At 39.7% G+C, this 288,358-nt stretch overlaps 1 protein-coding gene across 3 annotated transcripts; it reads left to right on the top strand.

The window, feature by feature from the left end:
* Window positions 1-355: 355 nt before the first annotated feature.
* Window positions 356-156,394, top strand: ADAMTS20 (ADAM metallopeptidase with thrombospondin type 1 motif 20). Of its 3 annotated transcripts, XM_067564179.1 has the most exons (39): window positions 356-989; window positions 2,070-2,404; window positions 26,066-26,231; window positions 34,171-34,433; window positions 48,293-48,376; window positions 49,840-49,964; window positions 52,510-52,550; window positions 52,876-52,981; window positions 54,284-54,430; window positions 55,513-55,654; window positions 57,835-57,939; window positions 67,565-67,710; window positions 69,510-69,691; window positions 69,789-69,925; window positions 73,691-73,808; window positions 76,853-76,948; window positions 80,511-80,677; window positions 80,784-80,913; window positions 84,002-84,128; window positions 84,991-85,201; window positions 86,746-86,910; window positions 87,667-87,831; window positions 90,604-90,726; window positions 92,837-92,944; window positions 94,159-94,323; window positions 94,557-94,856; window positions 95,222-95,383; window positions 98,167-98,343; window positions 134,894-135,061; window positions 136,557-136,730; window positions 140,147-140,317; window positions 141,407-141,607; window positions 141,733-141,862; window positions 142,031-142,125; window positions 142,212-142,306; window positions 142,854-142,987; window positions 144,620-144,711; window positions 153,451-153,555; window positions 154,621-156,394. In XM_067564179.1, the coding sequence occupies exons 1-39, from the start codon at window positions 899-901 to the stop codon at window positions 154,708-154,710; spliced, it is 5,739 nt and encodes a 1,912-aa protein (XP_067420280.1). In that variant the 5' UTR covers window positions 356-898; the 3' UTR covers window positions 154,711-156,394. The 3 variants fall into 3 exon arrangements, with proteins under 3 accessions (XP_067420280.1, XP_067420281.1, XP_067420282.1); XM_067564180.1 differs by lacking the exon at window positions 98,167-98,343; XM_067564181.1 differs by lacking the exon at window positions 80,511-80,677 and having other exon boundaries at window positions 80,845-80,913.
* The last annotated feature ends 131,964 nt before the right edge of the window (window positions 156,395-288,358 follow it).

The raw sequence follows: 288,358 nt of genomic DNA on the forward strand, positions 1-288,358 counted from the left end.
ATGTTTATGACCACAGGCTACAAACTTCTTGAAATCCTTATCAGGATCTCCTCAAACAAAGTCCTTAATCAAAATGGCTCCATTTTACACATAATGTGCAATGGGTTGAAGAAGGCTGGAGGGGCATGTGGGCAGAATTAAGGTTTTAAAGTGGCCATCACAGTGTATTTCCATGCTTAATGAAGATCTCTTCCCCCCTCCCCCCTTTGAAGCATAAACGTTGAACTTCCAGGCTTTTCAAGCATTTGTGCTTTGCAGACCAGTACAATGGACTCTAAAGTATATTTCTTATTGACACATTTCCTACCTTACCTTCAGAGTCACAGAATGTTTTGGCTGGGGAGCGTGTGTTTGGCTGGCCAGGACATGAATACGCTTTGAGATTCACTCTGATCTGTAGGTTTATGTAGTTGGGAGTGATTATTAGTATTGCTAGTGTTTCCTTTACATTTTGTGGTGCCTGATTGTGTGTGTGTGAGACAGCTCAACTCATTGGCCAGGTCCCTGCCCCAAGGGGGCGGGCAGTCTCTTTGATCGGAGGTCCTGGGATGGCCACGGAGTGAGTGAAGCTGGCATGCTGCTCCTCGCTTCCCCACAGGCTACGGGAGGAGGGGGAGGAGGAGAAGAAGAAGACAAGAGCCGCCCTCGCCCACCCCGGCGCAGAGCGAGAGCTGAGAGTGAATGCCAGAGTTCGGGCCGGGGAAGCGTGGAAGCGGCTGCGGGGTGGGCAGCTTCATGAAGGAGTAGCGGGGAAGGGAGGAGACAGCGCAGGGGCGCGAGGAACATGAAAGAGCCGAGCAGTGCGGGGTCGGCCCAGCCGGGTGGCGGCTGCTGAAGCGGGCGCTGCTGCTGGAGCAGCGGTGGGGGGCTCCGCGGCGGGGCGCCCCCGGAGCAAGCCATGCGGGTTGCGAAGTGGCTAGCGGGGCTGCTGTGCCCGCTCTCCCTTCTCATCACCAAGTCCTGGCAGGTCCGATTTCACCCCACACAAGGTGAGCGGGCAGCAACAAAGGAGGCTGGGCTCGGCACCGGCAGCTGGAGATGACACCGCGCGCCGCTTTCGAGGAATTAGCGCGCGCGGGGCAGGGGATGGAGGCGCAGCCGGGCACACACGCGCGGAACCTCCTCGCTCGCGTGTGGCGTGCCCAGCCCACGCGGAGGGCAGCGCTGGCTCTGGGGCTGTGCCGCTGATGTCAGGAGCAGGGCGGCCAGGATTTCACCCTCGGTTTGGAAGTGGAGTGCATGTTTGGGGGAGGGGTCAGCATGTGCCAGGGTCCTGTTGCTTGTGTGCGTGTTTGTGCGCTGTGTGTAACTGGAATCAAGTGTGTGTGTGTGTGTGGGGGGGGGGGTTGTGTGTGCCTGAGTGTGTGAGGTGCAAAAGGGAGTGGGAGAGACTGTGTACTAGTGCCTTATGTGAGTGTGTACTCGTAAGTGGGGTGCATGGGTGGGGAGGCTGTGGCGCATACATGGGTGGTGTGGGTGCATAGGGACTGTGTGACAGGGAGCGCGAGGGGAGGGAGGGCAGGCTGTGTGTGGTACATACCCCCGGCCCCCACACATACTAGGTGACCACATGTCCCAATTTTATAGGGACAGTCCTAAAATTTGGGGCTTTGCCTTACATATGCACCTTCCCCTTCCCCCCCTCCGCCCACACACACCCTGTCCTGACTTTTCACACTTACTTTCTGGTCACCCTGGCTCTGTCTTGCACCACGGCTTCTACTGGGGGCATGTCAATGCAAAGGAAGCATGTAGGGCAGTCTTCAGCCTCTGCGGTGGCCTGCTAAACATGTTGGTGGCACATACATTATGTGTGGACATTTGGGGATGGGTAGGAGGAGGCGGGCACTGGTACTTACAGTATGTCTGAGTGTTTGGAGTGTGTATGCGCTGATGGTGGATGTCTCCTGGAGAGGAGACACTGAAGGAATTCCTTTGGAGACCCAAAGGCTCCTTCCTGACCCATGTCTCCTCTTCAAGGTAGATGACCCTATAGGCAAATGTTGGATAAAAGTATGGCTCATTTCCACACTGTTTGATAAGGATGGGCCTCTTTCTTTCTGTTGCAGACACCTTAGTGAAACGACTCTCTTCCTACGAGATAGTCACACCTACCCGAGTGAATGAATTTGGAGAAGTTTTCCCTCACACACACCACTTCAGGAGGAGGAAAAGGAGCTTGGAGCCTGCTGCTTTCAGGACCCATTACCAGCTCAGTGCTTATGGGCAGCTCTTCCAACTGAATTTGAGCATAGATTCAGGCTTCATTGCTGCTCATTATAAAGTGATGCATGTGGGGGCCCCACAGGAGCAGCCCTCCTCTGACTTGCGCCACTGTTTCTACCGGGGACATGTCAATGCACAGGAGGCACATTCTGCAGTCTTCAGCCTCTGTGGTGGCCTGGTAAGCATGTTGGTTATTGCTTCCCATTCTCCTTCATCCATGTCTTTCCCTGCCTGAGAGAGAAAGGCAGGGCTCCTTTGCAGCAGAGCTAAGTCTGAAATTCTCAAGCACTGTTTGAGGTGGCTGGTCATGCAAGGAGTAGGTGTTGGGTTTGACAGTCGTGCTGTCATGATGATTTAGTTTTGGCGGGATATACACATACCATTTTCATAAGATTTACTACAGGCATATAAAAGGATTGTTTGGTATGGCATTTTAACACAGAAAAAAACTGTGCTTCAGCAACACAATAAACCTTTGTTTTGATTAAGTGATGATGGTGAAGCTTTTGATAGTCTCCCACAGTATTCTTATCAGCAAGTTGAAGTATGGGTTGGATGAATGGACTATAAAATGGATAGAGAGCTGGCTAGATAATCAGGCTCAACGGGTAGTGATCAATGGCTCGATATCTAGTTGGCAGCTGGTAACAAGCGGAGTACCCCATGGGTCGGTGCTGGGGTCGGTTTTGTTCAGCATCTTCATTAATGATCTAAAGGCTGGGGTAGATTGCACCCTCAGCAAGTTTGCAGATGACACTAAGCTAGAGGGAGTGTTAGATACCCTGGAAGGTAGGGATAGGATACAGAGTGACCTAGACAAATTGGAGGATTGGGCAATAAGAAATCTGATGAGGTTTAACAAGGATAAGTGCCGAGTCCTGCACTTAGGAAGGAAGAATCCCATGCACAGCTACAGACTGGGGACCGACAGGCTAGGCAGCAATTCTACAGAAAAGGACCTGGGGTTACAGTGGATAAGAAGCTGGATATGAGTCAGCAATGTACCCTGGTTGCCAAGAAGGCTAACGGCATATTGGGCTGCATTAGTAGGAGCATTGCCAGCAGATCCCGGGAAGTGATTATTCCCCTCTATATGACATTGGTGAGGCCGCATTTAGAGTGTTGTGTCTGGTTTTGGGCCCTCCACTACAAAAAGGATGTGGACAAGTTGGAGAGAGTTCAGCGAAGGGGAACAAAAATTATTAGGGGGCTGGAGCACAAGACTTATGAGGAGAGGCTCAGGGAACTGGGCTTGTTTAGTCTGCAAAAGAGAAGAATGAGGGGGGATTTGATAGCAGCCTTTAACTACCTGAAAGGGGGTCCCAGGGAGGATGGAGCTAGGCTGTTCTCAATGGTAGTAGATGACAGAACAAGAAGCAATGGTCTCAAGTTGCCGTAGGGGAGGTCTAGGTTGAATATTAGGAAAAAAAATTCACTAGGAAGGCGGTGAAGCACTGGAATGGGTTACCTAGGGAGGTGGTGGAATCTCCATCTCTAGAGGTTTTTAAGCTGCAGCTTGACAAAGCCCTGGTTGGGATGATTTAGTTGAGATTAGTCCTGCTTTGAGGAGAGGGCTGGACTAAATGACCTCCTGAGGTCCCTTCCAACTCTAATCTTCTATGATTCTATGTAAGTCAGCATTAAACATTATATATTATGTACAGAAGGGTAAGAAGTAAGGAATAGTGAGGTGGGTTCCTGAGATAGCTCGGGAGAGACTGGTGCCTGTACTATTCCTTCCCCTGCTTCCACAAATGCTACATATGCTTCCACAAATGTAGGAAGAGAAGGGGGAGAAGAGAAGCTCCCAATGTTCCCTGTGCCACAATCATCCAAATCTTCAGCATTGACTCACGTTAGTCTGATCATGCTTCCATTGAAAACCTCCTATTGATTTCAGAGAAAACAAGATTAGGCCATTTATATACTGAGCTAGTGAGAGTCATCAAGCTAAGTACATTGGTTTTACTGTATTTGCTATTCTGACTGCCAACCTTGGCTACAAAATATGAGAACTGGACTTTCCTTTTTACTTAAAAAACATGAACAACCCAGCACTGTTTGAAGATGTACATGAGCTTCTCCTTTTGCCACTTTTATCAATTACTTGTGTTTTTTCAGGGTGATAATACTGCTTTATTTTAAAAACGAGGACAACATTATAAAGCAGTTATTTAAGTTATCCTGTATAACGTTGGTATTTTATAGATCAAACATTCTAAACTTATGAGAAAATTGTATCTCAAAACTAGGTAATATCAAGAAGTAGGTATTGACACATAGTATATTTTTGTCTTAGTTAAGTGTTTTTGTTTTTGTTTTATTTTTTTAACATATTGTAGATGTGGTAAAGGAGTAAGATATAGGGCTTGCCTACACTTAAAACACTGCAATGGTGTGCTACTCTTCAGGAAAAACACTACCTATGCTGATGGGAGGGATTCTCCTTTTGGCATAGGTACTCCACCTCCCCAATAGGTGATTTAACTGAGGTGCTCAGGGGTATGGATTTATTTACACCTCTGAGCGATGTACTTATACCAACCTAATTTCCAATTGTAGACTAGGCCATAGAGTGATAGCTATTATGTTCGTTAGACCTGCCATCCAAGCACAATGTTGTAAAATAATATTTCCCTTTAAAAATATGATTGTGTAATTGTTCCCATGTTAATTTAAGATTAGTTTGTGTACAGGCCTGGTCCTGTACAGCCATGCAGGGAAGTAAAAGGAGTAAGGCTTTTAGGTCTGGGCATTGGGGAAGAACAAGTGCTGCATACCTTATACATTTCCCTATGAGCACTTGAGCGAGGAGGATGTAGTTAGCTGGATGTGAGTGGGGGGATTATGCAGCAATTTACAAAAAGCTGTGTTAGCATAGCAGTGTTAAAAGGGGAGGATCCCCAAAGGAATTGTACTTCAGAGCGATGTATTTGCACAATTCCTTCTAAGTGCTCCTTTTGAGATGGTGCAACCGTGTGCTTCCCTATCCTCAGATCTGAGCCTGCAGACTCAGTCTAGCCCTTAGATGTTGGCTACTTGGACTGAAAAAATAAACAGTCCAGACCAGAGATTACATTAATGTGCATACCCAATCTTGCTTTTGAAGCATCCCTAATAAATACTGATTTACATAGTTAAAAAAAAAAAAAAATAACAACTCAGCCCCAAAACAAAACCCTACCAAAACAAAACCCTGTACTGCACACACAATTGTCCGTCTGTGGAGAGGATGGGAAAGAAAATGAGCCACATGTGTCAGATGTTCATCAGGTTGCTTAATGTTCTATGGAAAGGTGCTCAGATTAGGTTAGTATAATAAACTACAGCAAATAGATCTTAGAAGTTTTGAAACTTTCTCCTTTCACAGCTTTCATTGTCTAGGAACTCCCATTCCCTGTGAAGCAGCTTTTCACTACTTGAAGGGACATTACCAACCTGAAAGTCACAACTATCTGGAAAATGTGTACCTATTGTACCTAACGTAATATGTAGGCTTATTGGAACTGAAAGAAGAATATTTTTCCTCAATTCTTTAGTTTATTTGTGTTGGTTGTTGAATATACAATCTGTGTCATGTATAGTTTTATTCATTTAAATGGGACTAATCGTGGAGAAAGTAGTACTATGAGTAAGGATAATAGAATCTAGCCCTTAGTTATTTTGCAACCCTTTATTGTAATTATACTGGGGCAAATCCCCTTTCTTAGGGGGACTCATTTTCTCCCATGTTAAACCCAGTGACTTGAGCCTAGCATGTCTAAGTGAAGGGCAGGGGAGAATTTTCCTTGTTTTAATTCCCAAGAAATCAGAAGTGAGTGAAATTTCAGAGGCTGCTTTGATCCATGTGATAACAATTATGTTCTCCAGTTTCACATCTTTCAGGGGAACTGTTTTGGACCAATGCTGTAAAAGTTAAGGGGGAAAGACAGGACTTAAAAATGCTACAGGAAAATTAAAAATAATATTTTAAGAATTGCTCTGAAGATCTATACAATGTGCCTGACAGTGATCAGACGTTTATTTGGTAAACCTGGTACTCAGTACCCACTTAATCACTTATGCACCTTCCTCTACTTCCCTGACTTCATCCACAACCTTCACTACTGCCTTCCAAGTTCCTGTCCCCTTCCTATTTGCATCCTTGACTCCAGTCACCCTCTCAAGCTTCTGCTTCTCTCTCTGACCTCAGTGTAAGCCCCCTCCCAAAAGCATGTCTGGCTGCACAGTACCCAGGGAACATTGCTTAAAGGCTGTTGACAAATTGTATGCACTTTTGATGTGTTACATGGCAGAGCTTGCACTAAGTTTAGGAATGCAAATGGCAGGGGGCAGTTAAGAGGTTATTAGGGAGCCTGTAGTAATTGCAGGGAGGGAGTCTATAATTGGGAAAGTTGGAGATGCGGTCAAAGGCAGCAGGTTAAGTGGGCTCCCAGACTTCTGATCACTTGCAAGCAGACTGTTTACATCTTTTGAGTGATTTCTAAAATTACAAACTTTATTTCACTTTATTTTCATAAGTTCTTTTTCTTTGGTTTTGTTTTTACTTTTACTGCATTGGTCAATTTTAGCTTCCTACAAGAGTGGGAAACAAGGTCTCCTGTGGATGTCACTGGCTGCATGTGGACCAAAGTGGCCTCTCAAACATTTTCCAGACAGGAAAAACAAAAGCGGTAAAACATTGATTTAATTTTACAAATGGATTGAGAAATACAGGGAAATACTATTGAACAGAATATTTCAATATGGTAGGTGACACAGTTATTTAATAATGACTGGAGTCAGTCTTCAGTTCAAGGTAGTGCCTACCTGAAGAAAAAAAGTGTACAATTAAAAAAAATTAAACTATTTAATGCTGCAGAAACAGTAGGCTCAGCCCCTCAAGGAGTATTGTGCTGTTCCTGAGAGCCACAGGGAAGTGTTGATGGACTCTGGAGAGATCTAAACCCTGCTTTCCGCAGCTGGAAAGATGGGTTGGCCAACTTTTTGCAAATGCTATCCCCTTCTTCCATTGCTGCATAGGACTCCAGGTCCAGTGCATCTAGCGTGGTTCTGCTATGAGGGTGTGGGAAGGGAATGTGGAGCCTTTTGGCATGTGTAGTCCTCGTATGTGGTACAGGTCCCAGCTTGACAAGGGTTCCAATGGTCTCTGTCCAGCAGAGCTTCAGGGTGAAGGGAGGCCATTAGATCTTCAGTTAAATGAATCCACTGGCCATTGGCCCCTTGCAGCACAGAGAAGCAGGACTGGTAGGGTAGGACTGTCAGTTTCAGGAGTGTAATAGTTTTCAGAGTAATTTAATTGTCACCTCTGTGGCCTAAGTAGGGAATTTTTTTCAGCCCTTTGTAACACCCCTCTTCTCCACACTAAGCCTGGCTACTCTGGTTTCAGGAGAGTGGGGAGAATTTGGGCCTAAGTGTTGATTTCCAGAACTTCCTCTGTGCAAGAGGTTTTGTTTGTTTTGTTTTAATAGAGGTCAGTGGATCACCTTTGGGGGATTCTGAAAACAATTGTATCTGCCATTAAGTACGAGTGCAGTAGTTTCTTTTCAAGAAAAGTAAACAGTTCTGGAATTTGTTTTACTGATGTGTTGTTTTTAATTAGACTTGGTTAAAGAATTTGGTGGTGGCCAGAAATTGGTACTAATGTATGCCAGTGGTTAGACTCATCTGGAATTACATTATACAGATAACAGTCCACTGGCATTTGTTTTTTTCCAATTTAATGTAGTTAAAGTACAACAATCCTAATGGGTTAGAATAAATTGGGGTTTCAAAGAAAACTTTTACAGTGCTTGTCACTGGCTGCTAAATTATAATTTAGGTAACATTTAATTTTAACTGACAGGCTGTTGAAAATAGTTACTTCCTAACTCTGAAGAAGAAATCAGTTTGCAGAAACTCAGTTAAGCATATAACCTACATGTGCATCAGTATTAGATCAGATGGGGAAAAGAGAAAAAAGAAAACTGAAATGAAAATGCATCCAGAACAAAGGCATCTCATCCTGCTGTTTGAGAGAGTGTTAATTTTTATAGCTATTTCTTTTTTAATTCACAGACTAGCACAAGCTAGGAAAAAAAATTACTGTCCGCCATTGACAAACACAATCACTTTTTGGACAAATGAAATTTAATCGCTGCTGACATACACTTAAACATTCTGGGTTCATTAGGAATCCTCTATTCTAGTAGATGAGGCTGTCTGGAAACTCAAATCTCCATAATATGTCACTGAAGTACTTCAGTAATACTAGTATTGTCACCCCTTACCAACACAAATTGGCATAAAGAGACAAGAAGTTACTCACTGGGTAAAACTTGTGTTATGTTTATATTTAAGCAAAAAAGACAGGACAGGAATCTGTTCAAGCTCTCCAGACATTCAGTTCAATGAAAGAGAACTGGGAGTTGTATATTTTATTTTTTCACTTGAATTTTTCAGTTGATTTTTCTTCCTCTGCTTCTTTCTCCCTGATTCTCATGGTTTTTTTTTTTTTTTTGGTTTTTTTTTGCTCTCTTTTTCATTCTTCTGCTTGATTTCTTTTCACTGACACTGTACTTCTCATATACTTTTGGCCTGCTTCCTGTTAACTTTCCCTCACTATCCATTCTTGTAGACAAGGCTAATCTCTAACTAAATGAGTTATGTATATGTCACACTTGAATAGGCATTTGTAACTAAAAGATATATAATTGACAACACACATTGTCTCAAGGATCCTCAGTCTCAGTTTGCCTGTTATAGAATGAACAGCACAAATGTTTAGCTCTCAGTTTTACTTTACAATCTTTTGTTAGGCTTGTGTTTTCTTAAACTTAGTCAGCCATTCTACCTAGAGGGGACATTTTAAATGTGGAAAGAAGAATAAGAAGGAAATTATTAAGTGCTTCTTATGGCCATATTGTGTAAGCATGTCTAACAAGATCTCTCTGCCTCTCCTGTCAAAACTCTCAATCATTGTGTATGATGGCTTCTGAGTGATCAAACACATCTGCCTCAACTGCAACCAAGGAAGAGCAATCATCAACAGTTTAAGAGCCAAAAACTCATATGAACCTGGGACCCTAAAGTGAGACATACCCTTAGAGGTGTGACTCTCTCCTTTTTTTTTATTCCCAGAAACTTATCTTTGATAGTTTAAGCCTTTGGTGCCTAGAATGCAGCTGACTTATCTTGCTCTGTCGCTAACAAGAAAAAGACTTATTGTTAAAGCCACCTCAGTCCTGTTAGTCAAAGCTAAAATAGTGCCCACTCCTGGCCTATCTCTTCTTAAATAACATAGGTCACACTTCAAATTACTCAATTCAGAGAAGCTAGGCTTCTGTTATCCCAGTTCTTTAAGACACATCTCATGAGTCCCAAGTGCTTTACATAATATGGATTTATCTGAACCTGGTTTGTTTGAAGAGGACTGCTGACCAGATTAGGTATATTTTGATGGAAAAAATACCTCTCTTAAACCAAAATATCCCTAAACTCTTAGTACAATGAATTCCTAGTACAAAATGGTACTTGATAATAGGTGGTTTGCACCTGATTCTTGTTTCACCCTCATGGATATGAACTAACATTTTAGAAAGTAAAGTTGTGGACTCTTTACCCTAAAGTAGATCCCATAGTTGCAAATAGTTTTGAAAATTCTCTTTTCTGATTGAGGGAAATGTTACTTTTCAAACTTTCTAGGACCAGCATGGACATAGTCTCTGCAGCGATCCTATGGATTCTACTGTCACGTCTATTCTCCGGTTTCATGCAGCCACAATCTTGACTATGTATTGTTGAGCTTTCACCTCTGTATGTGACCCCTCTGAGAGTACACAGATGGATTTACACATATATCTTGTTGCGTCATGACACTTACATGTCATGTATTTATTTTTATTTGGATACCTATGCCAGGCTGTGAGTGCATTAACAAATCATTATATAAACAGTTCATAACACAAACAAGAGCAGAAGAGCAGCAAACCTCATCAGCCAGTCAGCAGAAAACACAGCCCCAATTCAGTTTTCCCCAAACTCCACACACCTCTGCTCTCCCTGGACACTTGTGCAAATTGATAGGCTTTTAAGCATGCCTCAAAGTTCAACAAAAACATTGTTCAAATAGATCCGAGTGTGTATCAGTGGTTCCTATAAAGTTCTTTTGGGTTTACGGCTCATTCCACATGATGCAGTACCACCTCCTGGTTTGGAAGAGACAGTACTTCCTTATCTGCAACACTGCTGTGTGTTTCCTCACATGCAGTTTCACTAGTCATTACAGAGTAGTTATGTGTGCTTTTAGCTTCTGTTCTGAGGAAGTAAACCTACTGAAAGGCTGCTAGGCAGAATTTGGTTAGTTAGAGCCTGACCAGTACTCTGGCAAATTACCATTTACAGGTTTTAAAAAAAAAATCATCCCTGCTTTTCCTCCTCCTCATGGGAATCCTGTTGCTGCTGTCAATGTGCCCTCTCCAGATCTCTAACTGCAACTCCCTACTGCCATGGAACCATTTCATTCTAACATTCTGTTCTGTCTGGTACTAAAGGTATATCAATAAAACACATGGGACTGAGTTCCTTTCTGTGCTGAGATCCATTTGGTGCAGGGTTGGCAACAGAGCTGGCTAGATCTCCCTAGCAATCATGCTCAGCTGCCTTGGCCTTAGTATAGGTCAGTGCAGCTTAGGGGCTGCTCTGAATCACAGCCCAGTCATGCCCCCTTTGTTGGAATGGAGGGAATGGTTGGTGTAGATGCCAGCTCTGCTGGCTTTACATCAGCTGAGGTTTCCTTCCACTGGGAAAATTCACTGATGGGTAGCTCCAGCCAGATTCCAGAACCTTTGCTCTGCTCAGGTGACCTAAAAGGGCTGAACTTTGGGGAAAGAACTGGCCTTTTCTATTTCAGTAGGAATAAAGAGGAAAAATAATCGCACGGGTGTATATCCTGTTATACTTTGACACACAAGTGCATCTGAACTAAGACTGGAAATTGATCTCCCTACTATGTTTATTTGTAAATGTTACTGAACAGCAAAAGAGCTAGTCCGGCCTACTACTTTGTTAACTTCTTGCTCTGGTTTGGGTTGGGCAGTTGCATCCCATACGGTACTTTGGAAAGTTTGGGGAAAGAAAGCTGATTATATGTGTGTACTCACCAAAGTGCTATCTGGGGGCTTTAACCATGCCTAGCACTCCTTAGGTCTTTAAGCTCTCCCTGCGTCCATGCTGGCCTATCCCAACTTCCTTGCAGAATCATTTGTGGAAGAGACCCCTGGTTTCCTCACTTTTCAGATTGCTCCAGTAGTTATTTTCTCTCCTGTTTCAGCCTTCCTTAAGAGTTTTGTTTATCTTGAATCTAACAGTGCTTGTTTCCAAACAAACAATTATCTATCACCATTCCAGATAGCTTAAATAGATCAAACTTCATTTGGCATGGAATTGAAAATAAAGAAAAAATAATAAAAGAAAAGTCCATGCAGAATATTAAAAATAACTAGATTAACACTATTGTGAAAGTTGGTAGTTGGGCTCTGCATTTAAATACAAATTATGAGTTAAGCCAGTGGTTTTCAACGTGTGGTCCACAGATCCCTGGGGGTCTGCAGACTATGTCTAAGACTTCCAAAGAGGTCAACATCTCTATTTGAAATTATTGAGGGGCCTGCAAATGTAAAAAGGTTGAAAATCACTGAGTTACGTTATATGAAAACCTTATGTACTAATAAAACCTTTCATCTTAGCTTCCAAGCTGACAGCTTCCTCAGAGGCCTATCCTGTCCTTTTCTCTGCAAATTTGCATGACATGATTCAGCAAAACGTCTGCAGGGTCAGTCTGTCTCAGTATAGTTGGTATATCTTTGAGCCCATCTGTGTTGCAAAAGCAACCAAATAACAAAACCTGATTACAGTACTCCTGTCTTCCAGCCTAGTTACAATGTGGTTGCTATTTAACTATAGATGGAACTTTAGCTTTAAAACTTCAGACATGTTAATGGTTATGTTAACTGTTCCAAGTCCCAAGCTTTAGCATGGTTATGCAACATGGTTATCATCTACATTACTAATTGCAATGGTGTTGTAAGTAGGGTTGTCTGACTCGGCTGTATTTGAAGTGTAAATAGCTCCTTTGTGTAACTAGCACCCCTTTGTTGATAGTCTTTGGCTTTATATCTGTATGGTAAGATCTGCATGTTAAAAATTAGCATGTCGAGCACCACTTCATCAATTAGCTTAAAACTTAATATACATTGAGTTAACTCAAACTTAGTTTAAACATTGTATTGCAAAGTGTTAATTTATTTGATTATATTGTTTATTCTTTGTCTCTTGATACACCAACTTATAAGGTCCTCGAAATTTGCTGTTCTGTTTATATATTGTTTACTCATTTCAAAAGGATTTTGTCCATTTCATGCATGTGCAACTCCCAGTGAACTCAGTGGGATTTAAGCTTGTGTAAATAAGGGGAGAATTTGACCCCATGGTATGTAATGGGGTTGGAGGCAATCATTGATAGAGTGTTGGTCAATTGCTCATATGAGTAGTTACACTAGGCTCAACGGAACTACTCACCTGAGTAAGGATTACTTCTACAAATAAAGGATTGCAAGATTGGCTACAGTGTTAAAGCCTATGATCAAATTCTCTATAAATGGACTGACAAGTATAAGACTCTTACAATCTAAATGATGTCATCATTTGCAACTAATCAAACTTAGACTTGAGTCTTAGTAAGAGATTTGAGCTGTGCTGGTGGCTTCAAATCCGAGACTTTGTTCCACTTCCAGTGACTCTCTTGTCAAGCTTTCTTAGGTTACTTCTACACTATGAGCTAGGTGTGTGATTCCTAGCTTATAGATACATACTTGCGCTAGTTTGATGAGAGCTAGCACTAATACAAATAGTGTAGCTGCGGTAGCATGGGCAGAGGCACAGTTTAGCCATGCCAAATACATACTAGCAGGGTTTGGGTGGATTGGTACTCTGCATGGCTAAACCGTGCTGCCACCGCCCATGCAACCACAACTACACTACAATTTATATTTGCCTTACACATAGCTCTCACCAAGCTAGTGTGAGTATGTGAGCTGTGAATCAAACGCCTGCATGTAGTGTAGACATAGCCTAACACATGTGTTTGAGAGATTAACTTCCACCCATTGACATGACACTATGTGCACCTTGCTTCTCTGTTGCCTAAAGCTCGGATTTTGACTTAATTGTCTTAACAGCACACTGAATTTCTTTCATTGAAGTTTGGATATTCTGGTATCTGCTTGGGTGTTAAACGGTAAATGCAGATTCTTGTTAAAGTAGAAGCAGTGTTTTTATTTTTGTCTTTGCTCTTTTGTGATTCTCATGCATGATATTGAGGTTTGTTTAACCGGACTCTGTGGAGGTTCTATTATGTGAATTATCTCATTGGTGAAATTCTTACCTTGGGATGCCTCTGGGCTCATAGAGGTGATCTTCTGTTCATATCCCTCCTGTTTCTTGAGTGATCCTTTTGACATGACATCTAGAGAAGTATTGGTGTTTGCTTCTTCATATGAAATAGGGGTCACAATTACTGTCTTTTCCAAATTACCTACAACTAACATAATTCTCATTTTTTTAAAGCAACGTCTTCCTTTCTCCTCCAACCACAAGCTCTGGCATGTTACAAAGTACAGGGTCTTAACTCATGATTGTCACATAATTTACTAAAATACATTTTTCAGTATGGTTGCTATATTGTTGAATATTAGCTATAATAATTTCCCAAGACTTTTATACTGCACCTTACTCTCCCAGCAAAGTTTAGAGGCAATGCCAGTCCATACTGTTGCTTTCGTCACAGATGGTTCCTTTTCCAGATTTAATGGGAAATACAACAGTCCAATTAAATGGAGAAAATATGTCAGAGGGAAAAATAACAGATAACATCCAGTATTCTTTTCATTTATTTTATCTTGGCCATTGAAGCACCTTTCAAATGTAGAAAAAGGAATTATTTTATGTACTCAAAAGTTGCATGAAACTCAGATGTACCACACATTTGGCTACACAAATATGAAATTTCTTGGTTTTGTGTAACTATAGAGAATTTTATTAGTTACATAATTAACATTTGGTAATAAATATATTGATTATCCTGATACCTGGTGTGCTTCCCCATTCACACTTAATGTAGCAGTCCATAGTCCCATGTTCTCTTGCAGTTAGAGTTCAGATTCCAACCTTTCAGATACTGTACATCATTTGTACTAGCTGTTGCAGTTTCTAAGATAATAGTGACTAAATAAGGTCAGAAATTAAATGGGGAACAGAGGCAATTTGTTGACAGGAATGATATGATGAAATGCTCTCATATTTAGAGCAAATATAACAAAGTAGAAATTTCTAGCTTCCCAGTGATATATTGCAAGTATTCTGGCCTTGATGGTTTGTGAGATATTATATCTTAAAAAGTTCCCTGAGCAGGGAACATTACAAATCTGTTCCAAATATTATTATAATTTAATATTTATATTATAGTAGAGCTTATAGGCCTCAACCAGGTTCAGGTCCCATTATAATGACAGTCCCTGTTCCAAAGTGTAAATGAAAAGAAATAACAGGTGAATTAGACAAACATGTAAGCAATGGGAAGATGACTGAAGGTGGGGTAGGTTAAAAAAACATTGACACTTTGAATAGTGTCCCTCTGGGTGTTCCACTGTAGGTGTGTGCGTGCCTCTGCAGTGATGATCAGAGAATTTCAATAGTAGTGCATCCTGACCCACGCAAGTGTGGCTCTCTGCCTGCCATGAGGCTAGCCAGCGGGTGGAGCCATTCCCTCCTCAGTTCCTTCTCAACTGTCCCTGGCTAGAGATGGAGCTGAGGGCTATCCATTCACAGATTAACTCCTAATAGTTTTGCAAATTTTAGCTTCCCTTAAAGAGCTTTTTCTTTTAGCACCCTGTTCATTTTTAGTTGGCCATGCCAAAAAAAAAAAAAAAGAGAGAAAAAGTAAAGAAAGAAAGAAAGGGTCTGCCTCCCACCACCAACCTTGGAGCAGGAGTATGGGGGAGGGCTGGACAAGTGTATGCCTGGCTCTTCAGGCTTCAAAAAGTGTCTTTGCTGCAAAGAATCCATCCTGGTGATGGATGGACATTTGCAATGTGTTCGTTGCTTGGAGGGAAAGCACAATCCACAAAAGTGTGAGTGATGCCATCAGCTAAAACCCAGGTCCAGGAAGGACAAAGAGTTAAGGCTTAAACTCCTGCTCATGTAATAGGCCCTTCAACTCCTGGAATCCTGGTGTTAGCTATCACCGCAACCTTCTATGCTGAAGGCAGGTGATCCTAAAGAGATGAGCCACTCAGACCTTTTCTCAGTGGTCTTGAGTGAGAGTCCCCAGAGTGAGCCCTGATCGAGCCAGAAACAATCTCTGGCCCCATCTGTATCTTTGGTACCGACAGCACTGAAGCCGTCTGGAGGTGGTACCCAGGGCATGCTTGGCACCAAGGTGACAGAGAAGTCAGTCTGCTCAAAGACCCAATAGGCATGGGCAAGGAAGTACCAGTTGTGCGGGGATGGGAGAAGCATAAAAGCTTTCCCCGGGGGAGATCTATGTTGATGCAGTCAGCGGCACTGGCACTGACCCCGGTACGTGTCACCATTTGATCACATGACTAGGTCCACGTCTCTAACGCTGTTAGTACAAATCTTTCGGCACTGACAACCACCTGCACTGGCACGTCTGCACTAGTAGATTTCAGGTGTGCAATGGACCTATCGGTGTCAGGTGCACTCGACTCACTCCTACTCAGTACCAGGGCTCCAGTACTGAGTTTGTCTAGACCATTGAACTCAATGGCATCTCCAGGCCGCTCATTGCCTTTCTTGTCATTAGAGTCGGACAGTGAGCAAGAGGACATTCCCACCATTTGTCTTACCAACCATCAGGTCACCAGGTGTACTGCCTGCCCAACTCTCAACCTCTATGGTTTGGGCACCTGTGGTTCCAGAATTCAGCCCCTAACCCACCATGGCGGTACTGGGACCCCTGGCAGGCCTAGAGGCAACAAGCCTCTCAGGCCCCTAGTGTGGTTTACCAGCAGACAAGGAGACATCCTTTTTCTGCCACTGCATCAAAAGTTCAGAATCTCCTGAGCAACTGGGGGAAGAAATTGAAGCTGAGGAGGAAATGGAAGACACTCCTCAACTCTATCTTTCATCATCCTCACCTGATGAGTGAGTGATGCCCTCTGCACCATCCATGGTGGACGATTTTAAATCATTCCAAAACTTAGCTCAGAGGGTGGCAGAAGCCTTGCAAATACAGCTGCACAAAGTGACTAAGCCTCACCACAAACTGGTGGACATCCTGCACTCTTCCACCTCTGTCAGAGTGGCCCTCCCAGTTAATGAGGTGCTTCTTGGCTCTGCCAGAGTTATATGGCAAACCCTTGCATCCATCCCGCCAACATGCAAGTGGGTGGACAAAAAGTATTTTGTACTAATGAAGAGCACCCAATTTTTTTTTTCCCACCGGCCACCAAATTCCATCAATGTGGATGTGGTTAATTCTAGGGGCTGCCAGTACCAGTATAAATCCATCTTGTATGATGAAGATGGGAAATGTTTGGACCTGTCTGGCAGGAAAGTGTACTTTTCAGTCACCCTTCAGTGCTGGGTAGCAAATTACCAGGCTTTGTTAATCTAATTCTGGGAGTCGTATTTTATGAAGCTAAGCTTTTTTATTGATCAGCTCCTGGATTCTAACAAAGACCAATTTATGACCACAATCAATGAGAACCAGCTGGTGGTGAAGGCGTCTTTACAATCCACTTGGATGGGGCAAACATGGTGGTGTGTTCAATCTCCATGTTCATGTTAATCAGAAGGACTTCGTGTTTTAGTTGTCCAGCTTCCGTAAAGAGGTCCAAACCACTGTAGAGGACCTTCTTTTTGAGGAAATGAAGCTGTCTGCTGAAAAAATGGATGCATCCCTTCACACATTGAAGGATTCTCATGTGACTCTTCGATCCTTAAGGATCTATACACCGGCCTAGAAAAGAAAATACAGCCCTTAGCCACAGTTCAAGCCCTGGTCATCGTAATATGCATATCAGTACTCATCACAGAGACCATACGAACCAGAAAGAAAGAGATCAAAGTTCCTTAAGTGGAAAAAATCAGGACCACAATCAACTTTTTCTTAGTCTTCAACATCGAAGCAGCAGTTTTGACAGATTGGTTGAGGTGCTGGTAGAACATTTCCCTTGCTACCTTATGCTGAAAAACTCCACTCCTCCTTTCGGAGACAGCTTTACCCCATTCTGCAGCACCTGGGAATGGATAATCTCCAACAAGTGGGTGTTGGAAATCATCCAGAATGGATATTCCATCCACTTCTCTTCCCTTTTCCCTCCCAAACGCTCTTCCCTGTCCCTCTTCAGGGACCCTTCTCATGAGAGTTTACTATGTCCAGAGGTAAACCATCTCCTCATCACAGGAGCTATAGAACCTGTCTCTATATCTCAGAAGCAAAGGTTTCTAATCTTGATACTTACTGACACCAAAGAATAAGGGAGGTTGGAAACCCATATTGGTCCTTAGAGCACTCAACAGATACGTCTAAGCGCATAAATTAATGATGGTCACCCTATCAACAGTCATTCCAGCACTAGAAGAAGGGGATTGATTCTTAGCCCTCGACCTTCAAGATACATACTTCCACATTTCCATCATACTGAGTCACAGGTATTACCTCAGATTCACGCTGGGCCAGGATCACTACTAATAAAGGGTAGTCCCTTTTGGCCTCTCATTGGCCCCCAGGGTATTCTCCAAGGTCCTTTTGATAGTGGTGACTCTTATGCTGTGAAGGCATCATGATTTATCCTTACCTGGATGATTGCCTTCTCAGAGCGCAGTCCTTCGCAGAGGCCCAACGAGTCACCCAGGCCACCCAAGACCTGTTTCTGAATCTGGGACTGCAGATCAATGAACAAAAATCAACCTTAAGATCAATACAGAGGCTAGAATTCATAGGAGCTGACCTCAACTCTGCTCAGGCAAAAGTGCTCATACCACATCACAGATTTCTCAGTCTCTCCTCATTGATAGAGACAGTACAATCCAGCCCACAAATTTCAGCCAGACATTGCCTCCAGCTTCTAGGGCACATGGTGGCGGGCACATCCTTTATTTCTCATGCCAGATTATGCATGAAATATCTCCAAGCATAGTTCAGTTTGGTTTACAGGCCAAACAGAGACAATATAAACAAACTTCTATCCATGCCCACCAAGATCAAATGATCCTTGGACTGGTGGAAGGATCTGGCAAACATCTGTCTGGGAATCCCATTTGCTCAGTCTTCTCCATCTCTACTTCTGACCACCGATGCATCCTTCCATCTGATGGGGCGTGTAGCTCAATAGTGGTATGACACAGGCAAATGGTCCCCATCAGAGGCAGGCCTTTACATCAACCTGCTCGAGCTCAGAGCAGTCAGAAATGAATGTGCTCACTTCCTCCTGCTAATCAAGGACACACATACAAAGGTCATCACGGACAACATGGCCTGCATGTATTACATAAACTGACAGGGAGGTGCCAGGTCTCATTTCCTGTCTGTAGAGGCACTAAAGTTATAGAAAAGTGCATCTGCCACAACATCTAGATATAGTGGCTTATCATCTGGGAATCCACAATACGATGGCTGATAGTCTCAGCCTCAAATTCCCGCATGACTAAGAATGGGAGATAGAGTCAGCGACTGTATACAAAATATTCCAACAATGGGGGATACCAGTAATAGACTTGTTTGCTACTTACCAGAACAAGAAATGTACACAATACTGCTCCAGAGTGGGGATCGGACAACACTCCATGGGAGATGTTTTCCTCTTTCCTTGGGACAAGGGCCTTCTTCATGACTTTCCCCCATTCCCTCTATTACTGAAGTCTTATTGAAGATAAAAAGGGAAAAAGCAAACATCATTTTGATCCCCCCCACACCTGTCTCAGACAGACATGGTACTTTATCTGTCACAACTGGCATTATGTCCTCTGATGACTCTACGGTCGCCTCTTGCCTCCTGTCACAGAATGAGGGATGCACTCTCCATCCCAATCTGCGGATCTTGAGACTCAAACGTAGCTTCTTCATGGTTACAGTTCATAGAGGCATCTTGCTCTGAGGAGGTGCAGAAAGTGCTATTAAACAGTAGAAAGGTACAATGAGTAGTATTCTATCTCCATAAATGGAAGAGGTTCCAGGTCTGGTGCCAACACAAGGGCATCACACCTAATACAGCCACCCTGCTAGTGGTCCTACACTACCTGTTAACGTTAAATAAATTGGGCCTCTCTATTAGTTTGTTGAGGGTTCATCTAGCAGTAGTCACAACCTTCCACCAACAAGTAGAAGGCTACCCGATCTTTTCCCACTCAACTATGAAGAGATAGCAATCTATTCCCACAATCCAGGGACTCCCATTCCCCAATGGGACCTTAATTTAGTACTAAAAGGACTGACTAGACCACCATTCGAACCCATGGCCACTTGCTCATTAACTCATCTTTCCATGAAGACCGTGTTCCTCATCGCCATCACTTTGGCCAGAAGGTTAAGGAGATAGCAGCTTTAATGGCACATCCCCCTTTTACTCTGTTCTTCCTTGACAATGTCATACTCTGACTGCATCTGAAGTTCACCCCTAAGGTGACTTCTGCATTTCACATGAATCAACTTATTCACCTTCCAACATTTCATCCCAAACTTCTTGGAGACAACAGGGAACCCATCCTCCATGCGTTTGACATGAGAAGAGCCTTGGCCTTTTATTTGGACAGGACAAAGGCCTTAGAAAATCTATAAGGGTCTTCCTCTCCGTTTTGGATAAATTGAAAGAAAGGTGCAATGATCTTGACTCAGAGGCTTTCCAAGTGGGTCTCTGACCGCATTGAACTCTAGTACCAATTGTGTGGGGTAACACCCATATCTTCAGTACACATGCATTCCATGAGATCAGTCTCCTCATCAGTTGCCTTCTTCGAGGGTACCCCTATACCTGAGATCTGCAGAGCAGCAACCTAGGCTTCTGAGCACACCTTTGCAGAACACTATGCCATTCTGGGGGATTCGGCTACAGACGCCCAATTTGGTCCCATAGTACTGTCATCCATATCAGTCTCAACTCCAAAGTCCCAGCCTCCAGTGGCAGGTATTGCTCAGGAGTCACCTGCAGTGGAGCACCCATGGGGACACTACTCGAAGAAGAAGATGAAATTACTCACCTTGTGCAGTAACAATGGTTCTTCAAGATGTGTGTCCCTATAGGTGCTTCACAACCCACCCTCCTCACCTCTACTTTGGAGTTCCACTGGTGGACTCTGCGGTAGAGAAAGGAACCGAGGAGGGTTCACCCACGCATGCTGGCTAACCTCATGCCTGGTGAGGAACTGCACGTGCATGGGACAGGATGGACTGTTATTGAAATTCTCCGATCAGGAGCGTGGGAACACACACACCTACAGTGGAGCACCCAGAAGGACACACACCTCGAAGAACCATCATTACTGCACAAGGTGAGTAATTTCTTCTTTTATCATAGACTAATTGTGGATATGATTCTTAACTTATCAGTAGCAGTAATCACTACTTGCCAACTATCTATCCTTTTACCAGTTGGTAGTTTTCTGTATATATTACAGCAGAGGAGAGTTTTAAGGAGAGATTGAAAGAAGGATAAAATTGTGACTATGGATTTTGGTTGAATTTTTTCCCTATATAAGATATGTGGTATTGGAGAAAGCAAGAAGGTGTTTGTGGGTAAAGCAGACAAGAATGGAGTTCAGGGTGTCAAGGTTGTAGGCATCAAGGTTGATCTTGAAGATGTGTGGGAAGAAGCAGCAAGATTTAGTTGTGATCTGGATATGTGGATCAAAAAAGGGCCAAATCAAAGACGAAGATGAAATGAGATTATGGATCTGAGCAATATGGAGGATTGTGGTGTTGTCCACCTTGATAATAGAGACAATAGAAGTGAGGGCTTTGGTGGAGAGATGAGACGCTCAGTTTTTCCCTATGTTAAATTTTAGTTGAGAGCTGGTTATCATAAGGAAATGTCAGAAAGACAAGCTGAGATTTTCTTATGAATAGAGGAAGACAGATCTGGAGCAGAGAGGAAAGTTTGTGAGTCTACATCATGAAGCTGATAGTGAAAGTTATGTTCGCAGAGAGGATCACTGAGAGACATGATGGAATGTTTGAAATCTAGGCAAGTTAAATTATTTAAATCACTTGACTTTTTTAAAACAAAATAATTGATTTAAATTAGGTTGAGGCTGATTTGAAAATCTGTGCTATTTCAAATATAAACTGAAATATATAATGACCTAAATTATAAATGCTGCTGTTGGTTGGTTTGTTTGTTTTAAATTCAACTGGGGTAGGGTATCTTATTTGAAATTTACAAAACTGGTGGACAAAATCCTTAATATTGAAAATAAGGGCCCTGATGATACAAAAAATTTGCGTTAGTTGAACTGTCTCACTGACTTCAGTGGAACTACTTAAACCTAAAGTTAAGCATATACATAAGTGTTTGCAGCATCAGGAGCTAAACTGTATTTTTATTATTAAAATCTGCCACTTCAAAACAAAATAACTTCAATGTTAACAATGAAATATTATCTTGACTTTAAATACATTAACAAATTCTGAACATTATTGTGAACTTTTCTATACACAAGGCAAAATTTTTTAAAATAGGAGCATAATGAGACTCCTGAGCAGAACTCGTATATCGGCCCCTGAGAATGGAATTTTCAAAATCATTTAAGTGACTTAGGAACACATCTCTCACTGATTTCAAAAAGCAAACTCTGATGGAGGGATATAGCCTGGTCCAAGCCTTTCAGCTTTCTTGACTTTTGGTAGTTCAATATATTGGAAGATGTTGGTTACAAATATAGCACGAGCTTATCAACTGAATTCTGTGTTTGAGTTTGTGTTCTCACATTCAGGTATTAAGGAGACACTGGGCTTCTCTTTTTCAGTATAGACAAGCATTTTAAGTATAAAACTTCTTAGAAGAAAATATTTCTGTGTGAAATTTTAAATTCTATCAATTGGAAAACTAATTAAAGAAACAAGCACAAAATATCCACTTTGGTAATTTAACGCTATAAAACGGGAAGAAAGAAAATTAGTACAACATGTAAATTAAAAAATCTGATTTAAATTTCAGAAGTTGAATTTTATAATGATTTTTGTCTACCCTGTCCAGAGATAAGGTATAGAGTGTGAAGAGGAGGGGAGCCACAGAATGAATAAATGTATAGATAAAGGCTGTATACACTGCATGAAGTCAAACTTACCCCATTCTTGGGGTTGACTTTATTGGTAACTCAAATAACAAAAAACATAAGTCTTATCCAAAGCATTCTCCCTTAGTCTTAGTGACAGGACCTCCCTTTTTCTGCCCCTAGGATCCTTGGACCAGAAGGTTATGCCCATTAAGGGCTGTCTCTGACAAGCTGTGCCTGGAATCACAAATTGTGAGGGGCTTCCTGTAGGGAAGCAGAGAGTTCTTACCACTCCCTCAAAAACCACGAAAACCTAAAAAAAAAGTAGTGAGTGTTGGAAAGCTGAGCTGAGCTTATGCTGTGCCACGTAGACCTGAACGCTGCTTGTGCTCCCAAACCTTGCCAAGAATTTAGATCTACTTGACACACAGAAAATCCTACCTTTGCAGAGCGAGACATACAACAGGCATGAAAGGAAATAATGGTGGGGAAATGGATGTATCAGTAATGAGGGGTGTTGTATCTTTTGCTCTTTGCAGAACATGCATAATATGAAGTAGCCACACAGGCAGAGTGGACTCAAGTAATGGTGTTTACTTAGACTGAAATTAAAAAGCTGCAGCTGGATCAGGCTAGCTGACTCAGGCTCACAGGAATCAGGCTAAGGGGATGTTTAATTGCAGTATAAGCATTCGGGCTTGATCTGGAGCCCAGGCTTTAGGACCCTTTCAGGTGGGAGGGCTCTAGAGCTCAGGCTGCAGCCCAGGCCTGAACATCTACATCGCAATTAAACATCCCTGCATCCTGAGCCCCATAAGTCTGAGTTAGCTGTCACGGGCCAGCTGAAGGTATCTAATTGTAGTGTAGACATACCTATACACTAAATCTGGCAGATTACTATATTTAGTACACGGACCACCACTAAAGAGCTCACCTTCTATTAAAAAGGATACTACCCAATTCCTGTTCACCTGTTCATCCCAACTGGTAGGTGCAATTTTCAGGAGGGTCACAAACGACAGTCAGGGGAATTGCAAGGTGTTTAAAATTTGTTATAATCTAGAACAATGAAAATCTTATTCCCTGCATACCTTATACCCTGCATACCGTTACCCTTCAAAACGAAGTATTCCCTGTCAATTTCTCAAAACATACACAAAAATAAATTTTTGTTATTGTTATCACTGATACTTTTTTGCTCTTCTGTAATAAATGTAAGGGGGTGAGATCATGAAAACGTTTGATGGTGAATAAGGTGATGCTGAAAAGGTTGAGAAATATTGCTCTGCAGTACCAGGAGTAGTGGTGGTAGGATCTGGAGGGGGGAAGTCATTGTCCTTTCCTTCCTGGCTATCAGTTATTTTAACTGCTGCCACCTACAGGGAGTTTACCAGTGCCCCACTCTTCTACTGCTTCATACTGCCCCTATATCGGAGCTTCCTTCTGTGGTCCCCACCTTTCAGCTGCCTTCCTGAAGCGCTAATTGGAGCTTTCTTGTGGGCCTGCTTTCCAGGCCATTCTAGCCTATCTCTGACAAGAGATTTCTCAGGGGCCTCATTCATGGCTGTTGCTGCTGCTGACTGGGAACTCTTAGCTGTTACATGCTGCACTCTCTTGATGGTTTCCTTTGGATGCTGCCCTCGCTTGATGGTTCCTCTCCTGCCTGCTTTCTCTACCCTCAAAGGTCCCTGAATGCTGCTACTTCACGCTGTCTAGTACTTCCCTTTCTTGTTATTGAACCTTTCTTCCCTCTCAGCCAGCCAATCCCTTGTTCCTGTCTTCTGTCAACACCTAGCCAGCCTGGCCTGTGACTCCATTGTAAGACTGTTATAGTGATATAGGGGTTCATGCTTGTTACTGCATTACAGAAATCTAATTATAGAAGATACAATCAGTTTGGGGTTTTGGGCCTGCTTCTTGAGTCTGCCCTGAGGCTGGCACTCATGGTTGTGAGCCCTTCCATACAGCATGAAATTTGGTGTAGTCTTGGCAGGATTCACATGTCACAGGTCAATTGGATTTATAGATCATAACCCAACATGGATTTTAGAGTTCCACTGAATCTCTCCAACAGACCATTTGTCTCTGGGTGATATGGGACAGCTTTAAGTTGTTTCAACCCACACAACTTCCATAACTCACTGGAAAGCTGAGACATGAAATTTGACTTTCGGTCAGATAAAATCTCTTCAGGGAAACTCACTCCACTAGAATTAGTGAAAAGGGTTTTTGCCACAGAATCAGCCTCTGTTAGTTAAAGCAACTGCTTTGGGATATCTAGTGGCAAAATCCACTACCACCAGGATATATTTCTTCCCCATTTGGTAGAACATGGCACAGGGCCCACAATGTCCACTGCATCCCTATAAAATGCCACAGGCAAGGGGTGTAGGAGTTCTGAAGCCTTGCTGGTATTTTCCTCTTTTGGCATAATTCACAAGACTTGATATAATTTTTCACATCATTCTGTGTCCCCGGCCAGTAGAAATTTTTCTTTAACCTCTCATATGTTCTCTCTGTCCCCATGTGACCAGCAAAAGGACAATCTTGCTAGCAACATGAATTTCCCACGATGCTGGGCAGAGATAACCAACTGCTTGTAGGGTTTTCCAGGTTCTCAGTCCCAGAGGACCACTTACCTCAGGTCATTTGTGTTCAAACCAAAAAAAACACCTGTAGCCAATCCTGTAATAAACTAACTAAAGATTTACTAACTTGGAAAAAGAAATGAGAGTTATTTACAAGGTTAAAACAGAAAACACACACAAACAAATGAGTTACAATCTCAGATTTAAAAAAGGTAATATAAACCTCTATGATAAGCAGCTCTGTATGTCCTTTAGGGCTGACCCATGCCAAGCAACATAGGATCTCTTGCTTATGTTTAGGAATCTTTACCCCTCAGAGTTCAGACAACATAAATAGATCCAGTATCTCCTTGGTTTCTCTTGGTTCTTTCATACAACAAAATGACAGAGAGAACCATTTTAAGAAATAGGAAATGTGTAAAAATTGTCAAGGGGAATGTGGCCAGATATAGTTCCTGAACCTAATTTTAAATAATTTTTAAATAGACTAGATTTCAAGATGTGTCTCTTTAATGTACCATAAAATTGAATTTTTAAGAGAAAATGATTATAGTATCTGCAAAAAACGAAGGGCAATAGCTCAATACAGAAATGTGACATGATGATCAAACCCTGTAGTTGATTTTCCTGATCTCCAAAGCTGAGCTGATCTAGGAGCAGAAAATTCCAAACTTAACCCCCAATCTCGAAGTCAGTGGGACTCTAAGTGGACTCAGGGATTTGTATGTGTGGAAGTAGTTGCAAGATTGGGGCCATAGAGGGTGTGGGTGGAGGTATAGATTTGAGTATAACACGCACACACAAAAGCAAGCTCCCCCCCCCCCCTCCCCCTGGCCCAAAACATCAATGACAGCATAGTATAATTTCATTTGTAGTTAATTTTGAGCACTTCATACACATTTTACTGCACATATTAAATCACTGGTGTAAAATTCAATTTTCAGAGGAATGTAAATTGACTGCCTCTGTCTTGTTTTCAGATGGGCACCTTTAAAGCACCTGATGGTGAATATTTTTTAGAACCTTTGATGAAAGCAGATGGAGATGAACATGAAGATGATCATAATAAACAACATCTTATATACAGACATGAAGATGTTAAAAATGATATTTATCAGAAATCCCATAAACCTTGTGAAGTTTCAGGTATAGTTATACTTTAAATTCTGATATGTCTGTCTGTTCATTATGGTTTTTAGCATTTTAACAAATTGTTTAATGTTGTTTTTTCTTTAATAGTATTAATGACTATCTCTGTCATTGAGACCTTAGACTATATTTTATTTATCCATTCCACATAGACTTAACAAACATCAGTGGAAAAACAAATGTCCCATTTTAAGTATAAGCATAAATTTTCTTGCAAATGTATTCCACAATCCCTCAAACATTTATGCACATGCTTTATTTTTCACAATGACTGTTCCATGGATTAATTTTTTGCAGGATCAGGGATCTGCAACTTCTGTTTAGATTCACAAAATACATGAAATGTACTGCAAATAAATCTAAAAAGTAATACATTAAATCTTCCTGTCCTATAATATACTGTGTTATCTAATATTTATTATTAGTCTAGGTACTTTGTTACAAATGCTGTTCTCCTGTTATAAAATATTTTAAAAATGTATATACATATTACATATCCATTGTATATTAAAATCGAGACACAGGAAAAGAGGTACTTGAGGAGCATAGATTTAAGAAATGTCACAGGATGCTGGCAGTAGTTTTCAAATCCTCACAGTAGAGATGCACTTGAATATGATAGGGAAAAAAAGCACTACTAATAGCATAAGGACAAATAATGCATGTAGCATAGTGTTTCCAAAACAGTTACGTTTTGTAGCATAGTGTGGATTTTTCAACAGTTGTGTGCATAGGTATGCATGCATCTTAATGGTTTATTGAAGACAGCTGATGTAACGGGGGGAAAAGACACCTGCAGCTATCATCGAAGTATAGAATCTAGACCATGGAGTGAGATTAGAAAGAATTTATTTGAGATTGTACGTGTCCATAAACTATAGTTCCAAAGAGTGAGATATTATTTTACTATTATAAGAGTGCCATTTTAGAAGTTTTCCTCATTGTATCAAAGGCAGTGTTTTAAACCTATTGACATAATACATTTCTTGTACTTTTAATGTGAGCACAAAGGCTTTGTTTATATGGCTTCAAAGAAAACACAGATGCATGCAGCTTCATAATAGAATATTGAGAAAGTAGTTTCTTTGTTTTTACCTGGCATTGAAGGGTATCCTGTTTAGTGAATTATTTAGCTTTGATGAGACTGACACCAACGTGTACTCATTTTGAATGTACATGCATTTCGTGAATGGTTATGCAAAATTGAAAATCCACAACTACCACCTTTTCTCAGGAAGATAGTGGTCAAAAGAAAATCAAACCTTACCATTTCCTCTTAAGGAATATATGATTAAATATTTGAAAATATCAATCCCCAGAAAATGTTCATTTATGTGGTTTTAGTAATTTGTGCTTGTGATTTTAATCCTGGAAAATGCTTATCGCATACTAGTAGCTGAAAGCCCATGGAATCACACTGTTTTAATTAGTAAGATCAGCTGTGTGTATTAAAAAAAAAAAAAAAAGCCTGAAATGGCTTAAAACTTAAAAATTGGATGATGATAGATCACAAATACCATGCATATGCTGATTGTGGTGTTGTGTGGGTGGTTGTGTTGATTTCTGTCTGGGAGGGATTGCACTGGGAGACTTGTGCTGATGGTGAATGAAGGGTATGTCCTATGGTGAGTAGCTATGTGTATTTGAGGTTATTGTGTGTAGTGGTTGTGTTGTTGTATGGATGATGTTGTTGATTTATATCTAGAAAGGTTGTGCTGGGAGGGATGTGGATTTGTGCAGATGGCAGTTGGGTGCATTGGTGTGGCAATTGAGCCAAGTAAACCACCATCTGTGCAGTTTCCCTCATACAGTCAATTAAATTGTTGTAAGCAGACTAGCTGTGGAGTAAGGATGGTGATTGGTTGAGTTACCTCTAATCTCACTGTGGTCCAGGACTCTTGGCATGGCATAGATACATGCCTTACTGTAACTGACTTTATGAATTACACTGGTGAGGTGTACAAAATGGCTGAAAATTAAAAAATTGTCTGGTAACAGACTTCAAAACTGAGCAGTGATTCAACCAGGTGATAGGCTGAACAAAAAGCCCTTTCAATCATGCTTGTAGCTGCTTCCATCACTTCACACTGACTCAAGAGACATTTTACGCTTCAGAGTGACAGAGAGAAATTCCTAGAATCTTATTAGGTAGATTTTAAACTTGGAAGCTGTAAGTATAAGGTAAAACTCTGTTTGTTCATAGATTTTTTTAAGGACAGAAATGGACCATTATGATCATATAGTCTAATCTGAATTACACATGCCATAGAAATTATATTTCTGTAGATTTGTTTAAGGTTTCTCCAAAAATATGGTGAATATTCATTGATTAGTAATGTCTGTCAGGTAGTTTATACTTTATTTTAAAATCATGGAAATATAAATTCTCAAATTATTCCTTGTATTAAAAAAGCAAGAGTTTCAGTCAAAATCCTGTAAATATTACACTGCCGGTTACAATGTTTTAGTGCTTATCTGAAATTGTCTTTTTTTATATTTCTGTTCAATGTATGCTCTTGCAGTATGTTTGTATAAGACCCTATTCTTGGTTAATTTTTAGGTACTACTATAATAAACATAATTAATATTAATTGCTCTTTTAAAATAACTACACATTATCCTCTCTCCAAATCATGGTCACTGCTATTTCATTGGTCTGTCAGATTTTGCAGTTTCTCTAGTCAAATACCCTTCTAACCAAACAGTTGCTCTTTGGATAGGAATTTCTAGACTACTTTTAACATGAAAACATTTTTCTATTTATATTTGTACTGCTATATGCCATTTTTATGATGCTTCAACACTCTGTAAGACTGGTAGACTTGAAAGTGCAGAAACATACAGGAGGTAGTTATCTATAATTCTGTTAATAAAACTGCATAACAATAAAGAACTGTTCCAATATTATCAAAAAATCCATCTACAATCATGTCAAATAAATCATTCAGTTTGGTGAGATTTGTACAACATCTCATTAAAGAAAACATAGAAAACTCATTTCACTCTCAGCCCTTTCCCATCAGATCCACAAAATTAAAGATTTTAGGAAACTAGCTTTGTAAAGGTAGTCAGAGCGCTGGAACCAACACCTATTGAGTTCCGAGAAGTGGATGGGCGCAAGCACTCTAATCACTTAAACACCAATTAAATCTCCCTATGGTGGACCTGATGGGGGCCTAATTAGTGGATTAGAATGGGCTGGGGGAGGACTAACGAGCAAATTGGCCCATTAACACAGGAGATATAAGAAGGCACAGGAAGTCAGTGTAGAGGAGAGAGAGGCAGGCTAGTAGGGTCAGATCTCTGGGTAGAGAGCTCTGCCTGCTCGTCAGAGAAATGAGGAAAAACTGAAACTGTGAATTTATGGTGTATGGATCAGTAAAGTGGTGGGAAGAGCAAATGTTTAATGGCTGAAGGTCTCTGAGTCTAGATAGACAGAGCAGAAGAGAGGAGCAGGATGCTGCCCTGCCATAGTAATTATTTCATCCTAAATTAGAGATTCTATAGGGCCTTGCCTGCACACATATTTGCACCAGTATAACTAAAAGTGAGTTTTGAAATATATATCCACTCTTTTTCTTGCATTGTAATGCAGTAGCATTGTATGATCTAGCACTACTGAACGATTCCTTGAAATGCAAAGAAAACAAGAACCCCCCCCCCCCCCAACAATGAAAACTTTAAATCATAAAGTGCAATATTGTGAATGAATATGGATTAGCTTGAGTGTAAATGAGATCAGAATCTGGTCCCCTTTGTTTTCATTCAGTTTTTTTCATGCATATTTATAAATGAGCATCTGTGAACAAGTGTCCCATACCGTAACTGTGTTTCCAATTTAAAATAGTTTTCCAAAGCATTCATGCTCCAAAATTTAAATTTGCCTTGGATTTTCAAAGATAAAAACATAGGCATGCTAAGTCTCTCAAGGTATGTCTACACTGCAACAAAACTCCCATGGCAAGGAGTCTCAGAGCTTAGGTCAACTAATTTGGGCTCATGGTGCTTGCTCTACAGGGCTAAAAATAGCAATGTAGACATTCCTGCTGGTCTGGCGCCCAGGCTCTCAAGCCTGATGAGGCGGTAGTCTCAGAGCCCAGGTTCCAGCCCACACAGAAATGTTCAAACTGCTATTTTTAGCCTGTCAGTTGACTGGGGCTCTGAGACTTGCTGCTGCTTTTTGCAGTGTAGATGTACCATCACAGATCAGATCCTTCCACATACTAAATTGATGATTGTAAGCTTTCTGAAATCTGTCAGAATCTAATTTGAATAGCTCTTCGTTGATATTGTTCATCTTATCCCAATCCCCATCTTCTTGTAAACAATTCCTGGTTCTGAAGGCAGGGCAACATATGGCAACTCATGGTGGAGATAGTGTCCTCCTGAACATTATTGGACATTATTCAGTGACTGATATGCCAGTCAATTACATACTATTTGTGGAATATTCCTCTGCCAGCTTGCTTTCCCTGGAGTGTAATGCTCTCTAGAATGATACCCTTGTTATCACAGTCAAGTGAATTATGATCCTAAGAACCAGTTAAGCCCCTTATGCGTAGACATTTGGCTATGAATGGGAAATTGTATCGTAGTTTTTCTCTTAGCTATGAGCATAAATTAGAGTTCAGTGCTTTTAAAAATATTATGAGTAATGTTATGCATTTGGAGCCATATTCTGCCATTCTTATTTTCACTGGGTGCTTTCTTTCTTACTCCGTACATATTTGCACTGATATCAATAGTACTCCTCATGGAATAGGGTACTACTCAGTGTGAGGAAGGGTAGCAGAATTTGGCCCTTTATGATTGAATCTTCACAGAATAATTAGCATTTCAGTTTCTTAAGTATCAGATTACAAATCAGCTCTACTGAAAACCTTTGCTGTATTTGCTGCACTTGTTCAGACAGAGTGGTGCTGAAAAATAAAAATCAGATTCATTTACTAGTGAAAAGTGGCAGAACTATTTACAAGTACATGGACAGCTTTTGTATTCTGTAGAAGATGCATTCAGAAAATTGCTGTTGGGTGCCTCTCCTCATTTACATTGATTTTACATCAATGGAGCTAAGTCACTGTTAGCCTCTGACAGGCAAATCAGACTTTGGATATTTATTTTGGTTGGCTTACTTTAGATACCCAGAGTGAGCGTCACAAGGGGGACCTAGAAGCCTTACTGCCACTTTAGCACCTAAGTCCAACATTTAGGTCCTATTGGCATTCACAAAGCCCTGTTAGCTGCCTCATAATTATGCAGGTGCCTGAAGTCCCTTGGTACTTAAATTTCAGTTGCTGAGTATACGCAAAGCCACCTCAATCCTGACGGTGCACAGCAGCTCAGCACCTCACTCACTGCTAAACCTGAGTAGGATTAACAATGTATGTGTTCCCCACCTATCTTGCATTTGGGGCCTGATCTGGTAGATGCGCTCAAAGTGCATCTAAACCAACACAAGACACCTGGGAGAAGGAGAGGAGGCAGAATAGCAGCAGCTCCTCCCTTGTAACTTTTAGCCCAGCAATTAGGGCACTCACCCAGGATGTGGGAGACCAGGTTCAATTCCTTCCTCTGCCTAATGTGAGATGGGATTTGAATTTGGGTCTCCCAAGAGATTACCCTAACCACAAGGCTATGGGATATTCTGTGGCAGGGTTTCCTGTCTTCCGTTGGAACAGTTCCACTGTGTATAAATAATTAAAGATGCATTGGGTTAGAGCAAGTGCAAGAATGACTCCAGCTCAGACTTAGATGCTGAACTCCCTTTGAAGGCAAGGCTTATGTCACACCCCTCTTCTTGGCATTTCCTACTGGCTATCTTAGGCTGCTCCTTGGTCAGTGTGCTGGCTTTTGTGAATCCCATTCTCTGGGGTCAAACTCTCCCCATGTATTGTATAGGGAATCTGAGTGTCTAACTTAAGGGATGTCTGCACTTCAAACTGGGTGTGTAATTCCCAGTTTGAGGAGATATATCTTCCCTAGTGCTGATCGAGCTTGTTTGCTAAAAATAGTGTGTAGCTATTGTAGCACAAGTGATGGAAGGTGCTAGCTGTCCTGATCATGTACTCATCTGAGACTCTAGGGACATACTCGGGGTGGCTAGCCCTTCCCATAGCTTGCGCTGCTAAGACTACACTTTATTTTTAGCATGCTAGCTCTGAGATGGAGATGTCTCCTCAAGCTGGAACTGGGGGGAATTTGGATATACAAAGAATTCAGGCCTTAATTAATTAAATAAAAAAAACTATGTTTAGATGACAATAAGGATGTAAAAGTGTAAAAAAACAAAAACAAAAACAAAAACAAACAAAAAACCCAACCCCCTACCCCCCCCAAACCCAACACAACAAACCCTGTAATGACCTGCGTTAAGTCCTCAGTGTCAGCCTTATTTATATACTTCCTCGCTTTTGCTGATTTGTGTCTCAACTTTAATATTTAAATGTATTTTTTTGTATTTAATGTCCCTGTTTTATTTTAAAGAAAAACAATCCCAACCCCTTCATGGAAGATTATAAAACACACATTGTTTACCTGAAGAGACCAGAACTGGTACCTTTCCAGTCTTTCAGGTAAACACAAACTTAAGCAATATTATTGCTAATGTATTGTACAGATTTATTTTATTTATCTAAAGTTGTGTTATTTATTTGATTGTTCAGAACAGTTTCTTCTGAGTTTGAATATTTGGTAAACATTGATTGTAAATGTTTTAAATGTGTATATTATTTGCTTAATAGATCATAAATGCCCTTTTTGTCATGAAAATACACTGCTCATTTTGACACTTAATAAATCTTAGGATATATATGTGAAAAGCAGCACCTGTACGTGCATAAGACTTTTCTATGCTTAACATACCAGTTATTGTAATGGTAACTTTTTGTTTTGTGCTATAGTACCAAAATCATTCAGATCATAGTGTGGGTTAAAAACCATTGGGGGTGGTGTGTGGCGCCAAAGGCACAGCGGGAGGACTTCTGACTGTGGCTATGTATGTGCTGGAGTGGTCATGCAGTTTCATCGCTGTTTGGAAGTATATAGCCCATGAGCTTTTCTCCCATTGCTAGCTTAGCTTAGTTGGCTGAGGGGGTCAGAAAGGGAAGGGCAATGGCCCGAACTTCAGTTGGTCTTTCCTACCTCCTTTGAGATTAGTGGAGTTAGCTTGGAGCATGCTTGTGCTCAAGGAGCATAATTGAAGGAAGTCCCTTGATTATGTATTCCTTTGTCCTCTGTGTGTCAAGTTCTTGCTTCTGTGACTCTTTCACCTACGTTTTTGGTCTTGCTGTAATTAATCTGTGGCCTTGCAGAACCCCTTTGAACATGTGCAGCCAAAGTCTGGGTAGAGACAGCAATTGGGTAGCCGTTCTGAGATTTTTCTTTTATGTGTTGTTTGTCCATGTTTGTAAGCCTTAATCGTGAGTGTAGGTATTACAATGAGTTGTTGTCTTGTCTACAGTGCATTGTATCAGACTTCCCCCTTAAACTGAGGTTCACACAGGTGAACATCGTGCTGCTCTTGTCCTTCCTGCTTGTCAGTTTGAATTTTTAAATGATTTTTTGATGTGCATTCTCTTGGCCCTGTTTGGGGCAGGGGCTATGTTTTTGCTCTGTGTTTGTACAGTACCTAGCACAGTGGGGTCCTGGTCTACGTTGAATAGGACACCTACGCACTACGGTAATACAAATATAATTTCTTACAATGACAGCAAATATGGGACAACTGTATGATAGCGTACTGTAAACATCCAATTTGATATTCCTGTTTCAGGCTTCTTTATCTCATGTTCTTCTATGCTTACATTGATTCATTTTGGAAACAGATTGTAGATATTACAGCTTTCTCACTGTGTTTGTTTATTTTGTGCAATCTTTCTCCTTGCTCTCTTTAAGTTTAGAAACTGCATGCTATAATAACCATTATTTTACTTTACAGAAAAAGAGATGAAGAAAAGCACTTTACCATTTCCAAACTACGGCAGTTTAAATGAAGATATAAATATTTTACAAAAGGCTGTAGTTTTAGAGTATGCTTTTAAAAACCTATCAACAGAGGATGATAGAAGCAATCCACATTCCCGGAAAAAACGTTTTCTTTCCTATCCAAGATATGTAGAAGTGATGGTTACAGCTGATACCAAAATGGTTCGCCACCATGGACGGAACTTGCAGCACTATATATTAACACTTATGTCAATAGTAAGTAAACCTAAGTGATATTGCCAATAGTAAGTGAATTTATTACTGTTCTGGTATTTTCCACTAAAATCCCTTTAAATCTACTGGAGCATCTGTGTCCAGTCAGATGGAACTTTGTACTGAAACAAGGAACTTCTGTAAATATAGAAGATTGGTGCCAGAACCTTAGCTGGTGGTTCTGTTGACTTCAATGCAGTAAGATTTAACTTACCATAAGAGAATGTAAAATCTAGCCCTTGATTTGATAAAACATATAAAAAGAATTAGTCCTAGGTAGTAATTCACTGTAATATTAAAGTAAAGTGAATAAATTTAGACGACAGTGCAATTTTTGTAAACCTATTAAGAACATATAGCTGTTATAAAATAACCTGGGCATTTTGTTTCATATTAGTGTTATAAGCATTTTCAAAATAATAATCACATTCTCAGCTGGCTTCAGCTAATAGAGCTACTTCGATTGTAAGCTGTTCGTGTCAAGGACTGTGTTTTATGTTCTGTGTTTGTACTGCACCAAGCACAATGGGGTCCTGGTCCATGTTGACTAGGGCTCCTAGGCACTACAGTAATATAAAATAATAATAATAGTATTAATACATAGTTAACAGCAGCTGAGGATCTGGAGGAAAGAGCTGTACACAAGCACTAGGGCAGCTTAGGGGAAATGCCTCTGACTATGCTTGTCATCACAAAAGGACTGAGGAGGAGGTGGAGATTTGGTTCTGCTCCTCGTTTCTTGCACACTGACCTTCTGAGCTGGTCATCTGCAGACAGAAGCACATGCTGCTATTTCCGAAGGAATGGTGCAGTGGTTGCACACCCCAGAATTCTGAGAGGAATTGAATTCCTCCTACAGCCTACTCAAGTATATCCCTTAATGAAAGAATTGGGCTCATAGCATACTCAAGCCATTTGCACCGAGGGAAACCAACTGGTGCTGAGCTTTCAGGTTGGACAAAAAGATCTGTGAGGGATGTCAATAATCTAAAGGTAACTTTGTATCTGGTACAGGCCAGAAATTACAGCTGACCTTGGACAGGCATAGGTTGAGATCAGAGATATGTATCAGAATTATAACAGAATGTAAGCTAAGACTTAAATAAAAATAGGCAAATGTTCAAAATTAAGTACTGTACACCAGATCCTCAGCTGGTGTAAATTGGCAAAACCTCATTGACTTTTACAGGGAATGACAAAAAACAAAAGGAAGAATATGATAATCTTGATATAAACTGTACAATTAAGACAGGTTAGATCTTACAAGTGGGAGAGTAGCACTGACCTAAAAGATTACATGGAATCTAATGAGCTAAAACTTCCTGAGTGGAGAGGACCATGCACAAATTCATGGTACAAATTCTAAATCATAATACCAATATATTTTACATTCTGTTTTCTGAGGTAGTGTATATCAAGAGTTACTTATGCTGGTATAAAACTCCTTCAAATGTGAGGAGAATTGGGCCCAGAATACCAGAATAAATGGACTATTGATGTGATCTGTTGTGGCATTTTCTATGCCATCTCTTCCCATGTATTTTTCAAATACTGGGCCTGCTTCTCCATTGTCTTGTATCTTTGTAGTCATTTATATCAATGCACAGTGTGTACAAAACATTCTTACTCTGATGTGATGTTTAACATCCACTAGTAGAAATTACTACAGTAGTTTCAAAGAAGTGGAGAATCATGCCCAGTAATTTTTCTGGAATGACCACGACTAGTCTGAGTGCAGTTATTCTTTATTTTGTCTTATGGACGCAGGGAACAGAAGGAAATTGGCAGTCAGAATAGGAACTTTCTGTTGCTGAGAACAGTTGTATTTAGCAAGTAACCAATTCAGTAACCTTTGTTTATGTGAGAGATCCTTATTTGTCAATAGTTGAAGTAAGTGGACTAGATGCAGATTGCTGTTACATGCCAGTGAATGCAGAATCACTCTGTTGAGTTTTTGTCTTCATGGATTTTATCTAGAGTATCACAGGTAAATTGATAGGAAGGGACATGTTTCAAATGTAGGCAAAAATATGATGTCATGATACTAATGCATTTTAAAAGAAAAAATAGTGCTTTTTTCTTCTTTGCATATATTGACAATTAAATTGACAACAGTTTTGTTGGCCTGATGCATTATATTAGTACTGATGAAAATTAATAAATCATTTGTGATAGTAGTCTTATTTGCTAATTTAACTTCAAGTCCTGATTCTTCTTATTCCTTTTCCTTTGTTTTACTTTCCATCCTTGATCAGTATTAATATTTTAAAGATTTTTAATCTAAATATACTCAATATATAAATATACTATGCTGTAATTCAGTACTTTCATAAATTTCTCTAATCAAATTCTGTGGGCCAGATGTTCACCTGGTGTAAAATTAATATTGCTCTATTGAAGCCAGTGGAGCTATACAGCTGAGAACTGTCTGTTTGCATGCTGCCTTATGTCGTGTTATGGAGAAGAATTTTATATTAAACAAACGTCAGCTGAAGTTCCCGGTAGTATTTCAGTTCAAGAAATCAAGCCTTAATTAAAATTGAGAAAATAATCAGTTCAGTGAAAGCAATACTTGTGGTGTTGTATCATTTTAGTTAAACGTTTTGTGATATTTTATCTAATATGTCATGAGGCAAAATCCTGGCCGCACTGAAAACTACAGGAGGTTTTCCATGGACCTCAGTGGGGCCAAGATTTCACACATGGGGTGCAATAAAATGTTCTGTGTAATAATTATTTCCTGATAATATTGATTTCCCTATATCTGTTTAAGTTATTTAACTTCTAAAATGGAATAATTATAGTCATTCAAATGAGTTCTGTAAAAACAAAAATTGTCCTAGAATCATTTTATACATTTTCATAGGAAAAATGTTTTCTTTCTTGAAGTCCATTTTGTACGCTATATCATTTATAATATATCAGTTTTTGTTCTTGCTTTTGCATCAGAAGAAGTAATGAAATTCAAATGGCAGATTCAAATTCTGCACTCATTAAAATCTTAGCAACCTTGTTTGGCCTCCTGATCTTTTATGACCGCCAGAGATGCATGAGCGTGAAAGAACACTGCTTGACTTGCTGATTCCCAGGCTGGCAATTTAAAAAATAAATCAGCTTTTCACTTATAAAGCAAATTTGATTTGGAATTCGTTGAGAGACAATAGAATATCAAGAGATGTCATTTTAACAGAAACAATCTGATACCTTACAATGTCATTTTCTAAAAGAGTTGCTTTTTTTGACAGAACTGCAATGCAAAGTGAAATGTAGTATGCAAATTCTTTTAAAAATAATTGAAAGCTATTTCTTGCATAATTTCCACATATTTACTGAGTGTTGACATGGATGTGGCTACTGTAGTCCCCATTGCTCTTTTCAGAGTGGAATAAAAAGCTTACACTCCATTTGTTCCTGTGTCATGTCATAGGACTAAGGCCTACATTAGTATTGTGGTTCTACAGGCAATAACATATAGTAGAACAAAACAACTTTTATGTGAGTTTTTGTATCTTTGTTTAATGTGGTGTTCAGTAAGAAGCATAACTCTCCTAGCCACTCTTAGTCCATATGTACATCTTCTACTTGTGAGGGTAGTTGTGTGAAACAAATGAATTTATTTCTTAAAATATATTATTTTGTAATAAGCACAATTTCATATAAATTTAAAATAGCTTTCCAAATTAGGATTCTGAAATACATATCTTCACAGTGCAGATTTCCTTCTCAGAGAATGCATTTACTAAAACCTTATACCAACTCTCCTCTAATGCTATAGGAAATCCTTCACAGTTAGAACTCCTCCACTGTCCAAGCATGCTCAGCTAGATCTGGTACCTTTCAGTCAAATGGACCAAATGTATGTATAAAAATGACAAAGAGCAATTCCATTCACCAATAAACAAAACTGATTGAATCAATGATAAAAATTAGGAACTGGCAAATTGACAAAAAGAGTGCTACCATTCTCTTCTATGTATCCTATATTAGATCTTGTTAGTATGAATTCTGGCCACAGAAACTTCCAATTTTTTGAACTTCAAGCATTGCAAGCCTTGCGTCATTACCCAAGAAGATAATAGATTTACTATTAAATCTTATCCATTCTGCCATTGTATTGCTAGCTTCTGTTTTTCAATTTAATTGTTGTTTGTGTTTGGCCTGACAACTTATACTGTTACAGCAAATTGTCAGTTTGGATGTATTTGAAATGAACCAAATAGTATATCTCCTGCACTGAGGTTTATTATAGAAGTTCTGAATACTTTAAGAATAGTAAATTTTGTTATACACAAGCTGAATTTGTAAAGGATCCTGAAAGAATTCGGTATCCAACTCCCACGGAATTTCATAGAACTTGGTGCCTAACCACCCACATGCTCCTTTGAAAATCCAAGCCAAAGTTTTTTAAAAGTAAGCAAGCTTGTATAGGAGAATATTTTACAGATTATAAATAGAGACATGGAACATGCTTACTTCTCCAAGGTTTTAAATATCTTGCCACTCCTAGGGCCTTTTAAATATCTTGCCACTCTAAAGGCTCAACTCAAATTACATGAGTAGTCCCATTGAACTGGGAGTACAATGCAACTAGTCTTTTATTTTTTTTAAATTAAGCAGGTCTTTGCAGGATCAGTGTTTGCAACATATGCTGGAAATATTTATATTTTGTTTCTGATTGGAATATATAAATATTCTAAAAGGCAATGAATATTGGTAATTTGTAAAAAGTTGAGTACTGGAAGCACTTTATCACAGTTATACACTGAAACCATTGAAACCTACCTTTTTTTCCCCTCTCTCTCACACACAGACATACACACGTGCAGACACCCATTAGGTGAAGGAGTCTGTTTCTCCCAGAATAGGTACAGTATAGGCAATGGCAATGCAAACTTCCCCATGCTGGTGTCAATGAGCCTTAAGCCTAATTTAGAGGAAGAAAGGATACTTCAGTTTGTATGCCAACCTTGTCCTTTTTCCAGAGACTGACAACTAGGGAGCTTATTGTAGTGTCATATTTTGTGAGTCAGGCATCTGATCACTAGGAACTGGACCAAAACTATCCACAGATGTCACGTGTCACAAAACTGATTTTTGATGGTAATGATTTTCATTTACTTTTAATGTGGGTCCTTATTTAAACCTGTGCTCTGGAGGTTAAACATTTTATGTCCTATTCTCACACAGGGCCCAAGCATAATTTTTTAAGGCCCAATACAAACTTGTAACATGGGGCCCCCTCCCACATACATATCACAATCCCTCATCCTATACATACAATCTTATGAGCCATGAAAATTTTTTTCCTCATGGTAATGGGGATTGGAGCTTGGGCCAGCCTCCCCCCCCCCCCCCCCCCCCCCGGGCCTCCGGGCCCCGGTAAAGTGTACCCTACCCCCTCCCCCCCCCTCATGCGAGGGCCCTGATTCCCAAAATATGTTCTTGTACACAAAGCAGTATTATTAATCTTAAATGGTCTTTTATCTAGTTTTGGAGCTGAACCGTTTTTCTCAAAATGCCTCTCACAAAAACAAAGAATAGTTCATGCTCTTATCAAAGCTCCATTGGTTTTTTGTTTAGTTCATTCTAAAATGAAGATTAACAAAAATAAATTGTACATAACAGAACAAAAGACAATGTAGTTTTGTTTTATGTAAACCTTTTATATTCAAGTTATTCTACCTCAAAGTATATTACAAAATCAACGAGTTAAATGTTGATGATGGATTTTGAAAAGCCAATATTCATTCGGCAATATAGTAACTAATACACAGTATTGTGATTAAGAACTTGTTTTATTGAGGCAGAGAATGTTAGCTGCGATGTCAGGGATATATTCAGTTCATTTAGAAAATGGCTATGGGACCTTAAACTTTCATCTGGATAAACTCATGTCATAAATTGTACATAATGGGTCTGATTCTTCACTGTCTTGCACTTTGTGTAGTGCTTTACACTTGTGCAAACTGAATGTTAAATGGCCATCATTCTCATTTGGTAATATTTTAGGCCCATACCGCTTTACACAAATATAGATTATTGCACAGAATACAAGGCAGTGGAGAAACAGATCTAATGGCTACAATATTTTTAATAACATCCTGACTTGGTTCACTCTTTTTTATTTAAAAGGCTAAATTTCAGCACTGATCTTGCAACATATTCTGTGTGGGAAGATCCCTGTGCACATGCAGACCCTCACTGAAACGCATGCAAAATTATTTTCAGAATGGTGATCTAAAATACACTATGGCAAAAATTGAGGGACATTCTATACACTTTCTCTTCAGTTCATCAAACTTTGCCCAGTATTTTACATATATTTGACATTTCAAATGCTTTGCTATATACTTGCACTTAGAAAAAATTGGTAGTGTTTTATTTATTTTAAATAGGGGCATACATTCAAAGAGTTAGAAAAACATTACTATTCTCAATTAACTTTTAAAGTTAATTACAATTAAACTGAAACATGCTTTCTTTTGAGTGACTTTATGTAAATTGGGTAAGAATATGCAATGTAAAAAGGTATTCTGTTTTTTTAATTCAAAATAGTGTGGATAAATGTATTGCTCATAACTGATTCTCATATCCAACTATGTACATATTGCAACTCTAATAATTCACAGTTACAAGTCAGCATACTATAAAGTACACTGTAATAAATTTTTTTGGTGTTTACTTCACATAGCCTGAAATCCAGCGGGCCAGTACCAGTCTATATGCCCCACTTAAACTTGTTGTTAAGTGCCAAACCTTGATGCCTCTTCCATAGGTACAAGAAACAGTTCAAAGAGCAGTTATAGAATTTAGAAAGGCTCTTACAGGGGTTATATGCATACTCTGTATGGTGCCGAGCTCAGCTTTTGATGGCACTCTAAGCACAGAGGGGATGAACAGGAGCAGAGAATATTGAAGCCCATGGCAACTTTAGCTGCTGTGGGAGAGATCATTTTGGGTGAGAATTCCTTTTCTTGGCCTCTCATGGAGTTACTCAGCTCCCAAATCAGCCATTTGGATTGTACAGTGCCTTGAAGATTTTGGCCTAAGGGCCTGGCTTAAGTGGGACATAAGGGCATGTGCAAACGCTCTTCACAGAGTATACAGATATTTCACTTAAAATAAATATTTGATTGTATACCAATAATATCAAGAACTAGAAAAAATTATTCCCAGAGTTAATTCTTATGGAATTCTCCCAGCTGAATCTGTCCGATAGAGCCCTTTACTTGGACATATGGATCTGCTATTTGTTCTTCTTTGAGTGATTGTCCTCATGGATTCCACTGTTTGTATGCACACACTCCATTCAAGCTAGATCAAATTGTTTTGGCTAGCAGTGTCTTTTGGGGCTGTTCCTGCACCCTACATGTCCTCATGCTCCGCACCAGAGTGTATAAAAACCAGAGTGGACTCAACTGTCTCTCAGTTACTTCTTACCACCTGTGGTAGCAAGATGGAACCCCTGGATCCACTTGTTTCTCTGTGTACTGTAGTAGCAGTAATGATAGTTATTAATATTGTTAATTAGTTAGTCGTTAGTAGTGTTAGTTTCTTTTCCTACTGGCACAAACCCCCAACATCCTTTTTTATATCATGTATTTAGTTTATAGGTCATATCTTCCTCAGTTGAGTGCTTCTGGTCATTCCAGGACCTTATCAATTGCATGCAGAAATTCTGGATATACTACTAAAAGTGGCACAAGAGAAATCTTACAAGTTTGTGGATATCTTACACCATTCCATGCTTGGCAAGCTCACTATGCTGCTAAATGAGGAGTCATTGGAGCCAGCAAAAGACCAGTAGCACATGGCAGTGTTATTACCCGCCATGTCCAAGTGAGTTGACAGGAGGTACCAAAGCCCTTCTGAATATTTATTTCCATCCAATACCAGGATTGCTGGTAGTAACTGCTGTTCAAGAGACATCAAAACAGGAGGGGCCTCTAAACCCACAGAGAAAGACTTGAAGAAACTTATTTGGACACAGAGTTTACTTAATTGCCAGCCTCCAGAAGCATATGGCTCGCTACCAAGCCCTCCTTTCTAAATATGACTATGTGAATTGGGGAAAACTGTTTTTCAGTTTGTGGATGAACTACCACAAGAACATCAAGAAGATTTAAAAGACATTTTGCCCATGGTACAGCTGATAGTTTTCACTTCCCTTCAGGTGTTGCTGGACACATCCAACATAATGGCACATACTGTGGTGATGAGATTTTTTTTGGCTTCAGCCCCTGGGGATTCCCAGAAAAGTCCATACCACAAATGAGGACCTTCCCTTTGTGGATAGTGAACTTTTTAATTCTAAAATGGATGAGGCCTTCCATTCGTTGAAGGACTCCAGGGAAACTTTCCATTCTTTTGGTCAGTCCTAAGAAGGAAGCAAGTAAGATCACAGACGTACTTCAGTCAGCGTCCTTCTACACAGTACTTTCGTTAGCCTTAGATCTACCATAACAGAGAGGTTCCACTGACAGTGACCCTCCACCTCTTTCTTGCTGCTACAGTCTGCATCCTCTACTAGGAAGCTAGTGTCAAGAGCCTTGACAACCTCTCAGGTTTCACTTTCTTCCCCCTGCCTTTGTCAACCAACTCCTTATTTTTTGGAAGCTTGGACTCTCATGAACTTGGGCCTCTGGGTCATGGAAATGGTTGACAAAGGCTGTATCTAATTCCAGTGTTTTCATATCCTCCTTCCCTGTCTCTTTTTCAGGGACCCTTCTCACAAGATACTGTTAAAAGAAGAAGTGACTCTCTTCTACAACTTGGAGCATTGAAGGAGGTGGCCCTAGAGTTCAGGGACAGGAGTTTTTATTCTCACTATCTTCTCATCCAAAGAAGAAAGGGGGTGGCATCCTATTCTGGACCTTCAGCATCTCAATAAATTCATTGTTTCAAGTTCAGAATGGTGACTCTGGCCTCCATACTTCCTTTGTTAGATCTTCAGGATTGGTTGGTGGCTCTTGATCTTCAAGATGCCTATTTTCACATATCCATTCATCAGGCCTTCAGTACAGGATCCTACCCTTTGGTCTTTCCACAGCACTGAGGGCATTCACCAAGTACTTGGCAGTAATCACAGCTCATTTAAGGCATTCAGTTCTGTCCATACCCTTGATGACTAGTTCATATGAAGATCACCCAAACAGGTGACCAAATAACATTAAAGTTACTCGCCACTCTGAGCCTCAAAATCAATAGAAAAAAAATCCGCACTTTATGCCTGAAAACATAGAGTTCATAGGAGCGGAGTTAGATTCCAGGTGAGTGAGAGCCTACCTTCCTTAAGATAGATTCCAAACTATAGTGAACCTCTTCAACCAACTTCAAACTCAAGCAAGGACAACAGTGAGAATATGCCTCAGACTTGTGAACATACAACCTCATGTCCCTATATGACCATATGTCCATCCATCAATGATGCAGTGATACAGTTTGCCAGACTTCACTTATGCACCAGACAAGTGTGGTTGAAATCAATGTATCTGTACATCAGACATCACATGGACGTGATGGACACAGTCCTCTCCTCATTAAACTGGTGTAAAGACCTTCTTCATGTATGCAACTGAGCACCCTTCTCTGCACGTCTACCTACCAAGATTCTGGTAATAGACTCATTGATAGGTGACCTCATCTAGATCACCTTCACATTCAGGGCATATGGTCCCCTAAGGAAAACCACCTGGACATAAACTTCCTGGAACTCAGAATTATCTGCCTCATATGCAAAGCACATCTGCCTTAAATCCAGGGATCCCTAATCCAGGTGCTGACAGGCGGAAACATAACTATGCATTATGTCAACAGACACTGAGGAACCAGGTAATCTCCACTGTGTCAGGAAGCCGTTTGGCTCCAGACTTTGTGCATTCATCAGTGGATCATGCCACTGGCCTTGCATCTTCCATGTGTGCAGGATTCACTAGCATTCACCACAACATAGTTCAGACAACCACAAATGGTTGCTGAAGAACCCAGTGCTGAAAAGCATCTTTTGCAAATGGAGATAGCCATCAATGGAATTATTTCTCACAGAGCAGAACAAGAAATTGCCAAGTGCTCTGCTCTATGTTGGGCTAATGTTTGGGCTCTCTGCAGTTGTCTTTCTCATCCCCTTGATAGTGGGACTGAGGTATGATGATACGGAGGATCCTGAGGAAACTGAGGCAAGAGGCTGAGATGATGATCATGGTAGCACTGGTTTGGGCTCCAGGCAGTTCTGATCTTCAGATCTGGTAAACATCTCAGTGCAGCTTCTGATCACTTTGCCTCCTCTACCTGACATGGTCTCTCAGAACAATGGTCAGATCCTATATCCAGACCCAGCATTATTTCATCTGATAGTCTGGGTGCTGGCTGGATAACGTTAACGTCCACCAAAAGAAGCTGTTCAGATGAAGTTCAGAACATTCTGTTCCAAAGCAGGAAACCCTCAACTAAACTGATTTATAAAGCTAAGTGAGAGAGGTTTCTATTTTGGCATCTCAGCATCAGCTGTCTCCCTTCACAACAACGGTTTAATTGATATTGGACTATTTACTAGTCCTGCAACAATCTGAGCTTTTTGTTAGTTCCGTAAGGGTCCAACTAGCAGCAACAGCTGCACATCACCCTCTTATTCAGGACCACATTGTATTTTCTCACCCTACAATGACTCAATTTCTTCAGGGCCTCAGTCATGTTTTTTTCTGCAGTTCAGCAGCTTCCTCCCTTTTGGGACTTCTATGGGTATGAATAGGATTGGTAGGTCTCCCCTTTGAACGCTTAGGTAGTAAAGGGAAGATGTTTCTATCAATGAAGATGGCCTTTTTTAGTAGCCATCACATCAGCTCGAAGGTGGGGAGAGAGTCTTTAAACCATGATTTGAGGACTTTAATAACTCAGTCATAGGTTAGAGGTTTATTACAGGAGTGGGTGGGTGAGGTTCTGTGGCCTGCATTGTGCAGGAGGTCGGACTAGATGATCATATTGGTCCCTTCTGACCTTAGAGTCTATGAGGTATATATTTATTTATCTCCAAGTTTTATTCTCCAGGCCTCACCCAGTCCTGGGGGAAGCTAAACTTCATACACTTGATGTGGTAAGGCCATTGTCATACTACTTACCAAGACAAAATTATTTAGAAACACACCTAGATTATTTGGCCCAGATGCTCAAAGGTATTTAGATTATTAACTTCCATTGATTTCATTGGCAGTTAGGAGCCTAAATACCTTTGAGGATCTTTGGTCTTTGTGGCCTTTGCTGATAGGGCTAAGGATCAGACAGTAGCCTCACAGAAATCTATCAAAATGGGTGCCCAACTATATAAGACTATGTTTCAAGCTGCCCACGTTAGATCCACTTGGACACATTAGATCTCATTCCACTAGAGGTCAGGGAACCTCTCTGTATTTGAAGAATTCTTCTGTTTCCGAGATTTGTAAGGCAGCTACATGAAGCTTGGTCCACACATTTGCGAGACTCTAATCTTTTGGTCAAAGCTTTTAAATAGGATGCCCATTTTGGTAGGGCTGTCCTGTAATCATTATTTAAGTAGGACTCTTAATACCCATCTCCAAACAATCAGATAACTGCTTGTTAGTCACCAAGAGTGGACAATCACTTTAGAAAAGAATGGTTACTTAAGTACCTTAGAATACATGTTATTCTTTAAGATGTGTTGGCCACATGGATGTCACAACCCACCCTCCTTTCCTACTAATATATAGTCTTTCCCACTTCTGGGGTTGGGTATTGGTGAAGGAACTGAGAAATGTTGGGCCTGCTGTCCCCTTTATACTGGGGAGGATGTGAGGATATCTAGGGCATAGATGCAGCTCTGATGGACACTTCTGGCCAAAAGAATGCAATATAATCCCCATGGGATGTACACACACCAAGAGTAGCATCCATGTAGACAACACCTCTTGAAGAAGCATGGTGTAGGGACAGGAGTGTCGACAGTCATGCCTAGTGGTCAGAGTCAGGGTCAGAAGCCAGCAAACAAAACTGGAGTCAGAGCTGGAGACAAGGTCAGGATCATGCCAAGGGTCAGGTCTGGAGACAGATAGCCATGCCCAGTGTCAAGTCAGTCAGGAACCAGGAAACAGTGCCAGGAGAGAAGCTGAAGTCAGAATCAGGTGACAATTTCAAGGATCAAATTGGAATCGGGGGACAATGACAGGGTCAAACCAGAGTCAGGGCATTAGGTTCTGTACACCAGCCAATCAGGAGTTCATTCAGTTGCTCAGACAACTTCCTGTGCCTCCTTCTGGCTAAAGTAATGTGTCCAGGCCAATTGGTGGAGCTGGACATCTGTTCCAATCAGGAGCTTCATGGGTGGAGCCTCTGGTGGGCCAGAGTTTGGCTAGCCCCTGTCCCTGATGGTTCTGTAGAGCTGTATAGTGGTAGTTGTGGTCTGGGCACCGCTTGGAGACCCATAGGGCTGCATTTGAGGCCTGCAATCCCTCAAACACGGCTACTTTTCAACATGAAGTGTAAGAAGCTTTCGTTGTGGCTTCACCTTGGCCCATGGGTTTAGACCGTGAGTGCTACGGTCTAGCTACCAAATTTATGTGCAAAAATATCTGTTTGCTTATTCAAATGTAGCTTTTGCATGTGTAAAAAATACCTTCTGCAAAATATTTGATGCATTTTTGAGACAGGTTGAAATTAGTCTCCTAGAGTTTGATTCTGCTCCCAGTAAAGTCAATGGCAAAGCCTCCATTAACTTCAGTGGTGTCTCTCAGGCCATAGTATGCTATGCCCTGGTCTTACAAAAGGGATCCATAGAGGTGGACTTTTATTTTGGGGTTTGGGAAAGATTTCCCCAAATTTTTCCCAAACTCCTTCCTCTGGCCTTCAAACAACTCCCAAACTCATCATCAGAAGCAAGCTCCCCACAGACCAACTCAAAGCTGCAGATACTGCCAGAATGCAGATGCAAAACTTGCGGACGTATCTCCAGTGCTCTGTTCAGTACTCCCACAACAAACCTTTCAAGATTGATGGGTCTTTCACATGCTTGTCACAAAATGTGGTGAACCTCATTCAGTGCATCAAATGCCCCAACAACAACTATGTGGGTGAAATGAGACAATCACTACGCTCTTGAATGAACTCTCACAGAAAAATGATAGAAGACAAAAACACCCTATCACCTGTGAGCGAACACTTTTCACAAAGCCATCTCTCCATATCTGATCTTGCAATACTTGTCCTCAAGGGAAACCTGCACAACTCCTTTAAAAGGCAAACCTGGGAATTTAGATTCATAACTCTGCAAGGCACCAAAAGCTATGAACTTAACAGAGACACTGGTTTTCTGGTTCATTACAACAATTTGTAACACACCACATTGCCTGCTGCCCTGAATTGCCCACTTCAGACTCTCTATGTATAATAATCTAATGCCCAATTTTCCATTTCATTTCAAGTGACCGCTTCCAACATGTTACCCCTTCTGCTTAACAATCTGTTCCTATTTATATTTAGCTCAGACACTCTTCTTCCTTCCCCAGACCTGAAGAAGAGCTCTGTGTATCTTGAAAGCTTGTACCTTCCACCAACAGAAGTTGGTCCAGTACCTACCTGGTCTCTGTCATATCTGTGATTTCCTTTGACCTTAGTCTTATTCAGTGTTAATTATTGAGTTATAGTAAATAAGTATATTCAGTTATAGTAAACAAACTACAGATTGTAACAGTTGTAAAGGAGTATAATCTGTCCATCTTTTGGTTAGTAACATGGTATTTGAGTGCTTATAACAGAATATAAAATTTTAACTAAATAATTGAGTATGAAAGTACTAAGAGATCTCAAATTTGCCATATGGTTTTAGCAGTCTAATCCTATGATCTTTTTCTCTCTAGGTTGCAGCAATCTACAAAGACTCAAGTATTGGAAATCTCATAAATATAATGATTGTAAAACTAATTGTAATTCACAATGAACAGGTAAGAAACATATAATTATTAATAGGACACTTTCCATTAGATTAGGTACAAAATAGTTAAGTTTGCAGACTAATTTTTTAAAATACAGTAGTTTCAACAAAAACAGGTTGATGTTTTTTAAATGTTAAGGTCAGTTACTGTGACCATCACTTTGTTGATATAAATAAAAAAACAAACCTCCATAAATGAACGAACAAACAAAACCCAAAAAATCAAACAAACCAGAGAAAGAATGTAGGTGTCAGGTTTAATTATAGCCCCAAGTGGGTTTAGTTTCACACTCACCGGGCTTGTCTACACTTACCTCCGAGATTTGGTGGCAGTCGACCGGAGTTACGCAAGCTACGCAAAAAACTTGCGTAAAACTCCTGTTGACTTCTCTGCTTCTCTTCTGCGCGCTGTCTTCAATGCACTGTGCTGACAGGAACTGCTTTCCCGTTGACGCAGCACTACACCACTTGTGAAGGTGGTCTTAATACGTTGATTTCTGGATCGACTGAGCGGGTCTTCACTTGACCGCTCAGTTGATCCAGAGAAATTGATCTGATGGTGGCGAATTTGCCGCCGTCAGTGAAGACATAGCCACAGAAAGGTTTACTGCAGCACATTTAGTTGTTTTTTTTTAAACTGTGGAATGCCTCCCATCCTTTCTTTTAGGTATTCCCATTGATTTAAATGGGCTTTAAGTCAGACACTCATACCGGCTTATAGGGCAGCTACCTCAGGATAAGTCTACTGACCACGGCTTCATTAATACCATGTAGATGGAATGAGGGAGTTCAATAAGGGGTTGTGACAGGTAGCAGTATGGCAGCCTTAGCTGCTGACATCTTTTGGTTTTGCGGTGTGCACGGGAGATAGTATCCCCTTCCCTCATACAATCTGCTGAAAATGCCCCCAAATGAATCTTATGGACTGTTCTTCCTCCCTTAATTGTCTTCTGTGGTCTGTCAGTAGGACAGGGTAATCTGGCCTCAATTACAGCAGCATTGCGGCAGTTTATGAGAAGCAACAAATGATATTTACCATAAGACCTATCTAGGTTCATTGTCCAAAGTGAAATGCAAAGAATAAACATCACAAATTAGATGTTATAAATTGTATCAGTCCAAGATAGTGTACATAACGCAGAACTGAATTTTTAAAAATATATGCTTTTTATTTTGATTTATTTTGTCAAGTGTTTTTCTAACAGTCTTTGTAATATTCAGTATAAGACACATGGTTACACATATTGGTTTAAAAGACTGGTTACGTTACTGTCTGTGTTATTACTGGTCAAATTATGGCTCTGATCTTGGAAGTTGATCTGTATGGGTGGACTCCTGCATAGAGCCCCATTGACTCCCCACCTGCTGTTCAGCCACACAGATCAGCTTGCAGAATTGGATCCCACATGACTGAATTATTGCAAGTGAATGAATATTACAGTCTTTGTTGTGTCTTGACAATTTCCTGTACAGGAAGGACCAGCCATCAGTTTTAATGCAGCTACCACTCTTCGTAATTTTTGTTTATGGCAACAAACACAGAACGTTCTGGATGATGCTCACCCTTCTCATCATGACACTGCTGTTCTTATCACGAGGTACCACCTCTGAAATAGTCACATTTATTGAACTAGGTCAGATGAGTAACAGTTTCTTGTTTCTGATATTATTTTTAACTTGCACTGAAATATTTCAAAGTTAATTAAAGTAAATGAAGAAATCAAGAGTGAAATAAAATTAAACGTTTTGTACTTCGAGGCTGCATCTACATTTGAGCTGAAGGTGTAGTTTCCAGCTCAGGTAGATGTGTTCATGCTAACTTTGACTGAGCTAGCATGCTAAAAATAAAAGTGTATGTGTGGAGGTGCAGGCGGTAGGGTTGTCTAGTTGCTTGAGTACGGTCTTGCCAGGGACCCTCGGTGCTTATGTGGATGGGTAGCCCATCCTGCTGCCTGCATCTCTGCGTCTATGCTTCTGTTTTTAGTGTACCTGCTCAATCAAAGCTAGTGTGCATACATCTATCTGAGCTGGAAACTACATCTTCAACCCAAGTGTAGGTGTGTCCTGGGACCACAGAGAAACAATGCATGAAAAATGACAGTGACAGTGTTGTGTTGGTAGCTGGCCAGCTGATCCAGTTCCCATTAAAGTCAGCAGGAGCAGGATCACCTTTGAAATTGTGATGTGGTGAAATGACAGTTCTACCCATTAAACCAATGCAGTTCAGTCAGTGCTAGGGTGCTGTACTAAAGCAATAACATTAATGGAATCCATTGCACTGACTTAATGATGGTTTACTTTTGAACAGTAGTGTACAAAATTAATAAATACTGTTTAGGGGGAAGCATTAGATTTAATTATATATTCCCTGTCTCCACTTCTCTTGGTCTTTCTAATGCTCAAGCGTAAAAGATATATGCTCCCTAATTGTTCTTTCTCTTTCAGTTGTTCTGATGTTTAAACCTTGTTTTATATCCACTGGAAAAAAAATACTAAAAAACTGCATTTAGATCTTGTTTTCAATTTTATTTTCTTATTTCTGCAGTGTTGTTGGTTCCTCTGCTTAGGGCAGTTTCAAATTTCCAAGACAGTGCTGCACAATTTTCAGCAGAATATCTATGCTTGCTCTGCATTGTGAACCCTACTGGGAAATAGCATAATTTGAGATCCACAGAAGGAATTTAGGCATTGTGACACTGAGTGTCATGACACCTAACTTCTAGGCCTTAAAAAACTAAAGGAACAATGCTGTGATTCATAGAACTGGAGTTAGCCCCTAGACTCCTGTAAAACAAATGGGGACAGATAGGCACCTTAGAATGTGATCCACAAAGCCAGCATGTTAAGTGGCGAACAACCTAAGCCAGCCAGTGGGAGATGCCAACAAGAGGGATGTGTGTTAAGCCCCACCCTGTCCTTCTTAGAGCATTCAGTGTCTAAGTCAGGGCTGCAGGAAGGTGCCTATCCATAATCCTCAAAACGGGGAATGATAGGTGCTCCTCTGCCTAAATTGCCTATGAGGCTGAGTCTAGTAGGTATACTCAGAGGCTCCCTAACTCCACACAAAACATCTGGGAGGAAATGTGGGTGACCTCTCAGAACTTCTAGCCCATTGGATAGAGCATTCACCCAGAATGTGGGAGACCAGCAGTACATTTCCCCCCTCTGCCTGTTGAGGAGAAGAGATTTGAACAGGAGTCTCTTACTTCTCAGGGGAGTGGCCTAATCATTAGGCCATAGAATATTCTGATGTGGATTTCCCTCAATCTGTCCTATTGAAGTTGTTCCACTTGAATTAAATAACTGAATCATTAAATGTTATTTGGGGCAAAGACAGAGTGAGAATGACTTTCTAGCCCATTGGTTAGGGCACTCACCGGAGATGTAGAAAACGGTATTCAAATCCCTTCCCATCAGGCTGGGTGGAAGGGAGGACTTGAACTGGTGGTCTCCCACATCTTAGATGAGTTCATTAACCACTGGGTTAAAGGCAGGTCCTCATTCTGTCCTCCCCTCTACCCCAGTTGTTTTCTGTGCAGTTAGGTGGCCTTTGAGCATGTCTGCTGGATTGGGCCCCACATGCAGATTTAGGCAAGGGACCACCTATCTTTCCCCAGGTCATGGATCGCTCTGGCACTTAGGCAGGAGGTAGGTGCCCAGAGACCTAGAGTGAGACTGCAGTGCGCAAGCTCAGAGGCAGGAATGTAGGCACCTAGGGAACTTTTACTACACAACTTAAGCACTGAGCAAGTTTAGACGCCTACGGGGCTAGGCAGCAGCCAAGTGGCAGGAGTTTCGTGGATTGCAGCGACACCTAAAAACAGAACCTTTGTAAATCTGGGACATAGTGGTTGGGCTTCTTGTTCAGTGCAAGTTTGAGAGATGGTGAGAGTGTGGGTTAAGCGTGTTGAGTTTAAATTAGCTTGTTCAGAATATAAAACTGTTGTATACATTTAAATATTAAAAATTATGCATCAAATCCACATCTGGTTTAAATCAGTGCAGCTCCATTGAAGTCCATACAGCTCCTTTAGTTTATGCCAGCTGAGGATCTGGGCCTATGTGTTTTTTGTGGTTTGGAATAAAATTTTGGATTCTCTTTTGGATATTACAATATTTTCAAATAAAATCTTTTTCTTCAAGGGAAGATATCTGCAGAGCTAGAGAGAAGTGTGATACTCTAGGTAAGCTATTTTGTTAAATCAGTATAATATTTTTAAGAGAATTGCATTACAGATATGAGGAAATTATATTGTAAATGTAAAATTTACAATGGGCATCTTAGAAAGTCAACTTTTATGGTATTGCATCCTTGGTAGTGTAACCTTGCCATGGTATATTTTCTGGGAATGATTTTCTGGATCAAGGTAAGTGCTTAATTTGTATGCCTCTGGCTATATTCCTTGGGCACCACTTTGAACATGTACTCCTTAATATCCTTTTATAGAGTCAGTATGTCTATATGAATATTTTACTGTTAGGCTTTTATATAAAAATTTATTTTTCTAGGTTTAGCGGAACTAGGTACAATGTGCGACCCATTGCGCAGTTGTTCTATAAGTGAAGAAAATGGATTAAGTGCTGCATTTACTATAGCACATGAACTTGGGCATGTGTAAGTATATGTTTTCCAATGGAATAAATGTTTTGATTTTTTTCTTTATATATGTCCCATTTCCCCAGGGTGTTCCCTCTTGGTCTGAGAGGAAGTAATCTGCTACAGCCCTTTACAAGACACAGTGTTCTCTCTGCCCCCTCGCATCTCCCAGTTGGCTCTGCTGGCCAACAGTTATGGATAATAGATTCAGAATTTAAGGTAGAAGGGACCATTAGATCATCTAATCTGACCTCCTTTATATTACCAGCCACTAAATTTCACCCAGTTACCCCTGTACTGAGCTCAGTAAGTTTGTGTTTGACTGAAGAATGTCTTCCAGAATAAAACTGTGACTCTGTCACTCTCCTTCCACTTGTTCACAGTGGGTATGGGGAGTATAGGCTGCAAAAGCCCATGTTCTTCCCTTCTGCCCACAGCTATGATCGGAATAGGTCTAATGCTGCCCTTCAGGGAGCTTGGGGAGGGTACCTCCTGCACCCAACCACCCACCTCCCAGGGTAGCCTTATTACACTATCCACAATCTAGCCCTTAATAAATACCCCAGTTTACGTAAATACAGGTTATTAATAACTTGGAAATATTCTTAAGTGTGTTCACCATTTTAGAACACCATAGGAAAACACAGCCAAATAGAAATACCTTATTCAAAATATGAAAGGAAAGAACAACACATGGTAAGTGGTACGCCTATCATTGAAGTAAATAGCATGTCATGCTCTGGGTCTGAGAGTCATGCCACAAATTAGGTGATCGTATATATTATAACTAGTAAAGAAAAAGCTTAGAAGCTGAAATTGGATTGAACAATCAGAATAACTCTCATTGCAGATAAAAATGAATTATGGAAAAAGAATGCGTAGTGGAATCCCACCCATCAACAGATTTGCACACACTTTTATGTTAAAACAAATAGAGCAATACAAGGTGTAAGTTTTGCTGTGTCTTTAATAAGACTGGGTTTTACTATAAATACAATTGGAGCCTTATTTGAGTATTCAAAGGTAGAATTTGATCATAATATGAAAATATACACCTTTTTTATAGATATTCATTTTCCCTAACAATTGGAAGAATTAATTCCATGGTCTGTAATATATTTTAGGATCATTTTGGATGAAAGATGTTACAGAATCTAAGGCATTTCTAGGGCATCTACCACCATGTTAGCAGACAGCCACAATTAGAAATAAATCCCATTATACACGAAAGGCATTTTAAAATTTAGGACTTGAACATTGACTGATATAATAAAGTAAACTTAAATTTTTGCTGAATTTGTTTTGGTGTTTGTCTTTTAGATTTAATGTACCCCATGATGATAGTTTTAAGTGTAAAGAAGCTGGAATAAAACATCAGTATCATGTAATGGCCCCAACTTTAAATTACCACACAAGTCCATGGACCTGGTCAAAATGCAGTCAAAAATATATCACTGAGTTTCTTGAGTAAGTATCAATATAATATAGTGTGGCGTTTTCAGTTTAGTCTCTTGAAACTATTTAAAAAGCGTTACTTAAATATAACTTGTATGCTATTTTAAAAGTATTCTGTTCATTTTTATTTGTCATGTGCTGTATTGCTATGGAGTTGCCTTTCAATTTCTGAACAGTTTAATATTTTAATATTAATTCTTAGAAAGGTAGTCCTCAATCCATCTGATGCAGGCGCTTAACTTTACTTCCTGTGAGTAGTGCCATGACTTCAATTGAACTACTCACAGTGTGTTAAGTTATAGACATGCTTCAGTCTTTTCAGGATCAGAGATCTGGCGACACCATCAAGCACATCAATATATTTAACATGGTGTATCTGGCTCACAATGGACACCCTCCTCTTTTTATGAAAAGCTTCTTTTCAAAATGAGAAATGCTGGTTATAATTAGATTTTTCCTAAATCATGACCCTTTGATCTTTTCCTTTGCTATAACAATTTTTTCATTTCTCATTTTCTCAAAAATGCACAAAAGAGAGTGTTGTTGATGAATTAATTGTAAGATAATCTTATGCAGAATCAAATAGGGGCATTTTTCATCCATGTCTGTAATTTTCATTTTAATATGCAGACTTGTACATCAGCATCTAACATATCAGTTATTGTAAACAAATAGTTTACATGCAAATAGTTGCATGAAACAGTTGAAAATAAATAGAAACCTCTATAATTTTATTTTATAAGATAAAAACTGCATACTGTTGTGCTGCATAATTATAATGGTGATTGTCCTAAAATCTTAACAGCTGTCTATCTCTTATGGTTTAGTTTGGAAGTTTTATGTTTGTTGTTGCACTGATATGGTGTTGTAGAGGGTCAGTTCTGAAGCTAAGTATATGTGCAAACCCACAGCTGACTTCGTTGGGAGTTATGCATATGTAAATACTATAAGATCTGATCCCAAAATCAATTAATTAGTGTTTTACATTTTGTAATGTAATCACAAAGTGAGCTTATCTCCAAATTGTATATGTTGTAAAAATTTTTAAAAAAACCAAACAGTTTATTTACATTTTGTTGTGAATTTTATAACAGTACTGGTTATGGGGAATGCCTTCTTGACAAACCAAATGGAAGGATATATGATCTTTCATCACAGCTGCCTGGATCAATATATGATGTCAACAAACAGTGTGAACTTATGTTTGGTCCTGGGTCACAAGTATGCCCCTATCTGGTAAGCCACACAACACAGAAACCCATCTTTAACATTTATTTAACAATTTTTGAAAAATATTGTTTATAATCTCTTCAAAATTGAAATGAAATCCCACAGATCCTTTATCTTTGGACACGTGTTTTTTCCTTGAGCATGTGGAAGACTTAAAAAATCAATAATGTAGAGGACAAGAAACAGCAGTGGAAAGCTTGACAGTTCAAAGTGCTAGGAGATTTTTATGTGGCAGTATAAGTGGAATAAGGTGGTTTGGATATGCGCATTTGTGCATGCAGTGGTTGTTGCAGGAAACCTGAATTTATACAGATGAATTCTAACTTCAGCATTTTTCTCTTACTGTCTTACAAATGTATTCAATAATTATTCATTTTTACATTTGATCCATAAAATAATCTAGCCTCTAGACAATTCTTAATTTAATTTTAAAAGTGTTCTTAATTGTGAGTTTGGTTTAAAAAAGTAGGCATAATTTTTTAATTAAATAAATAATTCATATATATGCTGAAATGAATGAGAAGGGGATCCTATGCTTTATTTTATAAAGTTTTTGGGATGTATTTCTCATGCTTGGTAGAGTTTCGGTGCTTAGAATAGCTTCCACGATAAGCATAACGTAGAGGTCAGCAGTTTCTTAATAGCGGAACAATGAACTGGAAACAAAACTATATGCAGCTTGATACAATAAAAAATGGAATTTTGGTTGTTGGATGTCTGTGCAAACTTTAAAATGTCATTATGGCTTCATTCAGTGCTAATAATTAAAGAGCGAACTCTGTCAGAAAGGCTCTGCTTTTGAGTTCCCCCTGCAGAAGAAGACTTCATTAGCATTGACACTGATTAGATATGGTAATTAACACAGGACCAGATTTGGGCAGACTTCAGTAGAATTGTTATTGGAGTAAGTTGCTATTAAGTGTGAGGCAGGGAATCAGAATCTGGCCCATAGTGAGTGTGGAATAATTTAATATGTCAAGATTTGTGTACCTAAAGGTAGTAATGTCCAACACCGATTGTCCCATGATTTTGATACATTCTTTTAGGTTGCTGAATCCAGTTGGAGAATTTAACTTTTATACTATGCAGTAATAATTAGGAAGGCAGACTTTCTATTATTACATATCTTTAGATGAGCGATTGGTTTGTATTTGAATTGTCAGTTTTACTGGCAGAATTAGGGTATTCGGTTTGCTTTCTATTGCCCTACCCCAAATCCTACTGAAATCAATGGAAGTCTTTCCGTGGACAGCATTGGGCTTTGGATCAGGTTCTATGTTCCACATACCAAAACAGAACTGTGAGGTGGAAAATATAGGAACTTTGAAACTCTCTTTTCCAGCATAGTATTGTATAAGATACTAATTTAAAAAAATGCTATAACATTTATTTAACTCTAATCTATAAAATTAAATACCTTATAACCAATGTTTTAGGCTTTCTCATTCACAAATGTGTAGTGTCAATAATTTGGTGAAAACCATTCAATATTTCTTTAACACTAAATGCCAAATATGCAATAACTCCATTAAAATCAATGATGATTTGCACCAGATGTTGAATTAAATTGAGGAGCAACAAATGTGGTTTAAAACCATCTTTGCCTGTTCATTCCCTTGGGGACAACTAAATCTAGTTTGTTGACAACTAAGGATTGAGCCTGCAATTTTGACAGAACTGCTACAGTACTGTATATTGCATCTGTGAAATCATACTGGGAAAAGTTTTCAAAAGGGCCTATGTGGTTTTCACTAGGACTTAGGCTCATTAAGGCACTTTTCAAATTTGTCCCATTGTCAATAAATTGGTACCATTTTGTGGAAATAATAGTTAATGGCTTTACTTGGTGATTATATTCAGACCTTATGATATGTAGTAAATAACCAGAACCTCTAATTTTGTATACACTACCAAGTTATAATGTGAAGTTAATGTGTTTTTTTGCTAATCCAGTCAATTCAAGCAAAATATTCCATATTACTTTGTCTTTCCTTATGCAGAATCTCTTCTCTTGTTTTATAAGGAGTATCATTGGTGACAAATATTTTTAATGATTGCTTTTAGAATTCTCCTTGCTAATATTACCAGATGCACGTGGTAAAAGAAATGTAATAAATATGTAGGCCACTGATCAACAAAATGTTTACAGGTATAGCAAAGGAAAGGAAATTTTGTTTTCTTTTCAGAAACAATGCAAACGCTTATGGTGCACGAGTGCTGAAGGAGTTCACAAGGGCTGTCGTACTCAGCATATGCCATTGGCTGATGGGACGGAATGTGGTCTTGGAATGGTAAGATTTAACCTTTCCTATTTCTCAATACTTACGCATAGTAAAATCATGGAAGTAGTTGACAAAAAAGACTAATGTCCACTGTGACTTTGTCCTGCAACTTTTGGAACCTGATTGTATGGGCTGCACCCACTTGATCTTACTGCAAAGTTAACCCATATAATGTTGTAACATAAATTTGGCAACCCATGTAATGTTGTAACATAAATTTTATCAGATTGCAATAACAGGCCTGTACATCCCAAGGTTTAGGGCTAGCACATTGGTAACAATAGAGTGTTGGCCTTATGGGGAAGCTGCCATCTCTCTATTCACTACTGGGGTCCCAAAATTTAGGGACCTTCGTGACCAGTTATTTCCTAGGCCATTAGCTCTCTACTGCTCCAAAGATGAATTTCCTAATGTATAGGCTCCTCTAGGCTGATGTGGTGGTGTTGTGACCCTGATGTGAAGTGTTCTGCCAAACTAATTCCTGGTCCTGCATCAGGAACTGCTGAGTGTTGACCTATGTATCTGTGCAGTCTCATTCATAGCAATCTGCTTGATATTAATATGTGCTAGCAGTTCCTAGTGGGGCCCTAGTTTTTTATCTTTGATGTGCTTTCATAGATTCATAGAGTTTAAGGCCAGACGGGACCATCAGATCATCTAGTCTGTATATCACAAGCCATTACATTTCATTTGTTCACCTAGAGTTCAATAACTTTGTATCTTTACAGATTTTCTCTGTTCTTTGTTGTGTTTTTGATACTACATACCTAATAGTGAATTTGATAATCTAATTTTTGTTGGATAACCAATTAGTAAGGAAGGCTGCATCTCCAAAAAATCAAGATTTTCTTTTATCTTGCAAAATTAGAAAAGAAGTTACTGCCAGTGGGACTAAGGTCTGATTGAGCCTTATTCATGTATTCAGTATTTAACCTATCTTTCTGAATTAGTCATTAAACATTAGGAGAGTTCATCACATTTATATTAAAGCTCATGTGTAATCATTATTTTTAAGTTACTCCAGTGAATATGTACTGACATCAGAGCACTTTTGCTATGTAACTTTACAAAACCCCTTTGTTATTACTGTAGTGAAACTAAACAATTTTCTCTAGTAATTGAGAAGATAATCACAGTATTTAGAGCATTACCTCTGAAAAAAGCAAAAACATGTACAATGATTAATCTGATAAAATGTCATATGTCGCTATTTAAAGGCCTGCTTCTGTGCCCACCAAGCTAGTGAGAAATTTTCTGTGGACTTCAATGGGGATAGAAGATGGCCACTAGTTATTAGCCCTAAACAGTAAGACATGCTTAGAGTAATTGAGATGCCATTGTATCTGAGCCATAACATTGGATAAATCTGTATTTTGTTTTTTCTGATATGAGTTATGTTGTAACGTTTCTGCCTCTGTAGATAAAAATATAAGTGTCATAACTGGTTGTTGCAATCATCCTGTTTTGGTTTCCTGAAAATTCCAACAAGGTTTAAAGCTAATAATACAAAAGATACTAAAGTGAGTGTATAATCTGCTTTTACTGAAGTCCTGAATTGCTGAAAGCAACCTTTTCTCTCCATGTCAATCATTTAGATTGCAAGGTCTTTGAAGCAGAAGCTTTTTTCATTTTTATGTTTGCTATTTACAGAGCTGAGGACATTAATGTTGCTCAAATAATAATATTAATAAGTAAATTCAGTCGTTACTGGAGGCATTTCCTATAATAGTAGTAGGTGAAATGCATCATGGTTTGATTCAACATCTCAACAGAGAATAAAGAAAACCTTTATCTCAGGCTTTGAACTTCTCCTTGTCTTTAATCACTTCATAAAATCTAAACACTGGTTCACATTCACTCTAAACTTCCTGCATAGTCCACAATTCCCTCTAGTTCATCAGTGCACTTTCTTCACCCAACAGCTGTAAGCATATACAGAAAAGAATTATTTTAGCAGGAACAAAATATATTTGTTGGATTTTCTGCCAGAATCTCTGAAAATCTCTCCCCCCACAACCTCTTTCTCCTTCTACATTCTGAATGCTCATGTCTGGCAATGGCCCAGTTGTAGCAGCTCTACTGTCTCCGAGACTCACTTGTCAGTATATTGATATTCACATTGTGTACCATCCCTTCCAGGTGGTTTTTGTGTTTGCCTTCTGGGCTTCATAAAGATCAATGGGAGGAGGAGGCTTCTGCCAGTTCTAATCCCGCCCGCACACAGGCCCACAATGAAGCAGAGAAGGTTACATGTTTTAGAATCGCTGGCCTGCTTATGCTCCGGAGAGACCTTACTACAGAAAAACAATAAATAAAACACGGCTTACCAGTGAGAATATTTGCTAGTTTGCAGGAATGTTTGCTATGGTGAATATATGAAATTGACAGTTCAGAGGAACAAACATTGCATTACTTGAAAACACTTCTAGCGGCTGGTTTGAGAAAAATAGTTAAATCCAAACATATGCATTTCTCAGGATTGCTTTTATAAGTTACTGAGAAAAAAATATCATGTAGTACAATAATGGAAAATATTATATGGCTGGTGCTTCATCCCCCCTCCATCAGTAATCAAAGTAAGTTACCATGATAACATTATGTGAATTTAGAGCCAGGGCACATGCTCACTCTGAAGTAGCTTGCTCACTGGTAAAGCTGAGCAAATAACTGATTTTTTTGGATCACTGGCAGTTCTTAAAAAATTGGGGAAAAATCATTTCAGACAGAACCAAATCCAAAAATTGCACACACGAAAAAATTGATCTGAAACAGATTCTTGTGGGCAGTGGTCTCCCTTACAACTTTTTAGCTCCATGGGATGTGAGACCCATGTTCAGTTCTCCCTTCTATATGATGTGGTAAGGGGATTTCAACTTGGGTCTCCCACATTGCAGGAGAGTGCCTTAGCCAAAGGGCTATGGAATGTTCTGGGACAGGTTTTTCTCAAGGTCTCCTGTTGGAGCTGTTTTGCTGTGTCATTAGAGCAGGCACTTGAACTTGTGTCTCCCCATCCTAGGTGAATACGCTCACCAGCAGGCATTAGTCATTTACTTTTTCTCTGTCCCACTGACTATTCATTGTCATTATGAATGACTGAGAGTTGCCACTGTGAATGTAATTTCACTATAATTGCCATATTACTCTGAGGATGTTTCAAGGGATATAGATGTTGTTTAAATAATTCCTTAGTGTGTTTAACTGGATAGGCATAATGGAACTGTTTCAAGATCCATCCTGCAGTTCTTCTGTGTATTGACAAGTCCTTCGAAGTTGCACTGGTTTAGCTTAAATCTAAAACTGAATTAGTTAAACTGGTGAAAGACCCGATGTGAACACTCATAAATCAGGTTTAAACTGATATAAATAATTTAGCTTGCACCGACACAAACTAACCCAACATAAGTCAAGATTATACTGTCCAAAGAGTGTTCACATGCAAAATTGTATTGGTTTAAACTTCCACCTTTATTTAACCTGGAGTGAGTTTTTGTGTGGACCAAGCCCTAAAACAGGTTGCACTTTGACCCAGCTTCAAAGCAATGCCAAATTAACTTTACAGGAATTTAAATGTAGGTGCCTGCATTTACTTTTATTTATTTAAATTTTGTACAGTAAAAAAATTATCAAATAATATCTATCAAAAAGTAACATTGTTATGCAGACATTAAAGTTGTGAAAAGTCTAGGCAAGGTTTAATTTCATTTTACATATGGTCAGTAATTTTCTATTGAAAAGTTTTTTCGGTGTAAAATGTGCTTTCCTCAAAATCAAAACTTTCTGTGGGAAATTTCAGTTTCGCTAATTTTTATTTCAATTTTCTATTGGGAAAATCTAAACAAAATATTTTATTATTGTCTTGAATCAAAACATTTTGGCTTGGTTTGTTAAAACAAATCAATATTCAGTAGAACCTCAGAGTTACAAACTGACCAGTCAACCACACACCTCATTTGGAACCAGAAGTACACAATCAGGCAGCAGCAGAGACAGACCAAAGAAAAAAAAAAAAAAAAAAAAAGCAAATACACTACAATTCTGTGTTAAAAGTAAAGTACTAAAAGAAAAGGGAAAGCAGCATTTTTTTCTGCCTACTAAAGTTTCAAAGCTGTATTAAGTCAATGTTCAGTTGTAAACTTTTGAAAGAACAACCATAACGTTTTCTTTAGAGTTACAGATATTTCAGAGTTATGAACAACCTTCATTCCCGACGAGTTTGTAACTCAAAAATTCTACTGTAGTCTGAGATGTAGTCTGATCATGGAGACTGCCCAGGGATGAGAATGGAGGCCTGAGGTACCCAAATCACACCTTCAGTGAAGTATTGTGGCAGCTCAGGTGTGTGCATTTTAATGTCCAACCAAGCCTAAGCAAAACATTTTTAGTCAGAAATGTCAACATGTTGTGCTTAGATAAATAATGTCAAAATAAAAATTTCAACCCAAAATATTTTGTAATTCTTCATTCTGCAATAATTTAGATATTTCTACTTTTTGTTCCAGTCTGGGATGAAAATAAATTTTGAAATACTGGAATTTCCTGTGGGACATAAATTCCATTTTTGAAGAGGTCTACTCAATTTTTAATTAGTTTGGATATTCCTAAGTATTGTAATGCTTTGGGGAAAATGAGTGATATAGCATGCCAAGAGGCAAAATGTGGTGATTTCAGTCTGCCTGTTTCTGGGCTTATTATTTTTGGTTTTTTGAGCCCCAGTCCTACATATTGGTGCACATATGTGGAGTGCTACGCTTACAGAAAGCACTAATGGAGTTAGCACCATGGAATTTTATAGATAATCCCCCCTTCCCCTTTCTCCCCCCCCCCCCCCCCCAAAAAAAAAAAAGTATTGTATATATGTTTTAGAAAATTGTATTTGCTATTGATTAAAGTTACTGCAACATTACAATATTGTTATTTGGTTGGTGCCTTGTGTTCTTCCAGAACTTTGACTTCAGCTATACACAAACCTCTGAAAACTCAGGAATGAAGAGTTAGGATATATGCCAGCTCTGCAATGGAACCATAATTCTGCCTTCTGGAGCTGGGAATAGCCACTGGAATGATTCAGTAAAGGTGGTGCCATAATATGTAGACATGAGGAAGGACTAAGAGAATGTACTGTTTATGTTGTGTTTTGTTCCACAGATTTGAATTCCAACATTCACTCCAACTGTCTTTGCTGTGTTAGGTTTAGCTGCACTGAATGCTAGAGGGATTAGTGGGAACAGATTGGCATAGTTGTTACTGTGATATAATGTGAAGCGGATGTATACTGCAAAGGATCAAATATACCTCATTTCTGTAGGCTGTGCCAGTAGCAGTGCACAGTAATCTTTTTATGGCAGTTTGGTGGTATACAAGACAGTGGACTCTGGGGCTTAGTGTCTCAGAAGAAATTCTCAGAATAAGGGTCAAGGGAAGGTAATAGGTAGCAAGTCTGTGGTGGTTTGTATGGAGTAGGCTCATTGTTTAAGTGTAGACCAGTTACAGGTAGCTCCTGTTTCCTATTCCTGACCTGAACCTTAGTTTTGCCTTAGCAAAGAGAAGATGTGAGACACTGTCATACAGTGCTTGTGTGCTCTGTAGCATCTGTAAGGATAAATGCTAGTGTGTGTATGTTAGCCATGTGTTGCATCCTGACTCAGAGAGCAGAGTTAAGATTACATTGGTGGCATGGCGTTCTCTTAGTTCTTCATTTCCTAGTCTTCAGAGATTTGAGTGTAGCTGAACTTAATGTTTTTGAAGAGCAAGAGGCACCACCAATCCCTATGTCACAAATCCAGTTGAGTGCCCCTGTTGGCCACTCACCAAACTGTTGTGAGGAGATCCAACTTCTGACTCGTGGGTGTTTTAACCCTATGGAGCCTTAAGGAAGTCCTGGTAGTGCAGCTGTCTTGGGGCCTCTAGGCACATTCTCAAGGGGGTGCAGACCCTGTGTCCTAGCATCCCCATCCTGAGAGCAGTGACCATGTGACCCACTGCCAAGCCCCTAGTACAAGTACTGATCACTCAGGTTCCCCCCCATTGCTTAAACACATCCTATCTCAGAACTCCAGCTTTGTGGGTGTTCTGGGTCCACAACTTAATTCTTCAAGGGCATGTGATAGGTGTAACACAGAACACACAGTTTGCTCAGGATTCTAACATTGTTCTTTAGTGAATCACATGAAAGATACACAGACCTATATAAATATAATAAACCTCCATGCAGTTTCCTGCCTCAGTTTACCCAACATTCAGAGCATTCTTTGGGCTGGGGTCAAAGTCATTTGGGACATCCAGGATTCCTCTGATGTAGCGCATAGCTTGTGTTCTGAAACATGGATCCTTCTCTCCCCAGTAGCCTTCTCTTTGACCTTGGCTAGTCCAGCCACTTTCTCACTCCTATTCAAAAGCTTCCTGTTTCACTCTGTCCCTCTCCACCCAGACACACCAAGCTACTCTGGTTTTCAAAAGACTAGCATCAACACCTTGACTTCTTTGTCCCGTGTTTGGGAATTTTCCATTCTCCAATTGCTAGCTCCCTGCAGAGAGGTTGTGAAACCGGTTCTCCTGGGCTTGGGCTTAATCCATTGTTTAGTCAAAATACAGTCATGAAGGTTAACATCTCTCCATTGTCTCTGGTCTGGTGTGTATGTGCTCCAGGATTATAAACTACCGCACACTTCTCGTGGTATATATGTAATAATGTAAATCAACGCACATGATTTTTTTTGAAAGATAAGGGAAAAATTTTAAATGATTCAAGAAAGCCCAAAGAAACATCTGGAATGAGTCTGGTGCATCAATTTTCTACTGTGACTTCATCTTGTTGCTTCTGTAGGAATGCAGCAGAACAATAGCTGATACAACTTCATTGAAGAAATGATTAAAATCCCAGATGTGAACAAGTGCTTACATATTATAGGGAGAAATAATCCTGATGTAGACATAAGATTTTTATGTTCAACTCCATAGTTTCCAGAAATTTCCCTTGAAGTTATTGCAGCCTTGTTTTTTTTATTTTTGAATTTGGCTAAGGCTATGCTGTCAGATATTCATAACAGTTGTACAGTAAAAATCTCATACCTAAATAAAGTACTAATTTTTTGTGAAATAGGAGCTAGAATTTTTAGTCCACTGTATTCATATTTGATTTCCTGTCATCCTATTGGTAAATTATGGACATTGAGTTTTGTTTCTTCATATTCACATTTGAGATTCATATTCACATTTGGGTTAAAAAAGGTGATATGGGCCCAAAGGACATCAGATATAAAATGAATATTTATATCCCTTAAAAGGTACCACAGCAAGAAAGTGATATGCACAGCACAGATATCTGTGGAAATAAATATGTTGTAATGTCCTGCCACACCTAGAAACAGAAGTCACTAACGAATGAGTTCTGATGAAGATGACAACCTTTTTAGAAGGGCCATGCATTGAAAAGTGTCGGGAGTATGAGTAGCTGGGATAGAACAGCCTATGGCACTCCAGTATCTTTTGTTGTTTCATTTGTTACAGATTACGTCAATACCAAGGTGACCTGTGAGGATGATGCAGAGGGAAGGAATATTAAGAGCCAGTTTTTTCAATAGTTATCATAATGTCCTTCTGGGCCATCAACATAGTCCAACAGTTCAATAGTAGTATCCCTTAGGGTACTGAAAACTTATTAGGTCCATCATTTTGTGAGATTGGACTAAGTAGGTCCTTACATCCTTTTAAGTTAATGTTAAGCTAAGTTTTAACCCTAATATGAAGGAGGTGATGGCCTGATGGTACAATTGCTGCACTCTCTGTATCCAGTTCTAAACTAAGATAAAATTCAGCATGCGATCTTCTGTTTGTGGGCCAAAACGTAGTAGTAGTAGTAGACCTCCCATGCTCTGGATGCCAGAGGATTCTATGCTCAAAAAATAACATCAGTGTGGACATTGAGGTCATCCAGGGCAAAAAATTCAGTCAATTCCAACCAGATAAGAGATCAGTCAGCATTCAGTTGATTAGGGAATTAGTTCTTATTTCTAAAGCAAAATGATTATTATACCCCTATACAGTATATGATGTATTGAGTATTGGCTGACTAATAAAAAGGGTAATTTTCAAGACCCTTTTTGTGCTGTATAAATGGATAATAAACCCATACCATAAATCTGTGCTGGATATGATGTATTCAGCTTTATTGAGAAAGGCTAGGCCCATTGTTTCTATCCATTCTGCAATAGTTATTTTAATTGCTAGAACCCAGAGCCAGGCTGGAACCTGACCACTCTGACTTGGGAATTTATATATAGTATTTACATTAGTTGTATTCTCTGTTGTCCATAGAGCAGTAAGTGGGAGTCGTAGTATAGGCATAATGCTATCCCCATATGTAGAGAACAAATGTGGGTTGGGATTTTAAAGGAATTAGTCCCCCAGTTCCCATAGTTAGTCAATAGGAGTAGGGCATCTAGCTCCCTCAGGTACTTTTATTAAAAAAAAGTCATCCATGCACTAAATCCTGATGTTCTATTCAGTTTTTAATGATTGCTTTTTCAGGAAAATTCCTGGTGAGTTCAGTAAGGCTACTCACATGCAGGATTGGGATGTTAGATTGTACACTCTTAAAAGTAGTAGTACTGTCTCTCACGTATCTGGAAAGTTCCATGCTCATTCATTCATGGTATTGTATTACAATAATTAATTAGTTTTGGTTATAGGATAATGAGTCTAATAACTGCAGTGGCCTTAGAGAACAAAATTACTGTATATTCTGTTATCTTAACCCCCAGCAGGTAATATGAGAATTGCACTTTATGCTATGGCCAAATTGGGCCAGTTCCCTTTGCAGTATTTTGCCAGTCACTCTCATCTGTAAGTCTTCAGGCACATGCACAAATCAGATCTAGAGTGACATCAAAATGATATTAGAGACTTTGAATACCTTTCCCAGACCTGAGGAAGAGCTATGTGTAACTTGAAAGCTTCTCTTTCTCTAATATCCTGGGACCGACACAGCTACAAGAACATAAATCAAAATGAAATTAACTTGTTCTGATTGTTACTTAATATTTCCTTTAGCTTCGTTCACTTTCATAGCATACTTAAAACACTTTGAATTTCTTGGCTGCTTGGTAACATGGTAGAATTTTTTGATTTGCTTTTCATCATGAATTTTCAAGACAAATAGGAGGGAATTTATAAGCTGAAAACTGCTGAGGATCTAAATTTAAAGTTTGCGTGTAAAAATATCCACAAGCATTTGGAGTCAGAATTTCAAAAGCTCTTGGGTCCCGTTTTGGCACCTAAATGAAGTGGCCACATTTTCAAAAGTGCTCAGCAATTTCTGTTGTTCTCAATGAGCTGTTGGTTGCAGAACTCTTGAAATTTTGACACTTCATTTACATTCCTAAAATGAAAGCTAAACCATTTGGAAAATCTGACTTTACCTGTTGGTACAGAATCCTTAATTTTATGTGTTTTTAAATGAGATTTTCTCTTCCTTCTCTGATACAGTAACCTTGCAATAATAAACTTGTTGGTTGATTTGCATTAATCTTGTTTCACATTAATTTTTTTTATCATTTTTCTATTATTTCCATTTTTGTTTTCAGATTCTAAGCACACATAGCTAACTTTAAAATTTTATTGTTTGTAAACTGAACAGCACTGCTACCATGGGATTTGTGTAAGCAAAGAAATGGAAACACATCCTGTAGATGGAGAATGGGGACGTTGGGGACCTCATAGTTCGTGTTCAAGAACCTGTGGAGGTGGAATCAAAAGCACAACCAGACTGTGTAATCGGCCTGAGTATGTTGTTTGTTTGTTTGTTTGTTTATGTCAGTATGTACTGAAATTGTTGTATCCCAGCAATGTAGTTCAAGGCACTAGCAAAATAAATAACCATTTCAATAATTTCTAAAGCTAGAGGTCATTCTACAATCTCTGATATTCAGAAGATTTCTGAGTTAATTTTACAATTTCTCTCAGATATTTAAAATTGCTTGTAGAGAGAACCTTTTCTTCTAACTTTTATTTAGAATTTAGAGTAAACATTGAAATGGTTTCATTGAAGTAGGAATTACAAAATAACATATTTTCCTCTAACCTTTTAATTAATCACTTACCTGCCTTTCATCTATGACAGGGGTCAGCAACCTATGGCACATGTGCCAAAAGTGGCACGCAAGATGATTTTGAGTGTCACGCGTCGGGGACGGGGAGAGGGGAGGAGCGGGGAAAGGGGTGGAGCTGGGAAGAGAAAGTGGCTGCCGCGCAGCACTGCTTGGGGCTGGGAGCAGCTCCTGGCCATGGCCAGTGGTGTACCAAGGAGGGGGAACAATGCCCCCGGGTGCCGGCCAGTGGGGGGGCTCTGGCCAGGCCCTCGGAGAAGGAGCCACCCCCCACTGACATTCCTGACAGCCGCGTTGACCCCGCCCCTCAGCCTCCCGTCCTCTCGGCCCCTGCTCCGCCCCCATCAGAGGGGCATGGTTGGCACGGCCGCCAGGAATGTCAATGGGCAGCAGCTCCTCAGAGGATGGCCTGACCGGCGCCCTTCCCCCCCCCCCCATCCAGTGCCCTACTGGGCCCCCCCCCATTCCGGCACCCGAGGCATGGCCCCCTTGGTACGCCACTGATGCTGCACCTGCCACCCCTGCAGCGGGGGGGGGGAGGCAGGAGAGGGAGAGCAGGAAACGGTCCTGCAAACATTCCCCACAGCTGCCACTGCTGGGGCATGGAGGCTGAAATACAAATAGTGGCACCTGGGCCCTGGACACCTGTACGCCACTGGCCAAGGCACTGGGCCCATGGCACGTGGGAGAGGGGCAGGGGGAAAACTTGGCACACCTCTTCCTAAAGGTTGCCAACCCGTGATCTATGACTTTCAAGGTTGCCAGCAAGAATATCCACTGGCGGTAGGGGGCAAGCTAGCTAGGCCTTTAGACACTGAAGAGTACATAATTTTATATTAATAAAACATTTTCTCTCTATTTGACAATATTTTCCTTTCTTTTTGTTCTCCTTTCTGTCCTGCAAATGTGACTTGCCTCTGCCAGTAGTAATGAAGCTAATGCTAGAACTTTGGAGAATAATGCTTTAGTGCTTGAGTCAGCCTCCCTTACTGCAAGTGACTTCAGTAGAATGATAGTCAGAGCAAGGACTCTCTCTCACTATGTGGTTGTGCAGCACCTAGCAGAATGGGGCTGTGATCCTGATTTGGGCCCCTGAGCGCTACTATAGTGTAAAAGTCATTAATAATTCTTGCAGAGTGCAAAGTACTGCTCTGAATATGGATAGTAAAATGGAGCTCTTACAAATCAGTAGATGTTCATGTCCGTTATTCAGCTTACTATAGACTTGAAAGGCCTGATTCTAAAATGGCAGCATTATACACCCACTTTGCATTCACTATGCATAGATATAACTGACTGCAGAAAGCAGTGGAGAATCAGGTCTGAATATCAATGTGTAAGAGGGAAAAACAATGCTGAATGGATATGATAAAAGACTGTTTGAAGTTTTGCTGTTAGGATCAACTGCTTATTTTAGAAACAAATGATGGAAGTAATGTTGTATCTATGTGCTTTAATTTTAATCTTTTTGATTAGGCCGAGAAATGGAGGAAAATACTGTGTGGGTCGCAGGATGAAATTTCGATCATGTAATACTGATTCATGTCCAAAGGGCAAACAAGATTTTCGAGAGCAACAGTGCTCTGATTTTGATGGTAAACATTTCAACATCAATGGTCTTACATCTGCTGTACGCTGGCTTCCAAAATATAGTGGCAGTAAGTGAATACAGACTTCCTTTGCTAATTAAATAAAAATGTTCATTTACTTAAAGCTTTACAACAGACAAAAAACCACGCTCGATTTTCTCTACAGTTTCTATGAAAGATCGCTGTAAACTTTTTTGCCGAGTGTCTGGAACAACTTCCTACTACCAGCTGAAAGATAGAGTTGCCGATGGTACTCCCTGTGGAACTGAAACCAATGACATATGCGTTCAAGGCTTATGCAGGGTATTTAAACTTAACTTGGATATTATAACACTTATATAAATATATGATGTACTAATATGCTAATATATATTAATCACACACACACACATATATACACACTTTATACAGTACAATATAGTATATACTACATACAGTTCTTCTAGCATTTGCAGTGCTTGCCGAGCCACCTGACAGCAGCTTCATCAGCAGAATGAAGAGCACTATGGCCATCATGAAGTCTGGTTAGTTGACATTCCTCGATAACATCTGCTATTGACTGACAGAGACCACATTGACAAAGTGGGTGGTGTGCAGACACCACATGTAGAGGTTGGCTGTGCACATTGCTTGGCTAGTTCAGAACCTGGGCAGCAGAGTTCAAGGATGATGTTGCAGCTCAAGTCCAGGCAGTCAAACAGTCAGATCAGTGACAAGGAAACAATTTCAAATATCTTTAGCCGACCACTTATTGTGCCATTGAGTTGCCGCTGATAGATTCTAATATGGCAGTTGAGACCATGAGGGATACCCTGAGGTAAATCGTACTCTGGGGTGACTCAAGATGTCCGCGTACAGTGATAGACCTGGATTGGCACATAGCTTTTCCACCAGTCTGGCTGTAGACACTCTGTGACGAATGTGTGGCGGAGCTAAGTTGCTCAGAACTGGTAGCTATGGAATAGGAGTGGGGCGTAGGGTGCCTTTGATGATGCGCATGGTCAAGTTCAATTGATGTGGACCAATTTAGTGTGAGGTGAATGACACCACCCAGAGGCACAGTATTCCGCTGAGGAATAGCACAGCACCAGAGCAGATGTATAAAATGTCTGTGCACCTGTGCCCCATGTTGAACCGGCTAATTTGCTGATTTGATTATTCCTGGTCTTGACTTTGGCAGCAGTCTACTTTAGATGGCCATGGTAAGTCAATAGCAGTCCAGTGTGACACCAAGATAGACTAGTGTTGCCTCATATTTCAGTCATTTTCATTGAGGAAGATGTCTAACTCACATTTAGTGCTTGCATTGTGGAAATGGAAGACACTTGGTCACACTTGGTTGGAGCTGCCAACTGCTACAGTAGTCTGCCATCTTGGCCAGGTTGCCATCAAACAACAACCTTGTTCCTGTCCATGACCCAAAACAACGGTACATTTCACTCAGCCGCATGATTACTTACCTGACCTCTGCTGGGTGACATCACTAGATGGTCATCCCCAACCAGCGTCATATGTGGTCCTTGACAACTTTCCACACAGTCAACACAAACCATCACTTATCCATGTTGGCCTCCAGCTGTGCATTGTTAGAAGCTTAAACAAAAGAAGAGGGAATTTCAGGAAACCTAATTGGGAGAAATTCAGTGAAACCCTGGAACGAAGTATTGTTACCACCCCATCATGTTTCATGCCAGTCAGTGAAGCTTACAACTGTTTCCATGTAGCCCATCTTCAAAGCAATATGAGAGTCCATTCAGTGAGCCTATCACTGTGTGTATATTCCTTGTTTAGATGCCATATGTTCAAAATTATTGATGTGGTATGAATTGTCTGGCGATCCAGACATTGCTGACCACCTAATAGAGTCCTTAGCTGCTGTGAGACAAGCAAGATAGGAGGAAACCACAGGAATATGAAATTCACCTATTCTAGCCAAAAATCCTGGAACTTCTTGTATTGACTTGGTGCAGCAAGTGCTGCCCCATCCTCCTGTGGCTCCAAAGTTGCTAGCCACTTGCTTCAGATTGCAAAGGTTCCCCTGAATAAGCTCATAAAACGGCAAATTCATGAAGAATGGTAGCAGTTCAGATGACATAATCTTCTTTGTTAGTGCATAGCATCATTCACAAGCACTGAACTAGACACGTACTGTACTGTGCAACATCAAACCCAGAATAGCAGCAGAATATGACAGTATTTCACCAGAATTCCTGAAACACCTTGGAACCAACACTTGTCGATGATTATCCAAATTCATGATGCGGGTTGTCAATGATGGTAATCTGCCAAGGATTTGGAGAATGTCGAAAGTAATTGCCCCTCTAAAACCCAGAAAGGGCTAACACAATGCAGCAAGCTACCAACCAATCTCTCTGCTATCTGTTGGATTCAAAGTCCTGGAGTGGCTTATCCTCTAGCATATATCAGAGGTGGTGGCAATTCTCAGTGTCGATGGAGCTGGCTTCTGGAGGGGTCGAAGCCCTACATATATATATAGAAACAGAACTTGAAGACAGGAGCTGTTTTCTGGCTCTGACAGTGGCTTATGATACATGATTGCATACTAGTCTTCTGGTAAAACTGTCCCGAACTCTCCCAGCATGGGTGGTGGACATGGCTGAACTTCTACTTCCTGACAGGCTTTTTTGAGTACACGTGGGAGATGGAAAAAGTGAATGGAGAAGACAATCCAACAGCTTACGCCAAGGATCTGTGGTTACACCTGCTTTGTTCAATCTGTACACCAACGACCTGCCACTGACTCAGTCACGCAAGTTCATCTATGCAGATGACGTCTGCTACAGTATCCAATCGCACTCTTTCATTACATATATTACACACACATTATATTATAAAGTATATGCTATAATGTACTACATGTATATAGTGTATACACACATACACAGTGTGTATATATAATATGCATCCAAGCAAATCCTATTGGAAACCACTAAAGCAAAGTCGTTTGAACTGATTTTAACAAAGTTCTGATCCCAGGTCAGCTTATTGACCTAGAGGTAGATCTTATAAAGTGAAGACCCAGATTTGAATCCTAAGAGTCTAATTCCTCTCTCATTTAAACAGGTGTAAATTAGGGGTAACTCTTTTGAAGGCGGTGGAGATATACTGATGTAAAAATTGGAGTAAGTGGGAAGTGAATCAGGCCCTGGATGTGTGTCTTCATTCCTAGTCAAATAACAGAGAAAAATGCTATTATCTCTATGGAGAGGAGGTTTTACATCATATTTCTTAAAGTCAGGAGGCAATTGAGCTCTGAAAGGGATCACTTCAGCTTTCTTAGGTTGATAAAAATTGTGCTAATGCCACAGGCCTTTTTATAGAAAGATGGAAGCTAAAACAACCCAAAACTTTGGACCAGATTTTGCTTTCCATCCCCATGCAGCCTTACTGATTGCAATGCAGTTGCATAATGTGACAGTGAAGATAAAATTTATTAGGATGTACCACAGGGAGGAATGCCAGAGAGCAGCTGTACTTACATGGAGGAGGGAAAGGGAATGGTCTAAGTAAAGAATTAAAAATTAAAATAGTGATCTTGGGTTTATTTTTCTTGGTATCTTAACTAAAGGTCATATAAATAGGCAGTAAATCATAACATTGTTTATTTACAATGGTAGAGTTTAAAAGAATTGATGTTCACGTGCACATAATACTAAAGGAATTGAGACATTTTAACATTACAGAGGTTTTTGAACAAATTGTCTTTAAAATTTATAGAGAACATTCAGTACTGTGGATAGAAAAGCTTTATAGAAGTTTAATTCATCAAGAAATGCAGAAATATTAAATAGATTTGCCTTGTACTTTCTTAGAATAACAGAACTATTATACTTTGTCCTTATGTCACAGCACCTAAGATCATATAAAAGACTTTTCATTAATTGCCAAAAAAGATGGAGAATATTCCATTGATGTGTGTGTGTGTGTATATATAGTGAATAAAATCTTTTGGGGGAGAATCTTAAAATGTTCAGTTTTTGCTGTTTTCTACTGAGCTGAATGACATATTACTATATATGCAACACAGATTTATTGTATTTCTTGTAGCAAGCTGGCTGTGATCATGTGTTGAATTCCAAGGCAAGGAGAGATAAGTGTGGAATCTGTGGAGGTGATAATTCTTCATGTAAGACTCTTGCAGGTACTTTCAACAGTGCTCATTATGGTATGTTTTTCTCTTATTTTACATTTAAGTTTTGTATAAAGTATGATTTAAGTGTATGCTCTTTAGGACCTCTGTCAACAGAAAATATCCATGACTTTGAGTCACACAAGCTCTTTCAAGGATTCAGAGACCAGCACTGTGGTTTGCTGACCTATTCAGGAAAAAGTCAGTTGCTGTGTAAGGTCTAAGCAAAAAAAAGGAAAAAAATGATGTGGAGAGGAGTTGCAGAGCTACCTCTGGGAAAGAGTGCTTCCTGTACTTTGTGATCAATCTATGCTGAAATTGCACAGCCCGTGGGACTCCAGCATCGTCTGTTGGCCCCAGGAGGAGAGAGGGAATCCCAGGTCTGAGCTACTGGCTGATTTTTCTTTCTGTTTTTTAAAATGACAAATATAGACCCATAAATTGTGATGCCCTCTCTTATCCCAGATTACCATAAAATGAATGTCCTTCTTTTGATCAACGGCAATTAGTAGAAAGCCTCTCACATAGAGAACCTATTATCTCAGTTTCTTCATTAACACTATCTGTAGTTCTTATGCCAGTGTGTAGGAGTGTTTGAGAGACCAGTGTATATATAAATAGAAACTCTTGTCAAGCATAGCATACAGAATCATAGTTTTGTAGTAAGAGCATAGGACAGAGGGTTAGGAGACCAGGGACATCAGTTGCCCAGTGGCCTCTTTAGGCTGCTCCACTAGTTTAAAGGGGCAGCAAACTGGGTGGAGATGGCCCCTGGCAAAAGAGGAGATATGTGGCCAATGCAGAGCTTCCAGAAAGGTTCGGTGCTTGCACCTTCCCCTTCCCCTTGTCCCACATGCCCTTTCCCATGGAGAATGGGAATGTCCAAAATGCTGCTGGAAATTGGCTGTTCTTGCCTGGCAGATGATCTGTTCTCATTCCAGAGGACGGGGGCAAAAAACACTAGAAGGCATAAAGGTGGCACACAGCCACTGTCTAGCTCCTCCCTCTCTTCCATACATACATACACACATAATCCACTCTTGTTTCTGTGCTGGTGGGTGATGGAAGGCACAGTAAGTGCCTATTATTATTAAATCAGAAACAATATGAATTTGTGAATGTACATTTAAAAGTGTAATTGTGAAAGAATATAAGATTTTGGTAAAACTGTAAAGGAACTATGAGGGTTTTTTTTAATCATCATTGATCATTTACTGTAGGGTTAGCACATTAATTGAATTAAGAATGTGTCTGATACCAATCAGTTCGTATTATGATAAAAATGGCATTAATGCCACTGTCATCAAGGCTGCATGCGTAGATCTATTACCACCTTACACATTCTTGGGTCAGTTTGCTCTTTATTCAAAGCAAACATGCTGAAGCATGGAACCTTTTATTTAAAGTAAGTATACTTGCCCTACCTATTTAAATGTTAATAAAATAGTCATCAGTAATTCATTGCAACTAAAGGCTAATGTTCTTGCATCCTGGCTTGGGGAGACAGATACTTATAATTACTTACATTTGGTATTTTTTAACTATCTTTCTATCAAGGTTATTATACTGCACATATAACTGAAGTATCTGAGTACTTGATAGAGAATTGTGCCTTCCCTCACAAAAGCCAGTGATGTAATTTTCCTATTTCTTGTTCCATACCAGCATGCTCCATGGATATGTTTCTGTTATTTTAAAATTTCTTTCCTCTCATATTTTGTCTTCTCCTCCTACCTCTTTCTCTTTCCTCTCCCTTTTTAAAGCTTTTCTACCTTCTCTTCAGTGTGAGTGATAGGGGACTTTTTTGTGTGATTTTTCTTTATTACATATTGGAAAGATATATACTGTGTAATACACAGGTAATGGAATATTTACTGAAGATGTGCAAATTGTAACAGTTTGCAATTACGGTGCTGCCCCCAGCTGGTAGACATAAAAAATCTGTGCTAAAACTAAGCTGTGTGTGTTAGATACATGGATTATTATGTGATTAATAAAACACTACACGTTAATGGATAATGAAACTGAGGAAAAGAATGTTGTAGTTATGTTAGCTCATTACCCATGGATGAGGGCTAGTTAGTTGAAGCTTAGAGCTGATGATAATCCTGAGGTAATGTTGGTGGATAGGGGAAGTAATTGGAGGAGTTAACAAGAATTATATTAATTCTTCTGACCGATTGTGTCTACTATTTGTTAAACAGGTTCACAATATATGGTTCTTAGATTCTAAGGTGATCCTGGATGTTTGGGTAGCAGCAGTGAATAAGCATTTTAACTGTGCCTCTGAGAAGAGTATGACTGTTTCTCTAAAATAAGGACCTGGCTATCCATTATTTTGTTACCTCAAAACTATGATTCTACAAGCACTATTATTTGGGACTAGCTGGAGTCATTGTAGAATATGGTGGCTCATTTATGAAGCATTGCTTCTTGAAGGGAGCACATTAGACCCATACTTTAATGAGTAGCCCAGCTCATATGTAGAAGAGTGCAGATCTAACATGACTAATTTATCTAATGTATCTATATCTAACTTACCTACCTGCATGGCCTTCACATTGTAGTGTCTGAGCACCTAGCAATCATTAATGGATTTTCACCTCATAGCACCCCTTTAAAATAGGGAAGTATTATCCCTGTTTTGCAGATGTGGGAGTTGGGGCACAGTGTAAGTGACTTGTCCATGGTCACACAGGAAGTTTGAAGCCAGATTGTCCTGAGTCCCACTGCAGTGCCCTATTCAGTAGACATGTATATGGAAAAGATTTTATCACTTGAATCCACTAACATTATTGATTAGAGTACATGTAATCCAGTTTTCCTAAAACCAGATACATTTTAATTTTCTTTTGGTTAAATATGAAATCAGTAAGTATTATAGTAGCTCAGTTTGAGTAGACGTTATATAATTTAATTTCTGTGTTTTAAAAGAAGCAACCAAATTTTCCTTCCTGTCAATAAATTAGTGGATTTAACAGTGGCTATATGGGAATAAAACTGATTAAACAAATGTTCAGAAAGTGTGTGAATATTTTTGGAATTTATAAAGAACTAATTTATGTAAAATTATATTCCAGGTTATAATGTTGTAGTAAAAATTCCCATGGGAGCAACAGACATTGACATTCGTCAGCATAGCTATTCAGGAAAACCAGAAGATGACAACTACCTTGGTAAAGGTTTCCAGTAAACACCACAGCTGATAGATGGTTTGTGTGTACTTTCCCAAAGGTCTTCTCCAGACTTAAATATAAGAATTCTGATAAAGTCCTTAGAGCAATTGTGTAATTACAAATTATTATCATCTGGATTGCCTGGTTCCATCTGCAGAAGTTACACAAGTGTAATTTCATTTGAAAAAAACAGGAACTTTAATGGGTTTTGGAGATTCAGACATTTCCTGGTTTGAAAGGCCCATTGTGATTATCTAGTCTGATCTCTTAAATAATACAGACCATAGAACTTCCCCAGAATAATTCCTAGATCATATCTTTTAGGAAAACAGTTAGATTTGATTTAAAATTGTCAGTGAAGGGGAATCTACCACAACCATCAGTAAGTTGTTCCAGTGATTTAATTACTCTCTCTGTCCAAAATTTATACCATTTTTCCAGTCTGAATTGGTCTAACTTCAACTTCCATCCTTTGGATAGTGTTATACTTTTCTCCGCTAGAATGAAGAGATCTTTCTTAAATATTCATTCCTCATGTTGGCCAGAAGCTAGGAATGGGCAACGGGATGGATCGCTTGATGATTATCTGTTCTGTTCATACCCTCTGAAACACCTGTTATTAGCCACTGTCAGAAAACAGGATGTTTAGTTAGATGGACCATTGGTCTGACCTAGTACGGCCATTCTTATGTTCTTATGTAGGTACTTACAGACTGTGATCAAGTCACCCTTTAACATTTTCTTTAAGTTAAATAGTTTGAGCTCCTTGAGTCAATCACTGTAAAACATGTTTTTTAATCCTTTACTCATTCTCATGGCTCTTCTCTGTACCCTCTCCAATTTATCAACATCCTTCTTGTATGGTGGGCATCAGAGCTGAACACAGCTTTCCATCAGCAGTTACATCAGTGCCAAATACAGAGGTAAAGTAACCTCTCTACTCCTACTTGAGATTTTCCTGTTTATGCATCCCAAGATTGCATTAGCTATTTTGACCACAGATCCTCACTGGGAGCCCATGTTCCTCCACCATGACCCCCAAATCTTTTTCAGAGTCACTGCTTCCCAGGAGAGAGTCCCCCATCCTGTAAGTATAGCCTATATACCTTATTCGTAGTGTATTCATTCATAATTAGACATATTAAAATATATATTGTTACTTGCACCCTGTTTACCAAGCAATCCAATGTGTGCCATGTTCATTTTGTATTCTACTTTTTTAATTAAAACGTTGTGCAGTCCCAAGTCAAATGCCTTACAGAAGTCTGTATCAACACTGTTACCTTTATCAACCAAATTTGTAATCCCGTATCAGCTGCTCCATTATCACCCATCAAGCTGACATTCCTATAATTTAGCCTGGTCCTCTTGTTTACCCTTTTTGAAAATTGACACATTAGCTTTCTTCTAGTCTTTTTTAACTTTGCTCTAAGACTTATTGAGAATCAACATTAATGGCCCAGTGAATTCCTCAGCCAGTTCTTTTAAAAGTCTTCGATACAAGTTAACTGGACCTGCTGATTTAAAAATGTCTAACTTTAGTAGCTTTTGTTTAACATCCTCCAGAGATACCAGTGGAATGGAAAGAGTGTTCTCACCATATAAGAAGACTATATCATCTGTTTTTCCCACAAATACAGAACAGCAATATTTATTTAATACTTCTGCCTTATAGATAATTCTACTATTTCCATCTAGTAGTGGACAATACCCTTGTCAGGATGTTTTTTGTTCCTAATATATTTAAGGAACTTAGAGAACTTGTCCTTAACTTTATTGGCCACAGATTTCTCCTTGTGTCCCTTTGCTCCCTTATCAATTTCTGATTTATATTCATTACTATCAACTTCCCTTTTCTTCCATTGGTAATATTTTCTTTAAAAAATTCTGTAGCTGCCTGTACTTCCCTTCATCAGTTTTTTTAATCAGCACAGCCTTTTGCCTTAATTGTGGGACTGTGGCTTTTTGGATATCTAGTAAAGTGTTCTAAATTATTTCCAATTATCATTCAAGTGTTTCTGATTAAGTTTTTCCTCACAACTGATTTGGCTCCTAGTTGTTTGCAGCTTTATGAAATTGGCCCTATGAAAGCACCAAGTGTATATGTTACTGGTCTGGACTTTATTATGCTTGCATGTTATAAATATGATCAAGGCATGATCACTTGTATCTATGCTACCTTTAATTTTTAGTTCTGTGATCTTTATCTATTGGGGCAAGGTCTAATAAAGAATTCCTTGTGCAGGCTGCAATGCTTTCTGAGTTAGGAAAATTGTCATCCATGATGTTTAGAAATTCCAGGGATGTTTTTGTAATGGCAGCGTGAGACCTCCAATATGTCATTCAGATTGAAGTCCCCTGTGATCACAGTTTTTTCCCCTATAAACTATAGATAAGTGCATAAGGAGGCAGTCGTCCTGTTCCCTAATATAATTTGGTGGTCTGTTTCTTAATATGTGTAGATGTTTATCTGTGAGAAAGAGACAGAAAGAATGGATGGTGTGTTTACAAGGGTTTTTATCAATATGAATTTGTGATGGCCATGTTATTCATGAGCGAGCTAAGAAATAGAGCAGATATTGGGATTTTTAAATGCATATTTGTTGAAAACACACCATTTATTATGTTGAGATCTCTGTTATATCTGATCTATATAGTTTATTTTATATAATGTAAAGTAGAAGAATAAGATTTGTACAGAGTAGAATGGTTGAAAACGTTTATTTTCAATTGTGTTATAACATTTTGCAGTTAAATGTTTTATTAGTTTGAGAGACAAGGTGGTGAGGTAATATTTTTTATTGGACCAACTTCTTTTGGTGAAAGAGACAAGCTTTCAAACTTATACAGAGCTCTTCTTCAGAATTTTGAGCATGCACAGAGAACGAAGTAGCACAGATGCATACATTATTTATATATATATATATATATATATATATATATATATATATATATATATATATTCTATCCATGGATGAAAAAATATTAGAAGAAAAGAAGTTCACACTATTAAGCAGAAGTACATAAGAATAGATGCAGTATATAAAATGGATACAGATATGGTAGTGGTAACAAGCAAGTGAAAGTAACACCATAGTTTCCTATCTTAGACTATTAAAATGTATTGTGTAATGCCAAAATAGCACAATTCAGTCTTGCCAATGAAGGCCTAGGACTTTCCCAATATTAACCGTGTGAATGAATAGAACTGTAGCCCTGTAAAATACAAGACTGTAGAACAATTCAGTAATACAAACTATTCCTAGGTACACTGGCAGGGCCAAATCATTTTGTAAATATTTCTGGTATTACTACCCTGTAGTTATCAGGTCCCACAATACAGCAAATTTTAAAAATGTAGATGGAACCTATGGCAACTGAATAGAAGTATGTTACTAATAATATCAGATCTTACTGATGTTTTCAGAATGGTTTGTCATAAATAAAAAAATACCAATTATAATGAATAATGTATAAATGCAAACAAAATATCAAATTTATATTAATGTTTATTGTACCTTTTAATTGGGATAGATGTTTACTCCCAAATTTTTACTTTTAGCATTATCTGATACTCACGGGAATTTTATCCTGAATGGAAATTTTGTTGTAAGCATGTCTAAAAAAGAAATTGGTATACAAGGAGCCATTTTTGAGTACAATGGTTCAAACAACACTGTAGAGCGAATTAACAGCACCGATCAACTAGAAGAAGAGCTAATTTTACAGGTGAATTTTCAATGCTTTAATAAGTTTGTAAATGTAATAAGTATATAGTTTTATAGTCATGGGCCAACTCATTGGAAAAACAATTATTATTTGTATCTCTTTAAAGGTATTATGTGTAGGGAATTTATACAGCCCTGATGTGCGTTATTCATTCAATATCCCTATAGAAGAGAGAAGTGATCTGTTTACTTGGGACCTATCTGGCCCCTGGCAAGACTGCAGCAAAATGTGCCAAGGTATTGTGAATTCTTTTTTGAAATCAGAGTTCTGTTTGATGTTATTTCATATTCATATAAATACATTCAGAAATATTTAACATCATGTTACACCAGGCATCTTAACTTGTGCGTGCCCAAATATGGCACATAATATGGGGTAAAGACCTGAAAATGAAGTTCACCAATAAATGCAGAAAACTTTAAATGTTGAGGGATTTATTTCCTTGGTGTAAATAGAGTTCTGTCTTCTCTATTTTGGATTCTCAATTTCTAATGTAAATAATTTTCAACAGTAAAAGTGTGAAATTTGTGTGAAATTATAGGTAATGTAAATTTAGAGATTAAAATGAGTAATATAGAAATTAAGGTACACTTAAGATATGTGTCATCCAAAAAAGCGTGACAACATGGATTGGGTTCATCAAAGGATTAATTAATTCTATTTGGTTTAAAATTTTATAGGGAGAGAAAAGGTATTATTATTTGATTTTACTATTTATTTTTACATTTTAACAACAGATCTAGCAGTAATAATTGAATTTCTGTATGTATGGAAGCAGTTTGAACCAAAAAATGGTTACAATATATAATAATATAATGCCTCGATTTCATAAAAGATTAGCCACTTGCCTATAAGACTAGCCACTTGCCTATCTGATTGATACGGCTTCTGCTCTTGCTTGACATGAACTAAGCCAGAGGGCCAACAAAAGGAGCCATCTGTCAGTTTTTTAAACCTTAGCTGAATCAAAGAGTCAGAGAGAGCTCAGTAATTTTTTCAATTAAAGAAATCTATCTTAGTGGATTAAGCTTCATATCTAAGCTCATTATGAATAGCCAGGAGGCTCAGACAATAGACATTGCAGAGAATCAGAAAAAGTTGTGTCTCATCTGCATATGGATGGCATTTGAGTCCACGATGTCTCACTACTGCATGTAAAGGTTGTATAGAACTCAAGGGAGAATCGATCCTTTTGGGTATGTATATACCGCAAAAAAAACCCTTGGCAACAAGTCTCAGAGCCCAGCTCAGTTGACTCAGACTCATGCAGCTCAGGCTGCGAGGCTAAAAATGGCAGTGTAGCCGTTCTTGCTTAGGCTGGAGCCCTGGCTGTAACCTGAGCAGGAATGTCTACACTGCTATTTTTAACCCTACAGCCCAAGTCTGAGTCAGTTGAGCAGGCTGTGAGAGTCAGCGCTCTGGGTTTTTCTTTGCTGTGTAGATGTGGCACTCTACAGGCAGAGAGGCAATTTTTCATTGCTACCCTTTGGGTACATCCCTCCAGGAATACCATTCTCATGGTCTCCTGCTTCCTCTTTTAGGCGGGACAGCAGGTTCTCATGATTGATTGTACTGAATACTGTGGAGATCCAGGAGTATGAGATTGGATGTCTGCCTTCCATCTGTTGACATCAAGATATAATTCATCATTGCCATTAATGCTGTTTCTGTTTCATGTCCTGGCCTGAATCCAGATTATGCTAAGTCTAGCATATTTGCTGCAGCTAGATGAGTTTGAAAGCAGCTTTTGGCTAGCTTCTCTATGAGCTTGCTCAAGAGTGGAAAGTTTTATATGGGATGGTAGCTGATATATCCCAGGTGGATTTCTTCATTATCGTAGGACTGTTGCGTGTCTGAAGGAGGAAGGGACATTGGTCTTTTCAGTCAAGAGCAATACCAGTTGCTTGCCAGTCTTTTTCACCAACCAGGAAGGGTCTTAAACTCACAGGGTTTTGGTTAAGCCTCCTTCAGAATTTTCAGTATTTGTGGAGTGAATGAGCTGAATTTAAGGAGCAAAAGTGCTATTTACTGGCTGGCCGAAGGATATTTGATACATGAAACCTAAGAAACCTTCCTGAATGTGTATGATCTTTTCATGATGTGTTTGGTGCTGAGTTTTGCGGTCAGAGTCAATGGTGCTGTTTACCATCTTGAATTCCTCGTTCGGATGAGATTTGGCAGCTTCTGTGAAAGAAAATTTCTCTTGGCCTGTGATAAGAGCGTCAGCATAGGCTTGAAGAAAATCTTTTTTTCAGCCTGTTTCTGTCTTAGTTTTCAGCCACTGACATGCAAGTTTGCATCCTTGTTTCTTCATCTGGCATAGAGTGTCTGAGAATCAGGGAGTTCTGTGTGGGTGATGTAGAGGGAGAGGCCATTTGGGGGCCAGAGTGTTGATGGCTATAACCATGCTATGATGATCATAGCTCTCCAGAGCCTCAACTCCTTGGCCTGTAGGTGGAGTACTGTGGTCTTTTAACATGCTTTGGAATTTGGTAGGGTCGATGAGCCAGAATCATGGGTATTTCTAGTTGCCTGGAAGTGAGCAGAGCTGTGGCTTCTGACTTAATGAGGTGAAGCTGAGACAGCAGCTGGATTGTGTTGTCTTCTACAGCAACGTAAGAACTGATAGGGAACTTTTGGTTAAGCATTTTTGTCAGAAAATGCTGATTTTGTCAAAACCTAAACTTCTTATGGAAATGGGTGTGTTTCAATTAAACTGTCCTTGGGATGGCATCTCAGGTTCAGGCTGGAACTTCTGGTCAAAAGGAGAGAGTGAGCCACCCCAGGTGGGTAAGGTACACACCTGGGATGTGGGAAGCTCAGCTTCAGGTCTCTGTTGTGCCTGATTCAGAGCAGGGGCTTGAAGGTGGGTCTTCCATATCTCAGGTGCATGCCTTGACCACTGGAGTATTGGCTATTCTGGGCTAAGGGGCTCTTCTCTCTCAGGTTGTTCCCTTTTTCTGTGAAAAAAATCAGGTTCTGATGAGAAACAAAAATAAATTCTTAAACTTCAAAATTTCTCACAAAATGGTATTCTTGTTTGTTGGCCAACCCTTTGAACACCAACTTCAGGGTATGACCAGTTATGTGGGTTGGATCAGAGATGATCTATGAGACTGCTAGGTAGGCAAGTAGAGAGAGGAGTTTTTTGTTTCATGTATGTTTACTTTTCTATTCTATGTAATTATTTTGAGAAACACAAATGAGTATTTCATTACAGAAAATATGTAGCTAATTTTAAAAATAAATAACAAAAAGAGCAATAAATTATTAAAAGTTACTTTTTTCTCACCTCTTTATGCTTTTCCAAATGTTTTGTTCAAGGTCTTCGTAGAAGAAAAGTTACATGCATACGTAAGAATGATCACTTGGTAGTGTCTGACCAAAGATGCGAACATATACCTCCTCTACCAGCAGTCTCTGAACAATGCAATATAGAATGTGAATTAAGGTAAAAAGACGTTCTCATCAAAAGGCTTTATTAACACTTAACTATTTTGTAGCTATAGAGCTAAACGAAGTATTATACACAGGCTAGCTTCCTTCTTTTTAAAAATAAGAAAATCAGTTGATTGCATGGAGTTGCACTTTGGATTTACACATGTGAAACTAAGAGAATTCTTTTTTTATTTTGGTTCTGGGTTGAGGGGAGTGAATTTCACCTGCTCAGCATCCAAAATACTCTGACTTTACTGGGTGGAGTGAATTTCACCCAGAATTATACTCTCAATAGGATATGGTGACTAGATAGCAAGTGTGAAAAATTGGGACAGGGGGTCGGGGGTAATAGTCATCCATATAAAAAAAAGCCCTGAATATCAGGACTGTCCTTATAAAAATGGGACATCTGGTCACCGTACAATAGGAACTCATTTGGGGCCCAGTCTTCCATTGCTAATGCTGTCAGACTTCCATTGCTAGTACACCAGGACTTGGTGATGTTGTGACTTCAGTTGGAGTTTGGGCTCAGAAGCCCATACTTCTCCCTGTGCTTCAGAGCCTGAGCTCCAGGCTGAGCCACAATGTAAAGTGCTGTCTATACAACTATTTTTAGAGCACAAGCCCTGCTAGCCTATGTCCACCTGGGCTGGGAGGCTCACACTCGCTCACTCTAAAATTCTGTGTAGACTTACCCTCAGTTTACATATGTTTAAATTCCTTAGGCAGTTTTGAAAATTTCAATACTTGGTTTACTTTCAATGTATTTAACTTATTGTCTAAAATCCATTTTACGATAGTATCTGACTGCTTAAAGCATTTATATTGTATTTATTAAAATATATTTAGTTTTATATAACAGTTTATACTTATAGGTGGTATAATATTGGCAAAAGTGAGTGCACATCACGGTGTGGCCCAGGGTATCGGTCTTTAGACATCCACTGCATGAAGTACTCTGTTTCAAAAGGACTGAGTGTTCCAGTGGATGATAAATACTGCGCTGATCAACAGAAACCACCAATCAGAGAACCCTGTCATGGTGACTGTCTGTCAACAAGCTGGCACTACACGGAATGGTCAGAGGTACAAATTCAAACCTTTGTGATTATATGATTGCAGTTCTTATTAATGTTTATACTAAATTTTGATTTTTTTCCAGTAGTAATTTGCTCTGATTTTCTCTATTTAAGTAATGAAAGAAAAATTTATTTGGAAAATCTGAGTTATTTTAGGGGAGCTGGTAGCAACCCCTATATTTAGGTTTCCTAACACTTTCCATTATAAAAGTTCATTGAGACTTTTTTTTATAGAAGCTTTAACACCTCTATTGTTTGCAGCTCGCTTTTGGAATTCAGGAGACAGAAAGCCATTGGGATAAAGAAAAGGCTCTTCTTTATCCCAGTTACATTTCGATTCCAGTTTAGTTGAGTTATAAACTATTTAAAAATTGCTATTTTGTTTCTCTTGCTTTCATTCTTCAGGAAAATTTTGGCAGGATGCCAAATCACTGAATATGACCACGTCAACAAAACAGCAGCACACACTACACTGAGAACAACTGCGAGCTGCCCGAGCAGCTATAATAGTAGAGTTTTCCCAGTCCATACTCCCATGAACATGACACATGGCCCCAGCATCAGATCCTCCTCTATGCAGGCACCACAAACAGCAAGAGTTCCTCCAGCCAGCCTCCCTGAGAACTCCCTATATCTGCCCCAGGCCAGGCCCCCAAGAACTCCCTTAGTATGAGTGATACTTTCACATTATGAGTCAATGAAGTCTCATTTGTATTCACATTTTTTAGCTGGGGAAATGCTAACAGATCACTGGACTTGTATATCCTTGAATTTGGGCATTGGTTAGAAATCAAGACAAAAAAAGACCTGTCACATGACACCAGTGACTTATTTCCTCGTCTGGGATAACAGCTTTCTGTTCCTGCAAGCTATTAGTTCTGTAATACAAGTGGTAACAGTTTGTGACATAGCAATGCTGAATGTTCAGTGTTCAAACCCTGCTGATGATGTAGAGTGGCATGGGTGTTATACTCATATGTAGCACATTTTTTTTTACCTTTTCACTTTTTAAAACTAATTAGGAAATTAAATACAAAAGCCATGTTAAAAGAAAAGCATGTAGATGGCAAAGTCAAGCAGTTGCAAGTCAGGAAAAGACAGAATTAAGGTTGCCTGTGCAACTGTAATTCTGCCTCTTTGTGTATATGCCTTATGACAGTCTTTAATTGCATGATCACGTACTATTTTTTCCACAGAGTCCCTGCATCATTCAATACACTGGATAGATGTAAGAGGTTGCATGGGCAGTTATACATCCGACATTTCCAAGTGCTTGGAAGTGCTTGATTTTATAACCTAAATACCTTTCTATTAACATAGTGTTTTGTGTGTATTTTATAGATAAGTTAATAAAATTGCAGCCTTAACTTTAGTTTATGACCTATCTCATGGAGCTAGAAAGCAAAGTAACAAATTTCTCTCTGATATATTTATTTGAAGTCTATAGAGTTACACGAGGGATGAATTTGGCCAAAGATATCTATTTTTAATGTAATGGTCTTTGTTACAGTACATTTCTTGTGGTCTGTTTTACTTTTTTCTATATTCCAGTGTTCCAGGAGCTGTGAGAGAGGCATAAGAGCCAGAGAAGCTTTTTGTATGAACAACTTTGGACTTCGGCTAGCTGATAGAGAATGCCATGATCTTCCGAGGATTGTAACGCAAAGCTGTAATGAGTTTTTATGTCCAAACTGGGCTACTAGTGAGTGGAGTGAGGTAACACTAATCACGCAAAACTTCAGGCTCCTTTGATATTATTATACTACTTTAAAAATTATTTTAAATGTAAGCAGCACTTTTAAAATGTTTGCAGTTTTGGTTTTACAGTTATTTTCAAATGTGCATTAAATATAGCATATACTAATGCTAGAATTTTGGAAAGCTCTCCAGATAGCTTGCTTGATGTCTTGTGAAAAACTTACCAGTAATTCAGTTATTCCCTGAAATGTTATTGCAAGACTGTGAGAGTTCTTAAAGGGATTTTATTTAATGTCCTACCACCAATCTTTGTATATGGTAAAGTAATAAAAACTGTGCAATCAAGCAAAGCACATTGTTGTTTATATTTTTGTATATATTTGTATTTTTTGCTTTCTCTGAATTATGAATGGGCTAAGCATATTTCCTCTGGAAGTTATGGTGTATGTTTTTTCATAATTTATTATAAGTATACATTTTCTTTAAAACTGATACTTTAGTATGAGTGATACTTTAATATTATGAGTAAATGAACTTTAATTTGTAATTACATTTTTTATAGCTGGGGAAATGTTTATGGATCATTGGACTGTATATCCTTGAATTGGGCACTGGTTAGAAAGCAAGGGGGAGAAAAAGAATTGGTTTATTAAACTATAAAAATGTTTTTGTGATTAGCTGCACACTAGCTGAAGTTCACTGGAAAAGGTGAAGCTATTCATTTGTATTTCATACTTTTTATCATCTGACAAATTTAATGTTATAACTCTGTAGTGTCCTGTGACATGTGGAAAGGGAATGAGGCATCGACAAGTATGGTGTCAACTGAATCATGAAAAACTGAGAGAGAACTTCTGTAATCCAAACTCTAGACCAGAAGCACTAAGATCATGTGAACTTCATGAATGTGCATCTTGGCACGTAGGGCCATGGGGATCAGTGAGTACATAAGCATTTTTGCTTTTTTCATCTGTTCCATATTTTTGAATGATTAGGTAACAACAAAGTTTTAAAATATTTTCTGTTGGGGTATAATTGCTAAGGTTGCAAGATTCTGTCACAGCATGTTCTACATACATTGAGTCAAAAGTGTTGCTAACCCAAAGTTAATGAAAATAGATGCAATTCACAGGGCAGTCACACTGGGGGGTAAATGCCCAGCCAGTCATTTCTAGACAAATCTGTACTTCTAGGGGCAACTTTGATTTAAAATATAAGACTATATGTGCTAAGATAAGAATCTTCAGCTGTTTAATATAATATAGAATCTTTAGGAAAAAGCAACAGCTTATTTACTTTAATCAAAATAAATGTATTTACAATTCAGCAGTGTGTGCTTTATTTCTAAAGGCATGTGTCTACTATGCATCAGATACACTACAAAATTCCAAAATAGAATGTATTTATTTGAAAGGGGTATTTCTGCGAAAGTAGTTGAAAAATAGCTCATAAGAAGGGTGCTTAATTTGATGCAGCCCCATCTGAATAATCAAGCCAGCATCGTTTTCAGGTTGTTCACAATAAGTCTCTCCTATTCAGTGAGAACTTGTAGCAGGCCTGCTGATGGGGAGCAAGAGGGGCAATTGCCCAGGGCCCAGCGATTTAAAAGGGCCCAGGCTTATGGGAGGATAAATACGTATCCTCCTCCTCCACACACCCCCTTCCTCTGAGGTCCCCAGAGCTCATGCTCTCCGCCCCTACCCTGAGTCAAGTTTATTTATTATGTACCATGCAGGTTCCCGGGCAGGCTGAGGAGGTGGTATTGGCTATTCAGCTTCCTGGGTTCATGAGTCATCTCCCTGGGGAGTCCAAGGGACCCAGGAAAGCTGAGTAGCAGATGCTGCCTCCTCAGCCGCCGGGGAACCAGCTTGGCGCATAATAAATGAGTAAAAACATCCAGTGGAAGCCCACTCAGATGTCAGCCATCCCTTTCTAGGCGGGCCATTGACCGTTCTGCTCTGGGGCCCAGAATTGCTGTTGGTGGGCCTGACTTGTAGCTATGGAGCTGGACAGCATATGATCATATTTTTTTACCTGTGAGATGGAGACCTTGTGGAAAAGAGGGCTACGAGCACATTCTCAAACTATACTTTGCACTTTTATAGAACTTTTCAGCTATCTAATCTATCTAATCTCTCTCCTGCTGAGGCAGAGTTCCTCAAATGTAGTGTAGTGCCGGGCGTCTGAGGAGCAATTGCTAATGGTCTGTCACAGGGTGCTGGCTCCTCTTCATTTCCAGCTGCTAAACTTCATTAAAATGAGCTAAAAATCCATTAAATACTTTCATAATATTAATCTTCAGTGTAAGCAATTTCTATACTTGGCACTTCTGATACAACACCTACAGGAAATTTGCCAAATTAGAAATTCATGTACTAACAACAAAACAAAACTCTCCGTCCTCATCACTCTGCATTGGCATCTACTGATAAACTGTACTTTTTACTGCCAATTTCTGTTTTAACAACAATATTTCTTAACGTTAAAGCATATTTCTTAAAGTTGAGAATTTTTTCTGATAAGTTCTGAATGCATATATAATGAAATGATGAAGTGTTATTAATGTTAACTTTGAGCAAAAAAACAGCTTTTGTAGCATCTGCAGTGATTTGACTTTTCATTTCCCACGGTGTTTATCACAGTGGAAGCTTGTTTCACTGCACTGTTTATTCCCAAGAACAGAAAGTTGATTCTGCTTGGTGTACAATGCATCTTTAACAAAAATTTTGAAGCTATAAAAATCCAAATGTTTTGATTTGATCCTGAAATAATTTCTTGGGACAGTATATGAAAAACCACAAGATATGGCCAGTTTACCTAAGGTCAGCATAGTCAGCCCTGGAAGTTGCCTGTGGGGGTATGCTTTGGTGTCATAGATCCACTGTGGCTTTCACATGGCCAGGCCATCCCTTTGTCTGGCTATCCCTGCATGCTGTAGTGGCCTCTGAGACTGTTGACTGCCTTTGTAAAGTAGAGAGCGTGCTGAGGGCTATTCTGATTTCTATCTGGACCAGTCTGAAGCCTGGATGTCACCAGGATTAGAGAAGTACAAAGGGTGTTTTCTTCTAATAAAGCTGTTTTTCTTTTTTTTGTCCTAGAGAGAGAGGTTGGGGTTGAATGGGTCAGATTTGATAGAAAGAGAGCTCCCTAGTGGGATATCAAAGAGGCACTCGCGGTGACGTGAGCAGTGTTTTCAGGGGACCTGACTGTGGATAAAGGGGTTATCAGGGTATAAAATGACTGTATTTACATTAGACATAGTTCACAATTTTTTAAGGCTAATATGCAGACTAAATTGAGCAGGCCAATTGCTATACAATGAGAGTCTGATTTTCAGAGTTTTAGACATGCAATTTCCTGAAAGTAGATTAAATCATGCTAATGGTGCATAAAAAAGGCAAATTGTGCATAAATTTTTATTTGTAGATGTGTTTAATATGATTAATGATATGTAATTAAGCACATGCAGTGGTTATTCAGAATTATCGTTCAATATTAAAGTTATTGCACCTGTTAAATTATCATTAGAATAGTTTTAGAAAGAGAATAAACTTACATTTAAAAAAGGACTGTGCAAAAATTATTTCTAGATTATTATATTCCTATTCTTGTTACATGGACGTTGTTTAAAAATAGAAATTGTATCAACATGTTAAAATGATTACCAAGTTTAAAACTATTTGAAGCACCTAAAATTATTGTCTTTAACAGTGTGCTGTGACATGTGGACATGGATACCAGATGCGTGCAGTCAAATGTGTTACTGGCACTTACAGAGTTATTTTAGATGATGACAGAGAGTGCAATGCTGCTACCCGTCCTAGAGATAGTCAAGTAAGTCAAACAAATGCATTTCAAACAAACAGTTGTTGGGTTTTTTATTTTAAAAAACCCAACTATATAAATGACTGACATTTGGGGGGCTTGAGAGAAGTAGCTCCCAGTAGCCTAGAAGCTGGAAATATTATACTGAAACTGAATATTCATCCTGTGTAGTTCAACTCTGCATAGTGGAAGCTGACCAAGAGAAGAGGAGTTACAGGGCGGGAGTCTGACTGACATGCCTGGATAGCAAACTACTTCCAGAAGCTTGCACATGACTGAGACAGCCCAGATTTTTTCAGTCAATCAAAAGAACCTTTTATTAATACTAAAAAACTTCAATATATGGAGCAATGTATCTAGGTTGACCCATCCTCAGGCTGGAGGCAGACTCTGTTCCGGGATTCTGATCATATTTAGTTAATAGAGTGGGGTTATGATTACTTGAGAGTGGGATCTCTGAGGTTAATATATTTAGTTGTATAAAGTAGTATATCTTGACTCCCTCCCTTTTCCTTTTATTCCATTTTCCTATCCTTCCCTTTCATTTAATTTAATCCTTTCCTTTTCCCTAATAAAGTGTTTGTTTGTTACACTCAGTCTTTGATTCCTTTTAATAATATAATGCAAATGTCCAAGAGGCCATAGGGGTTGTGTATTCATATATACATCAGCCACTGGGTGGAGGAACCACATATGAAGTAGCTGTTCCTAAGGGCTGAGTCCAACCTTTAGCCCAAGGAGCACAAATAACATAGGGCCCATTGATCTTAATGTAGGTGAGAGTCATTTAAGAGGGAGCAGCAAGTGGATTCAACTGCTGTTGTGGATCAGGCCTTCTCCAGAAGAGGGCTACTTAAACAAGCTTTCCAAATATATAAGCATTTGAAGTGTGGAAAAGAAGCTGATCCTTCAAGTGATTGTCCCCATAGATTCAACTCTCGGTCACATGCACCATATATGCAGGAGATCAGATTCTTCTGAATAACAGCGTCTGCTGAGGCCATGCCTGTGCCCTGTAGCTGAGGGCATAAAGGGCAGGGCAGCCGCAACCCACGTTTGGTTCCTTCTTATCACCTGTGGCTGTGAGATAGATTGTGTCTGCGTTCCTTGGTCTCAGCATGTTAGCTGATACGGTTCTATAGGTAGGTTAGTTACTATTACTGCATTATTACCCTTAAATAAGTTTTCTTTATCCATAGGCTGAAAATAAACAAAACAAAAGCCTGCAGACTAAGCACTGTGAGAGATCGGTTTCCCCCTCCCCTCTCTACAAAAGTCATTAGAGCAGGAAGATTGGATCCTGGGTCTCCCACCTCCCTAATGAATGTCCTACCCACCAGCTGTGGAGTTATTCTTCACTCTCTCTCTGGTCCAATGACTATTCAATAATTTATCCATATTTGTAACAACTTCAACAGGAGAATTGAAATGAACTTGCATCAGCATATCCCATAGGCTAGTTATTAGGGCATTTACCTGAGAGGTAGCAGCTCCTTATTCAAATCTCTTCTCATCAGGCAGAGGGGAGACTTGAATTGGTGGTTTCCCACATCCTGAGTGATAAACCTAACCACTATGCTAAAAATTATAAAACCCTTAAAAACCCTAGCCATTAAGCTAAAAAATGTGAGTTCCTCCTTCTCAAGGCTATATTGTATGGAGTTAGGTGGCCTCTGAGCATGCCTACCAGATCAGGACCCACAGATGAGTTAGATGGAAGAGTGCCTATCTTTCCCTAGTTTGTGGATTCCACTGTGGCTTAGGCGCCTGGATTCCTACAGAAAAAAAGGCACCTTGGGAACTTTTACTACAAAATCTTAAGCAGCAGCTCAATGGCAGTTTTGTAAATACTAATAATTCCTAAATCTGGTACTTAGGCCCCTAAGTCCCCTTGTGAATCTAGCCTCAAGAGTGAAATCTGTGTGGACAACACATCTTGAAGAACCACAGTTACTATGGCGTAAATAACTGTTCTTTTAAACACCATTGAATAAGGCTATAGAAAAGCAGAGAACAATATTACTGAAAAATAGTGTTACCATAATACAATGGTGATTTGCTTTGCTTTTTGCAGTTCTGAAACATATTTTTAAGGTTTACATTATTCTTTTTTGCACAGGACTGTGAAATGCCGCCTTGCCCAGAAACCACAAAATTATGGACAACATTGCTTCCTGTCATCCATACAGGAAAGGTCACTCAATGGAGATATGGATCATGGACCCCAGTATGTAATATATTACAGTGGGCACAGTAGCTACTGATATAGTTGCATACAAGTTCTCATTTTGTCCAATTTTTCATTGCTTAGAACTTAAATTTTATCTTTTAGTCTGAAATTTTGTAGGCTGAGTTCTTTCAAAAGATGACCTTTTGGAGGTAGTTTGTAGAAAAAAGATTCACCAGTTTTTAGGCATAGGGAGAGTGAAAATATACACTTTTCCCAATATAAAAGGATTATTGATACCTTTGGTTTAAACAGCTCTACTACTGAACAGTTCTGGGGTTAAAGTTGTAATTTTGCATGTAAATAAACTTCATTGAAAAGAAGTGTCTTTGAGTACTCTGGTAAAAACTGGTTTTGATTTATCTGAAATGAGCATTTGAAAAGATGCATTGATCCTGTATATTGTTGGTAAGCTCATAAAGAGTATAACTGAGACATGCATGTGTGTCTAATTTAGCTCTTTAGTGCAAAGTATACTGAAATTGGGACTGGATTGACATAATGCCTACTGAAAAAGCCTTTGACTCAGCTCATGGACAGTTTTTGAGAGATGAACACATCAGGGAAGGCTTGCTAGATTTATGCTGGTGTCAAAAACAGAGTAATGACATTGTAAATCAGGCCCTAAATATACTTTATCATTATGTCAGTGAAATTAGTCTGAGGATATTACAATAGAGAAGTATGGGAAGAAGCTACCAATATGTATCTGAAGTTGTAAAAGAAATATTTTATTCATTATGTGATAATGCAGTCATATAATTTGAAGACTACATTTTAGCACATACACTCACATGAAGCAAAGTTAAGGTTCCACATCCAAATCCCATGGCCTTGTGTAATCTACACATATCAGGCCCATCTAGTAGTACTCTACTCCACGTTCCTTGATAGCACAGCTCTGCTAGAACCATACTCTCAGGGCTTCCCCTCTAGCAGTAGCTCCCAAGACTTCACCTTCAAGGGAGTTATTCAGCCTGGAGAGAGGCCAAGAAAGGTGATTCAGCCTGAGACAAATACACATCTTAGGTTACTTTAAGAGTTACTCAGGATTTATATCCGCATAATTGAGGTTGGATTCTGGCTTTTAGTGTTTAATTTATAGAAAACCTGTACTAAATATCTTAGTACTAAATATGCTTATGTTTGCACGTTAATTTTGGATTTTTTTAGTCTGATAAAGTGTGATCAACATATATTGTTTTGCTTCATAGTGTTCTGCATCTTGTGGAAAGGGTAACCGTGCTCGCTATGTGAGTTGTAGGGATGCTAATGGTGGGGTTGCAGATGAATCACTGTGTACACACTTACCCAGACCAGCTGAAATTTCAAACTGTTTTAGTCCATGTGGAGAGTGGCAAGCTGGAAATTGGTCACCTGTAAGTATTGTTTTTGTTGTTGTTGAATATTTATTTTATGTTAGTGCCCAAAGGCTGTGATTAGAATTGGGTCTTCATTGTGTTAAATGCTGTGTAGGTGTGTATGAAGAGACTGTCTGTGCCCTGAAAAAATAAATTATGCATTCATTAATTTAAAAAATAAATATGAATATCTTTAGTTATTGTTTTTGATGTTATGTTATATCACAAATGTTGGGTTAATTTTTGGTCAGTGCACAGTTACATGTGATAATGGAATAGCAACAAGACAAGTTGTCTGTGTCAACTACCATCAACAAATTGACGAGAATTACTGTGATCCCGAAAGCCGTCCTTCAAAAGAGCAAGAATGTAATATGCCACCATGCCTGCCAGATTATCGTCATATTCCTAAAATGTATGACCATCCAAGCCATTATCCAGAACTAGATTACCCTCCAATACACAAGGGCCATAACCCACAAGATAATGTAAATCAGTGGAGCCATCCTTCTGTAGGAGGAAACCAATGGAGAACAGGACCATGGGGAGCAGTAAGCAAACTACTAAAATGTATTTTCTATGTCTATCATTCTGCATTCATTAGAGTTTTCGCTTATCTTTTTAAACATTTCTGAAAATGACATTGTAGTACAGTACCTATTTGGTGAGCTAAAATACACATTTTTATTTTAAAAGCAATAATTTTAATAGTTCAATCAAAAACAATTTATTTTGCTTTTTTAAAATTTAAAATATTTAGAACTTTTATAAGGTTTGTTTTTTTGGTGGGTTTTTTTTGTTTTTATTTCAGTGCCAATTTCCAACTTTCTTATTTTCAAGTTATTTTAAGCAATATACCGTACATTGCAGTGCCTGCACAACTATCAAAGTGTATGTTTGCCTGTTGTTTTACTAGTGCTCTAGTACTTGTGCGGGTGGATTCCAACGTCGCGTTGTAGTGTGTCAAGATGAGGATGGAAGAAGTGCTAGTTACTGTGATGAAACAACACAGCCATCAGAGTCAAGGCGCTGTGATTCTGGACCCTGTCCACGATGGAACTATGGGAGTTGGGGAGAAGTAAGATTATTTCACAATTTAAAATAAAATATTTATTAACCTTTTTGAGCATTTAAAAAAAAATAGGTAAAATAATTATTGGGTATGAATGCAAGAGAAAATCTTTTTTACTGATCTAAAAAGGATTAAACTTTTTCAAACTCAAACAATTTTATCTACCACTTTCTTTATAATGAATAAGCAATTTATTTGTTCACTGATTATAAATTCAGCCTTTATGATGTAAATAGATTGCCTATAAAAGTGCATGCTAGTTGCTATTGATTACTGGCACCTGGTTTCTGTATCTATAAGGAGTAGACCAGTGACGACTCCCTAGCGGTTATGGCTGTGTCATGCTGCCTGACACATAGCAATTATTCATTAGTCTAATTAGGAGTTATTCAGTGCTCCACTCTAGCAGTGTCTTGAACCAGGAGAGATTTAACATTATTTTATTTTCCAAAAAGAGGATTTGCGTGGCATAAGGGTTTACTCCAAAAATTACCATAAGAAAAGTGAATACAAAAAGGTGAAATAAAAGATTCATAGATTGTAAAGCCAAAAAGGACCATTATGATCATCTAGTCTGACCTCCTGTATATCTTGGGCCATAGGACGTCCTTGAATTAATTCCTGTTTGAACTAGAGCATATTTTTAGAAAAAATATCCTATCTTGATTTTAAAATGTCCAATGATAGAGAATCCCTTGGTAAATTGTTCCAATGGTTAATTATCCTCACTGTTAAAAATGTGCACCTTTTTTTTTTTACCCTGAATTTGTCTAGTTTCAATTTCCAGGCATTGGATCTGGTTGTATCTTTTCTGATAAACTAAAGAGGCCTGTATTATCAAATTTCTGTTCCCCATGTAGGTACTTATAGACTGTGATCAAGTCAACCCTTAACCTTCTGTTTATTAAAATAAACAGATTGAAACTTTTTGATTCTCTCATTGTAAGACATATTTACCAATCCTTTAATCATTCATGAGGCTCTTCTCTAAACCCTCTGCAATTTGTCAGAATCCTTCTTGAACTGTGGACCCAGAACTGGACAAAGCATTCCACTAGCAGTTGCACCTGTACCAAATACAGAGTTAATATAGCCTCCCTACTCATACTTGATATTCCCTGTTTATACATCCAGTGATTGCATTAGCCCTTTTGACTACAGTTTCACACTGGGAGATCATGTTCAGCTAACTATCCACCTTGACCCCCAAGTCCTCTTCAGAGTCATTGTTTCCCAGGAGAGAGTTTCCCATTCTGTAAGAAAATGGCCCTACATTGTTTGTTCCTAGATGTAGGACTTTATATTTGGCCATATTAAAATACTTATCATTTGCTTGCACACAGCTGACCAAGTGATTCAGATCGGTCCGTAACTGACCTGTTGTCTTCATTATTTACCACTCCCCCAATCTTTATGCCATCTGCAAACTTTATCATTAATTTTCTTTTCTTCCATGTGACTCATAGAAATGTTAAATAGCATAGGGCTAGATCTCTGCAGGACCCCAATAGTAATACATCAGCTTGATGATCATTTCCCAGTTACAGTTGTATTTTGAGATCTGTCAGTTAGTCAGTTTAATATGTGCATTTTTAATATTTGCATTGTTCTAGTTTCTTAATCAAAGTATTATGTGGTACCAAATCAAATGCCTTACAGAAGTCTATAGTACATCAGGACTACTACCTTATCAGGCAGACTTGTAATCTCATAAAAAATGATATCAAGTTAGTTTGAAATTATCTATTTTCCCTAAATACATTTTGATTGGCAATAATTATATTACCCTACTTTCATTCTTTATTAATCAAGTTCCTTATCAGCCATACCATTATTTTGCCTTGGATGGATGTCAGAATGACAGACTTGTAGTTACTCAGGTTGTCTGGCTTACCAGTTTTATATATTAGGACAACATTAGTATTCTTTCAGTCCTTTGGAACTTTCTCAGTTTTCCAAGACTTATTGAAAATCAACATTAATGGTCCATAGAGTTCCTCAGACATCTCTTTTAAAACTCTTGCATGAAAGTTACCTTGACCTGCTCATTTAAAAATGTGTAGCTTTAATAGCTGCTCTTTAACATCCTTCTGAGTTACTGTTGGATTGGAAGGTAATAAAGCATCATCATATGATATGATTACATCATCAGACTTTTTTCCCAAATACAGAACAGAAATATTTTTGAACACTTCTGCTTTTTCTGTATTAGCATTGATAATTCTACCATTTCTGTCTAACAAAGGCTAAGTTTCATTATTAGAAAAAACTCCTTCTTATAGTCCTTATCTCTGCTGGCCATAAATTTCTCTTTGGCTAAATCTACACTGACAGCGGCAAAACAAAGAATTCTCTTGTTCAAACAGGAAACTCAATTTCATGCCCAGTTGCCATTTGCTTGTACCAATGATAAAAGTGTACATGCTACACTGACTCTGGATACTAACCCTGACAATTTACTAGTTTATCTTAATTTTTTCTCTCTCACTAGTATTCACCTCTGCCTGAAGGAGCAGATTCTTCTATCTTCTTGTCTTTTGTAGAAAATTTTTTAATTAAATATAAAAATGTAATTTTGTAAGCTCTTTGGGGCACAAACTGTATTTTCATCATGTCTGGGTGGAGTACCTAGTAAATGGGGCCAAGATTCTTGACTGAGGCATCTAGGCAGTTACACAATACAAATATTAAATAGTAGTAACAGTTTATTGGTTATACAAATATCGGTTTGGCATATGAAGACTGTCAATGAGACTGCTCAACTTTATCTTTTTTTTAAATTTTTTTAGTGTACTCATACATGTGGAGATGGAATAAAGACAAGATTAGTGATTTGTCAGCTTCCTAATGGCCAAATGTTGAATGATCAGAACTGTGAAATTCTAGACAAACCACCTAATATGGCACAATGTAATGTGCCTTCTTGCCCTGGCAGTGTTTCATGGCAACGGGAACCATGGAAATCGGTATGATAGTATTCACTATTTTCCCCTTCTTTTTCTCTGTCTCCCTCTCACACGTTCTCTCTGTTTCCTTTATAAATTATATATAATATTTTTGTTTGATCAGAGGTAGATAAAATTATGTGTGGAATATACTCATTGTAGCTTTATTAAGCATCTGCTCCTGCTCCCATGGAATTAAATGGCAAAACTTCCATTGGCTTGTATGGCAGCAGGATGTAAACCATTTTAAAGTTGATTGCTGTTCATCCTGGATTATAGTGGTGATTAACATTTTATTCTGTTTTTTGGGGGAGGAATCAATTTGGGATTTTAATTTTAAAATAAATACTGTAATTGGTATTATAGTATTAGCTATATATTTATAACTATATTTGTATATAGATATATAATGCATAACATTCGAATCAAAGATACATCCAAGTATCAAATACATCTCACACACATATTTTGTTTACCCTGTAATCAGTCAGTACTGTACTCTGCATTTTATGTACAATTGTGTATAAAGGTTTACATTTGTGGATCTAACAGTGACTAATTAAAGGTGTCTGTAAAATTGTATAAGTAATTATAATAGAGGTCCTCTCTATATGTCACTGTCTATTATATGTAAAAACAAATAATGATCTCTATTAAAATCTGTACAGTTCTCACTTGCAGATAATTTACATTACTGAAATAATCACTGTAGACCCTATACTAAGGGACCATGTAGTATTCCCTATGCTGTGAATGCCACAGTAACATTTATTAGGCAACATGTAAAATTGTAAAGAGATTAATGGTAACCACCAGAGGGTCTGGATCCAGCTCCACTGAAGTCAGTGGGAAAACTCCCATTCACTTCATTAGGAGCCACGACCAGGATCACAGTTCTATGAAGTGTTACTTTTACTAACAAGCTGATTTAATTTGGTGTTTTTGATCAAAGAATGTGGAAATGTTATATTAAGTGAACTTCAGATTTTAATTTTAAAATATTTTTAAATAATCTCATTCTATAACCTAAATTTGGTACAAATATAAATTGAAATAGATGTTTTAATTAATAATTTATAATAGTATCTCTCTTCCACTGTGCAATCAGAGTTTCAGTCTTACACTGCATGTCTGTTAAGCACATCTTGTTTAGCCATTTGCCAAATGTTAACTCGTGACTTGCAAACACTTATTAAATATATCCTTTTTTTTTTTTTTTTTTTTTTTTTTAAACGGTAAAATTACATGCTGAAAGCATAGGCAGGACTCTCAGCACATCCCTGACAACAAGCTCAACGTCTATTTCCTTTTCGGTCTCCTGAAATCACTTACTGCCAGTTTGTTCTCTGTGTGATGCTGCAGACTGCACTAAAGTATGTGAGTGTTCTCACAGTCATAAGTAACCTGGTGGAGCACAGAGCCAGTCAGTTGAGGGGGTAGGTTCTAGGTAAATGCCCTTTTAATTAAACCATATATGATGTAGTTTTGCAAAAATTCTCATGCTATTTTATATCCCAAGTGATATAAAGTGCATTTTAAATCTTTCAAAACTAAGCCACATGGTTTAAAAGTAGGGCCATCAAACGATAAACAAAATTAAATGTGGTTAATCGCAATTTTAATCGCATTGTGAAACAATAATAGAATACCATTTATTTAAATATTTCTGGATGTTTTCTACATTTTCATATATATTGATTTCAGTTAAACACAGAATACAAAGTGTACAGTGCTCACTTTATATTATTATTTTAATTACAAATATTTGCACTGTAAAAAAGATAGAAGTAAAATTTTTCAGTTCACCTCGTACGAGTACTGTAGTGCAATCTCCATCATGAAAATGAAACTTACAAATGTAGATTTTTTTTTTTGGTTACATAATTGCACTCAAAACCAAAACAATAAAATTTTAGAGCCTACAAGTGCACTCAGTCTGACTTCTTCTGCAGCCAATCGCTAAGACAAACAAGTTTGTTTACATTTACGGGAGAGAATGCTGCCCGCTTCTTATTTACAATGTCACCTGAAAGTGAGAACAGAAATTCACAGGTATTTACATGCCAGCTATAGTAAACATTCGTATGCCCCTCATGCTTCTGCCACCATTTCAAAGGATGTACTTCCATGCTGATGACGCTTGTTAAAAAAAGAACGCGTTAATTAAATTTGTGACTGAACTACTTGGGGGAGAATTGTATGTTGCCTGCTCTGTGGTTTTACCTGCATTCTGCCATATATTTCATGTTATGGCAATCTCCGATGATGACCCAGCACATGTTGTTTGATTTAAGAACACTTTCACTGTAGATTTGACAAAACGCAAAGAAGATACCAATATGAGATTCCTAAAGATAGCTACAACACTCTACCCAAGGTTTAAGAATCTGAAGTGCCTTCCAAAATCTAAGAGGGTTGAGATGTGGAACATGCTCTCAGAAGTCTTAAAAGAGCAACACTGTGATGCACAAACTTACAGAACCCAAACCACCAAAAAAAGATCAGCCTTCTATTGGTAGAATCTGACTCATGATGATGAAAATGAACGTGTGTCAGTCCACACTGTCTTGGATTGTTATCGAGCAGAACCCATCATCAGCATGGAGGCATATCCTCTGGAAGGGTGGTCAAGGCATGAAGGGACATATGAATGTTTAGCATATCTTGCATGTAAATACCTTGCAACGCTGGCTACAAAAGTGCCATGTGAACACCTGTTCTCACTTTCAGGTGACATTGTAAATAAGAAGTGGGCAGCATTATCTCCTGTAAACGTAAACAAACTTGTTTGTCTTAGTGATTGGCTGAACAAGAAGTAGGACTGAGTGGACTTGTAGGCTCTAAAGTTTTACATTGTTTTATTTTAAGTGCAGTTTTGTAAGAAAAAAATCTAAATTTGTTAGTTGCACTTTCATGATCAAGAGATTGCACTACAGTACTCGTACGAGGTGAACTGAAAAATATTACTTCTATCTTTTTTACAGTGCAAATATTTATAATAAAAAATAATATAAAGTAAGCACTCTACACTTTGTATTCTGTGTTGTAATTGAAATCATTATATTTTAAAATGTAGAAAAATATCCAAAAATTTATAATGTAAGTTGGTATTCTATTATTGTTTAACAGTGCGATTAAAACTGCGATTAATTGTGATTAATTTTTTTAATGGAGTTAATTTGTTTTGAGTTAATCACTTGAGTTAACTGTGATTAATTGACAGTTCTAGTTAAAATGGCACTTTTTACCACCCAGTAGGAACCTTTTCTTGACTCCATACTCTACTGGGGTTCTGAGGTGATGTTGAGCATATTGCTGATCGGGTGTCACTCTGAGAGGGTATTGGCCATCAAAACCTGAAGAGGAACCTCAGATGAAAGTATATTCAAATTTTAAATGTATTGACTATACTTAAACTCATTATTAGGGGGCATTCAGCCCATAATACTATAATGAACATTTGAAAAAGAATTTTTAAATCCCCTTTTAAGCAGGGCGTAGATGAATGTGCGTTGTCTGGAATTATTGTTCAGTAAGGGCTAGATTGTGTGCATTTGGCACAATCTTTAGCTGGGGTGGTGCAAAGTTGCAGAGCCCTGGACAAGCACCAGAGGCATTCTGTCTCAGAAGCAGAAAGCGTCCTCTGAACTCTCCAGTGCATTGTGGTGTGCACGATTGCAAACTGCTACACTTAGAATATTTCTTCACTCCCACCTCACCAGTTCTTCTGGATAGTGTGTGTGGAGGGGTAGGGCAAAGCCATGGCTCTGCCTTCCATGTGCCCCTTTGTGGTGCAGGGCTCCCTCAGAGTATCTGATAGCCATCCTGTAATCTCTGGAGGTCTTTGATTCTGCTTCATCTTCACCTTGCTCCTCCCATTTGCCTCCTGTAGTCCCCCAAAGGCTCTGTCGGAACTAGGCAGAATCTAGTTCTGCATTCTTAAACAAAAATATTATTGGATAACAAGTATGAGTCTGGGTAAGAGCACATTATACGTTTTATAAAAAAATTGTGAGTTATATATGTCTTAGTAAAGAGGAGAGGATAGAAGTTGGTGGAATGATGATAATCAATGGGACACAGTAATACCAGGGTACAAAATATATAGGAATGACAGAGTAGGTCATGCTGATGGGGAGTGGCACTATATGTGAAAGAACGCATAGGCTGTAGAGTTAAATATAGTAAAAATCTTAAATGAATCAAACTGTACCACAGAATCCTTATGGATAGAAATTCCATGCTTGAATAATGAGTATAGCAGTAGGAATATACTACCAAGCACCTGACCAAGATGGTGATTGTGAAATGCTGCAAAAATAGAAAACTCAATAATAATGGTGGATATCAACTATCCCCATATTGATTGGATTCATGTCAGCTTAGGATGTGATGCAGAGATGAGATTTCTAGACACCATTAATGACTGTTTCTTAGAGAGCTACTCCTGGAGGCCCCAAGGGGCGAGGCAATTCTTCGTTTAGTGTTAAGTGGTGCACAGGATCTGGTCAGAGGTGAATATAGCTGAACTGCTTAGTAATAGCAACCATAATGTAATTAAATTTAACATGTTCGTAGTGAAGAAAATACCAAAGGAACCCAACACAGTAGCATTTAACTTCAAAAAGGCGAACTACACAAAAATAAAGATGCTAGCTAAATGAAAATTAAAAAGAACAGTCACAAGAATGAAATGCCTGCAAGCTGCATGGAAACTTTTAAAAAACACTATCATAGAGGCTCAAACTAACTGTATACCCCAAATAAAAAAGAACAAATGACATCATGGCTAAACAACAGAGTAAAAGAGGCAATTAGAGACAAAAAGACATCCTTTAAAAATTGGAAGTCAAACCGAGAGAGGAAAACAGAAAAGAACATAAATTCTGGAAAGTCAAGTGTAAAAGTGTAATTAGGCAGGTCAAAAAAGCATTTGAAGAGCAACTAGCAAAAGACACAAGAACAAAATATTTTCAATACATCAGAAGCAGGAAGCCTGCCAAATTCTCATTGGAGCCACTGGATGATCGAGTTGCTGAAGGGAGCACTAAAGGAAGACAAGACTTGCAGAGAAGCTAAATTAATTCTTTCCATCGATCTTCACTGCAGAGGATGTGAGGGAGATTCCCATACCTGAGCCATTCTTTCTGAGTGACAGATTTGTGGAACTGTCCCAGATTGAGGTGTCAGTAGAAGAGGTTTTGGAACATATTGATAAATTTAACAGTAATAAGTCACAAGGACCAGATGATATTCACCCAAGAGTTCTGAAGGACCTCATGAAGTGCTTACTGTGTTTAGGACACAGTAAGGAGCAGTGTCCTATCTGTAAATCATTCACCGAAAGAACACAGGTGATTAGAGACTAACACTTGAAGCAGCACCTTCTCAAGCAGGCCAAAAAGTCTGCTTCAGCACTGAGGCCCATGTCTGATCGGCTGTTGTCTTCGGACTTGGTGATTGAGGCTGCTCTGCATTCCAGTGCTGGCATCTCCCCCAAGAGACAGAGAAACCATTCACCCTCCTCAGGAGCACTGAGGAAAAGTCCTATAAAACTAAATGGGACCATCATAGGGCTCATGGAGATTCTTCCTCCTCCTCTAAAAAGAGGATGGACTGGTTCCATACCACTTCTGGCATGCAGGATGGAGCATGTCTGTCAAACTACTTCCAGGTACAGCGCTGAGACCACTGAGCCCCCCGATCGTCTCCAGGCAGGTGGCATACCAGGAGGCAGCAGATTTACACTGCCTATCTATTCCAGACTTGTCCAGGACTTTTCCAGGGCAACAGCCTCCACCACCTCGTTGACACCCTTTGGTCGTTCCATAGAGACAGAGAGTCGTCAGCACAGCAGCCTGGTCCTTCTGTTCCACAGACTGTAGAATTGAGGCTGGTCTTGGGCCTGGCAGTGAGGATCTACTCAGCTCTGGTGCACTCTTTGGCACCAACATTCTCTTGGCAGAAGTTCTTACCTTCTACTTTGGTAACGCCTCTGACCTTGATACCAATGCTTTCCCTGGCAACGGGGGTAAGTGTCACATATTCAGTACTGGCTATGCCAATTCCTCATTCTTCGTCAGCGCCAGTACTGTTGGGCTGCAGATGAGTCTAGCCATCTGCTTGCTCAATCAGGACTGGCTCCACTGCTGTCACCAGAAACATGGGACGACTCGGTATCCAGGTCAGGGACCTCCTCCCAGTCTTTATCTCTTGATTGGCATCGGGGACAGTTCTCGGAGCTGTATCAGTACCGAGATTGGTTCTTTCCATGTAGTCAGGACAGGGGCTTCTGGCTTGGGACCTACTGGCCACCAGTGCCTTATCTGTATCCATAGAGGCCTCCCTGAAATCTCTGGGGTGCTCGTCAGTCCCAGAGATCACATTCTTCAGCCTGCTCTAGAGCGAGATCACAGGTCCCACTGGTGGCTAATGTCATTGATCCACCACAAACTCAGACAACTGTTGAGCCTTCTCCTTCAGGGCCTCCAGACTTGTCTCATCTGGATCCAGTGGTTCAGGAACAGAATCCATCCCTGGTGTACTTGGCTGCTGCTTTGTCATCTCCTAGTGATTCAGTGGTACCAGGTTCCTCTTCTCCCTCAGTGCTTGAGAATTTCAAGGTGTATCAGGACCTGAGCAGCATGTGGTTGCTTCCTTTGGCATCCAGGCAGAATTTTTACAGGAGAATATGCACAAGTTGATCTACATTTTCCAACCATCTGCTCCAGGGACAGTAGCCATCCCTATTAATGATGCTCTGCTGGAACCTGCAAAGGCTCTGTGGAGAGTTTGGGGAAGTGGTACAGAGGTGCCATTATAGCGGTCAGCAGCAGCAGTATCTCTCAGGGCACTTCATTTGGCAGTCCTTCTTTCCTGCAAAGCAGCAGGACTACCCCAGGAAGGGTCATTGTTCCTAGAGGCAAAGGCCTTCTGGTTCTGGTTTTAGCCAGTTGACTTGACCCCCAGCATCTACCAAGTGTCTATTTTGACTTCTGTGTCTGGGGCAGTGATCCAGTAGTGATTTCTATTTTCCCATCCCCTCTGTTCGGGACAGGCTGTCTCGCTTTTATAATGTTTGGTACTCGATTATCACAGACAGCTGAGTCCTCAGCACTGTCAGATTGGGTAATGTCATCCAGTTCCTTTCCATCCTTCCTCCCCACCCACCTTCCCCATACCTCTTCAGCGACCCCTCTCACGACACACTGCTCTTCAGTCAGGTTTAGTCTCTGCTAGTTTTGGGAGCTGTGAATGAGGTTCCTCTGTAGTGACAAGATCTGAGATTTTATTCCCGGTACTTTCTGGTTCCCAAATCCAAGACGGGTGAGACATACTCTCAACATCAGCAGCCTCAACAAATATATCAGATATAGTGAGGTTCCGAATGGTTGCCTAACTGCTATCCTCCCCATGTTGAATCATAATGACTGGTTTGCTGCCCTGGACCTTCAGTACACTTATTTCCACACAGCGAGTCTCCTGTTTGTCATGGCAAGCTGTCAGTATCGATACACCTTACTCCCTTTTGATCAATTTTCTGCTCCTCGGGTCTTTACCAAATGTATGGTTGTGTAGTGATGGTGTACCTCAGGAAGAAGGGACTTCATATCTTCCCATATCTGGATGGTTGATTACTGAGAGGCAAGTCCAGGAAAGAAGTCCTCTCTCATGTACATGTCACACTACACTTACTCAATTGCCTAGGTCTCATCCTAAACAACAGGAAGTCAGTGTTGGTCCTCACTCAAAAAATCAAGTTAATTGACTATTGGGGACCTAATAGATTCTACAAGTTCGAGAGCATTTTTGCCCTCTGATCCTTTTCAGGCAATTTGGTGCCTTTGTCTGGAGGCTCAGTCTCAACCCTTTGCCGAAGCTTGAGTGTGCCTGAGGCTGATGAGTGACATGGCCTTATGCACACAGAGGGTCCATTTTGACTTGTTCTTTTCATTTCTTCTGAAGCATATGGCACCAGCCACTGTCAGAAGACAGGATACTGGGCTAGAACCACCCTTGGTCTAACCCAGTGTGTCCATTCTTATGTTCTATAACCTTAACAGCAATATCGATTACATTATTGCATAGTATATCTGTGCACATTTTTATAGTTTTCTTTACAACAGGTGTGGAGGTTAATAATATGAGGTCATATTCTCAGTTGGTGTAAATTGACATAGTACCACGGATTTCATTGGAGCTACTCCAAGTAACAACATCTGACAATCTTTCCCATCCACTTCAGTAATTAAAAGTTAAATAGAAATTTGATGTTAAAAGAATACTGAAGTAGATTCTCTGTCCTGTTTCATTGCTTTGTCCATATCTGGTTGTGCACAGCAACCATTAATCTTATGCACGTGGCTCCAGAAGGATTCCCTTTGTGTAGCGTAATCTGTAATTACTATAGAGTTGTCATAGTGGGTCATACACAATCTTTTGCTCCCAGCCTGCATGAGGGAGAGGGGAGGATTGGGGGAAAGGAGGCACAGATACAAGCATCACTATGTACCATCACTCCCTGGCTATGCAATGGCCTTTGAGGGAAGACAGAGTCGGGCATAAATTAGAGCAGACCTGAAGATATTTTTAATTTACAGTGAGAGCTGGCCCAGGCCCTATTGAACTCAGGTTTGAGGAAGTGTAAAGGTTTCTTTGTCCCTGTTCAAGTCCGTCTCTGACTAATTCTCAGCTGGACCAGAAGCCCTGGCTTACTGATTCTGCGAAAGTCCTAGCTGGAGTAGATTCTCCTCTTGGTTCTAGCCTCAGGCATAAGGTGATTCAGAAGAAGACTAATTGAGCTAAAGAATTGAGAATACTCAGGACAGGCAATAATGTGACACAAGAGTTAGAAAGAATGCGTCAGTTTCCAACTGTCATGTCTTTTTCTTCCAGCATAGAGTGAGGACCTGTGTCAAATGACTGCCTTCTGCTGATAGTATGGGTATAAGCAAGTGTTGTATTGTTTTTAATGATGGACTTTGTCCTCATATGCACTCTGAAGGAGAAGGGTGCTATGCACTTAATTTGTTAATAATTTGTCTCTCTATAGATGCCTGTACCTCATCAAAAAGCACTAGCTTTGCTCCCTATGTTCTATGGCTGGAATACTCTTCAGACTGTAGTAAGCTTCTGGAATCTAAAGACTTGCTGAACACTTTTACCTTTCCTTTTGTGTTATGGTAGTTTCTGATACTAGACTGGGACATTATATGAATGATTCCTCAATGTGTTTCTAGAAAACTCAATAGGTTTGGGCTTTTGAGGACCTCTGTGTAATTGAGAATAGAAGAAGCCTTTGTACCATCAGTGGACTTTGCATCATGAAGTATGTAGAGTGAGCACTGAGCATTTTAATGTCAATTGTTAGCAGGCAAAGTATGCTTCAGTATTAATAAATGCTGGATTATATCATATAATATATTCTTTACTGAGCACTCTGTGATTTCCTTACTATTCCTGATAGTACATTTTCAGAAAATTGCTTTTCTGTTACCTGTATTGCCTGTTGAGTGTGTGTCTCATTAAAAACACCCATTTAGGCAAACTCAGCTCTGTCATTCCCAATTTTTTATATAAATTGGGTTATCCTTGGAAGGATTTATTAATTTTATTACCTTTCTATTTGGAATATAATATGTGTATTAGTTAATTAGGATACAAAATGAGGCTCTCCCTTGAGCTTTCTAGTCTCCTGTAGTTGGAAATCTATAAAAACTGCCCCTTTGAAGAAGGAAAAATTATTTACCTGTAATTCTTATTCTGCAAATGGGTGTGTTCCTAGAGATAACCACTTTTTTTTTTTTTTTTTAACTGTTATAGGGTTGATTTGTTAACTGTTAATATTTTTTCCTAAAAAGCCACTGACAGATTGTGACTGATGCATTCTTGCTAATCCTTGAGGCACAAAACTGTTCTTCTCCAGTGAGTTCTAAATTCTTAACCTTGCTAGTCAGCTGTATAGGCCTGAAGCTAGAACTCAGGTGATAACAGCTAAAACTTTTGGTGAACAAGACAAACAGATAAGTACATTTCTTTTAGTATTGAAATGCTTTTATATAGCTTTAATAAAAGTAAAGTAAATGGTATCTGGTAAATGCTTGATAAGTGCTATTAATTTAAAGGGCCTATTTTAGAGATTTGGGGTCAGATCCTTCATCTGTGCCTTCTACACCAGGGCATCTAAGGAATTCTCTAAATTGTGCCCCCTGTCTATGACTGCATAAGCAATTCAGCATCCAAGCATCACTGGGATGGAGGGAACACCTTGCCTATGTAACCTTTTCCTCAGTCACTTCCACTGCACCAGAAGGGGCAGCCAAACTGGGGTGAGATGGCATAGGAGCATCTATAGCAGCTCTGTGCCACTCCAGGATTGACCCATAAAGATGGAATCTTCTACCATCAGGCTAAGCTGCCTTGAAAGCTGCATTGTTCTGTGACAGCTGCACTGCAGGGGAGAATTGGAGCTATGAACTGATAAAGCGTTGCTACAAATTTTCTGTAAGACTAATATTTAATAGTAAAAATTATTACTTAAAGTATATACTAGAAATAACAATTGGCACTTGAAACGAGCTATAATAAGATTATATTTCAAAACAAGAAGCTCTTGGCTTCTTCAGAATAACTGTCATTATTTATTGCATGTCATCGGCCTAAATGCTTGATAGATTGCTGGAAGTGGCTCCAAAGAAGGCTATAACCAGGTCTGTAAAATGTGGAGATGTCATAGTGTTATATATGTACCACTAGGTGGGTGCTGCTGGGTGTAGGATTGTGGGCTCACTATAGCGACACTGTTAGATCAGTTTCAACAGCATTTGTAATTGCTTGTAGATTACTGAAATTCGATTAAAATGCAGTTCTATCCTGAAAAATGACAGTGTAAATATGTGCACATTTTTACTTAACAGGTCTGCTTCACTTGTATTCTCTCTAGGCTATATCTGTTCGCTTTATTGATTTAGAGTTTTCTACACAAGGACACTCAGGAAAATTAATCCAGATTAACTAAAGGTGTGAATTTAAAATGGATTTGTTAAACTGTATTAAACTCTATGTGGGCACTTCCAAATTTAAAGAGGCCTTAATTCGGTTTATCTTAATAAACTGATTTAGGCCACTTTAATTGTGAATGAGAGTTACCATACTGGACGTTTAATTAATCTACTTTTAATTCATAGCTTTAGTTAATTTGGATTAATTTTCCCGAGTGTCTCCATGTAGACAAGCCCTAGTATAAGCTTTTATGACTATTTACTACTGTTAGTACTGCAGAATGAAAGAGTGAGCTGAATTCTTTATGGTTGTACATAAAATTACCTTAAGTTCCCATTGCAGAATCTTTAATATTGGTGATATCAAAACCAGAAACGTCAGTGATGTCATGATTATCAGGTCCCAGGTTGAACTTGCAAAGTGGTATTAGAAAACACATTTCTTTACTTATAAATTGAATGCACCTGGTATGGAAGTCTCTGAGAGACAAAGAACATAGTATCCCATGAGGGTCATTTTACAATCACTTTCCAAAGTATAAATGCCCTTTTTCCCCTCCTCCCAATGAATTGTACAGAAGTTTCCAAGTAAACTTTCTTTACTGAGAAATGATCATGGTCTCTCTTTTTAAAATCTTTATTTGCAGGACAAAAAGGAATCAGGGTGGGTTAATAGTAATAGTCAGGTGACTACACAAGGTCTATACATCTTTCAGGGACTCTGATTTCAGTTACTCTGTGGAGCTACAAATCAATCCAAAATAATACATTTGTCACATTCTTGATTTAATCTATTAAATCTCTGGCAGTGGCATCTGTACAAAAAACCCATAAGTTAAATTTGTAGGTACAGTCTTTTACACTAACTGGTGCATACTTGAGTACAGTATCTGTGTTACATACAGTGCCTTATAATACATGGTCTAAATTATCTTTGGTGTAACTGATTTATTTCAGTGGAGTTGCACCAGAAAAATATCTGCCCCATCTGTCTAAGATGTTTTCTTTTAAGTCTTCCCTGGTTTTATGTGTGAAAGGGTTGAGCCAACATCCAAAACTCCGTGGAAGAATTAAAAAAAACTTAAAGATAAAATGTATGGGGACCATATGCCACAATGTAAAATATCAAGAAGAAATTCCATAATATTTTATCAGTTTTCTAAGAGTAATTTCTTTTATTAATGATTTATATTTTATTCTTTCCTTTTTCCACTACGATGTGTTGGATTCTTGTCTCTAGAACATGCAGTAAGATATCTTGACTTGTTCTGGAAACATTTATTAAGCCATTCCAGATTGCCCTTATGCTCTTGAACAGGAGGTCAGATTCTGTGCAGCACCCTTGGAGGCACAGCACAGAATGTGGCTTTAACTTGTGGCAGCCTCCCTTCTGTTGCTTACATCTTGTGGTGCAAACCAAAATGGCCATAGTACCCACAGCTATAGTCCTACCCCCTATTGCCCACTGTTCCATGCTCATCACAGCCCTATGCTAGGGCCTGCAGGATGGTCAGTGTGGTACCTCCCAAGGAAGCCCAGTGCACTGCCTGAGCCAGGGAGAATTCTCCCCTGACCCCTGCTGGCTATTTACAACCCTTATACACTACCAGAGCAAGGTCCAAATCCCCTATGGTTCTTCAAACCACATCTGTCTCCCTCCCAATCAGGGTATTTCCAGACTGACCAGTATCCTGCCTTCACTGTGTTATTCCCAGCAAAAGACAGTCTGCCTAAGCCAATCTGCTTCACTTCTCTCCTCAGAGATGGTACATAGTTTAATTGCTACAGCTGTAAGTTATCACACAGTTCTTTCTGAGCAAACATATTTTATTCTGGGTAAAAGCATTACAAAGAAAACATACATGCTAATACGCTTACCATAGATCACCCCCTCCCTTCAACAAGGGCAGTGGCAGGAGTAGTCCTTCACCTCCCACCTAGGGATTTTCCTATGGTTTCAGGTTCATCGCACCCTTTGCTTCAAACAAGAACATAGTCTTAGGGGACCCTCCATGGACTGGATGTCCTGTCCATTTGCTAGCTCAGAAAGAAGGCCCTGAGTCAGTTTAAACTCCAACTATTTATTCAAAAGTCCTTTCTTTGTCCGTTGATGCTTGGAGAATCCAGTTATGAACTTTGAGCTGTCCTCATGTAAGAGATGATCAGCATACCTAAGGACCTCTCCTCAGGGTGAAGATTCAAAAGCTGAGTCTGTAGGTGTGGGGTTGCAATCATTTCTGTTCCAGAATTCCCTAGGAATTCTGCTTCACATATATTGTCTCAAAAGATCAATTGTGTCTGCTACCTTTTCAACAGAGTCTTTTAAAGTTCACAGTAATTTCCAGATATTGCATTAATCCTGTCTTCATACAATTCCACAATAGTACGTAAACATTTGCATTTTTAATACAATGGGCTATTAAAATACTTAAACTTAATTCAGTGAGGCTTAATTTAATTCAGGAAGGTTTGTCAAGGGTATTGCAGGAAATTGCCATCTGTCACAATATTTTTTTCAGCCAACATGAAATATTATTCAATAACTTTTTAGTTTTTTCATTGAGGATTCTTCTAGTCCAGTTGTGAAACTAAATGGTAATACATAGTTATTTGTTGAGCACTGACTGTGTGTTGGACACTGTACAGAGCATAGAGGGCACATGGTCCTTCTTTGAAGATTTTACTCTTTAAAAGACAAATGACAGGCTGGGGTCACCCAGTGCTCTAAGTGAAGTAACAATCTGTAGACATCACATAGTTGTTCCACAGTTTATCCTTTTAAAAAAAAAAATAGAACTTACTAGGAGGTGGATTGACTGGCCACCAGTAGAAATTCCACCCCCACCCTCCCCAGTGTATTCTGAGAGAGTTTAATTTCCTTCTCTGAAGCATCAGAGATAGCCACAGCTGGAGATGGGACATTGGATAGAGTGGGCCAAGACTCTGAAGTGTCACTGACCATTCTCTCTCTCAGCTGCTTGACTGGCTAGTTCTTGCTCACATACTTAGAGTCTAACTGATTGCTATATGTGAGGTTGGGAAGAATTTTCCGCCAGGTCAGATTGGTAGTGACCTTTGGGTTTTTTTGCCTTCTTCTGACGTGTGCATGTGGGTCATTTGCCAGGTTTATCTGAGTATATTTCATTTAATCGTTGCCCTGCCTTTTGTGAGCTTCAGGCACTGGTGCGTGTTAGTCCCGCCTATTCTCTCCTTGTGGCATGTAATAATTTAGTGTTCTGTGGGCTGTAATATTTTGGTCCCGTTTCAGTTGTTGGGTTTAGTGTGCAAGTGCTGGGTGGTGCTGATGGCCTGCAATATACAGGAGATCAGAAGCCCTTCTGGGCTTAAATTTAAACAGTATAGCACATAATCTCATGCTTAACATTGACTTCAGTGGGACTTAAGCACGTGCTAAAGTGCTGCCCTGAATATGGATGTTTTCCTGAATCAGAGCTTTAGCATGGAATACCAAAGCAAAAACTGAAAAATGTCATACATCATTGAGGTGGACACAGGTGTTTCTCTCTGCACTCTGTTTCAAGTAGCAACATCCATGTCTTCAAGCAGGTGTCACTACCTGCTAACTTTCCTGCTTGTGAAGGTGGGGAGCTGCTTCTGTAAACAAGCTCCTGTCAATTGTAACTTCAGACTGACCCGTCTATTAGAGCTGGTTGAAAACTTTCAGATGTTGGATTTTGAAATTTCAAAATTAAAAAAACAAAGGGCACTTTAAAAAAATTAATTTCCCTCCATTTTTCAACAAGATCTACTTTCTACATTAAACTAGTCAAAGAAAAAGGACATGTTTTTGCTAGGATTTTTAAATATAGTGTAATAGTTATGTTGCTTTTCTTATTTAACATTTTGGGCCTGATTCTGCAGCCTTTCTCCACATGTAGCTTGTGCTAAAGTTTGGGATATGATGTATCCACTTCTTATCAGATTTATCACATACCAAATGCCTGCCCTGAAGTGTAATCATCTGACAGTGACAAATTCAGGTATTGAGATACTTAGGATCTGGTTCTCATTTGCACTACCCTACGGAGCCCAATCCAGTTTGGTGTGCTCAAAAGACAGCCAGGAGCGTGGGTTAGCTGGCTGCTCCGCAAGCTGGCATGTAGAACAGCCAACAGCACAGTCATTCGGGCATTTTTTTGGGATGTTTGAGACCCAGGTTTGAATACTTGCTTTGCATGATTTGGAACAGGAATCTGAACCCATTATTATGTGTTGCTTTTCTATTGTTGGCCAAATATTGATACATGCAACTATTGTGTACTGGTAATACTAACACATGGGAGGATGAACGTCTCTCTCTAGTTAGTTTTATGTTTTAAAGATTTTAATGTCATCACTTACTCTCTTTCAGTCACATGTTTTAGAGCTCTGAGACACAAGTAGCTGATTTCTTTAGTGTTCCAGGTTTTCTCTTTAGTCATTAACTCCAGAATTACTCCACTGAAGAACTTTGCCTTTGCACTAGTGGAAGAAATTAATTTTTATTTTATTTTTATGAATGGAAATAATTTTTTAAAAAACTGAGGTTCCAATTCTGCTCCCAGTGAAGTCAATGCTACTTTCCCGTTGACTTTTCTAGAAGCAGGAGCAGGCCAATGGTGCATAAGTAAAAATATTTATTTGCTTTCGTTTTAATGCAAAGATCCTGTTCTGTATCATAAAAGTACCTGCATTCATTTTTGTAGTATATAGAGTATTTATGTCCTTAAAGTTAACCTTTTATATTAAAAGGAAATTCAGACTTGGAAATTATGGTTTTCAAAACCAGCTACATTCTTATGCCTCTGTCACTGCTGCTGCAATTGTCAAGCTTCAGAATACCTCATTACTGATACAATATGTTTAATAATGAAAACTTTGAGAGGAAAGGAATGCCTTTTCAGAGGTCAACTGATAATATATGCCACTATCCAGACAATGTCATAAAATGGACTTGGAATAGTAGACTATTAACTATACCACAGTTTTGTTTAAAATGGATCAAAACAGCTATTTCCAAAATTCCAGAAAGAAGATTGATATCTGCTGGTTTTATTAAATTTAGTGTAAATTCATCCATTTTGATACTATATTGTCTGTGTAGTTTAAAAAAATAAATAATTTATAATTTATGTCTGATAATTTATTATGTTAATGTGACTTAGTGTCTGTGTGAAATGCACTTGCATTATAACCCCTCTTTGTTTGACACACGTTTTGTGTCTATGTCTGTGTTTGTATTTAATGTGTGCTTTATTAATGCATCTTAATGTTTGAGCTTCTTTTTAAAAAATATTGGAATTAACCACTATTGTGAAAAATGTTTTATTACCATTGATAGATCTTTGTATTGTAATGAATTTTCTCCCGTTTTTCAGTAGCATTATTTTCACAGGGGAAAAATGTTAAGGAATTCCTTTTGTAAAATATTAAAGGTTGTTATATTATAGAACTTGTCTTGGCTTTTATACCTGAACCTAAAATTAATTACTCTAATTTCATTGTTGACATCAGAAAGCTTATGTAGGCACAACAGCAGCATTTCATGAGGTTGGGCAGGTTGGCATGAAAAATATACTGGTTGATACTTGATCTTTAGTGTTAAAGTTAAAAGATATTGGCTGCAGACCTCCTTGTACTGTAGCTGTAACTTTAGGGTCCGATCTTGCTCCCACTAGCGCCAGTGGCAAAAGTAATAGAAAACAATATTGATAATATTTTAATGCTATTTATTATGTTAATTGATGGTACACCATCAGCTACAACACTGTTAATTATTTTATCACATCATGTCAAAAAATGATACAGCAAAATAGAAGGATAGAGAGATGGGAAAGTTGCTGTAGCACTGGAAAGATGTCCTTATGAGGAGAATTTGAAAATATTAGGATTGTTTCATTTAGAGAGGAGGCAAGTAAGAAGGAATGTAATAGAAGTGAGTAAAATAATGTATGTCATAGAGAACGAAAAGCAGGTACTTTTGTTTACCATTCCTAATAATACTAAAACAATGGAATATTCATTGAAAATGAAAAGCAAAAAAAACCACCCCAAAAACTAATTTTAAAAATTACTTTGTTTTACAAAAGGCTAGAATTTTCAGTGATGCCTATGGGAATTAGGCATCCATCTCTGAATAGGAGTTAGGAGCTGAACACCTAAATCCCTATTGCACCTTTGAAAATCCAGCCACTGTCCATAATCCGCTTGTGTAACTCACTGCCACAACATACCATTGAGTCTAACAAGCTTAACAAGATTAAACAAGTATTAGATATCTCTGTTTATGTTAGCTATGTTTAAAATATATAAAAGATGTAAACACTCATGCTTCAAGTTAGAAGATGATCACTGACTTACAGGGGTTAGGAAATGGGCAGGTTATTCCATAATTATCTGTTATGGGGGTTCTTGCTTCTTTCTTTGAAGATTCTGGTAAAAACCATTGTCAGAGACAGGTTACTGTATTAGACAGACAACTAGTCTGATTGGTGTGTCTGTGCCTATGAAGCACCCTAAGTCCCAAACCTCCAAACACTTACCCGCATGCTTGCATTTAAGTGTATAAGTAGTCTCAATGCATAATCTTGTGCATAAGCATTTGTAAGATAGGGATCTCAATAATTATATGTAGACTGAAAAACACAGAAGAATGCAATAGGCTGGAAACAAAATGGAAGTTGACATAAAGAGGTGGATAAAAATATTGTATTTCTATGACTTAAAGTACACAAAAATATATTTTTTCTTATATTTAACCTTTAAAACCAAAAAATGTACCCTATTTTCCTATTTCTGTAATTCATATAAAATTTTTAAAAACACTATAAAAATGAAACTGTATTTTAGCAAGTTTTATGAATACTGAACTGTCTCTTTATCATCACTTGATTCTTATTCAGTTTGGTTTTGGGGATTTTTTTTGAGTTAGCACTTTGCAAAGGTAAGTGTCTTAAAACTGTGACTTAATATAATATAAACACAAAGGTGTCTAATTGTTTTTAAATGCTCTTTTTATTGTGATTCAGTAGGATTGCATAGAGGAAAGTTTGTAAATTACTTTAAAATCTTAATATAAAAGTTGCTATTTAAATGCAAAATATTATTGTAAAACCTGGTTATAATGAACTAAGATAAAATGGCACAGTTTATATATTAGTAAAGAAGGGCCTGGTCTGAAGATCTGGAAATGTTGTGAGACTTGGAATCCAGATTCAGATACAAATTTCAGAGCTGGATGCTATTTCTAAACCCATATTCTGGATCTGAAAACCCCTGAACTTTGGAAAGGTCAGGATCTAAATACCACAGTTGGAGCTCATCTCTAAATTATACAGAAGTTGAATAAAACTCGTATTTTGATGTGTTGTAATGCGTAAATAGCAGTTCTGACCATAGCAGATGTCTGATTCTTCAACTGATTGTCTACATGGAGTCCAGTCCTGGTGCATATGTTCCCCATGTGCACAAGATCAGGTTATTTTGGGCAGCAGTGCCTGTTGTAGCCATGTCTGCACCCTAGATGTCTTCACATCCCCATCTGAGGGCATAAAGGTCAGAGTTTGGCCCAGATCCTTAAGTATTTAACTGCCTAACTTTCACTGATTTCAACAGCTTTCAACCTAAATACCTAGGCCTTAGTTCTTTGCCCATTTACTTTATAAAAATAAAATGAAACAAACATGTGACTGATATGTAGTCACATTGATTAATGCACTGCTGGAAGGTGCCCATATACTACAATAGTGAATGCAGTATAAGAAGTTATATAGAATAGAATAGAATAGAAATGGTATTCAAACTCAGGGCCTGTGGTCCCCTCAGTAAAGTCATCAGATATTTATAAAAATGGGTGTCCAACTGCATAAGAACATAGAAATCATGGGACTATTGGACTAAAAGGGGTCATCTAGTCTAGCCTCTGCACTGAGAAAGGACCAGGTATACCTAGACCATCTCTGATAGGTGTTTCTCTAACCTGTTCTTAAAAACCTCCAATTTCACAACCTCTCTTGGAAACCTATTCCTGTGCTAGAAAGTTTCTTCCTTAATAGCTAACCTAAATCTCCCTTGCTGCAGATTAAGCCTATTACTCCTTGTCCTACCTCCAGTGGAAATGGAGAACTGGCCTTTTTATAACAGTCCTTAACTTTTTTGTAGGCTGCTTACAAGTCCCTCTTCAGATCTTTTCTCAGTACTAAATGTGCCCTGTTTTTTTTTAACCTTTCCTCATAGGTCAGGTTTTCTAAACTTTTAATCAATATTATTTCTGTCCTTGGGACTCTCTCTCCGAGTTGATTACATATTACTTAAAATGTGATGCCCAGAACTTAACACAGTACTGCAGCTGAGACTTCATTAATGCCAAGACAATTACCTCCTGTGTGTCTCATCCAAAATTCCTGTTAATACATCCCAGAATGATATTAGCCTTTTTAACAACTGCATCATATTGTTGACTCATCTTCAATTTGTAACAACCAGATCCTTTTCAGCAGTACTATTGCCTATCCCATTTTGTAGTTGTGAATTTTATTTTTTTCTTCCTATGTGTAGTACTTTGCAATTGTTTGTATTGAATTTCATCTTGTTGATTTCAGACCAATTCTCTAATTTGTCAAGGTATTTTTGAATTCTAGTCCTGTCCTCCAAGTTGCTAGTAACCCCTCTCAGCTTGGTGTCATCCACAGATTTTATTGGCATACTCCCCACTCCATTATCCAAATCATTAATGAAAATATTGAATAATATTGGAGCCAGGACAGACTCCAGGACCTCACTAGATATGTCCCCCCAATTACAAACATGTTATGAGCTAATCAAGTTAGAGCCACCCTACGCATGTGAGATCTCATTCCATTAGAGCTTAGGCTTCCTGTTTGAAGAACGTCCCTATTTCTGAAATCTGTAGGGCAGCTGTACTGAGTTGGGTCCATAGATTTTCAAGACACTGATCCTTTGATAAAGACTTCCACATCGGATGCCCAATCTGATAGGGCTATCCTGAAGTCATTGCTTGGAGGGGGGTACTAAGAGTCCTGCTTAAACAATCACAAAACTGCTTTGTAGTTCCCAAGTGGACAATCACTTAAGAAGAAAGAATGATTACTTATCTTAGTTACTGTGGTTTTTTGAGATGTATTGTCCACATAGATTTCCCACCCACTTATCTTCCATGCTGCTACGTATTCCTACTTCTCTGGGATAATGTTTTGGTGAAAGGACTGAGGTATGGTTGGCCTGCTCTGCCCTTTATACACTTGGGGACACAAGGATGTCTAGGACGTAAGTGAGGCCCCAATGAACATTGCTGACGAAAAGAATCAGATCTAAACCACGTGGGGCTTATATGCACCAAGAGTGGAATCCAGGTAGATAACATGTCTCAAAGAACATGTTACTGTAGGATAAGTAACTGTTCGTTTGAGGTCCTGATGCTACACTACTGAAGTCCATGACTGACTCCCATTGACTACGGTGTGAGTAGGATCAGGCGCATAGTGTTCTGTGAAAAAAGCTAGTTCCCAAGTCGAGTGTTCCACATTATTCACATGATGAGCAAAATCACCTGCACTTTTCAAGACCATTAAAATACTCCGACCACATGTGTAGATAATTATCTCTATTGTGTCTCTGTGGAGATCTCAAACCTAACCAGAAAAGAAAAGTATAAAATAAGAACTGCCTGAGTGCCTGGGTATTTCTTATTTTGTCATATTATGCAGATTTTATACAAATATTTTTGAATAAACTCCTATTATTATCAAAGAACCCAAAGACCAACAAGGATTGGGTCCCTTTGTACTCAATGCAGTTACGGACCTTGCAGTCTAAGGACCTGATCTTGCAAACACTTCCACGTTCACTTAACTTTAAGCATATGAATAGGTATTGACTCCAGTGGGACTGCACAGTGCTTTAAAGTGAAGCAGGATGAAGGCCTATATTAAAAGTATAACAAACAACAAGAGAAAAAGGGTGTGACAAAATGTTTTTAATGTGGTGCAATTTCGTATTTGCTGTCTTTGAAATATTCAGCACTTTATAAATAAACAGTGCTATTGTTATTCTGCAGGCTTTTGTATTGTAGCTTTAAGTAATAAATATACAGCAGTTGAAGACTCTAACAATTCTATATAGTATGTACTATTTTGTGTTTCTAAACTTTCTCCAGACCTTGAATTCAAACCTAGTTTTTAACAGAATAAAAAATGTGAAAGGTTACTTTTGGGGAGGTGGGAATAGAGGGGTGTATAGATATGTGTTTGATATGGAATTTACTTTCTAGGTCATTGTATTTTGGCTACCATTATTGAAAATTACAATAATTTATAAATAATAAAATAATAATGCCCATGTAGATTGTAGCTGGTAAGAATGAGACATGATTCAATTATTTCCTTATGTTCATATTTAATTTTTGTACACACATAGGATCTCAGCTAAACTCTATTGGTCTGCCATTTTGTGAATGGATAGTCTATATTTATATATTTTTGTATTAGGTTATTTATATTTATATATTTTTGTATTAGGTTATTTAAATGGAGCCCATTTCTGTTAAGAAAAGCAAAGATCCATATTATTATTTTTAAAACTGAGGAAAGCACATAAATTAAATCTTTAAATTGCAGCTGGCTCATACAGTTAAAGGGGCTCTGTCAAGTTAAAATTATGGTCCAGATTGTATTGTAGAGATCCACATATGGAAAGCACTCTTTAAGTGCAGATTATCCCTTTTTCATGTGTGTTGGAGGTATATCATCTTTCTGGCACCATCTGCCCCTCTTTAAGAATATATATATTCCTTAATAGGGGCAGGAGGGGTTGGAGCAGAAGAGAATCTGCTCTCTCTGACATAATCCACTACTCTGTGTCCAGATTTCTGGGCAGGAGGTAATAATAGCTCTTTTCTGGGTTTACTATTGTTTTGCATGTATAACAGTGGTGGAGATTGTGAGCACAACAGGTAGATAGTGCGGGAATATTTATTTTTCCCTCTTTTGAAATGTATCCCTGAGTGTATTTGTTTGTTGGTTACAGCAATAGAACAAAATCATGTTGGTTTTTTTAACCCTATCCTCAAACTTCCAGGTCTGGCTCTTGCCCAGTTTCTTTTCTGGTTAACCTGCTTCATCTGTCATTTGTGTCTGATGGCTCCTTTCTCCTATAGTGAAATCTTGCATTATACATGTGTGGAGTTATGGAGAGGAAATGGGGGGGCTTGTTGATGATTAGTTTTGAAGTCGGGAAATTTGAGGTCTACTGTGATGTAGAGGTATCAAATGTAGTATATACCCACTATTACTGGAGATGGGTTCACAAGCAGGACTGAATGTAGAACTGTAATGCAGTGTTGTATATTTGACAGAAAGTTTATACGCCTAGAATGTAATTTTCAAATGTGCCAGCATAGACCTAACTCTCTCTCTATTGAAGTCTTACCTTTTTTTTTTTTTTGCCATTGATTTCAAAAGGATTAGAATACTGTATTCTATACTGTAATTAATTTCAATGGGAGTTTTGCCTAAATAAGGGTTGAAGGTAAAATGCAGCACAGAGTGGCATGCCAGATCCCCCATACTACTTATGACCAGCATTTGGGGGTTCACAAGAGGAAGAAGAGCCCACCAACAAAGTGATGGCAAAAGGGTGGAATACATATTGTTTGTCTAATTCTCAGATGGTAACCAGATGCCATGAATTCAAGTCAAGAGTGAGTCCACAGGAATAAGGCTGTGAGCCTGTCATGGAGGTCACGGAAGTCCAGGACTTCCACAGCTGCAGCAGCAAGTGTGGCTGACCGCAGGGCCACCCACGCAGATGGCCCCGGGGCTAGCTACTTAGGTGGCCTCGGGGCCAGCCACACCACCGCAGCTGGAGCAGCCCAATGGCCAGCTGCACCGGCCACTCCAGCAGTGGCCGATTCAGCTAGCCACAGGGACCACCTGAGCAGCGATCCGGGGCGCAGCTCCAGAAGCTGTTGGAGAGTGGGACCTTAAAGCAACAGGCATCCAAGAACAATCAGCCTTTGCCACTGCAGCAAGAACCAGGCTATTGGCCCCCAGGACTCCCCAGAGAAGCAGCACTCTGGAGCAGCTAAGATTTAGTCGGGGGTATTTTTAGTAAAAATCATGGACAGGTCAAGGGGAATAAACAAAAATTCATGGCCCATGACCTGTCCATGACTTTTACTATAAATATCCCTGACTAAATCTTAGCCTTAGGCAGGAATAATAGCTGTACAATTCAGTTTTTTACTGTAATAGAGATTAAATGGGATCTAAAAAAGGAATGTTAAATGAGGTACCAAATATGACAGACATTGCTGTTGAGAGAATATATGAGTCATTCACTCGTGAAATAGTAACTGCTAACTCTAAATATTAAAAACAAGAACAAAAATCTAACATAGTTCTAACATATCTTTGTGCTAATGCACAATTCTGTTTAGATAGCTCAAGCCTTGTTTAGGCATTTCAATTATAGAATCTTAGAGGCTATTACAATCTATCTTCTATACAACAAAGGGGCTTCTTGCCTAATTCTACCAGTCCTAGCTGGTTCCTCTGTGGATTACTCTTGTCTCCATTTGAGTGCCTCTTCCAGGATGGCAGAAACCTGAAAGAAAATAGTTTCTGGGGGGGACAGGTCTAATGTTCATATTTGGTTTGGGATTTTGAGTCCAGTATTTATATTTGTATACAACAAATAGAATATTGCCTCTATGGGCATTTATTTTTGTATTTTGTATTCTTTCCTATATCTGAGCATTTTCGTTATTTTCTCTTCTGAGAAGCTCTCTCTTCTTTTGCCCTTTCTTCTGTCTTTGCCTGTCTTGTGTTCATCTTGTATCCTCTTGTCATTTTCTTCTCTTACTGTCTGCCACACAATCTTCCATCTGGAACTGTCTAAATGAATGCCTCAGCATGCTTAAGAAATGGTGCTACCACAAACAACATGGAATACCACACAATTTTCTGCTAATGGCTGTCTCTTCTGTAGTTTTTGGGTTGATTTGTATTCAACTTGGGACAAATTCCAAAATTTGAGTTAAATTCAGTTTCATATTATGAAACTTTGATTAAATATTGTATACATCCCATCTTCCCTTATGGGAATTATAATAATGAGGACTTTGGGTTTTAGCTTGGACTTCTGTGAAAGCTTGTTTACTTATCCTTATTTACTCCTCTTTCCCTCTCAACAACACGATCTTACCCAACCTCATCAGTTTTCATTCTATAGCCACTCCTGACTAAGGCAGAACCATCACTCTTCAGCTGAAAGAACAGAGACAAAACTTCATCTAGAAAATGAAATCTAATCTTTTCACCAGAAGCTGCTGCTGGTAAGCATTAAAAATCCCTTCCTATACCTAGGTGTTAGGAGAATGGAAATGAGCATCCAAGTTTGTGTGGTCCATTCTTGACCCTCTCTCATGCTAGACAGTCTGTGCTCTGACTGGTCCGCAAGGATAACATCAGCCTTATTTTTAGGGATTTTTAATTTATGTAAGGCTGAAACTCAGCCTTTGGTTTCAGCATTGACACAGATATTTGTAATTTAAAAAACTCAATTAATTTACTTACGTTTATTAGAGAATAACAAACACAGAATATATTATTTTGTCAGTTTTAGATGGGCTATTTTCCCCTTGTTCTAAAAGACAAATCATGTAATTTTCAAAGATGGCATTTTTGCATGCTCTTAATCTATAGCAAGAACATGAGTATTTGGGGGCTTGATTCTCCCCTCACCAACTGTGGTGGTGTTCCATTGACTTCAATGGAGAGATTCTAAATTTACAACACTGCCAGGCGTTTGCTGTTTTGAAAAACACATGGTTCACCATAATTCTGTTGCTTTAAGAAAATGCATTATAACATGCTTCACTATAGCTTCATCTGGTATTTAGTTAGGGATCCATTGGTGTTATGGGCCTAGGCCTGCCCCTATTCAAGTCAATGGCAAAGCTCCCATTGACTTCAGTGGATCAGTCACCTTTGCACTTCCTTGTCCTGGGGCTATTCTGTGCCAGTCCAGTCCCTCAATGCAAGTTACATCAATTGGAGATTGACAGGATACAGATATATCTCAGTTACACCTCAAGTCCCCTGTCCTGGATCCCTGTGTTGGTGAGTGGTGTAAGAGCTGATATATTGGCTCAGTGTCACCCAATGATTGTCCTGGCTGAGGGAATCTGCCAAAGACCAGATAAACTGACTTCAGAAAAACTTTACGTTGATAATGTGATGCTAGAGAATCAGACCCAAAAAGATTGCACAGGTATGAGTGAAGGCATAATTTGACCAGAATCCATATCACAATTGACAGAGTGTAAGAAGGAATGAACCCACCTTGAATTTCACAGTCCATCCTGGGTTTGCAGGGCCAGCTGTTAGAAAGGATATTTTTACTTGTAAAATGGGCACATTAATATTGGAAATCAGTTGAAAATTAAGACCCAATAAACATGGTGCCCCAGAATGCCACTTTCATACCACACCCATTTTATCTCAGAGAACAAGGCAGAAATAGAATCTCTAATTCATTCAGGAAGTTTATAGATTTCTTCAGAGCTACAGACAGAATTTTGAAGGCCCATAAAAAGAGTTAGTTGAAGGTTCCTATCTCATACTCCAGTGCTCTGCACCCATATTGGAGATCTCAAAGGGATAAACAACCCTTCTCACACACCTCTTGATGGTTGCTCCTTTGTATTACACATACAATTATTTTTGCAGCCTTGTCATCTCAAGTTTTCCGGGAGGAAGAAGGGACAGATAAAGATGGCAGCAATAGTATCACTTTTTTATTGAAGCAAATGGCAGTTTGAATGAAGCAAATAAAGATAATTATTTTTTCATGCGCACATTAACTGCACCAGGAACATGCTGCATATTGTCACCACCATGCAATATGTTCAAAGTGTACTTCACCCCAGCTGCACTTCCATTTTCTCATCTGTAAAATGAGAGTGCTTTGAGAGCCACAAACAAAATCTCATACAAAAGCTAAGCGATATTCAGCACACTAAGGAAGAGGAGCAATGTAAATAAAAACTACTGGTTTTAGATCTCCTTTTACATAATGAAGATTAATCAACTCCGTATTTTAAATTTTCTGAGGAGAAAAGAATACAGTCTAGAACCTCAGGAGAAAACACTATATATAAAATGAATGACAGTCATTCATTTGCAAAATAGTTTGTCCAATTTTAAAAGAGGATACTGCTTAAAAAGCAATTATGAAAATATTTCCAAATACTGTATTATTAATTTCTAATATCAGATGCACTTTAATACAATGAATGTACCCTTAAAAAGATGTTGATGTGTTTGAATCTCTCAAAAGAAACTATGGTACTATGTAATGGAAAGACCTTAATTATACAATTTGCTGTAATTAAGTGTCAACTATTTTGGCTGTCAAAATGAAGCCCATTGTAAATATCACTTCAAAATTCAACTAGACAGAAAAAAACTAAATTCTGTAGACAAGCATTTTAACTCTCTCATTTCGTGATTAACATTCCAAATGAGTTCTCATTTTATTTCAACCAATTACAGAGGGAGGTACTTACCTTTCTCATGCACCTAGGTGAGACGTAACTGCTGCTCTGCTTAGGCAGTAATTTTCCCCACTAACTCCTCAATGTGTGATATGTTCATTTGAAAATACCTGCCGCTTTTTTGTGTAAGGAGAGCTATAGACACAGGAGGACCTTCTTTCCCATGGGAAATGTAGATATATCTACCATGCCAGCTTGCCCAGGAGATTTGATATGGAGCAGCTGTACAGGAGGAGAGAATTCACCTAAGGCCAGGGCAGTTTGAAATTTCAACTGGAGCTCCATAGTAGCATCTTCATCAGAGCCTGCCGGGTACAGGCAAGAAATCAGGTTATTGGCCAGCTTTTCTCTGCTGGGGTCTGGTAGTTCTGACCTTGTCTTCATCTTAAACTAGTTTATCTGGAAATTTCTTTGTTTTTGAAAATTACTAAAAATCTCACATATGAACACTTACACAAGAAACCCAACCCGAATGCTACCATACAGCATCAGAAATATAGGTCATCAACTTGAGGTATGTATGTATGTATTTTAAATTTCAGAGCTAGATTTACAGCCATTTGCTGGATGCTTTATGCCATTTTGGAGCAGCGTAAAAAGCCAGAGCAGACTGGCCAGTTAAGCTTGGTTTAAAGCTGCTTTGCATCACCAGAGCAGCATATAGCACATGGGGTCTCTACATCCCAGTTTTCCCTTTCTGTTCTCTACATTTCCCTGCACAGAGCCCCAGTTATCTCCCGCCTGCCTTCCACATTCCCTTATGCAAATTTACTTGTTTTCGTCTACCTTATACATCCCCATTCACGTGTGTGCACATGCAGTTTCTCATATATGCCCTCCTTGTTAAATAGATATAATGCAACAAGTAGGTTTGAAAATAAGTATTTGGATTAAGAGCCATTTTTTGCCATTATCCTTCATAATGGAAAGTTTCTCTTTCAGCAGAGGGATGGACAAAATCTCCAACAAAGAAACTCAGTGAATGGGAAGGATGGTGTAGTGGCTGGGGCTCTGGGCTAGGGCAGGAGAGAGCTGGGTTCAATCCCTTGCTTTAGCATGGACTTGCTGTGTGATCTTATGCAAGCCACTTACCCTCCCTGTGCCTCAGTTCCCCTTCTGGGAAATAGAGCTATTATTGCTTTCCTACCTCTCATGGATGTTGGTGGATTGGTACATGAAAGATCGTTAAGTGCTCTGAGACATACCGATGAAAAGTGCTATATAAGAAATAGGCGTTATTATTCACCTAGGCTTGTCCTCTTTCAAAATGGGCCACCATTACTCAATTTTTTTAAATGGGGCTAAGGCACATATGCTGTGGATGATTAAGATGGTTCTTAAAATAGCCATTTTCTCCCACCGTTTCAATAGGACTGAAGCCACAGGCTGACCTTAGCAAAGATGGCCACTGCCTTCCATTGTTTCCAGTGGGAATAAAGCCAAACTGGCCTAAGAAAAGGTGATTGCCGTATGCTTTCAGGCGGTAGAGCAGAACACTTCACGGAGCAAGAGAATGAAGGTAGCAGCCATCTTTACTAAGGCAGCCTGTGGCTTTAGTCCCATTAAGAACAGTAGGAGAGGGCACCATTTTGATAGAGGTCCATTCCTCATGAGTTTCTCTGAAAATTTCATAAGTTAGCTTCTGGTGAAAGAGTAATTTGCAAGTATGATGGATAAAAGGGAAACTGACTTTTAATCCTAAATATTTATTTTTAAAAATTACCCATTGCACCAGATTTACTCAATATTTACCTCTGCCAATTTTAGTGTAAATATGCAATAAAACTAAGCTGACATCATTGGGGACAAGAAAATGGCCTTACACAGGATTCTAAATTTATGAAAGGACCCATTTTAAAATATATTTTAATTCAGTCTATCGGATTTACTGATAAATGATCAAAAAATTCATTTTTTATTCAAAGAGTAAGGGCTGTAATTTTGAGGATACACTATTCTTCATACGTAACAAATAGATTGAATCCCTACTTTTAGTGCAAAGTTCAAATCAACCTTAATTATGGAGTCCTGACATGTGCCTCCATAATAATGGAACAAATATTAAGAAGAAAACAAAATCACTGAAGTTTGAAAACTGCAATCTGACATATTTGGAGAAAATAACTCAAAGCACATATACTCTATTGAGAGGGAAAGAGAAATCTGGGAAAAGGTAACAGAGAGACTTGGGGTGGGGTATGACAATTAACAACAAATTAAACATGAAATTGCAATGTAAAATGACAGCAAAAGAGACCAGGGCAATATTTGGGCAGTATTTGCATCCACATGCCTGTATGGGCCAGTTTTTGCCATCTTACTTGCACTGAGTTGTATCTTACTTTGTAGTCTCACTTGTTTCAGTGTGACTACTCATGGAGTAAGGTATTACTCAGTGTGATGGCAGAACCTAGCCCTAAATGATTGTGATGAGACTTACTGAATCTGAAATATTGGGTTCATTTGAGAGGACTAACTCACTAGAAAGATAAATACATAGGGTGAGTTCAGAAAAAAAGCCACAAAAATTGTCAAGGAGCAGCAGGGAGTGTTTTATGAGGACAGATTAAACAATTAGCTTGGCTAAAAGACCACAAAGGGGAGTATGTTATCTGAAGAGTAGAAACAACAAAGAGGACAGAAATGGAGATGCAAGATGGTATACATTGAAATAATGAATCAGATAACTGCAAGTGAATGTTTAGAGTGTATTCTAGGGAAGTAAAACTAAGATTGATTAGGATTTGAATAGTCTCCCAAGACAAGTGGTGGACACCACAATTCTTGAAACATTTACAACTAAACTGGACAGAACACTAGAAAATGTATTCAAGGGAATATTCTCTATTGACAAGAAGGCATGATATACTGGAGCAATACTTTTCTACTCCATGATTCCATAGGTCAAATTTTTCCTTGCCTTGCAACTCGTGTGTCATGACTGAAGTTCAAAGGGGCAGTTTTGGATATAGAACAGCAGAATTTCATCCTTTTCAGTTCTATGGCCAGTTTCATAGCTGGTTTTGGGGTGGTTGTAATTTTTCCTTCAATGTGTGTCTGTGATGCTGTCATTTAAATATTATTTATTTATATTGCAGAGAGCCTAGGAGCCCTAGTCAGAAATCAGAGCCCCATTGTGCTAGGCACTGTACACACACAATAAAAGATGGTTTCTGCACAAGAGACCTTACAGGCTCAGTATAAAAAGAAAGCTGGATATAACAATATGGGGGAGCACAAGGTAACAATGAGACAATGCTAGTTAACAAGATAAACACTGGGCACCACACACTAGCTGGCTAACCACTGTCAAGTATTTTGTAGGCATCACTGGAGAGTAGAATTTTAAGGAGGGGATGCAAAGGTTTTCACAATTGATGGAATTAATTGGAACTTTGTAGCCACAAAGCAAAACCTACTTTTCCAAAAATTGACTCAAAAGTCACCATGTAGTTACATAGATTAAAGTACAAAAATTATTTCTTAGTAATAAAACACTACAACATGCCATTTCTTTAAAGAAGAAATGGATTTTATTTTCAATATCAGTAAATAACTATATTTTATTATTGACAGAAAAAGAAAATGATTTAATCAACAGCCATCTGGGTTAATTTTCATGTAGGAATATATAATTTTACAGCAACGTAGTAATGTGCGTATAATTTATTTGCTGCTTTCTCTACAAAGGTTCACGAAAAATGTTATCCATTTTGTAATCAGTATTTTAGAAAATCATCTGGGCAATATGCAAATAGGAGTGAGCATTTAGAACAAATTAATGTTATTAAATTCAGTAGTCACCATATTTCTTATATAAAAAACAAAACACATTTAACACACGTGACATGATTGTTACGCTTCCTACTACTGAATCTTTTAGATACTTTCTTGTGTAGTAATCTGGTTGCATCAATTGAGAATGCGATATATAATTGAATGTCATCACCATACTGTTGGCAGCTGAGCCCATAGTATTTTACTATCTCTCCCAGTAGTCTCATGTAGATATTGACGATTATTATATGGATCCCTGCAAGAGCCCCTAGGTGAGGGCCTTCAGGGAGAAGAACTCACCCTTCTGTGAGTTTAGCTGGAGAGGAATGATTGGAGCCACTGTAGTGCTGGGCCATTTATTCCTGCTATGTCATGTAGTTGTCTTAGTAGTGTCTTGCAGTCCACTGTGTCAAAGGCTGCAGAGAGGTCCAGCAGTATGAGCATGGAGATCTTACCTGTGTCCAGGACACACGGGTGTCATCTTTTACAGCCACTAAAGCCGTCTTTGTGTTGTGCCCTGATCTGAATCCTGACTTTAAGGAGTCCAGGATTCTGGCTTATGGCCTGTGTGTTGAAGCTTGGTGGTTACTACTGTCTCACCCCAACATTACAACCCACAGTGAGAGAGACTGCACGTAACAATAAGGGGGCACCTTACACTCCATTACCCTGTTTTCTAACACCATAGTGATAGGAATTTGGGGGATACAACAATGAACTAACTCAACATGGGTGAAATGACTGTATATAATTAGGACCCTACCAAATTCACAGAACATTTTCGAAAATTTCACGGTCATGGCATTTTAAGAATCTTGAATTTCACAGTTTCAGATATTTAAATCTTAAATTTCACAGTGTTGTAACAAAGCATGAATACATATTTTAAAATGGCAAAATATAAACATGGAAAACCCTTAAGACTCAGCATTTCTCAAACTGGGGGTCCCAACCCAAAAGGGGGGTTGCAAGGCTATTATGAGGGATTTGTGGTATTGGCACCTTTACTTCTGTGCAGCCTTCAGAGCTGGACGGCCAGAGATCAAGGCTGCTGGCCAGGTGCCCAGCTCTGAAGGCAGCGCCACTGCCAGCAGTAGCACAGAAGTAAAGGTGGCAATACCATACCGTGCCACCCTTATTGCTGCTGGTGGTGGCCAGCTCTGAAGGCAGCGCAAAAGAAAGGGTTGCAATACCGCAACCCCTCTACAATAGTTGTGCAACCACCTTCTGGGTCAGGATCCCTAGTTTGAGAAAAGTTGTGCACTTTCATATGCTTTTAACCGATACTACAGGGCAAAAGTACACAAAAGACCAGATTTCACGGAGGAGATCAGATTTCGTGGTGCGTAATGCATTTTTCACATCCGTGAATTTGATAGAGCCCTGTATATAATATACATACCTGCTATAATTCAAGCTCTGCTGCCTCAGCTCTTCTGGTTTTTCTGGTCTTTTATGTCTGTCACCCTCTCGTTTAATGCTTGTGTATTACAGTAATTTGTGTTGTGAAGAACTCACTTTATTGTAATAGAGTTATTAACTTAAAAATCAGAAATGACACAGGCCCAGTTCTAGAGTCTGGTATGTCCCCTTTGCAATGCTACACCACTGCAGAGGGGAGGGAAACCTGGAGAATCAATCCAGCTGGGAATTCCTTCCGCATAGAGGGAATGCACATTTGGTGAGAGTTGGGGTAACAACTCTGCACTGCCACTTCTAACCCTCCAGCATGGTGGAGGCATGGCCAACTGAAAAGGACATGAAGAGGGCCTGCTCTAACTCAGGGGCTGAATTAGCTCCTGACTGGCCCCTGAACTGGGCACAGCTGGGCAAGGGAGCCATTTATAGCATCCATCCTGCAGCTAATCAAGAACCATTACAGTCCTTGCATAATTTTAGAGCAGCTTAAACTACTCCTACTTGACTATAGCCCTAAGAGCCATTGTGCCAACCAAAGATCATTATAATGCAATGCACTGTAGGGATGTCTTCTCCCTTCTATAACGTGCCTCTTACATCAGAACAAGAAATCCACCATTTTTCTGATCCCTATTACCTCACGTGAGCGGGTTCTGGATTGAGCCTTAGAATTTGAAAGCCTATGGTCCAATTTCTTGTAATTTGCATGACTTTGTAATCTTTGAATCGGATGGATCTGCACAGTCCCACAATCACACCTAAAAGGTTTTTTGTTTTACAGTGGGGGATATATTATTTTCTTTAGATTCTATTTTTCTACTCTTGGGCACAACCTTACAAATTGTATGCCATTCACTAGCTAATAAAAGCACAAGCAGGAGCTGTTTATATGCTTTTTCGGTTACTAAGCTTTTTTTCAAAGTGGAGTCTTGAAAAAAACCATTTGTGGCCTGCTTTAGAGTATGGACACATAATGTTCCCTTGAAAGAAGTTAAAAGAAATTTAGACTAAAATCCCAAGAAAAATCCAACTGCTTTGCTTTTTTTTGAAGTATCGATAAAAAAGGATACATCTAAAATCTTTCAGTAAAGATTATTTATTGCTGAACTGTGCAACTGCTCAGAATTATATTTAAACTGTTTGAAAAGAGCCTTAATTTGCTAGCAATTGATGATGCTCCTTCTGCATAAGAATTAACTTGTACACTTCAGAGAGTGCTAGCAGCTGTATCGGGCTGATCCTCATAAAATTTTATTACTGAAAAAAGACTTAACCGATGACTCCTAGTTACCAGGGTTACAGAATGACTTCGAATGATATTAATCAACTCCAGCTTTTCACTGTAGTTTTATAATATTTTTAAAAGGATCTGCCATATGGGAAATATTATCTTAGCCCATGTAGAGACAAATGCTAAAATTTCAGGATAAAACACTTGTGGGATATTTTTTCAACTTGTAGTTGTTTTAAGAAAAATGTTCATGGTTTCCTCTGAGAGATAAAGTTCCCATGGAAATCTCTGTACACACGTGATCCATGGTATATAGAAAATGTGTTCTTCATACAACTCCAAAAATCAATCCAAGTTTGCAAACAATAAATAAAAAAAAACCAACCTGTTTTTAAAATGTTATACTGAGTATCTATGGGCCAAATTGTGCCTGGCCCCTATGCAAGTGTGCAGAGTTGGAAGTGGGCAAGGGGCCTCCTTGGCATTGCACAACAAGCAGCGAGCCAGGTATCATTGCAGTCCTTGCATTCAAGGGAACAAAGAAACTGCTCCCTCCCCAGGGGTGCCACTTCCATAACAGCCTATAGAACAAAATTGGCAGCTCACAAAGAGATGGTGTGCTCCTCCCGTGCATCAGAGAATCTGGGCAGGAATGCAGACCTGTGCATAAATAGCACTACTGAGCCGTGTAACAACTATGCTAAATACCAAAGGGATCTCTGATCACTTGAAGTCAATGAATCTTTCTATTGATCACAATGGAATTTGGTTCAGGACCTAAAGGTCCAATTCTGCTGCTCTGACGCTTGTTGAGTAGTGCCTATGTTGTTTGAGGATTCTTTTTGATTTTGTTAATCCGTTTATTAGTTGTTAAATAATTTTGTGGAGATGGAAATTTGCAAATGGTATGACAACACCAAACAGTGCTACCTAAGAATTTAAAGTGCAGTAAATGTTCATCTTCAGTATTTTTTTTTAAATTACTGATATATCAAGAATTGTTCCTCCCTCCATAGCTGGTGTGAGCACTGAAAGAACAGAAGTACATTAAACAAGTGAATCAGAATTTAATATTTTTGGTAACCACTAAAATGTTGGTGAATTAAAACATTCTATTGGAACATAAACAATAAAGCCTACAAAGTGAAGCTACAAATTTGTGGCCTGATCCCTGTAATAGGAGTTTGGAGTCAGCAGGAATTCAAGCTCAGGTCCTTAATTTGAGACACACATGTAACAGAGAAAAGAATATGAAACCTATAGATCTTGTCTGTAGATTTTCCAGAAAGGTTATACTTAAAGTATGAGGTCTTGCTGTATTTTGAAGATTTTTTTTAAAACATAACCCTAAACTATTCTGATTACTTAGTTATTTCAGAAGGCACAAGCATGGAGTGAAAAATAACCTCTACATTAAAAATAAATAATTGTTATAACTATCACTTCTCAGTTAATTTAATATTTTCTTGGTATGAACTGGAAAGTCAAAGACAAATTTTCATGTCATTCACTGCCATTTAAAACCCATTCATTAGATCTTATTGATGTTTTTAATTTGGGATTATTTATCCAAATTTACATGACTATAAAATTAAAGTACATTTCCCACAATTAAATTAAATGTTCTTAGCTACAAATTTAAACAACTTTAAGAATCAATAAGAGCTAGTTTTCTTCTGTAAATATTTGTTATGTAATCTTTTAGTTTGTGGGTTTACATTTTCATTGAGTCATCTAATAAGTTTCAGTGGGCTTTAACCATTTTCACTAGAATGAGCAATTTTAGAGATAACAAACTTTTAAAGTAACTGTTTGGAACACCTATTGTCCTGTAGTCTTTGTCTTGAATTTTCCTTTTGAATTACCTCCTCATCAGTTCCCTCTCCACTGCTGTTGATGACCAAAAAGTTTGGTTCCGTTTATTTTCTGTCTCCTGTATAATTATATTCTAACTATGAAGTTTAATAGTAGAACTTTGATATATAAGAGAACCTAGGATCATCTCTTCATACAGTAGGCATAATTTATTCTGTAAATTCTATGAGTGATCCTTTTACATTCAACCCACTATTAATTTATGTTGCTTTTATGACAGATTAAGTCAATGTCAAAATCTTCAAAATATTTCTTTGCAAACAGGGCCAATGTACATTTAGCCAATTTGAAATAAAAGGAGGTATGCCAAGGTTGGATTTGGCCCACTAACTTTAAAGAAGGAGTTCAAGTTTTAAATTGTTAGTACTAAACATAAATATTCAGTATGTAGTTAAGCACATGCAAAATAATGTTTTTAGAAGGTCACTTCTATGAGGCTGTGGAGGGAAAAAAATTTGTGTGTATTTTATTACTATTAACATCAATTGGCCATTTAAAATTATTCACATTTTATTAAACAAATTATTGCAGGATATACCTTAGGATCAAATTATTTGTAACTATAATAAGAAAGGAGTCTTGATTTTTAATTGCAAGGGCAACAAAGAATTAAAGATTAAGCTTACCTTTGTGTCCTCTGCTATAGGAATTGCACTTTTGTAAGTAGAGACTCCTTAGACAACAAGGCCTTGTAATCCTGTCTCTTGAATGAACAAGTGCCCCCAAGAGCTAGAAATGCTGTGTCTAGTAGCTTTAGAGGATTAACTAATGATTGGCAGATGAAGGCCATCGAGAAAGGAGGGGCATCCAGCCATGTGAATGTGATATCTTCCTAGTACATCAGATGGGCTTGTGAGCTTGTGCTGCACTATAGTTACATTGTATTAAAAATCGGGGCCTAACTAGGATCTGCAGAAGTAAAGTGAGCTGCAATAGAGGTGGGGTGAAATCCTCACCCCATTGAAGTTAATGGGAAAACTCCCATAGATTTGAATGGGGCCAGGATTTCATCCTTGATTTGCATCGGGTCTGCAGATAGAGGGGAAAAGATCTGGAGCTTGAGTAGGCCAACAGGAGCACTGTCAAATGAAACAAAACAGCAATGTATCCTGACCTTTCTATTTGGTAAGAAGTACCTAACTGATGATGCTTGCCTGTGTAAAAATATAGTAATGTAGATTAAAAACAGTACAAACTCTGGGAAGCTCTAAGCTCTATGTGACACATTCTCATACAGATTCTGGAAAGGGTTTTTGTTTGTTTTGTTTGTTTTTCTTTGTGATCTATTCTGATCATTGTATAACCCATATTTTCTTATACACACAAAAATGAGCAACATATTCACTTACAAACAGAAGAAGAGGCCTGGATGAAGTGTTGTGAAATCAGCATATTTATGAGCTCTCATGTGTTGACAGCTGATCTCATGTATTTACAAATGACTGATTGAATGAACGAACAATTAACTGATTGTTGGCCAGAATCTGAACAATAAGATCTGTTCCTTAGGAAGCAACTTCTATAGTAACTTCAAAGTACACATATACAGTATTACACAATATAAAACTGTTATTATTTATTTGTATTATGGTATATGCTAGGTGGTTGTTGTTTTTTTTTTTTTCTGTTTTTCATGTTATTTTAAAACTATAATAAAGACAAAGGAATAAAGAAAATCTATTTCTTCTTTTCCAGTGCTCTGTTTCCTGTGGAAAGGGTATAAAATATCGTGATGTGCATTGTGTTAACAGCATCCAAGTTAAATTAGAGGAAGAAAACTGCAGACATTTAAAGAAGCCTCGAACCCACAAAGTTTGTAGAGCTGTCAGATGTCCTGCATGGAAGGCCAATAGGTGGAAGGAGGTATGTAAAATTTATTATAATTATATAGTACTCTTCCTTCTAAGCAAAGCATAAAAGGCCATATTAATACCATACTGCTTCAATTAAAGTGCTGGACAGAAGTTGTTCTTCATGTGCTGTACACTAATTATATGTACAGTTTAAACTGAAGTGGCTCGCTTTAAAGTCTTACTTTTATCTTTAAACTACATCACAGAAACGTCTGACAAATTTGCAAGTGAAAAGGAAAGTCTGTTGCCGATTAATGGTTTGGGGGGTCTCTCAAAGGGCAGCTTGTTCTTGCAGGGAAGCTAGCTGAATTTGTAGATTCAAGATCAAATAGTTAAGATAAACATTTACATTCTGTGATTTTTTTTTTCCACCAAAACTCCAAATCTTTTGAGGTTTACTTATCAGTGTGGAATAATGTGATGAATTATGACTTGATACATTGCAGTGTTCTGCTTTTAATTTAAGGGTAAACTTTTTGGAGGTGTCTTAGGCACTGAGGAGCCTGAATCCCACTGTCTCCTATATTGCGTATATGCTTTTGAAAACATTATCCTTCATCTATGGACAACAGAATGTACACTACACTAACATTGCATGCTATGGTACTATCATACCATAGTGCAGTCAGTGCAGTATGGTGTCCCCTAAAGTCAGAAGAAGAAAGTACTGCTCCCAGGTGAAAGGGGAAAAAAAACCCTGAGTTTAATTTGTTTTGACTTCCCAATATCAGCCCCTCAAGGTAAAGTCTATTTACCCTGAAGAGAAAATGACAGTTGTCTCTGCTCCCAAGTTTGTTCTAGAAAGAATATGGCTCCGTGAATTGGTCAGTCAGTCCCTAACAATTGCAATCAGTCAGCCTGGGACAACCTAGCTGGAGCTAGTTTACAGAATCACCAGGATGGCAGTTAGTAGTTCCAAGAAATGGAGGCAGTAAGGCTGCTGTATAAAAGACATCTAGTGTACAGCATTGGAAGCAGAAATTATGTGGGAGTTAGTAAATGTGCTCAAGCATTACACACGCTGAAATGTTCTGGTGTATTAGCATTAATATATATTTTGTTTTGCACGTTAGATTGGAATTGGCTGAGTCATCTTTGGCCTGCACAGGTGCTTAACTTTACATGTGTGACTAGCCACTGGTCCCATTGAGACTTCAGTTAAACATGTCATATATATGTCTTTGCAGGATCATAGTGCTTTTTCTGCAGTGTTTTTTAAACTCGCCTGTTGAAAGTGTGTTTTTTCCATTGTAATTTGACATTTTCATCCTAAATCTCTTGTTACAAAAATGTAGAAGATTGAAGTAAACACTTCAACTATATTAACAAACAGCAGAAAACATCAGAGTGTAATAAGTGCCTTGTTAAAAGGTAATATGCAAGCACCTTGGTTTTGAATTAAATGTGATAATGGATATTACACTATGTTTTGGAAGCTACCTTCTTTCTTTTTTTCTTTCCTTTCCTTTCCATATCTATATATCTATGTATTTTCTTTATTTTAGTGCTCTGTGACCTGTGGAGTGGGGATTCAGCAACGGGATGTTTACTGTCGGCTTAAAGGCAGTGGTCGAGTGAATGGAGCAATGTGCAATCGTGATGCCCTGCCCCCTAGTCAGAAGCCCTGTTGGCTGCCTGCTTGTGTGCCATACCAATGGCTGACAGATGACTGGCAAGATGTAAGTATGATCTTTCCACTAATGTGAAGTAACTGGCCTGCAAATGTGAACAGGTCTGCAAAATTCAAAAGCTGTGACAGGAAATTTCAAAGGCACTTTTTCTTTCTAATACAGAACTCGTTTATCTAGGGTTTTAGGCAGAAATGGTGCAGGAAGTATCAGGGTTCCTAATGGGGGGAGTTTAAAACTAGTTTTAATGTCATAGTTCTGTCTCTTCAATCTGATGTAAACTGTAAATGGTGTGTGAAATGTTGAACAGTGGAAGCCTCAAAAATAAGAAATTATAAAATAATCACCTTTTAAGAATAGAAAAAGATCTACAGGGAATGTCCTGTAAGATGAAATGTTCAGTAAAAACTCAGAGGATAAAATCCTTTTGGGAACATTTCTTTCCAAATGGGAAGTTATACAAAGTGAAGATTTGCCTTTAAAAATAAGAAATAAAATAAAACATGGCATACCAGGTTAAGAAAATCTAAAGGCACAGAACTGTATATACCTTTCCTTGATAGAAGAACTGTCTCTCTTTGAGTAAAACTCGCTAATTATGTATGGTTTTGACATTATAGTAACTGTACAACATAAATAAGTAAAAATGTGAAGTAAGTATTGCCAATAGTGTTTTAAAAAAAATAGCCACAAAGATGCTCAGGGAGCCTGGCTGTTAGGTAATGTTAATTTATAACCCGATCCTCAAAGATGACCCTTAGAATCAGGATCCTAGGGGAACAAAGTCCCAAATTTGGGTATCATGATTTTTAAACTTAAATGGTGCAATATTTACACTATAAAAGTATAGTCCTCTTGACCTGCTATTTATGTACATGCCATAAACCACAGATAATTCACAGATCACTTGCTGGTGGCTTGCAAAGAGCTTGGTATTGGTCACATGATTCTGGTATATTTTCATTTGCTAAACTATATTAAAAGAAACTTGAAGATATATAAATATGTTCCTACTGTCATTTTCTCATCTAAGCATCTGCTGCATTCGCCATTGGGATATTATATTGATAAATGCAAAGTAATGCACATTGGAAAACATAATTCCACTTATCGATATAAAATCATGGGGTCTAAATTAGCTGTTGCCACTCAAGAAATAGAACTTGGAGTCATTGTGGATAGTTCTCTGAAAACATCCACTCAGTGTGCAGCAGGAGTCAAAAAAGCTAACAGAATGTTGGGAATCATTAATAAAGGGATAGATAATAAGACAGAAAATATCATGTTGCCTCTTTATAAATCTGTGGTATGCACACATCTTGAATACTGCATGCAGATCTGGTCGCCTCTTCCAATTCTAATTTATCTTTTTTTGAGATGAGGTACAGAAAATTACAACAAAAATGAGTAGGGATATGGAAAAGCTTCCATATGAGGACGGATTAATAAGATTGGGACTTTCCAGCTTAGAAAAGAGACAACTAAGGAGGGACATGATAGAAGTCTATAAAATCATGACTGGGTGTGTAGAAAGTAAAAAAGGAAGAGTTATTTCCCCCTTCTCGTAACACAGGAACTAGGGGTCACCAAATGAAATGACTAGGCAACAGGTTTAAAACAAACAAAAGGAAGTATTTCTTCACAACGCACAGTCAACCTGTGGAACTCCTTGCCAGGGAATGTTGTGAAGGCCAAGACTATAACAGAGTTCAAAAACGAACTAGATAAGTTCATGGAGGATAGGTCCATCAATGGCTGTTAGCCAAAAAAGGCAGGAATTGCTGGGTGCCAGAGGCTGGGAATGGCCAATGGGATGGATCACTTGATGTTTACCTGCTCTCTTCATTTCCTCTGAAGCACCTGGCATTGGCCACTGTTGGAAGGCAGGATACTGGGCTAGAATGGACCACTGGTCTGACCCAGTATGGCCGTTCTTATTTCTTATGTTTTTATTGTATGATCAGGAATGGGAGTGCTCATATGAATGAGAATGGGAGGGGTGGTGTCCCTGAGACAATCTCTATTAAGCTGTGCACCACACTATAACAAGGTGTGAGAAATCCTGGTTTATAATATGTCACTGTAATCGTTGAAGTACTGTGACGCTAGCACCCACTGTTAGCGTAACATAGTGGAGGAGCCAAGCTGGTGTTACTAGCCATCACTGCTAGCCTCACAGGAATGTTTTGCACATGATGCACATGGACACCTCACCTGATGATGCTAATGCTGAATCCTGGCTTCATGGGGGAGCTGTACACATACATACTTTCCAGGTCCATCCAGGCGAAAGCTGTTTTTCTTTAAGAATCCTCTAAATCATTTATCTGAACTGGGAATTTAAATGTCTATTTTAATTACATTTTAAAATGAATCATCTAGCCTCATTTTCTCCCATGTTCTTTCTTTTACTTTTTCCCATCTTTATTCTTCAACTTCCCTATCTGGTGCTTTCAGTGTCCCTCTTCTGTCCTTTTGTGTCTCTGCTCCTCACTGGCTGCCCCTTCTTTTCATCCTCCCCCCATCCCAAGAAGCACAGTGCTGCCATCTCTTCTTCTCAACCCTCACCAAAGACAAATGAAGTGACACTAACTTGACAAAGACGTCCTGAGGAACCCACTACTGAGTATTGGGAGTGCAGTGGTACTGGCTCACTGGGGATGAATACAGCCTTACAGTATATTAGCGAAGACAAACATAAACATGATGTGCTAGCCAGTGGAGCAGAGATGCTCTAGACTGTTCAGAAATATTTAGGATAATGAGTTTTATAACAGAAAATGCAAATTTTCAAGAGTGAGTATGGATTTTCCCTTCTCTCCAAACACTTGTATTTTTTATCTTGAAATATAGAGCTCTCAACTGGAAACATAAATGCATTTTGCTTTGCTGTCTCTTCTTGGTAACTTATTCCATATGTTTGTTACACTTTCTGTGAAATTCCTTCGTTCACACTCTCCTTGCCCCTTCTTTCACAGTTATAGACAATATTAATGGTTATTTATTAATTAATTAATATTAATGGTTACTAATGTAGCGTTTGAATTCATTTTATCAAGACTCCTTTATAATTTCACATTTTCAAGATGTTCACTTGCTACTGACCAAGTTACCCAGCCTACATTAATTGAATGCTTATTGTTTCTTATCCTTTCACATAGAGGAGTCATTTTGACCCAGCCCTTTATTCTGCCCTGACATTTTCTTCATTTTAACCTCTGCCTCACCTCACATGTTACACAGTCATGTAATTATACACTCTTATTCTTTCAAATAAGTGCTGGTGTCCGAGCTTTGAGAACAAAGTGAAAGGTTTGGACACTGGTTTTTTTGTACTGAAATAGAGAACAGGTGTCACTAGATGTTTCTGTTTCAGGGTTTACTTGTGCATAGCAACCGCCTGATAGATTTGTTCTTAAATGACTATTTCAAATGGAAAAGTTGTAATTTGTTTTTGTCATACTCAGTGCTCAGCATCATGTAGGAAAAAGGAAACACGCCGGAAGGTCAAATGTGTGAATGAAAATAAGATCCAAGTAAATGAAAGTTCCTGTGATCCTGCCACAAAGCCTCCATCGATCAAAAAATGTAGTATTACTCCATGTAAATATATTGTGATTACAGGAGACGTGTCACAGGTAAATTAATTATGTTACTAATGAAATTTTCACTTAGACTTTGTATATCAGAGAATATTAATATAAATTGTACATTCTGTGTAAAAAAAAAATATATATTTTAGACTTTTTCCACATGGGACTTTCACACCAACCATGATTTCTTCTTGTGACCCCAATACCACAGTCCTTTGTAATCATGTTCCACAGTTCGTTGCAGCTCTGGGTGGGAGGAGTACTGATGGGCAGGTATCTTCTGATAACTATGGAGGTAAAGGGGCAATATTTAAGCTCGTCTCATCCTCTCTCTCCTCCCACTGCACTTGTGCTGCACTGTGAGCCTGGGGGGCAGGGCTGAGTGCTGTGAGCGGTGGAGGACACTGGGTCTAGACTGTCAGCTTCTCACCATCTTTACTTTACTCTTCTTTGGAGCAGAGTGCAGGGGCTAATGGAACAGGAGGAACTGTAATGGGGGAAGATAAAGGGAACTGCTTCCCTCCCATCAGTTTTCTCCACCTTGTTTGCAGCAGCCACCATATTTTAGAAATTTTGCCATGGTCCACTGGCCACACCTCATGAAAACCACCTGAAGACCCTCAGTTAGAGAACATCTGCTCCTCTTGGTCCTTCCCACCAAATTTCTTTTCGGTGTACTGAGGGACCTCTCCTAAGGCCTCATCCAAAGCCCCACAGAAGTCAGTGGCAGTCAGAAAGACTCCCACTGAGTTCAGTAGGCTTTGCATCAGGCTCCTGGTCCCTTGGGCCTTTCTCACCTGCACTGTGTGAAGGTAACTGCGGAGCCAGCATCCCAGTAAACTCCATGGGGCCTGCTCTGAGGAGAGACCTGCCTTGGGATGAGAGATGGCATGAGCTACCATCTCCAAAGGCTCCATAGGTCTTGTGGCCTGGTTATTATAGAGTTCCATTTCTGTCCTCTGCCAGATCATCACCAAGAACCGCTGAGACTGTATAGGTGGGAGTAAGGGCTACTAAGCCCCATATTCTCGCTGAAGAAAGAATCAGGTTTGACTCACTGACTCTATATTTTGATGCTGCAAATATTCCATAGCACAGAAAATAATGCTTTTTCGGTGGGGGTTATTATTTCAGTGTTCAGCCAGCTGTGGGCTTGATTACCGGCAAAGGATCACCTACTGTGTTGGAATCCACACCATTCGGAATAATCGTGCCTATGGGCTTCGCCCTGTAGCATACCGAGATTGCCCAGTAGTGCCTTCTCCACACAGTTATAAATGTAATATCCGGGGATGTTTACAAGCAGCTACTTGGAAAGTTGGGAAATGGAGCAAAGTGAGTATAAATGTGCAAGCTAAAGCTTTACAGCTGCCTCAAACACAAAAGTTTATCAAAATTAATTTCCTGACCATGTCAATGATTTATTTTCTTCTGAACTTCTGGTTGTTATCTGTGTGTAGTGCTCAGTTGCTTGTGGAGTGGGAATAAAGGAAAGAAGAGTAGAATGCGTGACAGAAAATGGTTTCTCCAGTAGCTTGTGCCTGTCACGTTTAAAACCAGCAGCCAGAGAGATCTGTCATACAAAAGAATGTAAGTAATTGAGAGCGATGCTTATGTACCAGACGAAAGGCTTTCTTGGGATATTTATGTAAAAACTGTAAAATAAATATTTTTGCAACACAATTATACACAAGTAACTGTTCAAATTCAATTCTCAGCTCATGAAATATTGATATGGTTCAATTGTTCATTTTTAAGGTGAGGCTTTCACCAGCTGCAAAGAAATCCAGATTAAAAAAAAGATTAGGAAGGATGGTGAATATTTACTTAACATTAAAGGAAGATTGATAAAGGTACTATTAACATTTCTATCACGTGGGGTGGGTTGTGAAATAAAACTTGTATTATATAATAATAAGGGTTGTATTTTCTTTTATAGATTTATTGTTCGGGGATGCAATTTGACAGTCCCAGAGAATATTTAACATTGGTTAAAGGTGAAGCAGACAACTTTTCTGAAGTATATGGATACAGGTATAAAGGACTTGTTTTTAAAGTCAACAGGATTCTTACTTTATGAAATGTATTCAGTACTTTAAAAACAACGAGAGTTCTGTGGCACTTTAAAGACTAACAAATGTAATATTTAATTTAATTTGTTAGTCTTGCCACAGAATTCTCGTTGTTTTTGCTGTATACAGACTAACACGGCTACCCCTCTGGAACTATTCAGTACTTTTGAAACTATAAAGCAGAGTTTTCCTTTATGGGAGCACATGCATAGAAATATATTTTGGGCCCCATTTTCAAAGGTGTAGACATACAAATTCACATCAGTAATGTACATATACTTCCATGCTGAATGTGTGTGTAGCTGCAGTAACTGAGCTAACAGATGAGCTTTTATTATTTCAGTGGAAATGGCACCAGGTTATACCAGTGCTGCAAGTGTACAAAGGTCCTACTATTCAATATTTGTTGTAAGATATTCTGTGTGTAGTGTAAAATGATTTGATTATTTTTCAGTATGATACTTCGTTAGAAAATATATCAAAATAGAAACCAAAATATGATGTTCTAGGTTACAAAATCCATACGAGTGTCCTTTCAATGGAAGCAGAAGGCAAGACTGTGTATGCAGAAACGACTACCTTGCAGCTGGACACACTATTTTTAGCAAAATAAGAATTGATATAATCTCTATGCAAATTAAAAGTAAGTGTTTATGTATTGTTATTATGGGGACCCTATGTAATATCACCCTTCTGTTGGAATTTAAAATCGTAGTGACTGCCACGAATGCAAATTTAGAACCCAATTGTGCCATTTCTATGCAAACAAAAACTTCAGTGGGAATTCCATGCATGAAACATAGAACTTCACAGGTTCAAATCTTAAGCTTTCATGAGTGTCTCCTAAATTTAATATACATGCATAATTCTTACCCACATCTGTATGTATGTGTTTCTCAAGAGCAGAACTAAGCCTTTTCCTACAGCAGATTACATGGATTTTGTTTTACAAATCCAGAGATATGTTCAAGGGGCCTGTTTAGGCCCAAGCTTTATGTTTGTGTAAACTGGTGATCATGAACAAAAGGGTGATGAGAAGGGAAGTAGGAGGTTGACTGATGGATTGAAAATTAGTACTTTTCATTAAAGCCATTAACTCTAACCCTAAAGCTGGGGGCAAGGAGGAAAGGGAATATGATGTGTGGTTTAGTGGTGATGGGTATTTTTTTAATATGAATGTGTCAGGTTCTAAGCATTCAAATGGGATCAGCACTTAAAAGAATGCCCACATTTACTGGAACTTTAGAATGTAAAAAAATCTGGGAAACTCAGAATTTACAGTACAAAAATCAAACAATTGTTTATCCTCCCATCACAGAACATTTTTCTAAAATTTTGAATAATCTCTATTTTTCAGCACAATTCATAAATTTTAAGATCAGATGGAACCATTAGGTCATTTAGTTTGATCTCCTGTATATCAGAGGCCAATTTCACCTGTTACCCCTGTGTTGAGCCCAATAACTTGTTTGACTAAAGCATATCTTCCAGAATGGCATATAGTGTTGATTTGAAGACATCAAGAGATGGAGAATCCACCACTTCCCTTGTTAGTTTGTTCCAGTGGTTAACACCCACACTATTAAAAATGTGTACCTTATTTGTCTGGCTTTAACGTCCAGCCATTGGTTCTTGTTATGCTCCGTTATGTAACTACTCCAATAGTTAGTCATTCTTGCCCCGAGGATACTTATACACTGTAATCAACAACAAAAATGTGAACCAAACTTAACATATGACATGAATGGAAAGAAAAACATTAGATGTTTAAAAAAAAAAAAAAATTCATGAGTTCTTACTTCTTTAATATGCAGCTCTGTAAATTAATGAACTCAAGGTATTCATGCAATCGATTAATTATTTGGCTCTTTTTTTCTTCATTTAGTGGTGAGTGGACAGGGGTCTACTTTGCCTCTAAATGTGTTGCACTTTGTAATCTAGCTGGAATATTTTCATTAATCAGTTATGTTCTCTCTACAATTTCTAGGCCTTTGGCACTTATATCTAAGAATTATTTGGGGGAAATTCTATGACCTGTTTTATACAGGAGGTCAGACTAGATGATCACAATGGACCCTTCTGGCCTAGAAATCTTTGAATCTGTGAAACAATATTGTCACTATTACATGGATTTAATTAAACATACCATTTAAAATTTACATGGAAGCAGTTTACTGAAATAATACTTTTGCTACTTTCTGCATATTGCTTATATACTAATAACTTTTTAAAGCAACAATTTCAGTGCTAAATAATTGTCATATCTGTTTACTAGCTACAGACCTTCTCTTTGCTCAGACTATAGTTGGGAGAGCTGTTCCTTTTGCTACAGCTGGAGATTGCTATAGTGCTGCCAGATGCCCACAGGTATTTATAATATTTTTTTTCATGAAATTAACAGTTAAGAAAAAAGTCCATTTTACTAGTTGGAAGATACAGTAGGCTCTAATCTATGTTCAATATTCTGTATAAAAAAGCAGTATACTAATAAGTAATTGCTTCTTGCTCCCTTCTTTTCTACTCCATCACCCCTTACATTTCCGCCCTGTAATTGTTTTCTCCACATCTGTCTCCCTTCCTGTCCCTCACGTTCTTGCTCCATGTATAAGTATACAATCTTCTATTGATTTCTTGTGCCCTGCCTCCTGCACTAATGTTCTGATATGAAGTACCCCTTACATTTTTTGCATGGCCATTGTCTTTCCAGTGTCCTTCCAATCCCTCTTTCCAACTCCCCTCTCTTGCTATGACCGCATCAAATTTCTCTTTTCCTCTCCATCTCTTTCCTTCCCCACTTCTTTAGATCCCTTTTGGGAAAGCAGCTGACTCCCCTTCTTTTTGTATTTTCTCTTGGTTTCTCTTCTCCCATGATTTATGTGGCATGAGACATTCATTCACACAAAGAGTGGAGGAGCTGAAAGGCAATACTTACAGATGAGTCAGCTGTTGGCCACTCCACAGCAAAAGAACACTTCCCAGCATGTGTTGTGGGTTGTCTTAATGATCTACCACCTGGGATTTCATGAAGCATATTGGAATACCTCTGTGGAGAAAGAGCAGAGGTCTGATAAATGCAGATACAAGAGGGCATCCCAAGCTGGCTTAAGACCAGCACCAGAATACAGTAACCAGAAAACTAAACAAAAAACAAACAGAAAGCCTCACAAGTGCTTCACAGCACCAGATGCTGAAAAAAAATTCTTAGGGCCAAATCCACTACTGACCAAAGTGGGCAGAGCTCTATTGAACTGCATCTCTTTACACCAATGGTGAAAATGACCTTTAATAACTGATGACAATCGATTCAGCTAAGTGGGGATATATTTCTGCACTAAAATGTTCACACCTACAAAAGATGCCTTGAAGGAGTGCTGCTGGTCTCTGTCCAGATCAATTGCATCACTTCCTTCACACTCAAAGTTTTTCAGATCTGTTCCCAACCCTGAATATTATACATGACAGGCAACTGCTGTGCTATCAGTGTAATTGCACATATGCAAAGTTCATTTATTTCTGCAAGATGACATCATTGTGGATGAAGTTACATTGTGAAATGCTATGGGCTATGATTATGGAACAAGCTGCATTCCATTTGCATTAATTTTCTCCAGATGCTTTATGTCATAAAATGAATACATTCCGTTTCCTTGATACTCAAAGACCCACTTCCCCTGTGCAACATATCAGTATGTGCTGGTACACCGGGGGTGTATGAGTCCTAAAAAAAGAGCAACTAGACATGAAAATATGCAGAAAATAAGTTATACCAAACAGTACAATATGAGACTGAATCCTGAAGTAAAAATAAACTCTTAATACAGTACCTACAGTTCTTTGTATGTGGTTTACTTTTGGTAAAGCTTGGGTATTATCAAAATTCAGGTATCTCATGAACACCTTAATATTTACACCTTAAAACTAGGCTTGGAAAGATTAGATTTCAGTAAAACATTCCCAATTATACATATAAGATGATGGGGTCTACATTTACAACTCAAGAAAGAGATCTAGGAGTAATTGTGGAAAGTTCTTCTTCGAGTGCTTGCTCATGTTGACTCCAAGTAGGTGTGCGCACGCCGCATGCACAGTTTGCCAGAATTTTTTCCCTCAGAAGTACCCATAGGGTTGTCACTGGAGCCTTCTGGAGCCACGCCCTCATGGCCCTGCTGACCCTCTGCCTTTTCAGTTTCTTCTTACCACCCGTGATGGTCACTGGAACTCTTCTCTCTTGCTTAGCAAGTGCTTCCCTCTCGAGTCATTGACTCAAGTACCTGTAAATAGTTTTTATAGTAGTTCTTTGTAGTTTTTGTAGTGTAATTAGGTGTTCCACCTTATAAAGTTGTTAATCTCCCCTCCCCTCCAGAGACAGGGTATGCCTGGCTTAAGCCATGTGGGTTCTGCCTGAAACCTATGCCGAGAGACCACCTGCACTTGGCCTGCCTTAGGTGCCTTGGGGAGTCTCACCAATGGGAGAAGTGTAAGATCTGCAGAGGTTTTAAGCCCAGGACCCAGAAGGAGTTCAGTCAAAGACTGAAGTTCCTCTTAATGGAGGCCACCCTTCATCCCAAACCGGGCTCCTCTGCATTGGTGCACAGGGCCCTGGCCTCTGTCAGGGAGCTGGACAGAAAGAACTTGACACCGAAAGACTCTTGGCACCGGCATGCATCCCAGCACCGAAGGGCCCGGTGTGCAGTGGTCATCGGCACTGCTCCCACTCCCCGGTGCTGCAAAAGAAGATGAAGATGAAGATGAGTAGGGGTTGCTCTCGATGCCCAAATCTTCATCGGCAGAGACCAGTAGAGTGTGACCTGCGCCGGGCCATTCAGGCTCTGAGCCGGCGTCATCGGTTCCATTGACTCCGGGACAGAGAATGCAGGGCAGGTCAAGGAGGGCAAAGCAGTGTTAAAGACCCTTCTGCAGGCCGCACTGGATAGTGCTGATGCGGCTGCTTGGACAATGTCTTCAGGGGTCATGATGAGACGAAGCTCCTGGCTTCAAGCATCTGGACTCCCACATGAGGTCCAGACCACTATCCAGGATGTCCTGTTTGAAGGGACGGCCCTTTTCTTGTCACAGATTGACAAGAAGCTGCACAGTCTGACGGACTTGCGAGCCATGCTCAAATTGTTGGGCCTCCATATCCCAGCTCCCCAAAGGAGACCATTTAGACTGCAACCCCTACCTTGTTTCTACTGGGGATCTTCTGGGCAGGACAGTAATCGGAGTGGTAGAAATAACAACAGACGGAGGTCCCAAAATCCCTCATCCAGTAGGGACTCTGGCTGAGCGAGGCAGTCCTCAGGGGGCAAGCAGAACTTTTGAAGATGCGCCTGAGGACGGTGTAGGTTTCACTTTCCCAGATCAATCCCATTTGTTTTTACACCACGTTGCCCAATTTCACACTACTTGATCCCAGATCACCTCAGACAAGTGGGTCCTCCACACTGTCAAACTGGGATACTCCTTCCAGTTCTCCTCACGCCCATCACCCCAGCCCCTTTCCCCCTTCCTGTCCCTCTTCAGGGACCCCTCTCATGAGAAACTCCTTCAACAGGAGGTCCAGGCACTTTTAGAAGTGCGAGCAGTAGAGGAGGTGCCTCAGGATTTTCAGGGAAAGAGTTTCTATTCCCGCTACTTCCTAATCCTGAAGGCAAAAGGGGGGGTTCTGCCCTATCTTTGACCTGCTAAATCTCAACAGACATATGAAGAAGTTAAAGTTTCGCATGGTCATCCTGGCCTCAATTATCCCATCTCTGGATCCGAGCAATTGGTATGCCACCCTCGATTTGAAGGATGCATATTTCCATGTGGCCATCCTCCCAGCCCACAGGAGGTTTCTCCGTTTTATCGTCAACCAAGTAGAAAAACTGTGAAAAAGTAAATAGATAAAAAGTGAAAAAATGCTTAAAAATAAATATTGATATCTGTCAAAATTATAAAAAAATTAAAATAGAAATTCTGCCAAGTCTACATGAAACCACCCATATACATATATTTACCATTTTGGATTTTGGCAGAAGAATAAACCAGTAATATGGGGAAGTCTTTCCTGAAGAATGAGTGGAGTTGATGGAGGTTTAGATTGCATAACATTAATCTCATATCCCTTGCCACTTTACAAAATTTAAAACAAGAGCATTCAATACAGGTTTGATTCAGTTCCCATTAAAGTTGATGGTAAAATTCTCATTGGCTACTAAGGGGAGCAAGTTGGTGAAAGAGAAAAAAGCTTTTGAGCGCCAAAGAGCCCTTCTTCAGAGCTTCAAAAGCTTGTCTCTTTCACTTAATGGAGGTTGGGCCAATAAAAGACATTACTTCATTCACCTTGTCTGTCTTTAAGATAGCAAGCCTCATTCTGGCAGGTCTCATAAATTTGTAATACACAATTTAAAGTAAAATCATCACATTTCAGTTAGGACTAATAAGCAAGCCAGTTCAATAAAAATATGAATTGAGCCCAAAACATTAATCAATCCAAAGAGTTTTTGAGACTTTCAGAAATTCAGATTATTTTAAAAGTATTTTTTAAATTTGTTGTTGTTCAGAGGAAAGATATGGAGAGTGAGTGATCTGTTGTTGTCACCTGCACTGGATGTGCTATGTTTGTCTTCCTCCCACAGGATAGAGCCGACTTCATCTGTACCAAGTGCAGGCTGATTTCCATATTGGAAGAGAAGGTTAAAGGACTAGAGGCCCAAATATCAACCCTGCGTTGCATTAAAGAAAACGAAGTCTTTCTCGATCGGGCACAGGCACAGTGTAAGGAAGATTCAGAGAAGGCCGGGCAGGCGAAACTGAAGAACAGGGAAGAAAATTGGCAGCATGTGACCTCCCGAAGAAAGAGAACCTATATGCCCACCATGCAGATAGAAGTAAGGAATCGTTTTCATCCTCTCTGCACAAGTACTACGGCGGAGAACGATTTGGAGGACCCATCGGTGGGAATGGATCAGAAGGAGACCCGTTTGATCAGAAGGCAAGGGATGCATTGTCCTAGGGACAGGGGTTCCACGACCACCATTCCCAAGAGGAAGAGAAGGGTGATGGTGGTCAGGGACTCCCTCCTAAGGGGGACAGAGTCATCCGTCTGTCGTCCGGACTGGGAAACTAGAGAAGTGTGCTGCTTGCCTGGAGCTAGGATTAGGGATGTCACGGAGAGACTGTCAAAACTTATCAAGTCCTCAGACCACTACCCCTTCCTACTTCTCCACGTGGGCACCAATGACATTGCCAAGAATGATCTTGAGCGGATCACTGCAGACTATGTGGCTCTGGGAAAAGAGATAAAGGAGTTTGAAGCGCAAGTAGTGTTCTCATCCATCCTCCCTGTTCAGGGAAAAGGCCCAGGTAGGGACCATTGCATTGCGGAAGTAAATGTGTGGTTACGCAGGTGGTGTCGAAGAGAGGGCTTTGGATTCTTCGATCATGGGATGTTGTTCCAGGAAGAAGGATTACTAGGAAGAGACGGGATTCACCTAACGAAGAGAGGGAAGAGTATCTTCGCAGACAGGCTGGCTAACCTAGTGAGGAGGGCTTTAAACTAGGTCCGACGGGGGATGGAGACCTAAGCCCGAAGGTAAGTGGGGAAGAGGGACACCACAAGGAAGCAGAAGGAGGAGGCCTCCCGATTCATACTGTGAAAGTAGGCCACTCGGCTACTTATCTCAAGTTCCTGTACACAAATGCAAGAAGCCTGGGAAACAAGCAGGAGGAACTGGAAGTCCTGGCACAGTCAAGAAACTACAACATTGAGACTTGGTGGAGTAACTCACACGACTGGAGCACTGTCATGGATGGGTATAAGCTGTTCGGGAAGGACAGGCAGGGGCGAAAGGGTGGAGGAGTTGCACTGTATGTAAGAGAGCACTATGATTGCTCTGAGCTCCAGTATGAAACTGGAGATAAGCCAGTTGAGTGTCTCTGGGTTAAGCTTAGAAGCAAGAACAATAAGGGTGATGTTATGGTGGGTGTCTGTTATAGACCACCAGACCAGGAGGATGAGGTAGATGAGGCTTTCTTTACTCAACTAGGGAAAGTTTCCAGTTCACAGGACCTGATTCTCATGGGGGACTTCAATCACCCTGACATCTGCTGGAAGAGCAATACAGCAGAGCACAAACAATCCAGGAAGTTTTTGGATAGTGTCGCAGACAATTTCCTGGTGCAAGTGCTGGAGCAACCAACTAGGGGCCATGCTTCTCTTGACCTGCTGCTCACAAACAGGGAAGATTTGGTAGGCGAAGTAGAAGTGGGTGGCAACCTAGGCAGCAGTGAACATGAGATGGTCGAGTTCAGGATCCTGACAAAAGGAAGAAAGGAGAACAGCAGGATACGGACCATGGACTTCAGAAAAGCAGACTTTGACTCCCTCAGGGAACTGATGGGCAGGATTCCCTGGGAGGCTAATATGAGGGGGAAAGGAACCCAAGAGAGCTGGCTGTATTTTAAAGAAACCTTATTGAGGGCAAACCATCCCGATGTGCAGAAAGAATAGCAAATATGGTAGGCGTCCAGCTTGGCTTAACAAAGAAGTCTTTGGTGAACTTAAACACAAAAAAGAAGCTTACAAAGAAGTGGAAGCTTGGTCAGATGACTAGGGAGGATTATAAAAATACTGCTCGAACATGCAGGAATGAAATCAGGAAGGCCAAAGCACAATTGGAGTTGCGGCTAGCAAGGGACGTGAAGGGGAACAAGAAGGGTTTGTATAGGTATGTTGCCAACAAGAGGAAGATTAGAGAAAGTGTGAGCCCCTTAGAGAATGAGGGAGGCAACCTAGTGACAGAGGATGTGGAGAAAACTGAGGTACTCAATGCCTTTTTTGCCTCTGTCTTCACAGACAAGATCAGCTCCCAGACTGCTTCACTGGGTGGCACAGAATGGGAAGGAGGCGAACATCCCCCAGTGCTGAAGGAACAGGTCCAAGACTATTTAGAAGGATTGGACATACACAAGTCCATGGGGCCGGATGCAATGCACCCGAGGGTGCTGAGGGAGTTGGCTGAGGTGATTTCAGAGCCATTGGCTATTATCTTTGAAAGCTCATGGCAACCAGGGGGAGGTCCCTGAGGACTGGAAAAAAGCAAATATAATGCCCATCTTCAAAAAAGGGAGGAAAGAGGATCCAGGGAACTACAGATCGGTCAGCCTCACTTCAATCCCTGGAAAAATCATGGAGCAGGTCCTTAAGGAGTCCATTTTAAGGCACTTGGAAGAGAGGAAGGTGATCAGGAACAGTCAACACGGATTCACCAAGGGAAAGTCATGCCTGACCAACCTGATTGCTTTCTGTGATGAGGTGACTGGCTCTGTGGATGTAGGGAAGGCGGTGGATGTGATATACCTTGACTTTAGCAAAGCTTTTGATACTGTCTCTCACAGTATTCTTATCAGCAAGTTAAAGAAGTATGGGTTGGATGAACGGACTATAAAATGGATAGAGAACTGGCTAGAGCATAGGGCTCAGCGAGTAGTGATCAATGGCTCCATGTCTAGCTGGCAACCGGTCACAAGTGGAGTGCCCCAGGAGTCGGTCCTGCAGCGGGTTTTGTTCAACATCTTCATTAATGATCTGGATGATGGAGTGGATTGCACCCTCAGCAAGTTTGCAGATGACACTAAGCTGGGGGGAGTGGTAGATACCCTGGAAGGTAGGGATAGGATACAGAAGGACCTAAACAAACTGGAGGATTGGGCCTAAAGAAATCTAATGAGGTTCAACAAAGAAAAGTGCAGAGTCCTCCACTTAGGGAGGAAGAATCCCATGCACAGCTATAGACTGGGGACCAACGAGCTAGGCAGCAGTTCTGTAGAAAAGGACCTGGGAGTAACAGTGGATGAAAAGCTGGATATGAGTCAGCAGTGTGCCCTGGTTATCAAGAAGGCTAATAGCATATTGGGCTGCATTAGGAGGGGCATTGCCAGCAGGTCGCGGGAAGTGATTATTCCCCTCTATTTGGCATTGGTAAGGCCGCATTTAGAGTATTGTGTCCAGTTTTTGGCCCCCCCACTACAAAAAGGATGTAGACAAGTTGGAGAGAATACAGCGGAGGACAACAAAAATGATTAGGGGGCTGGAGCACAGGACTTATGAGGAGAGGCTAAAGAAACTGGGCTTGTTTAGTCTGCAAAAGAGAAGGATGAGGGGGGATTTGATAGCAGCCTTTAACTACCTGAAAGGGGGTTCCAGGGAGGATGGAGCTAGGCTGTTCTCGGTGGTGGCAGATGACAGAACAAGGAACAACGGTCTCAAGTTTCAGTTGGGGAGGTCTAGGTTGGACATTAGAAAAAAGTTTTTCACTAGGAGGGTGGTGAAGCACTGGAATGGGTTACCTAGGGAGATGGTGGAATCTCCATCTTTAGAGGTTTTTAAGCTGAGGCTTGACAAAGCCCTGACTGGGATGATATAGCTGAGGTTAGTCCTGCTTTGAGCAGGGGGTTGGACTAGATGGCCACCTGAGGTCCCTTCCAACTCTATTATTCTATGATTCTATGATTCTGTCTCTCAAGATGTCTGGCTTTTGACCAGAATTGGTAATTGATTATTCTGGTAACTGATGTTATGTTATATGATATCATAATTATTGAACTAATGATCTAATAATTGATATTATTTATCATTATTTCCCACCCACATGAAACTAGAAAGACTGTTGTGTATCAGAATTCCAGCAATGTCTCCTGAAAATGAAAATTGCTTGTTTATGTTTCAAATAAATATCAGAACTTTTGGATATTGCTCTAATCTAAACTGAACTCCTGATCATTATGTTTTGTCTATAATTAATTCCTTTGCAAAAATCATCCGGGAAAATCACAAAATGTCTAAGTATTTGTTGTAACCTAGTTTTTATTATAATAAGAGAGAAAAATGTTAAAGTAATAATGTACTCTTAGATATAAGAGATGATGAGCAAACTAAATACAGTAAAAGACGTGTGTGTCAGCATAGAAATTTCTAGGCTTTTTGATTTTAGAAATGCAAAGTTCAGTATGCAGTTGCACGATTCAGCGCAATACTCGAAGTAGTATTTGCTAATGTGCTAATGTGAAGTGTCTGAAAGTTTGTATATAAGCTCTGTACTTTGATTTTTTTTTTCTTGATAGGGACAGTTCAGCATTAATTTGACAGGCACTGGATTGAAGCTTTCCAATACAGCTAGATGGATTGCTCAGGGCAATTATGCAACTGTTGATATACACAAATCCCAAGTAAGTAAGGTTGCATATTCTTTGTCCATTTTTCTTTATTTTGACTGAGAGACCTACACCTATACTTCAGAGCCGTAGGAAGTGATAGGAATGATTCAGTAGGTGGCACTCTTTGATCTCAGTCATTTCCAAATTAAAATGGGGAGAGCCATCTTTCAGATGAGATATAACACTTAGGCCTGACAACTTGTGATCACTGAAGATCTCATGTCATTTTTCATAAGATTTGATGTTTGAATCCTGTTCTCCTAATAACATACTAATCTAGGTGAGTACCTTCTTCCTATCTAGCATTCCCATAGAAGTTTTAAGATGATACAGTGGCAATATCCAAGTGATAAATCTTTTTTAAGATATCTACTGTGTAGAATTGTCCTGGATCTCTTATCACCAACATGATTCATACAGGAAACTGGAAGAGGATTAGTGAAACAGTTTTAAAAACACATTGGTTAAGTAGTTATAATTAACCACTAGTCTATACCATGTTTTTCATAAATTCATTAAATTTCAGATAGACTCATGGGTATATATTATTATTTATATTGCAGTACATTCTATCATTGCACAGTAAACCTTGTGATCTCTGAGGGTACACAATGTATATGAAGAATTGATGGACTCATCTACGCAGTGCGACAGTGCATGCCAGAGGGCTGTAAATTGTAGAACGCTGTAAAGGATTGCACTCTAACTGCCCTGTGTAGACCCTGCTGGCACACTCTAAAAGGTACCTATTGCACATAGACATAGTCCTGTCTGAAACAGTGCTCAGTTAATGCAGGCTAGAAACCTTTTAGAGGACATTAGCCCGGTCTACACAGGGTAGTTAGGGTGCAACACTTCTGTGTGTCTACAATATACAGCTCTCTGGTACGCACTGCTGTACTGTGTAGACAAACCCATTGAGGTTAATTTGATCTTGTCCTCCAGATACAGTAGTCTTCGGTGGGATGTGTCAAAGATTCTGATGAGTCAACATTTTATGGAACTGTTTTGTGTAACTATGGTTTTGGTAGTTTCTCTTGACTGAGTTCTCACTATTTTTGCCTCTCTAATTTCCAGGATGGTACTAAAATATATGGAAGATGTGGAGGGTTCTGTGGGAAATGTATTCCTAACACAAATATTGGTCTCCAACTTCAAATACAGTAAAAACTCTGAGGTGGTAAGAAATTCAAACGCAGGAAAATCTGTTCTTAAGGTGCAAATTGTAGGTGCTATTTTTTTTTCAGTCCTTCTTTTCTGTGATGTTAATTTACTACTATGATATCCTTCCCATTTTCTTCAGTGTTAATATCAGGGATGCATATAATAGTTTAATCATTTGTTGATGGGCTAACAGGTGCATAAGCCACAATCATAAATCCTCAGGTTTTAATAAATTTATATTCATTCAATGTACAGTATATACAAGCAAATAAAATAAACTGCACTGACGTTACTACTGCTGGTAACACCTTAAACTGGACCATAATTGTAATACTGTACCTGCAACTAATCAGTGCACATTCTAGTACATTGGACAGTAAAATGCATATACTGTGCTGATTTTGTTGATCAACTATATTAAAATGTAGAAAGGAAAGCAGGTTGTTGATGTATATGGAAACCAACTAATAATTTCAACTACTTTCAGCTTTATGAAACCTGTTGGGAATTATGTTTTGTCAACAATTTACATCAGAAGAGTGCATTACCAATATACTTTTTCCTGATACAGTTTCTATAGGGTTTTTTTGCATTTCTCTGTCATTAAAATTATTCTCTTTCTCAAGCTCTTTCTCTGTGGTGCTCAAACAGTAGTGTTAGTTTTGGAAAGTGTGATTCAACCTCTGTAGTCTCCATGAAAAATGTTAAATGTCAAGATGCAATTTTGTTGTGGGTACAAGAAAAGAAAATAAGGAAACACATCATATTTTGAAAATCTAGTTTTAAAACCCTACCTCTCACACAATTGTGTATACTATAAAAGCAGTATATTGCGTATGTTGTACAATTTAGTATATGATTATATAAATATATATATATTTACTTAACCTCTGTCCAGATACTCAAAACATCTTATTCATTGGAAGTCGCCAACAGTATATTAACAAAAGCACTATCTTGTCTCACTTCCACACCCAGAATTTCCACTGACTTCAGTGAAAGTTCTGGGTTCAACAAAGGAAGGCTGGATCGGACCAAAGTGTGCATGGTTCATATTTTTGAGAAGTGCAGTTTAATATTTCAGAGGACAATAAATTCAACTGTAATGGGCACTGTTTAAAGTGCTTTGTCCTAGAAAAACTAAATGTATAGGTGGAAATTTTTAAATTTCAGAAATGATCTAGCTGTTTGCTTTGTTGTTTAGAATTACTCTAAGTTCAGAAATGCAGAAATATGTACAGCATAAAGAACCTTTTTAGGGGGGAATTCTCAGGTATTCAAATAAGATTTTCTATGTGCATAATAACACACATTATGTACTAGATAATTATAGGCATTTTTCAACTCTGTAAACCAAATATCATCTAACTGTTTATATGCCAGTAAAAACTGGTAGGTCATGTGGCAGCTATATCTTCATTTTACCCACAAAGCGTTAGCTGAATTGGCAGTACATTTTAATGAAAGTCTATCTTGTATCACATGCATTTAAGGAGTTGCTTTTTAGATAACACATGTAGATGACTATTTTGTGATGTCTGTATCAGAAAAGTATTTTTGCACTATGTGCCTTATAATAGTTGTAAACATGAATAAGAAATACATAACACTATTTTCCTAGAAATGTTTACATTTATAATTAAAATGTTGTAATTTATAAAATATTTATATAATAAATATGCTTGTGTGATTGACACTTGAGTACTTCTGTATATTTTTTCGCAATGAAGTGTAGTAATGAAGCTGCTGTATATCTTCAGAATAGTTAAAACTCTTAGCATCATTTGAACAAAACACAACACCTAGTTTAATTCGGAAATAATTGCCACACAATCAGTTGTATTCACTGTACAGGCAAACATACAAATCAACATTGTGAAGTGAGATTAATTTTTCAAATATTTCCATAAAAAACTCCTTCGTTTCTAGAACTCTATTCATGTCTCATGGATTTAAGACATGATCCCACAAATCTTGTGTACTTAAGACTCACAGGTGGAGGTCTTTGGCTGATTAAGATTAGTCACAGGAGTCTAACTGGCTTTAGAGAGGAAGTGGCTGTTCGGATTATGGACCACTACCTTCAATAAAGAAACATTGAAAAGATGCAGATATCATCAGCTAATCGGACTAACTTTTTAAAGTATTTTAGTGAATGCCTCTTTTGGATAATCTTAGTAAGCGTTATCCTTTTTTAAACCATTTGGAATAATGACTGTTGATTGAAGTGGCCAATTATAATCATTCAAAAAGTATAAAGGATACAGCTACCGTATAAGATTCTCTGTTCCAAAATCACAAAATTAACAATGCTTCTTCTCATTCCAAAACCGTGTTTTATGCTAACGAAAATCCAGCTCCTGCCAGTTTATTGTCCTGCAGAGAAAGTTCAGGCTAGATTCACAAAGGGACTTAGGTGTTGCGTTGCTGAGTGTCACAGCGCCTAACTTTTAGGCATATAGAAAACCACTGGGATTCACAAAGCCTGAGTTAGGCACATAGGATCCTTATACAATAAAAGGAAGGAGACAGGTGCCTAGAGATGGGATTCATAACAGCCAGCACACTGAGCAGGGAACTGTCTAAATGAGCCCAGGGAGATGCCAAGGATTGGGTATGTCCTAAGCCCCGCTCTTCTGAGGGAGTTTGTGTCTAAATCCAGGCTGGAGGGACACATCGATTCTCAGCTGTAAATCCTCTCCTGGAGTCAGGTGCCCAAGGAATTTCTTGCAAGGAGCCAGGTGGGGGGAAGAGTGAGAATGACTTCATGGCCTAGTGGGTAGGACACTTAGCTCAGAGATGGGAGCACCAGTAGCCAATGACTATTTATTTATCCAAAGTAAAACATCTTCACCAGGAGACACTGAGGCACCTTCACATCAGAATATCCCATAGGTGAGTGGTTAGGGCACTTACCTGAGAACTGGCAGCTCCATGTGCAAATCTCTTCTCATCGGGCAGAGGGGGGACTTGAATGCGGGTCTCCCTCACCCTGGGCACATACCCTAACCGTGGGCTAAAAGTTACATGAGAGCTCCTCCTGCTGCCTGTTTTGTGTGGAGTTAGGCAGTCTCTGGGTGCACCCAGTGGATCAGGCCCCACATGTGAGTTAGTCAGAGAAGTGTCTGTCTTCCCCTGGTTTGTGAATCATTCTGGGGCTTAGACAGCCGGACACCTAGAGAGAGACTATAGTGCATGTGCTGGGAGGCAGAAACAGGCACCTAGAGAATGTTTACTGCAAAAATTTAGACTCTGAGCAAGTTTAGGCACCTTCAGGATAGAAGGCAGCTGAGTGGGGCTTCTATGAATCCCACATTTAGGCACCTGAAGTGGCAATTAGGTGCCAAAGTCCCTTTGTGAATCTAACCCTTAGTGCTTAACACCAGGGAATCATGCTAGTCTATTAATATCACCCACATATACGTGTTTCTCAGTAATAATGGCAGATTTTGCCTCTTGCCTTCATGCAGAGGAGACCTTATACACACAGACTTCAGTCTTCCAGTGCAGGCAGGGAGACAGTCAGCTCCCTCAGTGGCAGTGTATCCCTCTTCCCAGGACTCCAAGGAAGTTGTTCCTCAGTACAGGGATCCACAAGAAGAAAAGGCCTGGGACTGGGTAGGGTAGGAGCAGAAATTAGGCAGTGTCAGGCTGGGACTGGGTAATAGCTACTGAAAAGAGACTGACGATATAAGGCATATGAAGTAGAATGAGATTTCTAAAATGCTCCCGGTTTCAATAAGCTACAATAAAGTCATGTTTGTAATTTAGGAAAGGGATTTTTTCCCGAAGATGCATGATTTTTAATCTTGAAAGTGCCCCATTAGCTGATGCGAGCGTTGGCAGTGCTCCAGCGTTTTTTAATATGGGAATGTTGTCCATCATACCACACTACAATGGTCACTTTAAGTATTGATTTGCCTACAGTTCTCACACTGTGGTACAAGATTCTGCAGTTTTCCAGCGTACCTGATGATGGGAAACAAAATCAAAGTTGGTTAAATTTACTGAGCAGATTGAAATTTTAATCAAGCAGCATCACAACCTCAAGATATTTTCGAATTTATGGGGCAAATTCTCCACTGCACCCTGACCCCATTACACAACACCAAGCTTCCTCAGGCTGGATATAGCTGCGCCATTAAGCTTGCAGTTTGTAGTGTAAGGGGTATTCTGTGGTCAAGTAAGGGGGAAGAGCTGTTACTGGAACACACTGTTCTCAACTATAGCTGTTGCAGCAGAACATAAATTAGAGCAGTCCTAAAGTTGCTCTAATTTATGCAGGGGGACTGGCGCAGAAAGGAGTCTTAAATGCTCTTTTGCCCTTTATGCTCTAACCTTGTGTTCCACTTCCTGAAACAGGAATAGAATAACAGAAGATGCTCTCTCTGTCTCTGTAGGGAGGGGAGTTGTCTGGATTTGCAGTTGATGGCCCCCTGAATCTTTGAAAGGTGTTTGGGTGCAGCCAGCCATGTGATGCACTCCCACTCTTTCCCTTCCCCACATGCTGCGGGCAAGGCTTTGAGCCATGCCTGCTGGGCTGTTATTGGCCAGTTTATGTCCTGTCCTTGCCCTTTCAGAGATTAAAAAAAACTCCTTCTGGGTGCAGGGCAGTGTTCAGCTCTCTAAGTCTGTTCTTATATCTTTTACTAAGCAAAGTTCGTTTAGACTTTTAACATCAAGTTCACAACAAAATAGCAGAGTTCTAATGTGGTTACAATAGTGACATCGAATAAATAGCTTTTCATCATTAAAAACTTGTGGGCCAATTCAACTGCTGCTCATGCCAGCCGGGGCTAAATGTATTCCATTTCCTCTTTCCATTGAAAGTACTTTTATAATAAATTCTTCAGTGGAGCATGATTTTTATGCTTCTCTGTCTGCCTCAGAATTTCAGCACTAATGTTAGGGAGAATTTTCATCATTGTTCTGGCATTTCATGAATTCCCACTTTAAGCTTTTGATTTATTTGGGTGGAAAAAGTGTTTTCATCAATCATTCTGTGCAAACTCACTAGTTTTTAATCTAAAGGGTATTTAAAGGACATATGCAGGTTAATGAATAGCTCTGATGCATTTGGCTACTTGATATTGTTGACATATTTGCTGTTGTTTGAAGTTTCATGTACTGAAATGAAAACTATGGATCGATCCTATAGTATTATGTTTTCATTTCCTTTAGTTGACATCACACTAAATTTAAACCCCAACCTGAAGCCAGATCCCTGCTCGGTATGATGAACCTTTCAAAAGGCTGTGTGCAGAGCTCCATCTTGTGGCTGTTTGTGTAGTTTATTACGTGTAACTATGTCAACTGGAAAGCAAGTCAATTTTGGTTTACACTTAAGGTATGTCTACGCTGCAATTAAAAACCCGCAGCCAGCCAAATCAGACTGTGTGGCTGTTTAATTGTGGTGTAATTGTTCTGGCTTGGTCTGGAACCCGGACTCTAGGACCCTGAGAGGTGGGAGGGTCCCAGCACTCGGGCTATAGTCAAAACTTAAATGTCTGCACTGCAATTAAACAGTCCTGTAGCTTGAGCCCCACAAGCCCAAGTCAGTTGGCACAGGCCAGCTGGGGGTGTCTAACTGGAGTATAGTCAAATATTGGATAATCTAATACCTGTAATTTATTTTGTCATTTTATTTTATACATTTCTCTTTTGATGCTAAGGTTAAAATATACAAATTTGTCTATGCCCTAATAAAAATAAGGAATTATAAATTAGATAGTATTTTGATAATTTCCCTTCCCCCATAATCACCAAATAAAATGTGAAAATATGTATACACTTACATCTGTATATATTATATGAAAAGACTATATGATGTATAGTAAGCACACAGACGGTTTGTGAGGGACTATCCTCAAAATGCTCCTAAAAGGGGGCAGGGAGGGGGCAGCCCAGTAGAGTTGACTGGCCAAATAAAAGGGAAGAATGTAGCTCTTCTTAAAGCTGTGCTATATCCAGCACTCCCCCAACACAGCTAGGGAGCTCAGGGTGGCTTCGGGCCCTCAGATAGGGCTGTGGCTGAATGCCACAGTTGACCCCTAGTGAATAGATGTCATTTAAAATGCAAGAATAACACGCAACTACATGTACTTTGTTCATAATTTGGCAAGTCTCGCTCAGGTTTCATTATTTCTAATAACTCTCCTCCTGTTTCAGTAAATGAGCTGGCACATCTGCGTAAGGAGGATGATCTTTTTGTCAGAGGGCACCTCGTTAGTGTCTGCTGGTAAACCTTTTTTGGGGGGTTTGTTTTTGTTCTTTGTATTGCTTGTTAAAGGTCATATCCAACTCCCATTGATAACAATAGAAAAATCCCATTGACTTCAATGTGAGCTGGAGCTGGCCCTAAATGCACAGGTTCAATGAGCTTTAATGTGCTTTGAGAGTATCTAACACACACCCATTCTAAACAATTGTAAATAAAGAATATTAATACCAAACCTTCAGAGACATTCCCAACCTCTTTTCTACGGCCACAACAGAAAAAAAAACAAACCAAATAAAATGTTAGCTCTGATGTATTTTTATCCATGAGTGCATTCACACACACACACGCACACACGCACAGTGTACATGTAAACCTAGGAAGGACTGGAGGTTTGGGCTCCTTGTATTGGAAATATGGGCCCAGATTCTTTGCTTCATTAGGTTTCCAGTGCAAGTAAAATTAGGGGAAGGAAGATCTTGTGGCTAATGGACAGTATTAGGGTTTAGGACTAATGAGGGTCGTTCTCACCTCTACTACTGATTTGCTGTGTGACCTTGAGAAAGTCATCTCACTTCCCTGTTCCTTAGTTTACACATTGGGAAAATGGGGATACGACTGAACAATTGCCAGTGTGCTGAACCCTTCCCTCCCTTATGCAGCTACGCACTCACAGCCAGGCTCAAAACAAGAGTTTTGTTTGAGCTTTATAAAAAAAATGACACCACTGTAGACAGGTGTTGTCTGTGTCCCTCTCTGTGTGCTGTGCTGGCTCTGGCCAGGTAGCCAGTACAGCAAACTCTGATCAAACTGTCCGATGAATCCACTGACTCCGTTTCAGTAACGAAGGCACCAGGCTGTGTCTATGCCAACCAAATATGGTGCTAGCTCCCCATACTCTCTACAGTTACACTAGGACATGTATGACTGTGACAATGGGCATGACTCAGTGAATGGTGGGACTTTCCATAACCCAATTGGCCTGAAAAAGCCACATCCCTCTGAGACCCTCTTTTATACACTGATACAAACAATTTACATAGTGTTCCTCTGACATGGTGAGATACCACAATAATACAAGGGCCCTACCATCAATCAAACATTGGCCCTGCCCCCTGACACCTCAGGCCCCACCCTCCTGTCACCTTATGGCCTGCCCTTTGGGGTTTTACTTCTGGGTCAAGCTGGACACCTGAACAGAAGTGGGTTGTGTGACCCCTCTGAGAACTCCTTCCACCACCCTCCACCAACAGGAGCAGGTTTCATCACCACAGCACCATCCCTGAAAGCGGATTTGACCAAAAAGGGCATGTGGTGGGGTGGTGTGATCTGCCCAGAAATGGGTCATGTGATTCCCTCGGAAAACTTCTCCCACTGCCCTCTACCAATCGGAGAGAGTTTCACCTGCTTAGGCCATCCCAGAAGGGAAACATGTACCAATCGGAATAGGTGTAGTGCAGAGATCTAGGTTAGAACCCCCACCCGTTCTCTGGGGGCTTGACAGTTGGCCAGTTGGTAACATTGCCCCTGGAACTCTTAGCGCCGAACAGAAAAGCCCATCTCGTTTCAAGAATGTGTGTTTCAGAAATCGTGGAAATGCTGTGAGGAAAACATGGACCCCATGAAAACTTCAGAATTTGTTTTAGCTCCGAGGGCCTTGGCCCCCCACCCAGTGTAGAAAGCACTATATTAGCGACAGTTCTGAGGAGGAGGAGGAAGCGGCTGAGGTGACCCCTTTGGCCCAGCCATTGTTGGATACTGTGGAACCCAAAGCCCGATCAATCGTGAGGCAGCCTGATGGGCATGACAGCCTCTCACTGACACCAGTGGACAAGGCAAATGGAGAAGACGCTGCACGGATAAAATACCAATAAGAAGTAACGGTCGAGGATGTGGGTGTTTGATGGGGTTAGGAACTGACCAGGGTTGCGTAAATCTTTTAAAAAATACCGCCAAAAAACTGAGCAGCACGGGCTTACATCAATTTCTTTTCTGAAAATCTCTCGACAGCTCAACGATGCCTTTCAGGAGGCCCCAGAATCCCCGAACAACATTGTATCAGACAGTGAAGATGAACCAGGCCCGTCTTGTTTTTGCTCAACACAGATACAAAGCGATGAAGAGGAAGATACTGAGGATGATGCCTATATGGAGTTTAGGAGGAGGCTTGGCATGGACCAAATTGAGCCAGTGCCATATCATGAGCATAAAAAAGTCATGCAGTCTATTGTACATGGTACTGTTTATGCTGTCCTTAATCACTGCCTTAGGGAAAAGCTTTTAGAAGATTGTGAGAGCTGTGTCATAGACGCTCCTGGGCAATGACACCAGGACTTCAGAGGATATAAACTGCAAGCTTTGGGAACTGTGTGCTGAACTATATTTTGAAAAGTTACTAAATGCTGTTATTGCCATAAATTCTGTTATGCAATATCTCTGCTTAACTCAAGAACATTTAGCACAAGGTGACCAAAATGACCAAACCAGAGGATGCCTGTTTAGAACGTTATATGGACCGTCTGGTCCGCACAAAAAGTTACAGAACCTGACTATTTGTCAGAAATCCAAAAGGATTCAGTTAAAGAATGGCAAGGGGACATATTTGCAATATAAAGCTTGTTAGCTGTAAATAAAAGTATCTATTGAAAAGGGGCTTTGTGACTATCTGTGTTTCTGTTAGAAGGTTTTTGTGGGCCTTAGAGATGATAAATGTTTTGATGAAGCATCTTGGTTTGTTTTCAAGGGGGCTGCATGTCTTTTAAATAAACAATGCTTTTGTGAGAACCCAGCTATTGTGTCTTTGTGTATTTACAGCAAAAAGCTGAAATATGTGTAGTAGAATCCTCTGGGGAAAACAAACAAAAAAGTGTTTAAAATAAAGACAAAAAATCTGTATAAAACAGGGATGTTTGAGACATGTGTCTGAGTACAATAGCGCTGACTCACCCTGTTGAGCTGATGGTTTAATCACCCCACCCCATTGAACTACAAAAGTGACTATTGACTTAAAGAGTCTGTAAGTCTAGATGTGATCATCCACTTTTGTTTCCACCAGGGTTAGTTAGTGATCGGTAATTAGGTTCCATGGGTGTTCACCTCACAGTATGGGAGGTGAGTGAGTGGGGCTGCTGAGCTCTGATTAATAGTAAATGAAATAAAACCTCAGGAGTTTGTAGAACGCTATTGGACAGTTTAAATATAACCCTCAGAGTTTGTAGAACGCTATTGGACAGTTTAAATATAACCCTCAGAGTTTGTAGAACGTGATTGGACAGTTTAAAAATAAAACCTCAGGAGTTTGCTGAACGCTGTGGGTCAGTTTTTGTAGCAACTCAAAGTCATGAAAAGTTTAAAATAATACATTTACAAAAATAAACAAGGGCCTAACCCCCCAAAAACCTGAAATGTTTCAGGGGTTCACAAACCTCCACCATACTTTTATTTAAAAAAAAAAATAAAAAAAAAAAGAATTTTTTGTAAGAACAATCAATCATTTAAAAGCTATGGGAGTTTGTAAGGTGTTTACTATGGTTGTGGCACATCCATTTTATTTCAAAACTTTAAGCATGAAAGAAACATGTTTAAAATGAAAAGAAAAACAAACCATCCTAAGACATTCATTGATATCTGCAAGGTCCTGCAGTCAGGAGAGGGTACAGTAACATTAAGGATTGTTATGCATGGTGAGTTACTGTTTAATACTGTAAGAAGGCCCTACAGTGCTCTATTTTTTCATTCAAACAGGAAAACATATTTTAACTTAAAAAAAAAAAAAAAAAAAAAAGCCAAACACATCCCAGTTGTGCAGATCACAAAAGGACACATTTGGAGAGGCGTATCTGAATTCCTTAAGTCTCCATTAATTAAGAGTTGTAGTGACCAAATCAATCTGTTAACTAGATTTTGAATTTTGTTTTAAACAAAGAGTTAGAATGGTATAAAAAAACTCAGCTTCTTCTGTCCTCTCTCATAACAGAAACTATCTTGAACAGCTGCTGGACTGCAAGATGAGGGATTTTGCTTGTTCTTAACCCTGAAAAATATATATTTTATAATGTTTCTCTTTGTCCATGCTGTCCTTACTAATGATGATACATGTCTTTATATCAGTGTGATCCATTTGGCATGGAAACAGCAATTTCAAACTGTGTTTCACCAGGCCAAGGTAAAACCCTATTTTTAACTATAATCGGGTCTAATGCTGTTTAATATTTTTAAGAAAACCAAGTATTATTAAACAGGTTGTATAGGGGTTTGATGCATTTGGGGAATCATACGAACTAAAACTATGCTTGTTCTTTAATCCAAAGGCTCAGATACACAGGGGGAAACAGAGTAACCATGTGTCGGCATCTGTTTACCCTGTAGTGGAAGGTAAATATTTGCAATTGGCTTTTAAATGCGTGTGTGTTTTAAAAATGTTTTTTAAAAGTTGGTTTTAATGTTTGAATTGTTGTTGGTGAGGTAGGGGCTTGTGCTAGAGATAAGTATGGGTTTATTGAAAAGTATTTTGTTGCAAACTGTTGGGTTGGTGTGTTTAAAAACTATTGGGGTTTTTTATTCTGTGCAAAATGTGGGGTGTTTTAAAATGTTTTTAAAAAGTTGTTTTTGATATTTAAATTGTTGTTGGTGATTTTGGGGTCTGTGCAAGACATAGTTATGGTAAGGGATTTAAAAAGTATTTTATTGCACACTTTGTTTTTGAATGCCTGGTGGAAACGTGCTTGAATAAAAAATGTCTAGGAAACACTAGTGGTAGATATAAACCAAAAAACCTATGTTTGTTGTACAGCCTGAAATAGAGTTTTTTTTAAAAATGACTTTTTAAATAGGGAGGAAAGAAAAACCCAATGACTATTTTGTTTTTAAAAGCTTACAAGATCTTTTCATGCATTTTATAATAATGTTGTTTGCTCCACGGTACGGTCAAAACATGAGAGACCTTTAGACCAGAGGGTAAACAAGCTCAAAAGAAAAAGGAAAGAGACAGCTGAGAAGGAAAATTCACCAGCATCAATAACTGACAGAGGGATCAATTCCAGTAAATATATTTGGCTTATTTGTTTGATTGTTTATGCAGTTTGTATTTTAAGCAAATACATAGTTGTGTGGGTGAGAAAGATTGCAAAGTTAAGTTTTGTGGTTTTGGTGAATTTTGTAAAATGTTTTATTTGATGCTAAATTGAAACATCTCTGTTTTCCTAATCAGGCATGGACAGAGCTCCTGACGGTGCTGTAGTCGGAGCTCCAGAGACACCTCCAGCAGAACCACCAAAGAACCAGAAATCTGCTCCAAAACCTTTAACAACGCCAGTGCAAAACAGCAGAAGAGCCCAGATGAAGCATCAGGACAGTCCCACGCTCAGATATGTCAAACCCAAGGACAAAACAAAAGACTCTGGTGAGAAGCAACAAAACAAACACAACTCCAGTTCCTCAGTGGTTGACACCACACCAAGCCCTGAGAGAACTGTGAGTGAAAACACACACATTCACAAACCCAGAGCACACGCTTCAGGGGTTGTGAATAAAAAACCAAGGACTGAAAGCTCCTGTGATGCCTGGGTATCTAACCCATATGAAGTATCTGAAAAATTATTAGACAGGCATTGAACTTGTTTTTTTGATGCAGCATCTACATGCCTGTCTAAACACTCTTTGGGCCGACAATATAGCCTGCAGCTAGGACACCTCAGCAGCAAGCCCATACTGTCTGAGCATGTCGTGCTCAAGCAGAGCCAGCAACAGTACTTTCAAGAGTGGTTGTGACTGTACACCGCGTGGCAAAACTCGCAGTAATTTTTCGCACCAAACAACTTTTTCACATCCAAAACCCCGTAGTAATGCTCATTGTGCAGCAGGATGAAAAATGTCTTGGGATACACCGGGCCCCCCATTTAAAAAAAAACCACCCACCTTTCGTTGTATAAAGCACCACCTGTATGTTGATTCACAAATGCTGTTCAAATGCCACCATCACTGAGTATAATCTTTTTTCGATCTGACCACTCCAGTTTCTCATGCAACTTTCTCATCCCGTCTAACAATTCTGTGTCTGTAGGCTTACGATCAGACATGATGGCCAAGAGCCCGCCTGCAAAACACACATTGGTACCGGTGTAAATTAGGTCTACTAAACACTGTCTCTTTTTATGGATGATATGACTATTGAGGATAGACTTTAAAACTCTACGGCCACCCTCACCCATGTTTTTTACAACCGTCACAACGAGGCATAACATCCCATCGACATGTGCCTCTCTATTACCCTGTAATATTTTAGAGGCCTGATTTAAGAAATCTTCAGCAGACAGGTCATCCCTATTTCTTCTGACCGAAAACAAAGGATTAGTTAAATTACGACCCTTTAAATGTAACTGAACATAATCGTCAGGGGCTAGCCTACCGTTAATGTCATCGAGAACTAACTGTATCCCCCTGTGTACGGCTTCAATTATCTGCTCAGCTGAATTAATTTGATCAAGATTGACAAAACAAAATTCCTCACAATACACCAAACCCCTAAATCTAGGTAATTCCCGTTGGCAGCTTCTCACCTGCTCCATATACACATCAGGGTGGGGATCTGAATCTGCATTTTCGGGGTTATTTGTGGGTTCCTGTATGGGACCATCAGATGCATCTTCTATGTCAGATGCTATTTGAGAGTCAGACTCCAAGGGGCCACCGCGAGGGCCATCAGAAGAAGACAGGGACCCATCTAAAGAGAGACTTCTGGGGAATTTTCTAAATCAGAGTCTAGGTGAGAGTCAACACCACCCCACAGGTCAGATTCCATCTCCCCATTCTCAGACACACCAGTTTGAGAGCCTCCCCAAGGGTGCATCTCTCTTTCTTTTTTTCTCCTCATCACCTCTTTAGCGTTTTTAAAAATTTTTACAACAACCCTGGCCTGTAACTTTTTGGCAGCCACCCATTTATCCCCCAAGTGCCATCCCCCCTTTTGTTTACACCTCAGCTGTTGTGTACTCTTGAGGATGCCCCTTTTACCTGGACCCCTTTCCATGACTAGTCATGCCTGCTCAGAGCCACCCTCTGGAAAACTGAAGTATTTTTCAAAGTCACCTGCAAGAGCTTTTGCATTTTTGACATAGTTTCCAGTCATCCTTTCTTTTAGAACACCTGAGGATACAGCGCCCATCAGCTTTCTGAACGAAGCATCATATTTTTCCCAATTATTTTTTATTTATTATTTATACTGAAGACCTGTGTCAAGCTTATTGAGGTGGGGGAATAGTTTGTAATAATTTTCAGATACTTCATATGGATTAGATACCCCAGCATCACAGGAGTTTTCAGTCGAAAAAGGCTATGTAATATCCTGCCCATGCCAGACCCATACATCACAGGGGCCCCATGATAACCAGGAAGGGTGTATCCAGCCTGGGCTTTGTAATAGTTACTGTAGAGAATGGGGTTGCCATAATTTTTAGGGTCACTATCGCGTTTTGCTTTTTAGAAGCCTCGCTCTTTCCGGGAATGCAGGTGAAGCAAGATGAGACGTGTCTGTTCTGGTCTGTCTTTATTTCAATGGTGAGGGTGTCGATGTGGTGTTAACTGACAGGGATGTAATGCGATTTATCATAGGTGATGGTGACAAACTTGTTGTTCCTTCCTCAGATGGGGACGCAGTGTAACAGGGGAACAGAAAAGTCCCCCACAAACAGGTGTTCCACGATATCCGTGTACAGATACAAGGAATTGAAACCCCCTGTGATGTCTGCCAAGAAGGGGATTTTATGGATGCTATGCTTGGGGCCCAAACCCAGACTATTAGCTAGCTCCCTGCCAGTAGAAAACTTATAATCAACATGGTTGTAGTTCATGACCACCTCCAGGGTGACAAGCCATGGTGCTGTTCATATGATCTAGTAATTCGAGTTGGGATGAGTAATAACCTCATCGTAGGATGAAACTCCATTTCTTATCTCCAAAGTTGGTTTCAGAAGGGGTGTCTTTGTTGATATTGTTCCAGCTGTGTGGCTATTGTATTTCCACTAATCCCACCTCCCAGGCACCTGGGAGATCCAAGGGTTTAATAAGCTGTACAATAAAGTTTGAGCTGGTGTTTTGGGGAAAAACCCTAGAGCTGGCGTTGCTGGGCAAAGTGATGCAAAAGCTGCTGTTGCTCATTTCCCTTTCCCCCTCTCACCCCCCTTTGCAGGAGTAATTGTTTTCTTTTGCATCTAAATGTCGCAGAGTTGAGACACTTCCACCCAGCTGTTAAAACATCTCAGACCACCCCAACCATTTCACCAGTAGCTGCTTTTCTCTCCCTTTTCCTTTCTCTGCTAGAAATTTTTTAATCCTGTAAATCCTGTCCCATTTGGGGTTTACTTTTTGTAATTCTTCGGGGTAAAAAGTTCCAGCAACTGTCTCACCCTCGTAATCTTTTAATCGGTATACAGGTCTCTGGCCTTTGGTTAAGGTTTCATCCACTATGAATATCTCATCGGTAAATGTTTGTTCACAACCTTTTTCAAAAGCTCTTTTGGTTTTAGATAGTCTCACGTGGTCGCCTTTTCTAAAAGGGACAACAACCAGTTTTATTTTAAAACGGTCTCTTAAATCATTTTCCACACCATCAGAGAATTTGAGGGGTTAACATCAACGGGTCTGGTATGTATAGTTCTGTGAAAGCTCCGGTTGTAACTCTTTATAAACTCGGGTAATACGTCGATGTAGTGAAAGATGTTGCAGGATGTAAAATATCTCCACATCCTAGATTTTAAAGTTCTGTTAAATCACACCACAACCCCTGCTTTGACTTTGTTATTAGTAACAAAATGGTGAACTCAATGCCGCTTTAACAATCTGCTTAAAGGTTTGTTTAAAAATTATTTTCTCTGAACAGTTTGTAATTTTTGAGGCACACGACCTTTGCTGAAAATAGCTTTAAAGGCCTTGGATACTTCACTGCCCATCTTGTCTTTGAAGTCTAAGGCCCAGGCATATTTGGATAGAATGTTTATCGCTGTTAAGATGTACTTAAAACTGCTGTTGTGTTTGGAGAATCGTTGCATATCCACCAAATCTGCCTGCCATTGTGCATCCACATCTGAAACAATGGTCTTGTTTCTTTTTAAATGTATTTGAGCTGGTTTGTGCAACGCGTAAGCATCCTGGTCTGAAAGCCAAGCTGTTACCTGTCTTCTGTTCAAAGTTTTACTATGCTTTTTGGCTGCTTGAAAAAGAGAGTTCCCAAGCTCACAACTTCTCCAGGGGTGTAACATATTTTCTTTAAAAGAGCCGTCTGCATAGACATGACTGTTACTTGTAACATCTTTTACTAACACGAGTATGGAGGGGCACGTTCACATTGACAAATTTAAACAAGTTTTTATTAATCGCCTGGTTTAACGTGCCCTTTTACAACCGCCTGTGAAAATGGACACCATGACCCCTACCATTAGGGAGTCTGAGCTAGTTCAGTCTTCCATTTTATTCTTTTCCAGATTTTCCTCTCAAGATCTGTGTTTCAGACACGAGCAAAAACAGCTGATGCATGATAGATTTACTTTCACAGGGCTACCGATGTGTAGGTTCTCAAAGACCTGTAGAAAGGCATTGTTGAGCTGTCAAGAGATTTTCAGAAAAGAAATAGATGTAAGCTCCCGCCGCTTGGTTTGTACCTAATCCCATCATGCCCCCATGCTAGACCGCCACTTCTTATCATTTCTTTACCTACACTGTGTTTTCTCTGTTCGCCCTGTCTGCTGGCAACTCCTGAGCTGCAGCTGCCTTCCTCCATGGAGATGGACAACGTGAGGCTGTCACGGTCATCAGGCTGCTTCATGATCGCTCAGGTTTTGGGTTCTGGAGTATCCATTAACATCTGGGCCAAAGGGCCCCCTGAGATGCTCCCTCCTTCTCCTCAGAACTGTCGTTGATGTAGAGTTTTCTCCACAGGCAGTTAAAGGTTCTTGGAGCTAAAAAAAATTCCAAAGTTCTCACGGGGTGGTGAAGGAGTCCATGTTTTTCTCTCAGCGTTTCCATGATTTCTGAAACACGAGTTCTTGAAATGAGACGGGCTCTTCCGCTTGGTGCTGGGACTTCCACGGGTGGTGCTGCCTGCTGGTCAACCATCGAGCCCCAGAGATCAGGCGGGGGTTCCAGCATAGACCCTCATGCTATACCTATTCCGACTGGTACATATTTCCCTTCTGGGATGGCCTTAGCAGGTGAAGCCCTCTCTGATTGGTAGAGGGTAATGGGAGGAGTTCTCAGAGGGGTCACAAGACCCACTTCCCTTCAGGTGTTCATCTTGACCTGGAAGTAATACCTCAGGTGGCGGGCCATAAAGTGACAGGTGGGTGGGGCCTAAAGGGTTAAGGGACAGGGCCAACATTTTATTGATGGTAGGGCCCTTGTACTACCTACCACCCTGTGACCTGGTTAAAATACCAGTCTTTACCTTGTACCTGATGGTTTGATCAAAACATCTCTATTCATCACACTGTCAGCCTGACTTTATCTTTAGGAGGGGTTAGTGTGTCCTTGTTATCTTTGGGGAGGGTTCGTGTATCATTCCTGGTATTGGGATGTTCTGTTACCACCATTCTGAAATTTGCTTGTGTGAATTCTGTGCCTAGCACTTCTCAGGAATGGATGTATTTGCCAGTTACAGGCAGGTCCACAGCCTGACTCCTGCTAACTCTGCTTTATATCAGCAGAGTCTGACTACTATAGCTCAGGCCTCATACTTAAGCCTGTTATACTAGGCCTCATGTCTCAGGCTTTCACTTTCTACTACAATCACTTTCACTTGCATTCCAGCAAAGGCTACCAAAGCATTTTTTTTAAATTAACTCTCACAACATAGTAGTTTATTGATTCCCATTTTATAGATGAGGAAATTGAGCCATGAGAGGTTGCACCGCACACTCCACCCTCATATCAAAGGCTCCATTGCACTGCACACTCCACCCTCATATCAAAGGCAGCCTCACAGGGAATTGTCTTCTCATCCTCAATACTCAGTGGCCAGAATCTTCAGAATCCTGGGTGATCCGGGTCTCCGGTATGAAGCCCCATGGATGCAACTCCACATGCTAATTCCTCCACATTAGCCCTATTAGGACTCATGGGCTGCATATAGAGTGCATTTTTCCAAACCGCACATAGAACAGAGACAGAGACAAATACGATCTTTGTCTTCAGAAGTCTCTAGACCTCCAGACACCGAATAAGAACTGCTTGAGGAGCAGGAGGAAGAAACGGAGGAAGAAGCCACCAACCCACTTCTCCTCATCTTCCTCTGAGGTGGCCATCATGCTGCCACCTCCAATATCGGTGGACGATTTTAGGCAGTTCCAAGACTGTTCAGCAGGGTTGTGGATCCCTTTGGAGAAGGACAAAGAGCAAATTGACATCTTGTAAGCCTCTATGTTGGCTAAGATAGCACTCCTGATTAACGAAGCCTTGTTGGACCCCACCAAGGTGATCTCACAGACCCCAACCTCAGTGCCACCCACCTGCAAGCGAGCAAATAAGAAATACTAGGTTCCTTGCTAAAGACATGGAATTTATTTTCTCTCACTCTACTCCAACTCATTTGTGGTCAATGCAGTATAAGAAAAGGGGTGACAACACCTACCCTCGGACAACCTCCTATGACAGAGAATGGAAAAGGCTAGACCACTTTGGTCATAAAGCGTACTCTCCAGTTCCGCATTGCTAGCTATGAGGCACTCCGAGCCAAATATAATCATATAAATTATTCAAAATTCCAAGAATTCTGTCAACTCCTTCCAGACGACAAAAAGGAGCAGTTCCAGGCACCGGTGATGGAAAGACAACTTCTGGCCCATACGGCACTGCAAGTCTGTCTGGACTCTGCAGACATGGCTGTCTGCTCCATTGCAACATTGGTGGTGATGAGATGAGCATCGTGGTTTCATCTCTGGGTGGCTTCATCTCTGGGTTCCCCAGAGAGGTGCAGACCACTGTAGATGCTCTTCTCTTTGAAGAGCTAAGCCTTTTTGCCAAGCACATGGATGAGTCCCTCCATTTCTCTAAAGGACTCTAGAGTGACACTCCATTCACTTGGCATACATAAACCAGTGCTGAAGAGAAGACAGGGTAGATATCAGCCTACCCCAAGGTCTCGACCTACACATTTCACCCCTCACTGACAGTATGACGTGCAATGTAGGTGACAGTGGCTCCTCCCAAATGCAGGCAGACACTAGCACAATAGGCTACGCCTCACACATGCACCTCCAAACAACCATTTTGAAGATTTGGTCAAGGCCCAAGATTCCTCCCTCTCATCCAGTTGCAGCAACCATTTTCAATAGACCATCAGTTTGACCACTGCTTGGCCCCCTTCTACCAATTATGGTGACAAATCATCTCGGATAATTGGTCTTGGAAATCATCAACAAAGGGTATTCCATTCCATTCCTCTCTCTTTCACCATCCCCCCCGTCCCTCTTCAAGGACCCTTCTCCAACAAGAAATAAATCATCTTCTGTGACTGGGAGCCAGGGAACTGGTCCCATTCCAGCACAGAGAGAAAGGGTTTTATTTTCTGATCCAAAAGAAATCCTATGGGTGGAGACCTCTCCCAGACCTGAAGAACCTTAACAAGTTCATCAAACCACAATGCCTCAAGATGGTCACACTATCAACAATTATCCCAGCACTGGAACAGGGAGACTGGTTTTCACCCTTCGACCTCCAAAATATGTATTCCTTATCATCATACATCCTTCCCACAGGCGATTCCTCAGATTTGTCCCCAGGTTTGACCATTACCAATACAAGGTACTATCTTTGATCTTTCTACAGTGCCCAGAGTATTTTCAAAAGTCCTCGCGGTGAATGCGGCACACCTACGCAAATAAGGAATTGTAGTATTCCCGTACCTGAATGACTACCTCCTCATAGCTCCATCCAGAGCTGACACTTTCAAAGTCATAAGAAAAACAATGGACCTTTTCTTGAGCCTTGGGCTCCAGATAAACATACAAAAATTCATACTGATACCAGCACAGCATCTGGAATTTATTGTGGCCCAGCTGGATGCTACACAAGCCATAGCCTTTCTACCAAGTCACAAATTCTCAGCAATAGTCTCATCTCCACCATGAGAACCAGCCCACAGCTCTCTGCCAGGACTTGTCTACAACTGCTCGGTCATACAGCAGTGGCCACATTTGTGGTAAAACATGCCAGATTACACATGCGCTGCCTTCAGGAATTGCTGCGAATAGTGTATGTAGCTTACAGACACAGCCTAAACAAACTGCTATCAATACAAATCAAGATCAATGACTCATTAGATTAGTGGACACAACCCCAAAATGTCTGCATGGGGTCCCCTTCGTCCAACCAACATTGTCCTTGATATTCACAACTGACACCTCTCTACTCAGTTGGGAAACACATCTACAGACCCATACAGTACAGGGCAGTACAGGGCAAGTCCCCTTCAGAATCCATGTTGCACATCAACCTCCTAGATTTACATGCAGTCCGCAACACGTGCCAACACTATCTACCATTAATCAAAGGACCCTAAGAGTAATGACGGACAACATCGCCTGCATGTTCTATATCAACAGACAAGCAGGAGTAAGGTCCCAATCCCTATGCTTAGAAGCACTAAAATTGTGGAACTGGTGTATCCAACATGACATCAAGATCTCAGCCTCATACGTACCTGGACACTAAAACACCACAGCGGACTCACTGAGCAGGAGATTCTCACAGGACCATGACTGGGAATAAGACACAAGAGCCTTGCAGCACATATTCATCTGCTGGGGATTCCTGAGCATAGATCTCTTCACCAAACCCTTCACCAAGCAAAAATGCCAAATATCCACAGTTCTGCTCAGGAGTGCGTCTGGGAGACCCCTTCCTCATTACATGGGATGCACTCCTACTTTATGCCTTTCCACCCTTTCCACTATTCTTCAAAGTGCTTCATAAGATACAGGGAGAACAAGCCACAGTTATTCTCATAGCCCCAACATGGCCACGACAGATTTGGTATCCTTACCTCATGTGCATGGCGGTCTCTCCACCAATCACCCTTCAGTTGACTTCACATCTCCTCTTGCCGGATGCAGGCCAAATCCTCCATCCCAATATAGAATTCCTCTATCTGAAGGCATGGCTTCTTCATAACTCTGGGATTTGGAAATGAAGAGATAAAAGAGATGCTTTTAAATAGCAGATGTGATACAACTCATCTTCCTTAACTCAATAAATGGAAAAGATTCCAGACTTGGTGTGACACCAAAGATATCCCCACAATAAAAGCTCCTTTACCACTCATTCTAGACTACATTCTAGAACTTTTAAAAGAGCACGACAGTCTAGAAGTTCCATTCACAGACACCTAGCCTTCATCACTGTATTCCACGCCAAGATAGATCATTCCATATTTACCCATCCACTAACAAAAAGGGCCTGAAGGGTCTCCAAAACATGTACCTTCAAATACAAGACCCCACCCTATCTTGAGATCCCAGCCTAGTTTTGTGCTGTCTCACCAGTCTCCTGTTTGAGCCCTTGGCAATGTGTTCCTACATACACCTATCCATGAAAACAGTATTTCTCATCACCATCACATCTGTCTGAAATATAGGAGAAATAGGTGCTCACATGGCGTACCTGTTGTACACAGTCTTTCACAAGGACAAAGTCACAATATGACCACATCTGAAATGTTTATCCAAGGTGCCATCCTCTTTCCAACATATCCATCTTCCCTTCTTCTTCCAAAAGCCTCATGTCAACCAACATGAAGCCATGCTGCACACCTTGGATGTCAGACAAGCATTAGCCTTTTACCTTGACAGAACAAAATCTTTCGCGCATTTGCCATGCTTATTCCTGTCTATTGCTGAAAGATCAAAGGAAGCAGCCATATCCAAACAACATCTTCCCAAATGGATCTCGGAATGCATCCACCTTTGCTACCAATGACAAACTGCAAACCCCACCTGGAACTTGAACGCATTCCACACACTTGTTGTCTACCTCGATTGCCTTTTTAGACAATGTGCCAATTACTGACATTTGCAAAGCAGCCACCTGGGCATCCACAGACACCTTTAGCCAATACTATGCCATTACTCATATCATGGCATCAGATTCCCTACCATCACACACTGTCCTACCATCCTTGGTACGCATAACTCTGAACCCCAAGCCTTCCACCTAGGGGTACCGCTCTACGGTCACCTATAGTGGAGCATCCGTAGAGACACTATTCAAAGAAGAAGAGAAGGTTACTCACTCTGTGCAGTAACTGAGGTTTTTCGAGATGTGTGTCCCTATGGGTGCTCCACTACCCACCCTCCTCACCTCTGCTTCAGAGTTTTAAACATGGACTCTGCAGAAAAGAAGGAACTGAGGGTGGTTGCGCTGCACAGTGCTATATAGATGCCGCTCACGGTGCAAAATGGGGAGGAGTGCATGTGTGGCCCAGTGCGCACTGCTATTGAAGATCTCCGATCCCAGGCCCACAGGGCATTACCACACCTACAGTGGAGCACCCATAGTGGGACACATCTCAAAGAACCTCAGTTACGGCACAGGGTGAGTAACCTTCTCTTCTGATATCCTTACTCAGATTATGTAGTGTAGTACCTTACTCATTTGGCTCATATAAAAATACTACTCATTGTGAGTAATGGTGGCAGAATCCGGCCCTAAATGACTTGTTCGAGACCACGCAGTTGGAAACATGGGAAAAGAAGCAAGGTTTCCTGACTGCTTGTCTCATAACTTCACTTATAGGCCAGCTTTGCTCTTTTCTTGTATGTCTCAACATTTTCTTGAGCCTTTGTGATTCTCACGATGGACTTCACTGAATTAAAGAACCAGGAACTCATTTTTTCCATGTCTTAATTAGTTGGCTAGTCAGGCTCTCTTACTGGTGTGCTTTGGACACAAGCCAAACAGAACATTGAAAAAGTAGGATACTGCTGATGAAAAGAACTATTTCCTGGAAATATTAGCTTCAGTTCAAACAGACAAGCAACAGTGATAATGGCAGATGGGGGAAAAAAGCACCACTTTCTGCATTTCATTCAACAGAAGAAAGAGTTATCTGATGTGGGAGAAATATTTGACATTGGATCATCTCATATAAATAAGGTGTTTTTCTTTTGCACAATGAGGTTTATTTTACATGTCCATGACTTGAGAAGTTCTTACTGGTTTTGTTTATCCTGGCTGTGGAGAAAGGAGTCTGTGCTCTGTTTCTGATACATTTCTCCTTGTGTTCAGTTATGACAGATATGCCTTTGAATCTGTTGGATAAAAATATTGTAACACCAAAGCAAAGCTTTCTGGCCATATTTATGTCTGTATTCTGTCCTTAAACATGAACAGCTGTGCATACATCAGTCTGTTTCATATTTGATTCTGCACAGCAATCCAGAACCTTTTTCTTTGTAATACACACACATTTCCTTTGTTGTGGCTTTCTCTGTTTCCACAATATGATTTTCTAGCCCATATATATTTTTTCAAAGCTTATTTGTACAATTAAAAAAAATACCACAGGAAGAGTTCAAGCTGTAAGGGGGATACTCTGTATGATACTACAGAGTCGGTGAAATAAAATAAGTTATTTATTTCATGCAAACCATTGTTGTTTTATTCTGGAAAAAAATCCTGCATTTATGAATATTGAAAGGCTCTTTTTGAAAGGGTCTAATTTTACAGTCTGATTTACAAGCAAGGGACATTCAAAGGAAGCCTGTGAATTTTCCATATGCAAAAAGCTACAGTGATTCATGGTAGTAGCATCTATTGATGCCTGATGGGATGAAACCATATTTGCATTTGAGTCATCTCTTGCACAGTTCATTAATTATGATAATGACATTTAGGGCCATTTTGTCATCCTGAATCGTTTGATGTTCCTCTAAAACTAGAAATCATTAAAACCTAATTGTATGATACAGAAATTGGAACTTATGCCTATAAAATCCAAGGCAGAAAGTTTTCATTGTTTTGTTTTGTTTTGTTTTGTTTTTAAAATGCCTTGCAGAAAAGGTTCGCTGTAAGGTTTATTTACCACTTCATGAAAGAAAAGAAAAGCCCCAAATGTTCTTTTGAACACCTAGGAAGAACATCAAAAGCTGTTATTGGTATCACCTTTAATCAGTATTTGATAGCATTAGCAAGGGCCCCTTGTCCTTCTATTATCATCTTCCTTTTCTGTCTTAAATTTATTATTCTTTTTAAAAGAAAAATATGTATTAACTCCAACTGTTACCCAGGGTTCCTCAACCTAGTAAACTTTAGTCTCTGTGAGTCGGTAGAGGAAATAAACCAAAGGAAATGCAGTACCTCTGCCTGCTGTATGGCTGGCACAGACAAGTCAAAACCAAGTGCTCTTAACTTAAAGCTTTACTTTATTATCTCCAGCAATTCCCATCAGAATGCTTTTACTGGAAGTCTCCACTTATTAGTCTTAAGCACATAGTACCCCACACTGATAGTTACCCCCACAAGTCTGAGGCAGTCTTCGGATGATTCAGTCACAGATTTCCAGATGGTCGGTCTTTCTGTCTGTGCTTAGAGTTCTTTCAATGTGACCATGAAGTGATCTCCCTGACTCGGACTGCTACCTCCCTCTTATACCTCAAAAGTTACAGAGACATATCAATCAAAAGTATTACATAAATGATCAAATGGAAACAATTGACAAGCAAAGGCAAAGGTTACAAGGAAGGTCAAAACAGGAAATGGTTATGTGGTTTTGAGTACTTAGTCTGGCAGGAGTGAATATATTCCAACCGCCTGCTTTTCACCCTGCACACCAAAGAAAAGGGCACATGGAATTAGGTTCAAAAGGACAAAGCTTTGCCTTAGCTGAACCAGGTCACACAAAAGAAAATCTACTAAATGACTATTCCTAGAAATAAGCAAATAATTGATAGTTCATCTCAATAGTTGGCAGTGGCTTAGGCATCTGGTGGTCTGCTAAAATGCCCCCCTTCACAACTGCCCCTCAGTTTAATTCCTGCTTGTAACATGAGATAAAGAAGATAAATTAGAGCAATTTTCACAGTTTTCCCTTAAAGTAGTAATATGAGGTGTTTTATACTTATACTGCAGGTAACTCTGAGAGCAAGGTGGTACAAAAGATTGACTAAAAAAACCGAGACTGCTTTTCATTAACTTTCCTTGCTTCATGTCAGGACTAGAAATGCATAGACACTTCTTGTTTTAGGGTCAGTTCGTGTTTTTGGGATTGTTTTTGTGAAAAAATGCTCGGAGGGATTATTTAGAGAAGGATCTATGGAGAATGTAGTGAAGCAGGCATAAAATTAAAGAGGAAAAAGCTCTTTGGCGGCTCTATGAAACACATTCAGCAATGCATTTGTTGCTACATAGGAAATTCATAGGATATGTCCAAAGTGGAAAAGAAAACATAGCTGTCATTCTTAATATTAATATTAATATTTTTAATATTAACTCACACTCCTTTTTAAGCAGAGGCAAAAAGAGACTTTAACCTCTGTGAGAGAGAGACATTTCCAGCCTGCCCACCTAACCAGACACACATCAGTGAAACAGAAAATTAGCCTTATCATCAGTCCAGTGTTATTATTGCCATAATAAAACAATAGTATACAAATTATTCCCACACAGGAATTCTGTGCTTGGAATGAAATTGCCATCCAGAGGAGAGTGTGAGCATTGCAGGCCACAATAATCCATTCAGAAGTGACTTACACTTTTCTAAATGAAGGAAGATTTTCTTATTTAAATAATTTTTCTTTTTTGGAAGAAAGCTGATCCCTCAGTCCCTTTAAGTTATTTTTCTTAAATACATTACAGTAATGACCTAAAACATTTAATGTCATGGCATCAGCTACAAAATGACCACTGAAGTCAATGGCATTTTCATGTGCCTATTTAAGGGCAGAATCTGGCACAATACTGTAAGACACAGCACCAATTTTTCAGCAGGTGTAAGTTTTAGTGTGACTTTAATTGAGCTGTGGCCATTTACATTAGGTCTAAGCATGACCAATAGTGGTTTGAACCACTACTGTAGAAGGCTTTTAGGCCCTGATCCCACAACTGAATCCGCACAGATGGATCCTGATGCCTGCATGGCATCTCACTGAAGTTAATGAAGCTCCATGGAGGTGCAGATCCAATTTCAGGATCAAGGCCTCAGGTTATAAATTATTTGTAGTAGGCAATACATCTTCCTCTGTTGTTTCATGCAGCACAGAGCACACTGCTGAGGCTCGGTAAATAAATAAATAATATTAATACAGGAGGTTTAAACAAGGCTGAGCTTTTTGTTCATGGCCTGAGATTTCTGTAATCTTATTCAGGTGTAGTCCTCCCCTGAGATGTGGCTCAAACCGCCTACTTGGTGCTTGCTAGTCAGGCTGGCTGCTCTCCTTCCTTGCATAAGTTAGGTTCTGAGGTTTCTGTTGAAACACCTGGTGCCTTTACCTAAAGTGACTCCTCACTGTGCATAGTACACAAGGGTTCTTTTCCCTGGGAAAACAACTTCTACCTCTATTTAACTACTTAACAAGGAGTATTAACCAGTACACAAGAAAGAGAATACAAATCCCAACAAATAAAATGCCATATTCCAAAATAACAATATAACAAAGAGGACAGAGGGTCTAGGGAATGAAAGGGTAAGGTTAATTAAATGCTAAAACATTAATGGTACAACAAACTCCTTATCTCCCAACATTAACAATTGTACTCCAGTTCCTTCCTTGTCAATGGGCACTCACTAAAATTACCAAGTTCACTATCTGCAAACAGACAGTGCACACATCAGCTTGTTTGGTTCAACTAAGTCGTCACACTTTGTTTAATATCAAAGCTCTGAGATCTACTTAGGATAAAACAAAGTCTATAAGTGTGCTGAGTAAAGATAGTAGAAACAATTAGTTACAAATAAAGTAAAGGTATAACATGCTTTTCAGGGACTAAACATAATTTTAGCAGGTGCTACACACCTTTGTCTCAAACAGTTTCTCACCCTCAGACTCCTGTTCAGAGCTTTTTGATATTTGGTCAAATCAGGCTCCAGATTTTTCATGAATCGCTCCCTTCCACCAAGAGTATTCCTCAGTGAAATGGCTAACCAGATTGTCTTTTTGCTTCACTTATATCTCCCCAAAACTCATTGTCTTCATTTCCTGGGCTTCAGACTCCAGTGTCTTCCCTTGCTGATTTAACATTCCACCCAGTCAACCTGGCTTTTCCTGTTGACTTAATGCAAATGCAGTCCCACTGTATTAGGTTTATCTGGCTTAATTTACATCAGGGATCTAGGCAGACAGGTTAAATCAACATTTCTTTGTCTGGGAAAATCTTGTTTAATCAATCATTCTCGACTCTATGGTTAAAACATATTTTTAATACATACATACAACCAACGTCTTGCATGACACCTCTACATACATCTCAGAGTGCTTATGATGAGCAGTATGATTATAAGCTTTTGTTTGATACTTTACATGATATTCATCATAGATTAATAGTATGGCAGTAGTGTGTTAAGTGCAGTGAGTTTGACAGCCCTGAGGAAAGTTGCTGACACATAGTGAACCACCTACTGCTGTGTCACAGGGCTGCGGTGTCACAGGGTTTACACAGAAAAATTAGAAGACCAAATTCTAATCAGATATGAGTGCAACTCACACTGAAGTGGAAATTCCATGTGAATTTCTGAGGACAGCTTATTCTTTCTCTGAGAAACAAGTGGCCATAGTAGCCAACATGCCATGCTGCTCATTGTTTAATCAAATCAAAGAACAGCTGCCTTTTTTATTCATACCTAGATATCACTTGTAACTGGAGTACAGTTAGGGATGTAAGGGAAGAAGCACATTTGTTACTAACGTGCACCTTCAAGAATATCCTTTTTTATATACAGAATAGGGGCTCTCACCTGGGAAGCAGACACTTTGAAAAAGCCTTAAGGTCCATGGGGGATAATCAGCTGAACATGAACTCCAGTATGACCCTGTAGCTCCAGTACTACAGTCCACAACTGAAGAAGGATATTGAAAAATTGTTCAGAGGAGTGCCATGAGAAAGATTAAAGGATTGGAAAACATGCCTTATTGTGAGAGAATCCAGGAGCTCAATCTATTTAGCTTACCAAAGAGATGGTTAAGATGTACTTGAGCACAGGCTATAAGTACCTTTATGGGAAACATAAATTTAGTAATAGAGAGCTGTTCGATGTAGCAAACAAGTGTACTACAAGACCCAATAGCTGGAGGTTGAATCTAGACAAATTCAGACTGGAAATGAAGAGCACATTTTTAAGGGTGAGGATAATTAACCATTGGAACAGCTTACCAAGGGTTGTGGTGGCTTCTCCATCCCTGGACATTTTTAAATCAAGATTGGATGTTTTCCTAAAAGTTATGCTGTAGCTCAAACAGGAGTTAATTTAAGAAAGTCCAATAACCTATGTAATGCAGGAGGTCAGAGTAGATAATTGTTGTTATTGTTGTTATTATTATTTATTATTTGTATAATAGTAGTGTCTAGCAGTCTCAGTCTTGGATCAGGACTCCATTGTGTTATGTGCTGTACAAACACAGAACAAAAAGACAGATGATCACAATGATTATATTTGGCCTGACAGTCTATGAATCTATATATGGACTTACTCACCATGATGTTACGTCATTCCATAGAGAACCAGCTCTCAGGCTCAATACTCCCAAACCAATGATTAGTGCCAGAAGGAAATGTCCGGGTATTCTGACATTACCTCTTGGACATTAATTAAAAACAGTCTTTCCTAATTAAAGCTGAACTTACTGCAAAAGTTCATGACAATTATTACAATGCATAATTACATACAATAATGGAAAAATTGCGAGTCTGACTTAAACTAGGCAACATGAACTAATAAAATGTTTTGCTGAATTAACTGCATTTCATGAGGCGATTCGGTTTTATTATGTAAAATTATGCCAAGCAAACAGCAATATGGTCCTTTTGAATCTCAGAAGGAGCTGTCTGCCTTTGCGCCTGCTCAGAAACAATAAGGTAAAGCAAACATGACAGAGGCCTTTTGAAACTTCAGATTATTAATGATTTCTGTATATGCTTTGGGATCCCATGATTAGCATTACAGTAACACCTAGATGGTCCAGCTGCAATCAGGGCTCCATTGTGCTAAACACTGTGCAAACACTTAGCTGGAAACAGTCTCTGTTCATAAGGAATCTAAACAGTGAAGCTAGACAAAGGGCAGGAGGGGAACCAGAAGCCCAGAGAGCTGGTGACTTTCCCAAGTTCCCATAGCAGGTCAGTGACTGAGCTGGGAATAGAATCTGTGTTTCTTTGACTCCCAGTCCAGTGCCCTATCTACTGGATCATGCTGCTTCACTTTGGGATGAAAGGCAATTTATAAACGTAAAGATGTAAGATATGGATAATGATGAAAACAAGGAATCATAGATAGAGCCCAGTCATGCCGTCTGGAGTGGCTCATGAACATGAGTGCCAACCTCAGGGCAGACTGTGAAGAAGCGGGGCACAAACCCCAAACTGGTTGTGAGTTCTATACTTAGATTTCAACAATCAAATATCAAGTGTGAACACCTCAAGCACTATTACAGCCTTAACATAGAGTCCTCAGACAGTCCTCTGGCGTACGCCAGTCTATCCTGCCACTCAGGCTTGCAAGCTTGCCTTTGTGATAGATGGTCCCTTACACCAAAAATCACATCAATATTCAGGTTATTCCCAGTCCCGAAGGACCAGTCACTTACTCCAGGTCATGTGCACCCTAGAACTCTCACCAAAGACAATGCCTGTAGCCAATCCTATAATAAATTATCTAAAGATTTATTTACTAGGATAAAGAAATGAGAGTTATTTACAAGGCTAACACAGGTAAACATACACACACAAATGCGTTATAGTCTTAGGTTCCAAAAGATAATAGAAGCTGCTGTAATATGCAAGCTGTATAAATCCTCTAGGGCTTACCCAGGTCAAACAGCTGTGGATCCCTTGCTTATGCTTATAAATCTTTATTCCTCAGAGTTCAAGCAGCATAGACACACAGTTCCTTCTTGTCAGAGATTTTTATTCCCTTCCCCCAGAGTTCAAGCTGATGGGATAAATCCATTTGCACATCTCCTCTTCATGGATGTGGAGGCGCAAGCGACAAAGTTTTTTGTCCTATGATGTTCCACAATGGCTTGTCTGGTGTCTATGGGCCTTCTTTTGTTGGAGAGGAGACGACACCTTCTGTGGTAAACTAGCATTTCACACTTGCTAATGCTTCGCTCCTGACTGTGGAGGTTCCCAAGTTCAAAGCAAACACTTATATTACCTTATAACATAGGATACAGCTATTATACATGAGATTAATGCATGCAGCAACTCAGAAGCATTTCGTAAACACTAAACACATCTTTTATCAATCTAATATCCTTTGTAACAACACTAACACACAGGTGAGCCAGACAGGTTTCCAGTTATGCATTTGTCAGTATTCAGTGAGGCCTCAGGACCTTGGCATGAGCTAGCACTTTGTCAGACAGAGTCACAACCCCTCAATCTATGTAGTGAAATCTGGCCTATCAATCCTAACCATGAATATATAGGCCCAAATACTTAGCCTGCTTACGTGGGTGCATGAAGGTCAAAACCAGCAGAAATGTAAGAATTTCCTCTGTGCTGGTGGCCCAAGCTGCAGAGAATTTAAGCAGGGAGAATTCACACCCAGACAAGCTCTATAAAGGAGAGCTTTGTGTCAAGTCTCCCAGTGCACTACACGCATACAGTGGTGCACATGCCATTTCCCACAGCTCCACATGGCCCAGTTCTGGCCTGGAGAGCACTGCATGCTGAAGGGAAAACAATCGACAAACGTCCAGAATTCTACTAGGAACCTCATGGTGCCAATCTAATTAACCTGGCATGTAATGCTGATGCATGCCAGTATAAAACCCCAAGGCAGACAGTCAGTTAGATGGCCAAGTAGCCAGATGAGGCCCAGCTGTGTAGATGTCTTGGCCCTTCCTTTCATTTTGGAGCTTGAAATTCTACTTCTTCTGGTCCCCTTTTTATACATTGTGTGCTCATTTTCTCAGGCTTGGGAACACTGTAAATAACCACAGTGCTCTTTGTCATCCAAAGCTTTAATAACAACAGAAGTAAACGCTATAAAGCCAAGATTCGGTGAGGAGAAACTTGATTAATATTGTACTCTCTTTCATTTTAAGCGGTTGTGCTCCTTCATCACACAACTCCCTCTTTATTGTATCATCCGTAAAGATATCTATACGTTAAAATCAGTGTCACTAGGTGCATTTCAAACAATGTGGATATCTGTTCGAAATACTTCTTGAGTTTCTGAGAAGTTGCAGTAGAGTTAGTAATTCTGATGGGTTTTAAAGCAGAGGAAATTTGTGGTTTTGAAGAATATCAAGCGGCGCCAGCTCCTCTCTACATTGATTCCATGGGAAATTTTATTAACAGAGTTGGGAAATATAATCTGACTCCAAATTTTTCTATCATTGCACTTTGAGATAGGAATCCTTTGGCTAAGCAGACTGCAAAGCATGCATAAGCAGAGTTGACACAAAGAAATTACAGTAAGGAACTCATGCAGACTTGGAACCTCTGTTAAAAGTACACAGAAGGGGCTGTTTGTTCATTACAAATCTGTTTTACTGTGCAATGCACCATACAATGCTTCTGAAAAGAAAACACTTAATATTTTTGGGGCCACTGAGTTCTTTCCAGTAGACAACTGTGATCACTGCATCCGCAGCAGTGAAGTTGGCAGAGCAGCAAGAGAAGTCAGCAGCACCATGTTAATTAGTCTCCATTTGGACCTGGACATAGGAGAAGAATAACTGTACCAATGTAAGAACCTGAAACTAGAGAGGCATTGACCTGAATGTTTACTGATACAGTCCCCTTAATTCTTTGCAGCTCCAAGAATAACTAACACTACATCAGTGCAGCAATATGGCATGAGGGTCCCCAAGTTACAGAGTATTTAGGAACACCTGGTTCACATTTGCCCAACAAAAGTTTGAATCAGAGACCAACTGCTTAAACTGTTATAGACAAGGAGTGAATTGCTCATGCATCTTCAGCACTAGGGACAGTTTTCTGAACTTGATGTAATAAAATCAAGCTGCTAGGCAGCTTTGAAATCAAAGGGGTTGAATAGGGAAATTATCTGAAAAGATACACGTTTTAAGTTATTTTTTTTTTCTTTTTTAGTGCCAAATTTTGTGTGAGCCTGTAGAAAATTTGGGAGATGAGAGAACACAGTTCAGAACGCTCCCTCAGCAGCACCATGGGGAAAAAAAACACTAAAATTTTACCTATCTTTTTTAGTTCCAGAACTCAGATGTTTGCTCAACTTGTGGTGTCAGAAACAACACTGATGCTAACATTTGAAACAATTCCTCCCTCACATCCACTTTTTTAAAAAACAGATTGAGACCATACCTTGTGTCACGCTGGTTGGATTTTCAGGGAGGGGGGGATTTATTATATTATTTAATATCAATATGTCAAAATCATAATAATTCATATGAGATATGCCGTGTCAGGTACTGTTAGAAAAGCTATAATGTGCTAAGTAAGATGATGATGTTTATGTTCGTGTTATATGTGTAATGGAAGTTATGGATATGTTTGATATATCTGTATCTCAAATTGTACTGTGTCTGGGCGACACCCCAGACAGGATGGCTGCAGCACTAGCCTGCTTGATAGCCCATTAAGAAATTCACAGGTACAATGGGCCCAGGGGGAGAAGTCAGGGATATACCTGATGAGTCACCAGGACTTGCTCATGTGTCTCTGGACTCCATTTTGGTTCCCGTAAAATTCCACAAGCAGCATGGCAAGGGCCAGAGGACATAAAAGGCAGCTGTGCCACATCCATTTTGTTTTCAGTTGTCTCCAGCCTTCAGCGACCTACCTACCTCTGGATAATCTCATCTACAACTGAATTGAAGCTGTGAAACAAAGGACTGAGACTCATCCAGGTATTGGATGTATACCAGAGGAACTATACAAGCCCGCAAACTCCACAATTCTACTGGAAACCTGATATATATGGACTTTCAAATCAATTGTATGTATCTGATTGCTTTAATCCTTTAACATTTCTCTTATAGTTAGTTTCTTTCCTTTTATAATAAACCTTAGTTTACTAAAGGATTGGCTGGCAGCCTGGTATTTTGGGTAAAATCTAAACTTATATTGATCTGGTACTGTGGCTGACCCTTTGGGGTCAGGAGACACCTTTTTGGTAAAGAGCATAGAGTTTTAAATAACTGGTCTGATTAGTGGCTGATTGGGAGCCGGAGACTGAAATGCAGTAAAGAGGGCTGTATATATTTTTATTTTGGCTTCTTGATAACCAGTGTGGGGAATCAGAAGCATTGTTTGTGGCTGGTTGAGAAGTCTGACTTCAGTGTCACCCACCAGTGCTGGGAGCAACTGCTTTCCTTTTATAGCCTGCCCTGACCTTGGCATTTTAAGGTGGCTACCCTAGCATGGACAGGTCACATCTTGAATTCAAGAAGCATTGCAAATGTAACTTTAATGTCCCACATGAGGGTGACAAAATTATTCTAAGAACACGTTCATTTCTACTAGATACAGACTCAGAGACTCCAGACAATCTTCTAAACTCTGCTGACGTGACATATTTAGAGTATATTTTTAGTAGCTTAATAAATATTTTAGGTTCACAGGGAGAGTCTGTAAAATAGTGGTCAGTCCAGTTTTATTGTACAGTGCTGTGTATTGGGCTACAAAGAAGAAACGTTAGTAAATGATCTCTTCCACAGAAATGCAAATGTTGAGATAGATGAGTGGTTTATACAAGGACCACGAGGGGAATGTGTATGCTAGAGACATACTCAGAATAACACCCATAAATGAAAAAATAAGGGAGTGCAGGCTCCGATGGTTTGGTCATATAAAGCACAGCCCTGATAAATATGTGGATAAGAGAGTGCAACAGCTCAAGACTGAAAGGAAAGAAAATGAAAGCCAACCCAAGAAGAAATGGTGGGATGTTATAAAGGAAGACATGTTACCATGTGGTGTGATAGAAGTTATGGCATTGAACAGAGAGCTTTGGAGGAAGAAGACTCATACAGTGGACCCCATTTTATGGGATTAATGCAAGGAAGATGAAGATTGTTAATAGTTTAACCATTTGGCAGTAGTTTTTCTTAACTGCTTTGGTACTTGTATTTTAAATTAAGTGCTGTACTGAATAATGAACTGGAATCCTCAAGTACCAGAAGTCACTCAGAACTCAGAAAAGGAAAAGGGCAGTTATTTCTTCTAGTCCATTCCCCGGACAAGGCTGATTTATTCCCTACTGTATATTTTTTAGCCTGAGGTTTGCTGCTTCATAAACTCTTTTCCTTCAGATTCAAATTTACTTGGTAAATCAGGATTTTTTTTAAAAAGAGAGAGAAAGAGAGACCTGACTATGTTTAAAGCACTTTAAGAGTCATGGCCAGGAACACACTGATGAAGTTCTGAGTCTCCAGTGGATAGGGAAGAATAGAAGGTGGAGGATGAACTCATTCTCCTTGGCCCCCTCATTAATTAGGCCTTTCAGAAATGACAAGTTGTGACCCTGGGAGCCCCTCAATGCCAACTGGCAGAGGACCCACCATTCTGTAACGCATATCAGGCCTGACACACTCATTACCTCTAATACACTGTTATCATAATATGCATCTCAAATGTGTAATGTAAGCTGTCATATGTAAATATGTGACATGCTGGTCCCCAAAATCATTGTGTGATGTGTGTAAGGGTTGGGTACAAAGAGTTACATATGTGTGCTGGAAATATGTCCTTACAATTTATTTGGGAGGCAGGCCACACACCAAACCTGACAAAGCCTAGAAAAAGGAATGTGGATTTGCCTGTCTGACCAACTTGATTGCAAGCAGGGGACAATGGAAGTACATTTACATATAAGGTAAACAAAGCCATCAATCTAATTAACAGAGGAAGGAGCTTAGTTCTGTTCTTTATTAAGAAAGGTAATTTGTTTTATTACAAAATCATCTCAGTGCTGTGTATTAGAGTGAAGTGTGTATTAGAGTGAAGTGAGAGTCTCTAGCTGACCTAACAGGCTGTTGTGTGCCCTGTCTTTTTGGAGACAGTGAACTTAATAATTTCTATGAGTGACACAGTGAGAGGTACTGGACATTGCAGGGATACATCTCTGGGGAACTCGGGAACTGAGGTTCACTGATCATTACCTGCAATGCAAGGTTTAGACTGGCATAATCTAAGAGTCTGCTGGCAAGGCAGACACACTGGTGTCTCATAGACCTGACACTCAACTTATCAGCAGTAAAGTTCTCACTTCCTGAGGCAGGGAGGTAACTCAGTGGCTTACAGTTCTGGATGTCCTGAGCAGAATGTCATAATCTAGTTCAGGGTTTACACACAGCTTGCTGGTTGACTGAGGTTCACCCTTCAAAACTAGATTTTTAAGTGATTCTGAGTGAGAAGGCTAGGAACAGTCAAAAAAGGTTACAGTTTGTTGTTTTCTGTGTCTTTCAGGTGAGGAAATAGAACAAAAGAGAGTATACAAATGAGCAACAGCAAAACATCTATGAAATTAGAAACAGCCAAATTGGAGGCTGAACCAAAAGACAAAGAACATGAACACCAGCGATGAGAGGCTGAAATAAGAGCCAGAGAGCTGGATGCAGAAAAACAACAAGAAGCTGCTCTTCAATGGACCATTGCACTGAAAGAGAAGGAAGCCCAAGAATAAGAGAAGCATGGACAGATATCACAGTTCCCAGGCATTCCCTTGCTCCATGGACCAGCCAGTTGGGAGAAGCTATGCCCTGCATACAAAGAATCAGATAGTATTGAGGAATACCTTACTACTTTTGAAGGACTCTGTGGTTGCATAAAATTCCAAAGATAAGGAAGTCCCCACACAGGTTGCAAAGCTCTCAGGCAAAGCATTAAACATATTGTGAAGACAGAGCTGACAGCAGGCAGGAACTTGCAGAGAGTAGACCCATCCCTAAAAAGCATAAGAGGAATTATCTCCAGTGGTACCCCAGTTAGGGGAAACAGTGAAAGGGGTTTTTTTGAAAAGAGGAGGGATGATTGTGAAGGGCAGTTCCTGTGTGGAAAAACAGAGTGCCTGGAAGCCTTACAAGTATGTTGTTGTGCCTGCTAAGCATCTCTGGGAGGCAATTGCTGTCCTTTTGTGGGTCACTAAGGGATTCAGGGGATTTATGAAAGGTTTAAAAGGAACTGTTATTGGCTAGATATACAGGTGAGAGATTATTGCAGGTCTTGTGAGAGAAGTGGAAGAGGCCAGTAAGTTTTCACAAAGCTCCCTATCAGCCTGTACCTATAATCAAGGAAGCATTTTTTAGGGTGGAGTGGATACTGTGGAATCTCTGCCTCAGCCAACCCCAAGAGTGTCTAAATATGGATTTATTCTGTAGCATCCAACTATGCACATTTTGGCTTATGTTTCTAAGCAGTCTTCTTCATTAAGAGATCCAGAAACACAGGAAACAATGTTGAGCCAGCTGCTGCGGTAACTATGGGAAAAGAACAAGGTAAAGTGCAGGAAAACCAACCAGAGTGAACTGCTGGGAAAAAGGAGTAAGACAGAGCAGAGGAATTAGACATAGTGGAGTTAACATATGAACCACAGGGAGGGGAAAATGTAAAGCAGAACGAAATTTGTGGAAGGTTAAAAAATAAGATAAGTAACAATTAAAGGTTGCAGGAGATGGATTTGGGAGAAATGCAGGATCTAAGGCATCAGGGTCTTTAGAAGGAAGACTATTCTGTTCATCTTGGTTGAAGTGAACAAGTAATGAAAGAAAATTTACAGTAAATCAGCCAGTAAGCCAATAGGGTTTCTCTGGTGTCAGATTTAGTTTTAAACAAGCTGTCTGAGGAGCTGTCTGGATGGTTAATGTTGATTTTTAATAATTCTTGGACATCTGGGAACATTTCAGAGGACTGGAGAAAAACTAATGTTGTACCAATATTTTAAAAAGGTAAATGGGATACCCAAATAACTACAGGCCTGCCTGACATCAATCCCAGGCAAAATAATGGAACAGTTGATACAAGACTCAATAACGAATGAAAGGATGGTAATATAATTCATTCCAATCAACATGGCTGGATGTAAAATAGATCTTATCAAACTGACTTGATATCATTTTTTAAATGAGATTACCAGGTTGGTAGATAAAAGTAGTGGAGTTGCTGTAATATATTTAGACTTCTGTGAAGCATTTGACTTGGAATCCCATCAAATTTTGATTAAGAAACTAGAACACTACAAAATCAACATGGCCCACATAAAATATATTAAAAATTAACTAACTGTGAGGTCTCAGTATATAAGCATAAATAGAGAATCATCTAATGGGTGTGTAAAGGGCATAAAGATTGGAGAAGTGGTAAATAATGAATAGGACAGATTACTAATACAGGGTGCTCTGGATTGCTTGGTAAACTGAGTACAAATAAATAGTATGGGTTTTAATAAGACTATATGTAAATGTATACATCTAGGCACAAGGAACATAGACCATACTTGCAGGATGGGGGACTTTATCCTTGGAAGCATTGTCTCTGAAGGAAATTAAAGGCCAGGGGGGATAATCAGCTGAACATGATCTTCCAGTATGACACTGTAGTTATAAAAACTATTGGGATCCTTGGATGTATAAACAGGGGAATATTGAATATTCGTGCCTGCCTCTCCCTAGGGCCTACCATTCCCTGATCCTGTGGGAAGGCCCAACTCTGTAGAGTGTCTCTCTGTGCCAGCCTGAGCCCTTCAACAGCTCCTGTTAATTGGCCCTCCCCTCCCCTCCCCTCTTCTCTCCTGAGAGAGCTTTTTAACTATTTAGAGGTTTTGATTTATAAGTTCCCAGTCTAGCAAAACAGCTGTGTCACTTCATCTTAGAAGTATGTGTAGGCAGAGTCTGAATAAGCTCTTCCCTGCCAAGCTGGCTGTGGGGAGGGGCACAGGCTGCAGGACCAGACTATATTTGGATGAGCAGACCCATCCTGCCCAGGTGCTCAGCATGATGGGACTGCTTTGCCGAAATGCTCACTTTGGCTGGTGTTGGGTTACAAAGCACTTTGCTTTTGAATGCAGGGGTAATGAAATGTTTTTTCTCTTTATTGTGTTAGTAAAGGGTAGCAGAACTGTGCTGAGCCTGTCCTGACTGAAGGGTCAACCTCATCTGAACTGAACTTGATAAGCAAGGCTTGGAGGCAGATCCTCCCATGAAAGGTAGAAGGGTGTTGGGGGCATTGCCTAAGAGCTGTAGGCATGGTTTGACCTGTTCCTCCTCACTGTTCAAAGATAGAGTTAATTAAGGCTTCAATTCCATTAGGAATCGTTTTGTTTAGTGGTCACGAGACCTGAAATCATTTGCTGTGGTACAGCATTTTCTGCCCAGCCTGCTTCAGTGGTGATGTTCTCCCATTAAAGCTGAAAGTCTCTGAGACCTGAAAATCAGTCAGAGCTGGGGGACCCTCAGGAGATTGACCTGGCAACGGAAGGTGATGGTGTGCATAGAAGCAGCTGGCGGAGAAGTTGGTAGGGCAGTCAGCTGAGTACCAGGCGGGGCGGCAAGCGGCCAGCCGGGCAGCTGGTGGGGCAACAAGCAGCCTGCCCAACATACTCACGGGTGGGTGTTTTGCTCAGGGCTCTACGCGTGTGAAACCTGCTTGCAGCATTTTCCCAAGTTAATGCTGGGTTACTTTCCCTTCCCTTCCCCCACCCTTTTTTTTTTTAAATTAAAGGTCTCTTTAATACACTCAGTCTCTGTGTTTCCAAGAGGGGAAGCATTGCCTCTAGAGGTGCCCAAGGGGTGGTGTGTAATTGTCCCACGTTACTGGGTGGAAGCTCAGGCTGGTTTTGTGTTATATTGAAAGGAACCCTTAGATACTGAACCCAGCTCTTGTTACTGCCAACTCCAACTGGCAGAAGGGTTACACATGCCATTGTCTTGTAATTGCCCCCTCTCCTGTGTTTGTTCAGAGGTTTGCTTATATGTTGCATTGCTTTCCGACTTGCTTTTCCCACACCCCCAGTAAGCAGGATCAATACATTCACACGGGAAAGTCTGATGACCCAATATACAATAATTTCCCCTCACTCACAACGTCACAAACAGTGTTCATAAAATTATTACATCTAAATATTGTTAAGTATATAGCAGAGTGGTTCCCACTTTCAAAGTGGCCCGCGTCTCCCCTCCTGCTGGCTGCAGAAGGAGCCGCTGCCTAAGGACCCAGGCAACGCACCTTTCCATGGGGCTAAAAGACTGGTGCAGGCTGCAGCCAAGAGGATGGAAGATCATCACTTCCTTCCCCCTGGCTGTAGTAGGGAGCATAGCAAAGTGCTCTGCCTAGGTTCCTAGGTGCTGGGGTCCCTGCTGGAGCCAGAGGGAGGGGAGCACTGATCTTCCATCCCCATCGCTGCAGAAGGGAGCCACAGCCTACGGACTCAGGTGGAGTACACAGGGCTAGAGGACACGTGGAGTTTCCCTGCTGCAGCCAGGGGGACAGGAAATCAGTGAGGAGGCAGGCTTCTTGCTGAACTCCTTCCATCTGGCTGCAGTGGGTGAGGGGGCTGCTGGCGGAGACTGGTGGCCCTTCAGGGTTGTAAAAATGATATCTCTGGCCCTCGAGCCAAAAAGGTTGGGAACCACTGATATAGCATCTCCATATCCATCACAGTGCCCCATTACCACTGGATCATTAACAAAATGTGGCAACTTGTGTATGGATGGCAAGTACATTGCAAGATAAAGGAATGTATTGAAATATGGCATCGTAACAACATTCGAGCATGATGGTATTCAAAAGAATAGCCAGTTGTTGGGAATAAAACCAGACTCCAAAAAGTATCTGTAATGGATAGGCTGCATCAACTGAGGAATCGTGTTTTGCATCTCTGTGCTAACCATACCACCACACAAAATCAGAGCAAACATCATCACACGACCCTGTGCAGTCTGTTCATCAGACGACAGCTGTCTTGGAACCATTGTAAAAGTGCCATCCTGTCTATGAACTGGGTATAGGCATCCTGCTAAGGTTACTCAAACATTATACACTACCCCACTTTATGGCCATTGTGTGATCCCGAGCACTTGTCTGAGGACTGTGAAAAATGCCATCCTTAGCCACATGTTGGGTAACTTAGGGGTAGAGCCAGTTTCCATACTGAAAAACATGGATTTCAATCCGTTCATGCTCACTTCTGTGAATATACTTAGACACACAGGATGTGGCAGAGCTGGTGGCTTTCTCTGTGTAGTGCAGAACTGAACCCTAAAACACTCTGTTTGCAATGTTCTGGGTTTTTGTTATAAGATAAAAGGCTGCTCAACGGGTTGGTTGTTTTCTAAAATTACTTGTTGTGACAGAGTGCTGGAAACTAACAGGTAAGCAAGCACTCTGATCGTTTAGGCACCAGTCAGTTCCCCTGAAGAAGGCTGATTGGGCTATGCAGCTAATTAGCTGATCAGGCTGGGAGGACTGATGAACCAATTAGCTATCAGCTGAGGGGTATAAAAGAAGTGCTGTGATCTCAAGAAAGGGAGATCTCCGTTTCCTCTCAGACCCTGTGGGAAAGAGCCCAATGGCCAGAAATACTATCAATGTTTTGCTGCACTGGTGCTGGTGATGGGAATTTAAATAAATTCATTTTAAATTGCCACCTACTGTCAGAGTCTGAGAGGTTTCTGGGGCACCAGAGGATAGAGGTGCAGCGTGCCCCATTACACCTGTCATGCATCCTATCCTGAAACTGTAAAATGTTTTAGCATTGGGGAGTGTGCAGAGGAAAAGGGTTCAGTGCTGAATTCATGCCAATTTTGTCGAAAGATGAAAAGCAACAGTGACTCACGCAATCAGAAAGGGCTTCTCAGGAGCACAGTCATTTACAGTTCATTTCTATTTTGGGCAGTAGAAGATTGACTTTGGAACCATCTCGCCTGGAATAAAAAGTTGGCAAAGGATTCTTTAACTATAAAGAGTGAGGGCCAGCTCCTCAGCTTGTATAAATCAGCATAGCTCTAAATAGTTTCTAGAACTGGGTGAAAAAGGCAAACACTTTAATATGCACATACACAGTGAATATTCATTGATATATTTAATTGAGTTTCCTTCAGTCTTATTTACATGTTGTGTTTTTCCTTTCTGTAATCATCCCTTTGATAGAGTTTTCCTGGCAAGAATGCTAGCATAATGCATTTCAAAGTTGCAATTATTCAAAGGAACTGAATTTTAAATTCACACAGGAGAATTTGTGTGAGAAATGCTTCCACGCTCATTCAGCCAGGAACCAGAAATAATACCATGCGGCTTACTAGCTTCAACTAAGCTTGAGTTTTGAATAGTCACGATCAGTCCAGAGTTAACGTTTATGGTTGTGTTTTGGTCTATGGTTTCTTGGTTGTTTTTTTTAACTAGGACCTAATTTTTTTAGGGCCTAATTCAATACTCAGCGACACTGATGAAAATCTGGAATAAAACTGTTGTTATTCTGACAGATGTGGAGCAGCTCTGTAATAATTTAGGAATACTCAGTGTGGACCTGACTATTGGGATGTTTGCTGTATGACTATGTTGGGTTACATATTGGGAGGCTTACTCTATGAATATGTTAGTTGAGTTTAAAAGGGAATTGTAATAACAAGCAGGAAGCGAAAGGCATGGCTCAAGATAAGCCATCCCCTGGTAAATACTTCAGGGCGGTTAAGAGACAATGCTTGAGCTATTAGCTGTGAAGATCCCATCTCTGGGCTCTAGCCAAGTTACAAAGCTTGTTTTAGGGCCAACAGATTAAAAAGACTATAAATAATTTAGCTGTAGACATGACAGTCCCAGGATATTAGCAGGACAAGGTGGATGAGGTACTCAGAGTACCTTTTCCAGACTTGAAGAAGAGCTCTGTGTGACTTGGAAATTTGTCTCTCTCACCAACAGACATTGGTCCAATAAAAAATATTACCTCACCCACCTTGTCTCTATAAATAGTTTAAAAGACACTCTCTGTCCAGAGGTCAGCCAGTTGTTGCTGGGAAGCTGTTCATGTTGACACATACAGATACCTGTTGTGATGTCTGAAGGAGTGAGGCCTTCCTAGACTTCTGTCAGGGGATGCTAAGCCTTTAGGTAAGGAAGACATCTGTAGAGAGTGGGAGAATTGCATGATTCCACTCCAGCAGAGATAGAGGCACGAGGCTTGAAACCTGAAAGTGTCTAGAGAGGGGACAGAGGTGCAGCTAGCCCTGCAGCTGTGACAATTATTAATAATAATAATAATTTGTAATTCAGTTGCAAGTAGAGGTCCCATCTAAGCCAGGACCCTATAATGATAGGCACTGTACATGAACATATAAAAGATAGTCCCTCCTCTGAAGAACTTAAATTCTAAATAGACAAGACAAGTGGTAAAAGGGGAAACAGAGGCACAGGCAGAGGAAGTGATTTTTCTGAAGTCTCCCAGCTGGCTAGTGTGAGCATGAGGATGAGAACCCAGCTTTGCAGAGTCCCAGCCTACTACCTGTGCTACTAAACTACAATAGTTGTTGAATAAATGCAATTAAATGAAAAAATCACAGTCTGTTCACAGATATTCCAAAAAAGAGACAGAGATTAAATGCATTAAATAAATTATTCACTATGATTTAGTCACTCAGCCTTAAATAAAAACTGGGGTTTGGAAAGGTGCCTGGGAACAGGCAAATGAAGCACAAACAAAGAGCAATGCACAAACACAATTGGAATTCCTTGCTTAAATATTCCCTCATCAGTCAGTGTTATTTTTCAGGCAGAATTCTGAGGAGATTTATTACAATCACTTATCTGAATACTAGTATCAGTGAAATCATTACCATTAAGATGATACATGCAGTGTGACTTTATTATCCCTGAACCATAGGCAAACGTGATTGCAAGGGCTTCTGTGCTCTTATAGAATGTGGTATGAGCATGCTCTTTGAGTATCTTTTGGAGGCACTACAATCTCAGAGGTTGTGTAATCCATAGGTTATTGACCAGATACATTTAATAATATTAGTTAGACTATATAGTGCTCTTCTTTAGTAGATCTCAAAATGCTTCACAATCTTTAAACTTTATCTTCATAACGCCTCTGTGAGGTAGGGAAGTGCTATTATCCCCATTTTACAGATGGGGAACTGAGGCACAGAGGGGATAATTGACTTGCTTAAGGTCACACAGAAAGTCTGTGATACAGTAAAGAATTGAACCTTGGTCTCCCAACTCCTAGATGAGGGCTCTAACCACTGGACAATCCTTCCTCCTCTCTAGATGTTAAATTCAGCTGTGTCAGTATAGCTTTAAGGAGAACTGAAGAGCTCTAATAGCTCATTCAAAGTTTTATTTGCACATTGTGTCCAGGATCCTGTGTCCTATGTGGCACTTCAGACCTAATGAAGCAGGTAGCCTAGAATTATGCAACTAAGTCATTTTATTCTCTCTTGTCTGATCCAGTCATGACCCCACTCCTTGTTGTTTATTTCTTTTTACATTAAACTTCTTTTCTTTTACATCTCTCTCAGATTTTCAATTGTGAGCATGCTGTAGATTTTTGCAATGAACCCACACAACTGCATTGTAGAGATTGTGAGAGGAATACTGGAAGTTTTGATAGCTGTATTTAAGAGACAGCTGGGACTTCTGGCACCCAGGAATGTGGGTGAATTAATTTTGATTTTAGGTATCCAGGAAGCACTGGTATTGGCGATGGAATGATGTTAATAAAGAATGAATTGTGAAAAACAAATCCCTTACGTTGCTTTTTTCAATGGAACATTTGGGCTAGGGATCATCAGAAGAGGACATTTCAGAAAAGAATCAAACGTTTGGCCATTAGACTTTTTAAATTGCTTTACCCTTTGCAAAGGTTCCAGAGAGATTAATTAAGTGTCTATCCATTATTTCCTTCTAACTGGCATTTTGAGTCATGCAAAAAAGTCAGTCACATTGTAGGAAAGGTGAAGAGGAGAAGGGTCTGCAAGAACAGAAGTTTTTAAAACAGTTAAGGATTCCTTTTTATAATTGTCTTCTTCAGCATGTTCCCAAGAAACAACATAATTATCATCATTACTAGGATTCCTCTTGACTGCCATTATTAACAGACACATATCAAAGCAGAGCTGAAGGCAGTGATGTCAGGAGCTTTGAGTGGTAGAATCAACCAGTATTGATGATAGAATTTTGTGATCTGTGGAATGGTGAACAGTAGGGAGATCAAGTAGCAGGGCTGGAATTTAAGGTAGTACTGAGAGAGCATCATGCTGTCCCGGAGGCAGAAAGCCAGAGCATTGTCAGGAAATCCAAAACCATTGCTAAAGGACCCAAAGTCGGATGATATAGCCTGTCAAGTGACTGAAGGTTTTTTCTCTCTTGTCTCCTGGAAATTATTTCTTTTAAGTTAGAAAATTATAGTGTTGTCTTTTGGAGCTTGATCCTTGCATGGTTTTAGCTATCTAGGTTTTTAATCTAGGATTTTACCTATCTATCATAGTGGTATCTGAATGGAGAAATGAATCTACTGGCAAATTCAGGTATGGTTCACAGAAAAGAGTGCAAAATTGACGCACACCAGTGCAAACAAAAGTAGGAGCAACTCAAGTAAGGATATTAAATACGTCTAGTGATGAAGTCTGTTCCCTTACTCTCAAGAGTGCAAAATCGTGTGGGGGCATGTGCAGAGAAATAAATGTCTCAAGCCAATGACACTGTAGTACAATCTTCCATATGTAAATGTAGTACTTAGCTATGTGCTCCTCCCTTTGACTACGTTCCTACTCTATTAGGAGTAACTTGGTGGCTGTAGAGTAGTGCTCTCATTAATATAAGATTGGATCTCTGGAGCTCACTGTATTTTTCATCCTTTTTTAATCTTGTTCTTACATGCATTGCACTCTGCATCAGTAGGATCAAGCTTTCTGATTAATTTCATCTTGAAAATACAGTGTTTTCCATTAAGAGCTACAGACTGGGGACCGAGCTAGGCAGCAGTTCTGCAGAAAAGGATCTGGGGGTTACAGTGGATAAGAAGCTGGATATGAGTCAGCAGTGTGCCCTGGTTGCCAAGAAGGCTAATAGCATATTGGGCTGCATTAGTAGGAGCATTGCCAGCAGATCCCGGGAAGTGACTATTCCCCTCTATTCGGCATTGGTGAGGCCGCATTTGGTGTATTGTGTCCAGTTTTGGGCTCCCCATTACAAAAAGGATGTGGACAAGTTGGAGAGAGTCCAGCAGAGGGCAACAAAAATAATTAGGGGGCTGGAGCACAAGAACTATGAGAAGAGGCTGAGGGAACTAGGCTTGTTTAGTCTGCAGAAGAGAAGAATGAGGGGAGATTTGATAGCAGCCTTTAACTACCTGAAAGGGGGTTCCAGGGAAGATGGAGCTAGGCTGTTCTCAGTGGTGGCAGATGACAGAACAAAGAGCAATGGTCTCAAATTGCAGTGGGGGAGATCTAGGTTGGACATTAGAAAAAAGTTTTTCACTAGGAGGGTGGTGAAGCACTGGAATGGGTTACCTAGAGAGGTGGTGGAATCTCCATCGTTAGAGGTTTTTAAGCTGCGGCTTGACAAAACCCTCGCTGTGATTATTTAGCTGAGGTTAGTCCTGTTTTGCGCAGGGGGTTGGACTAGATGACCTCCTGAGGTCCCTTCCAACTCTATGAGTCTATGATTGATTCTAAGAATTCTAAAATGCTATGTGAAACATCTGAGAATTTTTCAGCAGATTCTAAAGTCACTTGAATCCATTTAGGTCTTCATCTTTTAACCCCATATTGAGGGACTATCCATCAGCATATTGAAAGAAGTCCAACTTTCAGCCTAGTCTGTAGAGGTGTGTCAAGTGGGAATACTAGACCTATGAAATTCTTCAATGGTTAAAAGAAAGATATCCCACAGTTAAGGGAGAGAACTCCTGATCACTAGCAGACCATTAAACATCTATGAGGAATTTTTGCCAAAATCTGTTAAGATTTTCCTTAATGCTACTGAATCTGGGGGAGACTTGGCTTTTATTTTCTATTCTCTATTTATATTCTATTCTATGAGAAAGCTACTGCTGTGGAACTTTTTCAACATGCTTTAGGATTAGTCTCTATAGGAGTCAAGCTAAGGAAGAATTTGTAAGGTTTAATTCATTCAAACTACAACAGATATTTAAAGTCTTTTCTGATCTATCTACCTACCTATCTAAAAGGTACACAAAGGTGTCATTTTTAAGGATAAATTGGAACATGTATATACATATATGTGTACAAAAAAGGTACACAAAGGTGTTATTTATACATGTATATACATGTATGTGTACAAAAAAGGTACACAAAGATGTCATTTATACATGTATATAAATGTTTCAAATTATCTTTAAAAATGACACCTTTGTGTACCTTTTTTGATGTGATGGGGAGGAAGAAGGATTATGTAGCTTGGAATGATTATTAGAGAAACTGATTGAGGAATATAGAGATGAAGAATAAAAGGGGAAAATCCTCTGAACTTTCTTATAATGTTGTTCTGAATATTGTGTACCATGTTGTGGAAAATGTTTAGCCATCCAACTAGAGGATATCAGTAAAGGGGAGGCTGTGTTAAAAAATAAAGTACCAGTTTGTCCTTTACAGAAAGTTAATAAAAAGAAGGAAGTGAAAGACTGCTCATTATTTTTAATGACTTTGCTTTCCAGCAGAGTGCCTGTATCTCCCTTCCTTTACATTCTGCCTTATTTCAGTTCATTATGGCACATTAAACTGCTCAAGAGAATGATGGCTTTGTTCTAAAGCACTGAATTTATCAAGAGGCCCACAGTCCCAACCTGACCAGGCTGTTAATCACAATTCCTGTGCCAAGGTGATGATGCAGAGAAAAGCCCAATACATTGTCCACCGAACAGCGGCCAAATAACAGAACAGCCTTGGAGTTCTTTCACTACAGAGAACAGCATTCTTCACTAAAGTTACTGAATATGGTGCACAAAACCATAATTATGTTTGATATGCAATCACTTGCCAACCCCTTTATATTTTTTGCATGTAAGTGTCTATCTTTTCTCTGTTACCGGCTAATTTGACATGAACATCACATTTCCTGTCAAGCAATACTGGCTTCATTAACTTTAAAATATACTATATGTTTTGCCGTTTATAATAGGAAACTGCATAAACGTATACACAGATACAAGTTCCAGTATAGGATTTAATATAAGTTACAGTACCACCCTACTTATTAAACATTTGCAGATATAATATTCAGGCTCATTGTAGATCAGATATTGTGTGCAAACAGCTAAAAACAGATGTTTTATTCATAGGTTTGAGGATTAATAACAACTTCTCTCACGTGCCCTGCTGCAATTCTACATATAGGTGATGTAGCTGCCTTAATTTAAAGTTCATCAGATAGGCTCTTTGTCCAAAACAAGACCAATTCTAGCCATGCTATACCCATGTCTTTACAGCACTACGTTTACAATTAGCTGTTTGGAAAAACAAAAACGATTCCCCTTTTCAGTGCTCATGGGAATAGTTAGAAGTGGATCATTGTCACTTCCTGGCTATTGGTAGGCCCAGGCATCTACCCTGACCAAATAGGTTTGCAAATGGAATTTGTAATCTTGTCCTGTTTCTCTTTCTTACTTGTTGCTTAGAGACTTTTGTGCCTGAAATTGTCATACTCAGGCTTGCTCTACACTTACCTCGGCGATTTGGCGGCCGTCAACGGGAGTTACACAAAGTACAAAAGAACTTGCATAACTCCCGTTGACTTCTGTGCTTCTCTTCTGAGCACCGTCTTCACTGCACTGCGCCACTTGAGAAGGTGGTTTTAGTATGTCGATTTCTGGATCAACTGAGCGGGTCTTCACTGACTGCTCAGTCGATCCAGATAAGTCGATCTGACGGTGGCTACTTTGCCGCCATCAGTGTAGACATAGCCTCAGTAAACATCAAATCCTGGACCCAGTACACAGCTTGAGTAAACAGGCTGTGCGCTGTGGAAGTCTGCAAGGGTTGGGGCTGCAGAACACAGCAATAGCAGAACTCAGCTAGAGCCATTATTACTACCTAGGGAGATCAGATAGCAAGTGTGAAAAATCGGGACTGGGAGTATCTTATATAGACGCATTCTATATAAGACAAAGCCCCGAATATCAGGACTGTCCCTATAAAATCAGGACATCTGGTCACCCTATTATTATTATTACCTCTTCCTTCTCGCATGCAAGGGTGTGCATTAGGTGCTGCAGTTGTGGCTCCAGCGGCACAGCTGCTAGTCTCCAAACCCCCTCTCTCAGCGGTTAAGGAAAGTCCTGTGAAGCTCTGTGGTGCTGAGTACAGATCTCCAAGCACCCAAAGATACCCACATTGACTCTACTTTGTTTAAGATCAGCTCTGCCCATGGAAGGGGAGCAGAATTTTCTCCATGTGGAATCGAAGGATGAAAGGTGTTTGAATGCTTATTCTTTATATGCCAGGGAATTCAAGGCTCAGAAGGCTGAGATTTAGATGCTTTAGATTTAGAAATGCTTTAGATTTACTAACTTTTGCACAGACCAATGCCAAAAAACATCCGAGCAGAAGACAATTCCAACTGGCAATTCAGATTGTTCTGCCTATATTAATCCAGGAAATGAAAAACTTGACCAGAAATGTATTCTTTTTATCTAAGCACTGACATGCTGTTGGTTAAAAAAAATTACTTTACCATAGTTCCTCTATACTCAGTGAAGTATGAAAGGAGACAACCAATCAGATTTTAAAAAATCACGTGCTTATTTTCTACAAAACCCAGCACAGAATCAGAAAGAGCTTTTTTTTTTTTTTTTTTTTTACTTTTACCCCAATATTTAACTTTGTTGTATCCTGAAAACAGCCCACAGCTGGTTGATCTGTTTAGCTTATGAAAGAAGCATTTGATAAGGTACCTATCAGAAAACTAATTAGGAAAGAAAGGGCTTGTTGGATTGCAGGAAAAACAACAAAATGGACAAAGAAAAGAAAGCAGGGCTATCATCAGCTGTATTCATATTGGGAAGCAGGGAATTGCCAATGTCATTTCCCAGGGGCCTAGTCCTGCTCTAATTGACTTACTATTATTAGAATCCAAAGGAAAACAATCCAGCGTGGCCATGACAACACGCAGAGAGAAATAAATGTTACAGTGGTACTGGTAAGACGGCTTAGACAATACACTGCAGTGCAGTGTGAAGGGATATATGATGACATTCATCACATCTAGATCTAAATTAGCCTGCATGATATTACTAATTGGAAGCACTGGTATATTACACTTCCCTGTGCCTTGTTGTTTTAACTCCATGGTAACAAACAACTCAGAGTTACAGGAGCAAAGATGATTTCCCTGTAGGCTGAAGAGCCAGACAGCTTCTGCCAGCAGACATTACAGGAAGCACAATGTTTTTAGTGACTGCTTCACCTTGGGCTATGAAGAGTGTGCTGTATATTTTCCAGCAAACTCTGGGCAACAAGACCCCTAGAGTTGAAACTGTGTAGGAGCCACCAAAGAGGAAGAATAAGAACCACAATTTACCTAAACCAGGTCTGATGCAGTAAGAGCAGGATATAGGCAAGGACTAGAGAGATTTACATTTTATAGCATTGGGAAGTGCTATTGTGATTTCCCATTTACTCTGTGAAAATTGTTCAGGGGCCCCTCGTTTGCATAATTCAAATACATAGCTAGATAGGAATTTGAATTTGGGGCTAAACTACACTGAGGAAGCCGTGTTCAGTTTTGATAATTTTGCTTGTCAAGGACATTTAGGTATTAGAAGAGCAATTAAGATATACTATTAAATCAGAGCTATTATGAAATGGGTAAGGAATATCATTCATTATCCAGACAAACTTTCAAATAAGTAGACGTACATGCATGCAAAATTACAATCAAATTGCTGTGAAATTACATGTTTCTTCTACATTAAGGCCAAAAGAGGATTAACATTATTACAAAGAACACCAAAGTTCTGTGACGCAGAAGGTTCAGAGAAGATATGATGAGATTTAGATATGGTCAGATAACTGGCGTCTACGATGAAAAACAGTAACTAAACTTACCTTTGTTGTTTTATCTGTTTCATACCAGCAACGACCTCCCCGGGCCCATTTCCTGCGGCAGGCAGAGGAATCTCTCTCTGCTTAGGGCGTCAGATGGGTACTGTTTAGATGAACTAAAATAGTTTGGACTGGGCAAAGATAAATGATCTTGCCTGCGCCAGGCATATTGTGGAGGGAGCCACCATTCAAATCTCCAGCCTCACTCCTACTCAGCCAATATAGTTCCTCATCTGAAGCAGCCTCTGCTATTCCACTCCTGAACTCCCACACACAGAGGCAACGCATGTGTGGGGCACACGGGGTCACATCGCCTCCCCACACCGATTTCTCAGGCTGCCTCTCTCTGGGATGCCCTGCAGCTTGGAGGCAGCAGCTCCTCCTGGAGGCAGCACTCACCATGTGTCCGTGCAGTGCAGGGAGGGAAGAAGCAGCAGGGTGGCTGGCTGCAGGCTTAGTTCCCTCCTGCTCTGCTACATGGGGCTTCTTCTCCTTCCCTGCTGCCGAAGTACTACTTCCCGCTGCCTACTTGCCCGACCACCCAGCGAACTGAGTCAAGGGGGCATCGTTGAGATCGGGAAGAGGAGCTGCGAAGTGGTGCTCAGTGCCAGGCACCTCAGGTGGAGCACCATCCAGCCCGAGAGCCCCGGGGGAGAGTGGGAAAGTGGGAGAGTGCTGCTGCTAGGGGTGCATTGCAACAGCAGCAGCCTCTACTGTGCCTATCAAGGAGAAGGTGATTTGGGGGTGTCTTATTACTCCCTCCAACAAAAAGTGACTGATAATTCTCCAGATTCTTGTTACCTGAGACGATCCAGCCACAAGCACCATCCCACCCTGGCACCACCCACCCTGCTGGCACATGGGGGACATCCAGTCTGTGTTGCCCCTTTTGTTGGTCTTGTTCTGAACACTTGCTAGATTGATTGAGGACAATTCGGGCAGGGTGGGATGCCTGCAAGCTCTGCTAGGGGCTGGGCAGCTACAGGACAGAGAGCAGGAAGAAGAGGCGGTAGTGGCTAGTGTATGTTGTTTACATGCATATCAAGTTTCAGTGGGTGGAGGCAGAGGCAACAAGTGGAGTTGTCATGTGCCCCCACAGAACCTTTCAATTATGCCCCCCAAAGTCCACAGTTCTGTGGCGCCTCTGTTCACACCACCCCCTCCAATTCTGTCAAAGCATCTCATCCCTGACCTACAGTTTTATTTGCTGACTCATTTCAACCAATAGGATTGAATTATGCAAATGAACTGGAGTGAGAAAGTGATAATTGGCTGAGGTACCTCTGATGTCACAATGCTCTTCTATATGCAACACCAAATGGGCACTGTGTGGAAATCAGGCTTTTCTGATGTTCTGGTTTTCCAGTTGTCACCAACCTCAATATAATTCTTCCCATTGATACTTAGAACATTCCATGAAATTCTGGAATTGATTGGATGTGGTCTTCAAAAGTTATGACATTACAGACAAACAAAAAAAATCCCTCTAGTTAGGCCTCACTTCGCTTGGCCAATTAAATATGGGTCCCCCCTTTCAAACAACAAAAATCTGTGTTGGAGACCGCTAGAGAAACGTGGTGAAAACCAAATGCTTTCCCTCCCACCAGGCATGCCAGAATATTTTGTATAGGTTGTAAAGTTCTAAAAAGCAAAGTAGAGATGAGACAGTTGTAGGACACCTACCCAAGGCTATCTGAAAGTACCAAATTTACCCAAAGCTTACAGTGAGCTGGGTTTCACAGGATCTCAGAGCCAGGCAAAATGAAGCAAGATCTTTGAAAAGGATATGAAGATCTGTTGCTGATGAGGGGGTATTATGCATGTGAGACATATCAATGTTTTGTACTACCATAGATTGAACTTTTAAAACTCATTAAAAAAAATCCATAACACTCCAAAAATTGGAAGAACTGCCTGCTACATCAATGATATAAAATCAGAAAAAATACAGCTGGTAGATGCAGTGTACAAGACCAAGATAAAATTGCTACATTTCTCTCTCCTTAGGAGCTTTCCTTGGCTTTAATCATAATTTATTCTGTTTCAACTCCACAGTTCCTGCACATTTACTTTAAAATGTCCTTAGTTCTCAGTCTTACATGGATCTAAGGCGATTAAATATAATCTCATCTGGGAAGAATATATAAGAAAAGTGAAAATATCTCAAAACTATATTAAAAAAGTAATAATAATGCTAGCAGAATTTAGAGGCTTGGATACAAAGCCTCCTATCTCCAGGTCACTTGTTCAAATCTGAACCAGGTCAGAAATGACTGCATTTCATTACCATCTAATAGCTGTTCATTGGCTTGCATGAAATAAGAGGGCTGTATCAGTCCAGTTCTGCTACACAGATATGCACATCACAAAAGTATACTATCACGTGCTGCACTAATTGATACCATTGTCAGTTTGGAAATAGAGTCGATGTCCAACCAAAAGTTTGATAACTTTAGGCTTTTTATAATGTATGAATCTCTTGCTGATCATTACAGCTTTCTGCAAGTGAATCAGTATGTGTAAGGAGTCACTAAATAGTTTGAATTTTAAAATTTTAGGGTATTTGCACATATTCTATAGGGGAGAAAGGATAGTTTAGTGCGTGGGGACTGGGCTTATGACCTCTGGAACACTTAGCCACAGACTTCCCTGGTGATCTTTGGAAAGTCACTTTACACGTCCTGTGCCTCAGTTCCCCATCTGTAAAATGGGGCTAATATGCCCATTCCTCATAAGGATGTTGTATAGGTAAAGATCCATTAATGATATTAAAGCATAAAGGTACTATAGTAATAAGGGTCATATCAGTAACTATACTAACAGATAGATATATTCATTAGCTGCAATCTGTGGTCTACAGTGCTTCTCACTTAGATTACTGTGGTTTTTTAACAAGAGAATAATAAATTATGCAAATCGAACAGCAAGTAACACACTTCTGGTACTCACATGACACGTTTTTCAAGATACACAAATGTTTCACAATTACCAGCAATTGTAGAAATATTTATGAATAACTAATATTTTGGCCCCGCAAACAGCAGCATAGTGTATTCAAGTTATTGATTTTCAGATATATATATAATAATCTGTTTGTCTATTATTGACTGACATTTGAATGAACATGGACACTGAACCTCGAGAGGTGTTTCATCTAGAATAGGGGTTGAGGCAATTTGAGTGGTATAGAACACGCCTTACATGCCTTCTATTCTCTAGATAAATTAAGACCTTCACTCTTTAGGACTGCGAGACGAGGTGAATGAGATATTTTATTGGAGCAACTCAAAGATATTACCTCAGCCATATCTCTCTCTCATACCAATAAGGCTAAAACAACACTGCATACTCTTTACAACTATCAATATGGCACCTTTCATAAGCACTGTATTCACATAAGCTTTGTTTTTTTAATTGCCATCTGAGCTCAACAGATTCTTCTTCCTATTTTTAAGTATAGTTCACAAAATAAAGTATCCAGCCTTTCTGGGGTGCCTTCTAAATGAGCTAACAAAAAAGGCATACTAACTCACAAGATAGATTTCATATGAAATTTTGGCAGGCTTCTTTATTTAGGAATTTTAAGCCCTGGATTTTTCACATAGTAAGATTCTCTTTGTGTTATCAAACTGAAAGAGCTAACTGCTTTACTGTACTCTTTTTCAGAGGTAACCCACCCACTGAGCAATCAAGGAGTATTATTGAGCAGTGCGCATGGAACCAGGGATTCTTCAATGCTTTGGCTAATTGTTTTAGCTAATTCAGGGGAACTCATCTTTTTTTAAACATGAAAGTATGGTCAGTATTATAAACTGATTTCACAATAAACCCCTTTCCATCCACCTCTCCTACACAAACATCCAAAACAAAGTCCTAGGAACATCACTGTCTATTTTGCAAACCTCCTGAAGGTGACAGTACAGCTACAGTAATGCTAGGGATGCCTCCTCCGACAGAAATTGACAGCTGGGACATTCTTTTGTGCAGTGTCCATCTACTATATGCATTCTGACTAGTTATTATATTTCAAATAGCATATGTACTTGTAATATTTTTTCTCAATTATTCGCGAGGGACTGCAAGGGAGAATGTTAATATTTATAGGCCTGACTATCTGGGAAATCAGACTTCTTAATAACACAGCGTAACCATGTTGCTGATCCTATCTCAAGGAAAAGTGAATCCCATGGTTCAAGCAGGGCTAGGAAAAAAGAGAATATTTTATTAGGTCTGATTTCTCTGATCAAAGCGATACCAAAAAGAAAGTCTCTCTATATAGTTTCAACCTTGATGAGTGCAGTAGTAGAGATAGGCAAAAAGTAATACTAACTCTGTAATATACATAGTATGTATGTGTTTGTTAGTGTGTTTGTATATAAAATCTCTGGCATATCATCTGAAGGTGTATGTGTGCTGCTACATTTCTACATTTTATTATTAGTTACAGCAAAAGTGAATTTGTCTATTTTATTCCGCATAACCTTGTAAGTAAATATAAAATAACTGATTAATAGAAATGACTTGATTCTATTCTCCCTCTGGGCAAAAGCAGCATCTGAATTGTTTTACTTTACACTGGACAAAAGGGGGTGCTGGTGTATTTCTTACATTATTGTCCATAAATCATATCCGTTAGTAGAGAATATAGTTGTGACAATAGTTGCAAAAGGAAGTGGCAGAAAAATACCAAATTAGTATAACACTGTAGCGAGCTAGAGAGGCTGTCAAAAAAGTGAGGGCGAATGTTGGAAGATATTCTAGCACAAAACAGTTTAAGGGCTTGACTCTGCAAATTCTGTGTAGTGCACAGCGAGGCATGAGACATTATGGGGCAGCACAGGTTAGAGCTGAGCCCACACAGCGGGGAAAATAGGGCTGAGCGTTAAGCATAAAGTTCAGCACTGAACAGAAATTGGCCTCAGGACCCTTGCAAGCTGTACCATTATTCTTAAGAGTGGCCAAGGGAGACCCAGGGTCTCTGAGGAAGTGGGAGGGGACAGGTGGGGACTGGAATTTGTCCCTCCTCTCCCCCGACAAGAAATATCTGAATTGGTGCCACTGCTCCAAGACTCACCAAATGTTAACTAAAACAAAATATGCTTGGACAGAAACATAAAACAATGTGGAGGGAAGGATTTCCAACTGCAGTTTGTAACAGATGCATCTGTTATTTTTAACCTTTGTATATAGTGCCATGATATAGTGCCATAGGGATCAAAGCCACCATCAACTGGAATTACACCACAACTATCATACACATATATAAGAGCTTTTTAGTTGCAATAGAAGATTCCTGTAGAGAGCAGAAAGTATGGTATGTCAGTCATAAAGGTATCAGTTGTTATGCGTCATGTACTCCATCAGCTGCTCGTTCCTGCAAAGAACTCTGTGTGGGCAGAGCAGCTGAGTTTGTCCATTTTCGTAGTGTACATTGTGCTGTCACAGTCTAACTGAAAAATGTTGCCTGCAATACCAGTCAGTCTCTTAATTTACACTGAAACCATTTTTTCTGGTTAAGCTAAATGTCAGTCATAGAATCATAGAATCATAGAATATTAGAGTTGGAAGGGACCTCAGGAGGTCATCTAGTCCAACCCCCTGCTCAAAGCAGGACTAACCTCTGCTATATCATCCCAACCAGGGCTTTGTCAAGCCGCAGCTTAAAAACCTCAATCAAGAGCTCTTTGAAGCATTGGAGCCATGCTCAGAATACTTCCCCTTCCTCTGCCAGCAGCTCCAGCTTTTCTTAGTCCTTCAGTTGGCCACCTTAGGCTTCTTTTTTGCATCTCCCCAGATCCTTGTGTTGGCTACTCTTCCTCATCCTCCCAGGCAGTTCCAGGCTTCCTTCTCACCATTGCAGACTTTTTTTTTTGTCTACTCCACATTACAAATGAGGTGTTCCTCATATGACAGATGGGGAAACTGAAGAAAAGAGAGGACAAGTGATTTGCCTAAGACCTCACCCTGAGTCTGTGAACATGAGTCTGTGCACTAAGGGTCATCTCTTTCAAAAGACAACCCCATGTATTAAGACATTTTTTCAAATCCTCAAGATTTCTCATTCTAATTTTGCACAAGCGTTTGTCAAAGCCAAGTTCACCTCTACTAGGCAAATGATTGTTGCTGATCTTTGGCATGGTCACGTTAGACAGGCAAAGAACACTACACAAGCATTGGAAATTAGATTAGATAAGTAGAATCACACAGGATAGGTTTGTCACTTCATTATATGGAATTGTATGGTCTGAATCCTTGATACTAAATAAAAGTCTGCAATCAGGAGCTGTATCAAACCACTGGACTGGAAGTTAATATGGGAGAATAAGGAAAAAATGATAGGAAAAGATACTGATAGCAAGAGCAAGAGCGTGAATATGAAGTGAAGGCCTGTAGCCTTTTTTTTATTTATTTAAATTGAATTTGGTAATTTCATATTAAACTACTAACATGGGTTCAGTTACTGTTGCTATAGTTTCAAGCGCAACAGAGTGAAAATTACTTCTGGTGCTTTTTGCAAATTTGGAAAATCTAGGAATACACATAGTCCAAGGATAGTGACCACAAACACAATCACAAGTCCACAGGTCTTATCTATACTACACATTTTGTAAATGGAATAAATAAAGTTACATTTACCTATTCATATAGAAATCCTACAAAAACCCATGCAGTGGCTAAGACTGTAGTCATACTCACATCCTTAAAGACAGACGATCATCAATAAAGGGATGGTTCCTGCTGAGGTTTCCTGTGTAGTCTCCTTGAGGGTCATCCCTGTGGTTTTCCCACTTTTACCTAACCAGAGAACCTCTTTTATATTATTTTTCTGACCATACCTAACACATTATGCATGTGCATGAGGGTTTCAACTCTCTTTTCCTTATCTGTACTTCCACACCCCATGAATATTGGGGTGCCCTGTTTTTCATATGTTGTTCTTGGTCCTTTTTTTTCTCATTAACATTTAAGCACAACATGTATCCTGTGGGAGGCCAGGACATTCTATGAGGTTACAATCAGGTGTCTCATGACCTTGGCCATTACATTGCAGGTTTTTACAATCTAGGTTTTTTGTAACATCACCTGTTGGTACAACGTTTACAGTAATCTTGTGACCTTACTGGCATGGATTCATCCCTAGATCACCCACTCATGTCAAGCATTCTTAAGCCGATGGGCTAGTAGCTTATATCTATTTAGCATACATTGATTATATATGAAATAGCATATACATTGAGCATAACACCACATAACAAAATGATAAACGGATGATGAAAAGAAATAATTGGATACGGACCAGCTGCAAATCTGTGTTAACTTTCCCGGGAGGAGTTTATGGTCTTCTTTGTGAAAGGGAGGGTCTGGCAAACTTGATCTGTCAAATATCTGACAATGTGGGTCTGAAAGTTTAACTCTAACTTGAATGCTATTGGGTTTCCTTTCCGCTCAATAGAGACTGGATAAAGATGATAAGAAGGGGCTGCAAAAAAGATAATCTAATGAAAAAATGAATATATGACAGCATAGATACTGTATTTAGGACACTCACTTGTGCTAGCCTGTCTTTAGGGCTCTCTTATAATCCGAGTACATAAACATGGGATTCTCTTAATGAGAAAAGCACTTAGAGAAATGCTGGGGAAAAAATACCATAGGTTTAAATAATAGACAAGATTGTGAAAAAGTCCCCAAATGGTTCAAGAGGTTCACAATATCTTAAATTCCATTATGTTCACCCATCCCAAATCAAAAGAACAACTGATAACTAAGCATGATGTGTTCAGTGAAGTTTCGCGTGGTCAGGTATTTGAAGTGACTTGTGGGTCAGTCTCATTACCACACATGGTCTGACATCCCTATTTATAGCTGGAAGAAGAGCTTGTGCTCTGTGTGAGGCAGCGTGTGAGCTCAGGCTATTGATACTTAATATACTACTAAAGGCATTATTGGCTATATGGATCCATATTCCCTTGAGTGGAAAAGTAGTTAGTTTCTGGTGTCTGAGGAAGTTATAAAGCACCTAGGAAGGTTCAATCTAGCCTAGTGATGAATCTGAAGGACAAAAACACTGATGTTTATTTGTCTTCCATCTCATTCTCATTTTTTATGATAAACTAGTAAAAGGGTTCTAAAACACATAGAACTTGAAAATCTCTGTGTTTGTACAATGTCTAGCACAATGGGTCCCTACCTGGTTGAGGGCTCTAGGCTCTACCACAATATAAGTGATAAATAATTATAATAGAGCCAACTTTGCCATCTAATTTTCTCTGCCACCACTACTTCTGTGCTTATTCTATATGTCACTGTTGTAATCTGACCTCACTCACATACACAGTGTACATAATAATCAGTATAAACAAGACTTGTTGGAAAATAGTATATGAACTTTATTGATGAATATGCATGTACAAGGCAGATAGCTTTCTCAGTGAGATACTACCAGAGCTCTCTTAGCAAAGTCACTTCTGGATTAACAGGAAGACAATCTCCAGCAAGCAATTAACATTAACACTATCCTAACATCTGGCTAGAACTTTTCAAAATTTTGATGGGCGGATTGAAGTTGAGATACATTTATCACACTGATAAAGTGGTCACAAACAAGGGCACACTGCAACATTAAGGAAACTAGGTAACAGTTTTTATAGAGGGGACTGAAGGCTACTGTGTAAAATCAAAAGGATTGAAGTTAAGAACAAAGCCAAAAATGTTAAAGCCCACTGAACTGGGTGAGTTTTTCTGTTCCTACAATCTCATTCAAACTCTGCTCTCTTGTATATCTTATATTTTAGAAAATAAACAAAACAATCAGTACAGTTTTAACAGTGGAGTATATGCATGGGTTACAAAGGAGGAAAGCTTTAGAACTGCCTCTAGCCTATAAAGACCTGTCACGCAGAACACCCATTATAGTTTATACTTCTCAATCAAGCACATATCTAATTCAGATGCAGGTGAGAATTCATTTTTGCTTAGTAAGCAGTTAAATGTAATTAATGGGAGTTGTTGGGAGAGGAGAGGTAGCAGTCATGAACCATCTTAGGAGTTTTGTCCCTATTGGAAAATTTGCATTAGTGTAACTAAAATTACTTTCATAGAATCATAAATGTAGAGCTGGAAGCGATCATGAGAGGTCATCTAGAGTCCATATCCCCAAAGTGATTCACGATCAAGTACACCTAGACCATCCTTTACAAGTGTTTGTCTAATCTGTTCTTAAAATCCTCTAATTCCACAACTCCCTTGGCAACTTATTCCAGTACCTAACTAGCTTTATAGTTAATTTTCCTACTATTGAATCTAAATCTCCCTTGCTGCAGATTAAGCTGATTGCTTCTTGTCCTACCTTCAGTGGGTATGGAGAATGACTGATCACCATCCTCTTTGTACCTGCCCTTGATATATTTGAAGACTAATCAGGTCCCCACTCAGTCTTCTTTTTTCAATACTACACATGCACAGTTTTCTTAACCCTTCCTTATAGGTCAGGTTTTCTAAAGCTTTTATAATTTTTGTTGCTCTCCTCTGGACCCTCTCCAATTTGTCCATATCCTTAAAGTGTGACACCCAAAACTGGACATAGGACTGCACAGTACTCACCGAGCAAAGCAGAACTATTACCGCCTGTGTTTTAGATATGGCACTCCTGTTAATATATCTCAGAATGATATAAGCCTTTTTTGCAACTGCTTAACATTGCTGATTCATGTTCAATTTGTGATCCACTATAACCCCCAGATCATTTTCTGCAGTACTAATGCCTGTACAGTTATTCCCCATTTTGTATTTGTGCATTTGATTTTTCCTTCCTAAATGTAGCATTTTGCACTTGCCTTTATTGATTTTCATCTTGTTGATTTCAGAGCAGTTCTCCAATTTATCAAGATATTTTTGAATTCTAATTCTGTATCCAAAGTGCTTGCAACCCCTCTTACTTTTGTGTCATATGCAAATTTTATAAGCATACTCTGCACTCCATTATCCCACTCATTAATAAAATACTGAATAGTACTGGACTCATGAGAGCCCCGGGAGACTCCACTAGATATGTCCTCCCAGTTTGACATCAAACATTGTTAACAATTCTTTGAGTATGGGATTTCAATCCACTTTATAATAATTTCACCTGGACCATGTTTCCATAATTTGCTTATGTGACTGTCAAGTGGGATGTGTCAAAAGCTTTACTAAAATCAAGATGTCATGTCTACTACTTCTCCCCCATCCACTAAGTTGGTAACCCAGTAAAAGAAGGAAAATGATTGTATAACAATTTGTTCCAGTGCCTTTCCAGGTATTGAAGTTAGGCTGACTGGTTTGTAATTCCCTGGGTCCTTCTGTTTCCCTTTTTAAAGACAGGTTCTATGTTTGACTTCTCTAGTGCTCTAACCTCAACAGTCCAGCATGAGTTCTCAAAGATAATTGCTAATGGTTCTGCAATTACATCTGCTAGTTCCTATAATACCCAAGGGTGAATTTCTTCAGGCCCTACTGACATGAATACATCTAATTTATCTAGACATTTATTTGCTTTCTTTAACCTGTTCTTTCCTTATTCTAGTTTGTGTTCCTTCCCCTTTGCTGTTAATATTAATTGTATTAAGCAACAGTTCACAAATAATTTTTTTAGTGAAGACTGAAGCAAAATAGGCATTAAACACATCAGCATTCTTGGTGACACCAGTTTTAGCTCTCCTTTCCTGCCAAATAATGGACCTACACATTTCTTTTTCTTCCTCCTAATGTTTTTATAGAACCGTTTCTTATTGCCTTTTATGTGCTTTACTGAGTTCAATCATTTTGCACCTTTGCCTTTCTGATTTTGTCCCTATATGCTTGTGTTCTTCTTTTACACTCATATTTAGCAATATGTCCATGTTTCCTCTACTTTCTTTTTTGGTTTTCTTTTTTGATTTTCAGGTCATTAAAGAGCTCCTGATGCAGCCATATTGGCTTCTTACGATTCTTCCTATCTTTCCTTTGCATAGTGATAGTTTTCTGTTGTGCCTTAAATATTGTCTCTTTGAGAACTTACCAGCTCTCATGAACTCCTTTTTTCCTTAGATTTTTTTCCCCATGGGACCATAGCTACTAGTTCTTTGAGTTTGTTAAAGTCTGCTTTTTTAAAATCACTCTAGTTACACCAGTGCAAACCCTTATAGATGCACTTAAACTGGTTTAAAGCTCACTTAAATCAGTTTAAACTTAAATGCCTCTATATTAGAGTATGAATTGGTATAACTAGATTAATTCTTAGATTGATTTAGTACATTGGTGCAACTTTTCTAACATGCAGCGGCCTTTAGAGAGCCTGAACATGATTCTCACGTGCTTTAACCCTTGTGTAGTCATTTACACTTGTGATATGTAAATATAAGAGCCTATCAAATCAGGATTCACTATTCATTTGCACCAGTGCTAGTGCTTTATTCTCATTTTGCACAGATGTAAATGACTATGTAAAGTGTAAAGCACTGAAGAATCAAGATGTCTGTATATTGCATCACTAAGAGTTCCCGTTCTCCTTCCACCATTAAAAAAGCCCCAGCCAAACAAAAAAAACAACCCCTCAGTTTTATGTTAGCATTGGAGTTTGTCCATGTTCCTAACCACATTCTCACTCAAAAATATTATCTCCAATACCCTTCAGTCTTTTAGGGTTTGTCTATGCTGCCAAAAATGGTTTTTTTCTTAAATTGGGTTAGCTAACCTGTGTTAGCAAACTTGGATGAAAATAAGAGTGAAGACACTGCACCTCTGCTTTTAATTCGAATTAGCAGCCCAAGTTATAGCCTATAAGGGAGTCTGGGGTTGAACTCGAGCTGCAAATCCAGGTTAAATGCAGAGTTGCTATGGCTCCACTGCAATTTTACCCAAGTTATCTAACGCGAGTTAAGAACACACCTTTTTTGGCAGCATAGACATACTCTTAGTTTACATTAGATTTATGTTTTCTGTTAAGCATTATGTCAGTCAGTCAAGCCTCTAATCCATTTTATGGCCTGGGGATAGAATGACAGTGATGGATACAGAGAGTTTTCATGTAAAGAACCACACCTTATGTTTAAAAAAAATAGCATTCATCTCCTGGATATAAAACCACAGAAATAAGGCTGAAAGGTAGGTGATGTAACATCTTTTATTGGACCAACTTCTGTGGGTGAGAGACACTGCTGCAGCAGATCCACTTGCTGATTGGGTACCCCCTACGATAGCAAAGCACATGGCGTGATTTAAGGAGGAGGTGTCACCATCAATAGTGCTTTTTATGGGTCTCAGAAAGGGGGCAGTAATCTTTATGTTTTCCAAGTTTTCTTGATTTCATTATTTGATGTTATTTTGTTTTACAGTGGCATTAAAATGGAAGAAAAGAAGAGGCAGTAAGGAAGCCATTGATACACCCCACTGAGGCCTTCAAACCTCTTTTGATGCAAAAACACATACAAGTCTGTAGCCTAGCAGCACTCCCCAACTCCCTGATCTCTGAAACACTGATGTAATCCCAGGAGTTTCCTCTTCCAGAACTCCTTCCAGGAGTACCGCCCAGGTATATAGCCACTCCTATGTCCACATGGGCTCCCTTAGTGGTCTCTCCTCATCTTCTTCTGTAACTTTCCCCAGTGGGAGCTTAAGTCCCTGTGTCCATAGCTCCAGAAGTCTAGTCATAGCCTTCCAGAGGTCTGTTACCCCAGAATTTGACATTCCTGCATGTACCCCTGAAGTTGATAGTATTGCAGTCAGCCATTTTGTATGTTCAACCACTGCCAACTGAAAACCAAATACCACACAGAGAGGAATAATCTTAGGCCTTTGTGAGGCAAGGTCAGATAGTTACATACTTGCAGTTTGCTAATCAGAATGGGAGAATGGGACAGAAAGTTATGGAAGAGAGTGAGTGAATAGTGACCTTGGTTTTAAGTACCCCTGATATATTGTTGTTATGACTAAAAATACTAGTAATGTTCTGAGATAATGAGTAGTTTGTTGAAATTAAAAGAATTGATACCTAAGTAAAGGTTACTATGTTGATCCGCTAGGAGTCACTATAGGTTATGTGCTTTATTAAAGTTAGCTATAAAAATTATGTAAAAGTTAATACCTTGGAGCAGTCCAAGGGAGCTTTTCTTCAGTCAAGGAGCTGATATCTAAATGCCCCATCAGCTGGATGGAAAGAGGGCCCCTGGAAGCCTGGCTGGTGCTCACTCGAAATCATCACAGACTGTGGGTAATTATATTTGGGATGTCCTAAACCTATGTGCTTAACATCTAACAAATAGTAGTTTTAGATGAAAGCACTCATTTTTATCAATTATTTATCAGAACGATGAGCTGTGCTGCCATTGATTTATTCCTGACACTGACTGGAGAGAAACAGTTAAGTTACCACTGCTTTGGGTCCTGAGAAACCCCAAATAACAGATTTGGTGAGCCAGCCAGGAGTGGTGGTGAGGAAGGGGACAATTGATACAAAAGGTTTGTTTGGCATAAGGGAAAGGGACTCAGACAGGGTTGCAAACCAGTAATTTTCCATGTTGTAATCCCCAGATGATTTACGGATACATTCTGTTACTCATTCAGGGCTCAGGCTAATAACTCTGGTCGAGTGAGAAAATATGTCAGAAGGAAAGGGAACATCTGGAAAGTTGGAGATAGTGTTGGACAACAGCTTGATTGATTTTGTACAAGAGCATGGTAATGATTTTTGGAAACTTGCAGCTCTATAAGCAATGGGAAACCTGGATTAATGTGGGAATATGGATGGCAGAGACAGTTTTAGCTGAGTTGCCAAAGGAGTCCCAGGATAAGACCCAGGCAGGTCACAGGGAATGTAAAAGACAAAGTTATGCGCTCAGAGCCATTTTGGGAGAGCAAAAGGGAATAGTGGCTGTGATCAGAGGGCGTCAGCCTAGGAAGGGAGAGTGGGTGAGAGGAGGGTCTCGACTCGTATCCTTCTCATTATAAGTATGAGAGGGTTGATCCCCATGAGCTTTTTTTTCCCTTGGGCACTTCCAGGCAGTCCCTGTATGGTCCCTTGCTGGAAGCACTGGAAGAGCTGTGGACGCCCCCACCCATAGCCCCTACAGTAAGGAAGATTGGTACCACAGGGGGTAACCAAGGAGGGGAAGAAGGGGTAGAGGTCAGGCCCTTCACCCCTGACCAGGCTAGAGTCGCAGGAAAATTGGTTGGCCTGTTAAAGTGGAGCACAGCCTTTGGATGACTGGCATGGATAGCTGGCAGATGTGGTGGCAACTCCCACTCCTCTTCGAGTAACAGGCCTCACCACTTCACCCCACATTGCTCTCCCTATCCCCTGGAGGCTTTCCCCATTCACTCCAGGCTCCTCTTGTCCTGATCCGAGTTTCATTTCTAGTGTCACGTACCTCTTATGGCTCCCCTAAGTCATTCAACCTACCCCATCATGGGTTCCTCTGTTCCACTCTGACCTCTCCGGGATCCTTCCCTCTCCACTTCTCCTCTTTCCCTCCCAAAGGTGAAGCAGAAGGCAGAGGAGGTGAGGCAATTGCCTCCCTGATAGATCTTCCCAATAGAGAACAGGAAGGCACAGAGCTGAAAGGACAGCCCCTGTCGAGGGGAGAGCCAAAGGAGGATAGTTACTGCACAATGCACAGTCAGCACAGTGCCCTCCAGCACCAGCAACCTAATACATCAGGATTTCTTTTGCTCTGACCCAGGACTGGCCTGCCCATAAGCAGAGACTGTGAGGCACATTGATGTGTCACCCCTTGTGATTCGTTATGGCAAAGTGCCAGTTCTCTCCCTCATTTTCCATCTTGCTCTCACCCAATCTATCCAGAATCAACCTGAGGAAAATGGATTTTTGCAGCATCTTTAAGATCACCAAATACAGACTCTGGTGAACAGCAAGTTCTAGAGCACAGGTCCCCTCAAAAGAGACTGTGCTGACATCCTATTCCCATTAAACTTGTCACTTTTAGCTAGAGCACCTGGGATAAATTCAGTAGTATGACACAGAGAGGAGCAGTCATATAAGCTGGATCCAAGTGGTTTAGAATTCTAGAAGTACAAAAAAGCATTGGAAATCCTTTCTTTTCCCAGCACTCATTCAGATCATTTAAAAATAGTCAATTGGATTTTTTTTTACATGAATATTTGGGGAAGTAGGAGACATTGCTGCAGACTGAAAATTATTTTTATTACAATGCTGATTCATGAATATACATGGCTGGTTAGAGGACATTCATTTATGTAAACAATTAAAAGCAGATAGATGATGCTAAAGGACCCAATTCTGTATGGTGCTGAGTAATCCTCAACTCCCTGTTTTCAGCAGGAGTTTAACATTGTTCAGTTCCTTTGGGATCAGGCCATAAGAAGATTTTACAGCCTCCTGGGGTTTAAATCTCTTCCACATACTCTCTCACCACTTAACAAATTTTACAAAAGTTCAATAAGTTAAAACAGGAGGGAGAAGAAGGAAACTATTAATCCACTATGAATAAGACAAATGCTTCCTACAAAAAATGCATATATTTACTCATCATCAGAGTAATAAAACAACAGGAGGAAATTCTTAACGCTGAGTATAATGTTCTAAAACCGGTAGGAAAAGCACACATGGGAAGTGCAGGGAGAAGACGTTCAATCTCCTTAAACAGCAGCTGAAGCAGGCTCTAAATTAATCAGGGTTTCTTCGAAAGGCTAATAAGAAGGGGGCTGAAGAGACACAGCTGCACCCAAACCTTCTAAAAACCTTCAAAAAGAAAGGAATTAAGTGATAATGTCAATGGAACAGAACGTCATCACAGGATGGTCTCCAGCTGCTACAAAAATGCCACAGCAAAACTGAAATGCATATTTTCAGTAGAAGAGATACTTACCCTGTGTCTATATCCTATGTTTTCAGTTACTGTCTGTTATTTCAAGTGAGTGGTATAAATGATCATTGTGGAGGATTTAAAATTTTATTGAACTTTTAGAATTACATTTTTTTAAGTATATGTCAAAATTGTGTGCAAAATATCCAGTGTATCCAGGCAACTCAGAACTGCACGAAAGTAAGGGAATTGTTTGAATGCACAAATTATCTGTGCATTAGGTGTGGCGCCTCTGGTAATTTTGGCTGGAGTATACAGAACAATAAAATAATCTCTCACCATGAAGAGATTCAGCATAATGAATTTACAATGCTACATCCGTCAAGAAGAAAGTGTCCAACAGTGTGAGGTGGGATTTGAGTCAAAGTGTCTCAGGAAGCCATTTGTATAAGAAGACAGATATTTGTGGCAGTAGATGGCACTAACTGGGATTTAAGTGTATTCCAGGAGAGAAAAAGTTTCTCATTGTACATAATTAATTGTACAGTACAGTGGTACTGTACAGGTAAGTTACTTGCTGCATTCTATGGAAAGAGAGAAATGTGTCTGTGGGTATGTTTATACAGTACACTAAGTCTGTGATCTGACTCAGGTCTGAGCCCGAGCCCAAGCCCCTCTTCCATCCAATCACTGTGACTTGGCTCAGCAAGCACTCACAATCTAGGTCCTAGGACCTTGCTAGGGGTGGGTCAAAGCTACTGTCCCACTGTGACTTGGGTCCCACCCCTGTCATTTTGTAGTTTGGACACAGGTCAAGCCGCAGACCTGAGTCAGAAGGTCTGTGTAGTGCAGTAAGGATGCATTGGCAACGGTCTCAAGTTGCAGGGAGCCGCATGGTTTTTTACTGAGCACTGGCATGGGTTCACATGAAGCACTGGAGATGGGTTTAGGGAGGTGGTGGAATTAGAGGTTTTTAAGCTCTTGACAATGCAGTGTGGATGCTTAAGCACAGTCTTGGAAGACCTCCTGAAGTCCACAGGCCCCGCCTTAGTGTGCAATGTATTCATATCCTGTGTGGCATGGCCATTGCCAAACACTACATTAGATTTTACTAGAAAAACCAGTAGAAGTTCATGTTGCTCATCAGAGAATTACCTTCACTCTGTGCGCAGCCACTCTAGGCCACCTATCTCCCTCCTGAGTGAGCTGGTGAGGTGATGATGGTCTGTATGTGTACCCTCAACAGAAACAGGTTCCAGGATCCACAGGTCTGGAACTGGCTTTTCCTGTGGATCTTCAAACTCCAGGATTTGAAGATCACCCTCTCTTTACACCCATGAACCCCAACCTACTGAGTTGTGGTAAACTCTCAGGGTGGGATACCCAAAGGAACTTAGGCATCTAAGTTGTATTTTTAGGCACTGCTGCAATCCAGAAAACTCCCGCTGATCTATCACCTAATCCTGTAGGTGCCTCTTAGAGCTTTTGCTATAAAAGTTCCCAAGGTGCCAAATTTCCTCAGAAATTGCCTCATTCTAGGTGTCTGGAAACCTGTGTCCCACCTAAGCCTCAGAGAGATCCATGAACAAGGGGAAAGGTCGGTGTTCTGCTGCTAAATTATGTGTGGGGCTGTCTTACTCCACTAAACAGTCAGAAGGTGTGGGGGGAAGATAGTGATGGAAGATGACCAGCCTTTAGCTCAGTGTTTAGGTCAGTGCTTCCCAACCTGTGGCTCAGGGGCCAAAAGTGGCCTGTGGGGGCTTTCAAAGTGGCCCGCCGCTCCCCTCCTGCTGGCTGCAGAAGGCAGCCGCTGCCTAAGGACCCAGGCGGAGCACATTTCTGCGAGTCTAAAAGACTGATGCAGGTTCCTTGCTGCAGCCAAGGGGATGGGAGATCAGCATTCTCTTCACTTGTCTGTAGCAGGGAGCACGGCAAAGCACTGTGCCTAGGTCTATAGGCGCTGGGGTCCCTGCTGGAGCCAGAGGGAGGGGAGCACTGATCTCCCATCCCCCTGGCTGCAGAAGGGAGCCCCTGCTTAGAGACCCAGGTGGAGCTCATGGGACTACAGGACAGGTGTGGTTTCCTTGCTGCAGCCAGGGAGACGGGAGATCAGCAGGGAGGCAGCCTCCTTCCATCTGGCTGCAGTGGGGGGGAGGGCTGCTGGTAGAGACGGGTGGCCCTTCAGGGTTGTAAAAATGATATCTCTGGCCCTGAAGCCTAAAATCTTGGGAACCACTGGTTTAGGTACTCATCCAGAACATGGGAGATCACTGGTTCAAGTCCATGCTTTGCCTTGTGAGGAAAAGGGAGTTGAACACAGACCTGCCACTGCTCAGCTGAGTGGGCTATAGAGTCATTCTTGCTCTTTCTCTGACCTGATTAATATTTAATTGAAATGGAACAACTTCAATAGGTGAGACTAAGGGCAACCCACTTCAGAATATTCCATGGTCCAGTGGATAAAGCACTTACATGAGATATGGCAGATCCTTGGTCAAATCCTTCCTCATCAGGCAAAGGGGGGAGTCGAATAGGGTCTCCTACCTCCTGGGAGAGTACTGTCACCACTGGTCTAAAGGTTATAAGGAAGGTCATCCTATTTCTCTTCCCTGACCCCTGTTTTGTGGAGTTAGGCGTCCATTGAGCATGCCTACTGGATCGGGCCCAACACCCGACTTAGGTGGCCGAATGCCTGTCCTCCCTGGTTTGTGGATTGCTAGATGAGATAGGCACCTCCCTGCAACCTGGACTTAGGTGTCAAATGCTGAAAGGAGCTGGAGCTTAGCCCACATCCCTCTCACTGGCATTTCCCATGGGCTTGCTTAGGTGGCTCCCCACTGAGCATGCTGGCTTTGGTGACCGCACCTCTCTATTTATTGCACATGGAGTCGAGGCACTTAATTCAGGCTTTCAGGATCATAGTGTTTTCCTGTGATTTTCTAGGCCTAACTTTTAGGTGATGCAACACTCAGAGTTGCGATGCTTACATCTCTTTTGTGGATCTGGGTCTCAAAGTCTGAGGTGGACTTTCCCTCCTCCAGTAGGCTTTTCCCTGATTTTTGAGTGAGAACTCCTGAATTTGGGCTCCTCTACTGACTTCAGAAGTCACATCATGGCTCTGTGCCTCAGTTTCCCCATTTCTAAAATGGTTCTAATGATAATTCTTACTTATCACACAAGGGTGTTAGGAGGCTCAATAGATTAATGTTTTTAAGAGCTTCAGATTCAAAATGCTATATAAATGAAAGATGCTGCTATTATTATTTCAGTGCTGCTACTGCTGCAACTCTAAGTCACGTTGCCATGGTAGAAAATGGCTCCTTAGCAGGACAATTATACTGTATAGGTTTTTATAGGACCTTCAATATAGTATACATCGAAAGAGCCACACATACACATTTATAGAACATTCATGAAGTTAAGAAAGCTCAATCAATTCTCCCTGAAGGAAATATATTAAAATTAGATCTCAATCTCACTATCAGTTAGCTGCAAAATAAAAAGGGGTTGAGTGGCAAGACCTGCATTGAACAACAGCGAAGAAAAGAGTATGGAGGCAGAAGCACTGCAGAGGGGGCCATCAAGCAGGTATTCACCCGCATCATGACGTATTGTCAGTGCCTCAGTATAAACTATAAACTCACTCTGCCTCCTGGTTTTGTACAATTCCCAAGTCTATCATTTCACAGCACAGTTGAATGTCAAACCCTGAAGAAATGTTTGATAATGCAAATGTGTTTAGTAATGATGAGCCATTCTGAGGACTCTTAAAGAGTCATAAACATGTTTGTTTTAATTGAGGTATGGTAGGATTTGTAGTATGATAGAATGATGAAAACAGCTCAGATTAATGACTCCTCTCATCTTCCTTTCTGACAGCCCCTTTTTCAAAGCACCAATATTACCCACTTAGAAAATGGATTTATGCCAACATTTAAAGCACTCCTTCTTCTTTCAGCACACCAGATGGTACTAAAAATTCAAAATATTTCCTACAACAGCTGTATCTTTGACAACAAAATTAATACAAGCCGAAATACCACTGCTGTGTGTAGGGCATAATGACCAGACTCTTCAGTTTTATGTCTAATGTAACAAGGCATTTTATAGTTAAAAAAAATAGATTTGATCAACTCAGCATTGCATGTCAATCATGTGACTCTGTCTGGTTTTCAAAACCAGATGTAAAGCTCCATGCCTTTATAGTTTAACAGCTGGTGTGATAAGTACGTAAAATACACCTTTCCCTAGGGCTATAATAAATGTGTTAACACTTTCTTACAACCAGCCCTTTCCTACAGCTCATCATATTTTTGCCCCAAGCTCCGTCTTTATGTATTTGATGACATAAATCTTATAAGCAGGTTTTGATCAGAAGCTAACTCCCCACACCCTCCAAAGTCTGGACAATATTGGCTGGGTTTTTTTCTCCCTTCTTTAGTATTTTAAGAGGACAATATTGCAAACAAATAACTGGGATTAAGATTTGTTGCCTTTGTTAAAAACAAACAAACAAAAAAAGCAAATGTAGGATGCCTACCTGGTTGTCTATTTAACATGACAAGTCCATTTGCCAGCGCTAAAGATAGAATAAAATGACATGTACTCTCTCAAAGTTCTGACATTTGTAGACTGGTTTTGGCTTTCCCTAAACAATGAATAATATGGGAAAAAAACAAACAAACCAACTAAACAACCCACAAACAACCAGAAAAACCCAGTGTCAGATAAGTGGCCAGGGAAAAGGGTACAACATACATGGAAGGTTATGAGGGTGATTTTATTTATTCATCTAGCTACATTTCTTGGTACTTGAACATTCTATCACCATAGTATCTGAACATCTGGTGAACATCAAATAATTTATATTTCCAGCATTCCTGTGAGGCAAGGAATTATTATTTATGATACGTTCCCATTTATCCAAATGGCCTGGGGAACATCCAAAAGTTTTGGATAACCGGTAGCTCGGATAAATGAAAGTGCTATTAACGAACATAGGGCCTACATGGAGGACACACTATTGATTTAGATAACTAGGATTTTTGGATAAAGGGAATTCGGATAACTGGAAATATATAGTACTGTACCACAATTTTGGACAGGATGGATGATATAGTCAAGTGGTTAGGATACTAGCCTTAGACTTTGGAGACCCTTTCTTGTTCTGCCGCAGCCTTCCTGTGAGACCTTGGACAAGTCTTTTTGGCCCAGATCCTCAAAGATACTTCGGCGTTGCTCTGCTCAGCACTGCCATGCCTATCCCCTAGGCAGCCTGCTGCCTCGTGGAATCCTCCGCTGCAAATTAGGTGGACCAGACTCCCTACATAATGCACCGGAAGAGTCAGGCATTTAAGAAAGGAATCTGCAGAAGCCAGCAAGCTGAATGGGGAACTAACCTACCCAGCAGTGAAATGCCAAGGAGAGAGAGAATGAGAGGAGTGGTATTTAGGCGCCTAAACGGCTGCTCCCCGGCGCATCTAGGTGACAGCCCAGAGGTAGGCAACTCTGTCTCCTTTCCCTGCCCCCCTGCTCAGAATCCCCAGCTGCAAACCCCCTCCTAGAGGTAGGCATCTATGTCAGGTCAACTGCTGAGGTAACCCTTGCCACCGTTTTCAGTTTTGACTGATTTTCACTGATAAATGATCAGGTTTTTTATTAAAGGAGTTCAGTTTTTACTGATTTAAATCCGTTTATCAATCCACTCAATCCACTTTTTTGGGGTACTTATTTTTGTTAAACGCTAATGCTTTACACGATTGTCATGTCCTGCAGATCTGAGACGGAAGCCATTCCTCAGTGTAAAACACAGGACACACACACACACAGTGGAGGTTGGAAAGTCAAACAGTGTTAATACTGTGCTGTGACTGGCTCACAAGGAGACACTTCCCCCCTATTTCTTAGTGTCATTTTAATGCAGCGCTGAATTTAAACAAAATAAAGGGATAAACTGGGATAAACAGTCAATATCAGAAGCTTTCACCAGGGCTTTAATGAAAAAGAAGACACAGCATAATTGTGTCAATGAATTTGTGTGTGCTCTTTGTTTCACCAGACAACTGCTGTTAATTGCAGAGGGGCCTATTGGTGACTTTGTGTGACAATACTGCCCAGCAGCAAAAAAACCCTTCCTAATTCAGACAGCCTCACTTGTGAGTATCTGAAAGAAAATGATGATGGATCGAATTGATGGAAAGGTGGTGTCTCGTCTGATTTTTGATGAGTATCCTAATGCATTGGACCATCCGATTCTTGGCCTTTTGTTTTCATTTTTTTATTTCAAAGTGAATAAACCCACATTGTTTTGTGCTGAAGTGACATTCATCCCCTCTGCTGACACCCATTTTGTTGACACAGCCATAGCTGACATGTTTGAGATGTATCAACTAAATTGGGAAAACATGGACACAACTAACACAGATTCTGTTTTCTACATGGCTAAATTTGCATGGGAGATTAAACTCAATCAGAAACCAGAGCTGCCATGTATTAGGTGTCCTGCTCATCTGATTAACATTGCGCTGTCAGCAGGTACTGCTACAGACGAAATGAAAAACATGAAATTTTGCATCATTGGATTCAGGGCTGTTTTCAAGCATGCGAACTAGTTGAAGGCTTTGTTTCACAGAGTGTGAGATGAGTGCAGAGCCGACTGCTGATTACCTACCCCTGTTGTGCCACAGTGGATGAGCTTGTACTTCACTGCTTGTCATGTAAATAATGCATGGACTGTGCTAATGCATCTCCTAGATCATCCTGAGTCTGTTGGTTCTAAAGCAGAAACTCTGAAGAGACTGGCAAATAACCAAAATGGTCGCCAGATTCTGTGTACCAAGATAATGTTTGTTGTTGAAAACTTGGAATCAACTTATGATACACAGAAAACACTGGCGTTTTCTCTGTCTACTGCCAATTTGTTTGCCAAAGCAGATGTTTACCGGCTCCTGACAACCAAAATCTCAGCTAAAATGAGTACAAAAGCTGCAGGAGAAACATACGTCGAGAAACCCCAGCTGTTTTTGTAAACTCTTCCAACCCCGGAACACGAGGAAACCAAAAAAGCATTCAAAACCTTCAACACAACATTCAGCAAGAAATCAGAGATGACTATGGCCCGTAATCTGAACCTGAAGTGTTTGGAGCTAAAGATTCTTTTTGGAATGTCATCCAGGTGTTCCACCCCTTCCTCGAGGTGAGTTTTGCGGCAGACTGTGGCCGTTATGCCTGAGTGTTTCAACCATTTGCCAATAAAGATGAAATTTCAAATCTGAAAGGGGAATTTACTACTTACATGAACATGCCTAACCCTGACAATGTGAAATGGGATGTGCCGGCTTTTTGGAACAGTCATCAAGATACACTTCCCAACTTCAGCAAAGAGGCACGGTGAGCTTTGAGTGTACCCTTGGAACTACTGATGTAGAGCGCTTATTTTCGAAGTTGGACTACCGCCAAGACAGCAAGAGGCTCAACATGAGTGAGAATACTTTGAAGAAAATTATGCGAGTGTATGCAAACCAGGATTTCTTGAAAAACAACTAGCTCTGAGAGAGACAAAAAGTACCTTTGTACATTAAAAAAAAAAGCTTCAATTATACTGTAGTAAAATGTGTATATTATGAAAGCTTTTTTGTTTTTCTTTTTTCCCTGATTTTTCCCGATTTTTCAAATTCTTTTTTAACCTGATTTCATCCTGATTTTAATGTTTGAAAAATAAACACAGAAAAAATCCCGGAATTTTATTTTTTACATATAAAAACTGAAAATGCGGAATACTATGCCATAGCAGTCAAAATTCTCTCTGCCTTCTCGTCACACTCAATACATTTCTCACACTTGCCCTACATTTCCCTATGTCCCCAGCTGATTTTTTATGAGGGTGCTATGTTGCCCGCCCACCCACCTATTAGTGGCCTGCATCCAGCCCTACTGCTGTGGGATCTGGAAGGTACCAGGTTGGTGCTCAGAGCACACCTATAAGATTGATTCCCACTAGTGAGATAGATGTTCCCCTGCCTAATTTGGGAATGCCACTTCACGGCCTCCAGGCTTGATTAGGTCTCGACGCTGCTCATTACCTATGGGTCAAAGTCAAGTTTTAGACAGCTTTGCTAATGCCAGCCAGTGAAAACTTAGATGCCTCGGGGACTTAGGCAGTAGCTGAGTGGTGGTTTTGAAAATGTCAGTGGTGCCTAAAATGATAGACTTAGGTGTCCAAAGAGGCAGATAGGCACTTAAATATCTTTTGAGGACCTGGGCCTTAGTTTCTCTGTTCTTCAGTTTTACAAATGGGGATAATAGCACTTAACTACCTGAGAGGGGTGTTGTGAAGATAAATACATTAAATTGTGAGGTGCCCAAACACTAGAGTAATGGAATCCATATAAATTCAATGGCTAATCTACACTGTGCTTTAGTCTTCACCACAGGGGTGTAAATTTTAATCTGCATTAGCATGTCATGCACTAACTAGCCTGTGTGGATCCTGCTGGCAAGCACTAAAAGTTTCCCTAGTGCATATTGATCTAGTACTATTAGATAGATACAAATGGGATTAAGTGACTTGCAAGAGGTCACAGAGGAGTTTATGGCTAAAATGGATATTAATGCTAGAAGTCCTCAGTCCCAGTCCAGAGTTTTACCAACTAGACCCACCTCGTGGTGGGTACATATCTTCTCACCTCGTTTTGTTTTTTGTTTTCTCCTCCCCCACCAAGTACAAAACACTAGATTCACCTGTCTTATCTCCCTCCACAAATCAGCCCTTTCACCTTCCCCCAAACATTTCCCATCCTCATTTCCAGTGTCCTTATTGCGCCCCTTCCTCCCAACATTCAACATGAATTCAACATGAATGAGCTGTTCCCTCAAGAGACAAATGATAACGCCTTCCTCACATTAATGCTTTAGCAGTGGAGATGATGAGTGAATGGCTGTTTTCTGTGAATAGAATACTGGTGATTCTTTTGACGTTCCTTCTGCACAGCTGCAATTCTGACAGATCAGTTTCAAGATAATCCCTTGCACTTGACCTCTGAGGGTATGTCTACAATGCAATCAAAGACCTACGGCACACCTGCAGATGGCCCAGATCAGCTGACTCAGGCTAGAGGGGATCGGACTGTGGGTCTATAAAATTGCAGTGTAGATGTTGGGGCTTGGGATGGAACTTGGGCTCTGAGATCCTGCAAGGGGGGAGAGTCCCAGAGCCTGGACTTGTGCTTTTGCCTCAACATCTACACTGCAGTTTTATAGCCCACAACCAGATCCCTGTGAGCCCAAGTCAACCGACACAGGACAGCCATGACCTTCAGTAAAATGTAACTAGTTATCTTAAGAAGAGGTAGTATTACATAAACTTCAAGGCCAGAAAGGACCATATATCTCTTAGAAGGATATCCAGTTTTGATTTAAACACTCCAAGTAATGGAAATCAACCATGTAACAAGGTAAGTGGGTCAAACAGTTAACTAACCTGACTGTTAAAATTGGTGCCTAAGTTTTAGTCATTTGTTTAGCTTCAGCTTCCAACCACTGGAACTTGTTATGCCTTTTTCTGCTGTATTAAAGGGCTGTCTCCCATCAGACATCTTTTCACTATGTAGGTAATGGACTGGGCCACAGCTATGTGCTAATTAGGCTGCATGCGACCCGTGAGCCACGGGTTGAGAACCATTGCTATAGACTATAATCAAGTCACATTTTAATTTTCTCTTGGGTGGACTAAATAAACTCAGCTACTGGAGTGTCTCAGTATGAGGCATGTTTTCCAGACCATGATGCAATATTCCTCTAGTGTTCTATGCATTTTCATGGTAGCACACTTTCCTTGCTTAGAAATAATAAATAACAATAATAAATAAAACCCAGGTTCTAGATGTAGTGAATTTAAGCATCCAGCTCCTAAAGTGGTACCTTCCAGCAGTGGTGTTTGTTCTCTGGGAGCAGCAGTATTGGGAAAGAAAACTTAGGACTGATTTACACTTACCTCGCGATTCAGCGGCAGTCGACGGGAGTTACACGAACTACGCAGAGTAGTTTGCATAACTCACATTGACTGCTCTGCTTCCCTTCTGCGCACTGTTCACACTGCGCTGCGCTTCTTGAGGGGGTGGATTTACTCAGTCGACTTCCTGATCGATTGAGTGGGTCTATACGGACCGCTCAATCGATCCAGAAAAATCCATCTGGCAGCAGCGAATTTGCCGCCGTCAATATAAATATAGCCTTAGAAAGAACTCTTAATCCTACTCACCAAGCCATAGAGCAAATCTAACAGACACTTCAGAGGAAGCTGAAAATACCCTAGCACTGTTTGAAATTTCTGATACGGAAAATTTGTAATTAAAAACATCATCTTTTTTGACAGGAATTTCCACTTCAAAATGCATGTGCAATTTTTTTGGGTGAAACTGTATAGTGAAAATTTTAAGTATTTTATCAATATTTTAATTGATTATTCATCGATATTTTTATCTTTGTTGTTCATTTTTAATATAGAAAATTATCAAGCATGATTTTTTTAACCTTTAAAAAAACTCAACCTGTGATTAAACTGATTAACCATCAAAAGTTACACACACACAAAAAAGAGAAAACTGTGTTTTCATAATTTGTGTTTGCTCTCCACCACCACTTCACACCTTTTTGTTTTGCTATTGGGTAACTTTTGATTGGTCAACTTAATCTTGTGTTGGGCTTTTTTTTCTTTATAGTTAAATTAAAAAACATCATTTTTCAAAATTTCCATTTTGAAAACAAAACAAAAAAATACTAAATGATGAAAAAATCCAGACAAATTTTTAAAGATAAAATTTTATTTAAAATATTGATATAAATTGTGAAAATTTCAAAAATTTCAAAAAAATGAAAAATTGGTCTATTTAAAAAAAAACTAATGAAACAAAAATGATTTTGAAATTTTCAGACTTGCTTATGATTTCATTTTTTGACCTGCTCCGGGATACTCTGCCCTCATCTGGACTGGAGGAGCATTACCAGTTGGTGGTGAAATGAAGGACTATAAATAGGAGGGCAGCTGAAGAAATAAGGCAGCTCAGACAAAGCCTGATCCTGAGCACTTCCCATGGGGTCCTTAGTGCACAGAATTCTCAATAACCTTGCAGTAACCTCTTCACCCCTATGAAGAGGTGGGCAACAGCTGTGATTGATCATTTAGGGTGTTTTTGTGACAAAAACAGATTAAGGAAGATGAATGCAAGATATTTTAATTTTCTTAATATGATTGTTCCCGCCTCTCTTCATTTAAGTCTGGCTCTACCAAGCTAATGATTTTTGCACTTTAAGAAAAATGTATGGTCAGAACCTCTTACTAAAGTGATAGTTATAGAGTTCTGACTTTCTTGTACTCACTTGATTCAATCAGCTGTCAGCTGAGCAGCAATATCTGATAAGTAAATGTGGAACTAGGAAACATGAACGAGTGACTTGTTTCACAGCTGTGGAAATAAGTAACATGGGGCCAAGTTGCTAATGTGTTTTGCTCCTTTCTGTCACTCCTCTGGTGGAAAGCTGCACTATAGCCAGCTTACCCTGCTACTGGAGGATTCTCTAGGTGTAGGGAAATAATTGGGTGTCAAAGCCAATGTAACATCAGGTTCCTGTTCCCTTTTCCCCATTACTGCCACAGGAGACATGACCTGCGAAAATGGAATGGCTGGATGTTCATTGTGTCCTGATGACTCCCAGTTGCTGAGACAGGCTGCTCTGATCTGTGCTGGTGACTGGTGGGTGGATAGGTCCCAGGATTGTTGGAACACAGAGATGATTTAAAGTCACCTTTGTGCCCACTCCCTTCCTGAGATACACTGGGTGATAACTGGCTGCAGGCCAACCTCTGGGCTACTGTAAAGACACTGAGCTCTTTTGAACCCAGGTGAAGTAATTCTGAAGCTAAATTTGGTAAATGATTCTGTAAACAACTTATTTCATTACGAAACCGTGGATTCTCCCTTTGTACTTTTTGTATATGATCTCTAAAAACAATTAATTAATTATGCAATATTAGCAAATGAATGACCTGCACTTCCTCAGCAGGCGGTCTAATTTCTGAACATTATTGATTTGCCTTGCATGGAACTATGGTTACTTTACAATTGTTTTTTTCCAATTCCATTTTCATTTCGGAGTAGATAATTTGCAAGGTGACAACTCCATTTTAAACAAATCCCAGATAATGAGATATGTTGTAGTTATTTGGAGTCTAAGAAGCCAGTGCTGATGATACAGCAGGTTCCTACATGTTGCTCAGCACCATCAGCTTCACCTGGAGTCTGAGGTTGTGGGTTCTGATGGATTCCCAGGAGGTGCTCACACTTTGCAGAATCAAGCGCTTAAAGACCACGTCCATTTCTCGGTTGCAGTACATAATCACTATGTCTAAATGATTATTCCATGAATGCGTGTGACCCCAACCTGTCAGATTTCACTAGTTTGTGTTATTGACATATAGTTCCAAGCTGAACACTTTTCAGCTGTATGATAAAGCAGGCACAGAAATGGGAAACATTTAGTACCTCTGCTTTTCATCCATCCACCAAAAATACACACTTCTCAGGCTCAAGACAGATTCAGAACAGACTCCCAGACGAAAAAGGCAATGATGAAGTCACTCTGCAATTTCTTACACTCTTATTCATAGTATTAGATATTTCAGGTTCAAATGAAAGCAGACATCAAGAGAAGATTACACAACAATCCCTGGAAAGAGCTCAGGAAGAAGTCAACATTTTCAGTCTGCTTTTAGTACATTGCTAGCTAGACTCTGCACATTCAATAGACTGTATGTCTTCATCACAAAGATTTATGATGGTCGCTATCAGAATGGGGCTGCAAAGTGAACATACAGAAAGAATGCTACATTGCTGACTGCGTATGATACACTATTGAAAAACTATCTACTATAAATCTTTTGAGAAATCTTAGCCAATACACAGGTTGGAACCTCTTGAACAAACACTTTATCTGAGCAGAATCATTTTGCAAATTTATAAGCACTAAATAGATAATATTTAAGGATAAGATTTTGCTACGGAGGTAAAGGGTTCTGTGACTTCCAGAGCACCGTCAAATTATCCTTTTCAGCTTTGGTGAGCTGGGGGGCCTGGAGCTCTCAGTTGGCGCAGGTAGCAAGGATCCCTGTTTCTGTCCACCAGGACAAGCAGCAGGACCCCTGGCTTTGAACCATCAGCGGTGGCGGAGACCCCGCAGCTCTAAGCTGCAGGCAGCTGGGGGACTTCGGAGCTCTGTGGTCCCTCTGCAGCCTGCAGCAACTCCGAGCTCCTGTTTCCCCACCACCCATGGTGACTGATGGCAGGGGTCCCTGGAGCTCTCAGCCATTGCATGGGGCCCCACCGCTCCCAGCCACTGAGAGAGGTGGGGGGATCTGCAGCCCCCAGCTGTGTGAAGGTATGGGGGGACCCCGCAACCCAGAGCCACTATTGGGGGACTCCAGAGCCTGGAGTCCCAAGCCAGTGCAGGCAGTGGGCCACACAGCTCTGAGACACGGGTAGCAGGGGGACATCAGAGTCCCAGGGTCCCCCCGCAGCCCATGGCAGCTCTGAACTACAGGATCCCTCTGCCCCCATGGTGGCTCTGAGCTCTGGGATCCCCACCACCTGTGGTGGCTGATGGCAGAGGGCCCCGGAGCTCTCAGCTGCCACAGGGGATCTGAGCGAGAGAACCCCACTGCCTCCAGCTGTGGTGGGTGGCAGGGGGACACTGCAGCCCCAAGCCACGACAGGGGACCCTGGAGCTTAGAGTGGGCGGGAGGCCCTGCAGCTCCCAGCCGCTGCACCTGCACCCCCCAGCTGCTACACCCCCTCCTCCCGCCTCGGCAGCTCCCATCTGCCACCTTGTTATTTTTAGTAAAAGTCACAGACAGGTCAGGGTTTCCGTGTATTTTTGTGTATTGCCCATGACCTGGCCGTGACTTTTACTAAAAATAACTGTGGCAAAATCTTAACCTTAATAATACTTATTTTGTGTATTTTACAGAGGCACTCATTTGTTTTGTGGTAGCATGAAGAAGCCCCAGTCCCATTGTGTTGTCTCTGCCCTGAATAGCTCACAATAATACTGTCCTTCGCGATCTTGTTCTTTGGTCTGTAAATCTCAAATGCTCTAAGCTTCACTATTCATGGGGCCTTCTCCTCTACTCATAAAATTGTGCTACAGTCTTCTAACTTGCTTTACAACTTAGGATGCTCTTCTGGCCCTCCAGTATTTCTTCAGTGCTCTGTGCCGGATAAGCATTGTGCTTTGCAAAGTTCTGGAATAACTAGCTGATGACAAAGTGTTGAAAAAGCATGTTGTTTTAGCAACTCTGCTTATCATCCATTGGCTACTTTAACATTTTGTATGTGCACAAGGACTATGAAAATACAATCTTCTGGGGGGCTTTACTCATGTTTACTGTGGCAGGGCTTCCTCTTGTTGCCAAATAAAGGCAGAGCCCCAACTGTCTTCAGTGAGAGCAGATTCAAGTATTTGGAAAGCATGAACCACGTAGAAATATTAAATATTGTTTACACAAGTTATTATTAGATTTTCTGTGTCTTTCCAAGAGCTTTTGCAACTGTACTACCTATTACGTATCTGGCAGAATTTAAACTGAGACAAGGTGGATGGAGTAGTATCTTTTATTGGACCAATGTCTTTTGGTGAGAGACACACAGAGCTCTTCTTCAGGTCTGAGAAGGGAAGTCCCAGTGTCAGAGCAAAATGCAAGATGGAACATATTGTTTAGCATAAGTAGTTAGCACATATTGTAAAGGACAATTCAAGATAGACTGACATCTGCAGTCACTTAAAACTACCTACACCAAACAAGGACACTCCACCAGAGAAGTAAATCGCATCAGGGAACGGGCCACATGTCCCTTGAGACTCTGCTTCAATACAGAAATAAACCCACTTCTGACCACACATCCCCTAGTTGTCACCCATATGAGGTATCATCAAACAATTATAACCTATACTTGATGGGGACCCCGTACTGAAAAAAAATCTTTCCTGAACCCTCATTTCTGACTTTCAAACAACCGCCCAGCCTCTCCAAGCTCATCATCAGAAGCAAGCTCCCCACAGACCAGGACACACCAGCTCAAAGCTGCATCAGACCCTGCCCAAGCAACAGATACAAAATCTGCAGACTTACCTCCACTGCTACAACGATCAACACCCCCTCACAACCTTTCAAGATCCATGGATCCTATGCCTGCCAATCACAACATGTGGTGTACCTCATCCAGTGCACTAAGTGCCCCAATAACAACTATGTGGGTGAAATCAGACAGTTACGAGGCTCTTGAATGAACTCACTCAGGAAAATGATAAAAGACCCAAATGCCCTATCACCTGTGTGTGAATACTTTCACAAAGCGATCACTCTACAGCTAACCCATCAGATCTCATCCTCAAAGGAAACCTGTGCAACACTTTCAAAAGACAAGACTAGGAGCTTAAATTCATTACTCTGCTAGACACAAAAAATCATGGACTGAACAAAGATACTGGATTTATGGCTGTTTACAATGATCTGTAACCCACTAACCCCACTTTTTGTCCTATGACTGGATGAGTGTAAATGGGCCACTCTACTTTGAATGCTCCCTTAGAATATGTACTAACTCTTTATGCTAAACAATCTGTTCCACCTTGCATTTTGCTGTGACCTGGGAATACCTTTCCCTGGCCTGAAGAAAAGCTCTGTATGGCCCCGAAGCTTGTCTCACTCACCAACAGACGTTGCTCCAATAAAATATCTTACGTCACCCACCTTATCTCTCTAATATCCTGGGATGTATGTGGTACAAGTACACTGCATACAATAATGGAAAGATTTAAGATGTCAGTTTTGACTGATAGAGCCCTAATGGCTTGAGATCCACTCAGTTGAGACTCCTTCTTTGTCCTTCTGCCATACTGTCGCAAATCCGTCAGCAAAGACACTTCAGCTGGAATCCTTCTTGTATAAGTGAGGGCCCCTCAGCTTTGGAATCCACTCCCCACCCCCAGTGAACATCAGAGCATGCTGCAAGGCAAATTTGTTTTCCCTGGCTGGAGGGGACTGGAAGGAATTCTGACAAGATCAGAAACATGTTTTTAGCTGTTGGGTTAATTATTGGGCAATGGGAGGCTCCTAGAAGTGTGGAATTTGTTTGATTTTGTTTTTAAAATGTATCAAGGACCATGGAGCAAAGAAAAGGTGATCTTTTTGTTGAATGTATGTATAAACTGAAAGAACAGAAATAAAAAATGAATATCTGCAAATGTGTTTGGTAATATCCTATAATCAAACACTTCTCCCCCAGACAACATGCCACAGATTCACACAGAAACATTTGACGTTAAATAAAATATACAATACCATTTTCTAGTATTGTTGTACTTACACATTTAAGTCTGGTTTCTGCTGTCAATTTGGTAGCTGGATCTTACATCCAAAACAAGTGCAACCATTCTGCTTTGGCTTTGTGCGGGTAAAATTGGGGAGGATTGGTTTATTTAGGATCTCATGATGTGATGGAAACTACGGACTGGCAATGGACAATTAGAACAACTATTCCAAACAGCTCCTCTACTCACAGTCCAAGATATGGGGTTTCAAACCAAAAAAGAAGAAAAGTTCGCAGATTTAAGCAAGGTCTGAAGGAGATCTCGCCTGCTGAGCTAGCTGGGGAGAGGGGAAAAATCTTCAGGACCAGACTGTATTTACATGAACACACCCACTCTGCCTAGGTACCCAGCAGACAGAGCTGTGTTGCCAAAGTGACCAATTTTGACTTGTGTTGGGTTACAAATCGCTTTACAAATTCACTTAATTTGAATGCAGGGGTAATGAAATGTTGTTATCCTTATTGTATGAGTAAAGGGCAGGAGAACTGTGCTCAGCCTGCCATGATTGAGGGGGTCACCCTCAACAGAACTGAACTCCTTAAATAGGGGCTCAAATGCCAGACTGCTCTGAAGGAGAGAGGGGATGGGTCAGTTCATGTAGGCCTACTGGGTGATGCGATGCTATCTAAGAGTCTGAAGTATGGTTTAATCTGTTTTTTCTCTCTGTTCAAAGATAAAGCCAGTTAAGGCTCCATGAGAAGTCTTTTATTCTGTTAAGTAACTACTAGAGCTAAAATCACTTGTTGTGGGGCAATGTTTTTCTGTCCAACCTGCTTCAGTAAGAAAGTTTCCTCACTAAGAACTGAAAGCTGACAATCACTAAGAGCTGGTAGAACCTTGGGGGGCTCACTAGTAAAGGTCACAGTAGAGAAGCAGGTGTGTCTGGCAAGGTGGCCAGCAGAACAGGGAGCAGGGTGGCTAGCGCATTGGCTGGCAGCATAGCCAGCGGAGCAGGGTGGTCAGATGGTGAAGTGAGCAAAGGGCCTTCTTTTCCTACTTTCCCACAACCAGGGTACAAGGTGAACTCTGCAGCTGCACCTCTGAACTCTGAGTCTGCACTGACTAAGGACAACAACGGTGAGTGGGGTGCTGTGAAGGGAGGAGCACATTAAAGGAACTTCTGGTTGCTGGACTTAAGAACATGAGGCAAAAGGAAACTGCCCAATGTACTCTGGGGTGGGAGTTTTGTTCATGGTTTTATGCTTGTGAATCCTGCTTGTGGTATTTTCCCAAGTTAATGCCCGGTTATTTTTCCCCTTTTATTAAAAGTTTCTTTTCTACATTCAGTCTCTGTGCTTGCAAGAGGGAAAGTATTGCCTCTAGAGGTGCCCAAGGGGTGGTGTGTAATTGTCCCACGTTACTGGGTGGGGGTTCGAGCCGGTTTTCTGCTGTACGGTTGAAAACGAACCCCTAGATATTGAACCCTGCCCTTCTTGCTGCCAACGCCATGGGCAGAAGGGTTACATAAAACACTGAAGTAAAAACAAGCAAGACCACATTGTGTCTGTTGGCATCTTGCTGGTCTTTGGCCTTTGCTGGCTTTTTGCCTTACTCCTGGACTTGTTCTTGTTTGTATTGTTCATTTTGCAACAAATATCTTGTGCTTACTGCCTCCAAAAGCCAGGACTCATTTCCACCCATGGGTAGATCAAATGATTTCTTTCCACATATGTCCAGTATAGAATCTCAAGGTAAAAAAATTACTATCTGCTGAAAATTATGTGTAAGCTGAGACAGGAAATAAGATATGTATGGAGGCTGTGGCTGTCAAGAACTGTTCAGAGTGAATACATTCATAAGAGGACTGCACTGAAGTAGCTGCAGTGCTGTGGACATTGCTATTGGGAAAATATAAGAAAATTTTCCTGAGGCCCGAGTGAGAAATGAAGCAGCGTAACAGACTGTGCACCAGCTGTCTCCCCAAAAGAAACAAAGGAAGTTACATCTGGACAAACATGTTAGTGACAGAATAGACTTAGACTCACTAATCTGAGGAAGCAGTTTACCTCAGAGAGTAGTTTGCTTCACCCATCAAAATGTTATTAAGTCATCATGACAGAGGTTCACACTTTTCAGCTTAACCTGCCTGCAATGTATTATAATACAGCATTGCTTTTTGGCAGCTCAAATAGCCTGTTGTTATTGTACAGAATATTACTCCTTTCCCTTTGTTTTCCTGTACTAACATTTGCCAGGTCAGCTCTTGCTACGACTACTTATGTAGTCTGGTTATCTCATGTTTCCTGGCCACTTCAGTGTAACTGACATGAGAATGTGGAGATTTGCCCCAATCCTCCATGAATCTTGTACTGTAGGTAAGCCACAGCACTGTATTTTCAGCTGCCCTTAGCCCTTTATGGAGACTTCGGGCACGTGTAGATCAAACCTGAAAGTGGGCATAGTATATGTCTTGGTACCTGTAACACATCTCTTCAGCCCAGCAGAGACCTGGATTCTATTCCCAACTCAATCATTGGCCTAATGAGTAAGTTTGGGCAGGTCTTTACACCTTTCTTTGCCTCAGTTTTTTACATACATAAAAATGGAGATAATGATCTTTATCTCCTTTGTAAAGTGTTTTGAGATCTATGGATGAAAAGCACTATATAAAGAGCTGAGTATTTTTTAATTAGGTGTGCTGGCATGTATCAGTGGAATAAGCATGATGTAGCTCAGTTGCCATAGCAATGGGCTTAGATGGCACAGAAGATGGTTTGTGAGATCCTATCCCCGTCATTGGAGGTTTTTAAGAATAGATCAGACAGACACCTGTCAGGGATGGTCTAGGTGCACTTGGTCTTCCCTCAGGGCAGAGGGCTGGATTAGATGACCTCTCAAGGTCCCTTCTAGCCCTACATTTCTATGATTCTAAACTAGCTTATGGGGAAGCGTGTTATTTCATAAAAGAGATAAAAATGGAATGGCATGAGGGAAAATTCCCTAGAACTTCACTTTGTTATATCGTGTTAATGTAAAGACACTCTTTTCAGAAAGATTTTCAACCACTTTTTCCTACTGTTGCAGTCACTATTTCAGCTCCTCCAGTATTAGTAATATTAGGACTATTAGTGAAGCACTAACAGCTCCCTCCAACATACTGCATCATCTAATCAGTGAGAAAGAGAAAGTTGCATATATTGGAACAATACATGTTGTTGTTTACAATGCTACAATGTCTGAGTGGCCTGAAAGCTTTTCGTAAATAGTACCTGTAATATTCCAACAATGTACATAGGGAATTTGAGAAATTTTCCACTGATCACATACCAATTTTATCTTTTTTGAAATAGAACTGATATTATCTCTTTTTTTTTCGTTTCAGAATTTCCTGCTCTATTCGGAGGTTCAATTTAACACAATTTTGAGGAGATCTGTGAAATTTCCTTGTCATTGTTTCTTTTGGACTGGTTTATTTCTTTATTTTGTTTCTGTTGTAATACTCATCCTGGATTCAGAAGAAGTTTTCCAGTTTTTAAAATCCTGCAAAGTTAAATGCATTGTGCATGCATATTGATTGCCGTGAGTTGACAGTCTATACTAGTGCTCTCTAAACTGTTAAATTAGGATTAGCAATGGTGAGAATTTTTACAATATTGTGCAAATAACGCCATTGAATTTAGGAAGCTGGTGATCACAGCAGGAAATCATGGTATTTAAAGCCCTGCCTTATTATTGGATAGTCTTCAGCTGTGATGACACCTCGCAGGTGAAAGGTGCTACAAAGCAGAACCCCAAGAAGGAGACATACATAAAGAACCCAAGACAAGGAAAAGTTGAAGTAAAGAAGTACTTCAAAAGGAGCTCAAGGGGGAAATACTTCAAAAGAGAACCCGGGAGTGAGAAGTACTTCAAAAGGAGAAATCTTCCCTAGAGAGCTTGTTGTAAATTACCCTATAGTAGGTCCTACCATCAAACAGATATAATTAGTTTTACTCTTATTGCTATTTTCATAAAAAGCATGCTCATTTGAAACAGACAAAACAGTTCATACAACTTGCAAATGATAAGTGCTGCAGCTGCTTTTGGTTAGTCACTATCTAACTCCTCAACCACTATGCATTACTTGTGAATCAGGTGACAGCACCTGCTTCTGCAAACCAACACAAAGTCTGAATAGACACCTCAGTCTTTTACAGTAGTAAGATAAGATGGTTTTTTTGCTTCCAGCACTTTGAGCTCTGACATAGATGCAAAAGAGGCTGTTACAGTAAACGTTTGTTCACAGATATAACTATTTCAGCATGTGTATATTTTTGTGTATTTGGTTTAGTCTAATGTGATCAATTTTAAAACTAAAATATGTCTTGTAAGTGGCTGAACCGCCCCACTTTCTCATTATCCCTGGGGATAATCAGATCCGTTCTTCATGTTCTGTACTGAGGTTCTGCAGATGAATTTTATCAACATCATAGCTATCAGACGTAATAATAAATGTTTTCACTCTCTCCTCCTCCTCTCTCTTTCTGCACAGCTCCCCAGACTCATTCCATTTCCCTACCCCTTCCATAAATTCCTTGGTGTGCATCACATCATATTTCATATCTACCCAGCAAACTAATTATTACTTCTCCCCAATTCCCATTGATATTGGACCCACCTCCCCTCTGTCAGCTTCTATGCAAGTTGTCTCCACTCCAAGCAAAAATGTAATCTGCCTCTGCTAGGCTGGGGATCAATTCAGATCAATTCATGTGCCCACAGCTGGGCACTCAATAACCGTACCAATGAAGACCAGGATTTAATCTCTTCAATGCAGAGCTATTTTATTGAAAAGTGGGTATCACAGACAAATAGACGGGACTATACAATGTCTCTCCTTAATAAACTTCAATTTCCTAAGGATAAAGCCTCAGTAACTATGCTGGCCCCACAGAGTATCCTGATTAGCAAACAAAGCAGGTACAGATACCAATTCTAGATGGAGACTGTTTCCTTCCTTCTTTTGATTCCTTTAGGACCTTGGTCCGTTTTTTGAGTCCCCCCATAGCAGGGTCTTGGCTACCCCAGAGTCCTCTGGTTCTTACTCTTCTTTAGTACCTAATCTGTTTAATGTTCCCTGGTGGTAGGGTGTTGGGTACCCTGAGACTCTTTGATTCTAAAGTCCCTCTTCAGATGTTAATTGGGATGTCTCTCTGTATATATATGGCATGTGATATTCCCCAGTACTTATACCCTTTTCCCAAAGGAGTCACATGTCCCCAAAATATGCTCAGCTAGCACTTATTAAACATATCATGATTATTTATGACTTGTTTTTCTAATTAATTGTGGGAGGGACAACAGGGATTGGCTGACGTACATATTGTTGAAGATTCACCCGGGCACCTGATGTTATGCTGTTCTACAGGGGCAGTTGACCCAGGTCAGTTAGTCCCAGATTCACCATTACACACACCCACGTGTATACACTAGGCAAACTGGCCATTGGCTGACCATGATCATTGGTTTGTCACATCAGCACAGCTACACCCACAGGGCCTGGATAAACATTCATGGCTTATGTCAGTGCCAAGTGCGAGTTCTGTCTTCTTAGTGATTTGCCATACAATTTGTCTAATGCTAAGAGGCCTTGCTCCCAGAATTCTTTAGCACTCGGACTTATCAAGCTTTACCAAACTTATGTCAACCCCAGTGATTTATAGTAATTTAGTGCCATCCCAACAGCCTCCCCTTCCAAGTTCCTAGCTTCAGATTCAAGGAAGAAACTAATAGTGTGGCAGAAGGGTCTTATTAGGAATGCAGGTCAGGAGCTAAAGAAATACCCAGCTACAGAAGGTTGAGGCACATAAGGATTCTTAAATGGAATAGTCTCAAATTGCCCCACCTGCTAAGAGCTGGAAGCTTTCCCTAATTCCCAGGACAATACTCCAAAGGACTCTTCCCCTAGCCTCTAGAAATTAGGTGACTACTAGGTGTCATCCTCCGTGTATTAACAAGTGCCCTAAGGGTTAAAATGGGCACCATCCTTTGAATCAACTCCAGTATCTATTCAACAACTGCTATCTCTATTGTGTAAAAAGTAGAAAAAGAATTCTTAAATTACTGAACCAAGGGACAACAGAGCCAATATGATATATAATCCTAGTTTTAGCTTCCTATTTACTCTGTTACTTGAAAAGTGAATGAAGTTGTAATCAGTGCAATCTGTACATGATGTAGTTATAAATACAGAGCATTGTCTTAGATTGCACCTATACAACTGGTCAGCTCTCTGTGCTTCTTTTTCATTAATGTAACCGTAACGTGCCTAATTGTAATTTCTTGGCTAGTATCTAGATTACTAGGTTAAAGATAGCAATCACTGTCATCATTTGTTGTCATTACCTTGTTTCTGGCCTTGTGTCAGATTGTACATATGTTAAAAAGGGCACAATTGATGTAATAATTCATCTTCATGTCCCTTTTCCTTTGAGTTCAGTAAGAAAAATCACAATATTATGCCACAACTAGACGTTCCAATGATATTCTTATATTGAATAGTATCTTATTCTATAAATAGACCCATTGACTGCTTGTGGAGCAATGTGATGTTCATCATGAGTAAGAGTACCAGAACTGGTGTGGCATTGTCTGGATTAAGGGGATCATTTATAATATTGTTGGCATCAATATTGCAAAATTACAATAATTCATATAGGATATGCCATTTCAGGTAACATTGGAAAGATTATAATTTGCTAAATATGATAATATTGCTTATGTGTATGTGTCATCTTGGTACTGTAAGTTATAAATATGTATGCCATATTTGTATTTCAACTTGTGCTGTGTTTCTGGATGACACCCCAGACAGGATGGCAGCAGCACTAAGCCTGCTTAATGGCTCATAAAGCAACTCACAGGTACAGTTATCCCAGGGAGAGAAGCCAGGGCTACACTTTATGAGTCAGCAGTATATGTAAGAACATGCCCTATGGACAGGGGACTCTGAAGCTTTTCCATGCCATGAGCTCCGTGGTTGTGTTTGGGACAAGCCACATGGCAAAGGGATATGAAAGGCAGCTGCACCACATCCATATTTTCTTCATTCCTGCTTCCTACCTCTGGGTCAACTCTTCTGCAACTGAAGCTGTGAAAGAAAGGACCGAGACCAATCCAGTACTGGATGCATACCAGAGGGATTGCACAAACCTGCAAACTCCACAATTCTACTGAGAATCTGATCTGTATGGACTTCATAGTCATCTGTGTGTATCTGATTGCTTTGACCATTTAACATTTCTCTTATCATTTGCTTCTTTCCTTTTATAATAAACCTTTTGTTTTAGTTACTAAAGGATTGGCTGGCAGTGTGGTATTTTGGGTAAGATCCAAATTTATATTGATCTGGCAATGTGATTGACCCTTTGGGGTTAGGAGAACATTGGACCTAGTTACCGACTGGGAGCCAGAGACTGAAATGCAGTAAAGGGGGCTGTGTAATTCTTTTGTTTTAGCTTCTTGATAATCAGTGTGGGGAATCAGAAGCCCTGTTTGTAACTAGTTGGGGAATCTAACTGCAGTGTTAGCCACCAGTTTGGGAGAATCTACTTTCTTTTTACAGCCTGCTCTGACCTTGGCATTTTCAAGTGGGCTACCCTAGGCACGGATGGGTCACACCTGGTGCTTAAAGAATAATAAAAACAGCAAAGCTATCTTTATTTATAAAAAGACACATTTCTCCCAACCTTTGCTCAAGTAAATAACAATATTGATCCATATCATATGCATATTTTATACTTTGCATTTGTACAATAACGTCCATCTGAGGTTCTCAAAGTGCTTTTCACATATTGCATAAGTCTTACTTTAAGAATTTTAATATTAGTTCTCTTTTTGTCAAATCTCATTTTGAAATGTGTCTTTTAGCAACATGCCAAAACTATTTACAATAAATCACACCTGGGTGGAGGTTAAAGAATTTCGTGTGACTTCTGAAAGCAGAATACACACAATTTGTGTTTACAAGCCAACCAGTTATAAATTAAGATCTTGGTGGTAGCAGCTTATGGAACATCCATATACATTGCTGGCACTTGTAAGGTGATGAAATGGAATGAAATCTAGGTATCTGAACTGCTCTTGCTGTGCTATTTGCAAAATATGAAAATACCTATTAAAACTAAACTTGAAATTTATAACAGTTGATTTATGTCAAACTCAGGAACCAAAAGGGGTTATTTAATCCTACACAATCTTTGTTAAAGCAAAGTTCACAGGATCAAAATGAGATATTTGAAATACCATATTCATTGAAGTCAAGCTCTAAAGCCATTAAGAAATTACTGTGTATTTTAATATATTTTTAGAACACTGCAAAGAAGCATGATAAAGTAAATGGAGACTAACTGGTGCAATTATTCTGAAATATAAAGGAATGAAAGGTTATAAAGAAGGTTGCTCTAACGCTTGCATTTCTCTCTCTATCGCTTACTAAACAGAACTGGAAAATAAAGCAATAGAAGCTCTCAGGAAAGAAAAAGTGGCCTGGAACAGAATATGTAGGTGATATCACAGAACACCACATATTATGGTAGTAAGCTTATTGTTGTTATTATTTGTATTATCATAGAGCATTTAGTATTAAGAGTTCCTGGGATTAAACAGTCAAATCAGATGCATAATGCATTGGATGATGAGATGAAGGCGAAATCTCCATGTAACACAGACATTTATTTGGTAGTGTTTAAGAAGAAGGCACCTTCCACAATCCTTTGTGCTGGTGCCATAGAATCTCTTTTAAAGTACTGATGCTGTCAATGCAAAGGATTATCTCATCTTCTGGGGAGCTAGTGGTGCCTATTGCAGAATTGGGAAAACTTTTCTTGAAGAAGAAATTAAACATATGAGGGTAAATTGTTGAGATGGATTTATTGATGAGGGTGGTTACAGGCAGCAATTAGTGATTAAGGAAGTGCCAAATCCCTTCCGAGCCTTGCCAATTAGTTTCCATTCCCAGCAAACTTCATCTGGCAGGATTCAATTGGTAAAACAGTCTCCTGCTCATTACATCAGATTTTTCCATCATGATGCCATCATTTAGGTTGCCAAGATAATATACAAAAAAATAGCCCAAAACATTTTTGAATCATGTTTAACCCTTAAAATAAGTAGAGTAAAATTTTCTCTTCTTACAATATTAGTTCCTGTGATAGTCAGAGAAAGGGTACTGCCATTTTGTTTTTGCACCTTTGATCTGCATGCAACTATTATTGTAGTTCATTAGCTTATCAAAGGAGCCTGCAATTATGGAGACTATTGCTTAAATATTTACTGCTGCTGCATCTCATGATACTTAGCATATTATGATGAGCAATGGAAGATGACAGTAAAGAGGGGCAGAAGAGGGACTGGAAGATTGTGGAGAACCAAGAAAACCTGCAATGCAAAGCATAGATTCTCAGAGCTCAGGGACTCTGGAGAAAGTGACAAGAAATAGGAGATGTATATTAGAGACACAAGTTTTCCAGTTTTAGAGATAAAGATTTCAGAAATATTCCCTATAATTAAAATGGAAACTACCATTAGAAATGGTATTATTTCTGGAGCTAGAATGATTTTTTAAATTTGCTTGCTGTAAATGATTTAGTGGAACTTACATGCATCATACAATCATAGAAGATTAGGGTTGGAAGGGACCTCAGGAGGTCATCTAGTCCAACCCTCTGCTCAAAGCAGGAACAAATCATCCCAGCCAGAACTTTGTCAAACCACAACTTAAAAACCTCTATGGATGGAGATTCCACCACCTCCCTAGGTAACCCATGACAGTGCTTCACCACCCTCCTAGTGAAACTTGTTTCCTAATATCCAACCTAGAGCTCCCCCACTGCAACTTGAGACCATTGCTCCTGGTTCTGTCATCTACTACCATTGAGAACAGCTTAGCTCAATCCTCCCTGGAACCCCCTTTCAGGTAGTTAAAGGCTGCGATCAAATCCCCCCTCAAACTAAACAAGTCTAGTTTCTTCAGCCTCTCCACCTGAGTCATGTGCTCCAGCCCCCTAATAATTTTTGTTGCCCTCTGTTGGACTCTCTCCAATTTGTCCACATCCTTTCTGTAGTGGGGGGCCCAAAACTGGACACAGTATTCCAAATTTGGCCTCACCAGTGCCGAATAGAGGGAAATAATCACTTCCCTCAATCTGCTGGTTTTGCTCCTACTAATGCAGCCCAATATGTGGTGCTATTTCAATGAACGATTTATTACAGACCTATGCAGTTTCTAATCTAAGAGCCAAATTATACCTGGCCATGGAGCAGATGTGTAAAGGGGGAGGAGACAAGGAGTGTCCCATTGCATCCCCTATGAAAGGCTGAGTCTTCCATGCAACTGCAGTCCCTGCACTGATGCCTGCCATTGCCCTGCAGGTGCAAGCCACCCCAAAGGAAATGGGAGAAGATAGTGTAATGGCCTCAGCTTCCCCTCCACACCAGCCAGCAGATTTGGCCAGCTAAAGAGGTGAATACATGTTGAACCCTTTTAACAAATGGTGCAACAGATATGCTCCTCTGTGCTTGAGGGAATTTCAGGATCAGAGGCAATCCATAGCAGGGGCATGCAGGGTCACTTGTCCCCCCAGATTTCTGCCATGGTGGGAGTTGGACTGAGGGTGGCTGAGGGGGAACGTGTCTAGGAAATGCACCGGCACCTAGTGCTCCCGCCGAGGCCCTCTAGGAGGCGCCCAGAGCAGGGAAGAGAGACGGGGCTGGCAGCCAGCTCCACCAGATGGGGCATGGGGAAGCCTGCTGAGTCCCATCCCTTTCTCACCCACAGCTGCAGTTACCGATGCTCAGCAGTAGGTGTCCAGAGCCCACTCTGGCCTGTTCTGCATCTGCAGCAGGAAGGCGATATGAGAAGTGGGGAAGGAGCTGTGTGGGGAATGAGGCCACAGTAGTGCAGGCTTGGAGCGGGTGTGGGAGGTCCAGGGAGAGTGGGAAAGGGGCCAAAGGCGACAAGTGGGGCCGTCACTTGTCCCCCATAACCTTTAAATTCTGCCCTCCCCCCCACTGTCAAGAGTTATATGTCACCTCTGTTCAGAAGATAGGATGCCTACTTGAGATACAGTGCCACCCACTGGGAGAGTGTAGTTCTGTACTGCCCCATTGCAGGCCTATCCACAGAATAGCACAGTCTGGCAGTAAGTAATGGCAATTGCACAATCAGGCTCTAGGTAAGTAATGACCCCTCTCTATTTTAATAGCTATCTTTTGAGCTAACATAACTTAATTAACTTGGCTGGGAAGTGGGGACATATCATATCTGTTGTATAAATAAGGAGAGAGATGCTAGGCTATGGCCAACAAGTAAACAAGCCAAAAAGCTCATCCACTTGAGTTAGGGAGCAATGACTATCCGGATTATCCCTGTCAGGACCTTGACAGATTCATTACTTCTTATCAAGGGTGAATTATGAAAACAGCCAGGACTATAACAGGATGAGGAGAAAAATCCCCCAGAACTCAGTTTGCTGTTGATCCAAGCCAGTCAATTTCATTTGATAGGAACCCATGTTATGGTTGTTAATAGGGATGAACTATGCTATTTAACACAGCTGCAACTCCAATAGACATGAACTTCAACGCTTCATGAAAGATGCTTGTGTAGATAATGAATTGCTCAGTTTCTAGAGAGAGGGTTAATAGTATGGTCGGGAATCTACAGCCGATCATGTCATGTGAACTGAGAAGGCTAACAAAGCTAATTTGTCAGTCAAATGCCAAAAAAGCTCCTCTAAAATTTCTAACTATGCACTTGAAAATGAGCTATGTCTTCCATATTAAAGCAGCAGGTCAGTTGCAAAATCATTCCCTTCTCTTTTAAGAGTGCTCCAGACATAAATATAGCAAGAGCATATCCCCTTCAACCGAATGTTTTAAGGGAGAAAATAACATTAAAATACATATGGTCTGATGGCTGATTAGAAAGGAGAAAATGAGTTGTTAAGAAAAAGCACAACTGAGAGTATTTAGCAATCTGCTTTTTGAGTTCATGATTTTGCTCTATATGCACGTAATGATTCACTGTATATAATTTGGACATTCTGAATGAGTGAAAGGTCACATTTGGACTCCTATTTCACTATTAAAAGTGTGAGTTTGTGCTATATATCATGAGGAAGGCCATAGATTTCCCTAGATTTGCAATAAGGTCCCTTATCTCCACAGAGGTAACATACAACCAAAGAAATGTATATGTACTTGGAGATAGATTTGGTAGACTTTTATACATTTACAAGGATAAAATCATTTAACAAAACAAATTAATCTACAAAATTTAAATAATTTACACTGAATATATCTGTACCTTGGATAGATAACTCCGCCAATGCACGTATTGGGGTAACTTCATCAGGAACTGAAGTGTAGTTCATTTCCCCCCTCCTGAAGTTTAATGTACAAAGTGTCAAAGTCCATCTTATATCATGTTTCTTTTTTAAAAAACATTTGTATCTTCATAAGACTTCAAACAATCCCTTCCCACATTTATAATATAAAAAATGAGGCATTGAAATGCTGAAGTACTTCTAAAAACTTAACAAAATAAATGTTATGCCCATAAAAATGCTCTTATCTAGACTTTGGATTTTGATTATTAAGGATTTTTGTTTTATTGTTTCCTTCTTACGCCCAGTGACATCAGATCATATGTGTAAAGTGCACAAATAAGTAAGTTCTCAGTGTTAGCTAGGCTGATAATGTACAGATGGTTTAAAAATTGTATACTCAATTCACAGTCTGGATATTTTAAAAACTTTATTTATTGTACAATGCCCTGGGACTTACACTGAGGTGTCATGTTCTGGCAGCAATTGCTTTAACAGCTATCCAGGAAAAAAAAAAACCAGGGAATCACTTTATCTCCAGTTTGTATTTTATTAACTCTGTAAAGTTATGTCACTTCTATCCATCATGTACATGTAAGGCTAATTTCACAGACTGGAACAATTACTTTGTACAGCAGATACTTTTTGCCTGAAGGACAAAGAAAAAACAACCCTGAAATGTTCATTTTTACTGCACCCATGATTTCCCCCCTCAGAATGTAAAAGGAGGAGTTTTGTGAAAGAAACTGATTGTCTATAATCTGCTGAGTTTTTATCTGGCAGCAAAGTTTAGGTGAATTACAGAAATGCAGGGTTTTTTTGTTATCCAGATCACACTATCTCACACTGCAAACTAACTTACAACCAGCAGGGCAAAGATATGTGGGTTTTCCCCCATAGGTTCTTTCATCAGCTAGAAACAAACAGGACATGAAAAGAAGAAAACACAACATGTACTGCATCCTGATATCATAACAAGACTACTGCAGAAAGTGCTTTAGAAGATATTCTCTGTGATCTACACTTACGGTCCTCTGAGGAAAAGAAAAACAGCAAGCATCTTATTCTATCTATGTATGAACTTTAGGAATATTTTTCCATCTTTGCAGCAGGAGAAGGTAAATACGTCTGGGAGGTATAAAGATGCTGTTTTATGACAAGTGTATTAATGCCCACACTGCTGTTCCTCATATCATGTGGCTACACAGCTGTTCCACTAATTATTTCACTAGTATTTTGATCAAAAAAACAAAGTTACAGTGTAATTTTGATGTTGAGTAATTACATGAAAGCAGCATCAATTTATTAACTTCAGTGTGTATGTACATCCTGGTGAGGAAATCTGGGTTAAGTAAAACATTTATTGTTCTAGAAGAGTTGTTCCATTAGCTGAATGCAGTTTGGAAACTGGATGCTCATAGTTTGGTATTAGAAGCAACTACTCCACATAATTCATTAGTTGCATCGCACAGTAAGTGGCACTAGTTATCCACATGTAATTGCTCTGGAGAAAGTAATTTTACTGTCTTGTAACTTGTAAGCATCATTCATACATTATCTCAAAGTTCCTTGTAATTACTCTTTCCCAGTGGAAGTAAAGTAAAATGTTATATGCTATTTTGCCCCAAATCAATAAACAACTTATCTTACCACAGTTAAGAAATGGAGCAAAGCAGTCACTTCCATGTTCTTAATATCACAATTATTTTAGTTAAGTTATGAAATGTTACAAGATCCAATAATAGCACAACTGAGATCAGTCTCATGTTGAGTACTGAATAAATAGGTAGTATGAAACAGTCTGTCTCAAAGGGCTTACAATCTAGATAGACAAGACAGATAGCGGTGGGAGAAAGGAAATTTTATTATCACTATTTTACAGATGAGAAACTGAGGCACAGATGAATTGAGGTCTTGATTCATTAAAACACATAAGCATGTGCTTAAGTCCCCATGAAGTAATTAAAGTTAAGTACACGCTGAAGTGCTTTGCTGATCTGGGTCTATGTAACCTGTCCGGGATCATACAGTAGTCTATGGAAGAACCAATAACTGAATTCAGATTTCTTAAACCCCAGTTCAGTGCCTTACCACAAGTCTATCCATTCTCCTATTAACAGTGAGAAAATGAGAACCTCTTATTGACTGCTTTCCTCACTAGTTGGCATAAGGAGAAGCAAAACAGTGATACTGCACTGGTTAAGTCTAAGGCACAGAAAGAAATTAGTGATCATAAAATTCTTCTCTTTCATCAAAGGTTTTAGTGGTGGGTCTTATTGCATTTGCCTGTTGAAGGAAAAGAAAGAAAAGAAAAAGTAGACTCTCATTATTCTTTTTTCTTATTATTTTCTGTTTTGGGTAAAGGATAAATTGGGAGGGAAAGAAAGGTAACAGTATTTTTCCAGGCTCCATCTATAAAATAAGTCCTACCCACAAAACATTGGTTGCACTAGATTGTGGGGCTCTTTGAAGTATCACGTGGGTTCCCTGGGCTGCCACTCAATGACATTTGCATGGCCCGCTGAGGATCCTGAGTTTGGCACATTCTGGACAGGACTCAGATGCTCCACTGGCCCTTTTCATTGGGGGTGGAAAAAAGTGGCAGTACTCTCCCCAGCCTACAGACTAGTGGTGCAAAAGTGAACTGTCACTCACAGTGGATTGTGCAGTTCTTCATGATGTGATCTTTCCTCTCCTTTCTTACAAGCTTTGAGCAGTGAAAGACTTAAGTGTTTATTTTAGATTCTGCAAACACAGGCAGAGGTCACACCATGGGTCAGCCTCAAAAACGTGAATGTAGCAATGTATCTCAGCAATCACATGAGTTAATTACAGTTTCAACTTTGGAGAGCAAGAACACAGCATGAAAGTGGAGCTGGTATACTGGCCCAGTCTGAGCTCTGATTTTGGGGTGATAGGGACCTACTTAATTGTTTCTCCTGGATCAGTAATCTCCTCTCTTTTGTAGTCCTTTTGATTCTAACTTCACCACTTACCTGACTCAATGAGGGACAACCCACTATTACGGACATACCTACTCCCCACTAACCATATCCCATGTAACCCCTGTACTAAGTGATGTTCCCTTATTACCGATCCCTTGTATTCCTAACTGTCAAAACTATCACCCCCCACCTCATCCAGGATACCACAGATTACCTTCTCGTTGTTCTCCCTGACTCCCAACCAAACTCTGTACCCCCCCGATAATCTGTACATTATACCTGGATCCCCAGTAACTATTTCCTTTAAACTCTGTACCATAACTTTTTAAACATTATCTTCAATAACATTTTTAAATCTATTACTGTCCTCCTTCCTTGGAATCCCTTGTGTACTCTAAATACATTGATTTGCTTTTTATTTATGAAATAGTTAATCAGGAAATACCCTATGAAGATGTTATCTTCTGTTCAACAGAGTCCTGGTGAATAGAATAAGAGCAGCAATAGCACATACAGTTGTTTCTCCTCACATACGTCATCCCCACCATAAGGATTTAAAATATATTGGTTTCATTATTACACTAAACACCAGCCTAATAAATATCACAACACATGGTTCTCAGTCTTTCACCTTCTGCTTACTAGGAAACTTCTCCCCTCCCCCACCTAGAGATCCACTTCTTCATCCCCTCCAGACGGAATTACTGTAACATGTGTATCTGGGGTTAAAGATGGATGTCACACTGTCTCTCAGTCCTGGTAGAGCTCTACCGGCTGGACATTCATCAGCCAGCTGTGTCTGGGCCTCACATACTGACCCTGCGTATTCTTAAGCTTCCCTTTTACTGAGTAGACTGCAGCGTTGTTTCTTTCCTTGCCCTCTCTAGCACAGTTTCTGGGCACAGACTCTGTCTATTACCTAGCAGCCCTAGGCCCCAGGAACAACTCTGACCTTCCTCACTCCCTAGTAGCTTATTAAGTGCACCCTTTCCCAGAGTTCCACTTTGTGGGTACTCTGGGTTTATAGTTTAACACTTTAAGGGCACATGATAGGTGAAGCTAAAAGACACAGATAGGCCTTGCAAGGGTTCTAGCTATAATTACTCTTTATTTACATAGCACAGAAGCTACATAGATCCAGACAAAAAATAAACACATCTATACACATTTCTTTGCCTCACTTTCCTCACCATTCTGGATCATTCTCTGAGTTTTGGATAGAGTGCTCTAGGGTGTCCAGGATCCTTCTCCTTCAGAGCAGAGGCTTCTCCTCTGAATTATGGAGTTTTTCTCCACTATAGGTCAGTTTCCTTTTACCTTGTCTGGGTCTGCAGTTAAACAGGATCCTTCCTGCTATAAAAGCATGCCTTTCCCTTCCTCTCTCCTGCCCAAAGTTTCTTCTGTGTCTTGATGAATCCTTTGAGTTTAAGTCCTACCACTAACACCTCATTCCTTTGTTGTCCTTCTGGGGAAACTGCACTGCTCCAAACCCCAATCCCTTCAGACAAACTTGGTCAGACTGGTTTCTCTAGCCTTCTGCCAACCCATTTTCCCAAGGTGCTCCTATCTGAGTGGGAGCCATACAGGTTGAACGACCCTGCATTGTTCCTGGTCTGGGAGGGACATGTTACAGCTCTAATGGCAGATAACTGACTCCACATTCACCAAGGCATTCCATGAGAGCAATTTCATAACATCAACCAGAATTCACAAGCTGTACATAGGTAGATATTCCAAATCATGACACATGCAGAGGGCACCAGCATATGCAGAATGCAACAGTCTGGCTGGGCCACTGTGAACGCAGAATCCCTGGAGTCCAGCCACTCCACTGATTCCCAAGTCTACTTACAGTACCAGTATGAGATTTTGGACCTGATCTCCAAAGCCACTCCAAAGCCATCTCCAAAGATGGGACCAGCTGCATCAATGATTACATCTCCATTCATAGCTTAGGAAGCTACATTTCTCTGGAACAATGCATTTTGTGAAGCTCAGGATGGTGTGTGTCAGAGCAGGAAGGAAACGGTTGTTGGCTGAGGGGATCTGGTTATGCAACAAGCTTCCACAGCAGATAACACTAGCAAAAGTCTGACCATCTAAACGTCATGCTGTAATACCCTCTTGGGGAAATAACCACAATAAGTCTGCAATGTATAGAAAAATATACCCTAACCAGAGCTTCCTAAAACCTGCCAAGTGACAAGAGCAGGAGATTCCATGAAGTACCAAGGGGTCTCACTATTCAGATCTATTTCACCTTGGAAACATTTAGCTACTACAGTGATGGACACCGTGGAAGAAAACCCTAAGAAACATAATTCTTTACAATTACCAGCTATTAATGATAAAAGAAACCTAGGAAATGGATGATTAATTCACATGTTCAGAAAGATTATTCTGGGGTCCAAGTAGCACCATGAATTACTTAAGCTCACCTTTTAACTCTGAATTCTCACATTATAATTGTGATTCAGTGTCAGAATTTAAAATAAGGGCCTGCTCCTCCTTCCTCTTGCACTAGAGAAAGGGAACCAAAGAAGGCACACATTCAGTACCTAAATCCCCCATTTTTATGGCATTGCTGTGTGATCCATGAATCTAAGGTTAGGGCTCTGCAGGCAAGGAGGGTAGTAGCTGGGCTGGGAGAGAGTGCAGCTGGGGGCACAATTGAACCAATTAATATTGTTCCCCTTGACAGAGAACTGAAATTTGGCTAGGGGGTGTGTCAGGGATGTGCCTTTTGCCATCTCCTTGAAAATCTGCCCAAATCTGGCCAGGTTGTATGCCTTTGGAAGAGTGTAGTTTGCACATGTTCAGAAGAGACTTTTAGGATTTTAGCAATGATAATCTCTGAAGTTTCTGTCCTCACCGAGCACGTTGGAACCGCTCACAGATCCTAGTATTGGCCAGACTGTGCCTGCATCATCCCTGCAGAGTGACTTAGCCTGCTCCATCCCCTCACAGTTCCTATATATAACAGGAATGTGCATCAACCATCCCCACTGAGCACGTCAGCATGCTCCCTCCAGCCCAGGGCTACAGGGACAAAGCAATGACTGTTCCCAGTTGCTCTGGGCTGGGGTGAGGCTGGGCATCAGAACTTAGAGCCGAAAGTCTGTCTCTCTTGGATTCTCAGTGACTGTACACACACGCCCCTCCCCTGCTGTCACCCTGGCAGCATAAAGGAGGAAATTGTCTGATTCAAATGCAAAGAGGGCAAGAGTTGGGCCTAGGATGTTGACTGGTCTAATATCACATAAGTTCTCTGTGGCAGAGGAAAGGATAAAATCCAATTGTTCAGGGCAGCATTCAACTGCCTTAAGCATAAGACCATCCTTTCTCTTCCTCCCTGCCTCGTTCACTACACACCTTCCAACTTCTGCAATGAATGAAGCAGGAGTTCTACAGACAATGGTCTCTGTTGAGATTCCCTCTGAGATCTTTTCCATTTGGCTTATCCAGAATATTTTGTCCAGTTCCGGGAGAACACTTCATCCAGTTCTCTGAGATCCAAAAACCTCGTTTCGACTCCTGCTCATCCCTCAGGTTACTTTATTAGTTATGTTACAGCTCTTTGCTCATGCTTGCCAGACCCCAATTCATCCTCATAACAGCTCCAACATCTGTACTGTATGAAGCAAGGGTCCTGTGGAAAAAGTAGTTTGTACTCAGGTACTTAAAGACTGTATCGTAATACATATGCACAACAGGTCTGAATTAAGGTTGCACAGATAACCTTAATTCTGTCATTTCCTAATTTTGGTGATTGACTTTGAACTTTAATAATGTTCTCTTAACAATAGCTTTGTGTGTGTATGTGATATTATTTAAATATACTGTAACTTTTACAACAATTAAAGTCCTTCTCCTATTAGTGAAGCTGAATGATCCTAGACTATTTATAGCCCAATTATTTCTAAGAAAAGACAACAAATATTAAAAATACAGACTAGTTGGAAGTTAAAATGCCACAGCTGACATTAGAGTGCTATATTAATTATCTCAGCTTAAATAAATATACAGATAACTGGACCTATTGGCATTACTTTTTTCAGATTCACACAGTTATAAGACAGAATAAATGTTTGATATTGTGGCAAAAGTGATTAAGGCATGATGACAAGGTGGATTAGGTAAGATCTTTCATTGGAGCAATGTGTTTGTTCCTTACATTGGCTGTTGGCTGTCATTCTTGTCAATTAGGGGGGTTGGGTGGGGACAGAACTGATGGGAGATTGAGGGACAAGATGAATTTTTCAGCAGGAGACAGGCAGATATGTATGTGAGAGAGTGGGCAACACTAATTGTTGCGTGCACGCATCCTGGGGATGGGCAGAGGAAGTTCAAAAATCAAGAGACTGACCTAAAAAAACCACAATGTAATCTTTTTTTAAAATCTCATGATTTTTGGGGTCTGACTCATGGGATCTCTTGAAGTTGGCAATACACAGGTAATGTGGTGGTTTTTCTTTGATCATTTTCCAGTGTGAGTTAATTTGAGCACAGTACATATAAGGAATTATACTCATACATTTATTGCTATAACTTATATTTGAAATGGGAAGGAGATTCCCTGCAAAAATAATCCAATTAAAACTATTCCAGGAAGCCATCCCAAATGACTAGTATTTGCTGGAAGTATATGAGCAATCTGGAAAATTGTTCCTGGATAAGAAGTTCAGAGCACATTTTGTCTCAGTTAATACACTTCGTTTGAAACACCAGAAATTAATGAGTATCCTTTTGAGATTCATATGCAACCAGCCCTAGAGCCATCAGTGATGTTTAAACCCAGGACATCAATTCTAAATGCATGGACGTCTACTGATTGAACTCAAGTGCCTGGCCTATACTGCCAGCGGCGTCGATGGGAGATACGCAATGTACGTACTGACACTTGCTTATCTCCTGTCGACTTACTTTCATTTACCACGGCATCTTTACTGCTCTGCATCGACAGGAAACATCCTCCAGTTGACATAGCATTACTCTTTTTGGGGGGGTGTGGATTTACTGTTTCAGCCAGGAGAGCACTTCCAGGATCGATTGTGCGGGTCTCCACTGCCCGCTCTATCGATCCCGCTGCATCAATCTGTGGAGCCCAATGCAGTGCCCGCAATGTAGACATGCCCAAGGACTAAATCCAGTAGCTGGAAGCATTAACAAACATATAATCTCTTACATGGACCAGTCACTCAAGTGGTACAAAACTCTATAATTAGCTAATGGAGGTTACCTACATAATCCTTCCATTTGGTTAAAAGTGCACCCAGTATTCACCACTTCACATTTTAAATGTAAGCTCTTCTGGGAATGGACAGCCTCTATATTGTGGATTTTTTTCTATATTTGCTCTTTTAGCATTGGTTGCTGGATGTTTTTCATCACACCCTTCAGCTGCTCAACATAACTTTCCTTGCCCACTGTGCTTCTCATCCTCCTTCACTTAATCCTCCCCTTTATACCATCCTCATCTCTGATATCAACTATTCCTTTCTCTCCACTACTTCAAGCACAAGGGCCCACCAAAAAACTCTAATACTATGCTTTTGTATAATGAGACAATTTATATGGAAACATGGAAATAATATAAGATGTGCCTGTCATATACTTTGTATATTGTATCCCTTTCCCCACCCTTCATCTTTGCCTTTTTAGATCATAAACTCTTTGGAGCGGGGACTATGCCTCTTTCTGTGCTTATACAGTGCTTAACGTAATGGGGCTCTAATCCCAGACGTACTGCCACAACAGAATAAATAATAATAATACTAAATCTAAAAAAATCTCTATTGATTGCATCTTGACAAAGTTGGAGAAAATTCTCCTTGAGTTAGAAAGAGAAATGGTGCTGAGCTAATAACAATGAGCTCATCTATCAGACTTGTAAGAAAAAAAGAAATACTGTAAGAAAACTGTGCTTGCCAGGAACTGTAACAGATCTCATTGACTAACTGGTAAAAACAGCCATTTAAAACACACAAGATCAATGTATTTCACAGCAGCTCTGGTCTAACCTCTATTTGATTACAAAACGTTGGATGCAATCCTACAAAAATTTTGCAAGCAAGACTGGTTTATAAGCTAATGCTGTCTTGGGCAGCTCTGACTTACACTCCATGTTCATTTTTAGGGGACTTTAAAGTTTATTTGATTCACTATTTAATTTTAATAAGTACTTACCATGGCAATCCAACACCATGTAATGTGTGTTAATGTCCTCATCCGGGATATACCTTTAAAAAAAATTGGCTCAAGAGATAGGAAAAACACATTTAAAAAGTTGAACATTTTATGGTTTTCTTAAACCATCATTTGACTCTCTTTTCCCATTGTTGCACATTTCAGTAATTGACTCAAGTGTGTAGGGTTTTATTAAAAGATCTCTTTATTTCTGAAAAATTATTACAAAGCATAGATCAGTTCCACAAATTTGCTTTTTGCACCATTCTAGCACTGAAGATCTAAGCAACACTGACCTATTGAAAGTTTATTTGCAAATGCAAATGGAGAAAAATTCCAAGAATTACTAAGAATAGTGACACATTATGAGGATTTGTACTAATAACATTATTTACATTTTGATGATAAAATTGGCACCAGCCATGGTCAGAAGAAAATTGTCCAATAGGTTGATAAGAGTATGTATTATCATGTATGTTAGTAGAGCTAACATTCTACTGACTTTCAAGAATGAAAGGGAACACATCTCAAGAATCAAAATATATCTCTGCAGATATTAGAGGATTATAGTCAGAGAGCTCATAAGGTAATATATGAATTTTCCAGCACTCCAAAACACCAGTTAAGGTCAAAGCCATAGTGTAAGCTACAAATCCTGAAAATATGAGTCAATTACATACATTTCAGGGGATTACTGAATTATAGATGCTTTATTTTTCATTCGCCTATTGCACTGAAACCTCTTCACAATCTAGAAGTGAAAAACTACACTTAAACAGATGAATGTCACAAAGGAAGGAGTGGATTTTATATTTTCTAAACCGTCTTGCTGACTGCAATCTAGGTCCCACTTTCTCAGTTGTCCTTTTTTAGAAACAGCACCATCTAGCTAGTGACTTGCCTCCTATTAGCACAGATTCCAGACAAGCCACCTCTGACAGCCACTCTGGGCCGGAATCACATCTTGTAAAATTATCATTTACGTTTACTGTACAGTGCTATATCAATTAAAATTATTCTGCATGTGGGAATTATAACTATTTTAACTCAATGGCTATTTGATAATCTGTCTTCTCTCTTTCCTGATTTTCCCCAACTTCTCATGGCTAAGTAGCAACAACCTCCATAGGACATGACAGCCCTGCTCCACTCAACTCTTTGGCAGAAGTGCAGCTTTAAAGAACAGGTGGTTCTGAAGCTATGCTACTGCCAAACATCTGAGTGGAGCAGGATTGGTGGAAGTGGCTTCTCACTGAAGACTTGCAACTGTTGAACTAAAAGAAAGGAAGAGACATGAGGAAGAAGAAGTAAGAAAAGAAGAGGCAGAAAGAGGACAGAATGTGGAGAGAGGAAGGCATTTAATAACTTCACACACCTCATGCAGATACTATATTATATTATCTGAAATTACTAGAGACTGTGGCGATATATTTGAAGAGTTGCAGATTTGATGCAACTACAGATAATTTAAAGACTCTTCTCACAGGGTTTGGTTATTTTGGATCCCAGAGAACTGGTTGAAGTGTTCTCCCAGAACTGGACAAGGTGTTCTGGATAAGCCAAGTGGAAAAAGGTATCAGAGGGAATCCCAACACAATCAACCACACAGTAGTTGATATCTTATAGGTAACATATTTAGAACAAAAACCATTCACCAGCTGACAATTTTGCCCAGAAAAAATTAGGAAGAAACTTCAAAAATGAAAGCTAGATCACGGTCAATGCACCACAGAGCCAACAGAAAAAAGGCAACTCTCCTATTCCCACCAGTGCTCTTCTAATAATGCAGATGGCATTTGTAGCCAAAGGTATAGGTATTTGCTAGGTAAGGCATGGGTATAAGTATGGTAATGTATGTGTAAATACGGTCATGTAATGAGCCTACAAGTCCTGTAAGACAATAGCTTAGCTAAACAAGATGGATATCACAAGAGAGAACACTGTAATGACTAAACTGCTGACAAGTAACCACAAGATGCTAGTTTATACTAACTTGGGATATTTTAATTTAGGAACATCAGCAGATGTCATGTAACTAATTGACCAAATGCTAATAAGCTTGAGGTAAAAGGAATAATAACCTTTGGGAGAAGGTAAGAATTAGTAAGGTGAGGAAATACAAATAAGGAAAAGGGGAGAAACCCCTAAGGAATATGTATTAGGCATAGTGGGTGTCAGTGTAACACATTATAAAAGTTGTATCCCAGCCTGTGTGCCTTGGAAGATGACCACTGGTGATAGAGATGATCAGGAGGAAGATAATGACTAACACTTCAGGTTACTCTGCAAGGGATGGTGTGAGTTTATGGATGGTCAGATGCACATTCTGTATTATCTCTATCTACCTTGATGGGTCGGAGAGTTTCTAATTTTTCAAACTGTGTTAATAAAACTACTACAAATACCAACAATTTTTTCCTAAATGTGAGTGTTGCAACTGTGCACACCAGGGTCCTCAGCTGAATAGTAATTTTAACAGTACTGGGCCTGATCCTAGGACAAGAACCTACCAAACCTCAGAGTGCTCTTTGGGAATTCTTAAGTAATCAATATACTTAATACACAATCAATAGATCAGGCAACACATTCAATATACATTCCTACTAATGTTCAGTCATCACCTCCCTTGCAGTATTCAAACAGGAAATGATATAGAGTAACATAAGCAATCATTTAGTCAGGACATTAGCTCAGGTCAGTGAACTATGCCTATATGCTATATTTATAAAATATGTTTTGAATTTTCATTTTTGCTCAATGATATGCATTTGTAAATCCTTTCTTAAGTCAACAGAATTGGAAACAGGGTGTACAAGCTTAACTTGGGATATTCCCTAAAAAGGTCTTTAACAGATGCACAATTAAAGAAAAAAAGCTTTTTTCTATATTAAAGTTTTGCTCTGTCTACATTTAAATTCCATCTTTTTCTTTGCACATTGAACTATTATTCTTTTCCCATGGGTATTACAGTATTTACAGTATTATTTTTTCCTAACATATATCTCATTCTGCTTTCTTCTTTGTTTTCCCAAAGGTTGGTTTTTTTGGTTTGGGTTGTTTTTTTACAAAGTCTAATTTGGCCAGTTCCACCTACATATGTTCAGCTTTCCAATGATTCATTTCAGATGTTCCTTCTGCTCATTTCTAGTCAGCATTTGTTTCTATCATTCCCCATATGTCAATAGGTTATTTTGAATTCAGCTGTCTTCTCATTTAGGCACTTAGACTTAGCCATGTTTTCCATGCAGGGCCAGTGAGTATAGCGAAGAATATAAGAACTTGTTCCAGAATAAAGAGTTCCCAGAGTGCTCATATGCCATTGGTTTATAATTCCTGCATATATATAACATATGAAAATCCTTTCCTGTTTTCCCTACTGCACAAATGGTCATTCAGTAGCATACTTTTTTCTTCTTAGGCAAAATTTTCTTTTCTTCTTTCTCTGTTGATTTCTTATGTTAAATTAAAGGGTGATGTTGCATAGTGTGTAAACACTGTCAAGTCCAAGTAAAAGCACATGCTAATTAAGTGTTCTTTATCATGCAGTTGTATAGACCTGTCTTATACAAATTTTCTCCCTTCAGCTTTATAGATTCCAGCTGCAGTAATTTATCTTCCTCCTTGTTTCAAGGGCTACTGTTCAACATTTTTTTTTGACAAATGAGGAAAAACATACAAGCTTTTATTTTCCTTTGAGAAATTCCTAAAATTTTCCCCATACAGGCAGATCATTGAGGTTTAGAAATATTTGCTCTTCCTAGCATTCTGTTCTCTTTTACTGAGCTTGTAAGTCATGCTAAAAATTCTAAACAAGATGGCAGGAACTAATATTTCATTGCATGGACAACCTTCAGTGGACTAAATTGCTCCCTTCCTTGTGCATTGTTCTGTCCAAGTAATTTTTCCAATTAGCCAGTTTTTGGTGTTTCAGTACAGTTGAGATTGTTTGTGCAATTCTTTCCTCATTTAACATTTCGTTTAATTTTCAGAATGGAAACCAGTTGGCAATTTGAATAAAAAAAATTTTTTTAAAAGAGCTGGCAACTATTACACTTTAAGTAATTTAAATTTGCATTGCTAAAAACCTTCAGTGCAAACATTATGTCACCTTCAATTAAATCACATTTGCTTATTTATTTTTAAAGAATAACAAAAAATAATCTAATTTGTGATCTATCCCTTTGGTTATGACCAGGTTCTGAACCACGCATAATTCAAACATTGTGCAGACAATAGATAGACAATGGAAGGCCTATGTCCAACCTAAGAAATTTTCTATGCAGTTTTTCCATTGTCCAGCTATCACTTCAAGTGCATCTTGAGAATTCATTTTAGGATGTTAGCTATTTTAAATGTTTGTTAAAATCAAATATCAAATCAAATTTAATTAGCTGTATTTATCCAATGGATGGTACAGTATTTTATAATTGCATAAATTCCTATTTAAATAATGCATTTTAGCTGATTTTTACAAATTGCAAAATTGATTCTTAAGTATATCATTTGGATCCAAACCCAAGGTGATCAAAATTGATTTAATATGTGGTATCACTTAAGTGAAAACAAATATTTTGTGACTTATTTTAAATTTAACATCTGCAGTATGAGTAAAAATGTTTTATGCTAAGTTTAGAATATGAGAAGTTTATTAGAGTGGAAGACTGAATTACTGAGGGGGAAAATCCCATGCAAACAAGTGGTACATTTATATAAATCCAACCTGTGTAATATGGAATAGAATTTTGAATGGCCTTTATCATCTATCCAGATCACAGATACTGGTTCATTTATAGGCTCAACCTTTCTCCTCTCCTGAAGAAGTTGTAACTACCTATATTTTGACCTGTTTGCAGTGATCTGCTAAAACAACCTTACTGGTGTTCTACATTATTTTAGAGCTGGATCAGCCCACAGCATAGAAGCATGAAGCTACAATTCCCCAGAAGTAGATCAGGGAGAAAACTGCGATTGAGAATCACAGTTCCTTCCCTGGGAGAGCAGATGGAGAGAAATAATCTGCTACTAGACTTAAGCAGATTACCTCCCCACCACACCATTTCAGCTGCAGCACTGGGGGAGGCCAGGGGAAGGTGTCATCAGAGTTCCACTCTGCACCTGCCAAGTCACTCCTACTCACCTGCACAGGAGGGAGAGTACATAACTACATTCCCTCAAACTCTGGCCCACACCATGGTAGTCTGTGCAGAGGACTTAAGTTTTACTCCCCTTACTTCCCTGCCCAGACAAGGGTAGGCATAGTTATTTGTTTAGCTGTGGGATAGCTGTCTACATTAACTAAGTCATTCGTAGTGTTAGTTTGCCCCTTTCCTCATGCAGCATCATGTTGGCTCCATAATAACCTGAAAAAGTTGGAAAACTTGCACTTCAGGAAATACAATACTGGTAAAAAATTAAATTAGAAAAGTCTAGCTAATAGTCAATTATTCCTAAAAGTCAATTATTCCATGAATAGGCTGGTTTGTAACTGGTCCTCAACATGTAACTGGTTTGTAACTGGTCCTCAACATGCTGTTTATAACTGATTTACATGATGCAAGGTGATTGTCCTTCTACTTAATTTACACCAGTGAATAAGAAAAGGAAATCGTGCTCATGATCACATTCCTTAGCAAATGATGCCATGTGTAAGACACCTCGCCTCACCATTTCCCACAATAAAGACCCTGGACCAAATTCCCCCATCAGCTACATCCCTATGTAGTAACTCCATTGAACCCAATAGGATTGTAGCACTAGAACTGTCAGTAGATTCGGCCCCATGTATCTATTGCTAGTATCATATCAAAGAAAGCATACACATGGTAGAAACTGTTAAATGTTTAAATATTAGAAGGTGATGTCACAGACCCATAATTATAATATCCTGTCAAAACATAATTAAAATAATAACTTTAATCTCAAGAAAAAAGAAAGGTACAGCATATGTCTTTATCAGTCACAGTCATGATTCACAGATGATCTCTTTTCCATAATGCAATCAATCCAACTGAATTTGGAGTTGGAGATCCACCCACATATCTGCATTTCTTAGTTAGCAGTGACAATTGCGGTAGAGAAATATCTTGCAAAAAAGCAATCTAAAGCATTTGTTATCACATACCTGATAGGTTGTGTAATGAAGCCATTTTCTTTCTCAAAATATTCATAATAGATATGCACGCCTGTCAGGGATGGTGTAGATAATGCTTGGTCCTGCCTTGAGTGCAGGCGACTGGACCAGAAGACTTTGCGAGGTCCTTTCCAGTCCTGAGATTCTATTTGTAAGGGATTTATTTATGTTTATGGGATATCATTTAGTCTCCATGTAACTCATTCACAGGTATTGTATCAGCAAATTATATTCAAAGTATTCTTTTGTACTTTTTGATCCTTTTCAGAATATGGTTTCCAGTCTAAAATAGTTTTATAGAATTTAAACATTGTTTACTGTATTTGCTGGGCCCCAAACCAGCAAGCACATACCTAACTTCAATAGGAATACTCATGCACTTAAAGTTAGGCACATGCATAAGTGCCTTGCTGATCTGGGGCCTTGCTGACTTAAATATAGGCATAGACATTACATTTTGGATAGTATATGTATTTCAGCTATCTACTATGGTTTCATGGATAGTATACATAAGAAAATGTATTTATTTGAAAGGTGAAATCATCCTCCCTTCCTCAATATAAAACTTCTGTAATAAAATGGTGACTAAATAAAAGCTTCAAAGGCTGTTAATTCCTTTATGCAGAGTGGTGGCCACTGAAATTTTCCAAGAAGCTGCAGCCTCCTGTAAAGCAGAGCATTGATTTCTTGAACTCAAATGGGAATTTGTGAAGAAACGGTATCATAGCAAGACAAAATAGGCATAACTGAAAGTCACCACTACAGATATTTTTAGCTATGGCCAATTATACGTGAGCATTTTCTCCTAATGTAAAAAGGATAGAAGAATCCCAGTGGAGAGTAGCTAGTCATTAAATGTAATATATCTTTCCCTTTAAAAAACAGGATCTTTTGAAAGTCTTTTTATTGACTATCTATCAGCTTCTTTATGGATAAAGCTATTTTGAATGGCAGTATTTCATGATCAGTATCATAAGTTAGATGGAGATAGTTATCTTTCTGCACCGGGTCCTATCTGCATACTGACATATTCTAAGAATCTAGCAGATTAGTTACATCATTCATGCCGAGACTGGGAATTTCCTGAGAAGTTCAGTTTTGGATATGAGTTTCACTGAAGAGCCCCCAATGTAGGAAATTCCTAAAACTGCCCAAATGAGACTGCATAATTTCCATGCAGCCATACACACACAAACACACACTCAAAAGCTTCCCCTTCTCAAAGCCCCCAATACTCAAATAAGACTACAAGAACATTATTTGAAGCAAATATATTTGACAAAACCAGCAGAAGTAGGAAGGCATATTTCACGTTGTGAGAGAATGACAAAATATTGGAACACAGCCAACACCAAAGCAGAGTAAAATAGTTAAATGTGGATGATCAACAAGTACTGACAATATGCTGCAGAAACTCAAAAAACCCAGCCTGGAAAAACATTAAAAGGGTAACTTAATTAGCTGCTCTATCCATCACAACGTACTTCACGTCACCAAATACTTGATTACATGCAGCAGAAAATGGCTACTGTTGTGTCTTGTGGATCAGTTCATATTTCCTGAATTGAATTGCTAGTATGCACTGTTTATTTTTCCTAAATCAGACCATAAGTATGCATGGGGATTTTAAAGTCAGATAACACTCTGAATTTTCCCTTTCCCTTTATGTGAATCTCTCTGCTACAAAACCTGATGGCATGATTCAAAATTAGCCTGTTTCAAATAAAATTGTAAATTTAGAACAACGTAATACAGATGTAGGGAAAAACAGTATGATTGATGAGAAGCCTGAGTTCTCTACAAAATGACAGCATCAAAGGTCTGACTGAAGCATAACATTCCTGATTACCATAAACTAGAATTTATGCAACATGATTAGAACTGCAAATAGACTATCAAATCTGCTATTGGGAATCTATCACCTAAAGTTTTATCTTTTTATAAAAATTTGATTGATTGCAACTGATCTTCCCTCAAACATACTGAAAGTATATTGGATACCATTAAAATTTTTGTACTGCAAAATACCTCTACTGTAACTCACTAATAAAGTCATTTTCATAATATCAGCAAAGACTGATTAATGAATGAAGTAATGAAAGGGTAATCTGCAGGTTAGCAAAAGTTCAAGTTCAGCTTTTCCTCATCTCTCCAATGCAACTCATACTTAGCACAAAAAACAAACAAAAACAAAAACAAAAAAAGACTTTATCATCTCAGTTATCTTTCCTGTGTTTCCAGATGCCATATTATTTCTAATACTGGTAGAAATTTTTTTAAAATAATTTTTTAAAATAAAAAATGGCCTTTTTTTCTAAAATAAAAAGTTTCACAGAAAATTGAGAAATCATTTTGGGGGCATTTTCTGTCAAAAAAGTCTATAAAAACTGTTATGAAAATGGTCATTGAAAATTTTAGTTTGCTGATAAATTACTAACAAAAAATAACTATTTCAAATGACATTACATAAATATTCAAAAAAATTTTTTTTTGAAAAAAAGGGGTATGTTTCAAACCCTGTGAAGTTTTGACATTTTTTGCAAAGCTTATAAAATATTTTGACTAGCTGTAAGCATTCCCCACTACACTTCATTTGTCATATTTTTACTATAATAAATCTTTTTACTGTCTCATTTTAAGAATAAAAACCAAAATTCAGATGTTGAAATCTCGATATTCTTCCTCTCTTAGAATAAAAATATCTTGTGATGTTTTATTTTTCTATATTATATTTTCTAAGTTTTATTTTATATTTATTTTTATGCCAAAAGTTTCTAGGTTACTCGTTCTTGATAAATGCCGTATAAAACATGCTTTGTATTTTTTTCTACACTTAGCTGTCTCTAAGTGGATTCCATTATTTGGAATTTTCTAGCAGCACTTGATCTCCTTTTTATATGTGATTTATTGTTTCATTCTTGCACTGTCCTTTGAAAGAATGCATACTTCTACTTCTTTAAAAAATTCAATATAAAAGAAAAAAATGGGCTCTGGGTGTTCACGGGTTATAATAGAAAGAAACAAACCATTTTTACATGCACATGGAATCCCTTTTCAAGTTGCTGCCACCAAGAATTTATAATCTAAATGGACAAGAGAGACAAAAGGTTGGAGGGGAAACAGAAGAATGAGAGGAGAAGTATAAATTCCTCCAGTGCAAAGGAGAATCAGGTCCTGTATCCCTTTTTGCTTTGGCCCTACCTTTATGTACTATTCCAAATTAGATCTAAATTGTTTGTTGCAAATCACTCAGAAGACAAATTTAGCCTTTACCACTTGCGAAATATCCATGAATAGAAGGAAAGTTCCTCAGACTTATTTATAGCCAAATTTATCTGAAGATATCTTTTAGAATTTCGAGTCATCCCCATACTGACTGGAGTCTCCATGCAGGAATGATATGATGCAATTTATGTTTGTACATCTCCCCATTGCACACAATTTTGAGCCAATGATTTCAAGTATCCCCTCTTCTTTCAATGTATCTTCTTAAAGAACCCTTTCTCACCATCTTCTCATTCTCTGTGTCCCAGGCTTCTTTCACCCTTTATTAGGCCTTTTCTCTCTGCCACCACCCTCTCCTCCAGATCTTACTGCTTTCAGATGCTCTACAGTGTACTGCCTTTCTTCCTCCCAAAATTAGCTGCACTTCTGACACTTTCTGAGTGGTAATTCCTGATGCAATCAGCTTGGTTCTTTGACATTCTTGGCAGCAAAGATATGAATTAACCATGCTAGTTCAGAGTCCCAATGCTTCAGAAAATTTCAAAGCCACATTTGTAAGTTATAGAGGCTTTCACAAAGTGTGCTTGCATTAGTTATTTTGGAACCTATAGAGTTCAAATGAGTTCAAGCCAAAAACTTCTGTACATAGCCTCAGTGCTGTGAGTAGTAATTTCCTTCCTCAACCTACAGCTGTGAGTATTCTAGGTTGCAAATTACTGTACTCTTGTTTTCATCATGACTCTAACCAGAAAAGGATGTCGAAGACTGAGAAATCACTGGGACCTTTAATTTCCAGTTCAGCAATCTGGGGAAAAAACATACTTTCTGTAACACTTTGGCAAATGCTCAGCACAGACTTTCAGGAGTAATTTTTGTGACCTTCATGGTTTTTCTTCTGTCAGTTCTATTGCAATATAACATGCTTCATGCTCAGACCTCAGAATACTTCACAATACAGCAATATAAAAACAGAGATGTTTTTGACTAGAGACGTAAGACCAAAAAATTACTATATATGTTGGTAATTACTGTTATTCTTATTATTTATTAAACCTGAAAAGTGAAAAGAACTTTGCAAATCTAACTGGAGGAGGCAAAGAGAGGGTGGAAATACATGCTCTAGTTCAGTAATACATTATTGAACACATTTCATGAAATACTGGCTGAAATTCCACAGCCTACACTTATGCAGTTTAGACTAGATGATTATGATTCCTTCTGTCTATATAATGTGTTTTTGTAGTTTTTGTACACGATGAACACATTGTTAGACTAATGTGTGACTAAACTGCACATTTGACTACAGGATTTTGCCCACAGATTAATAACAGTGGACCAGTTGAGAACTCAAGTACATGCATATGGAAATGAGAATTCCCTCAACACCATTGGCAGTAGCAAGCAATGAAGTACTGAAAAGCAAGATAAATTATTATTTTGTCTTACGATAGGTAGAGTCAACCAATTTTTGAAATAACCACCCTAGAAAATGTAGTGTTTGCTAGGAACTTTGGCTGAAAAGTTTTACAGAAATATTGCTGGATTATTTATGGAGATATTATGTTGTAATAACTGGGTCAGCAAATTTACTTTAATTATAAGCTCAACTGTAAAAAGTGAGTGAAAGTTCATACAATGTCACAATAACCTATACCAACAAATGTTCATGGGAAAAGGTGCAAAAAGAGACAGAAAGACTAAATGAGTCCAAACAAAATGGCTGAGATCAAGGACTGTGTTACCATCATAACTGGTAAACACGACAGTGGAAACCAATAAACCAAAATTGGACTATCATATATTAGGCCTATTTGGTGGACAAAGTAGTGAGGGGATGGGCTATTCCACCTATCACTGCCCTTTTTGGGTCCTCAAAAATGAGACTTTGGGGGGAAAGGCTGGTTACCACGATGACTGAAAGGAGGGGATATAAATGCTGGCTGATTGAAAGACAAGAGAAAGGGAAGGGGTGAGCTTTGCCATCATGGATGTCACCCCCTTTGTCTCTTGGGACCATGGAATTTCCTCATACTGATCTGGAGATATGTCCTGTGCAGACTGGGCCAGACAGAGAGAGGGACCGAAATAACACCACCACCTGAACTTGCTATAGCTAAATCTCAAACATCAACTGAGGCTTTGTCTCACTCTCTCTTTCTCTTTCACACACACACACACACACCTTGTGTGTTCTTTTCTTTCCCTGCCTTACTTCACTTTCATATCTCTCTCCTTTTTCCTTCTGTCTAATAAAAGTCTGATTTAACAGGCCAAGATTGCATATTTTGCAACACTGCTGTAAGCCTGTGACCAGAGAGGCAACTAATAGCAATGCCCTAAAGGAGTTTGATGTTCATACAAGTTTGCCAGGTCTCAGAGTGGCTAATAAGACTATGTGCTGTGCCTGTGTTTTTTCAGCAGTGAGGTTGCAAGTGAAAGTCAACAGAGACAGAAGCTGCATTTTCTATCTTTGCTATCCTTTTCTCTCCCCTTTTGTGTGTGTGTGTTTTGTCTTTTAGAAAACAGGATCAGACTTCAACAGCAACAACAACTACAGCCCATTTCAACTAACTTCTTCTCATCTCCCCCCAAAGGACACTTATTACCATCTTTGATATCATCTGAAAGACTGGAGGTTTTTCCTTCTAAAAACAAAGGGAAAGGGAACAAGAGGTGTTGTTAAATGAAAGCCATACTTAATATTTTACATTTCAAATGCTTTAACAGTTTTTCTTCCTTTTCTGTACATTAATAAAAGGTTAAAAGGATTTTTAGTCGTAGGTATGCTATGGTACTAAGCAGGCAGAGGTCTCTGTTTACCAAACCTGAAATCTGGTTTAAAACTGTTAAACATTGGGCAGTGATTGGGTCATGTTAGCACCTTTGATTCTTTGGGCCCATATATTCCATGTAAATTAATACAACATGTCAACAAAGAATTATAACAGTTAATTCTGGAGGACACCAGGGCATACACAAGTAGGGATAAGCTAACTGGTTTTGTGGCGTTCAAAGTTTTGCTAGCCTTTTGAATGCTTTTTGGGTTTGCAAAAGTAGTTGAAATCAGTACACTTTTTTCTCTTCCAAATGGAACACTATAGACCAAATTCTGCTATCTGTTCCACTGGTGCTTGCAATTCTGGAATTATACCAGTTTACCCAAGAGCAGAATATATAACACTAAAGGAAATGAGGCACATATTAAACAGATCTACCAATACTTTATTTAACTATCTGTTTACAATAGTCCAAATAAGGAGTTGAGAACTGCTTTTTAACCAATCTCATCTGTATTACTCTAAAAAACACCAAGTATCCTCATTCTCCTTGTAATCCTGTAACACCATATTGGTTATATATTTCACTTGAGAATTGTTTTTATGTTTTTTCTCAATATTAAATTTTAAACTCTTTTTAGGTGTTGTGTTCTTCTTAAAGTCATCCAAAGGTTCCTCTATTTTTGGGGGGGAGGGGGGTGTGAGGGAAGGGGAAAAGTGATGACTGAATACAAAGCTATTACCAGTCAGCTTTTTATAAAAATTGGGCCGTAGAGACCAAAAGCACGATGGCCGGTCCTGCACCGCTTCACTGGATTCTGTAGAATGGTGAGGTAGTATCATCTTCATGGTCAAAGCATTTTGATATGTTAAAAACTTAACAAGCCATTGCTATGTGACTTCTTTGGCTGGCACAGCTGACAGTTTGTCTACTTGGATTGGTAGTTGTTTATTAATGCGGGGTTGTACAATAAGTGAGACTAGTCTCCTTTTGAGACCAAATCAATATTTATCTTCCACTTAGAGGCTGGAAGTTATTTTGTTTTTAGAATTTAGAAAGACAAGCTGTCTCTACATTTTACATTAGGGTGATGGGATTTGGTCAGGTCCATGATACCCATTTCCAGTGGATCCTTTCAAACACAGATTTCAATCCCAAAAGAACTATTGAAAGTGTATCATGAAGTACTGTGTGCCTGTCAGCACCTTGGGTCATACTTTGACCAGGCAAGAGGGCCAAGTCCTAACAGTCTTGGATGTGATATTCCACAATAGAATTAAATCAGTACAATTGCATCAGATATATTAATATAAAAAAGGCTCTGAAATCCAATAAATATTGCAGCTGGTAGAAAAAATTCTAATTAAACATTTCTCCATTGGAAAATGCCGACTCATTTAAACTGAAACATTCTGTGGGCATGTGCTGATTCTGACAATATTTCCTTTGGGGGAAAAAAATCATTTGGCCAATTTTTCATTTGGAAACAACTTTGCATTTCAAAATTTATTTTATTTTTTATGTTTTTATAATATTTTTTTTTATTTTATTTAAAAGCACATGCCTGCATTGTAACGAAAACAAAAATTACAAAATAACATGACAAATGAAGATGGAAAATGTTTGTTCCTGATGTCTAAAGGAATCCCATTGTCTGTTTGATGACAAATTTGAGGTTCCAATTACCTTGGAACTTTTAGTCTAGTATGTTCTCCAATATACAACCAGGCTTCAGTCTGAAATCGACTATCCTGCCCATTTTGCTTGGTGCAGAGGAAGCTTGATCAGTAATAAGAAAACCAATAATAAAATGCACCACCAACTGGCTTGGGGAAAACTAAAATCTAGGGACTAAATTTTCATCCCAATTAGACTCCAATAGTAAGAATAATAAAAATTAATGACTAACAGGACTGAACTCCAGTGAATAAAAAACAACATTTTAAAAAAATATCAATTCTCATAAAACAAATCTTTTTCTGCAAATATAGTGAACTTTCTCTTTGTACATGATTGTCTTCCCTTAACAAATTTGTCCTATGGAACTTTTTGGTTTAATATTTTAAATAACCAGTTGTCCATTATCCATTGTTCCATGCAATGACAGAATCATATTGAATCGCTGGACCATAACAATCCCTTCAAAACTTAGCTCCAGTGTCTCTAGATCATTGACTTTTTGTTTCATTTTGGTGCCAGGCATTTTCACTCTGGCTCCTGAATCATAGAATATTAGGATTGGAAGGGACCCCAGGAAGTCATCTAGTCCAATCTCCAGTTCAAAGCAGGACCAACCCTAACTAAATCATCCCAGCTAGGGCTTTGTCAAGCTGCACCTTAAAAACTTCTAAGGATGGAGATTCCATCAGCTCCCTAAGTAACCCATTCCAGTGCTTCACTACCCTCCTAGTGAAAAAGATTTTCCTAATATCCAACCTAGAGCTTCCCCACTGCAACTTGAGACCATTGCTCCTTGTTCTGTCATCTGCCACCCCTGAGAACAGCCTCATTCCATCCTCCCTGGGACCCCCCTTCAGGTAGTTAAAGGCTGCTATCAAATCCCCCCTCAATCTTCTCTTCTGCAGACTAAACAAGCCTAATTCCCTCAGCCTCTCCTCATAAGTCATGTGCTGCAGCCCCCTAAAACATTTTTGTTGCCGTCTCTCCAATTTGTCCAAATCCCTCCTGTAGTGGGGGGGCCAAAACTGGACACCATACTCCAAATGTTGCCTCACCAGTGCCGAATAGAGGGGAATAATCACTCCCTCAATCTGCTGGCAATCCTCCTACTAATGCAGCCCAATATGCCGTGAGCCTTCTTGGCAATAAGGGCACACTGTTGACTCATATCCAGCTTCTTGTCCACTGTAGTCCTCACATCTTTTCTGCCGAACTGCTGCCTAGCCAGTTGGTCCCCAGTCCATAGCAATGCATGGGATTTTTCTGTCCTAAGTGCAGGACTCTGCACTTGTCCTTGTTAAACCTCATCAGATTTCTTTTGGCCCCATCCTCTAATTTGTCTAGGTCATGATCAGATCCCTAACCCTTTAGTGTTACCTGCAACCAATAACCTGCCTAATCTATCATCCATTAAGGTCCAGGTTTTTAAAGATATTTGGGTGTTGGTCCACTCCACGTTGCAAAGCCTAAGTGATTTAAATGGCTAAGTCACGTTTTCAAAGGTATTTCAGTATCTAAAGATGCAGCTAGGCCCCCTGGGGCCAGATTTTTTTAAAGTGTTTAAGCAACCAAAAATGAAGATAGGTGTCTAATGGGATTTTCAAAAGCATCTAGGTGCCTAACTCCTCTCGATTTCAGTGAGAGTGCTTTTGAAAATCCCACCTTTAGGTGCCTAAATAATTAAAAAAATCTGGCCTTCACTGCATTCCACCTAACAAGCAATCACTGACACTGCAACAACATCCCCTAATTAAGGAAATATTCATCCCTGGTGTTAAATGGAGGGAGCGGATGACAAGGCATTCCAACCGATGACTGCGAGTGCATATGCACACACATGCCCAGGCTGACTCTCTTTCACTCACTTCCATGAATATGCACTTAATGTTGGGGGAAATGGAATATCTATTGGTTTTATATTATACCTATTACAACTACAAATTTGTAAAATAATATATCAAAATAAAAATAAAATGTTTTTATTTTAGTGAAATGAAACATTTCAGTTAACTCAAAATTATTTTTTTTCTAAAATTTTGTTTTGCCATAAATGTTGACTTTTTGTTCCTGATTGGAGCTATTTTTCCCCAGAATACTGGAATTTCCCATCAGCTTGGATAAATGTCACACACCAAAACTATAAAACTGAACGTTTCACTTTTCAGATCCCATTTCTATTTGGTGTCTAATTCACTCCAAACAACAGCTGTGCAAAACACTTCACAGAAGTTTTAACTTTTTTTGGTTTAAATTCACCTGAGTTTGCACACCAGAGAGTCTCAGTTTGACATTCAGTTCCAAAATGCTAAATTCTGAGTGTTTTCTACCCCAAAATATAAATTTGCCCATGTTTCAGCTTGAAATGCAGCCCAGGCTTCGTTAAAACCTGCACCAGGTTTCCTAAAGGGGTCGCAAAGGTTTGTGAATCTTTCGACAATCTGTCCAGGTTTTTAGTTTGTAACAAATGTTTTCCACAGCTATAATTTCAGCTCCTTTTTTTGTTAAAACTTGTAAATTGTAAACAGTTCATTTGAGCTGATTTTGCTTTTAACTCTTGGTTTCTCTTAAAGAAATTCAAAAGGTACTGTTGATGCAAGGTATAAAAAAGGCAAATGAGTAACACAAATAATCTATATGCCTATAATCCACACAATACTTGTTAACCTAGCACCCAGAACTGTGCTAAGTACTTCACATATGCAAAAAAAGGATCTTGTGTACAATCTAAACACAGCTTTTAGGAAAAGGGAAAAAGAGTGGGAGGGTCAGGGAGAAATACAATGCAAGATTTCATTTGTTCGTTTGTTTAAAAAAAGGGGATTATCTTGCTCTACTCCTAAATCCTGGATCCTGCTCACTGACCCACAAAACTGGACTCATGCCAATACAATGGGGCTCTGCCCAGGCATAAAGATGCACTCTGCAAATCTGGATGAAGGACTAGAGACCTAATTTTCACTTTTTATTGTTTCTTGATCACGTCAACCTACTACTATTTTATTTCTTCATTTTTAAATCCTTATCGATTGTATTTTTGTTGGTATTTTAACTTCTGCTTATTTTCCATAAGGGAAACTATAGAAACATTTAAAAACTAAACACCAGAATTCGTAAACTGTGACTTTTTCCCCCTTGGAAACAAATGAATTTAAAGCAGCAAAAAACCCCATATGTCTAAAAAAGCAAATGTTCCTCAAAAAGCCTTAGAAGCATCTTATGTTGTGGCTATGCAAACTGCAAAATGCAAACAATCACACACCATTGGTGAGACCCTTCAACTCTCAGCAGCAACAGAGGTTTAGAATTATGACTGAAGAGCAAGCGGCCGTGGCACTGAAAATCATTTCTATGTCAAATTGAGAAGCAGAAGAGAGAAGGGGAGGTGGGGGAGGGGGATGATGTTTAGCAGAGATGACATGCATACCCAACAAGCAAGGTATATCTCATCATCTTTATCACTTATACTTCAGTCATGTCTAGGAACCCCAATGATGGACCAGAATCCCATTGAGCTAGGCACTGTATAAACATAACAAAAAGACAGACGGTGCCCCAAAGAGTTTACAGTCTAAACAACAATCTTTAGTTATTTTACAGATTATAGTATTCAGTGATGTACGGACGGCCTCCGGTGCCCGGGGGGCAAAGCCTATATTTGCGGCTCCCGCAAACCTTGCGTTTCCCCCCCACACACACACACAGGACAGGTCCCAGCACCACCACCCAGCTGCCCTGGGGAGGGTTGGTATGTACCTGTGGGGAGAGGGCGTGAAGCGTGGGTGGGGACACAAATGCAGGTTTGGCTTCACCCCCCCTGCATTTACCTGGTGTGCAGCACCTGCCTTTCCCTCTGCAGCCCTGCAGCCCGGCGCCAGCTTGGATGGGGCCATCTCACCCCCTGGCCTGGGGGGGGGGAGAAGGGGGCTGTACCAGCCCTTCATGACATGCAGGAGGGGAAGCAGGAGCAGCCACTCCTCAGTCTCCTGTGCCCTCCACCCAGTGCGAAGGGCCTGCCCGGCGTGCCCCTGCCCCACACTTACCCGCTGCTCCAGCCCCACAGCCCAGTGCCGGCTTGGATGGATCGGACTCCTCCCTTGGCCTGGGATGGGTGGACCAGGCAGGCCCTTCACGACACGTGGGGGGGCGCTGGAGTGGAAGTGGGAGCACGGGAGCAGCTGCCCCTCAGCCTCCTGCACCCCCAGCCCTCCGCCCCTCATGAAGGGCTGACTCCCCACCTTCTGTGCGTCATGAAGGACCAGCTTGGCACCTCCCCACAGGCCAGTACCCGGGGCCTGGCCCCACTCCATCTGCCCCATTCAGTGAGCCACTGATAGTATTTATTTCCTTTTCCTCATCACTCAGCATCCTCAAAAAAGAAAGACTATGAAAGGCAACATGGCTTAGAAGATAGAGCACTGGACTGGGACTCAGGCAACTTGGAATATATTTCCAACTGTGCCACTGTCTGCTAGGTGACCTTGAGCAAGTCATTTCAACTCTCTGCCTCAGTTTCTCCCTCTGTGAAATGGGGATAATTATACTCTTTTTTTTTTTTTCCCCCTTTGTAAAGCACTTCATGATCTATTGATGAATACTGTTATGTAACAGCTGAAAAAGAATTTGAAGAGCAACTAGCAAAAGACACAAAAATTAACAGCAAAAAAATGGTTAAACACATCAGAAGCAGCGCACCTGCCAAACAATCAGTGGGACCACTGGACAATTGAGATGCTAAAGGAGCACTCAAGGAAGACAAGGCCATTGTGGAGAAGCTAAATGAATTCTTTGCATTGGTCTTCACTGCAGAGGATATGAGGGAGCTTCCCACTCATGAGCTATTCTTTTTAGATCACAATCTGAGGAACTGTCCCAGACTGAGGTGTCAGTAGAGGAGGTGTGACACTGTATGAAGTATAAATGATCATTTATAATATTATTAATACCAGTATGACAAAATTGCAATGAATCTTGCAAGATACACCATTTAAGATATCAGTGGAAAAATTATGGTTTGCTAAGTATGATCATCTTGTTTATATGTATGCATCATCTTTGTATTGCAAATTATGAATATGTGTCATATATCTGTATCTAAAACTTGTGCTGTGCTACTGGGTATCAGCCCCAGGCAGATTAGTGTCAGCACTGTCCAGAATGCTTGATGGCCCATCAAGGGCAATCAACTATACAGTGGCCCAAGCTGAGAAGCCAGGGGCTACACCTATGAGTCAGCAGGATATGTAGGGACATGCCTTTGGCTAGGGACTCCAAAAGCTTTTCACTGCCCATGTGTTGTGAGTTTGTGTTTGAAACACAGGGTATACAAGCCACATGGCAGAGAATATAAAAGGCAGCTGCAACATCTCCATTTTGTCTTCATTTCTGCTTCTTACCTCTGGATCAATTTCTCTACATCTGAAGCTTTGAAACAAAGGACTGATGTGAGAAACTGTAGAAGCCAGCAAGCTCACCAGTACTGCTAAGAATCGATATATATGGACTTTGAACTCATTTGTATGTATCTGATTGCCTTGATCATTTAACATCTCTCTTCTTGTTTGTTTCTTTTCTTTTATAATAAACCCTTAGTTTAGTTACTAAAGGATTGGCTGGCCGTGTGGTATTTTGGATAAGATCCAGACCTATATTAATCTGGTAATGTGGCTGATCCTATCAAGATCAGAAGAACATTTTGGTAAAGTGAATAGAGTTTTTAGGTAACTTATCTCTTTACTGGACCTACTTGCTGATTGGGAGCCAGAAACTGAAATGCAATAAAGGGGACTGTGTGATTTCTTTTTGGGCTTCTGGCTAACCAGTGTGGGGAATCCGGAGCACTGTTTGTGACTGGTTGGTGAATCTAACTTCAGCGTTAGCCACAAGTTTTGGGAGAATTTGCTCCCATTTTTGCAGCCTGCCCTGATCTTGACATTTTCAGGTGGGCTACTGTTGGCACACCAGGTCACAGGAGGTTTTGGAACAAATTAATAAATTAAACAGTAATAAATCCCCAGGATCAGATGGTATCCACCCAAGAGTTCTGAAGGAACTCAAATATGAAAAAAGAACTACTAACTATGATATGTAACCTATCACGTAAATCAGCTTCTGTACTAGATATGGGAGGATAGTTAATGTGACACCAATTTTTTTAAAAGGTTCCAGAGGTGAGCCTGGCAATTACAGGCTGGTAAGCCTAACTTCATTACCAGGTAAACTGGTTGAAACAATAATGAAAAACAGAATTATCAGACACATTATAATTTGGGGAAGAATCAACATGGCTTTTGTAAAGGGCAATCATGCCTCATCAATCTATTAGAATTCTTTGAGAGGTACAACAAAGATGTTGCCTGGTTGATCCAGTGGATATAGTGTACTTGGACTTTCAGAAAGCCTTTGATAAGGTCCCTCACCAAAGGCTCTTAAACTAAGTAAAAAATCATGGGATAAGAGGGACGGTCCTCTCATGGATCAGTAAGTGGTTAAAAACAGGAAACAAAGGGCAGGAATAAATGGCCAGTTTTCAGAATGGAGAGAGGTAAATAGTGGTGTTGCTTAGTGTTCTGTACTGTTCAACATATTCATGAATGATCTGGAAAAAGGGGTAACCAGTGAGGTAGCAAAGTTTGCAGGTGATATAAAATTACTCAAAATAGTTAAGTCCAAAGCAGACAGTGAAGAGTTACAAAGGGATCTCACAAAACTGGGTAACTGGGCAACAAAATGGCAGATGAACGTCAATAAATGGAAAGTAATGTATATTGGAAAACAATCCCAATTATACACACAAAATGATGGGATCTAAATTAGCTCTTACCATGCAAGAAAGAGATCTTGGAGTCATCATTGATAGTTATCTCAAAACATTCACTCAATGTGCAGTGGCAGTCAAGAAAGTAATAGAATGTTAGGAGCCATTAGGAAAAGAATAGGTAAATAAGATAAAAAATATCATAATGCCACTGTATAAATCCATGGTACGCCCACATCTTGAATACTGCATGTAGTTCTAGTTGCCTCATCTCAAAAAGGATATATTAGAAATGGAAAAGGTACAGAGAAGGACAACAAAAATGATTAGGGGGTATGGAAATCTTCCATCTGAGGAGAGGTCATAGAGACTAGTACTGTTCATTTTAGGAAAGATATGAGAAAGGGGGGATATGATAAAGGTCTATACAATCATAAATGTTGTAGAGAAAGTGAATAAGAAAGTGTCATTTACCCTTTCATGTAACACACTGGGTCATCCAATGAAATTAATAGGCAGCAGGTTTAAAAGAAACAAAATGAAGTACTTCTTCACACAATGAACAGTCAACCTGTGGAACTCATTGCCAGGGGATGTTGTGAAGGCCAAAATTATAACTGGGTTCAAAAATAAATAGGGAAGTTCATCGAGGATATCTCCATCAATGGCTATTAGTCAAGATGATCAGGGATGCAAACCCATGCTCTGGGTGTCTGATCTGGCTGCCACATGCTGGGACTGGGCAACAGGGGATGGATGATTCAATGATTGTCAGTTATGTTCATTCCCACTGAAGCACCTGGCACTGGCTACTAGCAGAAGACAGGATGCTGGGCTAGATGGAGCATTGGTCCAATCCAGTATGACCATTCTTACGTAGCTGTATGAGACATTGGAGAAACAATATTTGTCATTTTGAACATGTGATTCAGATGTGGCTATATTTTTGGTGGCACACTTCTATGTCACCCCATAAAAACCCAGGCGCTAGTCTCAGAATACTGCATAGCAGCCATCTGACTTGAAAGATCTTTGTTGGAGGAGGAAGACAGTCACATGGGAGACAAACATGAGGCTTTCGTAAACAAGAGAAGTATGCTAATCCAATCCCAATCTTTAGGCCCAAGAAGCCCAAAACTCCCATATGGGATAATTGGCACAGAACTTTTGAGGCCTTGTAAGTGAAAAAGTCAACAGTGAGTTTCAGTAACAAACATATAGCAAAAACTCCTAATTTCAGATTATTTCATAACTCCCAGACTTCATATACATTTCAACAGGATAAAGAGATTAATGAAATAAAGACTTTTCAAGTAAATACCTCATAATGCATATTATGTACAATATATATCATAATCATATAATGGTGGTGAATATGTGGATACAGGGAGTGACATGGGGTACAGTATGTCACAATGGGGGCATATGTTTGTATTACAGTTATGCACACAACTTTCATAATAAGATAGTAATTAAAATATATCTTTATTTGATATATTTTTATTGTTCCGGGAATTAGCTTGCCTTTATCCCTTCAGTGCTGCATTCAAACAGCCCCCTCCCCCACGAATGTGAATGTTTGAATATTTGTTAGTTGTAAATAGCAACAGTAAAAATCTGAAAAGCACTACACTGATCATATTAGCTTCAGAATATTCACCTGTGCTATCGACCGCAGACAGAGGCATATATACCCATAATAAAGTGAGTCAGAAAGCAAAAAAATAAAATAACAAAAAGAGCGAGGGGGAATAGGGGAGGAAGGGGCTGCAAGATCAGGAAGTGACCAAAAAACACTGATTTTACTTTTCAGGTGGAATATAAGATGGCAAAGGATGTGATGTCAAGCCTCACACAATGTGTGCTGCCCTTACAATGAATAGCACTTTATAACATGGGGTATTCCCACAGATTTCAGCAGGACTAGTAGTAGAGCAAGGTACTAATTAATGTGAGTAAAGGTATCACAATTTGATCCTAATATCTAGCATACAAGACAAATATTGTATAAGAATTAAAAGTTCTCTTGGGGGGAAAAAAGTGTAAAAAACCCACACAAAAATGTGCCTTTGCTGTTTGATGTTTTCAAGGATAATACTAGGGAGTTTTTAATATTTGTCTGCAATGAAACAAATATACCATAATCCTTAATTTTCCAATATAAGCAGGATGAAATTGTTAACCAAGAAAGATTTTTGGTCTGCCAAAACCTAAAATATAAACTATAGTAATTGTCAAGTCAGTTTTTTCTTATGGTACATCAACCAGTTCTTCTTGAGGAAGAAAACAATGGCTTGTACATGAAACAATCACAGCACTATTGGGCTCTTGTTTAGAAACTGGATGTAATGATTTTGTATTTTAGACGTCTCTTTATTTGGCTGCATCACCAGATGTAGATTATCTCAGGGCAGAGTGTATCTACTTCAGATAGGTAATTACACTATAACTAAGGACAAACCATCTTTGATCAAAGGCATGGATCTTCAAAACAGGTGGGCATCTCCTAGGGTGACCTGGTGTCTTGTTTTTATAGAGACAGTCCCAATATTTAGGGCTTTGTCTTATGTAAGTGCCTATTACTCCACACCCCAGTACCAATTTTTTACACTTGCTGTCTAGTCACCCTAGCGTCTCCTAAAATTAAAAACATACTTCACACTAGAGATCACAACAATAAATAAGAGGATGTGAAATAAATTTATACTTTCAATTTCCTTTCAGTGAATTGCTACACCATTTGTAATTAAAGAGAAATATTCTCTTCCATGCAAAGAAGATGCTAATTGCACACACTGAGATGCGTTCTTCTGAACCTACACTATATTCTACTGTATCAAAGAGACAATAAGTGTAATCAATCATAATCAGGTGAGAATGAATTGTACACTGCAATTACAAAGGGGTAGTCAAGTTAAAAAAAATTCAAGAATCCTGCTACTAACTATGCCAGATACAAGAGATTAATTTTGCTGACAGAGCAGATGAAAATAATTACATGAAAAAACTTCTCAAATTATAAATACTGCACTTCATTTCAAGGTCAAGGTTTGTTTAATCCTTGTTGTGCACACAAACTACAAACTAGTAACCTGTGATTAATCATATTACCTAACACCTTTTGACTTTAATCATCAAGTTAATGGGGGGGGGGGAAATAACCTGAATCAATACTGCTATAACAAGTTGACAGATACTGTAGATAGATACTGAGCTAACCTGACAGATCAGCTGTAAGTAAGACACATAATGCATTCATGATATTTTCTCAGGCAGAAAGCTATGCTCATAAAATCATGTGGTGCATCCCATTCTAATGACTCTATCCTGCAAACATATACACAAGTAAGTATCTTTACTCTTGAGATAAGTCCCATTGACTAATGGGGTAACCCTCTGAAGTCTGAGAAAGTGTTCACATAAGCAAACCTGTGGACAAGTGTTTGCAGGATCAGTCCCTAAATGACTGACATGTCTCAAGATATTTCCTCAGTTTTGTTTTAATATTTTATCTTACCTTTCCCTCCCCAGTTAAAAGAGGTAATGAATAATGCAGATAGAACATAGATTTTTAAAAACACTGGCAAGGCCTTAAAGACAAACATTCAAATCCCAGACAGTAAGAAATGAATGAAGCTTGCACAACAGGGGAGATGGTAGTGACTCCTGTATTTGGATTTCCTAATACTTTCAATTAGAAAAGGATCTTGTGCCCTTTCTGAGACTATCTAACACCTCTACCATTTGCAGCAGGTCATTGAAATGGGGCAGACAGAAAGCCCAGTGGCCAGAGAGGTGCCTTTGCTTTGTCACATGAAATTCCATTCAGGTTTAACAGAGTCACAAACTGTCAAAAGTCACCAATTCCCTTTCTGTCACTTGTGTTGTCAGCCAAATTTTGGCGGTCTAACGAGCACCACGGCAACCGAACATGAACATTCTAATCTAAGTTCTAGGCCTGCACTGCCACCAAAGCAGCCATGGCACACACCGCGCTGGCGTCCCTGGGAGCAGACAGTTCAAGCTGCTGCCAGAAAAGAGAGAGAGAGAGAAGCCAGGCTGCCCATAACAGCCTTGCCACCCAGATCCAGCAAATTGCCTTGGTGACCTATCCCACCCCCTCTGCGGACATCACAGGAGGCAGAAGCTTCCCACCTCCTGGTGGGAGTGGGAGGGGAGAGAGAAAGAGAGAGTCAAGCTAGACTCCCCCTAGTCATCCCAAAGGCCCAGCACATGGCCTCTGTGGCCAATCTCTCCTCTGAAATAACAGTATTCTCCAACTGCCAGCTAATATTAGTCCATTCTATAGCTTTAGTGGTTAAGTCAGTGCTGAACTTTCAGGGTTCATGCCTTGATGATAACATATGATTGACCAGGAGGGGGATTTGCCTTAACCACAAGACCATCCTTTCTCTTCCTGAAGTCCCCTATCACTTTCACCACACACCTTCTAACCTCCAGAGTAAAAGATACAGAGATTCTACAAGTACTGTTCATGACACAACCCTGATTCAGTCCTTGAAAACTGTCCATCCTCTGCATTAAATGAGGCAGCGATTCTGCAGAAAAAGCAGTATCTGCTCATAAAATTAAAGAATGAAGGCATGCACATAAGGAAGCTGAATTTAGGTTGCAAGGACAATCTAAATTCAGGCATCTCCTAGATTTCAAGTACTTGACTTTACAATCTGAATAACATTCTTTTATCAAGTTTTGTTCTCCTGTATAATTTTTATAAATTAATGTCTATTGATTGAAAAGTTTTCTTGCCTCTTATTTAAGTGGATATTTGAAAGTAATTCCCTAATCTCCCAAATTTGTTAAATCACGTAGAAAAAAATTTCTCCTTTGCAAACCAAAATGTTGATCTCGTTTGATTCTGATATTTTGCTCTTTCTACACAAAATCTCCCAAAACGAGTGGGAGATATGCACAATCAGGAAGAACAAAATGCTAATTAAGAACTGTGATGTGAATCTGAATTTTACCTTTACAAAGCAGTCATTCTGCAATATTCAAAACATTAATAGTTTTTCCTTTCTGGAAATGTCCTCTTTACAAACTATACTCAGAAAGAATTTTATTCCTGGATTATGTTTTGTGGAAATGTTATCACCAAAGAGACATCTTGGGATCATCTAGGATATCACTATACAAAATCAGTGATGCTATATATTATTCCCACCATTGAAAAATTTACTAAGCAGGATTTCCCCAGTATATGATTAGATTACCTTCTCTTCTCCCAGCTATGCTTGTCTTTCTGTATTACTGAATTTCACACCATACCTGTTGTATAATTTATTCCCATTTGAATGAACTTCAGCCTTTTCTGAATTTATTGTTTTCACTGTCTTTATAACATAGCTATTGCCTAAGTTAGTAGGCTTGGTTTCCCTTCATTTAGCCCTGATGTACTTACTTGTCACAGGAAGAAATTGATAGACTGAGCAGCAAAGTTTTAGTTTATCATGGAGTGCACCAAAATTTTCACCAGTTAGGGTTAAATGAGAATGTAACTCTGTTTAGGTATGATCTTTACAGAGGGTGGCAAGAAGTGCTCTTTTCTCTGACCACTTCTCACCCCTGTTTGAATTACATTCTGATGTGGAGATGTGCAAGTAGTGCAGGAAAAGGATGTAGGGGAAGGAGGAATGGCATGTCTCCCAAGTAGTAAGGGACTTTGAAGGATTAGTAGACCTAGGCCTCGGCCTTATCGTTAGCTAGAAATATATCTGAGAAGCAGACGAGGCGGTCTCATTTCTGTTGCCATCTGCAGTGCTCAATCCTCTAAAATGGAAATAAATGGGAAAGGAAGGCACAAGTTTTCTTAGCTATCACTGGCATCTTGCATGCCTCTTTCCGTCTCAGTAAAACTGAGTTAATATGACAATGGAGTCCGCATGCTTTATTCAGTGTTACCAACTCCCACAAGTCTTGTAATATATGCTGGTTTTCTTAAAGTCCTAGTTCTTGGAGGCATGTGGGTGTGAGAATCTCAGCTTCCACTTATAAAATAAATCTGAATTTCTATCCCTCATGATTGCAGAAAAAAGCTTGAAAACAAGACCAGACTTCACCCTAATGGCTCAAAAACTAGTAGGCAAAAGAACTCATTTATTTTTTTAATAAAATCATGATTTTTAAGACAATCTCATGATTTTGAGGAGACCTGACCCATGACTCTTGAATGCTTAGGTTTGGTAGTACTGCTTATTCATTCCTTCCTTAATCAAATCTCCCATTGTTTTACTAGTATTTCTTCCCCCACCCCTCTCACTGCTAAGTAAGGAGTGCTTTCTTATCTCTTTCAAAGAAGTGTGTAAGGATTAACCTGTTCATGTTTGAATAGAACTTGGAAGTAGGAAAGTTTATATAAGTTCCAATTACACCACTAAAATCTTTTAAATTTTGCCTTCTGCCCAATAAAAATTACTATGGTACTCCCTATGTTAAGATACCATGGTAACATTAAATACTTGCAAATGGTAATTATAAACATGTTAAGATTGACCACTGTATTATTAACTGAATCACTGAGGTATATACAAAAGTTCTGTAAAGACAGACAATTGTTGGGCAAAGCTCTGGGAAGAAAAAAACAAGTTTAAGGGAGCTGAAGTAAACAGGAGACAGCTGGTAATTGTATTATAGAGAAAAATACCAAGAGGCTTAGGTTAAACTTAATTCTGTTTCAGTTCTACATATTGTGCCTGTGATCTTCTGTAATCATCAGTGTCTTTCAATATCCATTGGTAAATCATTTATCACTTCTGCACTACCACAAATGTGTCCTGTGCCTTCACTTAACACTTTTAGATCTATGACAAGAGCAAAATTAGAGTGAGAGAGGCCAATCCTTTCTAAAGAATTTTCAAAATGGATGCCACTAAAGGTTGCTCAGAAATTGTATTAGTGTTGGACAAGTGCCATTTGCACTCATAGTTAATGTTTCAAATATTAGTTACTTGCCAAGAGACTTTACAAGACTGACTGTCTGATTCCTTCTTTAAAAGTAAGATCAATATATGTAACGTTAGCTGCTTTAGGGATGTCATTTATTTTGGAGCATTGTGTACTGTGTGTAAGATCAAATTCATGGCACAGTTACAAGAAATCAGATCTGAGAACAGGTTTTGGGGGGTCTATTTATTCTGGTGAGAAAAGTTTGTTTCTCTATACTCCTTGACACAATAAAAAAACTGGATAAATTATATCCAGTTTAGGAAAAATTCCTTTTCTGGACTAGAAAAAGATAGGCCTTCAATAAATGCAAAAGATCTAAAATATCCTTTACTTTCCGTATAACAATCTGATTGGCTTAAATGTGAGTTGTCTATAGAGATTATAATGTACTGTTACTGTCTATCTCAGAGAAGGAATGTGGAGAATGTTCGGTGTTGAAAGGCAAGAGAGCATGGCATCAGAACTGATAGAGCTGGGATCTGAAGCAGGGAGGGATTGCAATGTATGCGCTCCCAAGCATGATGTGATGAAACAGGCCGACCCTGTTTTGTCTTACAGAACTACCATGACTAGTAATAATCTTTATTTTACATAAAGTCTTCATACAAATGTTATCACAAATAGCTTTATAGATTTAATAATACAGGATTAGATATTCTTCCACAATTGGATTGCATATAGACTCTATTCCCTTTCTAGAGATAAAACATGGTCTGTAATGTATGAATGGGAATCAATGGCTGTAATTACTGTACATACAAATAAGTTTCACTTAAAACTGGTCATTGATTATATAGGTAATCCAAACACAAGTCTGATTCTCATAGAGCATTTGCCTTAATGAGTGGCTATTTGAAGTGTTTTCATTATCACCCTGCTGCCTTTGTTGTCTCCGTCCTCAGCAATTTTCCTCTCAGATGGTTCCCATTGTTTCCCTGACATGAAATTCTCCAGTTGCTCCCTGTCACCCACTTTAGACATCAGGTCACATATTGATGTTACTTGGACACAGAGGTGAACAGTTTAATAGTCAGCTCACAGACATTGTGGCACTGCAGACAGCCTAATACATGCTTCTTTTAACATAGACTCCAAGGAAGAAAACAGTGTTTATGGCTAATCCTAGTTGTAGAGTACAGAGGTCCAAAAGAAACAATTAATTGTAATTGTTCCAGAGGGGTAGCCGTGTTAGTCTGTATACAGCAATTGTGATGCTAGGCCCAAAACAGCTAAGCAACTTTGCAAATTGCAGGGCCTAACTCTGACCTTTCAAGATATATTACAGCAGGGGCGGCCAACCCACGGCTCGGAACCGCATGCAGCTCTTTGCTCAGACAAATGCAGGGCTTGGGAGAAGAGGGGGAGTAAAATTGACAAGCTGCCCTGGAAACTGACAGATCAGTGCAACTGTGGCAACCCCAGTAGAGAGACAGGGGGAGTGAAATTGACGCGCTGCCTGAGGGCAAGGTAACTGCAGATCTTTGTCTCTCACTGGTTGGCCACCCCTGTGTTACAGGAAAATACAAAGGTAGTGAGGGTCATTCCTTACCAATAGACTAGAGTTTTGATATGCAAGTGTATTGTTCGTAGTTATTTGATGTTATTTACGTATCTCTTGTTAGAGGTTAGCAATGTAGATAAACTGCTTTCCTGTCTGTCACTGTTCTATTGATTAAGAGATCAAAAGGAACATATGACATTTGGATGGAATTTTGAATGTAACAATATTATTGTTTGTATATCTCTTTGAAGTTTAAATAGTGAATACCTGTGAATGGTTGTAAATGGCCAATTACCTTATGCTAATGTTAATAGTTACTGGTGTGCTCAGGACATAGGAGATGGTACTTTAGAGTCCCAAGTAATCATCTATTAATTATTCAAGGAGATACCTGCTGTCAAGAAAGTATTGGTCAGCCTGCATGGATCTATAAAAGACTCTAGGGGACTGATCCTTTTATCTCAAATCTGTCCAAGCTTGTCAGGGAAAGTTTGGATCGCAAGACTGAGATCCCAGCACCAGCCTGGAATTACCCTGCTAATTCTCATGGGAGAATTTGAACAAACTCTGCACATGGACTATTTAGTCTTCCTTCCTCTAGATCAATTCATCAATAACTGAAGCTGTGAATCAAAGGACTGTGACCCATCTAGGTACTGGATTTCTGTGGCACTTTAAAGACTAACAAATTTAATATTTGTAGACATAAGCTTTCGAGTCTCTCGAAAGCTTATGTCTACAAATATTAAATTTGTTAGTCTTTAAAGTGCCACAGAACTCTTGTTGTCTTTGCTGTATACAGACTAACACGGCTACCCCTCTGGAACTAGGTACTGGATGTATACCAGAGGGACTATACAAGCCTGCAAACTCCACATTTCTACTGGAAACCTGATGTAAATGGGATTTCCAATCATTTGTATGTATGTGATTGCTTTAATAATTTAACATTTCTCTTATAGTTTGTTTCTTTCTTTTATAATAAACCTTTAGTTTTAGTTACTAAAGGATTGGCTGGCAGCATGGTATTTTGGGTAAGATCCAAACTTATATTGATCTGGTACTGTGGCTGACCCTTTGGGGTCAGGAGAAACCTTTTTGGTGAAGAGCATAGAGTTTTAAATAACTGATCTCTTTACTGGACCTAGTGGCGGATTTGGAGCCGGAGACTGAAATACAGTAAAGGGTGCTGTGTGTATTTTTATTTTAGCTTCTTGATAACCAGTGTGGGGAATCAGAAGCTTTGTTTGTGGCTGGTTGGGAAGTCTGATTTCAGTGTCACCTACCAGTGCTGGGAGAATCTACTCTCCTTTTGCAGCCTGCCCTGACCTTGGCATTTTTAGGTGGCAACCCTAGGCATGGATGGGTCACAGTAATATCTCAGCAAGTACAGAAATACATATTGGGATTTCCATGAGTAACCTATTTTAAGCAACTGCTGTATTTTTTAGGATTTATTTACTAATCTGAAATCAGAGCATCACAACTAATCAGTGACAACAGAACAACAGATTATAATGGGGAGATGTTAGAATGTTGAGACCTCTCACTTACAGAAATTTTC

This window comes from Emydura macquarii, unplaced genomic scaffold, assembly GCF_026122565.2.
Source record: "Emydura macquarii macquarii isolate MOO-44397 ecotype Brisbane River unplaced genomic scaffold, CSIRO-AGI_Emac_v2 contig_2636, whole genome shotgun sequence".
Classification (NCBI taxonomy): domain Eukaryota; kingdom Metazoa; phylum Chordata; order Testudines; family Chelidae; genus Emydura; species Emydura macquarii.

What these genes read in the sequence shown, in the direction of transcription:
- ADAMTS20 (XM_067564179.1), top strand. Translation starts at nt 899, where the DNA reads ATGCGGGTTGCGAAGTGGCTAGCGGGGCTGCTGTGCCCGCTCTCCCTT. An exon ending in TAAACCTTGTGAAGTTTCAG is followed by an intron (nt 26,232 to 34,170) that starts GTATAGTTATAC and finishes TTTACTTTACAG; the next exon opens with AAAAAGAGATGAAGAAAAGC. An exon ending in GAACAGGACCATGGGGAGCA is followed by an intron (nt 94,857 to 95,221) that starts GTAAGCAAACTA and finishes TTGTTTTACTAG; the next exon opens with TGCTCTAGTACTTGTGCGGG.